The sequence below is a fragment of the Pleurodeles waltl genome, chromosome 12 (genome assembly GCF_031143425.1).
Source record: "Pleurodeles waltl isolate 20211129_DDA chromosome 12, aPleWal1.hap1.20221129, whole genome shotgun sequence".
In the NCBI taxonomy this organism is placed as follows: domain Eukaryota; kingdom Metazoa; phylum Chordata; class Amphibia; order Caudata; family Salamandridae; genus Pleurodeles; species Pleurodeles waltl.
The window spans coordinates 1,523,501-1,794,351 of record NC_090451.1 but is presented as its reverse complement, the minus strand read 5'-3'; the positions used below and the strand labels follow the sequence as shown (position 1 = coordinate 1,794,351).

General features: G+C 40.2%; 74 non-coding genes across 74 annotated transcripts; all 74 read right to left on the bottom strand.

Annotated features, from left to right (window-relative positions):
• Positions 1 to 2,602: 2,602 nt before the first annotated feature.
• TRNAL-AAG (transfer RNA leucine (anticodon AAG)) lies at positions 2,603 to 2,684 on the bottom strand. Its single transcript has one exon. It is a non-coding gene; the product is annotated as a tRNA-Leu (tRNA).
• Positions 2,685 to 7,926: 5,242 nt separating this feature from the next.
• TRNAL-AAG (transfer RNA leucine (anticodon AAG)) lies at positions 7,927 to 8,008 on the bottom strand. Its single transcript has one exon. It is a non-coding gene; the product is annotated as a tRNA-Leu (tRNA).
• A 505-nt stretch (positions 8,009 to 8,513) lies between these two features.
• TRNAS-GCU (transfer RNA serine (anticodon GCU)) lies at positions 8,514 to 8,595 on the bottom strand. The gene has a single exon. It is a non-coding gene; the product is annotated as a tRNA-Ser (tRNA).
• Positions 8,596 to 13,235: 4,640 nt separating this feature from the next.
• TRNAL-AAG (transfer RNA leucine (anticodon AAG)) lies at positions 13,236 to 13,317 on the bottom strand. Its single transcript has one exon. It is a non-coding gene; the product is annotated as a tRNA-Leu (tRNA).
• Positions 13,318 to 13,822: 505 nt separating this feature from the next.
• TRNAS-GCU (transfer RNA serine (anticodon GCU)) lies at positions 13,823 to 13,904 on the bottom strand. The gene has a single exon. It is a non-coding gene; the product is annotated as a tRNA-Ser (tRNA).
• Positions 13,905 to 18,544: 4,640 nt separating this feature from the next.
• On the bottom strand, positions 18,545 to 18,626 carry TRNAL-AAG (transfer RNA leucine (anticodon AAG)). Its single transcript has one exon. It is a non-coding gene; the product is annotated as a tRNA-Leu (tRNA).
• A 505-nt stretch (positions 18,627 to 19,131) lies between these two features.
• On the bottom strand, positions 19,132 to 19,213 carry TRNAS-GCU (transfer RNA serine (anticodon GCU)). The gene has a single exon. It is a non-coding gene; the product is annotated as a tRNA-Ser (tRNA).
• A 4,652-nt stretch (positions 19,214 to 23,865) lies between these two features.
• TRNAL-AAG (transfer RNA leucine (anticodon AAG)) lies at positions 23,866 to 23,947 on the bottom strand. Its single transcript has one exon. It is a non-coding gene; the product is annotated as a tRNA-Leu (tRNA).
• Positions 23,948 to 24,444: 497 nt separating this feature from the next.
• On the bottom strand, positions 24,445 to 24,526 carry TRNAS-GCU (transfer RNA serine (anticodon GCU)). The gene has a single exon. It is a non-coding gene; the product is annotated as a tRNA-Ser (tRNA).
• A 5,240-nt stretch (positions 24,527 to 29,766) lies between these two features.
• TRNAS-GCU (transfer RNA serine (anticodon GCU)) lies at positions 29,767 to 29,848 on the bottom strand. Its single transcript has one exon. It is a non-coding gene; the product is annotated as a tRNA-Ser (tRNA).
• Positions 29,849 to 42,801: 12,953 nt separating this feature from the next.
• Positions 42,802 to 42,883, bottom strand: TRNAS-GCU (transfer RNA serine (anticodon GCU)). The gene has a single exon. It is a non-coding gene; the product is annotated as a tRNA-Ser (tRNA).
• A 4,642-nt stretch (positions 42,884 to 47,525) lies between these two features.
• Positions 47,526 to 47,607, bottom strand: TRNAL-AAG (transfer RNA leucine (anticodon AAG)). Its single transcript has one exon. It is a non-coding gene; the product is annotated as a tRNA-Leu (tRNA).
• A 5,375-nt stretch (positions 47,608 to 52,982) lies between these two features.
• TRNAS-GCU (transfer RNA serine (anticodon GCU)) lies at positions 52,983 to 53,064 on the bottom strand. Its single transcript has one exon. It is a non-coding gene; the product is annotated as a tRNA-Ser (tRNA).
• A 5,232-nt stretch (positions 53,065 to 58,296) lies between these two features.
• TRNAS-GCU (transfer RNA serine (anticodon GCU)) lies at positions 58,297 to 58,378 on the bottom strand. Its single transcript has one exon. It is a non-coding gene; the product is annotated as a tRNA-Ser (tRNA).
• Positions 58,379 to 63,032: 4,654 nt separating this feature from the next.
• Positions 63,033 to 63,114, bottom strand: TRNAL-AAG (transfer RNA leucine (anticodon AAG)). Its single transcript has one exon. It is a non-coding gene; the product is annotated as a tRNA-Leu (tRNA).
• Positions 63,115 to 63,619: 505 nt separating this feature from the next.
• On the bottom strand, positions 63,620 to 63,701 carry TRNAS-GCU (transfer RNA serine (anticodon GCU)). The gene has a single exon. It is a non-coding gene; the product is annotated as a tRNA-Ser (tRNA).
• A 5,243-nt stretch (positions 63,702 to 68,944) lies between these two features.
• Positions 68,945 to 69,026, bottom strand: TRNAS-GCU (transfer RNA serine (anticodon GCU)). The gene has a single exon. It is a non-coding gene; the product is annotated as a tRNA-Ser (tRNA).
• Positions 69,027 to 75,198: 6,172 nt separating this feature from the next.
• On the bottom strand, positions 75,199 to 75,280 carry TRNAS-GCU (transfer RNA serine (anticodon GCU)). Its single transcript has one exon. It is a non-coding gene; the product is annotated as a tRNA-Ser (tRNA).
• Positions 75,281 to 79,934: 4,654 nt separating this feature from the next.
• TRNAL-AAG (transfer RNA leucine (anticodon AAG)) lies at positions 79,935 to 80,016 on the bottom strand. Its single transcript has one exon. It is a non-coding gene; the product is annotated as a tRNA-Leu (tRNA).
• Positions 80,017 to 85,834: 5,818 nt separating this feature from the next.
• On the bottom strand, positions 85,835 to 85,916 carry TRNAS-GCU (transfer RNA serine (anticodon GCU)). Its single transcript has one exon. It is a non-coding gene; the product is annotated as a tRNA-Ser (tRNA).
• A 4,654-nt stretch (positions 85,917 to 90,570) lies between these two features.
• TRNAL-AAG (transfer RNA leucine (anticodon AAG)) lies at positions 90,571 to 90,652 on the bottom strand. Its single transcript has one exon. It is a non-coding gene; the product is annotated as a tRNA-Leu (tRNA).
• A 5,233-nt stretch (positions 90,653 to 95,885) lies between these two features.
• TRNAL-AAG (transfer RNA leucine (anticodon AAG)) lies at positions 95,886 to 95,967 on the bottom strand. Its single transcript has one exon. It is a non-coding gene; the product is annotated as a tRNA-Leu (tRNA).
• A 505-nt stretch (positions 95,968 to 96,472) lies between these two features.
• Positions 96,473 to 96,554, bottom strand: TRNAS-GCU (transfer RNA serine (anticodon GCU)). The gene has a single exon. It is a non-coding gene; the product is annotated as a tRNA-Ser (tRNA).
• A 4,653-nt stretch (positions 96,555 to 101,207) lies between these two features.
• Positions 101,208 to 101,289, bottom strand: TRNAL-AAG (transfer RNA leucine (anticodon AAG)). Its single transcript has one exon. It is a non-coding gene; the product is annotated as a tRNA-Leu (tRNA).
• A 504-nt stretch (positions 101,290 to 101,793) lies between these two features.
• On the bottom strand, positions 101,794 to 101,875 carry TRNAS-GCU (transfer RNA serine (anticodon GCU)). The gene has a single exon. It is a non-coding gene; the product is annotated as a tRNA-Ser (tRNA).
• Positions 101,876 to 106,528: 4,653 nt separating this feature from the next.
• On the bottom strand, positions 106,529 to 106,610 carry TRNAL-AAG (transfer RNA leucine (anticodon AAG)). The gene has a single exon. It is a non-coding gene; the product is annotated as a tRNA-Leu (tRNA).
• A 505-nt stretch (positions 106,611 to 107,115) lies between these two features.
• TRNAS-GCU (transfer RNA serine (anticodon GCU)) lies at positions 107,116 to 107,197 on the bottom strand. The gene has a single exon. It is a non-coding gene; the product is annotated as a tRNA-Ser (tRNA).
• Positions 107,198 to 111,852: 4,655 nt separating this feature from the next.
• On the bottom strand, positions 111,853 to 111,934 carry TRNAL-AAG (transfer RNA leucine (anticodon AAG)). The gene has a single exon. It is a non-coding gene; the product is annotated as a tRNA-Leu (tRNA).
• A 505-nt stretch (positions 111,935 to 112,439) lies between these two features.
• Positions 112,440 to 112,521, bottom strand: TRNAS-GCU (transfer RNA serine (anticodon GCU)). The gene has a single exon. It is a non-coding gene; the product is annotated as a tRNA-Ser (tRNA).
• Positions 112,522 to 117,166: 4,645 nt separating this feature from the next.
• On the bottom strand, positions 117,167 to 117,248 carry TRNAL-AAG (transfer RNA leucine (anticodon AAG)). Its single transcript has one exon. It is a non-coding gene; the product is annotated as a tRNA-Leu (tRNA).
• A 505-nt stretch (positions 117,249 to 117,753) lies between these two features.
• Positions 117,754 to 117,835, bottom strand: TRNAS-GCU (transfer RNA serine (anticodon GCU)). The gene has a single exon. It is a non-coding gene; the product is annotated as a tRNA-Ser (tRNA).
• A 4,654-nt stretch (positions 117,836 to 122,489) lies between these two features.
• TRNAL-AAG (transfer RNA leucine (anticodon AAG)) lies at positions 122,490 to 122,571 on the bottom strand. Its single transcript has one exon. It is a non-coding gene; the product is annotated as a tRNA-Leu (tRNA).
• Positions 122,572 to 123,076: 505 nt separating this feature from the next.
• Positions 123,077 to 123,158, bottom strand: TRNAS-GCU (transfer RNA serine (anticodon GCU)). The gene has a single exon. It is a non-coding gene; the product is annotated as a tRNA-Ser (tRNA).
• A 5,240-nt stretch (positions 123,159 to 128,398) lies between these two features.
• On the bottom strand, positions 128,399 to 128,480 carry TRNAS-GCU (transfer RNA serine (anticodon GCU)). The gene has a single exon. It is a non-coding gene; the product is annotated as a tRNA-Ser (tRNA).
• Positions 128,481 to 133,131: 4,651 nt separating this feature from the next.
• TRNAL-AAG (transfer RNA leucine (anticodon AAG)) lies at positions 133,132 to 133,213 on the bottom strand. Its single transcript has one exon. It is a non-coding gene; the product is annotated as a tRNA-Leu (tRNA).
• Positions 133,214 to 133,718: 505 nt separating this feature from the next.
• TRNAS-GCU (transfer RNA serine (anticodon GCU)) lies at positions 133,719 to 133,800 on the bottom strand. Its single transcript has one exon. It is a non-coding gene; the product is annotated as a tRNA-Ser (tRNA).
• Positions 133,801 to 148,496: 14,696 nt separating this feature from the next.
• TRNAL-AAG (transfer RNA leucine (anticodon AAG)) lies at positions 148,497 to 148,578 on the bottom strand. The gene has a single exon. It is a non-coding gene; the product is annotated as a tRNA-Leu (tRNA).
• A 504-nt stretch (positions 148,579 to 149,082) lies between these two features.
• On the bottom strand, positions 149,083 to 149,164 carry TRNAS-GCU (transfer RNA serine (anticodon GCU)). The gene has a single exon. It is a non-coding gene; the product is annotated as a tRNA-Ser (tRNA).
• A 5,239-nt stretch (positions 149,165 to 154,403) lies between these two features.
• Positions 154,404 to 154,485, bottom strand: TRNAS-GCU (transfer RNA serine (anticodon GCU)). Its single transcript has one exon. It is a non-coding gene; the product is annotated as a tRNA-Ser (tRNA).
• Positions 154,486 to 159,139: 4,654 nt separating this feature from the next.
• On the bottom strand, positions 159,140 to 159,221 carry TRNAL-AAG (transfer RNA leucine (anticodon AAG)). The gene has a single exon. It is a non-coding gene; the product is annotated as a tRNA-Leu (tRNA).
• Positions 159,222 to 159,725: 504 nt separating this feature from the next.
• TRNAS-GCU (transfer RNA serine (anticodon GCU)) lies at positions 159,726 to 159,807 on the bottom strand. Its single transcript has one exon. It is a non-coding gene; the product is annotated as a tRNA-Ser (tRNA).
• A 4,617-nt stretch (positions 159,808 to 164,424) lies between these two features.
• TRNAL-AAG (transfer RNA leucine (anticodon AAG)) lies at positions 164,425 to 164,506 on the bottom strand. Its single transcript has one exon. It is a non-coding gene; the product is annotated as a tRNA-Leu (tRNA).
• Positions 164,507 to 165,011: 505 nt separating this feature from the next.
• On the bottom strand, positions 165,012 to 165,093 carry TRNAS-GCU (transfer RNA serine (anticodon GCU)). The gene has a single exon. It is a non-coding gene; the product is annotated as a tRNA-Ser (tRNA).
• Positions 165,094 to 169,746: 4,653 nt separating this feature from the next.
• TRNAL-AAG (transfer RNA leucine (anticodon AAG)) lies at positions 169,747 to 169,828 on the bottom strand. The gene has a single exon. It is a non-coding gene; the product is annotated as a tRNA-Leu (tRNA).
• Positions 169,829 to 170,333: 505 nt separating this feature from the next.
• On the bottom strand, positions 170,334 to 170,415 carry TRNAS-GCU (transfer RNA serine (anticodon GCU)). Its single transcript has one exon. It is a non-coding gene; the product is annotated as a tRNA-Ser (tRNA).
• A 4,655-nt stretch (positions 170,416 to 175,070) lies between these two features.
• TRNAL-AAG (transfer RNA leucine (anticodon AAG)) lies at positions 175,071 to 175,152 on the bottom strand. Its single transcript has one exon. It is a non-coding gene; the product is annotated as a tRNA-Leu (tRNA).
• A 505-nt stretch (positions 175,153 to 175,657) lies between these two features.
• Positions 175,658 to 175,739, bottom strand: TRNAS-GCU (transfer RNA serine (anticodon GCU)). Its single transcript has one exon. It is a non-coding gene; the product is annotated as a tRNA-Ser (tRNA).
• A 4,654-nt stretch (positions 175,740 to 180,393) lies between these two features.
• TRNAL-AAG (transfer RNA leucine (anticodon AAG)) lies at positions 180,394 to 180,475 on the bottom strand. Its single transcript has one exon. It is a non-coding gene; the product is annotated as a tRNA-Leu (tRNA).
• Positions 180,476 to 180,976: 501 nt separating this feature from the next.
• Positions 180,977 to 181,058, bottom strand: TRNAS-GCU (transfer RNA serine (anticodon GCU)). Its single transcript has one exon. It is a non-coding gene; the product is annotated as a tRNA-Ser (tRNA).
• Positions 181,059 to 185,712: 4,654 nt separating this feature from the next.
• Positions 185,713 to 185,794, bottom strand: TRNAL-AAG (transfer RNA leucine (anticodon AAG)). Its single transcript has one exon. It is a non-coding gene; the product is annotated as a tRNA-Leu (tRNA).
• Positions 185,795 to 186,299: 505 nt separating this feature from the next.
• Positions 186,300 to 186,381, bottom strand: TRNAS-ACU (transfer RNA serine (anticodon ACU)). Its single transcript has one exon. It is a non-coding gene; the product is annotated as a tRNA-Ser (tRNA).
• Positions 186,382 to 191,035: 4,654 nt separating this feature from the next.
• On the bottom strand, positions 191,036 to 191,117 carry TRNAL-AAG (transfer RNA leucine (anticodon AAG)). Its single transcript has one exon. It is a non-coding gene; the product is annotated as a tRNA-Leu (tRNA).
• Positions 191,118 to 191,622: 505 nt separating this feature from the next.
• On the bottom strand, positions 191,623 to 191,704 carry TRNAS-GCU (transfer RNA serine (anticodon GCU)). The gene has a single exon. It is a non-coding gene; the product is annotated as a tRNA-Ser (tRNA).
• Positions 191,705 to 196,358: 4,654 nt separating this feature from the next.
• On the bottom strand, positions 196,359 to 196,440 carry TRNAL-AAG (transfer RNA leucine (anticodon AAG)). Its single transcript has one exon. It is a non-coding gene; the product is annotated as a tRNA-Leu (tRNA).
• A 505-nt stretch (positions 196,441 to 196,945) lies between these two features.
• Positions 196,946 to 197,027, bottom strand: TRNAS-GCU (transfer RNA serine (anticodon GCU)). Its single transcript has one exon. It is a non-coding gene; the product is annotated as a tRNA-Ser (tRNA).
• Positions 197,028 to 201,681: 4,654 nt separating this feature from the next.
• TRNAL-AAG (transfer RNA leucine (anticodon AAG)) lies at positions 201,682 to 201,763 on the bottom strand. Its single transcript has one exon. It is a non-coding gene; the product is annotated as a tRNA-Leu (tRNA).
• Positions 201,764 to 202,268: 505 nt separating this feature from the next.
• On the bottom strand, positions 202,269 to 202,350 carry TRNAS-GCU (transfer RNA serine (anticodon GCU)). The gene has a single exon. It is a non-coding gene; the product is annotated as a tRNA-Ser (tRNA).
• Positions 202,351 to 207,004: 4,654 nt separating this feature from the next.
• Positions 207,005 to 207,086, bottom strand: TRNAL-AAG (transfer RNA leucine (anticodon AAG)). Its single transcript has one exon. It is a non-coding gene; the product is annotated as a tRNA-Leu (tRNA).
• Positions 207,087 to 207,587: 501 nt separating this feature from the next.
• TRNAS-GCU (transfer RNA serine (anticodon GCU)) lies at positions 207,588 to 207,669 on the bottom strand. The gene has a single exon. It is a non-coding gene; the product is annotated as a tRNA-Ser (tRNA).
• Positions 207,670 to 212,323: 4,654 nt separating this feature from the next.
• Positions 212,324 to 212,405, bottom strand: TRNAL-AAG (transfer RNA leucine (anticodon AAG)). The gene has a single exon. It is a non-coding gene; the product is annotated as a tRNA-Leu (tRNA).
• Positions 212,406 to 212,910: 505 nt separating this feature from the next.
• On the bottom strand, positions 212,911 to 212,992 carry TRNAS-ACU (transfer RNA serine (anticodon ACU)). Its single transcript has one exon. It is a non-coding gene; the product is annotated as a tRNA-Ser (tRNA).
• A 5,235-nt stretch (positions 212,993 to 218,227) lies between these two features.
• TRNAS-ACU (transfer RNA serine (anticodon ACU)) lies at positions 218,228 to 218,309 on the bottom strand. Its single transcript has one exon. It is a non-coding gene; the product is annotated as a tRNA-Ser (tRNA).
• Positions 218,310 to 223,549: 5,240 nt separating this feature from the next.
• On the bottom strand, positions 223,550 to 223,631 carry TRNAS-GCU (transfer RNA serine (anticodon GCU)). The gene has a single exon. It is a non-coding gene; the product is annotated as a tRNA-Ser (tRNA).
• A 4,654-nt stretch (positions 223,632 to 228,285) lies between these two features.
• On the bottom strand, positions 228,286 to 228,367 carry TRNAL-AAG (transfer RNA leucine (anticodon AAG)). The gene has a single exon. It is a non-coding gene; the product is annotated as a tRNA-Leu (tRNA).
• Positions 228,368 to 228,872: 505 nt separating this feature from the next.
• Positions 228,873 to 228,954, bottom strand: TRNAI-GAU (transfer RNA isoleucine (anticodon GAU)). The gene has a single exon. It is a non-coding gene; the product is annotated as a tRNA-Ile (tRNA).
• A 5,240-nt stretch (positions 228,955 to 234,194) lies between these two features.
• TRNAS-GCU (transfer RNA serine (anticodon GCU)) lies at positions 234,195 to 234,276 on the bottom strand. Its single transcript has one exon. It is a non-coding gene; the product is annotated as a tRNA-Ser (tRNA).
• A 4,655-nt stretch (positions 234,277 to 238,931) lies between these two features.
• Positions 238,932 to 239,013, bottom strand: TRNAL-AAG (transfer RNA leucine (anticodon AAG)). The gene has a single exon. It is a non-coding gene; the product is annotated as a tRNA-Leu (tRNA).
• A 5,137-nt stretch (positions 239,014 to 244,150) lies between these two features.
• On the bottom strand, positions 244,151 to 244,232 carry TRNAL-AAG (transfer RNA leucine (anticodon AAG)). Its single transcript has one exon. It is a non-coding gene; the product is annotated as a tRNA-Leu (tRNA).
• Positions 244,233 to 244,730: 498 nt separating this feature from the next.
• Positions 244,731 to 244,812, bottom strand: TRNAS-GCU (transfer RNA serine (anticodon GCU)). Its single transcript has one exon. It is a non-coding gene; the product is annotated as a tRNA-Ser (tRNA).
• A 4,653-nt stretch (positions 244,813 to 249,465) lies between these two features.
• Positions 249,466 to 249,547, bottom strand: TRNAL-AAG (transfer RNA leucine (anticodon AAG)). Its single transcript has one exon. It is a non-coding gene; the product is annotated as a tRNA-Leu (tRNA).
• Positions 249,548 to 254,788: 5,241 nt separating this feature from the next.
• Positions 254,789 to 254,870, bottom strand: TRNAL-AAG (transfer RNA leucine (anticodon AAG)). The gene has a single exon. It is a non-coding gene; the product is annotated as a tRNA-Leu (tRNA).
• A 505-nt stretch (positions 254,871 to 255,375) lies between these two features.
• On the bottom strand, positions 255,376 to 255,457 carry TRNAI-GAU (transfer RNA isoleucine (anticodon GAU)). The gene has a single exon. It is a non-coding gene; the product is annotated as a tRNA-Ile (tRNA).
• A 5,242-nt stretch (positions 255,458 to 260,699) lies between these two features.
• Positions 260,700 to 260,781, bottom strand: TRNAS-GCU (transfer RNA serine (anticodon GCU)). The gene has a single exon. It is a non-coding gene; the product is annotated as a tRNA-Ser (tRNA).
• A 4,652-nt stretch (positions 260,782 to 265,433) lies between these two features.
• Positions 265,434 to 265,515, bottom strand: TRNAL-AAG (transfer RNA leucine (anticodon AAG)). The gene has a single exon. It is a non-coding gene; the product is annotated as a tRNA-Leu (tRNA).
• Positions 265,516 to 270,851: the final 5,336 nt, after the last annotated feature.

Below are 270,851 nucleotides of genomic sequence, written 5' to 3'. Positions count from 1 at the left end.
ACAGTTTAATATGAGACCAGGCAGCTAGGCACAGACCTTCGCTAAACTAAGGCCTACTGCTTAATGAACAAACTCCTAATACATAACTCCAATTTTGATATGTTAATACAAATTAAAAACATTAGTACATAATTAATTCAGCATTAATAACTTTCATTAGTCTTCGTGTACATTGGTAGCCACTCCCCGTGGGCACATTTCAAACGTGTGCATTATTTCTACGTTAACACATTTTTTATGCAGCTTCATTACGCAATATATTGTAAGCTTTTCAAGTTAATATTAATTTTAAAAGACACACTCCAGCAATCCCTCCTCTGATGACTCTTGTCATCACACAAATCTTCCCTACTAATTTTTCATACTAAAATTCCCTCATATCAATCTCTTCCCTTCTTGGTTTCCCCTTTGATCTTGCCCTGAATCATTTTTCCCTTTGTTTTTCTTCCCTCCTCCTATTATTTTTCGCCATCTTCAATTTTATTCTTTTACTAATTTTACATGCCACCCATGATCCAAATAAGCAATCTATAACAATCAATATCCCCTGTATTATTTTAGACAATATCCCATGCCAAATGTTACTAATCCAATTTCCCTCTGAAGCAAATCCTATCCCAACCTTTTTCCAAACACCTGGTTCTTTCAAATCCTTCAAGTCCGTACTATCCCTAGTCAAGTTAGTAAGCATACTTCTAATCTCATTACTATTATCTGGTATGTAAGCGCAACAATTACACCCATTGAGCAATCTACAAACTCTGCCATTTTTCACTAAAAGAATGTCTAAAGCAAGCCTGTTTTGAAGAGTCATAGCCCCCTCCGCAGCAAGTTCAGTATCCATCAGGAGTATAGCCCCTGAAAAGTTTGTCAGCATGTTATCCTCAATAGTAGACAACTTTTGAATCTTTATGGAGTTCATAATAACTCCCACTGAAGAAATTATCGTCCCAAATATGTCTCCTACTACACCAGCAGCAGTCTCTTTCTTATGTCTAGTACGATGTAATTCAGACAATTTTGGTAACCTTTTCAAATCGTCAAGTTGATATATCTTTGGGAAAACTATCCCCAAATAACATGTCCCATACTATACCTTTGGAAGACGGTAATAAGCATTAAGTCCACATATATAATAAATCCCGGGGATTGATGGATCCTGTCCATTTGACTTGAACGGCATTTACTCTGAAACAAAAACACACGCTTACATTCACTCATTCCCACAAACACATTGTCATAGTATGATTTGGTCTTGGATATGCAAAGCTTTCCTACATGTAGTGCGTCTAAAGCTAACTTCCCTTGTTCTCTAATTGCACTATAACCGTCACTACTAGCAAAGGCCCATTGCTGTAATCCTTTCTCTAGTTTACCCTTCAATGCCCTTCTTCTCTCTTCCGTGTGATCTAAAAAGATTTTCTCTACAGGTGTAAGCAAACATGTCATATTATTGTGGTGTGCATAAGATGTACTAATTGTTAATGTCGCCTGAAAGAATCCTTTAACTAACTTTATGCTATGGTACTTAGCTACCCCACTCACATCCTCTATGATAGGCACATTAGAAAACACAAGATCATGATTTGAGTAAAAATATTGAATCTCTTCCTGGTTATAGAATCTTGTTAGTAACAGACTACAACGTATCCCATATGTTAATGACAGTCTATGATAGGTAACCCCCTCTTGTACCGAAACAGGAATCTGTGTACACACAAAACAATCTTTTGCATACATTGTGTCAACATACTCACTCAGCAAGCGATAGAAAACATCAGTGGATAGTTCCCCTTTCAAGTTAGTTCCCTCATGCAAGTATCTTGTATCCAGCTCAAACCTCTCCCAGGCTGTTAGTGCAGTGGTAGTCTCAGGAATTGTAGCATTGTTAGTCCCACTTTTATCCATTAGTGTCATTCTCACAACCACAACCCTAATGAATATTTATTACATGAACCTTTTTTGCAAAAGTATTTGGTTCAAGTAAACTTAAAGTGTTGGGATTCAAGCCAACGGCTCCAGAGAGACTGTAGCCTAAATCTAGCCAGTTTAGCCTGCTCAGCCACGCTACCTCACATTTACAAGCTCACAACAATAGTAACTTGGCCAAACACTGTGGACACCCGCTGTGGTGACCTGGCTATGCAGGGTAACGCAGCATTCACCGACAGTTGAGCGAGTTACAGGTGAAAAGCAAAGTATAATAACAGTCTGCATATAATATATGTCTTTCCTTATTTATTCTTCTTCCCCATTGTATGTTTGCTCTCTGCTTTAGAAACGCGAGCTGTCATCACTGCAAGGAAACGTATCACACAGCGTTCTACTGTTTACACTCACTGAACTTTCAGCATCACAGTGACCCCTCTCGTCGCCTCTATAGTTAGACTTTAGGACAGCTGGTTTGTTTACCGATACAATTCTTGTCACCTTAGGTTGTGGTTTTTTAAAATAAGAAGGCTCGGTCCCACTGTCTGGCTACCCTTATATATATACGTCACCACTTTACATAGTCTCACCTCTCGCTATGTGGATCGTAGGTGCAGAAGGCAGAGAGTGAGACACTGATGCAAACAAAATACGTTTGTGAGTTGAAAAATACTGGCAGCGGTGGGATTCGAACCCACGCCTCCAAAGAGACTGGAGCCTTAATCCAGCGCCTTAGACCGCTCGGCCACACTACCCTGAGCAAACCTGTTTCTGTAAGCTTTCTGAAGTGAGATGTTCTGTTGTATAGGGGAGATGGAGACTAAGGGTGTATAGCCTGTGAAGTGATCCTAGGAAAGTCAACGCCAACAGCAGCAGGCACGTGATACATTCAGTAGGTCAGGATTGGCCCCGGGCCATGGGAGGTGTCAGGGAGCGCCAGTCCTGAGAGTCCGTAGGAAGACAACCCTTACATTGGCGTCCCGCACGCGCTGCTTCTCTTTCTTTAAGGATAAGGAATCAAACGATCTACGTCCCTCAACTTACCAACCCTCCGCCTCAGGAAAGATTTTGTGATTCATGAGCAGAACCCGGCTGGTGCTGTTTACAGTAATGCCTAAGCACAGTACTCAACTGAGCGGTGTTTCCAAACTGAGCCGTTGTACTGCCGGAAATACCATGGGATATGTCATTTAACTTTCACATAAAATAGGGTTAACCCAGCCCTACCACATACTAAAAACTAAAGACGGAACAATAAACCGACGAGGATGGGATTCGAACCCACGCGTGCAGAGCAAAATGGATTAGCAGTCCTTCGTCCTAACCACTCGGCCACCTCGTCTTCAAAACACCATGTTTCAGGAGTACAAAATATGGTAGCCAAAATGTGTTCTATTAGGTGATAGTTGTCTAAACATAATAAAGAGCATATATTTACAGATTGTTATGGTAACTTGTTGTCTTCAGCTTTGCTCTATACAACCTTGTTGTCCATCCCTACTTCAGCTTGAATTTATATGTTAAATGTAATGTAATCATGAAAATTACATTTTCCAAACGTGTTCTATCCATATGTGATGTACTATCAAACTACCCTCAAATGAGCTAAAATTGCTTTAATTCAGTTGTACGTGGATTTAAAGTGCAATATCATACAAATATTGTACTGGTATGGCGCTTTCGAGTCTCTAGGTGTCAGTTATTGGTGGTGTGCTTACATGTCATCATTAGGCAGCAAATAGTACACAATTAAGGAAAACTGCCTTCCCATTTAATGTGCATTGTTCTGCAAAAAGTTTTAAGTAGGAGAAAGTAAAACTTAGTTTATAAAACCACCTAAACTGGGAGTATTGCCGCTACAGCTATGACACTTCAGTTTAAAAACGTACGTGCATCAACAAGAAATATTTTTGCGCTAAATAAATTGCTGTCCGACTACTCACGTAATGCATAAAACTGAGGCAGTCGTAATTACAATACATTGAAGTAATATTTTGGTAGTTTTTGTTGACGATGACTCCACAGCAAGCGATCAGATTACTTTTTATTAGTGAAGGCGCGTCAGAGCCTTGATAAGTAAACTTACAAGGAGACACGCCTAGGTCGATGAACCTTTTAGACCAGGTTCGGGGACTTCCCAGTACGAGATGTCTTTTGGCATCACAAATCAATAGATCAATATCTCAACAACAATCGCAATAACTAATCAGCATGCTAATCAATAACTTTTAATGAGAGTCAATAAAGTGAACACACCATGATCTTTCAGTCATGAATAACCACACCAATTTAGTTAAGTGTTAGGATATTTATTTCCCTACTGGTTACAATCTAAAGTCATTTCTGTTAATCTCATCAGCAATTCATCTCATTAGTAACTCTTCAGATTTGCAATTAGAAACGCAATTAATCAATGCATAGAGAATATTCACTCAGTATTAACACATAATTATTAACAAGCAACTTAGCAAAGTCTCAGTAGTGCATGGTTCAACAAAGCAAGAACTCAGTCATTTGTCTATTTGCGTCAGATTTTAGTGAACACCTTAAATAACCTCGTATTAGCATCAGCATGTTGGGCTTCATGCAAAACAATTTAGCAAACACAAATTTGGAAAACATCTAACTATGGCCTCTATCAAAGAGCAGTTGGTACCTAGAAAGAAAAGGCAATCAGACAATTACAATTTTCATTAGATAGTTACCCATCCAACAGATCAGCAAACAGCGTCAGTCTTCGTCCTCGGGACATCAGTCGTTTGCATCATCAGCAAAGAAAGGACAGGGCAAAGTATCAGTATGGCATAGCTAAGGAACAAGAACTTCCCTCATATAGAGGAGAAGTAAGTATCAGGTAAGGAATAAGTAAAGGGTGGTTTAGAGTAACAGGGCGAACAAACGGTAAAGTCTCAAACTAAATGGCCTAAATGGCTCAGTAGAATGCCAAAGAATGGCTTGGAGTGGAATGTCCAATAAATGCCTGATTTCTCCTCGGGTCATGTGGTTAAAATAAAAACTGTCTAATTTACTCCTACTTCCTCAATTGATAATCATTGGTGCATCGCCATCTCTCTCCAATAATCTTCACCAGAGTTTTACACAAACCACAGTTCTCATGTCGTTGATTGGCCCATGTTATTGACGTTTTCATCGGTTGGAATGTCAGGTAAGAAAAGTTACATTTTACGCTACAGTCAGTAGTTCCATTGTTTTCCCCTACTCCAGACAGCCTTGCACCTCTTACAAATTACACTGTTGCATTCAGCAAGAATGTCTCCTTGAGCAAGTAGGGTCCCATGAGAAAGAATTTACTACAGCTACACACATCTCTAGCTTCTGGGAAAGTACAGTTTCATGTCCTTCAGGAAAATAGCACATTGCACGTTAGAAAAAGACAGTTTAATATGAGACCAGGCAGCTAGGCACAGACCTTCGCTAAACTAAGGCCTACTACTTAATGAACAAACTCCTAATACATAACTCCAATTTTGATATGTTAATCCAAATTAAAAACATTAGTACATAATTAATTCAGCATTAATAACTTTCATTAGTCTTCGTATACATTGGTAGCCACTCCCCGTGGGCACATTTCAAACGTGTGCATTATTTCTACGTTAACACATTTTTTATGCAGCTTCATTACACAATATATTGTAAGCTTTTCATGTTAATATTAATTTTAAAAGACACACTCCAGCAATCCCTCCTCTGATGACTCTTGTCATCACACAAATCTTCCCTACTAATTTTTCATACTAAAATTCCCTCATATCAATCTCTTCCCTTCTTGGTTTCCCCTTTGATCTTGCCCTGAATAATTTTTCCCTTTGTTTTTCTTCCCTCCTCCTATTATTTTTCGCCATCTTCAATTTTATTCTTTTACTAATTTTACATGCCACCCATGATCCAAATAAGCAATCTATAACAATCAATATCCCCTGTATTATTTTAGACAATATCCCATGCCAAATGTTACTAATCCAATTTCCCACTGAAGCAAATCCTTTCCCAACCTTTTTCCAAACACCTGGTTCTTTCAAATCCTTCAAGTCCGTACTATCCCTAGTCAAGTTAGTAAGCATACTTCTAATCTCATTACTATTATCTGGTATGTAAGCGCAACAATTACACCCATTGAGCAATCTACAAACTCTGCCATTTTTCACTAAAAGAATGTCTAAAGCAAGCCTGTTTTGAAGAGTCATAGCCCCCTCCGCAGCAAGTTCAGTATCCATCAGGAGTATAGCCCCTGAAAAGTTTGTCAGCATGTTATCCTCAATAGTAGACAACTTTTGAATCTTTATGGAGTTCATAATAACTCCCACTGAAGACATTATCGTCCCAAATATGTCTCCTACTACACCAGCAGCAGTCTCTTTCTTATGTCTAGTACGATGTAATTCAGACAATTTTGGTAACCTTTTCAAATCGTCAAGTTGATATATCTTTGGGAAAACTATCCCCAAATAACATGTCCCATACTATCCCTTTGGAAGACGGTAATAAGCATTAAGTCCACATATATAATAAATCCCGGGGATTGCTGGATCCTGTCCATTTAACATGAACGTCTATTTACTCTGAAACAAAAACACACGCTTACATTCACTCATTCCCACAAACACATTGTCATAGTATGATTTGGTCTTGGATATGCAAAGCTTTCCTACATGTAGTGCGTCTAAAGCTAACTTCCCTTGTTCTCTAATTGCACTATAACCGTCACTACTAGCAAAGGCCCGTTGCTGTCATCCTTTCTCTAGTTTACCCTTCAATGCCCTTCTTCTCTCTTCCGTGTGATCTAAAAAGCTTTTCTCTACAGGTGTAAGCAAACATGTCAAATTATTGTGGTGTGCATAAGATGTACTAATTGTTAATGTCGCCTGAAAGAATCCTTTAACTAACTTTATGCTATAGTACTTAGCTACCCCACTCACATCCTCTATGATAGGCACATTAGAAAACACAAGATCATGATTTGAGTAAAAATATTGAATCTCTTCCTGGTTATAGAATCTTGTTAGTAACAGACTACAACGTATCCCAGATGTTAATGACAGTCTATGATAGGTAACCCCCTCTTGTACCGAAACAGGAATCTGTGTACACACAAAACAATCTTTTGCATCCATTGTGTCAACATACTCACTCAGCAAGCGATAGAAAACATCAGTGGATAGTTCCCCTTTCGAGTTAGTTCCCTCATGCAAGTATCTTGTATCCAGCTCAAACCTCTCCCAGGCTGTTAGTGCAGTGGTAGTCTCAGGAATTGTAGCATTGTTAGTCCCACTTTTATCCATTAGTGTCATACTCACAACCACGACCCTAATGAATATTTATTACATGAACCGTTTTTGCAAAAGTATTTGGTTCAAGTAAACTTAAAGTGTTGGGATTCAAGCCCACGGCTCCAGAGAGACTGGAGCCTAAATCTAGCCAGTTTAGCCTGCTCAGCCACGCTACCTCACATCTACAAGCTCACAACTATAGTAACTTGGCCAAACACTGTGGACACCCGCTGTGGTGACCTGGCTATGCAGGGTAATGCAGCATTCACCGACAGTTGAGCGAGTTACAGGTGAAAAGCAAAGTATAATAACTGTCTGCATATAATATATGTCTTTCCTTATTTATTCTTCTTCCCCATTGTATGTTTGCTCTCTGCTTTAGAAACGCGAGCTGTCATCACTGCAAGGAAACGTATCACACAGCATTCTACTGTTTACACTCACTGAACTTTCAGCATCACAGTGACCCCTCTCGTCGCCTCTATAGTTAGACTTCAAGACAGCTGGTTTGTTTACCGATACAATTCTTGTCACCTTAGGTTGTGGTTTTTTAAAATAAGAAGGCTCGGTCCCACTGTCTGGCTACCCTTATATATATACGTCACCACTTTACATAGTCTCACCTCTCGCTATGTGGATCGTAGGTGCAGAAGGCAGAGAGTGAGTCACTGATGCAGACAAAATACGTTTGTGAGTTGAAAAGTACTGGCAGCGGTGGGATTCGAACCCACTCCTCCAAAGAGACTGGAGCCTTAATCCAGCGCCTTAGACCGCTCGGCCACACTACCCTGTGCAAACCTGTGTCTGTAAGCTTTCTGAAGTGAGATGTTCTGTTGTATAGGGGAGTTGGAGAATAAGGGTGTATAGCCTGTGAAGTGATCCTAGGAAAGTCAATGCCAACAGCAGCAGGCATGTGATACATTCAGTTGGTCAGGATTGGCCCCGGGCCATGGGAGGTGTCAGGGAGCGCCAGTCCTGAGAGTCCGGAGGAAGACAACCCTTACATTGGCGTCCCGCACGCGCTGCTTCTCTTTCTTTAAGGATAAGGAGTCAAACTATCTACGTCCCTCAACTTACCAACCCTCCGCCTCAGGAAAGATTTTGTGATTCATGAGCAGAACCCAGCTGGCGCTGTTTACAGTAATGCCTAAGCACAGTACTCAACTGAGCGGTGTTTCCAAACTGAGCCGTTGTACTGCCGGAAATACCATGGGATATGTCATTTACTTTTCACATAAAATAGGGTTAACCCAGCCCTACCACATACTAAAAACTAAAGACGGAACAATAAACCAACGAGGATGGGATTCAAACCCACACGTGCAGAGCACAATGGATTAGCAGTCCATCACCTTAACCACTCAGCCACCTCATCTTCAAAACACCATGTTTCAGGAGTACAAAATATGGTAGCCAAAATGTGTTCTATTAGGTGATAGTTGTCTAAACATAATAATGAGCACATATTTACAGATTGTTATGGTAACTTGTTGTCTTCAGCTTTGCTCTATACGACCTTGTTGTCCATCCCTACTTCAGCTTGAATGTAATGTAATCATGAAAATTACACTTTCCAAACGTGTTCTATCCATATGTGATGTACTATCACACTACCCTCAAATGAGCTAAGATTGCTTTAATTCAGTTGTACGTGGATTTAAAGTGCAATATCATACAAATATTGTACTGGTATGGCGCTTTCGAGTCTATAGGTGTCAGTTATTGGTAGTGTGCTTACATGTCAACATTAGGCAGCAAATAGTACACAATTAAGGAAAACTGCCTTCCCATTTAATGTGCATTGTTCTGCAAAAAGTTTTAAGTAGGAGAAAGTAAAACTTAGTTTATAAAACCACCTAAACTGGGAGTATTGCCGCTACAGCTATGACACTTCAGTTTAAAAACGTACGTGCATCAACAAGAAATATTTTTGCGCTAAATAAATTGCTTTCCGACTACTCACGTAATGCATAAAACTGAGGCAGTCGTAATTACAATACATTGAAGTAATATTTTGGTAGTTTTTGTTGACGATGACTCCGCAGCAAGCGATCAGATTACTTTTTATTAGTGAAGGCGCGTCAGAGCCTTGATAAGTAAACTTACAAGGAGACACGCCTAGGTCGATGAACCTTTTAGACCAGGTTCGGGGACTTCCCAGTACGAGATGGCTTTTGGCATCACAAATCAATAGATCAATATCTCAACAACAATCGCAATAACTAATCAGCATGCTAATCAATAACCTTTAATGAGAGTCAATTAAGTGAACACACCATGATCTTTCAGTCATGAATAACCACACCAATTTAGTTAAGTGTTAGGATATTTATTTCCCTACTGGTTACAATCTAAAGTCATTTCTGTTAATCTCATCAGCAATTCATCTCATTAGTAACTCTTCAGATTTGCAATTAGAAACGCAATTAATCAATGCATAGAGAATATTCACTCAGTATTAACACATAATTATTAAGAAGCAACTTAGCAAAGTCTCAGTAGTGCATGGTTCAACAAAGCAAGAACTCAGTCATTTGTCTATTTGCGTCAGATTTTAGTGAACACCTTAAATAACCTCGTATTAGCATCAGCATGTTGGGCTTCATGCAAAAAATTTTAGCAAACACAAATTTGGAAATCATCTAACTATGGCCTCTATCAAAGAGCAGTTGGTACCTAGAAAGAAAAGGCAAACAGACAATTACAATTTTCATCAGATAGTTACCCATCCAACGGATCAGCAAACAGCGTCAGTCTTCGTTCTCGGGACATCAGTCGTTTGCATCATCAGCAAAGAAAGGAGAGGGCAAAGTATCAGTATGGCAGAGCTAAGGAACAAGAACTTCCCTCATATAGAGGATAAGTAAGTATCAGGTAAGGAATAAGTAAAGGGTGGTTTAGAGTAACAGGGCGAACAAACGGCAAAGTCTCAAACGAAATGGCCTAAATGGCTCAGTAGAATGGCAAAGAATGGCTTGGAGTGGAATGTCCAATAAATGCCTGATTTCTCCTCGGGTCATGTGGTTAAATCAAAACTGTCTAATTTACTCCTAATTCCTCAATAGATAATCATTGGTGCATCGCCATCTCTGTCCAATAATCTTCACCAGAGTTTTACACAAACCACAGTTCTCATGTCGTTGATTGGCCCATGTTATTGACGTTTTCATTGGTTGGAATGTCAGGTAAGAAAAGTTACATTTTACGCTACAGTCAGTAGTTCCATTGTTTTCTCCTACTCCAGGCAGCCTTGCACCTGTTACAAATTACCCTGTTGCATTCAGCAAGAATGTCTCCTTGAGCAAGCAGGGTCCCATGAGAAAGAATTTACTACAGCTACACACATCTCTAGCTTCTGGGAAAGTACAGTTTCATGTCCTTCAGGAAAATAGCACATTGCACGTTAGAAAAAGACAGTTTAATATGAGACCAGACAGCTAGGCACAGACCTTCGCTAAACTAAGGCCTACTGCTTAATGAACAAACTCCTAATACATAACTCCAATTTTGATATGTTAATACAAATTAAAAACATTAGTACATAATTAATTCAGCATTAATAACTTTCATTAGTCTTCGTATACATTGGTAGCCACTCCCCGTGGGCACATTTCAAACGTGTGCATTATTTCTACGTTAACACATTTTTTATGCAGCTTCATTACACAATATATTGTAAGCTTTTCATGTTAATATTAATTTTAAAAGACACACTCCAGCAATCCCTCCTCTGATGACTCTTGTCATCACACAAATCTTCCCTACTAATTTTACATACTAAATTCCCTCATATCAATCTCTTCCCTTCTTGGTTTCCCCTTTGATCTTGCCCTGAATAATTTTTCCCTTTGTTTTTCTTCCCTCCTCCTATTATTTTTCGCCATCTTCAATGTTATTCTTTTACTAATTTTATATGCCACCCGTGATCCAAATAACCAATCTATAACAATCAATATCCCCTGTATTATTTTAGACAATATCCCATGCCAAATGTTACTAATCCAATTTCCCACTGAAGCAAATCCTTTCCCAACCTTTTTCCAAACACCTGGTTCTTTCAAATCCTTCAAGTCCGTACTATCCCTAGGCCAGTTAGTAAGCATACTTCTAATCTCATTACTATTATCTGGTATGTAAGCGCAACAATTACACCCATTGAGCAATCTACAAACTCTGCCATTTTTCACTAAAAGAATGTCTAAAGCAAGCCTGTTTTGAAGAGTCATAGCCCCCTCCGCAGCAAGTTCAGTATCCATCAGGAGTATAGCCCCTGAAAAGTTTGTCAGCATGTTATCCTCAATAGTAGACAACTTTTGAATCTTTATGGAGTTCATAATAACTCCCACTGAAGAAATTATCGTCCCAAATATGTCTCCTACTACACCAGCAGCAGTCTCTTTCTTATGTCTAGTACGATGTAATTCAGACAATTTTGGTAACCTTTTCAAATCGTCAAGTTGATATATCTTTGGGAAAACTATCCCCAAATAACATGTCCCATACTATCCCTTTGGAAGACGGTAATAAGCATTAAGTCCACATATATAATAAATCCCGGGGATTGCTGGATCCTGTCCATTTAACATGAACGTCTATTTACTCTGAAACAAAAACACACGCTTACATTCACTCATTCCCACAAACACATTGTCATAGTATGATTTGGTCTTGGATATGCAAAGCTTTCCTACATGTAGTGCGTCTAAAGCTAACTTCCCTTGTTCTCTAATTGCACTATAACCGTCACTACTAGCAAAGGCCCGTTGCTGTCATCCTTTCTCTAGTTTACCCTTCAATGCCCTTCTTCTCTCTTCCGTGTGATCTAAAAAGCTTTTCTCTACAGGTGTAAGCAAACATGTCAAATTATTGTGGTGTGCATAAGATGTACTAATTGTTAATGTCGCCTGAAAGAATCCTTTAACTAACTTTATGCTATAGTACTTAGCTACCCCACTCACATCCTCTATGATAGGCACATTAGAAAACACAAGATCATGATTTGAGTAAAAATATTGAATCTCTTCCTGGTTATAGAATCTTGTTAGTAACAGACTACAACGTATCCCAGATGTTAATGACAGTCTATGATAGGTAACCCCCTCTTGTACCGAAACAGGAATCTGTGTACACACAAAACAATCTTTTGCATCCATTGTGTCAACATACTCACTCAGCAAGCGATAGAAAACATCAGTGGATAGTTCCCCTTTCGAGTTAGTTCCCTCATGCAAGTATCTTGTATCCAGCTCAAACCTCTCCCAGGCTGTTAGTGCAGTGGTAGTCTCAGGAATTGTAGCATTGTTAGTCCCACTTTTATCCATTAGTGTCATACTCACAACCACGACCCTAATGAATATTTATTACATGAACCGTTTTTGCAAAAGTATTTGGTTCAAGTAAACTTAAAGTGTTGGGATTCAAGCCCACGGCTCCAGAGAGACTGGAGCCTAAATCTAGCCAGTTTAGCCTGCTCAGCCACGCTACCTCACATCTACAAGCTCACAACTATAGTAACTTGGCCAAACACTGTGGACACCCGCTGTGGTGACCTGGCTATGCAGGGTAATGCAGCATTCACCGACAGTTGAGCGAGTTACAGGTGAAAAGCAAAGTATAATAACTGTCTGCATATAATATATGTCTTTCCTTATTTATTCTTCTTCCCCATTGTATGTTTGCTCTCTGCTTTAGAAACGCGAGCTGTCATCACTGCAAGGAAACGTATCACACAGCATTCTACTGTTTACACTCACTGAACTTTCAGCATCACAGTGACCCCTCTCGTCGCCTCTATAGTTAGACTTCAAGACAGCTGGTTTGTTTACCGATACAATTCTTGTCACCTTAGGTTGTGGTTTTTTAAAATAAGAAGGCTCGGTCCCACTGTCTGGCTACCCTTATATATATACGTCACCACTTTACATAGTCTCACCTCTCGCTATGTGGATCGTAGGTGCAGAAGGCAGAGAGTGAGACACTGATGCAGACAAAATACGTTTGTGAGTTGAAAAGTACTGGCAGCGGTGGGATTCGAACCCACTCCTCCAAAGAGACTGGAACCTTAATCCAGCGCCTTAGACCGCTCGGCCACACTACCCTGTGCAAACCTGTGTCTGTAAGCTTTCTGAAGTGAGATGTTCTGTTGTATAGGGGAGTTGGAGAATAAGGGTGTATAGCCTGTGAAGTGATCCTAGGAAAGTCAACGCCAACAGCAGCAGGCATGTGATACATTCAGTTGGTCAGGATTGGCCCCGGGCCATGGGAGGTGTCAGGGAGCGCCAGTCCTGAGAGTCCGGAGGAAGACAACCCTTACATTGGCGTCCCGCACGCGCTGCTTCTCTTTCTTTAAGGATAAGGAGTCAAACTATCTACGTCCCTCAACTTACCAACCCTCCGCCTCAGGAAAGATTTTGTGATTCATGAGCAGAACCCGGCTGGCGCTGTTTACAGTAATGCCTAAGCACAGTACTCAACTGAGCGGTGTTTCCAAACTGAGCCGTTGTACTGCCGGAAATACCATGGGATATGTCATTTACTTTTCACATAAAATAGGGTTAACCCAGCCCTACCACATACTAAAAACTAAAGACGGAACAATAAACCAACGAGGATGGGATTCAAACCCACACGTGCAGAGCACAATGGATTAGCAGTCCATCACCTTAACCACTCAGCCACCTCATCTTCAAAACACCATGTTTCAGGAGTACAAAATATGGTAGCCAAAATGTGTTCTATTAGGTGATAGTTGTCTAAACATAATAAAGAGCACATATTTACAGATTGTTATGGTAACTTGTTGTCTTCAGCTTTGCTCTATACGACCTTGTTGTCCATCCCTACTTCAGCTTGAATGTAATGTAATCATGAAAATTACACTTTCCAAACGTGTTCTATCCATATGTGATGTACTATCACACTACCCTCAAATGAGCTAAGATTGCTTTAATTCAGTTGTACGTGGATTTAAAGTGCAATATCATACAAATATTGTACTGGTATGGCGCTTTCGAGTCTCTAGGTGTCAGTTATTGGTGGTGTGCTTACATGTCAACATTAGGCAGCAAATAGTACACAATTAAGGAAAACTGCCTTCCCATTTAATGTGCATTGTTCTGCAAAAAGTTTTAAGTAGGAGAAAGTAAAACTTAGTTTATAAAACCACCTAAACTGGGAGTATTGCCGCTACAGCTATGACACTTCAGTTTAAAAACGTACGTGCATCAACAAGAAATATTTTTGCGCTAAATAAATTGCTTTCCGACAACTCACGTAATGCATAAAACTGAGGCAGTCGTAATTACAATACATTGAAGTAATATTTTGGTAGTTTTTGTTGACGATGACTCCGCAGCAAGCGATCAGATTACTTTTTATTAGTGAAGGCGCGTCAGAGCCTTGATAAGTAAACTTACATGGAGACACGCCTAGGTCGATGAACCTTTTAGACCAGGTTCGGGGACTTCCCAGTACGAGATGTCTTTTGGCATCACAAATCAATAGATCAATATCTCAACAACAATCGCAATAACTAATCAGCATGCTAATCAATAACCTTTAATGAGAGTCAATTAAGTGAACACACCATGATCTTTCAGTCATGAATAACCACACCAATTTAGTTAAGTGTTAGGATATTTATTTCCCTACTGGTTACAATCTAAAGTCATTTCTGTTAATCTCATCAGCAATTCATCTCATTAGTAACTCTTCAGATTTGCAATTAGAAACGCAATTAATCAATGCATAGAGAATATTCACTCAGTATTAACACATAATTATTAAGAAGCAACTTAGCAAAGTCTCAGTAGTGCATGGTTCAACAAAGCAAGAACTCAGTCATTTGTCTATTTGCGTCAGATTTTAGTGAACACCTTAAATAACCTCGTATTAGCATCAGCATGTTGGGCTTCATGCAAAAAAATTTAGCAAACACAAATTTGGAAAACATCTAACTATGGCCTCTATCAAAGAGCAGTTGGTACCTAGAAAGAAAAGGCAAACAGACAATTACAATTTTCATCAGATAGTTACCCATCCAACGGATCAGCAAACAGCGTCAGTCTTCGTTCTCGGGACATCAGTCGTTTGCATCATCAGCAAAGAAAGGACAGGGCAAAGTATCAGTATGGCATAGCTAAGGAACAAGAACTTCCCTCATATAGAGGATAAGTAAGTATCAGGTAAGGAATAAGTAAAGGGTGGTTTAGAGTAACAGGGCGAACAAACGGCAAAGTCTCAAACGAAATGGCCTAAATGGCTCAGTAGAATGGCAAAGAATGGCTTGGAGTGGAATGTCCAATAAATGCCTGATTTCTCCTCGGGTCATGTGGTTAAATCAAAACTGTCTAATTTACTCCTAATTCCTCAATAGATAATCATTGGTGCATCGCCATCTCTGTCCAATAATCTTCACCAGAGTTTTACACAAACCACAGTTCTCATGTCGTTGATTGGCCCATGTTATTGACGTTTTCATTGGTTGGAATGTCAGATAAGAAAAGTTACATTTTACGCTACAGTCAGTAGTTCCATTGTTTTCTCCTACTCCAGGCAGCCTTGCACCTGTTACAAATTACCCTGTTGCATTCAGCAAGAATGTCTCCTTGAGCAAGCAGGGTCCCATGAGAAAGAATTTACTACAGCTACACACATCTCTAGCTTCTGGGAAAGTACAGTTTCATGTCCTTCAGGAAAATAGCACATTGCACGTTAGAAAAAGACAGTTTAATATGAGACCAGACAGCTAGGCACAGACCTTCGCTAAACTAAGGCCTACTGCTTAATGAACAAACTCCTAATACATAACTCCAATTTTGATATGTTAATACAAATTAAAAACATTAGTACATAATTAATTCAGCATTAATAACTTTCATTAGTCTTCGTATACATTGGTAGCCACTCCCCGTGGGCACATTTCAAACGTGTGCATTATTTCTACGTTAACACATTTTTTATGCAGCTTCATTACACAATATATTGTAAGCTTTTCATGTTAATATTAATTTTAAAAGACACACTCCAGCAATCCCTCCTCTGATGACTCTTGTCATCACACAAATCTTCCCTACTAATTTTACATACTAAATTCCCTCATATCAATCTCTTCCCTTCTTGGTTTCCCCTTTGATCTTGCCCTGAATAATTTTTCCCTTTGTTTTTCTTCCCTCCTCCTATTATTTTTCGCCATCTTCAATGTTATTCTTTTACTAATTTTATATGCCACCCATGATCCAAATAACCAATCTATAACAATCAATATCCCCTGTATTATTTTAGACAATATCCCATGCCAAATGTTACTAATCCAATTTCCCACTGAAGCAAATCCTTTCCCAACCTTTTTCCAAACACCTGGTTCTTTCAAATCCTTCAAGTCCGTACTATCCCTAGGCCAGTTAGTAAGCATACTTCTAATCTCATTACTATTATCTGGTATGTAAGCGCAACAATTACACCCATTGAGCAATCTACAAACTCTGCTATTTTTCACTAAAAGAATGTCTAAAGCAAGCCTGTTTTGATGAGTCATAGCCCCCTCCGCAGCAAGTTCAGTATCCATCAGGAGTATAGCCCCTGAAAAGTGTGTCAGCATGTTATCCTCAATAGTAGACAACTTTTGAATCTTTATGGAGTTCATAATAACTCCCACTGAAGAAATTATCGTCCCAAATATGTCTCCTACTACACCAGCAGTAGTCTCTTTCTTATATCTAGTACGATGTAATTCAGACAATTTTGGTAACCTTTTCAAATCGTCAAGTTGATATATCTTTGGGAAAACTATCCCCAAATAACATGTCCCATACTTTCCCTTTGGAAGACGGTAATAAGCATTAAGTCCACATATATAATAAATCCCGGGGATTGCTGGATCCTGTCCATTTAACATGAACGTCCATTTACTCTGAAACAAAAACACACTCTTACATTCACTCATTCCCACAAACACATTGTCATAGTATGATTTGGTCTTGGATATGCAAAGCTTTCCTACATGTAGTGCGTCTAAAGCTAACTTCCCTTGTTCTCTAATTGCACTATAACCGTCACTACTAGCAAAGGCCCGTTGCTGTAATCCTTTCTCTAGTTTACCCTTCAATGCCCTTCTTCTCTCTTCCGTGTGATCTAAAAAGCTTTTCTCTACAGGTGTAAGCAAACATGTCAAATTATTGTGGTGTGCATAAGATGTACTAATTGTTAATGTCGCCTGAAAGAATCCTTTAACTAACTTTATGCTATAGTACTTAGCTACCCCACTCACATCCTCTATGATAGGCACATTAGAAAACACAAGATCATGATTTGAGTAAAAATATTGAATCTCTTCCTGGTTATAGAATCTTGTTAGTAACAGACTACAACGTATCCCATATGTTAATGACAGTCTATGATACGTAACCCCCTCTTATACCGAAACAGGAATCTGTGTACACACAAAACAATCTTTTGCATCCATTGTGTCAACATACTCACTCAGCAAGCGATAGAAAACATCAGTGGATAGTTCCCCTTTCGAGTTAGTTCCCTCATGCAAGTATCTTGTATCCAGCTCAAACCTCTCCCAGGCTGTTAGTGCAGTGGTAGTCTCAGGAATTGTAGCATTGTTAATCCCACTTTTATCCATTAGTGTCATACTCACAACCACGACCCTAATGAATATTCATTACATGAACCTTTTTTGCAAAAATATTTGGTTCAAGTAAACTTAAAGTGTTGGGATTCAAGCCCACGGCTCCAGAGAGACTGGAGCCTAAATCTAGCCAGTTTAGCCTGCTCAGCCACACTACCTCACATCTACAAGCTCACAACTATAGTAACTTGGCCAAACACTGTGGACACCCGCTGTGGTGACCTGGCTATGCAGGGTAACGCAGCATTCACCGGCAGTTGAGCGAGTTACAGGTGAAAAGCAAAGTATAATAACTGTCTGCATATAATATATGTCTTTCCTTATTTATTCTTCTTCCCCATTGTATGTTTGCTCTCTGCTTTAGAAACGCGAGCTGTCATCCCTGCAAGGAAACGTATCACACAGCGTTCTACTGTTTACACTCACTGAACTTTCAGCATCACAGTGACCCCTCTCGTCGCCTCTATAGTTATACTTCAAGACAGCTGGTTTGTTTACCGATACAATTCTTGTCACCTTAGGTTGTGGTTTTTTAAAATAAGAAGGCTCGGTCCCACTGTCTGGCTACCCTTATATATATACGTCACCACTTTACATAGTCTCACCTTTCGCTATGTGGATCGTAGGTGCAGAAGGCAGAGAGTGAGACACTGATGCAGACAAAATACGTTTGTGAGTTGAAAAATACTGGCAGCGGTGGGATTCGAACCCACGCCTCCAAAGAGACTGGAGCCTTAATCCAGCGCCTTAGACCGCTCGGCCACAGTACCCTGTGCAAGCTTGTTTCTGTAAGCTTTCTGAAGTGAGATGTTCTGTTGTATAGGGGAGTTGGAGAATAAGGGTGTATAGCCTGTGAAGTGATCCTAGGAAAGTCAAGGCCAACAGCAGCAGGCACGTGATACATTCAGTAGGTCAGGATTGGCTCCGGGCCATGGGAGGTGTCAGGGAGCGCCAGTCCTGAGAGTCCGTAGGAAGACAACCCTTACATTGGCGTCCCGCACGCGCTGCTTCTCTTTCTTTAAGGATAAGGAATCAAACTATCTACGTCCCTCAACTTACCAACCCTCCGCCTCAGGAAAGATTTTGTGATTCATGTGCAGAACCCGGCTGGCGCTGTTTACAGTAATGCCTAAGCACAGTACTCAACTGAGCGGTGTTTCCAAACTGAGCCGTTGTACTGCCGGAAATACCATGGGATATGTCATTTAACTTTCACATAAAATAGGGTTAACCCAGCCCTACCACATACTAAAAACTAAAGACGGACCAATAAACCGACAAGGATGGGATTCGACCCCACGCGCGCAGAGCACAATGGATTAGCAGTCCATCGCCTTAACCACTCGGCCACCTCGTCTTCAAAACACCATGTTTCAGGAGTACAAAATATGGTAGCCAAAATGTGTTCTTTTAGGTGATAGTTGTCTAAACATAATAAAGAGCATATATTTACAGATTGTTATGGTAACTTGTTGTCTTCAGCTTTGCTCTATACGACCTTGTTGTCCATCCCTACTTCAGCTTGAATTTATATGTTAAACGTAGTGTAATCATGAAAATTACATTTTCCAAACGTGTTCTATCCATATGTGATGTACTATCACACTACCCTCAAGTGAGCTAAGATTGCTTTAATTGAGTTGTACGTGGATTTAAAGTGCAATATCATACAAATATTGTACTGGTATGGCGCTTTCGAGTCTCTAGGTGTCAGTTATTGGTGGCGTGCTTACATGTCAACATTAGGCTGCAAATAGTACACAATTAAGGAAAACTGCCTTCCCATTTAATGTGCATTGTTCTGCAAAAAGTTTTAAGTAGGAGAAAGTAAAACTTAGTTTATAAAACCACCTAAACTGGGAGTATTGCCGCTACAGCTATGACACTTCAGTTTAAAAACGTACGTGCATCAACAAGAAATATTTTTGCGCTAAATAAATTGCTGTCCGACTACTCACGTAATGCATAAAACTGAGGCAGTCGTAATTACAATACATTGAAGTAATATTTTGGTAGTTTTTGTTGACGATGACTCCGCAGCAAGCGATCAGATTACTTTTTATTAGTGAAGGCGCGTCAGAGCCTTGATAATAAACTTACAAGGAGACACGCCAAGGTCGATGAACCTTTTAGACCAGGTTCGGGGACTTCCCAGTACGAGATGCCTTTTGGCATCACAAATCAATAGATCAATATCTCAACAACAATCGCAATAACTAATCAGCATGCTAATCAATAACCTTTAATGAGAGTCAATAAAGTGAACACACCATGATCTTTCAGTCATGAATAACCACACCAATTTAGTTAAGTGTTAGGATATTTATTTCCCTACTGGTTACAATCTAAAGTCATTTCTGTTAATCTCATCAGCAATTCATCTCATTAGTAACTCTTCAGATTTGCAATTAGAAACGCAATTAATCAATGCATAGAGAATATTCACTCAGTATTAACACATAATTATTAAGAAGCAACTTAGCAAAGTCTCAGTAGTGCATAGTTCAACAAAGCAAGAACTCAGTCATTTGTCTATTTGCATCAGATTTTAGTGAACACCTTAAATAACCTCGTATTAGCATCAGCATGTTGGGCTTCATGCAAAACAATTTAGCAAACACAAATTTGGAAAACATCTAACTATGGCCTCTATCAAAGAGCAGTTGGTACCTAGAAAGAAAAGGCAAACAGACAATTACAATTTTCATCAGATAGTTACCCATCCAACGGATCAGCAAACAGCGTCAGTCTTCGTCCTCAGGACATCAGTCGTTTGCATCATCAGCAAAGAAAGGACAGGGCAAAGTATCAGTATGGCATAGCTAAGGAACAAGAACTTCCCTCATATAGAGGAGAAGTAAGTATCAGGTAAGGAATAAGTAAAGGGTGGTTTAGAGTAACAGGGCGAACAAACGGCAAAGTCTCATACGAAATGGCCTAAATGGCTCAGTAGAATGGCAAAGAATGGCTTGGAGTGGAATGTCCAATAAATGCCTGATTTCTCCTCGGGTCATGTGGTTAAATCAAAACTGTCTAATTTACTCCTAATTCCTCAATGGATAATCATTGGTGCATCGCCATCTCTGTCCAATTATCTTCACCAGAGTTTTACACAAACCACAGTTCTCATGTCGTTGATTGGCCGATGTTATTGACGTTTTCATCGGTTGGAATGTCAGGTGAGAAAAGTTACATTTTACGCTACAGTCAGTAGTTCCATTGTTTTCTCCTTCTCCTGGCAGCCTTGCACCTGTTACAAATTACACTCTTGCATTCAGCAAGAATGTCTCCTTGAGCAAGTAGGGTCCCATGAGAAAGAATTTACTACAGCTACACACATCTCTAGCTTCTGGGAAAGTACAGTTTCATGTCCTTCAGGAAAATAGCACATTGCACGTTAGAAAAAGACAGTTTAATGTGAGACCAGGCAGGTAGGCACAGACCTTCGCTAAACTAAGGCCTACTGCTTAATGAACAAACTCCTAATACATAACTCCAATTTTGATATGTTAATACAAATTAAAAACATTAGTACATAATTAATTCAGCATTAATAACTTTCATTAGTCTTCGTATACATTGGTAGCCACTCCCCGTGGGCACATTTCAAACGTGTGCATTATTTCTACGTTAACACATTTTTTATGCAGCTTCATTACACAATATATTGTAAGCTTTTCATGTTAATATTAATTTTAAAAGACACACTCCAGCAATCCCTCCTCTGATGACTCTTGTCATCACACAAATCTTCCCTACTAATTTTACATACTAAAATTCCCTCATATCAATCTCTTCCCTTCTTGGTTTCCCCTTTGATCTTGCCCTGAATAATTATTCCCTTTGTTTTTCTTCCCTCCTCCTATTATTTTTCACCATCTTCAATTTTATTCTTTTACTAATTTTACATGCCACCCATGATCCAAATAAGCAATCTATAACAATCAATATCCCCTGTATTATTTTAGACAATATCCCATGCCAAATGTTACTAATCCAATTTCCCACTGAAGCAAATCCTTTCCCAACCTTTTTCCAAACACCTGGTTCTTTCAAATCCTTCAAGTCCGTACTATCCCTCGTCAAGTTAGTAAGCATACTTCTAATCTCATTACTATTATCTGGTATGTAAGCGCAACAATTACACCCATTGAGCAATCTACAAACTCTGCCATTTTTCACTAAAAGAATGTCTAAAGCAAGCCTGTTTTGAAGAGTCATAGCCCCCTCCGCAGCAAGTTCAGTATCCATCAGGAGTATAGCCCCTGAAAAGTTTGTCAGCATGTTATCCTCAATAGTAGACAACTTTTGAAACTTTATGGAGTTCATAATAACTCCCACTGAAGAAATTATCGTCCCAAATATGTCTCCTACTACACCAGCAGCAGTCTCTTTCTTATGTCTAGTACGATGTAATTCAGACAATTTTGGTAACCTTTTCAAATCGTCAAGTTGATATATCTTTGGGAAAACTATCCCCAAATAACATGTCCCATACTATCCCTTTGGAAGACGGTAATGAGCATTAAGTCCACATATATAATAAATCCCGGGGATTGCTGGATCCTGTCCATTTAACATGAACGTCCATTTACTCTGAAACAAAAACACACGCTTACATTCACTCATTCCCACAAACACATTGTCATAGTATGATTTGGACTTGGATATGCAAAGCTTTCCTACATGTAGTGCGTCTAAAGCTAACTTCCCTTGTTCTCTAATTGCACTATAACCGTCACTACTAGCAAAGGCCCGTTGCTGTAATCCTTTCTCTAGTTTACCCTTCAATGCCCTTCTTCTCTCTTCCGTGTGATCTAAAAAGCTTTTCTCTACAGGTGTAAGCAAACATGTCAAATTATTGTGGTGTGCATAAGATGTACTAATTGTTAATGTCGCCTGAAAGAATCCTTTAACTAACTTTATGCTATAGTACTTAGCTACCCCACTCACATCCTCTATGATAGGCACATTAGAAAACACAAGATCATGATTTGAGTAAAAATATTGAATCTCTTCCTGGTTATAGAATCTTGTTAGTAACAGACTACAACGTATCCCATATGTTAATGACAGTCTACGATAGGTAACCCCCTCTTGTACCGAAACAGGAATCTGTGTACACACAAAACAATCTTTTGCATCCATTGTGTCAACATACTCACTCAGCAAGCGATAGAAAACATCAGTGGATAGTTCCCCTTTCGAGTTAGTTCCCTCATGCAAGTATCTTGTATCCAGCTCAAACCTCTCCCAGGCTGTTAGTGCAGTGGTAGTCTCAGGAATTGTAGCATTGTTAGTCCCACTTTTATCCATTAGTGTCATACTCACAACCACGACCCTAATGAATATTTATTACATGAACCTTTTTTGCAAAAGTATTTGGTTCAAGTAAACTTAAAGTGTTGGGATTCAAGCCCACGGCTCCAGAGAGACTGGAGCCTAAATCAAGCCAGTTTAGCCTGCTCAGCCACGCTTCCTCACATCTACAAGCTCACAACTATAGTAACTTGGCCAAACACTGTGGACACCCGCTGTGGTGGCCTGGCTATGCGGGGTAACGCAGCATTCACCGACAGTTGAGCGAGTTACAGGTGAAAAGCAAAGTATAATACCTGTCTTCATATAATATATGTCTTTCCTTATTTATTCTTCTTCCCCATTGCATGTTTGCTCTCTGCTTTAGAAACGCGAGCTGTCATCACTACAAGGAAACGTATCACACAGCGTTCTACTGTTTACACTCACTGAACTTTCAGCATCACAGTGACCCCTCTCGTCGCCTCTATAGTTAGACTTCAAGACAGCTGGTTTGTTTACCGATACAATTCTTGTCACCTTAGGTTGTGGTTTTTAAAATAAGAAGGCTCGGTCCCACTGTCTGGCTACCCTTATATATATACGTCACCACTTTACATAGTCACACCTCTCGCTATGTGGATCGTAGGTGCAGAAGGCAGAGAGTGAGACAGTGATGCAGACAAAATACGTTTGTGAGTTGAAAAATACTGGCAGCGGTGGGATTCGAACCCACGCCTCCAAAGAGACTGGAGCCTTAATCCAGCGCCTTAGACCGCTCGGCCACACTACCCTGTGCAAACCTGTTTCTGTAAGCTTTCTGAAGTGAGATGTTCTGTTGTATAGGGGACTTGGAGAATAAGGGTGTATAGCCTGTGAAGTGATCCTAGGAAAGTCAACGCCAACAGCAGCAGGCACGTGATACATTCAGTAGGTCAGGATTGGCCCCGGGCCATGGGAGGTGTCAGGGAGCGCCAGTCCTGAGAGTCCGTAGGAAGACAACCCTTACATTGGCGTCCCGCACGCGCTGCTTCTCTTTCTTTAAGGATAAGGAATCAAATTATCTACGTCCCTCAACTTACCAACCCTCCGCCTCAGGAAAGATTTTGTGATTCATGAGCAGAACCCGGCTGGCGCTGTTTACAGTAATGCCTAGCACAGTACTCAACTGAGCGGTGTTTCCAAACTGAGCCGTTGTACTGCCGGAAATACCATGGGATATGTCATTTAACTTTCACATAAAATAGGGTTAACCCAGCCCTACCACATACTAAAGACGGAACAATAAACCGACAAGGATGGGATTCGAACCCACGCGTGCAGAGCACAACGGATTAGCAGTCCCTCGCCTTAACCACTCAGCCACCTCGTCTTCAAAGCACCATGTTTCAGGAGTACAAAATATGGTAGCCAAAATGTGTTCTATTAGGTGATAGTTGTCTAAACATAATAAAGAGCATATATTTACAGATTGTTATGGTAACTTGCTGTCTTCAGCTTTGCTCTATACGACCTTGTTGGCCATCTCTACTTCAGCTTGAATTTATATGTTAAATGTAATGTAATCATGAAAATTACACTTTCCAAACGTGTTCTAGCCATATGTGATGTACTATCACACTACCCTCAAATGAGCTAAGATTGCTTTAATTCAGTTGTACGTGGATTTAAAGTGCAATATCATACAAATATTGTACTGGTATGGCGCTTTCGAGTCTCTAGGTGTCAGTTATTGGTGGTGTGCTTACATGTCAACATTAGGCAGCAAATAGTACACAATTAAGGAAAACTGCCTTCCCATTTAATGTGCATTGTTCTGCAAAAAGTTTTAAGTAGGAGAAAGTAAAACTTAGTTTATAAAACCACCTAAACTGGGAGTATTGCAGCTACAGCTATGACACTTCAGTTTAAAAACAAACGTGCATCAACAAGAAATATTTTTGCGCTAAATAAATTGCTGTCCGACTACTCACGTAATGCATAAAACTGAGGCAGTCGTAATTACAATACATTGAAGTAATATTTTGGTAGTTTTTGTTGACGATGACTCCGCAGCAAGCAATCAGATTACTTTTTATTAGTGAAGGCGCGTCAGAGCCTTGATAAGTAAACTTACAAGGAGACACGCCTAGGTCCATGAACCTTTTAGACCAGGTTCGGGGACTTCCCAGTACGAGATGTCTTTTGGCATCACAAATCAATAGATCAATATCTCAACAACAATCGCAATAACTAATCAGCATGCTAATCAATAACCTTTAATGAGAGTCAATAAAGTGAACACACAATGATCTTTCAGTCATGAATAACCACACCAATTTAGTTAAGTGTTAGGATATTTATTTCCCTACTGGTTACAATCTAAAGTCATTTCTGTTAATCTCATCAGCAATTCATCTCATTAGTAACTCTTCAGATTTGCAATTAGAAACGCAATTAATCAATGCATAGAGAATATTCACTCAGTATTAACACATAATTATTAAGAAGCAACTTAGCAAAGTCTCAGTAGTGCATGGTTCAACAAAGAAAGAACTCAGTCATTTGTCTATTTGCGTCAGATTTTAGTGAACACCTTAAATAACCTCGTATTAGCATCAGCATGTTGGGCTTCATGCAAAACAATTTAGCAAACACAAATTTGGAAAACATCTAACTATTGCCTCTATCAAAGAGCGTTGGTACCTAGAAAGAAAAGGCAAACAGAAAATTACAATTTTCATCAGATAGTTACCCATCCAACAGATCAGCAAACATCGTCAGTCTTCGTCCTCGGGACATCAGTCGTTTGCATCATCAGCAAAGAAAGGACAGGGCAAAGTATCAGTATGGCATAGCTAAGGAACAAGAACTTCCCTCATATAGAGGAGAAGTAAGTATCAGGTAAGGAATAAGTAAAGGGTGGTTTAGAGTAACAGGGCGAACAAACGGCAAAGTCTCAAACGAAATGGCCTAAATGGCTCAGTAGAATGGCAAAGAATGGCTTGGAGTGGAATGTCCAATAAATGCCTGATTTCTCCTCGGGTCATGTGGTTAAATCAAAACTGTCTAATTTACTCCTAATTCCTCAATGGATAATCATTGGTGCATCGCCATCTCTGTCCAATAATCTTCACCAGAGTTTTACACAAACCACAGTTCTCATGTCGTTGATTGGCCCATGTTATTGACGTTTTCATCGGTTGGAATGTCAGGTAAGAAAAGTTACATTTTACGCTACAGTCAGTAGTTCCATTGTTTTCTCCTACTCCAGGCAGCCTTGCACCTGTTACAAATTACACTGATGCATTCGGCAAGAATGTCTCCTTGAGCAAGTAGGGTCCCATGAGAAAGAATTTACTACAGCTACACACATCTCTAGCTTTTGGGAAAGTACAGTTTCATGTCCTTCAGCAAAATAGCACATTGCACGTTAGAAAAAGACAGTTTAATATGAGACCAGGCAGCTAGGCACAGACCTTCGCTAAACTAAGGCCTACTGCTTAGTGAACAAACTCCTAATACATAACTCCAATTTTGATATGTTAATACAAATTAAAAACATTAGTACATAATTAATTCAGCATTAATAACTTTCATTAGTCTTCGTATACATTGGTAGCCACTCCCCGTGGGCACATTTCAAACGTGTGCATTATTTCTACGTTAACACATTTTTTATGCAGCTTCATTACACAATATATTGTAAGCTTTTCATGTTAATATTAATTTTAAAAGACACACTCCAGCAATCCCTCCTCTGATGACTCTTGTCATCACACAAATCTTCCCTACTAATTTTACATACTAAAATTCCCTCATATCAATCTCTTCCCTTCTTGGTTTCCCCTTTGATCTTGCCCTGAATCATTTTTCCCTTTGTTTTTCTTCCCTCCTCCTATTATTTTTCGCCATCTTCAATTTTATTCTTTTACTAATTTTACATGCCACCCATGATCCAAATAAGCAATCTATAACAATCAATATCCCCTGTATTATTTTAGACAATATCCCATGCCAAATGTTAATAATCCAATTTCCCACTGAAGCAAATCCTTTCCCAACCTTTTTCCAAACACCTGGTTCTTTCAAATCCTTCAAGTCCGTACTATCCCTAGTCAAGTTAGTAAGCATACTTCTAATCTCATTACTATTATCTGGTATGTAAGCGCAACAATTACACCCATTGAGCAATCTACAAACTCTGCCATTTTTCACTAAAAGAATGTCTAAAGCAAGACTGTTTTGAAGAGTCATAGCCCCCTCCTCAGCATGTTCAGTATCCATCAGGAGTATAGCCCCTGAAAAGTTTGTCAGCATGTTATCCTCAATAGTAGACAACTTTTGAATCTTTATGGAGTTCATAATAACTCCCACTGAAGAAATTATCGTCCCAAATATGTCTCCTACTACACCAGCAGCAGTCTCTTTCTTAAGTCTAGTACGATGTAATTCAGACAATTTTGGTAACCTTTTCAAATCGTCAAGTTGATATATCTTTGGGAAAACTATCCCCAAATAACATGTCCCATACTATCCCTTTGGAAGACGGTAATAAGCATTAGGTCCACATATATAATAAATCCCGGGGATTGCTGGATCCTGTCTATTTAACATGAATGTCCATTTACTCTGAAACAAAAACACACGCTTACATTCACTCATTCCCACAAACACATTGTCATAGTATGATTTGGTCTTGGATATGCAAAGCTTTCCTACATGTAGTGCGTCTAAAGCTAACTTCCCTTGTTCTCTAATTGCACTATAACCGTCACTACTAGCAAAGGCCCGTTGCTGTAATCCTTTCTCTAGTTTACCCTTCAATGCCCTTCTTCTCTCTTCCGTGTGATCTAAAAAGCTTTTCTCTACAGGTGTAAGCAAACATGTCAAATTATTGTGGTGTGCATAAGATGTACTAATTGTTAATGTTGCCTGAAAGAATCCTTTAACTAACTTTATGCTATAGTACTTAGCTACCCCACTCACATCCTCTATGATAGGCACATTAGAAAACACAAGATCATGATTTGAGTAAAAATATTGAATCTCTTCCTGGTTATAGAATCTTGTTAGTAACAGACTACAACGTATCCCATATGTTAATGACAGTCTACGATAGGTAACCCCCTCTTGTACCGAAACAGGAATCTGTGTACACACAAAACAATCTTTTGCATCCATTGTGTCAACATACTCACTCAGCAAGCGATAGAAAACATCAGTGGATAGTTCCCCTTTCGAGTTAGTTCCCTCATGCAAGTATCTTGTTTCCAGCTCAAACCTCTCCCAGGCTGTTAGTGCAGTGGTAGTCTCAGGAATTGTAGCATTGTTAGTCCCACTTTTATCCATTAGTGTCATACTCACAACCACGACCCTAATGAATATTTATTACATGAACCTTTTTTGCAAAAGTATTTGGTTCAAGTAAACTTAAAGTGTTGGGATTCAAGCCCACGGCTCCAGAGAGACTGGAGCCTAAATCTAGCCAGTTTAGCCTGCTCAGCCACGCTACCTCACATCTACAAGCTCACAACTATAGTAACTTGGCCAAACACTGTGGACACCTGCTGTGGTGACCTGGCTATGCAGGGTAACGCAGCATTCACCGACAGTTGAGCGAGTTACAGGTGAAAAGCAAAGTATAATAACTGTCTGCATATAATATATGTCTTTCCTTATTTATTCTTCTTCCCCATTGTATGTTTGCTCTCTGCTTTAGAAACGCGAGCTGTCATCACTGCAAGGAAACGTATCACACAGCGTTCTACTGTTTACACTCTCTGAACTTTCAGCATCACAGTGACCCCTCTCGTCGCCTCTATAGTTAGACTTCAAGACAGCTGGTTTGTTTACCGATACAATTCTTGTCACCTTAGGTTGTGGTTTTTTAAAATAAGAAGGCTCGGTCCCACTGTCTGGCTACCCTTATATATATACGTCACCACTTTACATAGTCTCACCTCTCGCTATGTGGATCGTAAGTGCAGAAGGCAGAGAGTGAGACACTGATGCAGACAAAATACGTTTGTGAGTTGAAAAATACTGGCAGCGGTGTGATTCGAACCCACGACTCCAAAGAGACTGGATCCTTAAGCCAGCGCCTAAGACCGCTCAGCCACACTACTCTGTGCAAACCTGTTTCTGTAAGCTTTCTGAAGTGAGATGTTCTGTTGTATAGGGGAGTTGGAGAATAAGGGTGTATAGCCTGTGAAGGTATCCTAGGAAAGTCAACGCCAACAGCAGCAGGCACGTGATACATTCAGTAGGTCAGGATTGGTCCCGGGCCATGGGAGGTGTCAGGGAGCGCCAGTCCTGAGAGTCCGTAGGAAGACAACCCATACATTGGCGTCCCGCACGCACTGCTTCTCTTTCTTTAAGGATAAGGAATCAAACTATCTACGTCCCTCAACTTACCAACCCTCCGCCTCAGGAAAGATTTTGTGATTCATGAGCAGAACCCGGCTGGCGCTGTTTACAGTAATGCCTAAGCACAGTACTCAACTGAGCGGTGTTTCCAAACTGAGCCGTTGTACTGCCGGAAATACCATGGGATATGTCATTTAACTTTCACATAAAATAGGGTTAATCCAGCCCTACCACATACTAAAATCTAAGGACGGAACAATAAACCGACGAGGATGGGATTCGAACCCACATGTGCAGAGCACAATGGATTAGCAGTCCATCGCCTTAACCACTCGACCACCTCGTTTTCAAAACACCATGTTTCAGGAGTACAAAATATGGTAGCCAAAATGTGTTCTATTAGGTGATAGTTGTCTAAACTTAATAACGAGCATATATTTACAGATTGTTATGGTAACTTGTTGTCTTCAGCTTTGCTCCATACGACCTTGTTGTCCATCCCTACTTCAGTTTGAATTTATATGTTAAATGTAATGTAATCATGAAAATTACACTTTCCAAACGTGTTCTATCCATATGTGATGTACTATCACACTACCCTCAAATGAGCTAAGATTGCTTTAATTCAGTTGTACGTGGATTTAAAGTGCAATATCATACAAATATTGTACTGGTATGGCGCTTTCGAGTCTCTAGGTGTCAGTTATTGGTGGTGTGCTTACATGTCAACATTAGGCAGCAAATAGTACACAATTAAGGAAAACTGCCTTCCCATTTAATGTGCATTGTTCTGCAAAAAGTTTTAAGTAGGAAAAAGTAAAACTTAGTTTATAAAACCACCTAAACTGGGAGTATTGCCGCTACAGCTATGACACTTCAGTTTAAAAACGTACGTGCATCAACAAGAAATATTTTTGCGCTAAATAAATTGCTGTCCGACTACTCACGTAATGCATAAAACTGAGGCAGTCGTAATTACAATACATTGAAGTAATATTTTGGTAGTTTTTGTTGACGATGACTCCGCAGCAAGCGATCAGATTACTTTTTATTAGTGAAGGCGCGTCAGAGCCTTGATAAGTAAACTTACAAGGAGACACGCCTAGGTCGATGAACCTTTTAGACCAGGTTCGGGGACTTCCCAGTACGAGATGTCTTTTGGCATCACAAATCAATAGATCAATATCTCAACAACAATCGCAATAACTAATCAGCATGCTAATCAATAACCTTTAATGAGAGTCAAGAAAGTGAACACACCATGATATTTCAGTCATGAATAACCACACCAATTTAGTTAAGTGTTAGGATATTTATTTCCCTACTGGTTACAATCTAAAGTCATTTCTGTTAATCCCATCAGGAATTCATCTCATTAGTAACTCTTCAGATTTGCAATTAGAAACGCAATTAATCAATGCATAGAGAATATTCACTCAGTATTAAAACATAATTATTAAGAAGCAACTTAGCAAAGTCTCAGTAGTGCATGGTTCAACAAAGCAAGAACTCAGTCATTTGTCTATTTGCGTCAGATTTTAGTGAACACCTTAAATAACCTCGTATTAGCATCAGCATGTTGGGCTTCATGCAAAACAATTTAGCAAACACAAATTTGGAAAACATCTAACTATGGCCTCTATCAAAGAGCAGTTGGTACCTAGAAAGAAAAGGCAAACAGACAATTACAATTTTGATCAGATAGTTACCCATCCAACGGATCAGCAAACAGCGTCAGTCTTCGTCCTCGGGACATCAGTCGTTTGCATCATCAGCAAAGAAAGGACAGGGCAAAGTATCAGTATGGCATAGCTAAGGAACAAGAACTTCCCTCATATAGAGGAGAAGTAAGTATCAGGTAAGGAATAAGTAAAGGGTGGTTTAGAGTAACAGGGCGAACAAACGGAAAAGTCTCAAACTAAATGGCCTAAATGGCTCAGTAGAATGGCAAAGAATGGCTTGGAGTGGAATGTCCAATAAATGCCTGATTTCTCCTCGGGTCATGTGGTTAAATCAAAGCTGTCTAATTTACTCCTAATTCCTCAATGGATAATCATTGGTGCATCGCCATCTCTGTCCAATAATCTTCACCAGAGTTTTACACAAACCACAGTTCTCATGTCGTTGATTGGCCCATGTTATTGACGTTTTCATCGGTTGGTATGACAGGTAAGAAAAGTTACATTTTACGCTACAGTCAGTAGTTCCATTGTTTTCTCCTACTCCAGGCAGCCTTGCACCTGTTACAAATTACACTGTTGCATTCAGCAAGAATGTCTCCTTGAGCAAGTAGGGTCCCATGAGAAAGAATTTACTACAGCTACACACATCTCTAGCTTCTGGGAAAGTACAGTTTCATGTCCTTCAGGAAAATAGCACATTGTACGTTAGAAAAAGACAGTTTGATATGAGACCAGGCAGCTAGGCACAGACCTTCGCTAAACTAAGGCCTACTGCTTAATGAATAAACTCCTAATACATAACTCCAATTTTGATACGTTAATACAAATTAAAAACATTAGTACATAATTAATTCAGCATTAATAACTTTCATTAGTCTTCGTATACATTGGTAGCCACTCCCCGTGGGCACATTTCAAACGTGTGCATTATTTCTACGTTAACACATTTTTTATGCAGCTTCATTACACAATATATTGTAAGCTTTTCAAGTTAATATTAATTTTAAAAGACACACTCCAGCAATCCCTCCTCTGATGACTCTTGTCATCACACAAATCTTCCCTACTAATTTTACATACTAAAATTCCCTCATATCAATCTCTTCCCTTCTTGGTTTCCCCTTTGATCTTGCCCTGAATAATTTTTCCCTTTGTTTTTCTTCCCTCCTCCTATTATTTTTCGCCATCTTCAATTTTATTCTTTTACTAATTTTACATGCTACCCATGATCCAAATAAGCAATCTATAACAATCAATATCCCCTGTATTATTTTAGACAATATCCCATGCCAAATGTTACTAATCCAATTTCCCACTGAAGCAAATCCTTTCCCAACCTTTTTCCAAACACCTGGTTCTTTCAAATCCTTCAAGTCTGTACTATCCCTAGTCAAGTTAGTAAGCATACATCTAATCTCATTACTATTATCTGGTATGTAAGCGCAACAATTACACCCATTGAGCAATCTACAAACTCTGCCATTTTTCACTAAAAGAATGTCTAAAGCAAGCCTGTTTTGAAGAGTCATAGCCCCCTCCGCAGCAAGTTCAGTATCCATCAGGAGTATAGCCCCTGAAAAGTTTGTCAGCATGTTATCCTCAATAGTAGACAACTTTTGAATCTTTATGGAGTTCATAATAACTCCCACTGAAGAAATTATCGTCCCAAATATGTCTCCTACTACACCAGCAGCAGTCTCTTTCTTATGTCTAGTACGATGTAATTCAGACAATTTTGGTAACCTTTTCAAATCGTCAAGTTGATATATCTTTGGGAAAACTATCCCCAAATAACATTTCCCATACTATCCCTTTGGAAGACGGTAATAAGCATTAAGTCCACATATATAATAAATCCCGGGGATTGCTGGATCCTGTCCATTTAACATGAACGTCCATTTACTCTGAAACAAAAACACACGCTTACATTCACTCATTCCCACAAACACATTGTCATAGTATGATTTGGTCTTGGATATGCAAAGCTTTCCTACATGTAGTGCGTCTAAAGCTAACTTCCCTTGTTCTCTAATTGCACTATAACCGTCACTACTAGCAAAGGCCCGTTGCTGTAATCCTTTCCCTAGTTTACCCTTCAATGCCCTTCTTCTCTCTTCCGTGTTGTGAGAAAACAGGGCTGATTGCAGAGGCCCCATAACTTTTTGCCCCCATTTTCCACTTTTTGCTGGTGTTTTCCTGACTTTAAAGGTGCCCTGGGTACTGCTAACCAGTCCCAGGGCCTGTGCTCTGTGTAAAATGGATATGCAAATTAGGCTAATTATAAGTGGCTAAGTTAACCTACCTATAAGTCCCTAGTATATGGTAGGGCATGTAGGTTTAGGGACCACAGCATAGGTGGTGCACACCTAGGTGCATTGCTGAGGTGCCCAGTGTCATTTTAAAAGCAAGCCTGCCTTGCTGGCTGCTTTTAAATTAAAGTTATATGCAAATTCGACTTTGGAATTATAGGTACTTCCAAAGTCTTAAACTACCTTATTTTTACATATAAGTCACCCCTAAGGTGTGCCCTATGTGCCCCTAGGGCTGGGTGCCATGTAACTATAAGCAGGGACTTTATAAAAATAGATTTATAAGCCCTGGTGAGGTAAAAACAGCCAAATTCGTTTTTCCCTCATTGAAGTAAATGGCCTTCATAGGCTAGAATGGGCAGACTTTATTTTAAATTTTAAAGTCTCCTTAAATGTTACATACCAAGAATTTGGTACCAAATTGATTGTTGTAATAAATCCCACAACTTCCAGTTGTTGGATTTAATATAACTTGTCCAGGTAAAAAGTTTAGACTTTACCTAAAAAGTTGCCAATTTCAGCTCTGCATTGTTTTTGCTGCTGTGCTCTGATTGGCCAGCCTGCAGCAGCTTCTGCCAGGCTGCCTTGATTAGGTGTGAAGTGGCCTGGCTTCACACAAAGGAATGTGCTTGGGGAAGAGAATCTCCCCTCAGCAGATGGTGAGGCAGGAAGGGGGAGGGCTGCCAAACTGGTCTTCAAAGGCAGAGAAGGACATTTGGAGCACCCAGCAACACCCCCACATCCTGCAACCCCAGACAGCTAGGTGCCCCCTTGAATAGATTAGGAGAGGGCAGGAGAGGGGTGTGTTTATGATTTTTAGCCACACCAGTGGGTGGGCTCAGCCAGATGTAACCTCCAAAATTCAGATTCATCCATGTTGGATTTTTAGAGACTGTTGCCTTCTGGGATGGATTTTTGCCACACTTCCCAGGAAGTGGTCATCACAGGGGGACGACCCTGTCCCTGATTGGAGAACCAGGGCCCCCCTGCTTTTCACCCAGGAGCAAGGATAAAACTGGCAGACCTGCACCCACACCTCAGATCCCCTCCAGAATTCAACAAGAAAGGAACTAAAGAAGAAGAAGGACTGCCCTGCTGGACCCCTGGCCTGCACCTGGACCCTGGACTCAGAAGGACTGCACCAGCTGCACACTTGGGCTTCACCACAAGAAGGACTTTGCCTGGCTTCAACTGGTTCAAGGAGGGACTCCCTGTTTGCTACAGGTGAAAAATTGCTAAACCAGAGTCCCCTGCACCAACTCCTGAAGAAAGCGACCAGCTGACCACTGTCCAGTGGCCAAAAAGGAGTTTGCGCCAGGTGCATTCTGGGAGTTGAAGTCCGCACCCCCCAAGGACCATCACAGAACTTCTGGACCCTTGGGGTGAGCTGTGGACCCCAAAAGAACCTTAAAAGAACATCTGGGTGAAGCCCCAGAAGTTTGGAAAAGATTTGAGAATTTTTGGAAAAAAGCTCCAGAGAGGGACCGACCCGCCGCGGAAATTCTAGCCGGCTTGCCTCAACCGCGACCCGGCCTGACTTCGTGGTTCGTCCCGGTAAAGAAAAACATCCAAAAAAGAGACTAAGTCCGAACGTAAAAAGTTGACCGGGACCTCCCAGCCATCGTATCCGAGAAGGGCTCCATGGACGTCGGATCAAGATCCAGGTTTACCCCGGTCGAAGGATTTTCATCTCGAAAAAACGACTAAGTCCGAAGGTAAAAGTCTCCACGAGGAAACCCACATCGCGTATCCGGACAAGGGCTCCAGGAGGTCGGATTCAACTGGCAGGTTCGTCCCGGTGAAGAAAAACTTCAAAATAAAGACTAAGTCAGAAGGTAACTTTTTGACCGAGGCCTCCCGCGACCTGTAGCCGAGCAGGGCTCCATCGCGGTCGGCCTGAAAGTTTGACTTTGCCCCGGTCCTGGTGCAACCAGATGACCCGATTGGCGCTTTTTGTTTCTAAGCGCTAGAAAAGTAATAATTCTTTAAAAATTCATATCTCCGGTTCCCCTGAACCGATTTTAATCGTTTTTGTGTCATTTTAAAGATACAAATATAAGCTATTTTTATAAATTGGTTTTGGATTTTTAAACTGTTTCCTGTGTTTTATTTAATTACTGTTTTGTGATATTTGAATGCTTTACACTTTGTCTCCTAAGTTAAGCCTTGACGCTCGTTGCCAAGCTACCAAGGGTTGAGCTGGGATTAATTTACTGAGACCTAACTGTACCTATGTGGAGGTTGGTGGCTTGTTGCTAGGTGTAGGTACCTACCTGCCCTACCAATAACCCATTTTCCAACATAATTGGAAGCAGCGATGGGATCCTGTACTTGTGTTCAATAACACGTTACAGTTTTAGGTAAAACAAATTAAAAATCCTTTAAATTGTCCTAGTGCAAAAATTGTTTTTAATTTTTAATTTGGATTAATTTCAATTATTGAATTTTTGAAATTTTTCTAAAATTCTTGTTTCCAATTTTTGCAATAAGTTTTTGTTGACACAAAACTAGGGAACTATGGAGCTTGATCTGGCTAGCCTACCCACATTGACAGTAGTCCAGTTTAGGGGGTTGTGTATTGAAAGAGGGTTGCCTGCAACCACTGATCTCAGGAAGCAAATCCTGATCACATCCCTGACAGCATGGGCTGAGGCCCAAGAGGTAGAGTCAGAAGAAGCTCCAGAGGAGGGAGAAAGAAGGGAGGATGCAAGCTCTAACCACTCAGGGGAGGGAAGGCATCTGAGCCCAAGTGAGGATGAGTAAGAACGGTCCTCAGTAAACACAGTCACTAGGGGCAGATCCAAAGCTAGTGGTGGGAAGGGGGTCCTTTCAGGAGGAGAGAACCCATCCATCAGAGAAAGAGAACTGGAGGCCCAGCTAGCATACATAGCTTTGGAAGCAGTGAAGCTGGCCCTAGAAAAGAAAAAGTGGGCATACAAAGAGAAAAGAGATGGAAGCAGCGATAAAGAAGCTGAGGTGTCCATGGGTGGGGGAGTTTGCCCCAGATTACCCAAGGGGGTAGTTCCTGCTTATGTAGAGGGGGATGACATAGATAAGTGGCTAGGGGCCTTTGAGAGGGCACTCCAAATTAGAAGGGTTAGGCCTCAATACTGGGGTTCCCTTTTGTGGGAGTTGGTCCCCAACTCAGGGAGGGATAGGCTTCTGACCTTAAGGGGGGAGGAGGCAGATTCATACCCTAGTATGAAGAGGTGCTTAGCCAAGAAGTTTGGTCTGACCCCAGAGCAATATAGAATGAAGTTCAGGGACACCCAGAAGGTCAGTACCCAGTCTTGGGTTGACTTTTTGGACACCTCACTAAAGGCACTAGAGGGCTGGATTATTGGCAACAAAGTAAATACTTATGAGGGGTTATACAATCTGATCATGAGAGAGCACATCTTGACCAATTGTATCCAAGAAAGGTTACGCCAGCATCTAGTGGACTCTAAGCTGACCAACCCTAGAGAGCTAGGGGAGGCAGCTGATGAGTGGTTGAGAACCAGGGTGGTTGTCAAGTCCCAGGGGGGAGACTCCAAGAAGGGGGGGACAGGTCCCCAAAAACCTAAGGAGGGAGGTGGTAAGCCCACCACAGAGACTCCCTCTGTACCCCAGAACCCTAAGAAGGAGGAGAGTAAATCCCACTCCCACTCTGACAAGCAGAGACAGGGAGACCCAGGGTTAAAAAAACTCTTGGACAGTAGGGCTTGCTTTGACTGTCAGCAGACAGGTCACTTCAGAGGAGATGCAGCCTGTCCAAGGAAGGTGGTTAGCACTGGGCTGTCCAGTGTAGCCATAGAGGAGGATTCCTCAGATGATGACGTCCTCCTAGCATTGAGCTGGGAGACAGGACCAGATGGTAAGCTGGTGATCCCTGAGGGTGGGAGTAGGCACTTCCACCACATTCAAGTGAATGGGATCCCTACCACTGGCCTGAGAGACACCTGTGCCAGTCACACTATAGTGAGTGACCGGTTAGTGACCCCAGACATGTATGTCCCAGGAAAGACAAAGAAAGTCAGGATAGCCACAGGGGTGGTCACCTCCAAACCTGTAGCCATAGAGCCCCTAGAGAGGGAGGGTATCCTTGACTGGATTAGGGTGGTAGTCAGTGCTGACCTTCCCCTAGATTGTATCCTGGGCAATGACCTCCCAGAGGTGAGTCTGGTCACAGATGGGGTGGTCGCCCAGGGCGCCCCCCCAACCCAAAGTCCTGGGGAGTCAGTCCCTACAGTTAAGAGACAGGGGTCCCCAAGAAAAGGAAAGAAGGAAAGGAAGGGTAGGCCACTCTTAAAGAGAGTTCCAGGGAGCCAAGGGCCTTCTGCCCCAGTAGGGGGGGAGCCCAGAGTTGGCACTGGTGAGGCCTCACCTGACCCCAAGGAAGTCCTGAGTAGTCAGGCAGCTGTCCAGATGCAAGGTGTTGCCCCTGCACTGACAGAAGGGAGAGTGGAAGGAGGGTGTCTGCCACAGGAGGTGGTAGCCCCCCACTCTAGACAGCAAGAGGGGTGCCAGGACCCCAAAGATGCCCCTAAAGCAGCTCAGCCACCTGTCAGTGGAGAGCTTAGGGTGTGGTTCTGGGTACTGACAGCTGTCAGTAGCCTCTGCTGGGTGCTAGCCTTCCTGGCAGCACTGTACTTGGCCTGGGAGGCAGACCCCAGGTCCAATAGCAAAGTAGGCCCCCTGACCCTATTGATCATGGTGGGGTTGCTCAAGTGTTGGGTAACCTCTTTGGGTAAGCTAGGTGTTGCCCTAGCAAAGTTTGGAGTAGGGGAGGTGGGCACCTCACTACCCAAGTTGGCAGAGAGAGAGGAGGAAGACCCCCCTAGAGGGAAGTTTCAGTTTGAGGTGGGTCCTTTCACTGTTGGGATGGCTTCACTACCCAGAGGGAGTGACCCTGACAGGAGGATATAAGGCAGAGTAGGCCCTGCAAAGGGACAGCCAGTTTTCTTCACTGTCTCCCTCGCCTAACAAGCCAGGAAGACTCTCCCAGGGTTGGGCTGAGTCTCCTGGGCGTGTGGGCTAGGGGGGGGTTGTGTGAGAAAACAGGGCTGATTGCAGAGGCCCCATAACTTTTTGCCCCCATTTTCCACTTTTTGCTGGTGTTTTCCTGACTTTAAAGGTGCCCTGGGTACTGCTAACCAATCCCAGGGCCTGTGCTCTGTGTAAAATGGATATGCAAATTAGGCTAATTATAAGTGGCTAAGTTAACCTACCTATAAGTCCCTAGTATATGGTAGGGCATGTAGGTTTAGGGACCACAGCATAGGTGGTGCACACCTAGGTGCATTGCTGAGGTGCCCAGTGTCATTTTAAAAGCAAGCCTGCCTTGCTGGCTGCTGTTAAATTAAAGTTATATGCTAATTCGACTTTGGAATTAAAGGTACTTCCAAAGTCTTAAACTACCTTATTTTTACATATAAGTCACCCCTAAGGTGTGCCCTATGTGCCCCTAGGGCTGGGTGCCATGTAACTATAAGCAGGGACTTTATAAAAATAGATTTATAAGCCCTGGTGAGGTAAAAACAGCCAAATTTGTTTTTCCCTCATTGAAGTAAATGGCCTTCATAGGCTAGAATGGGCAGACTTTATTTTAAATTTTAAAGTCTCCTTAAATGTTACATACCAAGAATTTGGTATCAAATTGATTGTTGTAATAAATCCCACAACTTCCAGTTGTTGGATTTAATATAACTTGTCCAGGTAAAAAGTTTAGACTTTACCTAAAAAGTTGCCAATTTCAGCTCTGCATTGTTTTTGCTGCTGTGCTCTGATTGGCCAGCCTGCAGCAGCTTCTGCCAGGCTGCCTTGATTAGGTGTGAAGTGGCCTGGCTTCACACAATGAATGTGCTTGGGGGAGAGAATCTCCCCTCAGCAGATGGTGAGGCAGGAAGGGGGAGGGCTGCCAAACTGGTCTTCAAAGGCAGAGAAGGACATTTGCAGCACCCAGCAACACCCCCACATCCTGCAACCCCAGACGGCTAGGTGCCCCCTTGATTAGATTAGGAGAGGGCAGGAGAGGGGTGTGTTTATGATTTTTAGCCACACCAGTGGGTGGGCTCAGCCAGATGTAACCTCCAAAAATCAGATTCATCCATGTTGGATTTTTAGAGACTGTTGCCTTCTGGGATGGATTTTTGCCACACTTCCCAGGAAGTGGTCATCACAGGGGGACGACCCTGTCCCTGATTGGAGAACCAGGGCCCCCCTGCTTTTCACCCAGGAGCAAGGATAAAACTGGCAGACCTGCACCCACACCTCAGATCCCCTCCAGAATTCAACAAGAAAGGAACTAAAGAAGAAGAAGGACTGCCCTGCTGGACCCCTGGCCTGCACCTGGACCCTGCACTCAGAAGGACTGCACCAGCTGCACACTTGGGCTTCACCACAAGAAGGACTTTGCCTGGCTTCAACTGGTTCAAGGAGGGACTCCCTGTTTGCTACAGGTGAAAAATTGCTAAACCAGAGTCCCCTGCACCAACTCCTGAAGAAAGCGACCAGCTGACCACTGTCCAGTGGCCAAAAAGGAGTTTGCGCCAGGTGCATTCTGGGAGTTGAAGTCCGCACCCCCCAAGGACCATCACAGAACTTCTGGACCCTTGGGGTGAGCTGTGGACCCCAAAAGAACCTTAAAAGAACATCTGGGTGAAGCCCCAGAAGTTTGGAAAAGATTTGAGAATTTTTGGAAAAAAAGCTCCAGAGAGGGACCGACCCGCCGCGGAAATTCTAGCCGGCTTGCCTCAACCGCGACCCGGCCTGACTTCGTGGTTCATCCCGGTAAAGAAAAACATCCAAAAAAGAGACTAAGTCCGAACGTAAAAAGTTGACCGGGACCTCCCAGCCATCGTATCCGAGAAGGGCTCCATGGACGTCGGATCAAGATCCAGGTTTACCCCGGTCGAAGGATTTTCATCTCGAAAAAACGACTAAGTCCGAAGGTAAAAGTCTCCACCGAGGAAACCCACATCGCGTATCCGGACAAGGGCTCCAGGAGGTCGGATTCAACTGGCAGGTTCGTCCCGGTGAAGAAAAACTTCAAAATAAAGACTAAGTCAGAAGGTAACTTTTTGACCGAGGCCTCCCGCGACCTGTAGCCGAGCAGGGCTCCATCGCGGTCGGCCTGAAAGTTTGACTTTGCCCCGGTCCTGGTGCAACCAGATGACCCGATTGGCGCTTTTTGTTTCTAAGCGCTAGAAAAGTAATAATTCTTTAAAAAATCATATCTCCGGTTCCCCTGAACCGATTTTAATCGTTTTTGTGTCATTTTAAAGATAAAAATATAAGCTATTTTTATAAATTGGTTTTGGATTTTTAAACTGTTTCCTGTGTTTTATTTAATTACTGTTTTGTGATATTTGAATGCTTTACACTTTGTCTCCTAAGTTAAGCCTTGACGCTCGTTGCCAAGCTACCAAGGGTTGAGCTGGGATTAATTTACTGAGACCTAACTGTACCTATGTGGAGGTTGGTGGCTTGTTGCTAGGTGTAGGTACCTACCTGCCCTACCAATAACCCATTTTCCAACACGTGTGATCTAAAAAGCTTTTCTCTACAGGTGTAAGCAAACATGTCAAATTATTGTGGTGTGCATAAGATGTACTAATTGTTAATGTCGCCTGAAAGAATCCTTTAACTAACTTTATGCTATAGTACTTAGCTACCCCACTCACATCCTCTATGATAGGCACATTAGAAAACACAAGATCATGATTTGAGTAAAAATATTGAATCTCTTCCTGGTTATAGAATCTTGTTAGTAACAGACTACAACGTATCCCATATGTTAATGACAGTCTATGATAGGTAACCCCCTCTTGTACCGAAACAGGAATCTGTGTACACACAAAACAATCTTTTGCATCCATTGTGTCAACATACTCACTCAGCAAGCGATAGAAAACATCAGTGGATAGTTCCCCTTTCGAGTTAGTTCCCTCATGCAAGTATCTTGTATCCAGCTCAAACCTCTCCCAGGCTGTTAGTGCAGTGGTAGTCTCAGGAATTGTAGCAATGTTAGTCCCACTTTTATCCATTAGTGTCATACTCACAACCACGACCCTAATGAATATTTATTACATGAACCTTTTTTGCAAAAGTATTTGGTTCAAGTAAACTTAAAGTGTTGGGATTCAAGCCCATGGCTCAAGAGAGACTGGAGCCTAAATCTAGCCAGTTTAGCCTGCTCAGCCACGCTACCTCACATCTACAAGCTCACAACTATAGTAACTTGGCCAAACACTGTGGACACCCGCTGTGGTGACCTGGCTATGCAGGGTAACGCAGCATTCACCGACAGTTGAGCGAGTTACAGGTGAAAAGCAAAGTATAATAACTGTCTGCATATAATATATGTCTTTCCTTATTTATTCTTCTTCCCCATTGTATGTTTGCTCTCTGCTTTAGAAACGCGAGCTGTCATCACTGCAAGGAAACGTATCACACAGCGTTCTACTGTTTACACTCACTGAACTTTCAGCATCACAGTGACCCCTCTCGTGGCCTCTATAGTTAGACTTCAAGACAGCTGGTTTGTTTACCGATACAATTCTTGTCACCTTAGGTTGTGGTTTTTTAAAGTAAGAAGGCTCGGTCCCACTGTCTGGCTACCCTTATATTTATACGTCACCACTTTACATAGTCTCACCTCTCGCTATGTGGATCGTAGGTGCAGAAGGCAGAGAGTGAGACACTGATGCAGACAAAATACGTTTGTGAGTTGAAAAATCCTGGCAGCGGTGGGATTCGAAACCACGCCTCCAAAGCAACTGGAGCCTTAATCCAGCGCCTTAGACCGCTCGGCCACACTACCCTGTGCAAAACTGTTTCTGTAAGCTTTCTGAAGTGAGATATTCTGTTGTATAGGGGAGTTGGAGAATAAGGGTGTATAGCCTGTGAAGTGATCCTAGGATAGTCAACGCCAACAGCAGCAGGCACGTGATACATTCAGTAGGTCAGGATTGGCCCCGGGCCATGGGAGGTGTCAGGGAGCGCCAGTCCTGAGAGTCCGTAGGAAGACAAACCTTACATTGGCGTCCCACACGCGCTGCTTCTCTTTCTTTAAGGATAAGGAATCAAACTATCTACGTCCCTCAACTTACCAAACCTCCGCCTCAGGAAAGATATTGTGATTCATGAGCAGAACCCGGCTGGCGCTGTTTACAGTAATGCCTAAGCACAGTACTCAACTGAACGGTGTTTCCAAACTGAGCCGTTGTACTGCCGGAAATACCATGGGATATATCATTTAACTTTCACATAAAATAGGGTTAACCCAGCCCTACCACATACTAAAAACTAAAGACGGAACAATTAACCGAAGAGGATGGGATTTGAACCCACGCGTGCAGAGCACAATGGATTAGCAGTCCATCGCCTTAACCACTCGGCCACCTCGTCTTCAAAACACCATGTTTCAGGAGTACAAAATATGGTAGCCAAAATGTGTTCTATTAGGTGATAGTTGTCTAAACATAATAAAGAGCATATATTTACAGATTGTTATGGTAACTTGTTGTCTTCAGCTTTGCTCTATACGACCTTGTTGTCCATCCCTACTTCAGCTTGAATTTATATGTTAAATGTAATGTAATCATGAAAATTACATTTTCTATCCATATGTGATGTACTATCACACTACCCTCAAATGAGCTAAGATTGCTTTAATTCAGTTGTACGTGGATTTAAAGTGCAATATCATACAAATATTGTACTGGTATGGCGCTTTCGAGTCTCTAGGTGTCAGTTATTGGTGGTGTGCTTACATGTCAACATTAGGCAGCAAATAGTACACAATTAAGGAAAACTGCCTTCCCATTTAATGTGCATTGTTCTGCAAAAAGTTTTAAGTAGGAGAAAGTAAAACTTAGTTTATAAAACCACCTAAACTGGGAGTATTGCCGCTACAGCTATCACACTTCAGTTTAAAAACGTACGTGCATCAACAAGAAATATTTTTGCGCTAAATAAATTGCTGTCCGAATACTCACGTAATGCATAAAACTGAGGCAGTCGTAATTACAATACATTGAAGTAATATTTTGGTAGTTTTTGTTGACGATGACTCCGCAGCAAGCGATCAGATTACTTTTTATTAGTGAAGGCGCGTCAGAGCCTTGATAAGTAAACTTACAAGGAGACACGCCTAGGTCGATGAACCTTTTAGACCAGGTTCGGGACTTCCCAGTACGAGATGTCTTTTGGCATCACAAATCAATAGAGCAATATCTCAACAACAATCGCAATAACTAATCAGCATGCTAATCAATAACCTTTAACGAGAGTCAATAAAGTGAACACACCATGATCTTTCAGTCATGAATAACCACACCAATTTAGTTAAGTGTTAGGATATTTATTTCCCTACTGGTTACAATCTAAAGTCATTTCTGTTAATCTCATCAGCAATTCATCTCATTAGTAACTCTTCAGATTTGCAATTAGAAACGCAATTAATCAATGCATAGAGAATATTCACTCAGTATTAACACATAATTATTAAGAAGCAACTTAGCAAAGTCTCAGTAGTGCATGGTTCAACAAAGCAAGAACTCAGTCATTTGTCTATTTGCGTCAGATTTTAGTGAACACCTTAAATAACCTCGTATTAGCATCAGCATGTTGGGCTTCATGCAAAACAATTTAGCAAACACAAATTTGGAAAACATCTAACTATGGCCTCTATCAAAGAGCAGTTGGTACCTAGAAAGAAAAGGCAAACAGACAATTACAATTTTCAATAGATAGTTACCGATCCAACGGATCAGCAAACAGCGTCAGCCTTCGTCCTCGGGACATCAGTCGTTTGCATCATCAGCAAAGAAAGGGCAGGGCAAAGTATCAGTATGGCATAGCTAAGGAACAAGAACTTCCCTCATATAGAGGAGAAGTAAGTATCAGGTAAGGAATAAGTAAAGGGTGGTTTAGAGTAACAGGGCGAACAAACGGCAAAGTCTCAAACGAAATGGCCTAAATGGCTCAGTAGAATGGCAAAGAATGGCTTGGAGTGGAATGTCCAATAAATGCCTGATTTCTCCTCGGGTCATGTGGTTAAATCAAAACTGTCTAATTTACTCCTAATTCCTTAATGGATAATAATTGGTGCATCGCCATCTCTGTCCAATAATCTTCACCAGAGTTTTACACAAACCACAGTTCTCATGTCGTTGATTGGCCCATGTTATTGACGTTTTCATCGGTTGGAATGTCAGGTAAGAAAAGTTACATTTTACGCTACAGTCAGTAGTTCCATTGTTTTCTCCTACTCCAGGCAGCCTTGCACCTGTTACAAATTACACTGTTGCATTCAGCAAGAATGTCTCCTTGAGCAAGTAGGGTCCCATGAGAAAGAATTTACTACAGCTACACACATCTCTAGCTTCTGGGAAAGTACAGTTTCATGTCCTTCAGGAAAATAGCACATTGCACGTTAGAAAAAGGCACTTTAATATGAGACCAGGCAGCTAGGCACAGACCTTCGCTAAACTAAGGCCTACTGCTTAATGAACAAACTCCTAATACATAACTCCAATTTTGATATGTTAATACAAATTAAAAACATTAGTACATAATTAATTCAGCATTAATAACTTTCATTAGTCTTCGTATACATTGGTAGCCACTCCCCGTGGGCACATTTCAAACGTGTGCATTATTTCTACGTTAACACATTTTTTATGCAGCTTCATTACACAATATATTGTAAGCTTTTCATGTTAATATTAATTTTAAAAGACTCACTCCAGCAATCCCTCCTCTGATGACTCTTGTCATCACACAAATCTTCCCTACTAATTTTACATACTAAAATTCCCTCATATCAATCTCTTCCCTTCTTGGTTTCCCCTTTGATCTTGCCCTGAATAATTTTTCCCTTTGTTTTTCTTCCCTCCTCCTATTATTTTTCGCCATCTTCAATTTTATTCTTTTACTAATTTTACATGCCACCCATGATCCAAATAAGCAATCTATAACAATCAATATCCCCTGTATTATTTTAGACAATATCCCATGCCAAATGTTACTAATCCAATTTCCCACTGAAGCAAATCCTTTCCCAACCTTTTTCCAAACACCTGGTTCTTTCAAATCCTTCAAGTCCGTACTATCCCTAGTCAAGTTAGTAAGCATACTTCTAATCTCATTACTATTATCTGGTATGTAAGTGCAACAATTACACCCATTGAGCAATCTACAAACTCTGCCATTTTACACTAAAAGAATGTCTAAAGCAAGCCTGTTTTGAAGAGTCATAGCCCCCTCCGCAGCAAGTTCAGTATCCATCAGGAGTATAGCCCCTGAAAAGTTTGTCAGCATGTTATCCTCAATAGTAGACAACTTTTGAATCTTTATGGAGTTCATAATAACTCCTACTGAAGAAATTATCGTCCCAAATATGTCTCCTACTACACCAGCAGCAGTCTCTTTCTTATGTCTAGTACGATGTAATTCAGACAATTTTGGTAACCTTTTCAAATCGTCAAGTTGATATATCTTTGGGAAAACTATCCTCAAATAACATGTCCCATACTATCCCTTTGGAAGACGGTAATAAGCATTAAGTCCACATATATAATAAATCCCGGGGATTGCTGGATCCTGTCCATTTAACATGAACGTCCATTTACTCTGAAACAAAAACACACGCTTACATTCACTCATTCCCACAAACACATTGTCATAGTATGATTTGGTCTTGGATATGCAAAGCTTTCCTACATGTAGTGCGTCTAAAGCTAACTTCCCTTGTTCTCTAATTGCACTATAACCGTCACTACTAGCAAAGGCCCGTTGCTGTAATCCTTTCTCTAGTTTACCCTTCAATGCCCTTCTTCTCTCTTCCGTGTGATCTAAAAAGCTTTTCTCTACAGGTGTAAGCAAACATGTCAAATTATTGTGGTGTGCATAAGATGTACTAATTGTTAATGTCGCCTGAAAGAATCCTTAAACTAACTTTATGCTATAGTACTTAGCTACCCCACTCACATCCTCTATGATAGGCACATTAGAAAACACAAGATCATGATTTGAGCAAAAATATTGAATCTCTTCCTGGTTATAGAATCTTGTTAGTAACAGACTACAACGTATCCCATATGTTAATGACAGTCTATGATAGGTAACCCCCTCTTGTACCGAAACAGGAATCTGTGTACACACAAAACAATCTTTTGCATCCATTGTGTCAACATACTCACTCAGCAAGCAATAGAAAACATCAGTGGATAGTTCCCCTTTCGAGTTAGTTCCCTCATGCAAGTATTTTGTATCCAGCTCAAACCTCTCCCAGGCTGTTAGTGCAGTGGTAGTCTCAGGAATTGTAGCATTGTTAGTCCCACTTTTATCCATTAGTGTCATACTCACAACCACGACCCTAATGAATATTTATTACATGAACCTTTTTTGCAAAAGTATTTGGTTCAAGTAAACTTAAAGTGTTGGGATTCAAGCCCACGGCTCCAGAGAGACTGGAGCCTAAATCTAGCCAGTTTAGCCTGCTCAGCCACGCTACCTCACATCTACAAGCTCACAACTATAGTAACTTGGCCAAACACTGTGGACACCCGCTGTGGTGACCTGGCTATGCAGGGTAACGCAGCATTCACCGACAGTTGAGCGAGTTACAGGTGAAAAGCAAAGTATAATAACTGTCTGCATATAATATATGTCTTTCCTTATTTATTCTTCTTCCCCATTGTATGTTTGCTCTCTGCTTTAGAAACACGAGCTGTCATCACTGCAAGGAAACGTATCACACAGCGTTCTACTGTTTACACTCACTGAACCTTCAGCATCACAGTGACCCCTCTCGTCACCTCTATAGTTAGACTTCAAGACAGCTGGTTTGTTTACCGATACAATTCTTGTCACCTTAGGTTGTGCTTTTTTAAAATAAGAAGGCTCGGTCCCACTGTCTGGCTACCCTTATATATATACGTCACCACTTTACATAGTCTCACCTCTCGCTATGTGGATCGTAGGTGCAGAAGGCAGAGAGTGAGACACTGATGCTGACAAAATATGTTTGTGAGTTGAAAAATACTGGCAGCAGTGGGATTCGAACCCACGCCTCCAAAGAGACTGGAGCCTTAATCCAGCGCCTTAGACCGCTCAGCCACACTACCCTGTGCAAACCTGCTTCTGTAAGCTTTCTGAAGTGAGATGTTCTGTTGTATAGGGTAGTTGGAGAATAAGGGTGTATAGCCTGTGAAGTGATCCTAGGAAAGTCAACGCCAACAGCAGCAGGCACGTGATACATTCAGTAGGTCAGGATTGGCCCCGGGCCATGGGAGGTGTCAGGGAGCGCCAGTCCTGAGAGTCCGTAGGAAGACAACCCTTACATTGGCGTCCCGCACGCGCTGCTTCTCTTTCTTTAAGGATAAGGAATCAAACTATCTACGTCCCTCAACTTACCAACCCTCCGCCTCAGGAAAGATTTTGTGATTCATGAGCAGAACCCGGCTGGCGCTGTTTACAGTAATGCCTAAGCACAGTACTCAACTGAGCGGTGTTTCCAAACTGAGCCGTTGTACTGCCGGAAATACCATGGGATATGTCATTTAACTTTCACTTAAAATAGGGTTAACCCAGCCCTACCACATACTAAAAACTAAAGACAGAACAATAAGCCGATGAGGAAGGGATTCGAACGCTCGCGTGCAGAGCACAATGGATTAGCAGTCCATCGCATTAACCACTCGGCCACCTCGTCTTCAAAACACCATGTTTCAGGAGTACAAAATATGGTAGCCAAAATGTGTTCTATTAGGTGATAGTTGTCTAAACATAATAAAGAGCATATATTTACAGATTGTTATGGTAACTTGTTGTCTTCAGCTTTGCTCTATACGACCTTGTTGTCCATCCCTACTTCAGCTTGAATTTATATGTTAAATGTAATGTAATCATGAAAATTACACTTTCCAAACGTGTTCTATCTATATCTGATGTACTATCACACTACCCTCAAATGAGCTAAGATTGCTTTAATTCAGTTGTACGTGGATTTAAAGTGCAATATCATACATATATTGTACTGGTATGGCGCTTTCGAGTCTCTAGGTGTCATACGAGATGTCTTTTGGCATCACAAATCAATAGAGCAATATCTCAACAACAATCGCAATAACTAATCAGCATGCTAATCAATAACCTTTAATGAGAGTCAATAAAGTGAACACACCATGATCTTTCAGTCATGAATAACCACACCAATTTAGTTAAGTGTTAGGATATTTATTTCCCTACTGGTTACAATCTAAAGTCATTTCTGTTAATCTCATCAGCAATTCATCTCATTAGTAACTCTTCAGATTTGCAATTAGAAATGCAATTAATCAACGCATAGAGAATATTCACTCATAATTAACACATAATTATTAAGAAGCAAATTAGCAAAGTCTCAGTAGTGCATGGTTCAACAAAGCAAGAACTCAGTCATTTGTCTATTTGCGTCAGATTTTAGTGAACACCTTAAATAACCTCGTATTAGCATCAGCATGTTGGGCTTCATGCAAAACAATTTAGCAAACACAAATTTGGAAAACATCTAACTATGGCCTCTATCAAAGAGCAGTTGGTACCTAGAAAGAAAAGGCAAACAGACAATTACAATTTTCATCAGATAGTTACCCATCCAACGGATCAGCAAACAGCGTCAGTCTTCGTCCTCAGGACATCAGTCGTTTGCATCATCAGCAAAGAAAGGACAGGGCAAAGTATCAGTATGGCATAGCTAAGGAACAAGAACTTCCCTCATATAGAGGAGAAGTAAGTATCAGGTAAGGAATAAGTAAAGGGTGGTTCAGAGTAACAGGGCGAACAAACGGCAAAGTCTCAAACGAAATGGCTCAGTAGAATGGCAAAGAATGGCTTGGAGTGGAATGTCCAATAAATGCCTGATTTCTCCTCAGGTCATGTGGTTAAATCAAAACTGTCTAATTTACTCCTAATTCCTCAATGGATAATCATTGGTGCATCGCCATCTCTGTCCAATAATCTTCACCAGAGTTTTACACAAACCACAGTTCTCATGTCATTGATTGGCCCATGTTATTGACATTTTCATCGGTTGGAATGTCAGGTAAGAAAAGTTACATTTTACGCTACAGTCAGTAGTTCCATTGTTTGCTCCTACTCCAGGCAGCCTTGCACCTGTTACAAATTACACTGTTGCATTCAGCAAGAATGTCTCCTTGAGTAAGTAGGGTCCCATGAGAAAGAATTTACTACAGCTATACACATCTCTAGCTCCTGGGAAAGTACAGTTTCATGTCCTTCAGGAAAATAGCACATTGCACGTTAGAAAAAGACAGTTTAATATGAGACCAGGCAGCTAGGCACAGACCTTCGCTAAACTAAGGCCTACTGCTTAATGAACAAACTCCTAATACATAACTCCAATTTTGATATGTTAATACAAATTAAAAACATTAGTACATAATTAATTCAGCATTAATAACTTTCATTAGTCTTCGTATACATTGGTAGCCACTCCCCGTGGGCACATTTCAAACGTGTGCATTATTTCTACGTTAACACATTTTTTATGCAGCTTCATTACATAATATATGTAAGCTTTTCATGTTAATATTAATTTTAAAAGACACACTCCAGCAATCCCTCCTCTGATGACTCTTGTCATCACACAAATCTTCACTACTAATTTTACATACTAAAATTCCCTCATATCAATCTCTTCCCTTCTTGGTTTCCCCTTTGATCTTGCCCTGAATAATTTTTCCCTTTGTTTTTCTTCCCTCCTCCTATTATTTTTCGCCATCTTCAATTTTATTCTTTTACTAATTTTACATGCCACCCATGATCCAAATAAGCAATCTATAACAATCAATATCCCCTGTATTATTTTAGACAATATCCCATGCCAAATGTTACTAATCCAATTTCCCACTGAAGCAAATCCTTTCCCAACCTTTTTCCAAACACCTGGTTCTTTCAAATCCTTCAAGTCCGTACTATCCCTAGTCAAGTTAGTAAGCATACTTCTAATCTCATTACTATTATCTGGTATGTAAGCGCAACAATTACACCCATTGAGCAATCTACAAACTCTGCCATTTTTCACTAAAAGAATGTCTAAAGCAAGCCTGTTTTGAAGAGTCATAGCCCCCTCCGCAGCAAGTTCAGTATCCATCAGGAGTATAGCCCCTGAAAAGTTTGTCAGCATGTTATCCTCAATAGTAGACAACTTTTGAATCTTTATGGAGTTCATAATAACTCCCACTGAAGAAATTATCGTCACAAACATGTCTCCTACTACACCAGCAGCAGTCTCTTTCTTATGTCTAGTACGATGTAATTCAGACAATTTTGGTAACCTTTTCAAATCGTCAAGTTGATATATCTTTGGGAAAACTATCCCCAAATAACATGTCCCATACTATCCCTTTGGAAGCCGGTAATAAGCATTAAGTCCACATATATAATAAATTCCGGGGATTGCTGGATCCTGCCCATTTAACATGAACGTCCATTTACTCTGAAACAAAAACACACGCTTACATTCACTCATTCCCACAAACACATTGTCATAGTATGATTTGGTCTTGGATATGCAAAGCTTTCCTACATGTAGTGCGTCTAAAGCTAACTTCCCTTGTTCTCTAATTGCACTATAACCGTCACTACTAGCAAAGGCCCGTTGCTGTAATCCTTTCTCTAGTTTACCCTTCAATGCCCTTCTTCTCTCTTCCGTGTGATCTAAAAAGCTTTTCTCTACAGGTGTAAGCAAACATGTCAAACTATTGTGGTGTGCATAAGATGTACTAATTGTTAATGTCGCCTGAAAGAATCCTTTAACTAACTTTATGCTATAGTACTTAGCTACCCCACTCACATCCTCTATGATAAGCACATTAGAAAACACAAGATCATGATTTGAGTAAAAATATTGAATCTCTTCCTGGTTATAGAATCTTGTTAGTAACAGACTACAACGTATCCCATATGTTAATGACAGTCTATGATAGGTAACCCCCTCTTGTACCGAAACAGGAATCTGTGTACACACAAAACAATCTTTTGCATCCATTGTGTCAACATACTCACTCAGCAAGCGATAGAAAACATCAGTGGATAGTTCCCCTTTCGAGTTAGTTCCCTCATGTAAGTATCTTGTATCCAGCTCAAACCTCTCCCAGGCTGTTAGTGCAGTGGTAGTCTCAGGAATTGCAGCTTTGTTAGTCCCACTTTTATCCATTAGTGTCATACTCACAACCACGACCCTAATGAATATTTATTACATGAACCTTTTTTGCAAAAGTATTTGGTTCAAGTAAACTTAAAGTGTTGGGATTCAAGCCCACGGCTCCAGAGAGACTGGAGCCTAAATCTAGCCAGTTTAGCCTGCTCAGCCACACTACCTCACATCTACAAGCTCACAACTATAGTAACTTGGCCAAACACTGTGGACACCCACTGTGGTGACCTGGCTATGCAGGGTAACGCAGCATTCACCGACAGTTGAGCGAGTTACAGGTGAAAAGCAAATTATAATAACTGTCTGCATATAATATATGTCTTTCCTTATTTATTCTTCTTCCCCATTGTATGTTTGCTCTCTGCTTTAGAAACGCGAGCTGTCATCACTGCAAGGAAACGTATCACACAGCGTTCTACTGTTTACACTCACTGAACTTTCAGCATCACAGTGACCCCTCTCGTCGCCTCTATAGTTAGACTTCAAGACAGCTGGTTTGTTTACCGATACAATTCTTGTCACCTTAGGTTGTGGTTTTTTAAAATAAGAAGGATCGGTACCACTGTCTGGCTACCCTTATATATATACGTCACCACTTTACATAGTCTCACCTCTCGCTATGTGGATCGTAGGTGCAGAAGGCAGAGAGTGAGACAGTGATGCAGACAAAATACGTTTGTGAGTTGAAAAATACTGGCAGCAGTGGGAATAGAACCCACGCCTCCAAAGAGACTGGAGCCTTAATCCAGCGCCTGAGACCGCTCAGCCACACTACCCTGTGCAAACCTGTTTCTGTAAGCTTTATAAAGTGAGATGTTCTGTTGTATAGGGGAGTTGGAGAATAAGGGTGTATAGCCTGTGAAGTGATCCTAGGAAAGTCAACGCCAACAGCAGCAGGCACGTGATACATTCAGTAGTTCAGGATTGGCCCCGGGCCATGGGAGGTGTCAGGGAGCGCCAGTCCTGAGAGTCCATAGGAAGACAACCCTTACATTGGCGTCCCGCACGCGCTGCTTCTCTTTCTTTAAGGATAAGGAATCAAACTATCTACGTCCCTCAACTTACCAACCCTCCGCCTCAGGAAAGATTTTGTGATTCATGAGCAGAACCCGGCTGGCGCTGTTTACAGTAATGCCTAAGCACAGTGCTCAACTGAGCGGTTTTTCCAAACTGAGCCGTTGTACTGCCGGAAATACCATGGGATATGTCATTTACCTTTCACATAAAATAGGGTTAACCCAGCCCTACCACATACTAAAAACTAAAGACGGAACAATAAACCGACGAGGATGGGATTCGAACCCACACGTGCAGAGCACAATGGATTAGCAGTCCATCGCCTTAACCACTCAGCCACCTCGTCTTCAAAACACCATGTTTCAGGAGTACAAAATATGGTAGCCAAAATGTTTTCTATTAGGTGATAGTTGTCTAAACATAATAAAGAGCATATATTTACAGATTGTTATGGTAACTTGTTGTCTTCAGCTTTGCTCTATACGACCTTGTTGTCCATCCCTACTTCAGCTTGAATTTATATGTTAAATGTAATGTAATCATGAAAATTACACTTTCCAAACGTGTTCTATCCATATGTGATGTACTATCACACTACCCTCAAATGAGCTAAGATTGCTTTAATTCAGTTGTACGTGGATTTAAAGTGCAATATCATACAAATATTGTACTGGTATGGCGCTTTCGAGTCTCTAGGTGTCAGTTATTGGTGGTGTGCTTACATGTCAACATTAGGCAGCAAATAGTACACAATTAAGGAAAACTGCCTTCCCATTTAATGTGCATTGTTCTGCAAAAAGTTTTAAGTAGGAGAAAGTAAAACTTAGTTTATAAAACCACCTAAACTGGGAGTATTGCCGCTACAGCTATGACACTTCAGTTTAAAAACGTACGTGCATCAACAAGAAATATTTTTGCGCTAAATAAATTGCTGTCCGACTACTCACGTAATGCATAAAACTGAGGCAGTCGTAATTACAATACATTGAAGTAATATTTTGGTAGTTTTTGTTGACGATGATTCCGCAGCAAGCGATCAGATTACTTTTTATTAGTGAAGGCGCGTCAGAGCATTGATAAGTAAACTTACAAGGAGACACGCCTAGGTTGATGAACCTTTTAGACCAGGTTCGGGGACTTCCCAGTACGAGATGTCTTTTGGCATCACAAATCAATAGATCAATTTCTCAACAACAATCGCAATAACTAATCAGCATGCTAATCAATAACCTTTAATGAGAGTCAATAAAGTGAACACACCATGATCTTTCAGTCATGAATAACCACACCAATTTAGTTAAGTGTTAGGATATTTATTTCCCTACTGGTTACAATCTAAAGTCATTTCTGTTAATCTCATCAGCAATTCATCTCATTAGTAACTCTTCAGATTTGCAATTAGAAATGCAATTAATCAACGCATAGAGAATATTTACTCAGTATTAACACATAATTATTAAGAAGCAAATTAGCAAAGTCTCAGTAGTGCATGGTTCAACAAAGCAAGAACTCAGTCATTTGTCTATTTGCGTCAGATTTTAGTGAACACCTTAAATAACCTCATATTAGCATCAGCATGTTGGGCTTCATGCAAAACAATTTAGCAAACACAAATTTGGAAAACATCTAACTATGGCCTCTATCAAAGAGCAGTTGGTACCTAGAAAGAAAAGGCAAACAGACAATTACAATTTTCATCAGATAGTTACCCATCCAACGGATCAGCAAACAGCGTCAGTCTTCGTCCTCAGGACATCAGTCGTTTGCATCATCAGCAAAGAAAGGACAGGGCAAAGTATCAGTATGGCATAGCTAAGGAACAAGAACTTCCCTCATATAGAGGAGAAGTAAGTATCAGGTAAGGAATAAGTAAAGGGTGGTTCAGAGTAACAGGGCGAACAAACGGCAAAGTCTCAAACGAAATGGCTCAGTAGAATGGCAAAGAATGGCTTGGAGTGGAATGTCCAATAAATGCCTGATTTCTCCTCAGGTCATGTGGTTAAATCAAAACTGTCTAATTTACTCCTAATTCCTCAATGGATAATCATTGGTGCATCGCCATCTCTGTCCAATAATCTTCACCAGAGTTTTACACAAACCACAGTTCTCATGTCATTGATTGGCCCATGTTATTGACATTTTCATCGGTTGGAATGTCAGGTAAGAAAAGTTACATTTTACGCTACAGTCAGTAGTTCCATTGTTTTCTCCTACTCCAGGCAGCCTTGCACCTGTTACAAATTACACTGTTGCATTCAGCAAGAATGTCTCCTTGAGTAAGTAGGGTCCCATGAGAAAGAATTTACTACAGCTACACACATCTCTAGCTCCTGGGAAAGTACAGTTTCATGTCCTTCAGGAAAATAGCACATTGCACGTTAGAAAAAGACAGTTTAATATGAGACCAGGCAGCTAGGCACAGACCTTCGCTAAACTAAGGCCTACTGCTTAATGAACAAACTCCTAATACATAACTCCAATTTTGATATGTTAATACAAATTAAAAACATTAGTACATAATTAATTCAGCATTAATAACTTTCATAAGTCTTCGTATACATTGGTAGCCACTCCCCGTGGGCACATTTCAAACGTGTGCATTATTTCTACGTTAACACATTTTTTATGCAGCTTCATTACACAATATATTGTAAGCTTTTCATGTTAATATTAGTTTTAAAAGACACACTCCAGCAATCCCTCCTCTGATGACTCTTGTCATCACACAATTCTTCACTACTAATTTTACATACTAAAATTCCCTCATATCAATCTCTTCCCTTCTTGGTTTCCCCTTTGATCTTGCCCTGAATAATTTTTCCCTTTGTTTTTCTTCCCTCCTCCTATTATTTTTCGCCATCTTCAATTTTATTCTTTTACTAATTTTACACGCCACCCATGATCCAAAGAAGCAATCTATAACAATCAATATCCCCTGTATTATTTTAGACAATATCCCATGCCAAATGTTACTAATCCAATTTCCCACTGAAGCAAATCCTTTCCCAACCTTTTTCCAAACACCTGGTTCTTTCAAATCCTTCAAGTCCGTACTATCCCTAGTCAAGTTAGTAAGCATACTTCTAATCTCATTACTATTATCTGGTATGTAAGCGCAACAATTACACCCATTGAGCAATCTACAAACTCTGCCATTTTTCACTAAAAGAATGTCTAAAGCAAGCCTGTTTTGAAGAGTCATAGCCCCCTCCGCAGCAAGTTCAGTATCCATCAGGAGTATAGCCCCTGAAAAGTTTGTCAGCATGTTATCCTCAATAGTAGACAACTTTTGAATCTTTATGGAGTTCATAATAACTCCCACTGAAGAAATTATCGTCGCAAACATGTCTCCTACTACACCAGCAGCAGTCTCTTTCTTATGTCTAGTACGATGTAATTCAGACAATTTTGGTAACCTTTTCAAATCGTCAAGTTGATATATCTTTGGGAAAACTATCCCCAAATAACATGTCCCATACTATCCCTTTGGAAGACGGTAATAAGCATTAAGTCCACATATATAATAAATTCCGGGGATTGCTGGATCCTGTCCATTTAACATGAACGTCCATTTACTCTGAAACAAAAACACACGCTTACATTCACTCATTCCCACAAACACATTGTCATAGTATGATTTGGTCTTGGATATGCAAAGCTTTCCTACATGTAGTGCGTCTAAAGCTAACTTCCCTTGTTCTCTAATTGCACTATAACCGTCACTACTAGCAAAGGCCCGTTGCTGTAATCCTTTCTCTAGTTTACCCTTCAATGCCCTTCTTCTCTCTTCCGTGTGATCTAAAAAGCTTTTCTCTACAGGTGTAAGCAAACATGTCAAATTATTGTTGTGTGCATAAGATGTACTAATTGTTAATGTCGCCTGAAAGAATCCTTTAACTAACTTTATGCTATAGTACTTAGCTACCCCACTCACATCCTCTATGATAGACACATTAGAAAACACAAGATCATGATTTGAGTAAAAATATTGAATCTCTTCCTGGTTATAGAATCTTGTTAGTAACAGACTACAACGTATCCCATATGTTAATGACAGTCTATGATAGGTAACCCCCTCTTGTACCGAAACAGGAATCTGTGTACACACAAAACAAACTTTTGCATCCATTGTGTCAACATACTCACTCAGCAAGCGATAGAAAACATCAGTGGATAGTTCCCCTTTCGAGTTAGTTCCCTCATGCAAGTATCTTATATCCAGCTCAAACCTCTCCCAGGCTGTTAGTGCAGTGGTAGTCTCAGGAATTGTAGCATTGTTAGTCCCACTTTTATCCATTAGTGTCATACTCACAACCACGACCCTAATGAATATTTATTACATGAACCTTTTTTGCAAAAGTATTTGGTTCAAGTAAACTTAAAGTGTTGGGATTCAAGCCCACGGCTCCAGAGAGACTGGAGCCTAAATCTAGCCAGTTTAGCCTGCTCAGCCACGCTACCTCACATCTACAAGCTCACAACTATAGTAACTTGGCCAAACACTGTGGACACCCGCTGTGGTGACCTGGCTATGCAGGGTAACGCAGCATTCACCGACAGTTGAGCGAGTTACAGGTGAAAAGCAAAGTATAATAACTGTCTGCATATAATATATGTCTTTCCTTATTTATTCTTCTTCCCCATTGTATGTTTGCTCTCTGCTTTAGAAACGCGAGCTGTCATCACTGCAAGGAAACGTATCACACAGCGTTCTACTGTTTACACTCACTGAACTTTCAGCATCACAGTGACCCCTCTCGTCGCCTCTATAGTTAGACTTCAAGACAGCTGGTTTGTTTACCGATACAATTCTTGTCACCTTAGGTTGTGGTTTTTTAAAATAAGAAGGCTCGGACCCACTGTCTGGCTACCCTTATATATATACGTCACCACTTTACATAGTCTCACCTCTCGCTATGTGGATCGTAGGTGCAGAAGGCAGAGAGTGAGACACTGATGCAGACAAAATACGTTTGTGAGTTGAAAAATACTGGCAGCAGTGGGAATCGAACCCATGCCTCCAAAGAGACTGGAGCCTTAAGCCAGCGCCTTAGACCGCTCAGCCACACTACCCTGTGCAAACCTGTTTCTGTAAGCTTTCTGAAGTGAGATGTTCTGTTGTATAGGGGAGTTGGAGAATAAGGGTGTATAGCCTGTGAAGTGATCCTAGGAAAGTCAACGCCAACAGCAGCAGGCACGTGATACATTCAGTAGGTCAGGATTGGCCCCGGGCCATGGGAGGTGTCAGGGAGCACCAGTCCTGAGAGTCCATAGGAAGACAACCCTTACATTGGCGTCCCGCACGCGCTGCTTCTCTTTCTTTAAGGATAAGGAATCAAACTATCTACGTCCCTCAACTTACCAACCCTCCGCCTCAGGAAAGATTTTGTGATTCATGAGCAGAACCCGGCTGGCGCTGTTTACAGTAATGTCTAAGCACAGTACTCAACTGAGCGGTGTTTCCAAACTGAGCTGTTGTACTGCCGGAAATACCATGGGATATGTCATTTAACTTTCACATAAAATAGGGTTAACCCAGCCCTACCACATACTAAAAACTAAAGACGGAACAATAAACCGACGAGGATGGGATTCGAACCCACGCGTGCAGAGCACAATGGATTAGCAGTCCATCGCCTTAACCACTCGGCCACCTCGTCTTCAAAGCACCATGTTTCAGGAGTACAAAATATGGTAGCCAAAATGTGTTCTATTAGGTGATAGTTGTCTAAACATAATAAAGAGCATATATTTACAGATTGTTATGGTAACTTGTTGTCTTCAGCTTTGCTCTATACGACCTTGTTGTCCATCCCTACTTCAGCTTCAATTTATATGTTAAATGTAATGTAATCATGAAAATTACACTTTCCAAACGTGTTCTATCCATATGTGATGTACTATCACACTACCCTCAAATGAGCTAAGATTGCTTTAATTCAGTTGTACGTGGATTTAAAGTGCAATATCATACAAATATTGTACTGGTATGGCGCTTTCGAGTCTCTAGGTGTCAGTTATTGGTGGTGTGCTTACATGTCAACATTAGGCAGCAAATAGTACACAATTAAGGAAAACTGCCTTCCCGTTTAATGTGCATTGTTCTGCAAAATGTTTTAAGTAGGAGAAAGTAAAACTTAGTTTATAAAACCACCTAAACTGGGAGTATTGCCGCTACAGCTATGACACTTCAGTTTAAAAACGTACGTGCATCAACAAGAAATATTTTTGCACTAAATAAATTGCTGTCCGACTACTCACGTAATGAATAAAACTGAGGCAGTCGTAATTACAATACATTGAAGTAATATTTTGGTAGTTTTTGTTGACGATGACTCCGCAGCAAGCGATCAGATTACTTTTTATTAGTGAAGGCTCGTCAGAGCCTTGATAAGTAAACTTACAAGGAGACACGCCTAGGTCGATGAACCTTTTAGACCAGGTTCGGGGACTTCCCAGTACGAGATGTCTTTTGGCATCACAAATCAATAGATCAATATCTCAACAACAATCGCAATAACTAATCAGCATGCTAATCAATAACCTTTAATGAGAGTCAATAAAGTGAACACACCATGATCTTTCAGTCATGAATAACCACACCAATTTAGTTAAGTGTTAGGATATTTATTTCCCTACTGGTTACAATCTAAAGTCATTTCTGTTAATCTCATCAGCAATTCATCTCATTAGTAACTCTTCAGATTTGCAATTAGAAACGCAATTAATCAATGCATAGAGAATATTCACTCAGTATTAATACATAATTATTAAGAAGCAACTTAGCAAAGTCTCAGTAGTGCATGGTTCAACAAAGCAAGAACTCAGTCATTTGTCTATTTGCGTCAGATTTTAGTGAACACCTTAAATAACCTCGTATTAGCATCAGCATGTTGGGCTTCATGCAAATCAATTTAGCAAACACAAATTTGGAAAACATCTAACTATTGCCTCTATCAAAGAGCAGTTGGTACCTAGAAAGAAAAGGCAAACAGACAATTACAATTTTCATCAGATAGTTACCCATCCAACGGATCAGCAAACAGCGTCAGTCTTTATCCTCGGGACATCAGTCGTTTGCATCATCAGCAAAGAAAGGACAGGGCAAAGTATCAGTATGGCATAGCTAAGGAACAAGAAATTCCCTCATATAGAGGAGAAGTAAGTATCAGGTAAGGAATAAGTAAAGGGTGGTTTAGAGTAACAGGGCGAACAAACGGCAAAGTCTCAAACGAAATGGCCTAAATGGCTCAGTAGAATGGCAAAGAATGGCTTGGAGTGGAATGTCCAATAAATGCCTGATTTCTCCTCGGGTCATGTGGTTAAATCAAAACTGTCTAATTTACTCCTAATTCCTCAATGGATAATCATTTGTGCATCGCCATCTCTGTCCAATAATCTTCACCAGAGTTTTACACAAACCACAGTTCTCATGTCGTTGATTGGCCCATGTTATCGACGTTTTCATCGGTTGGAATGTCAGGTAAGAAAAGTTACATTTTACGCTACAGTCAGTAGTTCCATTGTTTTCTCCTACTCCAGGCAGCCTTGCACCTGTTACAAATTACACTGTTGCATTCAGCAAGAATGTCTCCTTGAGCAAGTAGGGTCCCATGAGAAAGAATTTACTACAGCTACACACATCTCTAGCTTCTTGGAAAGTACAGTTTCATGTCCTTCAGGAAAATAGCACATTGCACGTTAGAAAAAGACAGTTTAATATGAGACCAGGCAGCTAGGCACAGACCTTCGCTAAACTAAGGCCTTCTGCTAATTGAACAAACTCCTAATACATAACTCCAATTTTGATATGTTAATACAAATTAAAAACATTAGTACATAATTAATTCAGCATTAATAACTTTCATTAGTCTTCGTATACATTGGTAGCCACTCCAAGTGGGCACATTTCAAACATGTGCATTATTTCTACGTTAACACATTTTTTATGCAGCTTCATTACACAATATATTGTAAGCTTTTCATGTTAATATTAATTTTAAAAGACACACTCCAGCAATCCCTCCTCTGATGACTCTTGTCATCACACAAATCTTCCCTACTAATTTTACATACTAAAATTCCCTCATATCAATCTCTTCCCTTCTTGGTTTCCCCTTTGATCTTCCCCTGAATAATTTTTCCCTTTGTTTTTCTTCCCTCCTCCTATTATTTTTCGCCATCTTCAATGTTATTCTTTTACTAATTTTACATGCCACCCATGATCCAAATAAGCAATCTATAACAATCAATATCCCCTGTATTATTTTAGACAATATCCCATGCCAAATGTTACTAATCCAATTTCCCACTGAAGCAAATCCTTTCCCAACCTTTTTCCAAACACCTGGTTCTTTCAAATTCTTCAAGTCCGTACTATCCCTAGTCAAGTTAGTAAGCATACTTCTAATCTCAATACTATTATCTGGTATGTAAGCGCAACAATTACACCCATTGAGCAATCTACAAACTCTGCCATTTTTCACTAAAAGAATGTCTAAAGCAAGCCTGTTTTGAAGAGTCATAGCCCCCTCCGCAGCAAGTTCAGTATCCATCAGGAGTATAGCCCCTGAAAAGTTTGTCAGCATGTTATCCTCAATAGTAGACAACTTTTGAATCTTTATGGAGTTCATAATAACTCCCACTGAAGAAATTATCTTCCCAAATATGTCTCCTACTACACCAGCAGCAGTCTCTTTCTTATGTCTAGTACGATGTAATTCAGACAATTTTGGTAACCTTTTCAAATCGTCAAGTTGATATATCTTTGGGAAAACTATCCCCAAATAACATGTCCCATACTATCCCTTTGGAAGACGGTAATAAGCATTAAGTCCACATATATAATAAATCCCGGGGATTGCTGGATCCTGTCCATTTAACATGAACGTCCATTTACTCTGAAACAAAAACACACGCTTACATTCACTCATTCCCACAAACACATTGTCATAGTATGATTTGGTCTTGGATATGCAAAGCTTTCCTACATGTAGTGCGTCTAAAGCTAACTTCCCTTGTTCTCTAATTGCACTATAACCGTCACTACTAGCAAAGGCCCGTTGCTGTAATCCTTTCTCTAGTTTACCCTTCAATGCCCTTCTTCTCTCTTCCGTGTGATCTAAAAAGCTTTTCTCTACAGGTGTAAGCAAACATGTCAAATTATTGTTGTGTGCATAAGATGTACTAATTGTTAATGTCGCCTGAAAGAATCCTTTAACTAACTTTATGCTATAGTACTTAGCTACCCCACTCACATCCTCTATGATAGACACATTAGAAAACACAAGATCATGATTTGAGTAAAAATATTGAATCTCTTCCTGGTTATAGAATCTTGTTAGTAACAGACTACAACGTATCCCATATGTTAATGACAGTCTATGATAGGTAACCCCCTCTTGTACCGAAACAGGAATCTGTGTACACACAAAACAATCTTTTGCATCCATTGTGTCAACATACTCACTCAGCAAGCGATAGAAAACATCAGTGGATAGTTCCCCTTTCGAGTTAGTTACCTCATGCAAGTATCTTGTATCCAGCTCAAACCTCTCCCAGGCTGTTAGTGCAGTGGTAGTCTCAGGAATTGTAGCATTGTTAGTCCCACTTTTATCCATTAGTGTCATACTCACAACCACGACCCTAATGAATATTTATTACATGAACCTTTTTTGCAAAAGTATTTGGTTCAAGTAAACTTAAAGTGTTGGGATTCAAGCCCACGGCTCCAGAGAGACTGGAGCCTAAATCTAGCCAGTTTAGCCTGCTCAGCCACGCTACCTCACATCTACAAGCTCACAACTATAGTAACTTGGCCAAACACTGTGGACACCCGCTGTGGTGACCTGGCTATGCAGGGTAACGCAGCATTCACCGACAGTTGAGCGAGTTACAGGTGAAAAGCAAAGTATAATAACTGTCTGCATATAATATATGTCTTTCCTTATTTATTCTTCTTCCCCATTGTATGTTTGCTGTCTGCTTTAGAAACGCGAGCTGTCATCACTGCAAGGAAACGTATCACACAGCGTTCTACTGTTTACACTCACTGAACTTTCAGCATCACAGTGACCCCTCTCGTCGCCTCTATAGTTAGACTTCAAGACAGCTGGTTTGTTTACCGATACAATTCTTGTCACCTTAGGTTGTGGTTTTTTAAAATAAGAAGGCTCGGTCCCACTGTCTGGCTACCCTTATATATATACTTCACCACTTTACATAGTCTCACCTCTCGCTATGTGGATCGTAGGTGCAGAAGGCAGAGAGTGAGACACTGATGCAGACCAAATACGTTTGTGAGTTGAAAAATACTGGCAGCAGTGGGAATTGAACCCACGCCTCAAAAGAGACTGGAGCCTTAATCCAGCGCCTTAGACCGCTCAGCCACACTACCCTGTGCAAACCTGTTCCTGTAAGCTTTCTGAAGTGAGATGTTCTGTTGTATAGGGGAGTTGGAGAATAAGGGTGTATAGCCTGTGAAGTGATCCTAGGAAAGTCAACGCCAACAGCAGCAGGCACGTGATACATTCAGTAGGTCAGGATTGGCCCCGGGCCATCGGAGGTGTCAGGGAGCACCAGTCCTGAGAGTCCATAGGAAGACAACCCTTACATTGGCGTCCCGCACGCGCTGCTTCTCTTTCTTTAAGGATAAGGAATCAAACTATCTACGTCCCTCAACTTACCAACCCTCCGCCTCAGGAAAGATTTTGTGATTCATGAGCAGAACCCGGCTGGCGCTGTTTACAGTAATGTCTAAGCACAGTACTCAACTGAGCGGTGTTTCCAAACTGAGCCGTTGTACTGCCGGAAATACCATAGGATATGTCATTTAACTTTCACATAAAATATGGTTAACCCAGCCCTACCACATACTAAAAACTAAAGACGGAACAATAAACCGACGAGGATGGGATTCGAACCCACGCGTGCAGAGCACAATGGATTAGCAGTCCATCGCCTTAACCACTCGGCCACCTCGTCTTCAAAACACCATGTTTCAGGAGTAAAAAATATTGTAGCCAAAATGTGTTCTATTAGGTGATAGTTGTCTAAACATAATAAAGAGCATATATTTACAGATTGTTATGGTAACTTGTTGTCTTCAGCTTTGCTCTATACGACCTTGTTGTCCATCCCTACTTCAGCTTGAATTTACATGTTAAATGTAATGTAATCATGAAAATTACACTTTCCAAACGTGTTCTATCCATATGTGATGTACTATCACACTACCCTCAAATGAGCTAAGATTGCTTTAATTCAGTTGTACGTGGATTTAAAGTGCAATATCATACAAATATTGTACTGGTATGGCGCTTTCGAGTCTCTAGGTGTCAGTTATTGGTGGTGTGCTTACATGTCAACATTAGGCAGCAAATAGTACACAATTAAGGAAAACTGCCTTCCCGTTTAATGTGCATTGTTCTGCAAAATGTTTTAAGTAGGGGAAAGTAAAACTTAGTTTATAAAACCATCTAAACTGGGAGTATTGCCGCTACAGCTATGACACTTCAGTTTAAAAACGTACGTGCATCAACAAGAAATATTTTTGCGCTTAATAAATTGCTGTCCGACTACTCACGTAATGCATAAAACTGAGGCAGTCGTAATTACAATACATTGAAGTAATATTTTGGTAGTTTTTGTTGACGATGACTCCGCAGCAAGCGATCAGATTACTTTTTATTAGTGAAGGCTCGTCAGAGCCTTGATAAGTAAACTTACAAGGAGACACGCCTAGGTCGATGAACCTTTTAGACCAGGTTCGGGGACTTCCCAGTACGAGATGTCTTTTGGCATCACAAATCAATAGATCAATATCTCAACAACAATCGCAATAACTAATCAGCATGCTAATCAATAACCTTTAATGAGAGTCAATAAAGTGAACACACCATGATCTTTCAGTCATGAATAACCACACCAATTTAGTTAAGTGTTAGGATATTTATTTCCCTACTGGTTACAATCTAAAGTCATTTCTGTTAATCTCATCAGCAATTCATCTCATTAGTAACTCTTCAGATTTGCAATTAGAAACGCAATTAATCAATGCATAGAGAATATTCACTCAGTATTAACACATAATTATTAAGAAGCAACTTAGCAAAGTCTCAGTAGTGCATGGTTCAACAAAGCAAGAACTCAGTCATTTGTCTATTTGCGTCAGATTTTAGTGAACACCTTAAATAACCTTGTATTAGCATCAGCATGTTGGGCTTCATGCAAAACAATTTAGCAAACACAAATTTGGAAAACATCTAACTATGGCCTCTATCAAAGAGCAGTTGGTACCTAGAAAGAAAAGGCAAACAGACAATTACAATTTTCATCAGATAGTTACCCATCCAACGGATCAGCAAACAGCGTCAGTCTTCGTCCTCGGGACATCAGTCGTTTGCATCATCAGCAAAGAAAGGACAGGGCAAAGTATCAGTATGGCATAGCTAAGGAACAAGAACTTCCCTCATATAGAGGAGAAGTAAGTATCAGGTAAGGAATAAGTAAAGGGTGGTTTAGAGTAACAGGGCGATCAAACGGCAAAGTCTCAAACAAAATGGCCTAAATGGCTCAGTAGAATGGCAAAGACTGGCTTGGAATGGAATGTCCAATAAATGCCTGATTTCTCCTCGGGTCATGTGGTTAAATCAAAACTGTCTAATTTACTCCTAATTCCTCAATGGATAATCATTGGTGCATCGCCATCTCTGTCCAATAATCTTCACCAGAGTTTTACACAAACCACAGTTCTCATGTCGTTGATTGGCCGATGTAATTGACGTTTTCATCGGTTGGAATGTCAGGTAAGAAAAGTTACATTTTACGCTACAGTCAGTAGTTCCATTGTTTTCTCCTACTCCAGGCAGCCTTGCACCTGTTACAAATTACACTGTTGCATTCAGCAAGAATGTCTCCTTGAGCAAGTAGGGTCCCATGAGATAGAATTTACTACAGCTACACACATCTCTAGCTTCTGGGAAAGTACAGTTTCATGTCCTTCAGGAAAATAGCACATTGCACGTTAGAAAAAGACAGTTTAATATGAGACCAGGCAGCTAGGCACAGACCTTCGCTAAACTAAGGCCTACTGCTTAATGAACAAACTCCTAATACATAACTCCAATTTTGATATGTTAATACAAATTAAAAACATTAGTACATAATTAATTCAGCATTAATAACTTTCATTAGTCTTCGTATACATTGGTAGCCACTCCCCGTGGGCACATTTCAAACGTGTGCATTATTTCTACGTTAACACATTTTTTATGCAGCTTCATTACACAATATATTGTAAGCTTTTCATGTTAATATTAATTTTAAAAGACACACTCCAGCAATCCCTCCTCTGATGGCTCTTGTCATCACACAAATCTTCCCTACTAATTTTACATACTAAAATTCCCTCATATCAATCTCTTCCCTTCTTGGTTTCCCCTTTGATCTTGCCCTGAATATTTTTTGCCTTTGTTTTTCTTCCTTCCTTCTATTATTTTTCGCCATCTTCAATTTTATTCTTTTACTAATTTTACATGCCACCCATGATCCAAATAAGCAATCTATAACAATCAATATCCCCTGTATTATTTTAGACAATATCCCATGCCAAATGTTACTAATCCAATTTCCCACTGAAGCAAATCCTTTCCCAACCTTTTTCCAAACCCCTGGTTCTTTCAAATCCTTCAAGTCCGTACTATCCCTAGTCAAGTTAGTAAGCATACTTCTAATCTCATTACTATTATCTGGTATGTAAGCGCAACAATTACACCCATTGAGCAATCTACAAACTCTGCCATTTTTCACTAAAAGAATGTCTAAAGCAAACCTGTTTTGAGGAGTCATAGCCCCCTCCGCAGCAAGTTCAGTATCCATCAGGAGTATAACCCCTGAAAAGTTTGTCAGCATGTTATCCTCAATAGTAGACAACTTTTGAATCTTTATGGAGTTCATAATAACTCCCACTGAAGAAATTATCGTCCCAAATATGTCTCCTACTACACCAGCAGCAGTCTCTTTCTTATGTCTAGTACGATGTAATTCAGACAATTTTGGTAACCTTTTCAAATCGTCAAGTTGATATATCTTTGGGAAAACTATCCCCAAATAACATGTCCCATACTATCCCTTTGGAAGACGGTAATAAGCATTAAGTCCACATATATAATAAATCCCGGGGATTGCTGGATCCTGTCCATTTAACATGAACGTCCATTTACTCTGAAACAAAAACACACGCTTACATTCACTCATTCCCACAAACACATTGTCATAGTATGATTTGGTCTTGGATATGCAAAGCTTTCCTACATGTAGTGCGTCTAAAGCTAACTTCCCTTGTTCTCTAATTGCACTATAACCGTCACTACTAGCAAAGGCCCGTTGCTGTAATCCTTTCTCTAGTTTACCCTTCAATGCCCTTCTTCTCTCTTCCGTGTGATCTAAAAAGCTTTTCTCTACAGGTGTAAGCAAACATGTCAAATTATTGTGGTGTGCATAAGATGTACTAATTGTTAATGTCGCCTGAAAGAATCCTTTAACTAACTTTATGCTATAGTACTTAGCTACCCCACTCACAATCTCTATGATAGGCACATTAGAAAACACAAGATCATGATTTGAGTAAAAATATTGAATCTCTTCCTGGTTATAGAATCTTGTTAGTAACAGACTACAACGTATACCATATGTTAATGACAGTCTATGATAGGTAACCCCCTCTTGTACCGAAACAGGAATCTGTGTACACACAAAACAATCTTTTGCATCCATTGTGTCAACATACTCACTCAGCAAGCGAAAGAAAACATTATTGGATAGTTCCACTTTCGAGTTAGTTCCCTCATGCAAGTATCTTGTATCCAGCTCAAACCTCTCCCAGGCTGTTAGTGCAGTGGTAGTCTCAGGAATTGTAGCATTGTTAGTCCCACTTTTATCCATTAGTGTCATACTCACAACCACGACCCTAATGAATATTTATTACATGAACCTTTTTTGCAAAAGTATTTGGTTCAAGTAAACTTAAAGTGTTGGGATTCAAGCCCACGGCTCCAGAGAGACTGGAGCCTAAATCTAGCCAGTTTAGCCTGCTCAGCCACGCTACCTCACATCTACAAGCTCACAACTATAGTAACTTGGTCAAACACTGTGGACACACGCTGTGGTGACCTGGCTATGCAGGGTAACGCAGCATTCACCGACAGTTGAGCGAGTTACAGGTGAAAAGCAAAGTATAATAACTGTCTGCATATAATATATGTCTTTCCTTATTTATTCCTCTTCACCATTGTATGTTTGCTCTCTGCGTTAGAAACGTGAGCTGTCATCACTGCAAGGAAACGTATGACACAGCGTTCTACTGTTTACACTCACTGAACTTTCAGCATAAAAGTGACCCCTCTCGTCGCCTCTATAGTTAGACTTCAAGACAGCTGGTTTGTTTACCGATACAATTCTTGTCACCTTAGGTTGTGGTTTTTTAAAATAAGAAGGCTCGGTCCCACTGTCTGGCTACCCTTATATATATATACGTCACCACTTTACATAGTCTCACCTCTCGCTATGTGGATCGTAGGTGCAGAAGGCAGAGAGTGAGACACTGATGCAGACAAAATACGTTTGTGAGTTGAAAAATACTGGCAGCGGTGGGATTCAAACCCACACCTCCAAAGAGACTGGAGCCTTAATCCAGTACCTTAGACTGCTCAGCCACACTACCCTGAGCAAACAGCTTTCTGTAAGCTTTCTGAAGTGAGATGTTCTGTTGTATAGTGGAGTTGAAGAATAAGGGTGTATAGCCTGTGAAGTGATCCTAGGAAAGTCAACGCCAACAGCAGCAGACACGTGATACATTCAGTAGGTCAGGATTGGCCCCGGGCAATGGGAGGTGTCAGGGAGCGCCAGTCCTGAGAGTCCGTAGGAAGACAACCCTTACATTGGCGTCCCGCACTCGCTGCTTCTCTTTCTTTAAGGATAAGGAATCAAACTATCTACGTCCCTCAATTTACCAACCCTCCGCCTCAGGAAAGATTTTGTGATTCATGAGCAGAACCCGGCTGGCGCTGTTTACAGTAATGCCTAAGCACAGTACTCAACTGAGCGGTGTTTCCAAACTGAGCCGTTGTACTGCTGGAAATACCATGGGATATGTCATTTAACTTTCACATAAAATAGGGTTAACCCAGCCCTACCACATACTAAAAACTAAAGACGGAACAATAAACCGACGAGGATGGGATTCGAACCCACGCGTGCAGAGCACAATGGATTAGCAGTCCATCGCCTTAACCACTCGGCCACCTCGTCTTCAAAATACCATGTTTCAGGAGTACAAAGGCCCATATTTATACTTTTTGACGCTAAACTGCGCTAACGCAGTTTAGCGTCAAATAATTTTGCGCCGTCTAACGCCATTCTGTAGCGCCATGCGGGCGCCGTATTTATGGAATGGCGATAGCCGGCGCAAGCAGACCGGCGCTGCCTGGTGTGCGTGGAAAAAAACCACGTAGACCAGGCAGCGCCGGCGTTGGGCAAAAATGACGTTAGGGCGTCTTAAAATGGGGCAAGTCAGGTTGAGGCAAAAAAATCGTCTTAACCCGACTTGCGCCATTTTTTAACGACGCCCATCCCCCATCAACATGACTCCTATCATTGTAAAGATAGGAGTCAAGCCCCCTTGCCCAATGGCCATGCCCAGGGGACTTCTGTCCCCTGGGCATGGTCATTGGGCATAGTGGCATGTAGGGGGGCACAAATCAGGCCCCCCTATGCCAAAACAAATTATTAAAAAAAAATAAAAAATACTTACCTGAACTTACCTGAATGTCCCTGGGGTGGGTCCCTCCAGCCTTGGGTGTCCTCCTGGGGTGGGCAAGGGTGGCAGGGGGGGTCCCTGGGGGCATTAGAGGGCACTCTGGGCTCATTTTGAGCCCACTTGTCCCTTAACGCCATGCCTGACCCAGGCGTTAAAAAGCGGCGAAAATGCGCCGTTTTTAGCCACGCCCACTCAACTCTCTTTTGCCGGGGAGTATAACTACCACGTAAAGGCCTGGGAGTCATTTTTTAGACGGGAACGCCTCCCTTGCATATCATTAACGCAAGGAAGGGGTTCACGCTAAAAAATGACGCACATTCCGGGAACTTTGGCGCTATACGCCTCTAACGCCATAGTATAAATATGGCGTTAGTTGGCGTTAGTTTAGCGTCGAATTTGCGTCGAAAAAAACGACGCAAATTCGGCGCAAACGGAGTATAAATACGGCCCAAAATATGGTAGCCAAAATGTGTTCTATTAGGTGATAGTTGTCTAAACATAATAAAGAGCATATATTTACAGATTGTTATGGTAACTTGTTGTCTTCAGCTTTGCTCTATACGACCTTGTTGTCCATCCCTACTTCAGCTTGAATTTATATGTTAAATGTAATGTAATCATGAAAATTACACTTTCCAAACGTGTTCTATCCATATGTGATGTACTATCACACTACCCTCAAATGAGCTAAGATTGCTTTAATTCAGTTGTACGTGGATTTAAAGTGCAATATCATACAAATATTGTACTGGTATGGCGCTTTCGAGTCTCTAGGTGTCAGTTATTGGTAGTGTGCTTACATGTCAACATTAGTCAGCAAATAGTACACAATTAAGGAAAACTGCCTTCCCATTTAATGTGCATTGTTCTGCAAAAACTTTTAAGTAGGAGAAAGTAAAACTTAGTTTATAAAACCACCTAAACTGGGAGTATTGCCGCTACAGCTATGACACTTCAGTTTAAAAACGTACGTGCATCAACAAGAAATATTTTTGCGCTAAATAAATTGCTGTCCGACTACTCACGTAATGCATAAAACTGAGGCAGTCGTAATTACAATACATTGAAGTAATATTTTGGTAGTTTTTGTTGACGATGACTCCGCAGCAAGCGATCAGATTACTTTTTATTAGTGAAGGCGCGTCAGAGCCTTGATAAGTAAACTTACAAGGAGACACGCCTAGGTCGATGAACCTTTTAGACCAGGTTCGGGGACTTCCCAGTACGAGATGTCTTTTGGCATCACAAATCAATAGATCAATATCTCAACAACAATCGCAATAACTAATCAGCATGCTAATCAATAACCTTTAATGAGAGTCAATAAAGTGAACACACCATGATCTTTCAGTCATGAATAACCACACCAATTTAGTTAAGTGTTAGGATATTTATTTCCCTACTGGTTGCAATCTAAAGTCATTTCTGTTAATCTCATCAGCAATTCATCTCATTAGTAACTCTTCAGATTTGCAATTAGAAACGCAATCAATCAATGCATAGAGAATATTCACTCAGTATTAACACATAATTATTAAGAAGCAACTTAGCAAAGTCTCAGTAGTGCATGGTTCAAGAAAGCAAGAACTCAGTCATTTGTCTATTTGCGTCAGATTTTAGTGAACACCTTAAATAACCTCGTATTAGCATCAGCATGTTGGGCTTCATGCAAAACAATTTAGCAAACACAAATTTGGAAAACATCTAACTATGGCCTCTATCAAAGAGCAGTTGGTACCTAGAAAGAAAAGGCAAACAGACAATTACAATTTTCATCAGATAGTTACCCATCCAACGGATCAGCAAACAGCGTCAGTCTTCGTCCTCGGGACATCAGTCGTTTGCATCATCAGCAAAGAAAGGACAGGGCAAAGTATCAGTATGGCACAGCTAAGGAACAAGAACTTCCCTCATATAGAGGAGAAGTAAGTATCAGGTAAGGAATAAGTAAAGGGTGGTTTAGAGTAACAGGGCGAACAAACGGCAAAGTCTCAAACGAAATGGCCTAAATGGCTCAGTAGAATGGCAAAGAATGGCTTGGAGTGGAATGTCCAATAAAGGCCTGATTTCTCCTCGGGTCATGTGGTTAAATCAAAACTGTCTAATTTACTCCTAATTCCTCAATGGATAATCATTGGTGCATCGCCATCTGTGTCCAATAATCTTCACCAGAGTTTTACACAAACCACAGTTCTCATGTCGTTGATTGGCCCATGTTATTGACGTTTTCATCGGTTGGAATGTCAGGTAAGAAAAGTTACATTTTACGCTACAGTCAGTAGTTCCATTGTTTTCTCCTACTCCAGGCAGCCTTGCACCTGTTACAAATTACACTGTTGCATTCAGCAAGAATGTCTCCTTGAGCAAGTAGGGTCCCATGAGAAAGAATTTACTACAGCTACACACATCTCTAGCTTCTGGGAAAGTACAGTTTCATGTCCTTCAGGAAAATAGCACATTGCACGTTAGAAAAAGACAGTTTAATATGAGACCAGGCAGCTAGGCACAGACCTTCGCTAAACTAAGTCCTACTGCTTAATGAACAAACTCCTAATACATAACTCCAATTTTGATATGTTAATACAAATTAAAAACATTAGTACATAATTAATTCAGCATTAATAACTTTCATTAGTCTTCGTATACATTGGTAGCCACTCCCCATGGGCACATTTCAAACGTGTGCATTATTTCTACGTTAACACATTTTTTATGCAGCTTCATTACACAATATATTGTAAGCTTTTCATGTTAATATTAATTTTAAAAGACACACTCCAGCAATCCCTCCTCTGATGACTCTTGTCATCACACAAATCTTCCCTACTAATTTTACATACTAAAATTCCCTCATATCAATCTCTTCCCTTCTTGGTTTCCCCTTTGATCTTGCCCTGAATAATTTTTCCCTTTGTTTTTCTTCCCTCCTCCTATTATTATTCGCCATCTTCAATTTTATTCTTTTACTAATTTTACATGCCACCCATGATCCAAATAAGCAATCTATAACAATCAATATCCCCTGTATTATTTTAGACAATATCCCATGCCAAATGTTACTAATCCAATTTCCCACTGAAGCAAATCCTTTCCCAACCTTTTTCCAAACACCTGGTTCTTTCAAATCCTTCAAGTCCGTACTATCCCTAGTCAAGTTAGTAAGCATACTTCTAATCTCATTACTATTATCTGGTATGTAAGCGCAACAATTACACCCATTGAGCAATCTACAAACTCTGCCATTTTTCACTAAAAGAATGTCTAAAGCAAGCCTGTTTTGAAGAGTCATAGCCCCCTCCGCAGCAAGTTCAGTATCCATCAGGAGTATAGCCCCTGAAAAGTTTGTCAGCATGTTATCCTCAATAGTAGACAACTTTTGAATCTTTATGGAGTTCATAATAACTCCCACTGAAGAAATTATCATCCCAAATATGTCTCCTACTACACCAGCAGCAGTCTCTTTCTTATGTCTAGTACGATGTAATTCAGACAATTTTGGTAACCTTTTCAAATCGTCAAGTTGATATATCTTTGGGAAAACTATCCCCAAATAACATGTCCCATACTATCCCTTTGGAAGACGGTAATAAGCATTAAGTCCACATATATAATAAATCCCGGGGATTGCTGGATCCTGTCCATTTAACATGAACGTCCATTTACTCTGAAACAAAAACACACGCTTACATTCACTCATTCCCACAAACACATTGTCATAGTATGATTTGGTCTTGGATATGCAAAGCTTTCCTACATGTAGTGCGTCTAAAGCTAACTTCCCTTGTTCTCTAATTGCACTATAACCGTCACTACTAGCAAAGGCCCGTTGCTGTAATCCTTTCTCTAGTTTACCCTTCAATGCCCTTCTTCTCTCTTCCGTGTGATCTAAAAAGCTTTTCTCTACAGGTGTAAGCAAACATGTCAAATTATTGTGGTGTGCATAAGATGTACTAATTGTTAATGTCCCCTGAAAGAATCCTTTAACTAACTTTATGCTATAGTACTTAGCTACCCCACTCACATCCTCTATGATAGGCACATTAGAAAACACAAGATCATGATTTGAGTAAAAATATTGAATCTCTTCCTGGTTATAGAATCTTGTTAGTAACAGACTACAACGTATCCCATATGTTAATGACAGTCTATGATAGGTAACCCCCTCTTGTACCGAAACAGGAATCTGTGTACACACAATACAATCTTTTGCATCCATTGTGTCAACATACTCACTCAGCAAGCGATAGAACACATCAGTGGATAGTTCCCCTTTCGAGTTAGTTCCCTCATGCAAGTATCTTGTATCCAGCTCAAACCTCTCCCAGGCTGTTAGTGCAGTGGTAGTCTCAGGAATTGTAGCATTGTTAGTCCCACTTTTATCCATTAGTGTCATACTCACAACCACGACCCTAATGAATATTTATTACATGAACCTTTTTTACAAAAGTATTTGGTTCAAGTAAACTTAAAGTGTTGGGATTCAAGCCCACGGCTCCAGAGAGACTGGAGCCTAAATCTAGCCAGTTTAGCCTGCTCAGCCACGCTACCTCACATGTACAAGCTCACAACTATAGTAACTTGGCCAAACACTGTGGACACCCGCTGTGGTGACCTGGCTATGCAGGGTAACGCAGCATTCACCGACAGTTGAGCGAGTTACAGGTGAAAAGCAAAGTATAATAACTGTCTGCATATAATATATGTCTTTCCTTATTTATTCTTCTTCCCCATTGTATGTTTGCTCTCTGCTTTAGAAACGCGAGCTGTCATCACTGCAAGGAAACGTATCACACAGCGTTCTACTGTTTACACTCACTGAACTTTCAGCATCACAGTGACCCCTCTCGTCGCCTCTATAGTTAGACTTCAAGACAGCTGGTTTGTTTACCGATACAATTCTTGTCTCCTTAGGTTGTGGTTTTTTAAAATAAGAAGGCTCGGTCCCACTGTCTGGCTACCCTTATATATATACGTCACCACTTTACATAGTCTCACCTCTCGCTATGTGGATCCTAGGTGCAGAAGGCAGAGAGTGAGACACTGATGCAGACAAAATACGTTTGAGAGTTGAAAAATACTGGCAGCGGTGAAATTCGAACCCACGCCTCCAAAGAGACTGGAGCCTTAATCCAGTGCCTTAGACCGCTCAGCCACACTACCCTGTGCAAACCTGTTTCTGTAAGCTTTCTGAAGTGAGATGTTCTATTGTAGAGGGGAGTTGGAGAATAAGGGTGTATAGCCTGTGAAGTGATCTAGGAAAGTCAACGCCAACAGCAACAGGCACGTGATACATTCAGTAGGTCAGGATTGGTCCCGGGCCATGGGAGGTGTCAGGGAGCGCCAGTCCTGAGAGTCCGTAGGAAGACAACCCTTACATTGGTGTCCCGCACGCGCTGCTTCTCTTTCTTTAACGATAAGGAATCAAACTATCTACGTCCCTCAACTTTCCAACCCTCCGCCTCAGGAAAGATTTTGTGATTCATGAGCAGAACCCGGCTGGCGCTGTTTACAGTAATGCCTAAGCACAGTACTCAACTGAGCGGTGTTTCCAAACTGAGCCGTTGTACTGCCGGAAATACCATGGGATATGTCATTTAACTTTCACATAAAATAGGGTTAATCCAGCCCTACCACATACTAAAATCTGAGAACGGAACAATAAACCAACGAGGATGGGATTCGAACCCACGCGTTCAGGGCACAATGGATTAGCAGTCCATCGCCTTAACCACTCGGCCACCTCGTCTTCAAAACACCATGTTTCAGGAGTACAAAATATGGTAGCCAAAATGTGTTCTATTAGGTGATAGTTGTCTAAACATAATAAAGAGCATATATTTACAGATTGTTATGGTAACTTGTTGTCTTCAGCTTTGCTCTATACGACCTTGTTGTCCATCCCTACTTCAGCTTGAATTTATATGTTAAATGTAATGTAATCATGAAAATTACACTTTCCAAACGTGTTCTATCCATATGTGATGTACTATCACACTACCCTCAAATGAGCTAAGATTGCTTTAATTCAGTTGTACGTGGATTTAAAGTGCAACATCATACAAATATTGTACTGGTATGTCGCTTTCGAGTCTCTAGGTGTCAGTTATTGGTGGTGTGCTTACATGTCAACATTAGGCAGCAAATAGTACACAATTAAGGAAAACTGCCTCCCCATTTAATGTGCATTGTTCTGCAAAAAGTTTTAAGTAGGAGAAAGTAAAACTTAGTTTATAAAACCACCTAAACTGGGAGTATTGCCGCTACAGCTATGACACTTCAGTTTAAAAACGTACGTGCATCAACAAGAAATATTTTTGCGCTAAATAAATTGCTGTCCGACTACTCACGTAATGCATAAAACTGAGGCAGTCGTAATTACAATACATTGAAGTAATATTTTGGTAGTTTTTGTTGACGATGACTCCGCAGCAAGCGATCAGATTACTTTTTATTAGTGAAGGTGCGTCAGAGCCTTGATAAGTAAACTTACAAGGAGACACGCCTAGGTCGATGAACCTTTTAGACCAGGTTCGGGGACTTCCCAGTACGAGATGTCTTTTGGCATCACAAATCAATAGATCAATATCTCAACAACAATCGCAATAACTAATCAGCATGCTAATCAATAACCTTTAATGAGAGTCAATAAAGTGAACACACCATGATATTTCAGTCATGAATAACCACACCAATTTAGTTAAGTGTTAGGATATTTATTTCCCTACTGGTTACAATCTAAAGTCATTTCTGTTAATCTCATCAGCAATTCATCTCATTAGTAACTCTTCAGATTTGCAATTAGAAATGCAATTAATCAATGCATAGAGAATATTCACTCAGTATTAACACATAATTATTAAGAAGCAACTTAGCAAAGTCTCAGTAGTGCATGGTTCAACAAAGCAAGAACTCAGTCATTTGTCTATTTGCGTCAGATTTTAGTGAACACCTTAAATAACCTCGTATTAGCATCAGCATGTTGGGCTTCATGCAAAACAATTTAGCAAACACAAATTTGGAAAACATCTAACTATGGCCTCTATCAAAGAGCAGTTGGTACCTAGAAAGAAAAGGCAAACAGACAATTACAATTTTCATCAGATAGTTACCCATCCAACGGATCAGCAAACAGCATCAGTCTTCGTCCTCGGGACATCAGTCGTTTGCATCATCAGCAAAGAAAGGACAGGGCAAAGTATCAGTATGGCATAGCTAAGGAACAAGGACTTCCCTCATATAGAGGAGAAGTAAGTATCAGGTAAGGAATAAGTAAAGGGTGGTTTAGAGTAACAGGGCGAACAAACGGCAAAGTCTCAAACTAAATGGCCTAAATGGCTCAGTAGAATGGCAAAGAATGGCTTGGAGTGGAATGTCCAATAAATGCCTGATTTCTCCTAGGGTCATGTGGTTAAATCAAAACTGTCTAATTTACTCCTAATTCCTCAATGGATAATCATTGGTGCATCGCCATCTCTGTCCAATAATCTTCACCAGAGTTTTACACAACCCACAGTTCTCATGTCGTTGATTGGCCCATGTTATTGACGTTTTCATCTGTTGGAATGTCAGGTAAGAAAAGTTACATTTTACGCTACAGTCAGTAGTTCCATTGTTTTCTCCTACTCCAGGCAGCCTTGCACCTGTTACAAATTACACTGTTGCATTCAGCAAGAATGTCTCCTTGAGCAAGTAGGGTCCCATGAGAAAGAATTTACTACAGCTACACACATCTCTAGCTTTTGGGAAAGTACAGTTTCATGTCCTTCAGAAAAATAGCACATTGCACGTTAGAAAAAGACAGTTTAATATGAGACCAGGCAGCTAGGCACAGACCTTCGCTAAACTAAGGCCTACTGCTTAATGAACAAACTCCTAATACATAACTCCAATTTTGATATTTTAATACAAATTAAAAACAGTAGTACATAATTAATTCAGCATTAATAACTTTCATTAGTCTTCGTATACATTGGTAGCCACTCTCCATGGGCACATTTCAAACGTGTGCATTATTTCTACGTTAACACATTTATAATGCAGCTTCATTACACAATATATTGTAAGCTTTTCATGTTAATATTAATTTTAAAAGACACACTCCAGCAATCCCTCCTCTGATGACTCTTGACATCACACAAATCTTCCCTACTAATTTTACATACTAAAATTCCCTCATATCAATCTCTTCCCTTCTTGGTTTCCCCTTTGATCTTGCCCTGAATAATTTTTCCCTTTGTTTTTCTTCCCTCCTCCTATTATTTTTCGCCATCTTCAATTTTATTCTTTTACTAATTTTACATGCCACCCATGATCCAAATAAGCAATCTATAACAATCAATATCCCCTGTATTATTTTAGACAATATCCCATGCCAAATGATACTAATCCAATTTCCCACTGAAGCAAATCCTTTCCCAACCTTTTTCCAAACACCTGGTTCTTTCAAATCCTTCAAGTCCGTACTATCCCTAGTCAAGTTAGTAAGCATACTTCTAATCTCATTACTATTATCTGGTATGTAAGCGCAACAATTACACCCATTGAGCAATCTACAAACTCTGCCATTTTTCACTAAAAGAATGTCTAAAGCAAGCCTGTTTTGAAGAGTCATAGCCCCCTCCGCAGCAAGTTCAGTATCCATCAGGAGTATAGCCCCTGAAAAGTTTGTCAGCATTTTATCCTCAATAGTAGACAACTTTTGAATCTTTATGGAGTTCATAATAACTCCCACTGAAGAAATTATCGTCCCAAATATGTCTCCTACTACACCAGCAGCAGTCTCTTTCTTATGTCTAGTACAATGTAATTCAGACAATTTTGGTAACCTTTTCAAATCGTCAAGTTGATATATCTTTGGGAAAACTATCCCCAAATAACATGTCCCATACTATCCCTTTGGAAGACGGTAATAAGCATTAAGTCCACATATATAATAAATCCCGGGGATTGCTGGATCCTGTCCATTTAACATGAACGTACATTTACCCTGAAACAAAAACAAACGCGTACATTCACTCATTCCCACAAACACATTGTCATAGTATGATTTGGTCTTGGATATGCAAAGCTTTCCTACATGTAGTGCTTCTAAAGCTAACTTCACTTGTTCTCTAATTGCACTATAACCGTCACTACTAGCAAAGGCCCGTTGCTGTAATCCTTTCTCTAGTTTACCCTTCAATGCCCTTCTTCTCTCTTCCGTGTGATCTAAAAAGCTTTTCTCTACAGGTGTAAGCAAACATGTCAAATTATTGTGGTGTGCATAAGATGTACTAATTGTTAATGTCGCCTGAAAGAATCCTTTAACTAACTTTATGCTATAGTACTTAGCTACCCCACTCACATCCTCTATGATAGGCACATTAGAAAACACAAGATCATGATTTGAGTAAAAATATTGAATCTCTTCCTGGTTATAGAATCTTGTTAGTAACAGACTACAACGTATCCCATATGGTAATGACAGTCTATGATAGGTAACCCCCTCTTGTACCGAAACAGGAATCTGTGTACACACAAAACAATCTTTTGCAACCATTGTGTCAACATACTCACTCAGCAAGCAATAGAAAACATCAGTGGATAGTTCCCCTTTCGAGTTAGTTCCCTCATGCAAGTATCCTGTATCCAGCTCAAACCTCTCCCAGGCTGTTAGTGCAGTGGTAGTCTCAGGAATTGTAGCATTGTTAGTCCCACTTTTATTCATTAGTGTCATACTCACAACCACGACCCTAATGAATATTTATTACATGAACCTTTTTTGCAAAAGTATTTGGTTCAAGTAAACTTAAAGTGTTGGGATTCAAGCCCACGGCTCCAGAGAGACTGGAGCCTAAATCTAGCCAGTTTAGCCTGCTCAGCCACGCTACCTCACATGTACAAGCTCACAACTATAGTAACTTGGCCAAACACTGTGGACACCCGCTGTGGTGACCTGGCTATGCTGGGTAACGCAGCATTCACCGACAGTTGAGCGAGTTACAGGTGAAAAGCAAAGTATAATAACTGTCTGCATATAATATATGTCTTTCCTTATTTATTCTTCTTCCCCATTGTATGTTTGCTCTCTGCTTTAGAAACGCGAGCTGTCCTCACTGCAAGGAAACGTATCACACAGCGTTCTACTGTTTACACTCACTGAACTTTCAGCATCACAGTGACCCCTCTCGTCGCCTCTATAGTTAGACTTCAAGACAGCTGGTTTGTTTACCGATACAATTCTTGTCACCTTAGGTTGTGGTTTTTTAAAATAAGAAGGCTCGGTCCCACTGTCTGGCTACCCTTATATATATACGTCACCACTTTACATAGTCTCACCTCTCGCTATGTGGATCGTAGGTGCAGAAGGCAGAGAGTGAGACACTGATGCAGACATAATTCTTTTGTGAGTTGAAAAATACTGGCAGCGGTGGGATTCGAACCCACACCTCCAAAGAGACTGGAACCTTAATCCAGCGCCTTAGACTGCTCGGCCACACTACCCTGTGCAAACCTGTTTCTGTAAGCTTTCTGAAGTGAGATGTTCTGTTGTATAGGGGAGTTGGAGAATAAGGGTGTATAGCCTGTGAAGTGATCCTAGGAAAGTCAACGCCAACAGCAGCAGGCACGTGATACATTCAGTAGGTCAGGATTGGCCCCGGGACATGGGAGGTGTCAGGGAGTGCCAGTCCTGAGAGTCCGTAGGAAGACAACCCTTACATTGGCGTCCCGCACGCACTGCTTCTCTTTCTTTAAGGATAAGGAATCAAACTATCTACGTCCCTCAACTTACCAACCCTCCGCCTCAGGAAAGATTTTGTGATTCATGAGCAGAACCCGGCTGGCGCTGTTTACAGTAATGCCTAAGCACAGTACTCAACTCAGCGGTGTTTCCAAACTGAGCCGTTGTACTGCCGGAAATACCATGGGATATGTCATTTAACTTTCACATAAAATAGGGTTAACCCAGCCCTACCACATACTAAAAACGGAACAATAAACCAACGAGGATGGGATTCGAACCCACGCATGCAGAGCACAATAGATTAGCAGTCCATCGCCTTAACCACTCTGTCACCTCGTCTTCAAAACACCATGTTTCAGGAGTACAAAATATGGTAGCCAAAATGTGTTCTATTAGGTGATAGTTGTCTAAACATAATAAAGAGCATATATTTACAGATTGTTATGGTAACTTGTTGTCTTCAGCTTTGCTCTATACGACCTTGTTGTCCATCCCTACTTCAGCTTGAATTTATATGTTAAATGTAATGTAATCATGAAAATTACACTTTCCAAACGTGTTCTATCCATATGTGATGTACTATCACACTACCCTCAAATGAGCTAAGATTGCTTTAATTCAGTTGTACGTGGATTTAAAGTGCAATATCATACAAATATTGTACTGGTATGGCGCTTTCGAGTCTCTAGGTGTCAGTTATTGGTGGTGTGCTTACATGTCAACATTAGGCTGCAAATAGTACACAATTAAGGAAAACTGCCTTCCCATTTAATGTGCATTGTTCTGCAAAAAGTTTTAAGTAGGAGAAAGTAAAACTTAGTTTATAAAACCACCTAAACTGGGAGTATTGCCGCTACAGCTATGACACTTCAGTTTAAAAACGTTCGTGCATCAACAAGAAATATTTTTGCGCTAAATAAATTGCTGTCCGACTACTCACGTAATGCATAAAACTGAGGCAGTCGTAATTACAATACATTGAAGTAATATTTTGGTAGTTTTTGTTGACGATGACTCCGCAGCAAGCGATCAGATTACTTTTTATTAGTGAAGGCGCGTCAGAGCCTTGATAAGTAAACTTACAAGGAGACACGCCTGGGTCGATGAACCTTTTAGACCAAGTTCGGGGACTTCCCAGTACGAGATGTCTTTTGGCATCACAAATCAATAGATCTATCTCAACAACAATCGCAATAACTAATCAGCATGCTAATCAATAACCTTTAATGAGAGTCAAGAAAGTGAACACACCATGATCTTTCAGTCATGAATAACCACACCAATTTAGTTAAGTGTTAGGATATTTATTTCCCTACTGGTTACAATCTAAAGTCATTTCTGTTAATCTCATCAGCAATTCATCTCATTAGTAACTCTTCAGATTTGCAATTAGAAACGCAATTAATCAATGCATAGAGAATATTCACTCAGTATTAACACATAATTATTAAGAAGCAACTTAGCAAAGTCTCAGTAGTGCATGGTTCAACAAAGCAAAAACTCAGTCATTTGTCTATTTGCGTCAGATTTTAGTGAACACCTTAAATAACCTCGTATTAGCATCAGCATGTTGGGCTTCATGCAAAACAATTTAGCAAACACAAATTTGGAAAACATCTAACTATGGCCTCTATCAAAGAGCAGTTGGTACCTAGAAAGAAAAGGCAAACAGACAATTACAATTTTCATCAGATAGTTACCCATCCAACGGATCAGCAAACAGCGTCAGTCTTCGTCCTCGGGACATCAGTCGTTTGCATCATCAGCAAAGAAAGGACAGGGCAAAGTATCAGTATGGCACAGCTAAGGAACAAGAACTTCCCTCATATAGAGGAGAAGTAAGTATCAGGTAAGGAATAAGTAAAGGGTGGTTTAGAGTAACAGGGCGAACAAACGGCAAAGTCTCAAACGAAATGGCCTAAATGGCTCAGTAGAATGGCAAAGAATGGCTTGGAGTGGAATGTCCAATAAAGGCCTGATTTCTCCTCGGGTCATGTGGTTAAATCAAAACTGTCTAATTTACTCCTAATTCCTCAATGGATAATCATTGGTGCATCGCCATCTGTGTCCAATAATCTTCACCAGAGTTTTACACAAACCACAGTTCTCATGTCGTTGATTGGCCCATGTTATTGACGTTTTCATCGGTTGGAATGTCAGGTAAGAAAAGTTACATTTTACGCTACAGTCAGTAGTTCCATTGTTTTCTCCTACTCCAGGCAGCCTTGCACCTGTTACAAATTACACTGTTGCATTCAGCAAGAATGTCTCCTTGAGCAAGTAGGGTCCCATGAGAAAGAATTTACTACAGCTACACACATCTCTAGCTTCTGGGAAAGTACAGTTTCATGTCCTTCAGGAAAATAGCACATTGCACGTTAGAAAAAGACAGTTTAATATGAGACCAGGCAGCTAGGCACAGACCTTCGCTAAACTAAGTCCTACTGCTTAATGAACAAACTCCTAATACATAACTCCAATTTTGATATGTTAATACAAATTAAAAACATTAGTACATAATTAATTCAGCATTAATAACTTTCATTAGTCTTCGTATACATTGGTAGCCACTCCCCATGGGCACATTTCAAACGTGTGCATTATTTCTACGTTAACACATTTTTTATGCAGCTTCATTACACAATATATTGTAAGCTTTTCATGTTAATATTAATTTTAAAAGACACACTCCAGCAATCCCTCCTCTGATGACTCTTGTCATCACACAAATCTTCCCTACTAATTTTACATACTAAAATTCCCTCATATCAATCTCTTCCCTTCTTGGTTTCCCCTTTGATCTTGCCCTGAATAATTTTTCCCTTTGTTTTTCTTCCCTCCTCCTATTATTATTCGCCATCTTCAATTTTATTCTTTTACTAATTTTACATGCCACCCATGATCCAAATAAGCAATCTATAACAATCAATATCCCCTGTATTATTTTAGACAATATCCCATGCCAAATGTTACTAATCCAATTTCCCACTGAAGCAAATCCTTTCCCAACCTTTTTCCAAACACCTGGTTCTTTCAAATCCTTCAAGTCCGTACTATCCCTAGTCAAGTTAGTAAGCATACTTCTAATCTCATTACTATTATCTGGTATGTAAGCGCAACAATTACACCCATTGAGCAATCTACAAACTCTGCCATTTTTCACTAAAAGAATGTCTAAAGCAAGCCTGTTTTGAAGAGTCATAGCCCCCTCCGCAGCAAGTTCAGTATCCATCAGGAGTATAGCCCCTGAAAAGTTTGTCAGCATGTTATCCTCAATAGTAGACAACTTTTGAATCTTTATGGAGTTCATAATAACTCCCACTGAAGAAATTATCATCCCAAATATGTCTCCTACTACACCAGCAGCAGTCTCTTTCTTATGTCTAGTACGATGTAATTCAGACAATTTTGGTAACCTTTTCAAATCGTCAAGTTGATATATCTTTGGGAAAACTATCCCCAAATAACATGTCCCATACTATCCCTTTGGAAGACGGTAATAAGCATTAAGTCCACATATATAATAAATCCCGGGGATTGCTGGATCCTGTCCATTTAACATGAACGTCCATTTACTCTGAAACAAAAACACACGCTTACATTCACTCATTCCCACAAACACATTGTCATAGTATGATTTGGTCTTGGATATGCAAAGCTTTCCTACATGTAGTGCGTCTAAAGCTAACTTCCCTTGTTCTCTAATTGCACTATAACCGTCACTACTAGCAAAGGCCCGTTGCTGTAATCCTTTCTCTAGTTTACCCTTCAATGCCCTTCTTCTCTCTTCCGTGTGATCTAAAAAGCTTTTCTCTACAGGTGTAAGCAAACATGTCAAATTATTGTGGTGTGCATAAGATGTACTAATTGTTAATGTCCCCTGAAAGAATCCTTTAACTAACTTTATGCTATAGTACTTAGCTACCCCACTCACATCCTCTATGATAGGCACATTAGAAAACACAAGATCATGATTTGAGTAAAAATATTGAATCTCTTCCTGGTTATAGAATCTTGTTAGTAACAGACTACAACGTATCCCATATGTTAATGACAGTCTATGATAGGTAACCCCCTCTTGTACCGAAACAGGAATCTGTGTACACACAATACAATCTTTTGCATCCATTGTGTCAACATACTCACTCAGCAAGCGATAGAACACATCAGTGGATAGTTCCCCTTTCGAGTTAGTTCCCTCATGCAAGTATCTTGTATCCAGCTCAAACCTCTCCCAGGCTGTTAGTGCAGTGGTAGTCTCAGGAATTGTAGCATTGTTAGTCCCACTTTTATCCATTAGTGTCATACTCACAACCACGACCCTAATGAATATTTATTACATGAACCTTTTTTACAAAAGTATTTGGTTCAAGTAAACTTAAAGTGTTGGGATTCAAGCCCACGGCTCCAGAGAGACTGGAGCCTAAATCTAGCCAGTTTAGCCTGCTCAGCCACGCTACCTCACATGTACAAGCTCACAACTATAGTAACTTGGCCAAACACTGTGGACACCCGCTGTGGTGACCTGGCTATGCAGGGTAACGCAGCATTCACCGACAGTTGAGCGAGTTACAGGTGAAAAGCAAAGTATAATAACTGTCTGCATATAATATATGTCTTTCCTTATTTATTCTTCTTCCCCATTGTATGTTTGCTCTCTGCTTTAGAAACGCGAGCTGTCATCACTGCAAGGAAACGTATCACACAGCGTTCTACTGTTTACACTCACTGAACTTTCAGCATCACAGTGACCCCTCTCGTCGCCTCTATAGTTAGACTTCAAGACAGCTGGTTTGTTTACCGATACAATTCTTGTCTCCTTAGGTTGTGGTTTTTTAAAATAAGAAGGCTCGGTCCCACTGTCTGGCTACCCTTATATATATACGTCACCACTTTACATAGTCTCACCTCTCGCTATGTGGATCCTAGGTGCAGAAGGCAGAGAGTGAGACACTGATGCAGACAAAATACGTTTGAGAGTTGAAAAATACTGGCAGCGGTGAAATTCGAACCCACGCCTCCAAAGAGACTGGAGCCTTAATCCAGTGCCTTAGACCGCTCAGCCACACTACCCTGTGCAAACCTGTTTCTGTAAGCTTTCTGAAGTGAGATGTTCTATTGTAGAGGGGAGTTGGAGAATAAGGGTGTATAGCCTGTGAAGTGATCTAGGAAAGTCAACGCCAACAGCAACAGGCACGTGATACATTCAGTAGGTCAGGATTGGTCCCGGGCCATGGGAGGTGTCAGGGAGCGCCAGTCCTGAGAGTCCGTAGGAAGACAACCCTTACATTGGCGTCCCGCACGCGCTGCTTCTCTTTCTTTAACGATAAGGAATCAAACTATCTACGTCCCTCAACTTTCCAACCCTCCGCCTCAGGAAAGATTTTGTGATTCATGAGCAGAACCCGGCTGGCGCTGTTTACAGTAATGCCTAAGCACAGTACTCAACTGAGCGGTGTTTCCAAACTGAGCCGTTGTACTGCCGGAAATACCATGGGATATGTCATTTAACTTTCACATAAAATAGGGTTAATCCAGCCCTACCACATACTAAAATCTGAGAACGGAACAATAAACCAACGAGGATGGGATTCGAACCCACGCGTTCAGGGCACAATGGATTAGCAGTCCATCGCCTTAACCACTCGGCCACCTCGTCTTCAAAACACCATGTTTCAGGAGTACAAAATATGGTAGCCAAAATGTGTTCTATTAGGTGATAGTTGTCTAAACATAATAAAGAGCATATATTTACAGATTGTTATGGTAACTTGTTGTCTTCAGCTTTGCTCTATACGACCTTGTTGTCCATCCCTACTTCAGCTTGAATTTATATGTTAAATGTAATGTAATCATGAAAATTACACTTTCCAAACGTGTTCTATCCATATGTGATGTACTATCACACTACCCTCAAATGAGCTAAGATTGCTTTAATTCAGTTGTACGTGGATTTAAAGTGCAACATCATACAAATATTGTACTGGTATGTCGCTTTCGAGTCTCTAGGTGTCAGTTATTGGTGGTGTGCTTACATGTCAACATTAGGCAGCAAATAGTACACAATTAAGGAAAACTGCCTCCCCATTTAATGTGCATTGTTCTGCAAAAAGTTTTAAGTAGGAGAAAGTAAAACTTAGTTTATAAAACCACCTAAACTGGGAGTATTGCCGCTACAGCTATGACACTTCAGTTTAAAAACGTACGTGCATCAACAAGAAATATTTTTGCGCTAAATAAATTGCTGTCCGACTACTCACGTAATGCATAAAACTGAGGCAGTCGTAATTACAATACATTGAAGTAATATTTTGGTAGTTTTTGTTGACGATGACTCCGCAGCAAGCGATCAGATTACTTTTTATTAGTGAAGGTGCGTCAGAGCCTTGATAAGTAAACTTACAAGGAGACACGCCTAGGTCGATGAACCTTTTAGACCAGGTTCGGGGACTTCCCAGTACGAGATGTCTTTTGGCATCACAAATCAATAGATCAATATCTCAACAACAATCGCAATAACTAATCAGCATGCTAATCAATAACCTTTAATGAGAGTCAATAAAGTGAACACACCATGATATTTCAGTCATGAATAACCACACCAATTTAGTTAAGTGTTAGGATATTTATTTCCCTACTGGTTACAATCTAAAGTCATTTCTGTTAATCTCATCAGCAATTCATCTCATTAGTAACTCTTCAGATTTGCAATTAGAAATGCAATTAATCAATGCATAGAGAATATTCACTCAGTATTAACACATAATTATTAAGAAGCAACTTAGCAAAGTCTCAGTAGTGCATGGTTCAACAAAGCAAGAACTCAGTCATTTGTCTATTTGCGTCAGATTTTAGTGAACACCTTAAATAACCTCGTATTAGCATCAGCATGTTGGGCTTCATGCAAAACAATTTAGCAAACACAAATTTGGAAAACATCTAACTATGGCCTCTATCAAAGAGCAGTTGGTACCTAGAAAGAAAAGGCAAACAGACAATTACAATTTTCATCAGATAGTTACCCATCCAACGGATCAGCAAACAGCGTCAGTCTCCGTCCTCGGGACATCAGTCGTTTGCATCATCAGCAAAGAAAGGACAGGGCAAAGTATCAGTATGGCATAGCTAAGGAACAAGAACTTCCCTCATATAGAGGAGAAGTAAGTATCAGGTAAGGAATAAGTAAAGGGTGGTTTAGAGTAACAGGGCGAACAAACGGCAAAGTCTCAAACGAAATGGCCTAAATGGCTCAGTACAATGGCAAAGAATGGCTTGGAGTGGAATGTCCAATAAATGCCTGATTTCTCCTCGGGTCATGTGGTTAAATCAAAGCTGTCTAATTTACTCCTAATTCCTCAATGGATAATCATTGGTGCATCGCCATCTCTGTCCAATAATCTTCACCAGAGTTTTACACAAACCACAGTTCTCATGTCGTTGATTGGCCCATGTTATTGATGTTTTCATCGGTTGGAATGTCAGGTAAGAAAAGTTACATTTTACGCTACAGTCAGTAGTTCCATTGTTTTCTCCTACTCCAGGCAGCCTTGCACCTGTTACAAATTACACTGTTGCATTCAGCAAGAATGTCTCCTTGAGCAAGTAGGGTCCCATGAGAAAGAATTTACTACAGCTACACACATCTCTAGCTTCTGGGAAAGTACAGTTTCATGTCCTTCAGAAAAATAGCACATTGCACGTTAGAAAAAGACAGTTTAATATGAGACCAGGCAGCTAGGCACAGACCTTCGCTAAACTAAGGCCTACTGCTTAATGAACAAACTCCTAATACATAACTCCAATTTTGATATTTTAATACAAATTAAAAACAGTAGTACATAATTAATTCAGCATTAATAACTTTCATTAGTCTTCGTATACATTGGTAGCCACTCTCCATGGGCACATTTCAAACGTGTGCATTATTTCTACGTTAACACATTTATAATGCAGCTTCATTACACAATATATTGTAAGCTTTTCATGTTAATATTAATTTTAAAAGACACACTCCAGCAATCCCTCCTCTGATGACTCTTGACATCACACAAATCTTCCCTACTAATTTTACATACTAAAATTCCCTCATATCAATCTCTTCCCTTCTTGGTTTCCCCTTTGATCTTGCCCTGAATAATGTTTCCCTTTGTTTTTCTTCCCTCCTCCTATTATTTTTCGCCATCTTCAATTTTATTCTTTTACTAATTTTACATGCCACCCATGATCCAAATAAGCAATCTATAACAATCAATATCCCCTGTATTATTTTAGACAATATCCCATGCCAAATGATACTAATCCAATTTCCCACTGAAGCAAATCCTTTCCCAACCTTTTTCCAAACACCTGGTTCTTTCAAATCCTTCAAGTCCGTACTATCCCTAGTCAAGTTAGTAAGCATACTTCTAATCTCATTACTATTATCTGGTATGTAAGCGCAACAATTACACCCATTGAGCAATCTACAAACTCTGCCATTTTTCACTAAAAGAATGTCTAAAGCAAGCCTGTTTTGAAGAGTCATAGCCCCCTCCGCAGCAAGTTCAGTATCCATCAGGAGTATAGCCCCTGAAAAGTTTGTCAGCATGTTATCCTCAATAGTAGACAACTTTTGAATCTTTATGGAGTTCATAATAACTCCCACTGAAGAAATTATCGTCCCAAATATGTCTCCTACTACACCAGCAGCAGTCTCTTTCTTATGTCTAGTACAATGTAATTCAGACAATTTTGGTAACCTTTTCAAATCGTCAAGTTGATATATCTTTGGGAAAACTATCCCCAAATAACATGTCCCATACTATCCCTTTGGAAGACGGTAATAAGCATTAAGTCCACATATATAATAAATCCCGGGGATTGCTGGATCCTGTCCATTTAACATGAACGTACATTTACCCTGAAACAAAAACAAACGCGTACATTCACTCATTCCCACAAACACATTGTCATAGTATGATTTGGTCTTGGATATGCAAAGCTTTCCTACATGTAGTGCTTCTAAAGCTAACTTCACTTGTTCTCTAATTGCACTATAACCGTCACTACTAGCAAAGGCCCGTTGCTGTAATCCTTTCTCTAGTTTACCCTTCAATGCCCTTCTTCTCTCTTCCGTGTGATCTAAAAAGCTTTTCTCTACAGGTGTAAGCAAACATGTCAAATTATTGTGGTGTGCATAAGATGTACTAATTGTTAATGTCGCCTGAAAGAATCCTTTAACTAACTTTATGCTATAGTACTTAGCTACCCCACTCACATCCTCTATGATAGGCACATTAGAAAACACAAGATCATGATTTGAGTAAAAATATTGAATCTCTTCCTGGTTATAGAATCTTGTTAGTAACAGACTACAACGTATCCCATATGGTAATGACAGTCTATGATAGGTAACCCCCTCTTGTACCGAAACAGGAATCTGTGTACACACAAAACAATCTTTTGCAACCATTGTGTCAACATACTCACTCAGCAAGCAATAGAAAACATCAGTGGATAGTTCCCCTTTCGAGTTAGTTCCCTCATGCAAGTATCCTGTATCCAGCTCAAACCTCTCCCAGGCTGTTAGTGCAGTGGTAGTCTCAGGAATTGTAGCATTGTTAGTCCCACTTTTATTCATTAGTGTCATACTCACAACCACGACCCTAATGAATATTTATTACATGAACCTTTTTTGCAAAAGTATTTGGTTCAAGTAAACTTAAAGTGTTGGGATTCAAGCCCACGGCTCCAGAGAGACTGGAGCCTAAATCTAGCCAGTTTAGCCTGCTCAGCCACGCTACCTCACATGTACAAGCTCACAACTATAGTAACTTGGCCAAACACTGTGGACACCCGCTGTGGTGACCTGGCTATGCTGGGTAACGCAGCATTCACCGACAGTTGAGCGAGTTACAGGTGAAAAGCAAAGTATAATAACTGTCTGCATATAATATATGTCTTTCCTTATTTATTCTTCTTCCCCATTGTATGTTTGCTCTCTGCTTTAGAAACGCGAGCTGTCCTCACTGCAAGGAAACGTATCACACAGCGTTCTACTGTTTACACTCACTGAACTTTCAGCATCACAGTGACCCCTCTCGTCGCCTCTATAGTTAGACTTCAAGACAGCTGGTTTGTTTACCGATACAATTCTTGTCACCTTAGGTTGTGGTTTTTTAAAATAAGAAGGCTCGGTCCCACTGTCTGGCTACCCTTATATATATACGTCACCACTTTACATAGTCTCACCTCTCGCTATGTGGATCGTAGGTGCAGAAGGCAGAGAGTGAGACACTGATGCAGACATAATTCTTTTGTGAGTTGAAAAATACTGGCAGCGGTGGGATTCGAACCCACACCTCCAAAGAGACTGGAACCTTAATCCAGCGCCTTAGACTGCTCGGCCACACTACCCTGTGCAAACCTGTTTCTGTAAGCTTTCTGAAGTGAGATGTTCTGTTGTATAGGGGAGTTGGAGAATAAGGGTGTATAGCCTGTGAAGTGATCCTAGGAAAGTCAACGCCAACAGCAGCAGGCACGTGATACATTCAGTAGGTCAGGATTGGCCCCGGGCCATGGGAGGTGTCAGGGAGTGCCAGTCCTGAGAGTCCGTAGGAAGACAACCCTTACATTGGCGTCCCGCACGCACTGCTTCTCTTTCTTTAAGGATAAGGAATCAAACTATCTACGTCCCTCAACTTACCAACCCTCCGCCTCAGGAAAGATTTTGTGATTCATGAGCAGAACCCGGCTGGCGCTGTTTACAGTAATGCCTAAGCACAGTACTCAACTGAGCGGTGTTTCCAAACTGAGCCGTTGTACTGCCGGAAATACCATGGGATATGTCATTTAACTTTCACATAAAATAGGGTTAACCCAGCCCTACCACATACTAAAAACGGAACAATAAACCAACGAGGATGGGATTCGAACCCACGCATGCAGAGCACAATAGATTAGCAGTCCATCGCCTTAACCACTCTGTCACCTCGTCTTCAAAACACCATGTTTCAGGAGTACAAAATATGGTAGCCAAAATGTGTTCTATTAGGTGATAGTTGTCTAAACATAATAAAGAGCATATATTTACAGATTGTTATGGTAACTTGTTGTCTTCAGCTTTGCTCTATACGACCTTGTTGTCCATCCCTACTTCAGCTTGAATTTATATGTTAAATGTAATGTAATCATGAAAATTACACTTTCCAAACGTGTTCTATCCATATGTGATGTACTATCACACTACCCTCAAATGAGCTAAGATTGCTTTAATTCAGTTGTACGTGGATTTAAAGTGCAATATCATACAAATATTGTACTGGTATGGCGCTTTCGAGTCTCTAGGTGTCAGTTATTGGTGGTGTGCTTACATGTCAACATTAGGCTGCAAATAGTACACAATTAAGGAAAACTGCCTTCCCATTTAATGTGCATTGTTCTGCAAAAAGTTTTAAGTAGGAGAAAGTAAAACTTAGTTTATAAAACCACCTAAACTGGGAGTATTGCCGCTACAGCTATGACACTTCAGTTTAAAAACGTTCGTGCATCAACAAGAAATATTTTTGCGCTAAATAAATTGCTGTCCGACTACTCACGTAATGCATAAAACTGAGGCAGTCGTAATTACAATACATTGAAGTAATATTTTGGTAGTTTTTGTTGACGATGACTCCGCAGCAAGCGATCAGATTACTTTTTATTAGTGAAGGCGCGTCAGAGCCTTGATAAGTAAACTTACAAGGAGACACGCCTGGGTCGATGAACCTTTTAGACCAAGTTCGGGGACTTCCCAGTACGAGATGTCTTTTGGCATCACAAATCAATAGATCTATCTCAACAACAATCGCAATAACTAATCAGCATGCTAATCAATAACCTTTAATGAGAGTCAAGAAAGTGAACACACCATGATCTTTCAGTCATGAATAACCACACCAATTTAGTTAAGTGTTAGGATATTTATTTCCCTACTGGTTACAATCTAAAGTCATTTCTGTTAATCTCATCAGCAATTCATCTCATTAGTAACTCTTCAGATTTGCAATTAGAAACGCAATTAATCAATGCATAGAGAATATTCACTCAGTATTAACACATAATTATTAAGAAGCAACTTAGCAAAGTCTCAGTAGTGCATGGTTCAACAAAGCAAAAACTCAGTCATTTGTCTATTTGCGTCAGATTTTAGTGAACACCTTAAATAACCTCGTATTAGCATCAGCATGTTGGGCTTCATGCAAAACAATTTAGCAAACACAAATTTGGAAAACATCTAACTATGGCCTCTATCAAAGAGCAGTTGGTACCTAGAAAGAAAAGGCAAAGAGACAATTACAATTTTCATAAGATAGTTACCCATCCAACGGATCAGCAAACAGCGTCAGTCTTCGTCCTCGGGACATCAGTCGTTTGCATCATCAGCAAAGAAAGGACAGGGCAAAGTATCAGTATGGCATAGCTAAGGAACAAGAACTTCCCTCATATAGAGGAGAAGTAAGTATCAGGTAAGGAATAAGTAAAGGGTGGTTTAGAGTAACAGGGCGAACAAACGGCAAAGTCTCAAACGAAATGGCCTAAATGGCTCAGTAGAATGGCAAAGAATGGCTTGGAGTGGAATGTCCAATAAATGCCTGATTTCTCCTCGGGTCATGTGGTTAAATCAAAACTGTCTAATTTACTCCTAATTCCTCAATGGATAATCATTGGTGCATCGCCATCTCTGTCCAATAATCTTCACCAGAGTTTTACACAAACCACAGTTCTCATGTCGTTGATTGGCCCATGTTATTGACGTTTTCATCGGTTGGAATGTCAGGTAAGAAAAGTTACATTTTACGCTACAGTCAGTAGTTCCATTGTTTTCTCCTACTCCAGGCAGCCTTGTACCTGTTACATATTACACTGTTGCATTCAGCAAGAATGTCTCCTTGAGCAAGTAGGGTCCCATGAGAAAGAATTTACTACAGCTACACACATCTCTAGCTTCTGGGAAAGTACAGTTTCATGTCCTTCAGGAAAATAGCACATTGCACGTTAGAAAAAGACAGTTTAATATGAGACAGGGCAGCTAGGCACAGACCTTCGCTAAACTAAGGCCTACTGCTTAATGAACAAACTCCTAATACATAACTCCAATTTTGATATGTTAATACAAATTAAAAACATTAGTACATAATTAATTCAGCATTAATAACTTTCATTAGTCTTCGTATACATTGGTAGCCACTCCCCGTGGGCACATTTTTAAACGTGTGCATTATTTCTACGTTAACACATTTTTTATGCAGCTTCATTACACAATATATTGTAAGCTTTTCATGTTAATATTAATTTTAAAAGACACACTCCAGCAATCCCTCCTCTGATGACTCTTGTCATCACACAAATCTTCCCTACTAATTTTACATACTAAAATTCCCTCATATCAATCTCTTCCCTTCTTGGTTTCCTCTTTGATCTTGCCCTGAATAATTTTTCCCTTTGTTTTTCTTCCCTCCTCCTATTATTTTTCGCCATCTTAAATTTTATTATTTTACTAATTTGACATGCCTCCCATGATCCAAATAAGCAATCTATAACAATCAATATCCCCTGTATTATTTTAGACAATATCCCATGCCAAATGTTACTAATCCAGTTTCCCACTGAAGCAAATCCTTTCCCAACCTTTTTCCAAACACCTGGTTCTTTCAAATCCTTCAAGTCCGTACTATCCCTAGTCAAGTTAGTAAGCATACTTCTAATCTCATTACTATTATCTGGTATGTAAGCGCAACAATTACACCCATTGAGCAATCTACAAACTCTGCCATTTTTCACTAAAAGAACGTCTAAAGCAAGCCTGTTTTGAAGAGTCATAGCCCCCTCCGCAGCAAGTTCAGTATCCATCAGGAGTATAGCCCCTGAAAAGTTTGTCAGCATGTTATCCTCAATAGTAGACAACTTTTGAATCTTTATGGAGTTCATAATAACTCCCACTGAAGAAATTATCGTCCCAAATATGTCTCCTACTGCACCAGCAGCAGTCTCTTTCTTATGTCTAGTACGATGTAATTCAGACAATTTTGGTAACCTTTTCAAATCGTCAAGTTGATATATCTTTGGGAAAACTATCCCCAAATAACATGTCCCATACTATCCCTTTGGAAGACGGTAATAAGCATTAAGTCCACATATATAATAAATCCCGGGGATTGCTGGATCCTGTCCATTTAACATGAACGTCCATTTACTCTGAAACAAAAACACACGCTTACATTCACTCATTCCCACAAACACATTGTCATAGTATGATTTGGTCTTGGATATGCAAAGCTTTCCTACATGTAGTGCGTCTAAAGCTAACTTCCCTTGTTCTCTAATTGCACTATAACCGTCACTACTAGCAAAGGCCCGTTGCTGTAATCCTTTCTCTAGTTTATCCTTCAATGCCCTTCTTCTCTCTTCCGTGTGATCTAAAAAGCTTTTCTCTACAGGTGTAAGCAAACATGTCAAATTATTGTGGTGTGCATAAGATGTACTAATTGTTAATGTCGCCTGAAAGAATCCTTTAACTAACTTTATGCTATAGTACTTAGCTACCCCACTCACATCCTCTATGATAGGCACATTAGAAAACACAAGATCATGATTTGAGTAAAAATATTGAATCTCTTCCTGGTTATAGAATCTTGTTAGTAACAGACTACAACGTATCCCATATGTTAATGACAGTCTATGATAGGTAACCCCCTCTTGTACCGAAACAGGAATCTGTGTACACACAAAACAATCTTTTGCATCCATTGTGTCAACATACTTGCTCAGCAAGCGATAGAAAACATCAGTGGATAGTTCCCCTTTCGAGTTAGTTCCCTCATGCAAGTATCTTGTATCCAGCTCAAACCTCTCCCAGGCTGTTAGTCCAGTGGTAGTCTCAGGAATTGTAGCATTGTTAGTCCCACTTTTATCCATTAGTGTCATACTCACAACCACGACCCTAATGAATATTTATTACATGAACCTTTTTTGCAAAAGTATTTGGTTCAAGTAAACTTAAAGTGTTGGGATTCAAGCCCACGGCTCCAGAGTGACTGGAGCCTAAATGTAGCCAGTTTAGCCTGCTCAGCCACGCTACCTCACATCGACAAGCTCACAACTATAGTAACTTGGCCAAACACTGTGGACACCCGCTGTGGTGACCTGGCTATGCAGGGTAACGCAGCATTCACCGACAGTTGAGCGAGTTACAGGTGAAAAGCAAAGTATAATAACTGTCTGCATATAATATATGTCTTTCCTTATTTATTCTTCTTCCCCATTGTATGTTTGCTCTCTGCTTTAGAAACGCGAGCTGTCATCACTGCAAGGAAACGTATCACACAGTGTTGTATTGTTTACACTCACTGAACTTTCAGCATCACAGTGACCCCTCTCATCGCCTCTATAGTTAGACTTCAAGACAGCTGGTTTGTTTACCGATACAATTCTTGTCACCTTAGGTTGTGTTTTTTTAAAATAAGAAGGCTCGGTCCCACTGTCTGGCTACCCTTATATATATACGTCACCACTTTACATAGTCTCACCTCTCGCTATGTGGATCGTAGGTGCAGAAGGCAGAGAGTGAGACACTGATGCAGACAAAATACGTTTGTGAGTTGAAATATACTGGCAGCAGTGGGAATCGAACCCACGCCTCCAAAGAGACTGGAGCCTTAATCCAGCACCTTAGACCGCTCAGCCACACTACCCTGTGCAAACCTGTTTCTGTAAGCTTTCTGAAGTGAGATGTTCTGTTGTATAGGGGAGTTGGAGAATAAGGGTGTATAGCCTGTGAAGTGATCCTAGGAAAGTCAACGCCAACAGCTGCAGGCATGTGATACATTCAGTAGGTCAGGATTGGCCCCGGGCCATGGGAGGTGTCAGGGAGCGCCAGTCCTGAGAGTCCATAGGAAGACAACCCTTACATTGGCGTCCCGCACGCGCTGCTTCTCTTTCTTTAAGGATAAGGAATCAAACTATCTACGTCCCTCAACTTACCAACCCTCCGCCTCAGGAAAGATTTTGTGATTCATGAGCAGAACCCGGCTGGCGCTGTTTACAGTAATGCCTAAGCACAGTACTCAACTGAGCGGTGTTTCCAAACTGAGCCGTTGTACTGCCGGAAATACCATGGGATATGTCATTTAACTTTCACATAAAATAGGGTTAACCCAGCCCTACCACATACTAAAAACTAAAGATGGAACAATAAACCGACGAGGATGGGATTCGAACCCACGCGTGCAGAGCACAATGGATTAGCAGTCCATCGCCTTAACCACTCGGCCAACTCATCTTCAAAACAACATGTTTCAGGAGTACAAAATATGGTAGCCAAAATGTGTTCTATTAGGTGATAGTTGTCTAAACATAATAAAGAGCATATATTTACAGATTGTTATGGTAACTTGTTGTCTTCAGCTTTGCTCTATACAACCTTGTTGTCCATCCCTACTTCAGCTTGAATTTATATGTTAAATGTAATGTAATCATGAAAATTACACTTTCCAAACGTGTTCTATCCATATGTGATGTACTATCACACTAGCCTCAAATGAGCTAAAATTGCTTTAATTCAGTTGTACGTGGATTTAAAGTGCAATATCATACAAATATTGTACTGGTATGGCGCTTTCGAGTCTCTAGGTGTCAGTTATTGGTGGTGTGCTTACATGTCAACATTAGGCAGCAAATAGTACACAATTAAGGAAAACTGCCTTCCCATTTAATGTGCATTGTTCTGCAAAAAGTTTTAAGTAGGAGAAAGTAAAACTTAGTTTATAAAACCACCTAAAGTGGGAGTATTGCCGCTACAGCTATGACACTTCAGTTTAAAAACGTACGTGCATCAACAAGAAATATTTTTGCGCTAAATAAATTGCTGTCCGACTACTCACGTAATGCATAAAACTGAGGCAGTCGGAATTACAATACATTGAAGTAATATTTTGGTAGTTTTTGTTGACGATGACTCCGCAGCAAGTGATCAGATTACTTTTTATTAGTGAAGGCGCGTCAGAGCCTTGATAAGTAAACTTACAAGGAGACATCCTAGGTCGATGAACCTTTTAGACTTGGTTCGGGGACGTCCCAGTACGAGATGTCTTTTGGCATCACAAATCAATAGCTCAATATCTCAACAACAATCGCAATAACTAATCAGCATGCTAATCAATAACCTTTAATGAGAGTCAATAAAGTGAACACACCATGATCTTTCAGTCATGAATAACCACACCAATTTAGTTAAGTGTTAGGATATTTATTTCCCTACTGGTTACAATCTAAAGTCATTTCTGTTAATCTCATCAGCAATTCATCTCATTAGTAACTCTTCAGATTTGCAATTAGAAACGCAATTAATCAATGCATAGAGAATATTCACTCAGTATTAACACATAATTATTAAGAAGCAACTTAGCAAAGTCTCAGTAGTGCATGGTTCAACAAAGCAAGAACTCAGTAATTTGTCTATTTGCGTCAGATTTTAGTGAACACCTTAAATAACCTCGTATTAGCATCAGCATGTTGGGCTTCATGCAAAACAATTTAGCAAACACAAATTTGGAAAACATCTAACTATGGCCTCTATCAAAGAGCAGTTGGTACCTAGAAAGAAAAGGCAAAGAGACAATTACAATTTTCATAAGATAGTTACCCATCCAACGGATCAGCAAACAGCGTCAGTCTTCGTCCTCGGGACATCAGTCGTTTGCATCATCAGCAAAGAAAGGACAGGGCAAAGTATCAGTATGGCATAGCTAAGGAACAAGAACTTCCCTCATATAGAGGAGAAGTAAGTATCAGGTAAGGAATAAGTAAAGGGTGGTTTAGAGTAACAGGGCGAACAAACGGCAAAGTCTCAAACGAAATGGCCTAAATGGCTCAGTAGAATGGCAAAGAATGGCTTGGAGTGGAATGTCCAATAAATGCCTGATTTCTCCTCGGGTCATGTGGTTAAATCAAAACTGTCTAATTTACTCCTAATTCCTCAATGGATAATCATTGGTGCATCGCCATCTCTGTCCAATAATCTTCACCAGAGTTTTACACAAACCACAGTTCTCATGTCGTTGATTGGCCCATGTTATTGACGTTTTCATCGGTTGGAATGTCAGGTAAGAAAAGTTACATTTTACGCTACAGTCAGTAGTTCCATTGTTTTCTCCTACTCCAGGCAGCCTTGCACCTGTTACAAATTACACTGTTGCATTCAGCAAGAATGTCTCCTTGAGCAAGTAGGGTCCCATGAGAAAGAATTTACTACAGCTACACACATCTCTAGCTTCTGGGAAAGTACAGTTTCATGTCCTTCAGGAAAATAGCACATTGCACGTTAGAAAAAGACAGTTTAATATGAGACCAGGCAGCTAGGCACAGACCTTCGCTAAACTAAGGCCTACTGCTTAATGAACAAACTCCTAATACATAACTCCAATTTTGATATGTTAATACAAATTAAAAACATTAGTACATAATTAATTCAGCATTAATAACTTTCATTAGTCTTCGTATACATTGGTAGCCACTCCCCGTGGGCACATTTCAAACGTGTGCATTATTTCTACGTTAACACATTTTTTATGCAGCTTCATTACACAATATATTGTAAGCTTTTCATGTTAATATTAATTTTAAAAGACACACTCCAGCAATCCCTCCTATGATGACTCTTGTCATCACACAAATCTTCCCTACTAATTTTTCATACTAAAATTCTCTCATATCAATCTCTTCCCTTCTTGGTTTCCCCTTTGATCTTGCCCTGAATAATTTTTCCCTTTGTTTTTCTTCCCTCCTCCTATTATTTTTCGCCATATTCAATTTTATTCTTTTACTACTTTTACATTCCACCCATGATCCAAATAAGCAATCTATAACAATCAATATCCCCTGTATTATTTTAGACAATATCCCATGCCAAATGTTACTAATCCAATTTCCCACTGAAGCAAATCCTTTCCCAACCTTTTTCCAAACACCTGGTTCTTTCAAATCCTTCAAGTCCGTACTATCCCTAGTCAAGTTAGTAAGCATACTTCTAATCTCATTACTATTATCTGGTATGTAAGCGCAACAATTACACCCATTGAGCAATCTACAAACTCTGCCATTTTTCACTAAAAGAATGTCTAAAGCAAGCCTGTTTTGAAGAGTCATAGCCCCCTCCGCAGCAAGTTCAGTATCCATCAGGAGTATAGCCCCTGAAAAGTTTGTCAGCATGTTATCCTCAATAGTAGACAACTTTTGAATCTTTATGGAGTTCATAATAACTCCCACTGAAGAAATTATTGTCCCAAATATGTCTCCTACTACACCAGCAGCAGTCTCTTTCTTATGTCTAGTACGATGTAATTCAGACAATTTTGGTAACCCTTTCAAATCGTCAAGTTGATATATCTTTGGGAAAACTATCCCCAAATAACATGTCCCATACTATCCCTTTGGAAGACGGTAATAAGCATTAAGTCCACATATATAATAAATCCCGGGGATTGCTGGATCCTGTCCATTTAACATGAACGTCCATTTACTCTGAAACAAAAACACACGCTTACATTCACTCATTCCCACAAACACATTGTCATAGTATGATTTGGTCTTGGATATGCAAAGCTTTCCTACATGTAGTGCGTCTAAAGCTAACTTCCCTTGTTCTCTAATTGCACTATAACCGTCACTACTAGCAAAGGCCCGTTGCTGTAATCCTTTCTCTAGTTTACCCTTCAATGCCCTTCTTCTCTCTTCCGTGTGATCTAAAAAGCTTTTCTCTACAGGTGTAAGCAAACATGTCAAATTATTGTGGTGTGCATAAGATGTACTAATTGTTAATGTCGCCTGAAAGAATCCTTTAACTAACTTTATGCTATAGTACTTAGCTACCCCACTCACATCCTCTATGATAGGCACATTAGAAAACACAAGATCATGATTTGAGTAAAAATATTGAATCTCTTCCTGGTTATAGAATCTTGTTAGTAACAGACTACAATGTATCCCATATGTTAATGACAGTCTATGATAGGTAACCCCCTCTTGTACCGAAACAGGAATCTGTGTACACACAAAACAATCTTTTGCATCCATTGTGTCAACATACTCACTCAGCAAGCGATAGAAAACATCAGTGGATAGTTCCCCTTTCGAGTTAGTTCCCTCATGCAAGTATCTTGTATCCAGCTCAAACCTCTCCCAGGCTGTTAGTGCAGTGGTAGTCTCAGGAATTGTAGCATTGTTAGTCCCACTTTTATCCATTAGTGTCATACTCACAACCACGACCCTAATGAATATTTATTACATGAACCTTTTTTGCAAAAGTATTTGGTTCAAGTAAACTTAAAGTGTTGGGATTCAAGCCCACGGCTCCAGAGAGACTGGAGCCTAAATCTAGCCAGTTTAGCCTGCTCAGCCACGCTACCTCACATCTACAAACTCACAACTATAGTAACTTGGCCAAACACTGTGGACACCCGCTGTGGTGACCTGGCTATGCAGGGTAACGCAGCATTCACCGACAGTTGAGCGAGTTACAGGTGAAAAGCAAAGTATAATAACTGTCTGCATATAATATATGTCTTTCCTTATTTATTCTTCTTCCCCGTTGTATGTTTGCTCTCTGCTTTAGAAACGCGAGCTGTCATCACTGCAAGGAAACGTATCACACAGCGTTCTACTGTTTACACTCACTGAACTTTCAGCATCACAGTGACCCCTCTCGTCGCCTCTATAGTTAGACTTCAAGACAGCTGGTTTGTTTACCGATACAATTCTTGTCACCTTAGGTTGTGGTTTGTTAAAATAAGAAGGCTTGGTCCCACTGTCTGGCTACCCTTATATATATACGTCACCACTTTACATAGTCTCACCTCTCGCTATGTGGATCGTAGGTGCAGAAGGCAGAGAGTGAGACACTGATGCAGACAAAATACGTTTGTGAGTTGAAAAACACTGGCAGCGGTGGGATTCGAACCCACGCCTCCAAAGAGACTGGAGCCTTAATCCAGCGCCTTAGACCGCTCGGCCACACTACCCTGTGCAAACCTGCTTCTGTAAGCTTTCTGAAGTGAGATGTTCTGTTGTATAGGGGATTTGGAGAATAAGGGTGTATAGCCTGTGAAGTGATCCTAGGAAAGTCAACGCCGACAGCAGCAGGCACGTGATAAATTCAGTAGGTCAGGATTGGCCCCGGGCCATGGGAGGTGTCAGTGAGCGCGAGTCCTGAGAGTCCGTAGGAAGACAACCCTTACATTGGCGTCCCGCACGCGCAGCTTCTCTTTCTTTAAGGATAAGGAATCAAACTATCTACGTCCCTCAACTTACCAACCCTCCGCCTCAGGAAAGATTTTGTGATTCATGAGCAAACCCAGCTGGCGCTGTTTACAGTAATGCCTAAGCACAGTACTCAACTGAGCGGTGTTTCCAAACTGAGCCGTTGTACTGCCGGAAATACCATGGGATATGTCATTTAACTTTCACATAAAATAGGGTTAACCCAGCCCTACCACATACTAAAAACTAAAGACGGAACAATAAACCGACGAGGATGGGATTCGAACCCACGCGTGCAGAGCACAATGGATTAGCAGTCCATCGCCTTAACCATTCGGCCACCTCGTCTTCAAAACACCATGTTTCAGGAGTACAAAATATGGTAGCCAAAATGTGTTCTATTAGGTGATAGTTGTCTAAACATAATAAAGAGCACATATTTACAGATTGTTATGGTAACTTGTTGTCTTCAGCTTTGCTCTATACGACCTTGTTGTCCATCCCTACTTCAGCTTGAATTTATATGTTAAATGTAATGTAATCATGAAAATTACACTTTCCAAACGTGTTCTATCCATATGTGATGTACTATCACACTACCCTCAAATGAGCTAAGATTGCTTTAATTCAGTTGTACGTGGATTTAAAGTGCAATATCATACAAATATTGTACTGGTATGGCGCTTTCGAGTCTCTAGGTGTCAGTTATTGGTGGTGTGCTTACATGTCAACATTAGGCAGCAAATAGTACACAATTAAGGAAAACTGCCTTCCCATTTAATGTGCATTGTTCTGCAAAAAGTTTTAAGTAGGAGAAAGTAAAACTTAGTTTATAAAACCACCTAACCTGGGAGTATTGCCGCTACAGCTATGACACTTCAGTTTAAAAACGTACGTGCATCAACAAGAAATATTTTTGCGCTAAATAAATTGCTGTCCGACTACTCACGTAATGCATAAAACTGAGGCAGTCGTAATTACAATACATTGAAGTAATATTTTGGTAGTTTTTGTTGACGATGACTCCGCAGCAAGCGATCAGATTACTTTTTATTAGTGAAGGCGCGTCAGAGCCTTGATAAGTAAACTTACAAGGAGACACGCCTAGGTCGATGAACCTTTTAGACCAGATTCGGGGACTTCCCAGTACGAGATGTCTTTTGGCATCGCAAATCAATAGATCAATATCTCAACAACAATCGCAATAACTAATCAGCATGCTAATCAATAACCTTTAATGAGAGTCAATAAAGTGAACACACCATGATCTTTCAGTCATGAATAACCACACCAATTTAGTTAAGTGTTAGGATATTTATTTCCCTACTGGTTACAATCTAAAGTCATTTCTGTTAATCTCATCAGCAATTCATCTCATTAGTAACTCTTCAGATTTGCAATTAGAAACGCAATTAATCAATGCATAGAGAATATTCACTCAGTATTAACACATAATTATTAAGAAGCAACTTAGCAAAGTCTCAGTAGTGCATGGTTCAACAAAGCAAGAACTCAGTCATTTGTCTATTTGCGTCAGATTTTAGTGAACACCTTAAATAACCTCGTATTAGCATCAGCATGTTGGGCTTCATGCAAAACTATTTAGCAAACACAAATTTGGAAAACATCTAACTATGGCCTCTATCAAAGAGCAGTTGGTACCTAGAAAGAAAAGGCAAACAGACAATTACAATTTTCATCAGATAGTTACCCATCCAACGTATCAGCAAACAGCGTCAGTCTTCGTTCTCGGGACATCAATCGTTTGCATCATCAGCAAAGAAAGGACATGGCAAAGTATCAGTATGGCATAGCTAAGGAACAAGAACTTCCCTCATATAGAGGAGAAGTAAGTATCAGGTAAGGAATAAGTAAAGGGTGGTTTAGAGTAACAGGGCGAACAAACGGCAAAGTCTCAAACGAAATGGCCTAAATGGCTCAGTAGAATGGCAAAGAATGGCTTGGAGTGGAATGTCCAATAAATGCCTGATTTCTCCTCGGGTCATGTGGTTAAATCAAAACTGTCTAATTTACTCCTAATTCCTCAATGGATAATCATTGGTGCATCGCCATCTCTGTCCAATAATCTTCACCAGAGTTTTACACAAACCACAGTTCTCATGTCGTTGATTGGCCCATGTTATTCACGTTTTCATAGGTTGGAATGTCAGGTAAGAAAAGTTACATTTTACGCTCACAGTCAGTAGTTCCATTGTTTTCTCCTACTCCAGGCAGCCTTGCACCTGTTACATATTACCCTGTTGCATTCAGCAAGAATGTCTCCTTGAGCAAGTAGGGTCCCATGAGAAAGAATTTACTACAGCTACACACATCTCTAGCTTCTGGGAAAGTACAGTTTCATGTCCTTCAGGAAAATAGCACATTGCACGATAGAAAAAGACAGTTCAATATGAGACCAGGCAGCTAGGCACAGACCTTCGCTAAACTAAGGCCTACTGCTTAATGAACAAACTCCTAATACATAACTCCAATTTTGATGTTAATACAAATTAAAAACATTAGTACATAATTAATTCAGCATTAATAACTTTCATTAGTCTTCGTATACATTGGTAGCCACTCCCCGTGGGCACATTTCAAACGTGTGCATTATTTCTACGTTAACACATTTTTTATGCAGCTTCATTACACAATATATTGTAAGCTTTTCATGTTAATATTAATTTTAAAAGACACACTCCAGCAATCCCTCCTCTGATGACTCTTGTCATCACACAAATCTTCCCTACTAATTTTACATACTAAAATTCCCTCATATCAATCTCTTCCCTTCTTGGTTTCCCCTTTGATCTTGCCCTGAATAATTTTTCCCTTTGTTTTTCTTCCCTCCTCCTATTATTTTTCGCCATCTTCAATTTTATTCTTTTACTAATTTTACATGCCACCCATGATCCAAATAAGCAATCTATAACAATCAATATCCCCTGTATTATTTTAGACAATATCCCATGCCAAATGTTACTAATCCAATTTCCCACTGAAGCAAATCCTTTCCCAACCTTTTTCCAAACACCTGGTTCTTTCAAATCCTTCAAGTCCGTACTATCCCTAGTCAAGTTAGTAAGCATACTTCTAATCTCATTACTATTATCTGGTATGTAAGCGCAACAATTACACCCATTGAGCAATCTACAAACTCTGCCATTTTTCACTAAAAGAATGTCTAAAGCAAGCCTGTTTTGAAGAGTCATAGCCCCCTCCGCAGCACGTTCAGTATCCATCAGGAGTATAGCCCCTGAAAAGTTTGTCAGCATGTTATCCTCAATAGTAGACAACTTTTGAATCTTTATGGAGTTCACAATAACTCCCACTGAAGAAATTATCGTCCCAAATATGTCTCCTACTACACCAGCAGCAGTCTCTTTCTTATGTCTAGTACGATGTAATTCAGACAATTTTGGTAACCTTTTCAAATCGTCAAGTTGATATATCTTTGGGAAAACTATCCCCAAATAACATGTCCCATACTATCCCTTTGGAAGACGGTAATAAGCATTAAGTCCACATATATAATAAATCCCGGGGATTGCTGGATCCTGTCCATTTAACATGAACGTCCATTTACTCTGAAACAAAAACACACGCTTACATTCACTCATTCCCACAAACACATTATAATAGTATGATTTGGTCTTGGATATGCAAAGCTTTCCTACATGTAGTGCGTCTAAAGCTAACTTCCCTTGTTCTCTAATTGCACTATAACCGTCCCTACTAGCAAAGGCCCGTTGCTGTAATCCTTCCTCTAGTTTACCCTTCAATGCCCTTCTTCTCTCTTCCGTGTGATCTAAAAAGCTTTTCTCTACAGGTGTAAGCAAACATGTCAAATTATTGTGGTGTGCATAAGATGTACTAATTGTTAATGTTGCCTGAAAGAATCCTTTAACTAACTTTATGCTATAGTACTTAGCTACCCCACTCACATCCTCTATGATAGGCACATTAGAAAACACAAGATCATGATTTGAGTAAAAATATTGAATCTCTTCCTGGTTCTAGAATCTTGTTAGTAACAGACTACAACGTATCCCATATGTTAATGACAGTCTATGAGAGGTAACCCCCTCTTGTACCGAAACAGGAATCTGTGTACACACAAAACAATCTTTTGCATCCATTGTGTCAACATACTCACTCAGCAAGCGATAGAAAACATCAGTGGATAGTTCCCCTTTCAAGTTAGTTCCCTCATGCAAGTATCTTGTATCCAGCTCAAACCTCTCCCAGGCTGTTAGTGCAGTGGTAGTCTCAGGAATTGTAGCATTGTTAGTCCCACTTTTATCCATTAGTGTCATACTCACAACCACGACCCTAATGAACATTTATTACATGAACCTTTTTTGCAAAAGTATTTGGTTCAAGTAAACTTAAAGTGTTGGGATTGAAGCCCACGGCTCCAGAGAGACTGGAGCCTAAATCTAGCCACTTTAGCCTGCTCAGCCACGCTACCTCACATCTACAAGCTCACAACTATAGTAACTTGGCCAAACACTGTGGACACCCGCTGTGGTGACCTGGCTATGCAGGGTAACGCAGCATTCACCAACAGTTGAGCGAGTTACAGGTGAAAAGCAAAGTATAATAACTGTCTGCATATAATATATGTCTTTCCTTTTTTATTCTTCTTCCCCATTGTATGTTTGCTCTCTGCTTTAGAAACGCGAGCTGTCATCACTGCAAGGAAACGTATCACACAGCGTTCTACTGTTTACACTCACTGAACTTTCAGCATCACAGTGACCCCTCTCGTCGCCTCTATAGTTAGACTTCAAGACAGCTGGTTTGTTTACCGATTCAATTCTTGTCACCTGAGGTTGTGGTTTTTTAAAATAAGAAGGCTCGGTCCCACTGTCTGGCTACCCTTATATATATACGTCACCACTTTACATAGTCTCACCTCTCGCTATGTGGATCGTAGGTGCAGAAGGCAGAGAGTGAGACACTGATGCAGACAAAATACGTTTGTGAGTTGAAAAATACTGGCAGCAGTGGGATTCGAACCCACACCTCCAAAGAGACTGGAGCCTTAATCCAGCGCCTTAGACCGCTCGGCCACACTACCCTGTGCAAACCTGTTTCTGTAAGCTTTCTGAAGTGAGATGTTCTGTTGTATAGGGGAGTTGGAGAATAAGGGTGTATAGCCTGTGAAGTGATCCTAGGAAAGTCAACGCCAACAGCAGCAGACACGTGATACATTCAGTAGGTCAGGATTGGCCCCGGGCCAAGGGAGGTGTCAGGGAGCGCCAGTCCTGAGAGTCCGTAGGAAGACAACCCTTACATTGGCGTCCCGCACGCGCTGCTTCTCTTTCTTTAAGGATAAGGAATCAAACTATCTACGTCCCTCAACTTACCAACCCTCCGCCTCAGGAAAGATTTTGTGATTCATGAGCAGAACCCAGCTGGCGCTGTTTACAGTAATGCCTAAGCACAGTACTCAACTGAGCGGTGTTTCCAAACTGAGCCGTTGTACTGCCGGAAATACCATGGGATATGTCATTTAACTTTCTCATAAAATAGGGTTAACCCAGCCCTACCACATACTAAAAACTAAAGACGGAACAATAAACCGACGAGTATGGGATTCGAACCCACGCGTGCAGAGCACAATGGATTAGCAGTCCATCACCTTAACCACTCGGCCACCTCGTCTTGAAAACGCCATGTTTCAGGAGTACAAAATATGGAAGCCAAAATGTGTTCTATTAGGTGATAGTTGTCTAAACATAATAAAGAGCACATATTTACAGATTGTTATGGTAACTTGTTGTCTTCAGCTTTGCTCTATACGACCTTGTTGTCCATCCCTACTTCAGCTTGAATTTATATGTTAAATGTAATGTAATCATGAAAATTACACTTTCCAAACGTGTTCTATCCATATGTGATGTATTATCACACTACCCTCAAATGAGCTAAGATTGCTTTAATTCAGTTGTACGTGGATTTAAAGTGCAATATCATACAAATATTGTACTGGTATGGCGCTTTCGAGTCTCTAGGTGTCAGTTATTGGTGGTGTGCTTACATGTCAACATTAGGCAGCAAATAGTACACAATTAAGGAAAACTGCCTTCCCATTTAATGTGCATTGTTCTGCAAAAAGTTTTAAGTAGGAGAAAGTAAAACTTAGTTTATAAAACCACCTAAACTGGGAGTATTGCCGCTACAGCTATGACACTTCAGTTTAAAAACGTACCTGCATCACCAAGAAATATTTTTGCGCTAAATAAATTGCTGTCCGACTACTCACGTAATGCATAAAACTGAGGCAGTCGTAATTACAATACATTGAAGTAATATTTTGGTAGTTTTTGTTGACGATGACTCCGCAGCAAGCGATCAGATTACTTTTTATTAGTGAAGGCGCGTCAGAGCCTTGATAAGTAAACTTACAAGGAGACACGCCTAGGTCGATGAACCTTTTAGACCAGGTTCGGGGACTTCCCAGTACGAGATGTCTTTTGGCATCGCAAATCAATAGATCAATATCTCAACAACAATCGCAATAAATAATCAGCATGCTAATCAATAACCTTTAATGAGAGTCAATAAAGTGAACACACCATGATCGTTCAGTCATGAATAACCACACCAATATAGTTAAGTGTTAGGATATTTTTTTCCCTACTGGTTACAATCTAAACTCATTTCTGTTAATCTCATCAGCAATTCATCTCATTAGTAACTCTTCAGATTTGCAATTAGAAACGCAATTAATCAATGCATAAAGAATATTCACTCAGTATTAACACATAATTATTAAGAAGCAACTTAGCAAAGTCTCAGTAGTGCATGGTTCAACAAAGCAAGAACTCAGTCATTTGTCTATTTGCGTCAGATTTTAGTGAACACCTTAAATAACCTCGTATTAGCATCAGCATGTTGGGCTTCATGCAAAACTATTTAGCAAACACAAATTTGGAAAACATCTAACTATGGCCTCTATCAAAGAGCAGTTGGTACCTAGAAAGAAAAGGCAAACAGACAATTACAATTTTCATCAGATAGTTACCCATCCAACGGATCAGCAAACAGCGTCAGTCTTCGTTCTCGGGACATCAGTCGTTTGCATCATCAGCAAAGAAAGGACATGGCAAAGTATCAGTATGGCATAGCTAAGGAACAAGAACTTCCCTCATATAGAGGAGAAGTAAGTATCAGGTAAGGAATAAGTAAAGGGTGGTTTAGAGTAACAGGGCGAACAAACGGCAAAGTCTCAAACGAAATGGCCTAAATGGCTCAGTAGAATGGCAAAGAATGGCTTGGAGTGGAATGTCCAATAAATGCCTGATTTCTCCTCGGGTCATGTGGTTAAATCAAAACTGTCTAATTTACTCCTAATTCCTCAATGGATAATCATTGGTGCATCGCCATCTCTGTCCAATAATCTTCACCAGAGTTTTACACAAACCACAGTTCTCATGTCGTTGATTGGCCCATGTTATTCACGTTTTCATAGGTTGGAATGTCAGGTAAGAAAAGTTACATTTTACGCTCACAGTCAGTAGTTCCATTGTTTTCTCCTACTCCAGGCAGCCTTGCACCTGTTACAAATTACCCTGTTGCATTCAGCAAGAATGTCTCCTTGAGCAAGTAGGGTCCCATGAGAAAGAATTTACTACAGCTACACACATCTCTAGCTTCTGGGAAAGTACAGTTTCATGTCCTTCAGGAAAATAGCACATTGCACGTTAGAAAAAGACAGTTCAATATGAGACCAGGCAGCTAGGCACAGACCTTCGCTAAACTAAGGCCTACTGCTTAATGAACAAACTCCTAATACATAACTCCAATTTTGATATGTTAATACAAATTAAAAACATTAGTACATAATTAATTCAGCATTAATAACTTTCATTAGTCTTCGTATACATTGGTAGCCACTCCCCGTGGGCACATTTCAAACGTGTGCATTATTTCTACGTTAACACATTTTTTATGCAGCTTCATTACACAATATATTGTAAGCTTTTCATGTTAATATTAATTTTAAAAGACACACTCCAGCAATCCCTCCTCTGATGACTCTTGTCATCACACAAATCTTCCCTACTAATTTTACATACTAAAATTCCCTCATATCAATCTCTTCCCTTCTTGGTTTCCCCTTTGATCTTGCCCTGAATAATTTTTCCCTTTGTTTTTCTTCCCTCCTCCTATTATTTTTCGCCATCTTCAATTTTATTCTTTTACTAATTTTACATGCCACCCATGATCCAAATAAGCAATCTATAACAATCAATATCCCCTGTATTATTTTAGACAATATCCCATGCCAAATGTTACTAATCCAATTTCCCACTGAAGCAAATCCTTTCCCAACCTTTTTCCAAACACCTGGTTCTTTCAAATCCTTCAAGTCCGTACTATCCCTAGTCAAGTTAGTAAGCATACTTCTAATCTCATTACTATTATCTGGTATGTAAGCGCAACAATTACACCCATTGAGCAATCTACAAACTCTGCCATTTTTCACTAAAAGAATGTCTAAAGCAAGCCTGTTTTGAAGAGTCATAGCCCCCTCCGCAGCAAGTTCAGTATCCACCAGGAGTATAGCCCCTGAAAAGTTTGTCAGCATGTTATCCTCAATAGTAGACAACTTTTGAATCTTTATGGAGTTCACAATAACTCCCACTGAAGAAATTATCGTCCCAAATATGTCTCCTACTACACCAGCAGCAGTCTCTTTCTTATGTCTAGTACGATGTAATTCAGACAATTTTGGTAACCTTTTCAAATCGTCAAGTTGATATATCTTTGGGAAAACTATCCCCAAATTACATGTCCCATACTATCCCTTTGGAAGACGGTAATAAGCATTAAGTCCACATATATAATAAATCCCGGGGATTGCTGGATCCTGTCCATTTAACATGAACGTCCATTTACTCTGAAACAAAAACACACGCTTACATTCACTCATTCCCACAAACACATTGTAATAGTATGATTTGGTCTTGGATATGCAAAGCTTTCCTACATGTAGTGCGTCTAAAGCTAACTTCCCTTGTTCTCTAATTGCACTATAACCGTCCCTACTAGCAAAGGCCCGTTGCTGTAATCCTTCCTCTAGTTTACCCTTCAATGCCCTTCTTCTCTCTTCCGTGTGATCTAAAAAGCTTTTCTCTACAGGTGTAAGCAAACATGTCAAATTATTGTGGTGTGCATAAGATGTACTAATTGTTAATGTTGCCTGAAAGAATCCTTTAACTAACTTTATGCTATAGTACTTAGCTACCCCACTCACATCCTCTATGATAGGCACATTAGAAAACACAAGATCATGATTTGAGTAAAAATATTGAATCTCTTCCTGGTTCTAGAATCTTGTTAGTAACAGACTACAACGTATCCCATATGTTAATGACAGTCTATGAGAGGTAACCCCCTCTTGTACCGAAACAGGAATCTGTGTACACACAAAACAATCTTTTGCATCCATTGTGTCAACATACTCACTCAGCAAGCGATAGAAAACATCAGTGGATAGTTCCCCTTTCGAGTTAGTTCCCTCATGCAAGTATCTTGTATCCAGCTCAAACCTCTCCCAGGCTGTTAGTGCAGTGGTAGTCTCAGGAATTGTAGCATTGTTAGTCCCACTTTTATCCATTAGTGTCATACTCACAACCACGACCCTAATGAACATTTATTACATGAACCTTTTTTGCAAAAGTATTTGGTTCAAGTAAACTTAAAGTGTTGGGATTGAAGCCCACGGCTCCAGAGAGACTGGAGCCTAAATCTAGCCAGTTTAGCCTGCTCAGCCACGCTACCTCACATCTACAAGCTCACAACTATAGTAACTTGGCCAAACACTGTGGACACCCGCTGTGGTGACCTGGCTATGCAGGGTAACGCAGCATTCACCGACAGTTGAGCGAGTTACAGGTGAAAAGCAAAGTATAATAACTGTCTGCATATAATATATGTCTTTCCTTTTTTATTCTTCTTCCCCATTGTATGTTTGCTCTCTGCTTTAGAAAGGCGAGCTGTCATCACTGCAAGGAAACGTATCACACAGCGTTCTACTGTTTACACTCACTGAACTTTCAGCATCACAGTGACCCCTCTCGTCGCCTCTATAGTTAGACTTCAAGACAGCTGGTTTGTTTACCGATACAATTCTTGTCACCTGAGGTTGTGGTTTTTTAAAATAAGAAGGCTCGGTCCCACTGTCTGGCTACCCTTATATATATACGTCACCACTTTACATAGTCTCACCTCTCGCTATGTGGATCGTAGGTGCAGAAGGCAGAGAGTGAGACACTGATGCAGACAAAATACGTTTGTGAGTTGAAAAATACTGGCAGCAGTGGGATTCGAACCCACACCTCCAAAGAGACTGGAGCCTTAATCCAGCGCCTTAGACCGCTCAGCCACACTACCATGTGCAAACCTGTTTCTGTAAGCTTTCTGAAGTGAGATGTTCTGTTCTATAGGGGAGTTGGAGAATAAGGGTGTATAGCCTGTGAAGTGATCCTAGGAAAGTCAACGCCAACAGCAGCAGACACGTGATACATTCAGTAGGTCAGGATTGGCCCCGGGCCATGGGAGGTGTCAGGGAGCGCCAGTCCTGAGAGTCCGTAGGAAGACAACCCTTACATTGGCGTCCCGCACGCGCTGCTTCTCTTTCTTTAAGGATAAGGAATCAAACTATCTACGTCCCTCAACTTACCAACCCTCCGCCTCAGGAAAGATTTTGCGATTCATGAGCAGAACCCAGCTGGCGCTGTTTACAGTAATGCCTAAGCACAGTACTCAACTGAGCGGTGTTTCCAAACTGAGCCGTTGTACTGCCGGAAATACCATGGGATATGTCATTTAACTTTCTCATAAAATAGGGTTAACCCAGCCCTACCACATACTAAAAACTAAAGACGGAACAATAAACCGACGAGAATGGGATTCGAACCCACGCGTGCAGAGCACAATGGATTAGCAGTCCATCGCCTTAACCACTCGGCCACCTCGTCTTGAAAACACCATGTTTCAGGAGTACAAAATATGGTAGCCAAAATGTGTTCTATTAGGTGATAGTTGTCTAAACATAATAAAGAGCACATATTTACAGATTGTTATGGTAACTTGTTGTCTTCAGCTTTGCTCTATACGACCTTGTTGTCCATCCCTACTTCAGCTTGAATTTATATGTTAAATGTAATGTAATCATGAAAATTACACTTTCCAAACGTGTTCTATCCATATGTGATGTATTATCACACTACCCTCAAATGAGCTAAGATTGCTTTAATTCAGTTGTACGTGGATTTAAAGTGCAATATCATACAAATATTGTACTGGTATGGCGCTTTCGAGTCTCTAGGTGTCAGTTATTGGTGGTGTGCTTACATGTCAACATTAGGCAGCAAATAGTACACAATTAAGGAAAACTGCCTTCCCATTTAATGTGCATTGTTCTGCAAAAAGTTTTAAGTAGGAGAAAGTAAAACTTAGTTTATAAAACCACCTAAACTGGGAGTATTGCCGCTACAGCTATGACACTTCAGTTTAAAAACGTACGTGCATCAACAAGAAATATTTTTGCGCTAAATAAATTGCTGTCCGACTACTCACGTAATGCATAAAACTGAGGCAGTCGTAATTACAATACATTGAAGTAATATTTTGGTAGTTTTTGTTGACGATGACTCCGCAGCAAGCGATCAGATTACTTTTTATTAGTGAAGGCGCGTCAGAGCCTTGATAAGTAAACTTACAAGGAGACACGCCTAGGTCGATGAACCTTTTAGACCAGGTTCGGGGACTTCCCAGTACGAGATGTCTTTTGGCATCGCAAATCAATAGATCAATATCTCAACAACAATCGCAATAAATAATCAGCATGCTAATCAATAACCTTTAATGAGAGTCAATAAAGTGAACACACCATGATCGTTCAGTCATGAATAACCACACCAATTTAGTTAAGTGTTAGGATATTTATTTCCCTACTGGTTACAATCTAAACTCATTTCTGTTAATCTCATCAGCAATTCATCTCATTAGTAACTCTTCAGATTTGCAATTAGAAACGCAATTAATCAATGCATAGAGAATATTCACTCAGTATTAACACATAATTATTAAGAAGCAACTTAGCAAAGTCTCAGTAGTGCATGGTTCAACAAAGCAAGAACTCAGTCATTTGTCTATTTGCGGCAGATTTTAGTGAACACCTTAAATAACCTCGTATTAGCATCAGCATGTTGGGCTTCATGCAAAACTATTTAGCAAACACAAATTTGGAAAACATCTAACTATGGCCTCTATCAAAGAGCAGTTGGTACCTAGAAAGAAAAGGCAAACAGACAATTACAATTTTCATCAGATAGTTACCCATCCAACGGATCAGCAAACAGCGTCAGTCTTCGTTCTCGGGACATCAGTCGTGTGCATCATCAGCAAAGAAAGGACAGGGCAAAGTATCAGTATGGCATTGCTAAGGAACAAGAACTTCCCTCATATAGAGGAGAAGTAAGTATCAGGTAAGGAATAAGTAAAGGGTGGTTTAGAGTAACAGGGCGAACAAACGGCAAAGTCTCAAACGAAATGGCCTAAATGGCTCAGTAGAATGGCAAAGAATGGCTTGGAGTGGAATGTCCAATAAATGCCTGATTTCTCCTCGGGTCATGTGGTTAAATCAAAACTGTCTAATTTACTTCTAATTCCTCAATGGATAATCATTGGTGCATCGCCATCTCTGTCCAATAATCTTCACCAGAGTATTACACAAACCACAGTTCTCATGTCGTTGATTGGCCCATGTTATTGACGTTTTCATCGGTTGGAATGTCAGGTAAGAAAAGTTACATTTTACGCTACAGTCAGTAGTTCCATTGTTTTCTCCTACTCCAGGCAGCCTTGCACCTGTTACAAATTACCCTGTTGCATTCAGCAAGAATGTCTCCTTGAACAAGTAGGGTCCCATGAGAAAGAATTTACTACAGCTACACTCATCTCTAGCTTCTGGGAAAGTACAGTTTCATGTCCTTCAGGAAAATAGCACATTGCACGTTAGAAAAAGACAGTTCAATATGAGACCAGGCAGCTAGGCACAGACCTGCGCTAAACTAAGGCCTACTGCTTAATGAACAAACTCCTAATACATAACTCCAATTTTGATATGTTAATACAAATTAAAAACATTAGTACATAATTAATTCAGCATTAATAACTTTCATTAGTCTTCGTATACATTGGTAGCCACTCCCCGTGGGCACATTTCAAACGTGTGCATTATTTCTACGTTAACACATTTTTTATGCAGCTTCATTACACAATATATTGTAAGCTTTTCATGTTAATATTAATTTTAAAAGACACACTCCAGCAATCCCTCCTCTGATGACTCTTGTCATCACACAAATCTTCCCTACTAATTTTACATACTAAAATTCCCTCATATCAATCTCTTCCCTTCTTGGTTTCCCCTTTGATCTTGCCCTGAATAATTTTTCCCTTTGTTTTTCTTCCCTCCTCCTATTATTTTTCGCCATCTTCAATTTTATTCTTTTACTAATTTTACATGCCACCCATGATCCAAATAAGCAATCTATAACAATCAATATCCCCTGTATTATTTTAGACAATATCCCATGCCAAATGTTACTAATCCAATTTCCCACTGAAGCAAATCCTTTCCCAACCTTTTTCCAAACACCTGGTTCTTTCAAATCCTTCAAGTCCGTACTATCCCTAGTCAAGTTTGTAAGCATACTTCTAATCTCATTACTATTATCTGGTATGTAAGCGCAACAATTACACCCATTGAGCAATCTACAAACTCTGCCATTTTTCACTAAAAGAATGTCTAAAGCAAGCCTGTTTTGAAGAGTCATAGCCCCCTCCGCAGCAAGTTCAGTATCCATCAGGAGTATAGCCCCTGAAAAGTTTGTCAGCATGTTATCCTCAATAGTAGACAACTTTTGAATCTTTATGGAGTTCACAATAACTCCCACTGAAGAAATTATCGTCCCAAATATGTCTCCTACTACACCAGCAGCAGTCTCTTTCTTATGTCTAGTACGATGTAATTCAGACAATTTTGGTAACCTTTTCAAATCGTCAAGTTGATATATCTTTGGGAAAACTATCCCCAAATAACATGTCCCATACTATCCCTTTGGAAGACGGTAATTAGCATTAAGTCCACATATATAATAAATCCCGGGGATTGCTGGATCCTGTCCATTTAACATGAACGTCCATTTACTCTGAAACAAAAACACACGCTTACATTCACTCATTCCCACAAACACATTGTAATAGTATGATTTGGTCTTGGATATGCAAAGCTTTCCTACATGTAGTGCGTCTAAAGCTAACTTCCCTTGTTCTCTAATTGCACTATAACCGTCCCTACTAGCGAAGGCCCGTTGCTGTAATCCTTTCTCTAGTTTACCCTTCAATGTCCTTCTTCTCTCTTCCGTGTGATCTAAAAAGCTTTTCTCTACAGGTGTAAGCAAACATGTCAAATTATTGTGGTGTGCATAAGATGTACTAATTGTTAATGTTGCCTGAAAGAATCCTTTAACTAACTTTATGCTATAGTACTTAGCTACCCCACTCAAATCCTCTATGATAGGCACATTAGAAAACACAAGATCATGATTTGAGTAAAAATATTGAATCTCTTCCTGGTTATAGAATCTTGTTAGTAACAGACTACAACGTATCCCATATGTTAATGACAGTCTATGATAGGTAACCCCCTCTTGTACCGAAACAGGAATCTGTGTACACACAAAACAATCTTTTGCATCCATTGTGTCAACATACTCACTCAGCAAGCGATAGAAAACATCAGTGGATAGTTCCCCTTTCGAGTTAGTTCCCTCATGCAAGTATCTTGTATCCAGCTCAAACCTCTCCCAGGCTGTTAGTGCAGTGGTAGTCTCAGGAATTGTAGCATTGTTAGTCCCACTTTTATCCATTAGTGTCATACTCACAACCACGACCCTAATGAATATTTATTACATGAACCTTTTTTGCAAAAGTATTAGGTTCAAGTAAACTTAAAGTGTTGGGATTCAAGCCCACGGCTCCAGAGAGACTGGAGCCTAAATCTAGCCAGTTTAGCCTGCTCAGCCACGCTGCCTCACATCTACAAGCTCACAACTATAGTAACTTGGCCAAAGACTGTGGACACCCGCTGTGGTGACCTGGCTATGCAGGGTAACGCAGCATTCACCGACAGTTGAGCGAGTTACAGGTGAAAAGCAAAGTATAATAACTGTCTGCATATAATATATGTCTTTCCTTATTTATTCTTCTTCCCCATTGTATGTTTGCTCTCTGCTTTAGAAACGCGAGCTGTCATCACTGCAAGGAAACGTATCACTACTGTTTACACTCACTGAACTTTCAGCATCACAGTGACCCCTCTCGTCGCCTCTATAGTTAGACTTCAAGACAGCTGGTTTGTTTAACGATACAATTCTTGTCACCTTAGGTTGTGGTTTTTTAAAATAAGAAGGCTCGGTCCCACTGTCTGACTACCCTTATATATATACGTCACCACTTTACATAGTCTCACCTCTCGCTATGTGGATCGTAGGTGCAGAAGGCAGAGAGTGAGACACTGATGCAGACAAAATACGTTTGTGAGTTGAAAAATACTGGCAGCGGTGGGATTCGAACCAACGCCTCCAAAGAGACTGGAGCCTTAATCCAGCGCCTTAGACCGCTCGGCCACACTACCCTGTGCAAACCTGTTTCTGTAAGCTTTCTGAAGTGAGATGTTCTGTTGTATAGGGGAGTTGGAGAATAAGGGTGTATAGCCTGTGAAGTGATCCTAGGAAAGTCAACGCCAACAGCAGCAGGCACGTGATACATTCAGTAGGTCAGGATTGGCCCCGGGCCATGGGAGGTGTCAGGGAGCGCCAGTCCTGAGAGTCTGTAGGAAGACAACCCTTACATTGGCGTCTCGCACGCGCTGCTTCTCTTTCTTTAAGGATAAGGAATCAAACTATCTACGTCCCTCAACTTACCAACCCTCCGCCTCAGGAAAGATTTTGTGATTCATGAGCAGAACCCGGCTGGCGCTGTTTACAGTAATGCCTAAGCACAGTACTCAACTGAGCGGTGTTTCCAAACTGAGCCGTTGTACTGCCGGAAATACCATGGGATATGTCATTTAACTTTCACATAAAATAGGGTTAACCCAGCCCTACCACATACTAAAAACTAAAGATGGAACAATAAACCGACGAGGATGGGATTCGAACCCACGCGTGCAGAGCACAATGGATTAGCAGTCCATCGCCTTAACCACTCGGCCACCTCGTCTTCAAAACACCATGTTTCAGGAGTACAAAATATGGTAGCCAAAATGTGTTCTATTAGGTGATAGTTGTCTAAACATAATAAAGAGCATATATTTACAGATTGTTATGGTAACTTGTTGTCTTCAGTTTTGCTCTATACGACCTTGTTGTCCATCCCTACTTCAGCTTGAATTTATATGTTAAATGTAATGTAATCATGAAAATTACACTTTCCAAACGTGTTCTATCCATATGTGATGTACTATCACACTACCCTCAAATGAGCTAAAATTGCTTTAATTCAGTTGTACGTGGATTTAAAGTGCAATATCATACAAATATTGTACTGGTATGGCGCTTTCGAGTCTCTAGGTGTCAGTTATTGGTGGTGTGCTTACATGTCAACATTAGGCAGCAAATAGTACACAATTAAGGAAAACTGCCTTCCCATTTAATGTGCATTGTTCTGCAAAACGTTTTAAGTAGGAGAAAGTAAAACTTAGTTTATAAAACCACCTAAACTGGGAGTATTGCCGCTACAGCTATGACACTTCAGTTTAAAAACGTACGTGCATCAACAAGAAATATTTTTCCGCTAAATAAATTGCTGTCCGACTACTCACGTAAAGCATAAAACTGAGGCAGTCGTAATTACAATACATTGAAGTAATATTTTGGTAGTTTTTGTTGACGATGACTCCGCAGCAAGCGATCAGATTACTTTTTATTAGTGAAGGCGCGTCAGAGCCTTGATAAGTAAACTTACAAGGAGACACGCCTAGGTCGATGAACCTTTTAGACCAGGTTCGGGGACTTCCCAGTACGAGATGTCTTTTGGCATCACAAATCAATAGATCAATATCTCAACAACAATCGCAATAACTAATCAGCATGCTAATCAATAACCTTTAATGAGAGTCAATATAGTGAACACACCATGATCTTTCAGTCATGAATAACCACACCAATTTAGTTAAGTGTTAGGATATTTATTTCCCTACTGGTTACAATCTAAAGTCATTTCTGTTAATCTCATCAGCAATTCATCTCATTAGTAACTCTTCAGATTTGCAATTAGAAACGCAATTAATCAATGCATAGAGAATATTCACTCAGTATTAACACATAATTATTAAGAAGCAACTTAGCAAAGTCTCAGTAGTGCATGGTTCAACAAAGCAAGAACTCAGTCATTTGTCTATTTGCGTCAGATTTTAGTGAACACCTTAAATAACCTCGTATTAGCATCAGCATGTTGGGCTTCATGCAAAACAATTTAGCAAACACAAATTTGGAAAACATCTAACTATGGCCTCTATCAAAGAGCAGTTGGTACCTAGAAAGAAAAGGCAAACAGACAATTACAATTTTCATCAGATAGTTACCCATCCAACGGATCAGCAAACAGCATCAGTCTTCGTCCTCGGGACATCAGTCGTTTGCATCAGCAGCAAAGAAAGGACAGGGCAAAGTATCAGTATGGCATAGCTAAGGAACAAGAACTTCCCTCATATAGAGGAGAAGTAAGTATCAGGTAAGGAATAAGTAAAGGGTGGTTTAGAGTAACAGGGCGAACAAACGGCAAAGTCTCAAACGAAATGGCCTAAATGGCTCAGTAGAATGGCAAAGAATGGCTTGGAGTGGAATGTCCAATAAATGCCTGATTTCTCCTCGGGTCATGTGGTTAAATCAAAACTGTCTAATTTACTTCTGATTCCTCAATGGATAATCATTGGTGCATCGCCATCTCTGTCCAATAATCTTCACCAGAGTTTTACACAAACCACAGTTCTCATGTCGTTGATTGGCCCATGTTATTGACGTTTTCATCGGTTGGAATGTCAGGTAAGAAAAGTTACATTTTACGCTACAGTCAGTAGTTCCATTGTTTTCTCCTACTCCAGGCAGCCTTGCACCTGTTACAAATTACACTGTTGCATTCAGCAAGAATGTCTCCTTGAGCAAGTAGGGTCCCATGAGAAATAATTTACTACAGCTACACACATCTCTAGCTTCTGGGAAAGTACAGTTTCATGTCCTTCAGGAAAATAGCACATTGCACGTTAGAAAAAGACAGTTTAATATGAGACCAGGCAGCTAGGCACAGACCTTCGCTAAACTAAGGCCTACTGCTTAATGAACAAACTCCTAATACATAACTCCAATTTTGATATGTTAATACAAATTAAAAACATTAGTACATAATTAATTCAGCATTAATAACTTTCATTAGTTTTCGTATACATTGGTAGCCACTCCCAGTGGGCACATTTCAAACGTGTGCATTATTTCTACGTTAACAAATTTTTGATGCAGCTTCATTACACAATATATTGTAAGCTTTTCATGTTAATATTAATTTTTAAAGACACACTCCAGCAATCCCTCCTCTGATGACTCTTGTCATCACACAAATCTTCCCTACTAATTTTTCATTCTAAAATTCCCTCATATCAATCTCTTCCCTTCTTGGTTTCCCCTTTGATCTTGCCCTGAATAATTTTTCCCTTTGTTTTTCTTCCCTCCTCCTATTATTTTTCGCCATCTTCAATTTTATTCTTTTACTAATTTTACATGCCACCCATGATCCAAATAAGCAATCTATAACAATCAATATCCCCTGTATTATTTTAGACAATATCCCATGCCAAATGTTACTAATCCAATTTCCCACTGAAGCAAATCCTTTCCCAACCTTTTTCCAAACACCTGGTTCTTTCAAATCCTTCAAGTCCGTACTATCCCTAGTCAAGTTAGTAAGCATACTTCTAATCTCATTACTATTATCTGGTATGTAAGCGCAACAATTACACCCATTGAGCAATCTACAAACTCTGCCATTTTTCACTAAAAGAATGTCTAAAGCAAGCCTGTTTTGAAGAGTCATAGCCCCCTCCGCAGCAAGTTCAGTATCCATCAGGAGTATAGCCCCTGAAAAGTTTGTCAGCATGTTATCCTCAATAGTAGACAACTTTTGAATCTTTATGGAGTTCATAATAACTCCCACTGAAGAAATTATCGTCCCAAATATGTCTCCTACTACACCAGCAGCAGTCTCTTTCTTATGTCTAGTACGATGTAATTCAGACAATTTTGGTAACCTTTTCAAATCGCCAAGTTGATATATCTTTGGGAAAACTATCCCCAAATAACATGTCCCATACCATCCCTTTGGAAGACGGTAATAAGCATTAAGTCCACATATATAATAAATCCCGGGGATTGCTGGATCCTGTCCATTTAACATGAACGTCCATTTACTCTGAAACAAAAACACACGCTTACATTTACTCATTCCCACAAACACATTGTCATAGTATGATTTGGTCTTGGATACGCAAAGCTTTCCTACATGTACTGCGTCTAAAGCTAACTTCCCTTGTTCTCTAATTCCACTATAACCGTCACTACTAGCAAAGGCCCGTTGCTGTAATCCTTTCTCTAGTTTACCCTTCAATGCCCTTCTTCTCTCTTCCGTGTGATCTAAAAAGCTTTTCTCTACAGGTGTAAGCAAACATGTCAAATTATTGTGGTGTGCATAAGATGTACTAATTGTTAATGTTGCCTGAAAGAATCCTTTAACTAACTTTATGCTATAGTACTTAGCTACCCCACTCACATCCTCTATGATAGGCACATTAGAAAACACAAGATCATGATTTGAGTAAAAATATTGAATCTCTTCCTGGTTATAGAATCTTGTTAGTAACAGACTACAACGTATCCCATATGTTAATGACAGTCTATGATAGGTAACCCCCTCTTGTACCGAAACAGGAATCTGTGTACACACAAAACAATCTTTTGCATCCATTGTGTCAACATACTCACTCAGCAAGCGATAGAAAACATCAGTGGATAGTTCCCCTTTCGAGTTAGTTCCCTCATGCAAGTATCTTGTATCCAGCTCAAACCTCTCCCAGGCTGTTAGTGCAGTGGTAGTCTCAGGAATTGTAGCATTGTTAGTCCCACTTTTATCCATTAGTGTCATACTCACAACCACGACCCTAATGAATATTTATTACATGATTCTTTTTTGCAAAAGTATTTGGTTCAAGTAAACTTAAAGTGTTGGGATTCAAGCCCACGGCTCCAGAGAGACTGGAGACTAAATCTAGCCAGTTTAGCCTGCTCAGCCACACTACCTCATATATACAAGCTCACAACTATAGTAACTTGGCCAACCACTGTGGACACCCGCTGTGGTGACCTGGCTATGCAGGGTAACGCAGCATTCACCGACAGTTGAGCGAGTTACAGGTTGAAAGCAAAGTATAATAACTGTCTGCATATAATATATGTCTTTCCTTATTTATTCTTCTTCCCCATTGTATGTTTGCTCTCTGCTTTAGAAACGCGAGCTGTCATCACTGCAAGGATACGTATCACACAGCGTTCTACTGTTTACACTCACTGAACTTTCAGCATCACAGTGACCCCTCTCGTCGCCTCTATAGTTAGACTTCAAGACAGCTGGTTTGTTTACCGATACAATTCTTGTCACCTTAGGTTGTGGTTTTTTAAAATAAGAAGGCTCGGTCCCACTGTCTGGCTACCCTTATATATATATGTCACCTCTTTACATAGTCTCACCTCTCGCTATGTGGATCGTAGGTGCAGAAGGCAGAGAGTGAGACACTGATGCAGACAAAATACGTTTGTGAGCTGAAAAATACTGGCAGCGGTGGGATTCAAACCCACGCCTCCAAAGAGACTGGAGCCTTAATCCAGCACCTTAGACCACTCGGCCACACTACCCTGTGCAAACCTGTTTCTGTAAGCTTTCTGAAGTGAGATGTTCTGTTGTATCGGGGAGTTGGAGAATAAGGGTGTATAGCCTGTGAAGTGATCCTAGGAAAGTCAACGGCAACAGCAGCAGGCACGTGATACATTCAGTAGGTCAGGATTGGCCCCGGGCCATGGGAGGTGTCAGGGAGCGCCAGTCCTGAGAGTCCGTAGGAAGACAACCCTTACATTGGTGTCCCGCACGCGCTGCTTCTCTTTCTTTAAGGATAAGGAATCAAACTATCTACGTCCCTCAACTTACCAACCCTCCGCCTCAGGAAAGATTATGTGATTCATGAGCAGAACCCGGCTGGCGCTGTTTACAGTAATGCCTAAGCACAGTACTCAACTGAGCGGTTTTTCCAAACTAAGCCGTTGTACTGCCGGAAATACCATGGGATATGTCATTTAACTTTCACATAAAATAGGGTTAACCCAGCCCTACCACATACTAAAAACTAAAGACGGAACAATAAACCAATGAGGATGGGATTTGAACCCACGCGTGCAGAGTACAATGGATTAGCAGTCCATCGCCTTAACCACTCTGCCACCTCATCTTCAAAACACCATGTTTCAGGAGGACAAAATATGGTAGCCAAAATGTGTTCTATTAGGTGATAGTTGTCTAAACAATTAAAGAGCATATATTTACAGATTGTTATAATAACTTGTTGTCTTCAGCTTTGCTCTATACGACCTTGTTGTCCATCCCTACTTCAGCTTGAATTTATATGTTAAATGTAATGTAATCATGAAAATTACACTTTCCAAACGTGTTCTATCCATATGTGATGTACTATCACACTACCCTCAAATGAGCTAAGATTGCTTTAATTCAGTTGTACGTGGATTTAAAGTGCAATATCATACAAATATTGTACTGGTATGGCGCTTTCGAGTCTCTAGGTGTCAGTTATTGGTGGTGTGCTTACATGTCAACATTAGGCTGCATATAGTACACAATTAAGGAAAACTGCCTTCCCATTTAATGTGCATTGTTCTGCAAAAAGTTTTAAGTAGGAGAAAGTAAAACTTAGTTTATAAAACCACCTAAACTGGGAGTATTGCCGCTACAGCTATGACACTTCAGTTTAAAAACGTACGTGCATCAACAAGAAATATTTTTGCGCTAAATAAATTGCTGTCCGACTACTCACGTAATGCATAAAACTGAGGCAGTCGTAATTACAATACATTGAAGTAATATTTTGGTAGTTTTTGTTGACGATTACTCCACAGCAAGCGATCAGATTACTTTTTATTAGTGAAGGCGCGTCAGAGCCTTGATAAGTAAACTTACAAGGAGACACGCCTAGGTCGATGAACCTTTTAGACCAGGTTCGGGGACTTCCCAGTACGAGATGTCTTTTGGCATCACAAATCAATAGATCAATATCTCAACAACAATCGCAATAACTAATCAGCATGCTAATCAATAACCTTTAATGAGAGTTAATAAAGTGAACACACCATGATCTTTCAGTCATGAATAACCACACCAATTTAGTTAAGTGTTAGGATATTTATTTCCCTACTGGTTACAATCTAAAGTCATTTCTGTTAATCTCATCAGCAATTCATCTCATTAGTAACTCTTCAGATTTGCAATTAGAAACGCAATTAATCAATGCATAGAGAATATTCACTCAGTATTAACACATAATTATTAAGAAGCAACTTAGCAAAGTCTCAGTAGTGCATGGTTCAACAAAGCAAGAACTCAGTCATTTGTCTATTTGCGTCAGATTTTAGTGAACACCTTAAATAACCTCGTATTAGAATCAGCATGTTGGGCTTCATGCAAAACAATTTAGCAAACACAAATTTGGAAAACATCTAACTATGGCCTCTATCAAAGAGCAGTTGGTACCTAGAAAGAAAAGGCAAACAGACAATTACAATTTTCATCAGATAGTTACCCATCCAACGGATCAACAAACAGCGTCAGTCTTCGTCCTCGGGACATCAGTCGTTTGCATCATCAGCAAAGAAAGGACAGGGCAAAGTATCAGTATGGCATAGCTAAGGAACAAGAACTTCCCTCATATAGAGGAGAAGTAAGTATCAGGTAAGGAATAAGTAAAGGGTGGTTTAGAGTAACAGGGCGAACAAACGTCAAAGTCTCAAACGAAATGGCCTAAATGGCTCAGTAGAATGGCAAAGAATGGCTTGGAGTGGAATGTCCAATAAATGCCTGATTTCTCCTCGGGTCATGTGGATAAATCAAAACTGTCTAATTTACTCCTAATTCCTCAATGGATAATCATTGGTACATCGCCATCTCTGTCCAATAATCTTCACCAGAGTTTTACACAAACCACAGTTCTCATGTCGTTGATTGGCCCATGTTATTGACGTTTTCATCGGTTGGAATGTCAGGTAAGAAAAGTTACATTTTACGCTACAGTCAGCAGTTCCATTGTTTTCTCCTACTCCAGGCAGCCTTGCACCTGTTACAAATTACACTGTTGCATTCAGCAAGAATGTCTCCTTGAGCAAGTAGGGTCCCATGAGAAAGAATTTACTACAGCTACACACATCTCTAGCTTCTGGGAAAGTACAGTTTCATGTCCTTCAGGAAAATAGCACATTGCACGTTAGAAAAAGACAATTTAATATGAGACCAGGCAGCTAGGCACAGACCTTCGCTAAACTAAGGCCTACTGCTTAATGAACAAACTCCTAATACATAACTCCAATTTTGATATGTTAATACAAATTAAAAACATTAGTACATAATTAATTCAGCATTAATAACTTTCATTAGTCTTCGTATACATTGGTAGCCACTCCCCGTGGGCACATTTCAAATGTGTGCATTATTTCTACATTAACACATTTTTTATGCAGCTTCATTACACAATATATTGTAAGCTTTTCATGTTAATATTAATTTTAAAAGACACACTCCAGCAATCCCTCCTCTGATGACTCTTGTCATCACACAAATCTTCCCTACTAATTTTACATACTAAAATTCCCTCATATCAATCTCTTCCCTTCTTGGTTTCCCCTTTGATCTTGCCCTGAATAATTTTTCCCTTTATTTTTCTTCCCTCCTCCTATTATTTTTCGCCATCTTCAATTTTATTCTTTTACTAATTTTACATGCCACCCATGATCCAAATAAGCAATCTATAACAATCAATATCCCTTGTATTATTTTAGACAATATCCCATGCCAAATGTTACTAATCCAATTTCCCACTGAAGCAAATCCTTTCCCAACCTTTTTCCAAACACCTGGTTCTTTCAAATCCTTCAAGTCCGTACTATCCCTAGTCAAGTTAGTAAGCATACTTCTAATCTCTTTACTATTATCTGGTATGTAAGCGCAACAATTACACCCATTGAGCAATCTACAAACTCTGCCATTTTTCACTAAAAGAATGTCTAAAGCAAGCCTGTTTTGAAGAGTCATAGCCCCCTCCGCAGCAAGTTCAGTATGCATCAGGAGTATAGCCCCTGAAAAGTTTGTCAGCATGTTATCCTCAATAGTAGACAACTTTTGAATTATTATGGAGTTCATAATAACTCCCACTGAAGAAATTATCGTCCCAAATATGTCTCCTACTACACCAGCAGCAGTCTCTTTCTTATGTCTAGTACGATGTAATTCAGACAATTTTGGTAACCTTTTCAAATCGTCAAGTTGATATATCTTTGGGAAAACTATCCCCAAATAACATGTCCCATACTATCCCTTTGGAAGACGGTAATAAACATTAAGTCCACATATGTAATAAATCCCGGGGATTGCTGGATCCTGTCCCTTTAACATGAACGTCCATTTACTCTGAAACAAAAACACACGCTTACTTTCACTCATTCCCACAAACACATTGTCATAGTATGATTTGGTCTTGGATATGCAAAGCTTTCCTACATGTAGTGCGTCTAAAGCTAACTTCCCTTGTTCTCTAATTGCACTATAACCGTCACTACTAGCAAAGGCCCGTTGCTGTAATCCTTTCTCTAGTTTACCCTTCAATGCCCTTCTTCTCTCTTCCCTGTGATCTAAAAAGCTTTTCTCTACAGGTGTAAGCAAACATGTCAAATTATTGTGGTGTGCATAAGATGTACTAATTGTTAATGTCGCCTGAAAGACTCCTTTAACTAACTTTATGCTATAGTACTTAGCTACCCCACTCACATCCTCTATGATAGGCACATTAGAAAACACAAGATCATGATTTGAGTAAAAATATTGAATCTCTTCCTGGTTATAGAATCTTGTTAGTAACAGACTACAACGTATCCCATATGTTAATGACAGTCTATGATAGGTAACCCCCTCTTGTACCGAAACAGGAATCTGTGTACACACAAAACAATCTTTTGCATCCATTGTGTCAACATACTCACTCAGCAAGCGATAGAACACATCAGTGGATAGTTCCCCTTTCGAGTTAGTTCCCTCATGCAAGTATCTTGTATCCAGCTCAAACCTCTCCCAGGCTGTTAGTGCAGTGGTAGTCTCAGGAATTGTAGCATTGTTACTCCCACTTTTATCCATTAGTGTCATACTCACAACCACGACCCTAATGAATATTTATTACATGAACCTTTTTTGCAAAAGTATTTGGTTCAAGTAAACTTAAAGTGTTGGGATTCAAGCCCACGGCTCCAGAGAGACTGGAGCCTAAATCTAGCCAGTTTAGCCTGCTCAGCCACGCTACCTCACATCTACAAGCTCACCACTATAGTAACTTGGCCAAACACTGTGGACACCTGCTGTGGTGACCTGGCTATGCAGGGTAACGCAGCATTCACCGACAGTTGAGCGAGTTACAGGTGAAAAGCAAAGTATAATAACTGTCTGCATATAATATATGTCTTTCCTTATTTATTCTTCTTCCCCATTGTATGTTTGCTCTCTGCTTTAGAAACGCGAGCTGTCATCACTGCAAGGAAACGTATCACACAGCGTTCTACTGTTTACACACACTGAACTTTCAGCATCACAGTGACCCCTCTCGTCGCCTCTATAGTTAGACTTCAAGACAGCTGGTTTGTTTACCGATACAATTCTTGTCACCTTAGGTTGTGGTTTTTTAAAATAAGAAGGCTCGGTCCCACTGTCTGGCTACCCTTATATGTATACGTCACCACTTTACATAGTCTCACCTCTCGCTATGTGGATCGTAGGTGCAGAAGGCAGAGAGTGAGACACTGATGCAGACAAAATACTTTTGTGAGTTGAAAAATCCTGGCAGCGGTGGGATTCGAAACCACGCCTCCAAAGAAACTGGAGCCTTAACCCAGCGCCTTAGACCGCTCGGCCACACTACCCTGTGCAAAACTGTTTCTGTAAGCTTTCTGAAGTGAGATGTTCTGTTGTATAGGGGAGTTGGAGAATAAGGGTGTATAGCCTGTGAAGTGATCCTAGGAAAGTCAACGCCAACAGCAGCAGGCACGTGATACATTCAGTAGGTCAGGATTGGCCCCGGGCCATGGGAGGTGTCAGGGAGCGCCAGTCCTGAGAGTCTGTAGGAAGACAAACCTTACATTGGCGTCCCACACGCGCTGCTTCTCTTTCTTTAAGGATAAGGAATCAAACTATCTACGTCCCTCAACTTACCAAACCTCCGCCTCAGGAAAGATTTTGTGATTCATGAGCAGAACCCGGCTGGCGCTGTTTACAGTAATGCCTAAGCACAGTACTCAACTGAACGGTGTTTCCAAACTGAGCCGTTGTACTGCCGGAAATACCATGGGATATATCATTTAACTTTCACATAAAATAGGGTTAACCCAGCCCTACCACATACTAAAAACTAAAGACGGAACAATAAACCGAAGAGGATGGGATTTGAACCCACGCGTGCAGAGCACAATGGATTAGCAGTCCATCGCCTTAACCACTCGGCCACCTCGTCTTCAAAACGCCATGTTTCAGGAGTACAAAATATGGTAGCCAAAATGTGTTCTATTACGTGATAGTTGTCTAAACATAATAAAGAGCATATATTTACAGATTGTTATGGTAACTTGTTGTCTTCAGCGTTGCTCTATACGACCTTGTTGTCCATCCCTCTTCAGCTTGAATTTATATGTTAAATGTAATGTAATCATGAAAATTACATTTTCCAAACGTGTTCTATCCATATGTGATGTGCTATCACACTACCCTCAAATGAGCTAAGATTGCTTTAATTCAGTTGTACGTGGATTTAAAGTGCAATATCATACAAATATTGTACTGGTATGGCGCTTTCGAGTCTCTAGGTGTCAGTTATTGGTGGTGTGCTTACATGTCAACATTAGGCAGCAAATAGTACACAATTAAGGAAAACTGCCTTCCCATTTAATGTGCATTGTTCTGCAAAAAGTTTTAAGTAGGAGAAAGTAAAACTTAGTTTATAAAACCACCTAAACTGGGAGTATTGCCGCTACAGCTATGACACTTCAGTTTAAAAACGTACGTGCATCAACAAGAAATATTTTTGCGCTAAATAAATTGCTGTCCGACTACTCACGTAATGCATAAAACTGAGGCAGTCGTAATTACAATACATTGAAGTAATATTTTGGTAGTTTTTGTTGACGATGACTCCGCAGCAAGCAATCAGATTACTTTTTATTAGTGAAGGCGCGTCAGAGCCTTGATAAGTAAACTTACAAGGAGACACGCCTAGGTCGATGAACCTTTTAGTCCAGGTTCGGGGACTTCCCAGTACGAGATGTCTTTTGGCATCACAAATCAATAGATCAATATCTCAACAACAATCGCAATAACTAATCAGCATGCTAATCAATAACCTTTAACGAGAGTCAATAAAGTGAACACACCATGATCTTTCAGTCATGAATAACCACACCAATTTAGTTAAGTGTTAGGATATTTATTTCCCTACTGGTTACAATCTAAAGTCATTTCTGTTAATCTCATCAGGAATTCATCTCATTAGTAACTCTTCAGATTTGCAATTAGAAACGCAATTAATCAATGCATAGAGAATATTCACTCAGTATTAACACATAATTATTAAGAAGCAACTTAGCAAAGTCTCAGTAGTGCATGGTTCAACAAAGCAAGAACTCAGTCATTTGTCTATTTGTGTCAGATTTTAGTGAACACCTTAAATAACCTCGTATTAGCCTCAGCATGTTGGGCTTCATGCAAAACAATTTAGCAAACTCAAATTTGGAAAACATCTAACTATGGCCTCTATCAAAGAGCAGTTGGTACCTAGAAAGAAAAGGCAAACAGACAATTACAATTTTCATCAGATAGTTACCCATCCAACGGATCAACAAACAGCATCAGTCTTCGTCCTCGGGACATCAGTCGTTTGCATCATCAGCAAAGAAAGGGCAGGGCAAAGTATCAGTATGGCATAGCTAAGGAACAAGAACTTCCCTCATATAGAGGAGAAGTAAGTATCAGGTAAGGAATAAGTAAAGGGTGGTTTAGAGTAACAGGGCGATCAAACGGCAACGTCTCAAACGAAATGGCCTAAATGGCTCAGTAGAATGGCAAAGAATGGCTTGGAGTGGAATGTCCAATAAATGCCTGATTTCTCCTCGGGTCATGTGGTTAAATCAAAACTGTCTAATTTACTCCTAATTCGTTAATGGATAATCATTGGTGCATCGCCATCTCTGTCCAATAATCTTCACCAGAGTTTTACACAAACCACAGTTCTCATGTCGTTGATTGGCCCATGTTATTGACGTTTTCATCGGTTGGAATGTCAGGTAAGAAAAGTTACATTTTACGCTACAGTCAGTAGTTCCATTGTTTTCTCCTACTCCAGGCAGCCTTGCACCTGTTACAAATTACACTGTTGCATTCAGCAAGAATGTCTCCTTGAGCAAGTAGGGTCCCATGAGAAAGAATTTACTACAGCTACACACATCTCTAGCTTCTGGGAAAGTACAGTTTCATGTCCTTCAGGAAAATAGCACATTTCACGTTAGAAAAAGGCAGTTTAATATGAGACCAGGCAGCTAGGCACAGACCTTCGCTAAACTAAGGCCTACTGCTTAATGAACAAACTCCTAATACATAACTCCAATTTTGATATGTTAATACAAATTAAAAACATTAGTACATAATTAATTCAGCATTAATAACTTTCATTAGTCTTCGCATACATTGGTAGCCACTCCCCGTGGGCACATTTCAAACGTTTGCATTATTTCTACGTTAACACATTTTTTATGCAGCTTCATTACACAATATATTGTAAGCTTTTCATGTTAATATTAATTTTAAAAGACTCACTCCAGCAATCCCTCCTATGATGACTCTTGTCATCACACAAATCTTCCCTACTAATTTTACATACTAAAATTCCCTCATATCAATCTCTTCCCTTCTTGGTTTCCCCTTTGATCTTGCCCTGAATAATTTTTCCCTTTGTTTTTCTTCCCTCCTCCTATTATTTTTCGCCATCTTCAATTTTATTCTTTTACTAATTTTACATGCCACCCATGATCCAAATAAGCAATCTATAACATTCAATATCCCCTGTATTATTTTAGACAATATCCCATGCCAAATGTTACTAATCCAATTTCCCACTGAAGCAAATCCTTTCCCAACCTTTTTCCAAACACCTGGTTCTTTCAAATCCTTCAAGTCCGTACTATCCCTAGTCAAGTTAGTAAGCATACTTCTAATCTCATTACTATTATCTGGTATGTAAGCGCAACAATTACACCCATTGAGCAATCTACAAACTCTGCAATTTTACACTAAAAGAATGTCTAAAGCAAGCCTGTTTTGAAGAGTCATAGCCCCCTCCGCAGCAAGTTCAGTACCCATCAGGAGTATAGCCCCTGAAAAGTTTGTCAGTATGTTATCCTCAATAGTAGACAACTTTTGAATCTTTATGGAGTTCATAATAACTCCCACTGAAGAAATTATCGTCCCAAATATGTCTCCTACTACACCAGCAGCAGTCTCTTTCTTATGTCTAGTACGATGTAATTCAGACAATTTTGGTAACCTTTTCAAATCGTCAAGTTGATATATCTTTGGGAAAACTATCCCCAAATAACATGTCCCATACTATCCCTTTGGAAGACGGTAATAAGCATTAAGTCCACATATATAATAAATCCCGGGATTGCAGGATCCTGTCCATTTAACATGAACGTCCATTTACTCTGAAACAAAAACACACGCTTACATTCACTCATTCCCACAAACACATTGTCATAGTATGATTTGGTCTTGGATATGCAAAGCTTTCCTACATGTAGTGCATCTAAAGCTAACTTCCCTTGTTCTCTAATTGCACTATAACCGTCACTACTAGCAAAGGCCCGTTGCTGTAATCCTTTCTCTAGTTTACCCTTCAATGCCCTTCTTCTCTCTTCCGTGTGATCTAAAAAGCTTTTCTCTACAGGTGTAAGCAAACATGTCAAATTATTGTGGTGTGCATAAGATGTACTAATTGTTAATGTCGCCTGAAAGAATCCTTTAACTAACTTTATGCTATAGTACTTAGCTACCCCACTCACATCCTCTATGATAGGCACATTAGAAAACACAAGATCATGATTTGAGTAAAAATATTGAATCTCTTCCTGGTTATAGAATCTTGTTAGTAACAGACTACAACGTATCCCATATGTTAATGACAGTCTATGATAGGTAACCCCCTCTTGTACCGAAACAGGAATCTGTGTACACACAAAACAATCTTTTGCATCCATTGTGTCAACATACTCACTCAGCAAGCGATAGAAAACATCAGTGGATAGTTCCCCTTTCGAGTTAGTTCCCTCATGCAAGTATCTTGTATCCAGCTCAAACCTCTCCCAGGCTGTTAGTGCAGTGGTAGTCTCAGGAATTGTAGCATTGTTAGTCCCACTTTTATCCATTAGTGTCATACTCACAACCACGACCCTAATGAATATTTATTACATGAACCTTTTTTGCAAAAGTATTTGGTTCAAGTAAACTTAAAGTGTTGGGATTCAAGCCCGCTGCTCCAGAGAGACTGGAACCTAAATATAGCCAGTTTAGCCTGCTCAGCCACGCTACCTCACATCTACAAGCGCACAACTATAGTAACTTGGCCAAACACTGTGGACACCCGCTGTGGTGACATGGCTATGCAGGGTAACGCAGCATTCACCAACAGTTGAGCGAGTTACAGGTGAAAAGCTAAGTATAATAACTGTCTGCATATAATATATGTCTTTCCTTATTTATTCTTCTTCCCCATTGTATGTTTGCTCTCTGCTTTAGAAACACGAGCTGTCATCACTGCAAGGAGACGTATCACACAGCGTTCTACTGTTTACACTCACTGAACTTTCAGCATCACAGTGACCCCTCTCGTCACCTCTATAGTTAGACTTCAAGACAGCTGGTTTGTTTACCGATACAATTCTTGTCACCTTAGGTTGTGCTTTTTTAAAATAAAAAGGCTCGTCCCACTGTCTGGCTACCCTTATATATAAACGTCACCACTTTACATAGTCTCACCTCTCGCTATGTGGATCGTAGGTGCAGAAGGCAGAGAGTGAGACACTGATGCAGACAAAATACGTTTGTGAGTTGAAAAATACTGGCAGCGGTGGGATTCGAACCCACGCCTCCAAAGAGACTGGAGCCTTAATCCAGCGCCTTAGACCGCTCGGCCACACTACACTGTGCGAACCCGTTTCTGTAAGCTTTCTGAAGTGAGATGTTCTGTTGTATAGGGGAGTTGGAGAATAAGGGTGTATACCCTGTGAAGTGATCCTAGGAAAGTCAACGCCAACAGCAGCAGGCACGTGATACATTCAGTAGGTCAGGATTGGCCCCGGGCCATGGGAGGTGTCAGGGAGCGCCAGTCCTGAGAGTCCGTAGGAAGACAACCCTTACATTGGCGTCCCATACGCGCTGCTTCTCTTTCTTTAAGGATAAGGAATCAAACTATCTACGTCCCTCAACTTACCAACCCTCCGCCTCAGGAAAGATTTTGTGATTCATGAGCAGAACCCGGCTGGCGCTGTTTACAGTAATGCCTAAGCACAGTACTCAACTGAGCGGTGTTTCCAAACTGAGCCGTTGTACTGCCGGAAATACCATGGGATATGTCATTTAACTTTCACATAAAATAGGGTTAACCCAGCCCTACCACATACTAAAAACTAAAGACGGAACAATAAACCAACGAGGATGGGATCCGAACCCTCGCGTGCAGAGCACAATGGATTAGCAGTCCATCGCCTTAACCACTCGGCCACCTCGTCTTCAAAAACACCATGTTTCAGGAGTACAAAATATGGTAGCCAAAATGCGTTCTATTAGGTGATAGTTGTCTAAACGTAATAAAGAGCATATATTTACAGATTGTTATGGTAACTTGTTCTCTTCAGCTTTGCTCTATACGACCTTGTTGTCCATCCCTACTTCAGCTTGAATTTATATGTTAAATGTAATGTAATCATGAAAATTACACTTTCCAAACGTGTTCTATCCATATGTGATGTACTATCACACTACCCTCAAATGAGCTAAGATTGCTTTAATTCAGTTGTACGTGGATTTAAAGTGCAATATCATACAAATATTGTACTGGTATGGCGCTTTCGAGTCTCTAGGTGTCAGTTATTAGTGGTGTGCTTACATGTCAACATTAGGCAGCAAATAGTACACAATTAAGGAAAACTGCTGTAGGAAAGTCCTCCTTTTTTGCCTGATCACCCCCACTCTTTTTGGATAGGTACTGGTGGTTACTGACTCTTGGCTGTGCCCTGGGTACTTCTTACCAGTCCCAGGGCCAGTGCTCTGTGTAAAATGGATATGCAAATTAGGCTAATTATAATTGGCTAAGTTAACCTACCTATAAGTCCCTAGTATATGGTAGGGCATGTAGGTTTAGGGACCACAGCATAGGTGGTGCACACCTAGGTGCACTGCTGAGGTGCCCAGTGTCATTTTAAAAGCAAGCCTGCCTTGCTGGCTGCTTTTAAATTAAAGTTATATGCAAATTCGACTTTGGAATTAAAGGTACTTCCAAAGTCTTAAACTACCTTCTTTTTACATATAAGTCACCCCTAAGGTGTGCCCTATGTGCCCCTAGGGCTGGGTGCCTTGTAACTATAAGCAGGGACTTTATAAAAATAGATTTATAAGCCCTGGTGAGGTAAAAACAGCCACATTCGTTTTTCCCTCATTGAAGTAAATGGCCTTCATAGGCTAAAATGGGCAGACTTTATTTTAAATTTTAAAGTCTCCTTAAATGTTACATACCAAGAATTTGGTATCAAATTAATTGTTGTAATAAATCCCTCAACTTCCAGTTGTTGGATTTAATATAACTTGTTCAGGTAAAAAGTTTAGACTTTGCCTAAAAAGTTGCCAATTTCAGCTCTGCATTGTTTTTGCTGCTGTGCTCTGATTGGCCAGCCTGCAGCAGCTTCTGCCAGGCTACCTTGATGAGGTGTGAAGTGGCCTGACTTCACACAAAGGAATGTGCTTGGGGGAGAGAATCTCCCCTCAGCAGATGGTGAGGCAGGAAGGGGGAGGGCGGCCAAACTGGTCTTCAAAGGCAGAGAAGGACATTTGGAGCACCCAGCAACACCCCCACATCCTGCAACCCCAGACAATTAGGTGCCCCCTTGATTAGATTAGGAGAGGGCAAGAGAGGGGTGTGTTTATGATTTTTAGCCACACCAGTGGGTGGGCTCAGCCAGATCTATCCTCCAAAAATCAGATTCATCCATTTTGGATTTTTAGAGACTGTTGCCTTCTGGGATGGATTTTTGCCACACTTCCCCGGAAGTGGTCATCACAGGGGGACGACCCTGTCCCTGATTGGAGATCCAGGACCCCCTGCTTTTCACCCAGGAGCAAGGATAAAAGTGGCAGACCTGCACCCACACCTGAGTTCCCCACCAAATTTCAAGAAGAAAGAACTTAAGGAGAAGAAGGACTGCCCTGCTGGACCCCTGGCCTGCACCTGGACCCTGCACTCAGAAGGACTGCACCAGCTGCACACTTGGGCTTCACCACAAGAAGGACTTTGCCTGGCTTCAACTGGTTCAAGGAGGGACTCCCTGTTTGCTACAGGTGAAAAATTGCTAAACCAGAGTCCCCTGCACCAACTCCTGAAAAAAGAGACCAGTTGACCACTGCCCAGTGGCCAGAAAGGAGTTTGCGCCAGGTGCATTCTGGGAGTGGAAGTCCGCACCCCGCAAGGACCATCACAGAACTTCTGGACCCTTGGGGTGAGCTGTGGACCCCAAAAGAACCTTAAAAGAACATCTGGGAGAAGCCCCAGAAGTTTGGAAAAGATTTGACAAATTTTGAAAAAAGCTCCATAAAGTGACCGACCCGACGCAGAAATTCTAGCCGGCTTGCCTCAACCGCGACCCGGCCTGACTTCGTGGTTCGTCCCGGTAAAGAAAAACATCCGAAAAAAAGACTAAGTCCGAAGGTAAAAAGTTGACCGGGACCTCCCAGCCATCGTATCCGAGAAGGGCTCCACGGACGTCGGATCAAGATCCAGGTTTACCCTGGTCGAAGGATTTTCATCTTGAAAAAACGACTAAGTCCGAAGGTAAAAATCACCACCGAGGAAACCGACTTCGCGTATCCGGACAAGGGCTCCAGGAGGTCGGATTCAACTGGCAGGTTCGTCCCGGTGAAGAAAAACTTCAAAAAAAGAGACTAAGTCAGAGGTAACTTTTTAACCGAGGCCTCCCGCGACTTGTAGCCGAGCAGGGCTCCATCGCGGTCGGTCTGAAACTTTGACTTTGCCCCGGTGCTGGTGCAACCAGATGACCCGATTGGCGCTTTTTGTTTCTAAGCGCTAGAAAAATAATAATACTTTAAAAATTCATATCTCCGGTTCCCCTGAACCAATTTTATTCGTTTTTGTGTCATTTTAAAGATAAAAATATAAACTATTTGTATAAATTGGTTTTGGATTTTTAAACTGTTTCCTGTGTTTTATTTAATTACTGTTTTGTGATATTTGAATGCTTTACACACTGTCTCTTAAATTAAGCCTTGACGCTCGTTTCCAAGCTACCAAGGGTTGAGCTGGGATTAATTTACTGAGACCTAACTGTACCTAATTGGAGGTTAGTGGCTTGTTGCTAGGTGTAGGTACCTACCTGCCCTTACCAATAACCCATTTTCCAACATTTTTGGTGGCAGCGGTGGGATCCTGTACTTGTGTTCAGTATCACGTTACAGTTTTAAGTAAAACAAATTAGAAATCCTTTAAATTGTCTTAGTGCAAAAATTATTTTAAAAAAAATTTAATTTTTAATTTTTCATTTTTTTTTTATTTGGATTAATTTCAATTATTGAATTTTTGTAATTTTTCTAAATTCTTGTTTCCAATTTTTGCAAAAAGTTTTTGTGACACAAAACTAGGGAACCATGGAGCTTGATCTGGATAGCCTACCCACACTGACAGTAGTCCAGCTTAGGGGGTTGTGTATTGAGAGAGGGTTGCCTGCAACCACTGATCTCAGGAAGCAAATCCTGATTAAATCCCTGACAGCATGGGCTGAGGCCCAAGAGGTAGAGACAGAGGAAGCTCCAGAGGAGGAAGAAAAAGGGGAGGATGCTAGCTCTAACCTTTCAGGGGAGGGAAGGCATCAGACCCCAAGTGAGGATGAGGAAGAACGGTCCTCACTAGATACAGTCACTAGGCGCAGACCCAAAGCTAGTGGTAGGAAGGGGGTCCTTTCAGGAGGAGAGAACCCATCCATCAGAGAAAGAGAGCTGGAAGCCCAGCTAGCCTACATAGCTTTGGAAGCAGATAAGCTTGCCCTAGAAAAGAAAAAGTGGGCAAGCAAAGAAAGAAAAGATGGTGGCAGCGAGAAAGAAGCTGAGGTGTCCCAGGGTGGGGGTTTTGCCCCCAGATTACCCAAAGGGGTGGTTCCTGCCTATGTAGAGGGGGATGACATAGACAAGTGGCTGGGGGCCTTTGAGAGGGCCCTCCAGATGAGGAAAGTCAAGCCTCAGTACTGGGGTTCACTTCTTTGGGAGTTAGTTCCCAACTCTGGGAGGGATAGGCTCCTAACCATGAGTGGGGAAGATGCAGACTCATACCCCAGTATGAAGGGTTGCTTGACTAAAAAGTTTGGTCTGACCCCAGAGCAGTATAGGCTCAAGTTTAGGGACACCCAAAAGACAAGCACCCAGTCCTGGGTGGACTTTGTGGACATCTCAGTAAAGGCACTGGAGGGCTGGATACAGGGCAACAGGGTAAGTACCTTTGAGGGGCTGTACAATTTGATTATGAGGGAGCACCTTCTAACTAATTGTGTCCAAGAGAGGCTCCGCCAGTATCTAGTAGACTCTAGGTTGACCAACCCCAGAGAGCTGGGGGAGGCAGCAGATGACTGGTTAAGAACTAGGGTTAACCAGAAACCCCCAGGGGGTGATCAGAAAAAGGGAGGACATGGTTCTTCTCAGGGGAAGAACCAGGGGAAAGATGACAAAAAACCCAAAGAGTCCTCACAAGAGTCCCCAAAAACTTCTCAGGGAGGGGTAGCCCCGAGCCAATTCACTTTTAAAGGGAAAGGGTATCAGGGAAAGAATTATGATCCTGCTAAAGCAGGAAGGTTTCAGGAGCTTGCTAAGGCCGGCAAGTGTTTTGATTGTCATCAGCCTGGACATAAAAGAGGAGATGCTATCTGCTCCAAGAAGCCCCCCACTGGTGGGCAATCCCAGGGGATTGCTAGTGTAGGGTTGGGGGTGGAAGTTGGCCCAGGGGTGGAATCAGGGTACACTGAGGTCACCTTAGTATCCGTGGGTGGGGTGGACATTGCAACTATGGCCACCTTACCTCCCATCATGGAGAGGTATAGGCAGAGGCCTAAAGTCAATGGGACTGAAGTGGAAGCTCTGAGAGATACAGGAGCCAGTGTGACAATGGTCACAGAGAAGCTGGTTTCTCCAGAGCAGGTCTTACCTGGTGTCTTCCACCAGGTGACATATGCAGATAGCAGAACCAAACTCCATCCCATGGCTATGGTGAGTCTGGAATGGGGAGGTGTGACTGGCCCTAAAAAAGTAGCTGTAGCTCCTGCCCTCCCAGTAGAGTGTCTGCTGGGAAATGATCTTGAAGCATCTGAGTGGTCAGAAGTGGAGAGAAGGGTCCATGCACAGATGCTGGACCTCCCTGAATGGGTGTGTGCTGTGACCAGGTCACAGGCAGCACAACAGGGAAATGCTGGACACTTGGACCCTGGAACAATGGGCCAAGCCTCCAAGAAGAAGAGAAAGGGCACTGGGTCTGGCTTGCCAGCCCCAACAAGTACAGAGGGTCAGGAGGAATCCAACCCTGAGGGGGACGATCTGAACTCTGAGGGAGGGACACTTTCCCTGCAAACTCTGCCTGACTTGGCAGAACTGCAAGGGGCAGGTGGGCCCACCAGAGAAGATTTGTGCCAGGGACAAAGAGAGTGTCCCACTCTTGAGGGCCTGAGGCAGACTGCTGCCAGGCAAGAACAAGGGGATACCAGTGGTACCCACAAGGTTTACTGGGAGGATGGAGTTCTCTACACTGAGGCAAGGGCCCTCAAAGAAGGGGCTACTAGGAGAGTAGTGGTCCCCCAAAAGTATAGAGAATTCCTCCTTACCTTAAGCCATGATATCCCCTTAGCTGGTCATTTGGGACAGACCAAGACCTGGAACAGGCTGGTCAACCATGTTTATTGGCCCCAAATGTCAGAAAAAGTCAGGGAGTTTTGCAGCTCCTGTGTCACCTGTCAAGCCAGTGGCAAGACAGGGGGCAAGCCAAAGGCTCCCTTGATACCACTGCCAGTGGTTGGGACTCCCTTTGAGAGGGTGGGGATTGACATTGTTGGTCCCCTAGACCCACCAACTGCTTCAGGTAACAGGTACATTGTGGTGGTAGTGGACCATGCCACCAGGTACCCTGAGGCAATACCCCTCCGACAAGTCACTGCTCCCACAGTGGCTAGGGCCCTACTTGGTGTGTTCACCAGAGTGGGATTCCCAAAGGAGGTAGTCTCAGATAGGGGCACAAACTTTATGTCAGCCTATCTGAAAGCCATGTGGGAGGAGTGTGGTGTTACTTATAAGTTCAGCACACCCTACCATCCACAGACCAATGGTCTGGTGGAAAGATTCAATAAGACCCTGAAGGGCATGATCATGGGTTCGTCTGACAAACTCAGGAGGAGATGGGATGTCCTCCTCCCATGCCTGCTGTTTGCCTACAGAGAGGTGCCACAGAAGGGGGTTGGATTCAGCCCCTTTGAGTTACTGTTTGGGCACCCTGTAAGAGGCCCATTGTGCTTGGTGAGAGAGTCTTGGGAAAAGCCTCTCAAGGAATCCAAGGAGAATGTGCTAGATTATGTACTAGGCCTGCGGTCTCGCATGGCTGAGTATATGAAGAAGGCAAACAGAAACCTGGAGGCCAGTCAGGAGCTCATGAAGCTCTGGCATGATCAAAAGGCTACCATGCCTGAGTATCACCCAGGACAGCTGGTGTGGGTTTTGGAGCCCATGGCTCCTAGGGCACTACAGGCAAAATGGACTGGGCCCTTTCCAATTCTAGAGAAAAAAGGTGAGGTCACCTACTTGGTGGACCTTGGCACCCCCAGGAATCCTCACAGGATCCTGCATGTAAACAGGATGAAACCCCACCAGGACAGGGCAGACATGACCATGCTGATGGTCACTGATGAAGGGAAGGAGGAGGAGGGTGAACCTCTGCCAGACCTCCTGTCCTCAAAAGCAAAAGATGGGTCAGTGGAGGGAGTGGAACTCTCTCCCAAATTGACAGATCAGCAACAACAAGACTGTAAGCAAGTTTTGGGACAGTTTGCTAGTCTGTTCTCCCTGACCCCTGGACTCACCAATTGGTGTGTCCATGATGTTGACACTGGAGACAGCTTGCCTGTCAAGAACAAGCTGTACAGGCTGTCTGACCAGGTCAAGGCCAACATCAAAGCTGAAGTGGCTAAGATGTTGGACCTCAAGGTAATTGAGCCCTCTGATAGTCCTTGGTCCAGTCCAGTGGTACTGGTGCCCAAAGCTAATCCCCAAGGTGGGAAGAAAGAATTGAGATTCTGTGTGGACTACAGAGGTCTAAACGCAGTCACTAGGACTGATGCTCACCCCATACCTAGAGCTGATGAGCTCATTGACAGGTTGGGGGCTGCCACATTCCTGAGCACATTTGATCTGACCTCAGGATATTGGCAGATTGCCTTAAGTCCAAGAGCTAAGGAGAGGTCAGCATTTTCCACACCAGAGGGCCACTTTCAGTTCAAGGTGATGCCCTTTGGCATGAAAAATGCTCCTGCCACCTTCCAACGGTTGGTGAATAGAGTCCTATCTGGGTTGGAATCTTTTAGTGCAGCTTATCTGGACGATATAGCTGTATTTAGTTCCACCTGGAAGGACCACCTGGTCCACCTGAAGAAAGTGCTTCAGGCCCTGCTTCAAGCAGGCCCCACTATCAAGGCAAGCAAGTGCCAGATAGGGCAGAGTTCAGTGGTGTACCTGGGCCATCTTGTTGGTGGAGGCCATGTACAACCTCTCCAGCCCAAGATCCAGACTATCCTGGATTGGGAGGCTCCAAAAACCCAGACTCAGGTCAGGGCCTTTCTTGGCCTGACTGGGTACTACAGGAGGTTTGTTCAGAATTTTGGGACCATAGTGGCCCCTCTGACTGAGCTTACCTCCAAGAAACAGCCCAAAAAGGTCATTTGGACCCCAGAGTGTCAGAAAGCTTTTGACACTCTAAAACAGGCTATGTGTTCAGCACCAGTGTTACTGGCCCCTGACTATAGCAAGGAGTTTATAGTGCAAACAGATGCTTCAGAGGAAGGGATTGGGGCAGTGTTAGCACAAGTTAATGAAGCGGGCCATGATCACCCAGTTGCCTTCATCAGCAGGCGACTACTCCCCAGAGAGAAAAAATGGAGTGCCATTGAGAGGGAGGCCTTTGCTGTGGTCTGGTCCCTGAAGAAGTTGAGGCCTTACTTGTTTGGCACTCACTTCCGTGTACAAACTGACCACAGACCTCTCAGATGGTTGATGCAGATGAGGGGGGAAAACCCAAAACTGTTAAGGTGGTCCATTTCCCTACAGGGGATGGACTTCACAGTGGAGCACAGACCTGGGACTGCCCATGCCAATGCAGATGGCCTTTCCAGGTTTTTCCACTTAGCTGATGAGGACTACCAGGGTGTAGGTTAGTACCCATGACCTTTCATCTGGGGAGGGGCAGTGTAGGAAAGTCCTCCTTTTTTGCCTGATCACCCCCACTCTTTTTGGATAGGTACTGGTGGTTACTGACTCTTGGCTGTGCCCTGGGTACTGCTTACCAGTCCCAGGGCCAGTGCTCTGTGTAAAATGGATATGCAAATTAGGCTAATTATAATTGGCTAAGTTAACCTACCTATAAGTCCCTAGTATATGGTAGGGCATGTAGGTTTAGGGACCACAGCATAGGTGGTGCACACCTAGGTGCACTGCTGAGGTGCCCAGTGTCATTTTAAAAGCAAGCCTGCCTTGCTGGCTGCTTTTAAATTAAAGTTATATGCAAATTCGACTTTGGAATTAAAGGTACTTCCAAAGTCTTAAACTACCTTCTTTTTACATATAAGTCACCCCTAAGGTGTGCCCTATGTGCCCCTAGGGCTGGGTGCCATGTAACTATAAGCAGGGACTTTATAAAAATAGATTTATAAGCCCTTGTGAGGTAAAAACAGCCAAATTCGTTTTTCCCTCATTGAAGTAAATGGCCTTCATAGGCTAAAATGGGCAGACTTTATTTTAAATTTTAAAGTCTCCTTAAATGTTACATACCAAGAATTTGGTATCAAATTAATTGTTGTAATACATCCCACAACTTCCAGTTGTTGGATTTAATATAACTTGTTCAGGTAAAAAGTTTAGACTTTACCTAAAAAGTTGCCAATTTCAGCTCTGCATTGTTTTTGCTGCTGTGCTCTGATTGGCCAGCCTGCAGCAGCTTCTGCCAGGCTACCTTGATGAGGTGTGAAGTGGCCTGACTTCACACAAAGGAATGTGCTTGGGGGAGAGAATCTCCCCTCAGCAGATGGTGAGGCAGGAAGGGGGAGGGCGGCCAAACTGGTCTTCAAAGGCAGAGAAGGACATTTGGAGCACCCAGCAACACCCCCACATCCTGCAACCCCAGACAATTAGGTGCCCCCTTGATTAGATTAGGAGAGGGCAGGAGAGGGGTGTGTTTATGATTTTTAGCCACACCAGTGGGTGGGCTCAGCCAGATCTATCCTCCAAAAATCAGATTCATCCATTTTGGATTTTTAGAGACTGTTGCCTTCTGGGATGGATTTTGCCACACTTCCCAGGAAGTGGTCATCACAGGGGGACGACCCTGTTCCTGATTGGAGAACCAGGACCCCCCTGCTTTTCACCCAGGAGCAAGGATAAAAGTGGCAGACCTGCACCCACACCTGAGATCCCCACCAAATTTCAAGAAGAAAGAACTTAAGGAGAAGAAGGACTGCCCTGCTGGACCCCTGGCCTGCACCTGGACCCTGCACTCAGAAGGACTGCACCAGCTGCAAACTTGGGCTTCACCACAAGAAGGACTTTGCCTGGCTTCAACTGGTTCAAGGAGGGACTCCCTGTTTGCTACAGGTGAAAAATTGCTAAACCAGAGTCCCCTGCACCAACTCCTGAAAAAAGAGACCAGTTGACCACTGCCCAGTGGCCAGAAAGGAGTTTGCGCCAGGTGCATTCTGGGAGTTGAAGTCCGCACCCCCCAAGGACCATCACAGAACTTCTGGACCCTTGGGGTGAGCTGTGGACCCCAAAAGAACCTTAAAAGAACATCTGGGAGAAGCCCCAGAAGTTTGGAAAAGATTTGAGAAATTTTGAAAAAAAGCTCCATAAAGTGACCGACCCGACGCGGAAATTCTAGCCGGCTTGCCTCAACCGCGACCCGGCCTGACTTCGTGGTTCGTCCCGGTAAAGAAAAACATCCGAAAAAAAGACTACGTCCGAAGGTAAAAAGTTGACCGGGACCTCCCAGCCATCGTATCCGAGAAGGGCTCCACGGACGTCGGATCAAGATCCAGGTTTACCCCGGTCGAAGGATTTTCATCTCGAAAAAACGACTAAGTCCGAAGGTAAAAATCACCACCGAGGAAACCGACTTCGCGTATCCGGACAAGGGCTCCAGGAGGTCGGATTCAACTGGCAGGTTCGTCCCGGTGAAGAAAAACTTCAAAAAAAGAGACTAAGTCAGAAGGTAACTTTTTAACCGAGGCCTCCCGCGACTTGTAGCCGAGCAGGGCTCCATCGCGGTCGGCCTGAAACTTTGACTTTGCCCCGGTCCTGGTGCAACCAGATGACCCGATTGGCGCTTTTTGTTTCTAAGCGCTAGAAAAATAATAATACTTTAAAAATTCATATCTCCGGTTCCCCTGAACCAATTTTATTCGTTTTTGTGTCATTTTAAAGATAAAAATATAAACTATTTTTATAAATTGGTTTTGGATTTTTAAACTGTTTCCTGTGTTTTATTTAATTACTGTTTTGTGATATTTGAATGCTTTACACACTGTCTCCTAAGTTAAGCCTTGACGCTCGTTGCCAAGCTACCAAGGGTTGAGCCGGGATTAATTTACTGAGACCTAACTGTACCTAATTGGAGGTTAGTGGCTTGTTGCTAGGTGTAGGTACCTACCTGCCCTTACCAATAACCCATTTTCCAACAACTGCCTTCCCATTTAATGTGCATTGTTTTGCAAAAAGTTTTAAGTAGGAGAAAGTAAAACTTAGTTTACAAAACCACCTAAACTGGGAGTATTGCTGCTACAGCTATGACACTTCAGTTTAAAAACGTACGTGCATCAACAAGAAATATTTTTGCGCTAAATAAATTGCTGTCCGACTACTCACGTAATGCATAAAACTGAGGCAGTCGTAATTACAATACATTGAAGTAATATTTTGGTAGTTTTTGTTGACGATGACTCCGCAGCAAGCGATCAGATTACTTTTTATTAGTGAAGGCGCGTCAGAGCCTTGATAAGTAAACTTACAAGGAGACACGCCTAGGTCGATGAACCTTTTAGACCAGGTTCGGGAACTTCCCAGTACGAGATGTCTTTTGGCATCACAAATCAATAGATCAATATCTCAACAACAATCGCAATAACTAATCAGCATGCTAATCAATAACCTTTAATGAGAGTCAATAAAGTGAACACACTATGTTCTCTCAGTCATGAATAACCACACCAATTTAGTTAAGTGTTAGGATATTTATTTCCCTACTGGTTACAATCTAAAGTCATTTCTGTTAATCTCATCAGCAATTCATCTCATTAGTAACTCTTCAGATTTGCAATTAGAAACGCAATTAATCAATGCATAGAGAATATTCACTCAGTATTAACACATAATTATTAAGAAGCAACTTAGCAAAGTCTCAGTAGTGCATGGTTCAACAAAGCAAGAACTCAGTCATTTGTCTATTTGCGTCAGATTTTAGTGAACACCTTAAATAACCTCGTATTAGCATCAGCATGTTGGGCTTCATGCAAAACAATTTAGCAAACACAAATTTGGAAAACATCTAACTATGGCCTCTATCAAAGAGCAGTTGGTACCTAGAAAGAAAAGGCAAACAGACAATTCCAATTTTCATCAGATAGTTACCCATCCAACGGATCAGCAAACAGCGTCAGCCTTCGTCCTCGGGACATCAGTCGTTTGCATCATCAGCAAAGAAAGGACAGGGCAAAGTATCAGTATGGCATAGCTAAGGAACAAGAACTTCCCTCATATATAGGAGAAGTAAGTATCAGGTAAGGAATAAGTAAAGGGTGGTTTAGAGTAACAGGGCGAACAAACGGCAAAGTCTCAAACGAAATGGCCTAAATGGCTCAGTGGAATGGCAAAGAATGGCTTGGAGTGGAATGTCCAATAAATGCCTGATTTCTCCTCGGGTCATGTGGTTAAATCAAAGCTGTCTAATTTACTCCTAATTCCTCAATGGATAATCATTGGTGCATCGCCATCTCTGTCCAATAATCTTCACCAGAGTTTTACACAAACCACAGTTCTCATGTCGTTGATTGGCCCATGTTATTGACGTTTTCATCGGTTGGAATGTCAGGTAAGAAAAGTTATATTTTACGCTACAGTCAGTAGTTCCATTGTTTTCTCCTACTCCAGGCAGCCTTGCACCTGTTACAAATTACCCTGTTGCATTCAGCAAGAATGTCTCCTTGAGCAAGTAGGGTCCCATGAGAAAGAATTTACTACAGCTACACACATCTCTAGCTTCTGGGAAAGTACAGTTTCATGTCCTTCAGGAAAATAGCACATTGCACGTTAGAAAAAGACAGTTCAATATGAGACCAGGCAGCTAGGCACAGACCTTCGCTAAACTAAGGCCTACTGCTTAATGAACAAACTCCTAATACATAACTCCAATTTTGATACGTTAATACAAATTAAAAACATTAGTACATAATTAATTCAGCATTAATAACTTTCATTAGTCTTCGTATACATTGGTAGCCACTCCCCGTGGGCACATTTCAAACGTGTGCATTATTTCTATGTTAACACATTTTTTATGCAGCTTCATTACACAATATATTGTAAGCTTTTCATGTTAATATTAATTTTAAAAGACACACTCCAGCAATCCCTCCTCTGATGACTCTTGTCATCACACAAATCTTCCCTACTAATTTTACATACTAAAATTCCCTCATATCAATCTCTTCCCTTCTTGGTTTCCCCTTTGATCTTGCCCTGAATAATTTTTCCCTTTGTTTTTCTTCCCTCCTCCTATTATTTTTCGCCATCTTCAATTTTATTCTTTTACTAATTTTACATGCCACCCATGATCCAAATAAGCAATCTATAACAATCAATATCCCCTGTATTATTTTAGACAATATCCCATGCCAAATGTTACTAATCCAATTTCCCACTGAAGCAAATCCTTTCCCAACCTTTTTCCAAACACCTGGTTCTTTCAAATCCTTCAAGTCCGTACTTTCCCTAGTCAAGTTAGTAAGCATACTTCTAATCTCTTTACTATTATCTGGTATGTAAGCGCAACAATTACACCCATTGAGCAATCTACAAACTCTGCCATTTTTCACTAAAAGAATGTCTATAGCAAGCCTGTTTTGCAGAGTCATAGCCCCCTCCGCAGCAAGTTCAGTATGCATCAGGAGTATAGCCCCTGAAAAGTATGTCAGCATGTTATCCTCAATAGTAGACAACTTTTGAATCTTTATGGAGTTCATAATAACTCCCACTGAAGAAATTATCGTCCCAAATATGTCTCCTACTACACCAGCAGCAGTCTCTTTCTTATGTCTAGTACGATGTAATTCAGACAATTTTGGTAACCTTTTCAAATCGTCAAGTTGATATATCTTTGGGAAAACTATCCCCAAATAACATGTCCCATACTATCCCTTTGGAAGACGGTAATAAGCATTAAGTCCACATATGTAATAAATCCCGGGGATTGCTGGATCCTGTCCATTTAACATGAACGTCCATTTACTCTGAAACAAAAACACACGCTTACATTCACTCATTCCCACAAACACATTGTAATAGTATGATTTGGTCTTGGATATGCAAAGCTTTCCTACATGTAGTGCGTCTAAAGCTAACTTCCCTTGTTCTCTAATTGCACTATAACCGTCACTACTAGCAAAGGCCCGTTGCTGTAATCCTTTCTCTAGTTTACCCTTCAATGCCCTTCTTCTCTCTTCCCTGTGATCTAAAAAGCTTTTCTCTACAGGTGTAAGCAAACATGTCAAATTATTGTGGTGTGCATAAGATGTACTAATTGTTAATGTCGCCTGAAAGAATCCTTTAACTAACTTTATGCTATAGTACTTAGCTACCCCACTCACATCCTCTATGATAGGCACATTAGAAAACACAAGATCATGATTTGAGTAAAAATATTGAATCTCTTCCTGGTTATAGAATCTTGTTAGTAACAAACTACAACGTATCCCATATGTTAATGACAGTCTATGATAGGTAACCCCCTCTTGTACCGAAACAGGAATCTGTGTACACACAAAACAATCTTTTGCATCCATTGTGTCAACATACTCACTCAGCAAGCGATAGAGCACATCAGTGGATAGTTCCCCTTTCTAATTAGTTCCCTCATGCAAGTATCTTGTATCCAGCTCAAACCTCTCCCAGGCTGTTAGTGCAGTGGTAGTCTCAGGAATTGTAGCATTGTTAGTCCCACTTTTATCCATTAGTGTCATACTCACAACCACGACCCTAATGAATATTTATTACATGAACCTTTTTTGCAAAAGTATTTGGTTCAAGTAAACTTAAAGTGTTGGGATTCAAGCCCACGGCTCCAGAGAGACTGGAACCTAAATCTAGCCAGTTTAGCCTGCTCAGCCACGCTACCTCACATCTACAAGCTCACAACTATAGTAACTTGGCCAAACACTGTGGACACCTGCTGTGGTGACCTGGCTATGCAGGGTAACGCAGCATTCACCGACAGTTGAGCGAGTTACAGGTGAAAAGCAAAGTATAATAACTGTCTGCATATAATATATGTCTTTCCTTATTTATTCTTCTTCCCCATTGTATGTTTGCTCTCTGCTTTAGAAACGCGAGCTGTCATCACTGCAAGGAAACGTATCACACAGCGTTCTACTGTTTACACTCACTGAACTTTCAGCATCACAGTGACCCCTCTCGTCGCCTCTATAGTTAGACTTCAAGACAGCTGGTTTGTTTACCGATACAATTCTTGTCACCTTAGGTTGTGGTTTTTTAAAATAAGAAGGCTCGGTCCCACTGTCTGGCTACCCTTATATATACGTCACCACTTTACATAGTCTCACCTCTCGCTATGTGGATCGTAGGTGCAGAAGGCAGAGAGTGAGACACTGATGCAGACAAAATACGTTTGTGAGTTGAAAAATACTGGCAGCGGTGGGATTCGAACCCACGCCTCCAAAGAGACTGGAGCCTTAATCCAGCACCTTAGACCGCTCAGCCACACTACCCTGTGCAAACATGTTTCTGTAAGCTTTCTGAAGTGAGATGTTCTGTTGTATAGGGGAGTTGGAGAATAAGGGTGTATAGCCTGTGAAGTGATCCTAGGAAAGTCAACGCCAACAGCAGCAGGCACGTGATACATTCAGTAGGTCAGGATTGGTCCCGGGCCATGGGAGGTGTCAGGGAGCGCCAGTCCTGAGAGTCCGAAGGAAGACAACCCTTACATTGGCGTCCCGCACGCGCTGCTTCTCTTTCTTTAAGGATAAGGAATCAAACTATCTACGTCCCTCAACTTACCAACCTCCGCCTCAGGAAAGATTTTGTGATTCATGAGCAGAACCCGGCTGGCGCTGTTTACAGTAATGCCTAAGCACAGTACTCAACTGAGCGGTGTTTCCAAACTGAGCCGTTGTACTGCCGGAAATACCATGGGATATGTCATTTAACTTTCACATAAAATAGGGTTAATCCAGTCCTACCACATACTAAAATCTAAGGACGGAACTATAAACCGACGAGGATGGGATTCGAACCCACGCGTGCAGAGCACAATGGATTAGCAGTCCATCGCCTTAACCACTCGGCCACCTCGTCTTCAAAACACCATGTTTCAGGAGTACAAAATATGGTAGCCAAAATGTGTTCTATTAGGTGATAGTTGTCTAAACATAATAAAGATCATATATTTACAGATTGTTATGGTAACTTGTTGTCTTCAGCTTTGCTCTACACGACCTTGTTGTCCATCCCTACTTAAGCTTGAATTTATATGTTAAATGTAATGTAATCATGAAAATTACACTTTCCAAACGTGTTCTATCCATATGTGATGTACTATTACACTACCCTCAAATGAGCTAAGATTGCTTTAATTCAGTTGTACGTGGATTTAAAGTGCAATATCATACAAATATTGTACTGGTATGGCGCTTTCGAGTCTCTAGGTGTCAGTTATTGGTGGTGTGCTTAAATGTCAACATTAGGCAGCAAATAGTACACAATTAAGGAAAACTGCCTTCCCATTTAATGTGCATTGTTCTGCAAAAAGTTTTAAGTAGGAGAAAGTAAAACTTAGTTTATAAAACCACCTAAACTGGGAGTATTGCCGCTACAGCCATGACACTTCAGTTTAAAAACGTACGTGCATCAACAAGAAATATTTTTGCGCTAAATAAATTGCTGTCCGACTACTCACGTAATGCATAAAACTGAGGCAGTCGTAATTACAATACATTTAAGTAATATTTTGGTAGTTTTTGTTGATGATGACTCCGCAGCAAGCGATCAGATTACTTTTTATTAGTGAAGGCGTGTCAGAGCCTTGATAAGTAAACTTACAAGGAGACACGCCTAGGTCGATGAACCTTTTAGACCAGGTTCGGGGACTTCCCAGTACGAGATGTCTTTTGGCATCACAAATCAATAGATCAATATCTCAACAACAATCGCAATAACTAATCAGCATGCTAATCAATAACCTTTAATGAGAGTCAATAAAGTGAACACACCATGATATTTCAGTCATGAATAACCACACCAATTTAGTTAAGTGTTAGGATATTTATTTCCCTACTGGTTACAATCTAAAGTCATTTCTGTTAATCTCATCAGCAATTCATCTCATTAGTAACTCTTCAGATTTGCAATTAGAAACGCAATTAATCAATGCATAGAGAATATTCACTCAGTATTAACACATAATTATTAAGAAGCAACTTAGCAAAGTCTCAGTAGTGCATGGTTCAACAAAGCAAGAACTCAGTCATTTGTCTATTTGCGTCAGATTTTAGTGAACACCTTAAATAACCTCGTATTAGCATCAGCATGTTGGGCTTCATGCAAAACAATTTAGCAAACACAAATTTGGAAAACATCTAACTATGGCCTCTATCAAAGAGCAGTTGGTACCTAGAAAGAAAAGGCAAACAGACAATTACAATTTTCATCAGATAGTTACCCATCCAACGGATCAGCAAACAGCGTCAGTCTTCGTCCTCGGGACATCAGTCGTTTGCATCATCAGCAAAGAAAGGACAGGGCAAAGTATCAGTATGGCATAGCTAAGGAACAAGAACTTCCCTCATATAGAGGAGAAGTAAGTATCAGGTAAGGAATAAGTAAAGGGTGGTTTAGAGTAACAGGGCAAACAAACGGCAAAGTCTCAAATTAAATGGCCTAAATGGCTCAGTAGAATGGCAAAGAATGGCTTGGAGTGGAATGTCCAATAAATGCCTGATTTCTCCTCGGGTCATGTGGTTAAATCAAAGCTGTCTAATTTACTCCTAATTCCTCAATGGATAATCATTGGTGCATCGCCATCTCTGTCCAATAATCTTCACCAGAGTTTTACACAAACCACAGTTCTCATGTCGTTGATTGGCCCATGTTATTGACGTTTTCATCGGTTGGAATGTCAGGTAAGAAAAGTTACATTTTACGCTACAGTCAGTAGTTCCATTGTTTTCTCCTACTCCAGGCAGCCTTGCACCTGTTACAAATTACACTGTTGCATTCAGCAAGAATGTCTCCTTGAGCAAGTAGGGTCCCATGAGAAAGAATTTACTACAGCTACACACATCTCTAGCTTCTGGGAAAGTACAGTTTCATGTCCTTCAGGAAAATAGCACATTGTACGTTAGAAAAAGACAGTTTGATATGAGACCAGGCAGCTAGGCACAGACCTTCGCTAAACTAAGGCCTACTGCTTAATGAACAAACTCCTAATACATAACTCCAATTTTGATATGTTAATACAAATTAAAAACATTAGTACATAATTAATTCAGCATTAATAACTTTCATTAGTCTTCGTATACATTGGTAGCCACTCCCCGTGGGCACATTTCAAACGTGTGCATTATTTCTATGTTAACACATTTTTTATGCAGCTTCATTACACAATATATTGTAAGCTTTTCGTGTTAATATTAATTTTAAAAGACACACTCCAGCAATCCCTCCTCTGATGACTCTTGTCATCACACAAATCTTCCCTACTAATTTTACATACTAAAATTCCCTCATATCAATCTCTTCCCTTCTTGGTTTCCCCTTTGATCTTGCCCTGAATAATTTTTCCCTTTGTTTTTCTTCCCTCCTCCTATTATTTTTCGCCATCTTCAATTTTATTCTTTTACTAATTTTACATGCCACCCATGATCCAAATAAGCAATCTATAACAATCAATATCCCCTGTATTATTTTAGACAATATCCCATGCCAAATGTTACTAATCCAATTTCCCACTTAAGCAAATCCTTTCCCAACCTTTTTCCACACACCTGGTTCTTTCAAATCCTTCAAGTCCGTACTATCCCTAGTCAAGTTAGTAAGCATACTTCTAATCTCATTACTATTATCTGGTATGTAAGCGCAACAATTACACCCATTGAGCAATCTACAAACTCTGCCATTTTTCACTAAAAGAATGTCTAAAGCAAGCCTGTTTTGAAGAGTATTAGCCCCCTCCGCAGCAAGTTCAGTATCCATCAGGAGTATAGCCCCTGAAAAGTTTGTCAGCATGTTATCCTCAATAGTAGACAACTTTTGAATCTTTATGGAGTTCATAATAACTCCCACTGAAGAAATTATCGTCCCAAATATGTCTCCTACTACACCAGCAGCAGTCTCTTTCTTATGTCTAGTACGATGTAATTCAGACAATTTTGGTAACCTTTTCAAATCGTGAAGTTGATATATCTTTGGGAAAACTATCCCCAAATAACATGTCCCATACTATCCCTTTGGAAGACGGTAATAAGCATTAAGTCCACATATATAATAAATCCCGGGGATTGGTGGATCCTGTCCATTTAACATGAACGTCCATTTACTCTGAAACAAAAACACACGCTTACATTCACTCATTCCCACAAACACATTGTCATAGTATGATTTGGTCTTGGATATGCAAAGCTTTCCTACATGTAGTGCGTCTAAAGCTAACTTCCCTTGTTCTCTAATTGCACTATAACCGTCACTACTAGCAAAGGCCCGTTGCTGTAATCCTTTCTCTAGTTTACCCTTCAATGCCCTTCTTCTCTCTTCCGTGTGATCTAAAAAGCTTTTCTCTACAGGTGTAAGCAAACATGGCAAATTATTGTGGTGTGCATAAGATGTACTAATTGTTAATGTCGCCTGAAAGAATCGTTTAACTAACTTTATGCTATAGTACTTAGCTAACCCACTCACATCCTCTATGATAGGCACATTAGAAAACACAAGATCGTGATTTGAGTAAAAATATTGAATCTCTTCCTGGTTATAGAATCTTGTTAGTAACAGACTACAACGTATCCCATATGTTAATGACAGTCTATGATAGGTAACCCCCTCTTGTACTGAAACAGGAATCTGTGTACACACAAAACAATCTTTTGCATTCGTTGTGTCAACATAATCACTCAGCAAGCGATAGAAAACATCAGTGGATAGTTCCCCTTTCGAGTTAGTTCCCTCATGCAAGTATCTTGTATCCAGCTCAAACCTCTCCCAGGCTGTTAGTGCAGTGGTAGTCTCAGGAATTGTAGCATTGATAGTCCCACTTTTATCCATTAGTGTCATACTCACAACCACGACCCTAATGAATATTTATTACATGAACCTTTTTTGCAAAAGTATTTGGTTCAAGTAAATTTATAGTGTTGGGATTCAAGCCCACGGCTCCAGAGAGACTGGAGCCTAAATCTAGCCAGTTTAGCCTGCTCAGCCACGCTACCTCACATCTACAAGCTCACAACTATAGTAACTTGGCCAAACACTGTGGACACCCGCTGTGGTGACCTGGCTATGCAGGGTAACGCAGCATTCACCGACAGTTGAGCGAGTTACAGGTGAAAAGCAAAGTATAATAACTGTCTGCATATAATATATGTCTTTCCTTATTTATTCTTCTTCCCCATTGTATGTTTGCTCTCTGCTTTAGAAACGCGAGCTGTCATCACTGCAAGGAAACGTATCACACAGCGTTCTACTGTTTACACTCACTGAACTTTCAGCATCACAGTGACCCCTCTCGTCGCCTCTATAGTTAGACTTCAAGACAGCTGGTTTGTTTACCGATACAATTCTTGTCACCTTAGGTTGTGTTTTTTTAAAATAAGAAGGCTCGGTCACACTGTCTGGCTACCCTTATATATATACGTCACCACTTTACATAGTCTCACCTCTCGCTATGTGGATCGTAGGTGCAGAAGGCAGAGAGTGAGACACTGATGCAGACAAAATACGTTTGTGATTTGAAAAATACTGGCAGCGGTGGGATTCGAACCCACGCCTCCAAAGAGACTGGAGCCTTAATCCAGCGCCTCAGACCGGTCGGCCACACTACCCTGTGCAAACCTGCTTCTGTAAGCTTTCTGAAGTGAGATGTTCTGTTGTATAGGGGAGTTGGAGAATAGGGTGTATAGCCTGTGAAGTGATCCTAGGAAAGTCAACGCCAACAGCAGCAGGCACGTGATACATTCAGTAGGTCAGGATTGGTCCCGGGCCATGGGAGGTGTCAGGGAGCACCAGTCCTGAGAGTCCGAAGGAAGACAACCCTTACATTGGCGTCCCGCACGCGCTGCTTCTCTTTCTTTAAGGATAAGGAATCAAACTATCTACGTCCCTCAACTTAGCAACCTCCGCCTCAGGAAAGATTTTGTGATTCATGAGCAGAACCCGGCTGGCGCTGTTTACAGTAATGCCTAAGCACAGTACTCAACTGAGCGGTGTTTCCAAACTGAGCCGTTGTACTGCCGGAAATACCATGGGATATGTCATTTAACTTTCACATAAAATAGGGTTAATCCAGTCCTACCACATACTAAAATCTAAGGACGGAACAATAAACCGACGAGGATGGGATTTGAACCCACGCGTGCAGAGCACAATGGATTAGCAGTCCATCGCCTTAACCACTCGGCCACCTCGTCTTCAAAACACCATGTTTCAGGAGTACAAAATATGGTAGCCAAAATGTGTTCTATTAGGTGATAGTTGTCTAAACATAATAAAGATCATATATTTACAGATTGTTATGGTAACTTGTTGTCTTCAGCTTTGCTCTACACGACCTTGTTGTCCATCCCTACTTAAGCTTGAATTTATATGTTAAATGTAATGTAATCATGAAAATTACACTTTCCAAACGTGTTCTATCCATATGTGATGTACTATCACACTACCCTCAAATGAGCTAAGATTGCTTTAATTCAGTTGTACGTGGATTTAAAGTGCAATATCATACAAATATTGTACTGGTATGGCGCTTTCGAGTCTCTAGGTGTCAGTTATTGGTGGTGTGCTTAAATGTCAACATTAGGCAGCAAATAGTACACAATTAAGGAAAGCTGCCTTCCCATTTAATGTGCATTGTTCTGCAAAAAGTTTTAAGTAGGAGAAAGTAAAACTTAGTTTATAAAACCACCTAAACTGGGAGTATTGCCGCTACAGCCATGACACTTCAGTTTAAAAACGTACGTGCATCAACAAGAAATATTTTTGCGCTAAATAAATTGCTGTCCGACTACTCACGTAATGCATAAAACTGAGGCAGTCGTAATTACAATACATTTAAGTAATATTTTGGTAGTTTTTGTTGACGATGACTCCGCAGCAAGCGATCAGATTACTTTTTATTAGTGAAGGCGTGTCAGAGCCTTGATAAGTAAACTTACAAGGAGACACGCCTAGGTCGATGAACCTTTTAGACCAGGTTCGGAGACTTCCCAGTACGAGATGTCTTTTGGCATCACAAATCAATAGATCAATATCTCAACAACAATCGCAATAACTAATCAGCATGCTAATCAATAACCTTTAATGAGAGTCAATAAAGTGAACACACCATGATATTTCAGTCATGAATAACCACACCAATTTAGTTAAGTGTTAGGATATTTATTTCCCTACTGGTTACAATCTAAAGTCATTTCTGTTAATCTCATCAGCAATTCATCTCATTAGTAACTCTTCAGATTTGCAATTAGAAACGCAATTAATCAATGCATAGAGAATATTCACTCAGTATTAACACATAATTATTAAGAAGCAACTTAGCAAAGTCTCAGTAGTGCATGGTTCAACAAAGCAAGAACTCAGTCATTTGTCTATTTGCGTCAGATTTTAGTGAACACCTTAAATAACCTCGTATTAGCATCAGCATGTTGGGCTTCATGCAAAACAATTTAGCAAACACAAATTTGGAAAACATCTAACTATGGCCTCTATCAAAGAGCAGTTGGTACCTAGAAAGAAAAGGCAAACAGACAATTACAATTTTCATCAGATAGTTACCCATCCAACGGATCAGCAAACAGCGTCAGTCTTCGTCCTCGGGACATCAGTCGTTTGCATCATCAGCAAAGAAAGGACAGGGCAAAGTATCAGTATGGCATAGCTAAGGAACAAGAACTTCCCTCATATAGAGGAGAAGTAAGTATCAGGTAAGGAATAAGTAAAGGGTGGTTTAGAGTAACAGGGCAAACAAACGGCAAAGTCTCAAATTAAATGGCCTAAATGGCTCAGTAGAATGGCAAAGAATGGCTTGGAGTGGAATGTCCAATAAATGCCTGATTTCTCCTCGGGTCATGTGGTTAAATCAAAGCTGTCTAATTTACTCCTAATTCCTCAATGGATAATCATTGGTGCATCGCCATCTCTGTCCAATAATCTTCACCAGAGTTTTACACAAACCACAGTTCTCATGTCGTTGATTGGCCCATGTTATTGACGTTTTCATCGGTTGGAATGTCAGGTAAGAAAAGTTACATTTTACGCTACAGTCAGTAGTTCCATTGTTTTCTCCTACTCCAGGCAGCCTTGCACCTGTTACAAATTACACTGTTGCATTCAGCAAGAATGTCTCCTTGAGCAAGTAGGGTCCCATGAGAAAGAATTTACTACAGCTACACACATCTCTAGCTTCTGGGAAAGTACAGTTTCATGTCCTTCAGGAAAATAGCACATTGTACGTTAGAAAAATACAGTTTGATATGAGACCAGGCAGCTAGGCACAGACCTTCGCTAAACTAAGGCCTACTGCTTAATGAACAAACTCCTAATACATAACTCCAATTTTGATATGTTAATACAAATTAAAAACATTAGTACATAATTAATTCAGCATTAATAACTTTCATTAGTCTTCGTATACATTGGTAGCCACTCCCCGTGGGCACATTTCAAACGTGTGCATTATTTCTACGTTAACACATTTTTTATGCAGCTTCATTACACAATATATTGTAAGCTTTTCGTGTTAATATTAATTTTAAAAGACACACTCCAGCAATCCCTCCTCTGATGACTCTTGTCATCACACAAATCTTCCCTACTAATTTTACACTCTAAAATTCCCTCATATCAATCTCTTCCCTTCTTGGTTTCCCCTTTGATCTTGCCCTGAATAATTTTTCCCTTTGTTTTTCTTCCCTCCTCCTATTATTTTTCGCCGTCTTCAATTTTATTCTTTTACTAATTTTACATGCCACCCATGATCCAAATAAGCAATCTATAACAATCAATATCCCCTGTATTATTTTAGACAATATCCCATGCCAAATGTTACTAATCCAATTTCCCACTTAAGCAAATCCTTTCCCAACCTTTTTCCAAACACCTGGTTCTTTCAAATCCTTCAAGTCCGTACTATCCCTAGTCAAGTTAGTAAGCATACTTCTAATTTCATTACTATTATCTGGTATGTAAGCGCAACAATTACACCCATTGAGCAATCTACAAACTCTGCCATTTTTCACTAAAAGAATGTCTAAAGCAAGCCTGTTTTGAAGAGTATTAGCCCCCTCCGCAGCAAGTTCAGTATCCATCAGGAGTATAGCCCCTGAAAAGTTTGTCAGCATGTTATCCTCAATAGTAGACAACTTTTGAATCTTTATGGAGTTCATAATAACTCCCACTGAAGAAATTATCGTCCCAAATATGTCTCCTACTACACCAGCAGCAGTCTCTTTCTTATGTCTAGTACGATGTAATTCAGACAATTTTGGTAACCTTTTCAAATCGTGAAGTTGATATATCTTTGGGAAAACTATCCCCAAATAACATGTCCCATACTATCCCTTTGGAAGACGGTAATAAGCATTAAGTCCACATATATAATAAATCCCGGGGATTGGTGGATCCTGTCCATTTAACATGAACGTCCATTTACTCTGAAACAAAAACACACGCTTACATTCACTCATTCCCACAAACACATTGTCATAGTATGATTTGGTCTTGGATATGCAAAGCTTTCCTACATGTAGTGCGTCTAAAGCTAACTTCCCTTGTTCTCTAATTGCACTATAACCGTCACTACTAGCAAAGGCCCGTTGCTGTAATCCTTTCTCTAGTTTACCCTTCAATGCCCTTCTTCTCTCTTCCGTGTGATCTAAAAAGCTTTTCTCTACAGGTGTAAGCAAACATGGCAAATTATTGTGGTGTGCATAAGATGTACTAATTGTTAATGTCGCCTGAAAGAATCCTTTAACTAACTTTATGCTATAGTACTTAGCTAACCCACTCACATCCTCTATGATAGGCACATTAGAAAACACAAGATCATGATTTGAGTAAAAATATTGAATCTCTTCCTGGTTATAGAATCTTGTTAGTAACAGACTACAACGTATCCCATATGTTAATGACAGTCTATGATAGGTAACCCCCTCTTGTACTGAAACAGGAATCTGTGTACACACAAAACAATCTTTTGCATTCATTGTGTCAACATACTCACTCAGCAAGCGATAGAAAACATCAGTGGATAGTTCCCCTTTCGAGTTAGTTCCCTCATGCAAGTATCTTGTATCCAGCTCAAACCTCTCCCAGGCTGTTAGTGCAGTGGTAGTCTCAGGAATTGTAGCATTGTTAGTCCCACTTTTATCCATTAGTGTCATACTCACAACCACGACCCTAATGAATATTTATTACATGAACCTTTTTTGCAAAAGTATTTGGTTCAAGTAAATTTATAGTGTTGGGATTCAAGCCCACGGCTCCAGAGAGACTGGAGCCTAAATCTAGCCAGTTTAGCCTGCTCAGCCACGCTACCTCACATCTACAAGCTCACAACTATAGTAACTTGGCCAAACACTGTGGACACCCGCTGTGGTGACCTGGCTATGCAGGGTAACGCAGCATTCACCGACAGTTGAGCGAGTTACAGGTGAAAAGCAAAGTATAATAACTGTCTGCATATAATATATGTCTTTCCTTATTTATTCTTCTTCCCCATTGTATGTTTGCTCTCTGCTTTAGAAACGCGAGCTGTCATCACTGCAAGGAAACGTATCACACAGCGTTCTACTGTTTACACTCACTGAACTTTCAGCATCACAGTGACCCCTCTCGTCGCCTCTATAGTAAGACTTCAAGACAGCTGGTTTGTTTACCGATACAATTCTTGTCACCTTAGGTTGTGGTTTTTTAAAATAAGAAGGCTCGGTCCCACTGTCTGGCTACCCTTATATATATACGTCACCACTTTACATAGTCTCACCTCTCGCTAGGTGGATCGTAGGTGCAGAAGGCAGAGAGTGAGACACTGATGCAGACAAAATACGTTTGTGAGTTGAAAAATACTGGCAGCGGTGGGATTCGAACCCACGCCTCTAAAGAGACTGGAGCCTTAATCCAGCGCCTCAGACCGCTCGGCCACACTACCCTGTGCAAACCTGCTTCTGTAAGTTTTCTGAAGTGAGATGTTCTGTTGTATAGGGGAGTTGGAGAATAGGGTGTATAGCCTGTGAAGTGATCCTAGGAAAGTCAACGCCAACAGCAGCAGGCACGTGATACATTCAGTAGGTCAGGATTGGCCCCGGGCCATGGGAGGTGTCAGGGAGCGCCAGTCCTGAGAGTCCGTAGGAAGACAACCCTTACATTGGCGTCCCGCACGCGCTGCTTCTCTTTCTTTAAGGATAAGGAATCAAACTATCTATGTCCCTCAACTTACCAACCCTCCGCCTCAGGAAATATTTTTTGATTCATGAGCAGAACCCAGCTGGCGCTGTTTACAGTAATGCCTAAGCACAGTACTCCACTGAGCGGTGTTTCCAAACTGAGCCGTTGTTCTGCCGAAAATACCATGGGATATGTCATTTAACTTTCACATAAAATAGGGTTAACCCAGCCCTACCACATACTAAAAACTAAAGACGGAACAATAAACCGACGAGGATGGGATTCGAACCCACGCGTGCAGAGCACAATGGATTAGCAGTCCATCGCCTTAACCACTCGGCCACCTCGTCTTCAAAACACCATGTTTCAGGAGTACAAAATATGGAAGCCAAAATGTGTTCTATTAGGTGATAGTTGTCTAAACATAATAAACAGCACATATTTACAGATTGTTGTGGTAACTTGTTGTCTTCAGCTTTGCTCTATACGACCTTGTTGTCCATCCCTACTTCAGCTTGAATTTATATGTTAAATGTAGTGTAATCATGAAAATTACACTTTCCAAACGTGTTCTATTCATATGTGATGTACTATCACACTACCCTCAAATGAGCTAAGATTGCTTTAATTCAGTTGTACGTGGATTTAAAGTGCAATTTCATACAAATATTGTACTGGTATGGCGCTTTCGAGTCTCTAGGTGTCAGTTATTGGTGGTGTGCTTACATGTCAACATTAGGCAGCAAATAGTACACAATTAAGGAAAACTGCCTTCCCATTTAATGTGCATTGTTCTGCAAAAAGTTTTAAGTAGGAGAAAGTAAAACTTAGTTTATAAAACCACCTAAACTGGGAGTATTGCCGCTACAGCTAGGACACTTCAGTTTAAAAACGTACGTGCATCAACAAGAAATATTTTTGCGCTAAATAAATTGCTGTCCGACTACTCACGTAATGCATAAAACTGAGGCAGTCGTAATTACAATACATTGAAGTAATATTTTGGTAGTTTTTGTTGACGATGACTCCGCAGCAAGCGATCAGATTACTTTTTATTAGTGAAGGCGCGTCAGAGCCTTGATAAGTAAACTTACAAGGAGACACGCCTAGGTCGATGAACCTTTTAGACCAGGTTCGGGGACTTCCCAGTACGAGATGTCTTTTGGCATCGCAAATCAATAGATCAATATCTCAACAACAATCGCAATAACTAATCAGCATGCTAATCAATAACCTTTAATGAGAGTCAATAAAGTGAACACACCATGATCTTTCAGTCATGTTAGGATATTTATTTCCCTACTGGTTACAATCTAAAGTCATTTCTGTTAATCTCATCAGCAATTCATCTCATTAGTAACTCTTCAGATTTGCAATTAGAAACGCAATTAATCAATGCATAGAGAATATTCACACAGTATTAACACATAGTTATTAAGAAGCAACTTAGCAAAGTCTCAGTAGTGTATGGTTCAACAAAGCAAGAACTCAGTCATTTGTCTATTTGCGTCAGATTTTAGTGAACACCTTAAATAACCTCGTATTAGCATCAGCATGTTGGGCTTCATGCAAAACTATTTAGCAAACACAAATTTGGAAAACATCGAACTATGGCCTCTATCAAACAGCAGTTGGTACCTAGAAAGAAAAGGCAAACAGACAATTACAATTTTCATCAGATAGTTACCCATCCAACGGATCAGCAAACAGCGTCAGTCTTCGTTCTCGGGACATCAGTCGTTTGCATCATCAGCAAAGAAAGGACAGGGCAAAGTATCAGTATGGCATAGCTAAGGAACAAGAACTTCCCTCATATAGAGGAGAAGTAAGTATCAGGTAAGGAATAAGTAAAGGGTGGTTTAGAGTAACAGGGCGAACAAACGGCAAAGTCTCAAACGAAATGGCCTAAATGGCTCAGTAGAATGGCAAAGAATGGCTTGGAGTGGAATGTCCAATAAATGCCTGATTTCTCCTCGGGTCATGTGGTTAAATCAAAACTGTCTAATTTACTCCTAATTCCTCAATGGATAATCATTGGTGCATCGCCATCTCTGTCCAATAATCTTCACCAGAGTTTTACACAAACCACAGTTCTCATGTCGTTGATTGGCCCATGTTATTGACGTTTTCATCGGTTGGAATGTCAGGTAAGAAAAGTTACATTTTACGCTACAGTCAGTAGTTCCATTGTTTTCTCCTACTCCAGGCAGCCTTGCACCTGTTACAAATTACCCTGTTGCATTCAGCAAGAATGTCTCCTTGAGCAAGTAGGGTCCCATGAGAAAGAATTTACTACAGCTACACACATCTCTAGCTTCTGGGAAAGTACAGTTTCATGTCCTTCAGGAAAATAGCACATTGCACGTTAGAAAAAGACAGTTTAATATGAGACCAGGAAGCTAGGCACAGACCTTCGCTAAACTAAGGCCTACTGCTTAATGAACAAACTCCTAATGCATAACTCCAATTTTGATATGTTAATACAAATTAAAAACATTAGTACATAATTAATTCAGCATTAATAACTTTCATTAGTCTTCGTATACATTGGTAGACACTCCCCGTGGGCACATTTCAAACGTGTGCATTATTTCTACGTTAACACATTTTTTATGCAGCTTCATTACACAATATATTGTAAGCTTTTCATGTTAATATTAATTTTAAAAGACACACTCCAGCAATCCCTCCTCTGATGACTCTTGTCATCACACAAATCTTCCCTACTAATTTTACATACTAAAATTCCCTCATATCAATCTCTTCCCTTCTTGGTTTCCTCTTTGATCTTGCCCTGAATAATTTTTCCCTTTGTTTTTCTTCCCTCCTCCTATTATTTTTCGCCATCTTAAATTTTATTATTTTACTAATTTGACTTGCCACCCAAGATCCAAATAAGCAATCTATAACAATCAATATCTCCTGTATTATTTTAGACAATATCCCATGCCAAATGTTACTAATCCAGTTTCCCACTGAAGCAAATCCTTTCCCAACCTTTTTCCAAACACCTGGTTCTTTCAAATCCTTCAAGTCCGTACTATCCCTAGTCAAGTTAGTAAGCATACTTCTAATCTCGTTACTATTATCTGGTATGTAAGCGCAACAATTACACCCATTGAGCAATCTACAAACTCTGCCATTTTTCACTAAAAGAATGTCTAAAGCAAGCCTGTTTTGAAGAGTCATAGCCCCTCCGCAGCAAGTTCAGTATCCATCAGGAGTATAGCCCCTGAAAAGTTTGTCAGCATGTTATCCTCAATAGTAGACAACTTTTGAATCTTTATGGAGTTCATAATAACTCCCACTGAAGAAATTATCGTCCCAAATATGTCTCCTACTACACCAGCAGCAGTCTCTTTCTTATGTCTAGTACGATGTAATTCAGACAATTTTGGTAACCTTTTCAAATCGTCAAGTTGATATATCTTTGGGAAAACTATCCCCAAATAACATGTCCCATACTATCCCTTTGGAAGACGGTAATAAGCATTAAGTCCACATATATAATAAATCCCGGGGATTGCTGGATCCTGTCCATTTAACATGAACGTCCATTTACTCTGAAACAAAAACACACGCTTACATTCACTCATTCCCACAAACACATTGTCATAGTATGATTTGGTCTTGGATATGCAAAGCTTTCCTACATGTAGTGCGTCTAAAGCTAACTTCCCTTGTTCTCTAATTGCACTATAACCGTCACTACTAGCAAAGGCCCGTTGCTGTAATCCTTTCTCTAGTTTACCCTTCAATGCCCTTCTTCTCTCTTCCGTGTGATCTAAAAAGCTTTTCTCTACAGGTGTAAGCAAACATGTCAAATTATTGTGGTGTGCATAAGATGTACTAATTGTTAATGTCGCCTGAAAGAATCCTTTAACTAACTTTATGCTATAGTACTTAGCTAACCCACTCACATCCTCTATGATAGGCACATTAGAAAACACAAGATCATGATTTGAGTAAAAATATTGAATCTCTTCCTGGTTATAGAATCTTGTTAGTAACAGACTACAACGTATCCCATATGTTAATGACAGTCTATGATAGGTAACCCCCTCTTGTACCGAAACAGGAATCTATGTACACACAAAACAATCTTTTGCATCCATTGTGTCAACATACTCACTCAGCAAGCGATAGAAAACATCAGTGGATAGTTCCCCTTTCGAGTTAGTTCCCTCATGCAAGTATCTTGTATCCAGCTCAAACCTTTCCCAGGCTGTTAGTGCAGTGGTAGTCTCAGGAATTGTAGCATTGTTAGTCCCACTTTTATCCATTAGTGTCATACTCACAACCACGACCCTAATGAATATTTATTACATGAACCTTTTTTGCAAAAGTATTTGGTTCAAGTAAACGTAAAGTGTTGGGATTCAAGCCCACGGCTCCAGAGAGACTGGAGCCTAAATCTAGCCAGTTTAGCCTGCTCAGCCACGCTACCTCACATCCACAAGCTCACAACTATAGTAACTTGGCCAAACACTGTGGACAGCCGCTGTGGTGACCTGGCTATGCAGGGTAACGCAGCATTCACCGACAGTTGAGCGAGTTACAGGTGAAAAGCAAAGTATTATAACTGTCTGCATATAATATATGTCTTTCCTTATTTATTCTTCTTCCCCATTGTATGTTTGCTCTCTGCTTTAGAAACGCGAGCTGTCATCACTGCAAGGAAACGTATCACTACTGTTTACACTCACTGAACTTTCAGCATCACAGTGACCCCTCTCGTCGCCTCTATAGTTAGACTTCAAGACAGCTGGTTTGTTTACCGATACAATTCTTGTCACCTTAGGTTGTGTTTTTTTAAAATAAGAAGGCTCGGTCCACTGTCTGGCTACCCTTATATATATACGTCACCACTTTACATAGTCTCACCTCTCGCTATGTGGATCGTAGGTGCAGAAGGCAGAGAGTGAGACACTGATGCAGACAAAATATGTTTGTGAGTTGAAAAATACTGGCAGCGGTGGGATTCGAACCCACGCCTCCAAAGAGACTGGAGCCTTAATCCAGCACCTTAGACCGCTCGGCCACACTACCCTGTGCAAACCTGTTTCTGTAAGCTTTCTGAAGTGAGATGTTCTGTTGTATAGGGGAGTTGGAGAATAAGGGTGTATAGCCTGTGAAGTGATCCTAGGAAAGTCAACGCCAACAGCAGCAGGCACGTGATACATTCAGTAGGTCAGGATTGGCCCCGGGCCATGGGAGGTGTCAGGGAGCGCCAGTCCAGAGAGTCCGTAGGAAGACAACCCTTACATTGGCGTCCCGCACGCGCTGCTTCTCTTTCTTTAAGGATAGGGAATCAAACTATCTATGTCCCTCAACTTACCAACCCTCTGCCTCAGGAAAGATTTTGTGATTCATGAGCAGAACCCAGCTGGCGCTGTTTACAGTAATGCCTAAGCACAGTACTCAACTGAGCGGTGTTTACAAACTGAGCCGTTGTACTGCTGAAAATACCATGGGATATGTCATTTAACTTTCACATAAAATAGGGTTAACCCAGCCCTACCACATACTAAAAACTAAAGACGGAACAATAAACCAACGAGGATGGGATTCGAGCCCACGCGTGCAGAGCACAATGGATTAGCAGTCCATCGCCTTAACCACTCAGCCACCTCGTCTTCAAAACACCATGTTTCAGGAGTACAAAATATGGTAGCCAAAATGTGTTCTATTAGGTGATAGTTGTCTAAACATAATAAAGAGCACATATTTACAGATTGTTATGGTAACTTGTTGTCTTCAGCGATGCTCTATACGACCTTGTTGTCCATCCCTACTTCAGCTTGAATTTATACGTTAAATGTAATGTAATCATGAAAATTACACGTTCCAAACGTGTTCTATCCATATGTGATGTACTATCACACTACCCTCAAATGAGCTAAGATTGCTTTAATTCAGTTGTACGTGGATTTAAAGTGCAATATCATTCAAATATTGTACTGGTATGGCGCTTTCGAGTCTCTAGGTGTCAGTTATTGGTGGTGTACTTACATGTCAACATTAGGCAGCAAATAGTACACAATTAAGGAAAACTGCCTTCCCATTTAATGTGCATTGTTCTGCAAAAAGTTTTAAGTAGGAGAAAGTAAAACTTAGTTTATAAAACCACCTAAACTGGGAGTATTGCCGCTACAGCTATGACACTTCAGTTTAAAAACGTACGTGCATCAACAAGAAATATTTTTGCGCTAAATAAATTGCTGTCCGACTACTCACGTAATGCAGAAAACTGAGGCAGTCGTAATTACAATACATTGAAGTAATATTTTGGTAGTTTTTGTTGACGATGACTCCGCAGCAAGCGATCAGATTACTTTTTATTAGTGAAGGCGCGTCAGAGCCTTGATAAGTAAACTTACAAGGAGACACGCCTAGGTCGATGAACCTTTTAGACCAGGTTCAGGGACTTCCCAGTACGAGATGTCTTTTAGCATCGCAAATCAATAGATCAATATCTCAACAACAATCGCAATAACTAATCAGCATGCTAATCAATAACCTTTAATGAGAGTCAATAAAGTGAACACACCATGATCTTTCAGTCATGAATAACCACACCAATTTAGTTAAGTGTTAGGATATTTATTTCCCTACTGGTTACAATCTAAAGTCATTTCTGTTAATCTCATCAGCAATTCATCTCATTAGTAACTCTTCAGATTTGCAATTAGAAACGCAATTAATCAATGCATAGAGAATATTCACACAGTATTAACACATAATTATTAAGAAGCAACTTAGCATAGTCTCAGTAGTGTATGGTTCAACAAAGCAAGAACTCAGTCATTTGTCTATTTGCGTCAGATTTTAGTGAACACCTTAAATAACCTCGTATTAGCATCAGCATGTTGGGCTTCATGCAAAACTATTTAGCAAACACAAATTTGGAAAACATCTAACTATGGCCTCTATCAAACAGCAGTTGGTACCTAGAAAGAAAAGGCAAACAGACAATTACAATTTTCATCAGATAGTTACCCATCCAACGGATCAGCAAACAGCGTCAGTCTTCGTTCTCGGGACATCAGTCGTTTGCATCATCAGCAAAGAAAGGACAGGGCAAAGTATCAGTATGGCATAGCTAAGGAACAAGAACTTCCCTCATATAGAGGAGAAGTAAGTATCAGGTAAGGAATAAGTAAAGGGTGGTTTAGAGTAACAGGGCGAACAAACGGCAAAGTCTCAAACGAAATGGCCTAAATGGCTCAGTAGAATGGCAAAGAATGACTTGGAGTGGAATGTCCAATAAATGCCTGATTTCTCCTCGGGTCATGTGGTTAAATCAAAACTGTCTAATTTACTCCTAATTCCTCAATGGATAATCATTGGTGCATCGCCATCTCTGTCCAATAATCTTCACCAGAGTTTTACACAAACCACAGTTCTCATGTCGTTGATTGGCCCATGTTATTGACGTTTTCATCGGTTGGAATGTCAGGTAAGAAAAGTTACATTTTACGCTACAGTCAGTTGTTCCATTGTTTTCTCCTACTCCAGGCAGCCTTGCACCTGTTACAAATTACCCTGTTGCATTCAGCAAGAATGTCTCCTTGAGCAAGTAGGGTCCCATGAGAAAGAATTTACTACAGCTACACACATCTCTAGCTTCTGGGAAAGTACAGTTTCATGTCCTTCAGGAAAATAGCACATTGCACGTTAGAAAAAGACAGTTCAATATGAGACCAGGCAGCTAGGCACAGACCTTCGCTAAACTAAGGCCTACTGCTTAATGAACAAACTCCTAATACATAACTCCAATTTTGATATGTTAATACAAATTAAAAACATTAGTACATAATTAATTCAGCATTAATAACTTTCATTAGTCTTCGTATACATTGGTAGCCACTCCCCGTGGGCACATTTCAAATGTGTGCATTATTTCTACGTTAACACATTTTTTATGCAGCTTCATTACACAATATATTGTAAGCTTTTCGTGTTAATATTAATTTTAAAAGACACACTCCAGCAATCCCTCCTCTGATGACTCTTGTCATCACACAAATCTTCCCTACTAATTTTACATACTAAAATTCCCTCATATCAATCTCTTCCCTTCTTGGTTTCCCCTTTGATCTTGCCCTGAATAATTTTTCCCTTTGTTTTTCTTCCCTCCTCCTATTATTTTTCGCCATCTTCAATTTTATTCTTTTACTAATTTTACATGCCACCCATGATCCAAATAAGCAATCTATAACAATCAATATCCCCTGTATTATTTTAGACAATATCCCATGCCAAATGTTACTAATCCAATTTCCCACTTAAGCAAATCCTTTCCCAACCTTTTTCCAAACACCTGGTTCTTTCAAATCCTTCAAGTCCGTACTATCCCTAGTCAAGTTAGTAAGCATACTTCTAATCTCATTACTATTATCTGGTATGTAAGTGCAACAATTACACCCATTGAGCAATCTACAAACTCTGCCATTTTTCACTAAAAGAATGTCTAAAGCAAGCCTGTTTTGAAGAGTATTAGCCCCCTCCGCAGCAAGTTCAGTATCCATCAGGAGTATAGCCCCTGAAAAGTTTGTCAGCATGTTATCCTCAATAGTAGACAACTTTTGAATCTTTATGGAGTTCATAATAACTCCCACTGAAGAAATTATCGTCCCAAATATGTCTCCTACTACACCAGCAGCAGTCTCTTTCTTATGTCTAGTACGATGTAATTCAGACAATTTTGGTAACCTTTTCAAATCGTGAAGTTGATATATCTTTGGGAAAACTATCCCCAAATAACATGTCCCATACTATCCCTTTGGAAGACGGTAATAAGCATTAAGTCCACATATATAATAAATCCCGGGGATTGCTGGATCCTGTCCATTTAACATGAACGTCCATTTACTCTGAAACAAAAACACACGCTTACATTCACTCATTCCCACAAACACATTGTCATAGTATGATTTGGTCTTGGATTTGCAAAGCTTTCCTACATGTAGTGCGTCTAAAGCTAACTTCCCTTGTTCTCTAATTGCACTATAACCGTCACTACTAGCAAAGGCCCGTTGCTGTAATCCTTTCTCTAGTTTACCCTTCAATGCCCTTCTTCTCTCTTCCGTGTGATCTAAAAAGCTTTTCTCTACAGGTGTAAGCAAACATGTCAAATTATTGTGGTGTGCAGAAGAAGTACTAATTGTTAATGTCGCCTGAAAGAATCCTTTAACTAACTTTATGCTATAGTACTTAGCTACCCCACTCACATCCTCTATGATAAGCACATTAGAAAACACAAGATCATGATTTGAGTAAAAATATTGAATCTCTTCCTGGTTATAGAATCTTGTTAGTAACAGACTACAACGTATCCCATATGTTAATGACAGTCTATGATAGGTAACCCCCTCTTGTACCGAAACAGGAATCTGTGTACACACAAAACAATCTTTTGCATCCATTGTGTCAACATACTCACTCTGCAAGCGATAGAAAATATCAGTGGATAGTTCCCCTTTCGAGTTAGTTCCCTCATGCAAGTATCTTGTATCCAGCTCAAACCTCTCCCAGGCTGTTAGTGCAGTGGTAGTCTCAGGAATTGTAGCATTGTTAGTCCACTTTTATCCATTAGTGTCATACTCACAACCACAACCCTAATGAATATTTATTACATGAACCTTTTTTGCAAAAGTATTTGGTTCAAGTAAACTTATAGTGTTGGGATTCAAGCCCACGGCTCCAGAGAGACTGGAGCCTAAATCTAGCCAGTTTAGCCTGCTCAGCCACGCTACCTCACATCTACAAACTCACAACTATAGTAACTTGGCCAAACACTGTGGACACCCGCTGTGGTGACCTGGCTATGCAGGGTAACGCAGCATTCACTGACAGTTGAGCGAGTTACAGGTGAAAAGCAAAGTATAATAACTGTCTGCATATAATATATGTCTTTCTTTATTTATTCTTCTTCCCCTTTGTATGTTTGCTCTCTGCTTTAGAAACGCGAGCTGTCATCACTGCAAGGAAACGTATCACACAGCGTTCTACTGATTACACTCACTGAACTTTCAGCATCACAGTGACCCCTCTCGTCGCCTCTATAGTTAGACTTCAAGACAGCTGGTTTGTTTACCGATACAATTCTTGTCACCTTAGGTTGTGGTTTTTTAAAATAAGAAGGCTCGGTCCCACTGTCTGGCTACCCTTATATATATACGTCACCACTTTACATAGTCTCACCTCTCGCTATGTGGATCGTAGGTGCAGAAGGCAGAGAGTGAGACACTGATGCAGACAAAATACGTTTGTGAGTTGAAAAATACTGGCTGCGGTGGGATTCGAACCCACGCCTCCAAAGAGACTGGAGCCTTAATCCAGCGCCTTAGACCGCTCGGCCACACTACCCTGTGCAAACCTGTTTCTGTAAGCTTTCTGAAGTGAGATGTTCTGTTGTATAGGGGAGTTGGAGAATAAGGGTGTATAGCCTGTGAAGTGATCCTAGGAAAGTCAACGCCAACAGCAGCAGGCACGTGATACATTCAGTAGGTCAGGATTGGCCCCGGGCCATGGGAGGTGTCAGGGAGCGCCAGTCCTGAGAGTCCGTAGGAAGACAACCCTTACATTGGCGTCCCGCACGCGCTGCTTCTCTTTCTTTAAGGATAAGGAATCTAACTATCTATGTCCCTCAACTTACCAACCCTCTGCCTCAGGAAAGATTTTGTGATTCATGAGCAGAACCCAGCTGGCGCTGTTTACAGTAATGCCTAAGCACAGTACTCAACTGAGCAGTGTTTCCAAACTGAGCCGTTGTACTGCCGAAAATACCATGGGATATGTCATTTAACTTTCACATAAAATAGGGTTAACCCAGCCCTACCACATACTAAAAACTAAAGACGGAACAATAAACCAACGAGGATGGGATTCGAACCCACGTGTGCAGAGCACAATGGATTAGCAGTCCATCGCCTTAACCACTCGGCCACCTCGTCTTCAAAACACCATGATTCAGGAGTACAAAATATGGTAGCCAAAATGTGTTCTATTAGGTGATAGTTGTCTAAACATAATAAAGAGCACATATTTACAGATTGTTATGGTAACTTGTTGTCTTCAGCTTTGCTCTATACGACCTTGTTGTCCATCCCTACTTCAGCTTGAATTTATATGTTAAATGTAATGTAATCATGAAAATTACACTTTCCAAACGTGTTCTATCCATATGTGATGTACTATCACACTACCGTCAAATGAGCTAAGATTGCTTTAATTCAGTTGTACGTGGATTTAAAGTGCAATATCATACAAATATTGTACTGGTATGGCACTTTCGAGTCTCTAGGTGTCAGTTATTGGTGGTGTGCTTACATGTCAACATTAGGCAGCAAATAGTACACAATTAAGGAAAACTGCCTTCCCATTTAATGTGCATTGTTCTGCAAAAAGTTTTAAGTAGGAGAAAGTAAAACTTAGTTTATAAAACCACCTAAACTGGGAGTATTGCCGCTACAGCTATGACACTTCAGTTTAAAAACGTACGTGCATCAACAAGAAATATTTTTGCGCTAAATAAATTGCTGTCTGACTACTCACGTAATGCATAAAACTGAGGCAGTCGTAATTACAATACATTGAAGTAATATTTTGGTCGTTTTTGTTGACGATGACTCCGCAGCAAGCGATCAGATTACTTTTTATTAGTGAAGGCGCGTCAGAGCCTTGATAAGTAAACTTACAAGGAGACACGCCTAGGTCGATGAACCTTTTAGGCCAGGTTCGGGGACTTCCCAGTACGAGATGTCTTTTAGCATCGCAAATCAATAGATCAATATCTCAACAACAATCGCAATAACTAATCAGCATGCTAATCAATAACCTTTAATGAGAGTCAATAAAGTGAACACACCATGATCTTTCAGTCATGAATAACCACACCAATTTAGTTAAGTGTTAGGATATTTATTTCCCTACTGGTTACAATCTAAAGTCATTTCTGTTAATCTCATCAGCAATTCATCTCATTAGTAACTCTTCAGATTTGCAATTAGAAACGCAATTAATCAATGCATAGAGAATATTCACTCAGTATTAACACATAATTATTAAGAAGCAACTTAGCAAAGTCTCAGTAGTGCATGGTTCAACAAAGCAAGAACTCAGTCATTTGTCTATTTGCGTCAGATTTTAGTGAACACCTTAAATAAACTCGTATTAGCATCAGCATGTTGGGCTTCATGCAAAACTATTTAGCAAACACAAATTTGGAAAACATCTAACTATGGCCTCTATCAAACAGCAGTTGGTACCTAGAAAGAAAAGGCAAACGGACAATTACAATTTTCATCAGATAGTTACCCATCCAACGGATCAGCAAACAGCGTCAGTCTTCGTTCTCGGGACATCAGTCGTTTGCATCATCAGCAAAGAAAGGACAGGGCAAAGTATCAGTATGGCATAGCTAAGGAACAAGAACTTCCCTCATATAGAGGAGAAGTAAGTATCAGGTAAGGAATAAGTAAAGGGTGGTTTAGAGTAACAGGGCGAACAAACGGCAAAGTCTCAAACGAAATGGCCTAAATGGCTCAGTAGAATGGCAAAGAATGGCTTGGAGTGGAATGTCCAATAAATGCCTGATTTCTCCTCGGGTCATGTGGTTAAATCAAAACTGTCTAATTTACTCCTAATTCCTCAATGGATAATCATTGGTGCATCGCCATCTCTGTCCAATAATCTTCACCAGAGTTTTACACAAACCACAGTTCTCATGTCGTTGATTGGCCCATGTTATTGACGTTTTCATCGGTTGGAATGTCAGGTAAGAAAAGTTACATTTTACGCTACAGTCAGTAGTTCCATTGTTTTCTCCTACTCCAGGCAGCCTTGCACCTGTTACAAATTACCCTGTTGCATTCAGCAAGAATGTCTCCTTGAGCAAGTAGGGTCCCATGAGAAAGAATTTACTACAGCTACACACATCTCTAGCTTCTGGGAAAGTACAGTTTCATGTCCTTCAGGAAAATAGCACATTGCACGTTAGAAAAAGACAGTTCAATATGAGACCAGGCAGCTAGGCACAGACCTTCGCTAAACTAAGGCCTACTGCTTAATGAACAAACTCCTAATACATAACTCCAATTTTGATATGTTAATACAAATTAAAAACATTAGTACATAATTAATTCAGCATTAATAACTTTCATTAGTCTTCGTATGCATTGGTAGCCACTCCCCGTGGGCACATTTCAAACGTGTGCATTATTTCTACGTTAACACATTTTTTATGCAGCTTCATTACACAATATATTGTAAGCTTTTCGTGTTAATATTAATTTTAAAAGACACACTCCAGCAATCCCTCCTCTGATGACTCTTGTCATCACCCAAATCTTCCCATCTAATTTTACATACTAAAATTCCCTCATATCAATCTCTTCCCTTCTTGGTTTCCCCTTTGATCTTGCCCTGAATAATTTTTCCCTTTGTTTTTCTTCCCTCCTCCTATTATTTTTCGCCATCTTCAATTTTATTCTTTTCGTAATTTTACATGCCACCCATGATCCAAATAAGCAATCTATAACAATCAATATCCCCTGTATTATTTTAGACAATATCCCATGCCAAATGTTACTAATCCAATTTCCCACTTAAGCAAATCCTTTCCCAACCTTTTTCCAAACACCTGGTTCTTTCAAATCCTTCAAGTCCGTACTATCCCTAGTCAAGTTAGTAAGCATACTTCTAATCTCATTACTATTATCTGGTATGTAAGCGCAACAATTACACCCATTGAGCAATCTACAAACTCTGCCATTTTTCACTAAAAGAATGTCTAAAGCAAGCCTGTTTTGAAGAGTATTAGCCCCCTCCGCAGCAAGTTCAGTATCCATCAGGAGTATAGCCCCTGAAAAGTTTGTCAGCATGTTATCCTCAATAGTAGACAACTTTTGAATCTTTATGGAGTTCATAATAACTCCCACTGAAGAAATTATCGTCCCAAATATGTCTCCTACTACACCAGAAGCAGTCTCTTTCTTATGTCTAGTACGATGTAATTCAGACAATTTTGGTAACCTTTTCAAATCGTGAAGTTGATATATCTTTGGGAAAACTATCCCCAAATAACATGTCCCATACTATCCCTTTGGAAGACGGTAATAAGCATTAAGTCCACATATATAATAAATCCCGGGGATTGCTGGATCCTGTCCATTTAACATGAACGTCCATTTACTCTGAAACAAAAACACACGCTTACATTCACTCATTCCCACAAACACATTGTCATAGTATGATTTGGTCTTGGATATGCAAAGCTTTCCTACATGTAGTGCGTCTAAAGCTAACTTCCCTTGTTCTCTAATTGCACTATAACCGTCACTACTAGCAAAGGCCCGTTGCTGTAATCCTTTCTCTAGTTTACCCTTCAATGCCCTTCTTCTCTCTTCCGTGTGATCTAAAAAGCTTTTCTCTACAGGTGTAAGCAAACATGTCAAATTATTGTGGTGTGCATAAGATGTACTAATTGTTAATGTCGCCTGAAAGAATCCTTTAACTAACTTTATGCTATAGTACTTAGCTACCCCACTCACATCCTCTATGATAAGCACATTAGAAAACACAAGATCATGATTTGAGTAAAAATATTAAATCTCTTCCTGGTTATAGAATCTTGTTAGTAACAGACTACAACGTATCCCATATGTTAATGACAGTCTATGATAGGTAACCCCCTCTTGTACCGAAACAGGAATCTGTGTACACACAAAACAATCTTTTGCATCCATTGTGTCAACATACTCACTCAGCAAGCGATAGAAAACATCAGTGGATAGTTCCCCTTTCGAGTTAGTTCCCTCATGCAAGTATCTTGTATCCAGCTCAAACCTCTCCCAGGCTGTTATTGCAGTGGTAGTCTCAGGAATTCTAGCATTGTTAGTCCCACTTTTATCCATTAGTGTCATACTCACAACCACGACCCTAATGAATATTTATTACATGAACCTTTTTTGCAAAAGTATTTGGTTCAAGTAAACTTATAGTGTTGGGATTCAAGCCCACGGCTCCAGAGAGACTGGAGCCTAAATCTAGCCCTGTTTAGCCTGCTCAGCCACACTACCTCACATCTACAAGCTCACAACTATAGTAACTTGGCCAAACACTGTGGACACCCGCTGTGGTGACCTGGCTATGCAGGGTAACGCAGCATTCACCGACAGTTGAGCGAGTTACAGGTGAAAAGCAAAGTATAATAACTGTCTGCATATAATATATGTCTTTCCTTATTTATTCTTCTTCCACATTGTATGTTTGCTCTCTGCTTTAGAAACGCGAGCTGTCATCACTGCAAGGAAACGTATCACACAGCGTTCTACTGTTTACACTCACTGAACTTTCAGCATCACAGTGACCCCTCTCGTCACCTCTATAGTTAGACTTCAAGACAGCTGGTTTGTTTACCGATACAATTCTTGTCACCTTAGGTTGTGGTTTTTTAAAATAAGAAGGCTCGGTCCCACTGTCTGGCTACCCTTATATATATACGTCACCACTTTACATAGTCTTACCTCTCGCTATGTGGATCGTAGGTGCAGAAGGCAGAGAGTGAGACACTGATGCAGACAAAATACGTTTGGGAGTTGAAAAATACTGGCAGCAGTGGGATTCGAACCCACGCCTCCAAAGAGACCGGAGCCTTAAACCAGCGCCTTAGACCGCTCGGCCACACTACCCTGAGCAAACATGTTTCTGTAAGCTTTCTGAAGTGAGATGTTCTGTTGTATAGGGGAGTTGGAGAATAAGGGTGTATAGCCTGTGAAGTGATCCTAGGAAAGTCAACGCCAACAGCAGCAGGCACGTGATACATTCAGTAGGTCAGGATTGGCCCCGGGCCATGGGAGGTGTCAGGGAGCGCCAGTCCTGAGAGTCCGTAGGAAGACAACCCTTACATTGGCGTCCCGCACGCGCTGCTTCTCTTTCTTTAAGGATAAGGAATCAAACTATCTACGTCCCTCAACTTACCAACCCTCCGCCTCAGGAAAGATTTTGTGATTCATGAGCAGAACCCAGCTGGCGCTGTTTACAGTAATGCCTAAGCACAGTACTCAACTGAGCGGTGTTTCCAAACTGAGCCGTTGTACTGCCGAAAATACCATGGGATATGTCATTTAACTTTCACATAAAATAGGGTTAACCCAGCCCTACCACATACTAAAAACTAAAGACGGAACAATAAACCAACGAGGAAGGGATTCGAACCCACGCGTGCAGAGCACAATGGAATAGCAGTCCATCGCCTTAACCACTCGGCCACCTCGTCTTCAAAACACCATGTTTCAGGAGTACAAAATATGGTAGCCAAAATGTGTTCTATTAGGTGATAGTTGTCTAAACATAATAAAGAGCACATATTTACAGATTGTTATGGTAACTTGTTGTCTACAGCTTTGCTCTATACAACCTTGTTGTCCATCCCTACTTCAGCTTGAATTTATATGTTAAATGTAATGTAATCATGAAAATTACACTTTCCAAACGTGTTCTATCCATATGTGATGTACTATCACACTACCCTCAAATGAGCTAAGATTGCTTTAATTCAGTTGTACGTGGATTTAAAGTGCAATATCATACAAATATTGTACTGGTATGGCGCTTTCGAGTCTCTAGGTGTCAGTTATTGGTGGTGTGCTTACATGTCAACATTAGGCAGCAAATAGTACACAATTAAGGAAAACTGCCTTCCCATTTAATGTGCAGTGTTCTGCAAAAAGTTTTAAGTAGGAGAAAGTAAAACTTAGTTTATAAAACCACCTAAACTGGGAGTATTGCCGCTACAGCTATGTCACTTCAGTTTAAAAACGTACGTACATCAACAAGAAATATTTTTGCGCTAAATAAATTGCTGTCCGACTACTCACGTAATGCATAAAACTGAGGCAGTCGTAATTACAATACATTGAAGTAATATTTTGGTAGTTTTTGTTGACGATGACTCCGCAGCAAGCGATCAGATTACTTTTTATTAGTGAAGGCGCGTCAGAGCCTTGATAAGTAAACTTACAAGGAGACACGCCTAGGTCGATGAACCTTTTAGACCAGGTTCGGGGACTTCCCAGTACGAGATGTCTTTTAGCATCGCAAATCAATAGATCAATATCTCAACAACAATCGCAATAACTAATCAGCATGCTAATCAATAACCTTTAATGAGAGTCAATAAAGTGAACACACCATGATCTTTCAGTCATGAATAACCACACCAATTTAGTTAAGTGTTAGGATATTTATTTCCCTACTGGTTACAATCTAAAGTCATTTCTGTTAATCTCATCAGCAATTCATCTCATTAGTAACTCTTCAGATTTGCAATTAGAAACGCAATTAATCAATGCATAGAGAATATTCACAGAGTATTAACACATAATTATTAAGAAGCAACTTAGCAAAGTCTCAGTAGTGTATGGTTCAACAAAGCAAGAACTCAGTCATTTGTCTATTTGCGTCAGATTTTAGTGAACACCTTAAATAACCTCGTATTAGCATCAGCATGTTGGGCTTCATGCAAAACTATTTAGCAAACACAAATTTGGAAAACATCTAACTATGGCCTCTATCAAACAGCAGTTGGTACCTAGAAAGAAAAGGCAAACAGACAATTACAATTTTCATCAGATAGTTACCCATCCAACGGATCAGCAAACAGCGTCAGACTTCGTTCTCGGGACATCAGTCGTTTGCATCATCAGCAAAGAAAGGACAGGGCAAAGTATCAGTATGGCATAGCTAAGGAACAAGAACTTCCCTCATATAGAGGAGAAGTAAGTATCAGGTAAGGAATAAGTAAAGGGTGGTTTAGAGTAACAGGGCGAACAAACGGCAAAGTCTCAAACGAAACGGCCTAAATGGCTCAGTAGAATGGCAAAGAATGGCTTGGAGTGGAATGTCCAATAAATGCCTGATTTCTCCTCGGGTCATGTGGTTAAATCAAAACTGTCTAATTTACTCCTAATTCCTCAATGGATAATCATTGGTGCATCGCCATCTCTGTCCAATAATCTTCACCAGAGTTTCACACAAACCACAGTTCTCATGTCGTTGATTGGCCCATGTTATTGACGTTTTCATCGGTTGGAATGTCAGGTAAGAAAAGTTACATTTTACGTTACAGTCAGTAGTTCCATTGTTTTCTCCTACTCCAGGCAGCCTTGCACCTGTTACAAATTACCCTGTTGCATTCAGCAAGAATGTCTCCTTGAGCAAGTAGGGTCCCATGAGAAAGAATTTACTACAGCTACACACATCTCTAGCTTCTGGGAAAGTACAGTTTCATGTCCTTCAGGAAAATAGCACATTGCACGTTAGAAAAAGACAGTTCAATATGAGACCAGGCAGCTAGGCACAGACCTTCGCTAAACTAAGGCCTACTGCTTAATGAACAAACTCCTAATACATAACTCCAATTTTGACATGTTAATACAAATTAAAAACATTAGTACATAATTAATTCAGCATTAATAACTTTCATTAGTCTTCGTATACATTGGTAGCCACTCCCCGTGTTCACATTTCAAACGTGTGCATTATTTCTACGTTAACACATTTTTTATGCAGCTTCATTACACAATATATTGTAAGCTTTTCATGTTAATATTAATTTTAAAAGACACACTCCAGCAATCCCTCCTCTGATGACTCTTGTCATCACACAAATCTTCCCTACTAATTTTACATACTAAAATTCCCTCATATCAATCTCTTCCCTTCTTGGTTTCCTCTTTGATCTTGCCCTGAATAATTTTTCCCTTTGTTTTTCTTCCCTCCTCCTATTATTTTTCGCCATCTTCAATTTTATTCTTTTACTAATTTTACATGCCACCCATGATCCAAATAAGCAATCTATAACAATCAATATCCCCTGTATTATTTTAGACAATATCCCATGCCAAATGTTACTAATCCAATTTCCCACTTAAGCAAATCCTTTCCCAACCTTTTTCCAAACACCTGGTTCTTTCAAATCCTTCAAGTCCGTACTATCCCTAGTCAAGTTAGTAAGCATACTTCTAATCTCATTACTATTATCTGGTATGTAAGCGCAACAATTACACCCATTGAGCAATCTACAAACTCTGCCATTTTTCACTAAAAGAATGTCTAAAGCAAGCCTGTTTTGAAGAGTATTAGCCCCCTCCGCAGCAAGTTCAGTATCCATCAGGAGTATAGCCCCTGAAAAGTTTGTCAGCATGTTATCCTCAATAGTAGACAACTTTTGAATCTTTATGGAGTTCATAATAACTCCCACTGAAGAAATTATCGTCCCAAATATGTCTCCTACTACACCAGCAGCAGTCTCTTTCTTATGTCTAGTACGATGTAATTCAGACAATTTTGGTAACCTTTTCAAATCGTCAAGTTGATATATCTTTGGGAAAACTATCCCCAAATAACATGTCCCATACTATCCCTTTGGAAGACGGTAATAAGCATTAAGTCCACATATATAATAAATCCCGGGGATTGCTGGATCCTGTGCATTTAACATGAACGTCCATTTACTCTGAAACAAAAACACACGCTTACATTCACTCATTCCCACAAACACATTGTCATAGTATGATTTGGTCTTGGATATGCAAAGCTTTCCTACATGTAGTGCGTCTAAAGCTAACTTCCCTTGTTCTCTAATTGCACTATAACCGTCACTACTAGCAAAGGCCCGTTGCTGTAATCCTTTCTCTAGTTTACCCTTCAATGCCCTTCTTCTCTCTTCCGTGTGATCTAAAAAGCTTTTCTCTACAGGTGTAAGCAAACATGTCAAATTATTGTGGTGTGCATAAGATGTACTAATTGTTAATGTCGCCTGAAAGAATCCTTTAACTAACTTTATGCTATAGTACTTAGCTACCCCACTCACATCCTCTATGATAAGCACATTAGAAAACACAAGATCATGATTTGAGTAAAAATATTGAATCTCTTCCTGGTTATAGAATCTTGTTAGTAACAGACTACAACGTATCCCATATGTTAATGACAGTCTATGATAGGTAACCCCCTCTTGTACCGAAACAGGAATCTGTGTACACACAAAACAATCTTTTGCATCCATTGTGTCAACATACTCACTCAGCAAGCGATAGAAAACATCAGTGGATAGTTCCCCTTTCGAGTTAGTTCCCTCATGCAAGTATCTTGTATCCAGCTCAAACCTCTCCCAGGCTGTTAGTACAATGGTAGTCTCAGGAATTGAAGCATTGTTAGTCTCACTTTTATCCATTAGTGTCATACTCACAACCACGACCCTAATGAATATTTATTACATGAACCTTTTTTGCAAAAGTATTTGGTTCAAGTAAACTTAAAGTGTTGGGATTCAAGCACACGGCTCCAGAGAGACTGGAGCCTAAATCTAGCCAGTTTAGCCTGCTCAGCCACGCTACCTCACATGTACAAGCTCACAACTATAGTAACTTGGCCAAACACTGTGGACACCCGCTGTGGTGACCTCGCTATGCAGGGTAACGCAGCATTCACCGACAGTTGAGCGAGTTACAGGTGAAAAGCAAAGTATAATAACTGTCTGCATATAATATATGTCTTTCCTTATTTATTCTTCTTCCCCATTGTATGTTTGCTCTCTGCTTTAGAAACGCGAGCTGTCATCACTGCAAGGAAACGTATCACACAGCGTTCTACTGTTTACACTCACTGAACTTTCAGCATCACAGTGACCCCTCTCGTCGCCTCTATAGTTAGACTTCAAGACAGCTGGTTTGTTTACCGATACAATTCTTGTCACCTTAGGTTGTGGTTTTTTAAAATAAGAAGGCTCGGTCCCACTGTCTGGCTACCCTTATATATATACGTCACCACTTTACATAGTCTCACCTCTCGCTATGTGGATCGTAGGTGCAGAAGGCAGAGAGTGAGACACTGATGCAGACAAAATACGTTTGTGAGTTGAAAAATACTGGCAGTGGTGGGATTCGAACCCACGCCTCCAAAGAGACTGGAGCCTTAATCCAGCGCCTTAGACCGCTCGGCCACACTACCCTGTGCAAACCTGTTTCTGTAAGCTTTCTGAAGTGAGATGTTCTGTTGTATAGGGGAGTTGGAGAATAAGGGTGTATAGCCTGTGAAGTGATCCTAGGAAAGTCAACGGCAACAGCAGCAGGCACGTGATACATTCAGTAGGTCAGGATTGGCCCCGGGCCATGGGAGGTGTCAGGGAGCGCCAGTCCTGAGAGTCCGTAGGAAGACATCCCTTACATTGGCGTCCCGCACGCGCTGCTTCTCTTTCTTTAAGGATAAGGAATCAAACTATGTCCCTCAACTTACCAACCCTCCGCCTCAGGAAAGATTTTGTGATTCATGAGCAGAACCCAGCTGGCGCTGTTTACAGTAATGCCTAAGCACAGTACTCAACTGAGCGGTGTTTCCAAACTGAGCCGTTGTACTGCCGAAAATACCATGGGATATGTCATTTAACTTTCACATAAAATAGGGTTAACCCAGCCCTACCACATACTAAAAACTAAAGACGGAACAATAAAACAACGAGGATGGGATTCGAACCCACGCGTGCAGAGCACAATGGATTAGCAGTCCATCGCCTTAACCACTCGGCCACCTCGTCTTCAAAACACTATGTTTCAGGAGTACAAAATATGGTAGCCAAAATGTGTTCTATTAGGTGATAGTGGTCTAAACATAATAAAGAGCACATATTTACAGATTGTTATGGTAACTTGTTGTCTTCAGCTTTGCTCTATACGACCTTGTTGTCCATCCCTACTTCAGCTTGAATTTATAAGTTAAATGTAATGTAATCATGAAAATTACACTTTCCAAACGTGTTCTATCCATATGTGATGTACTATCACTCTACCCTCAAATGAGCTAAGATTGCTTTAATTCAGTTGTACGTGGATTTAAAGTGCAATATCATACAAATATTGTACTGGTATGGCGCTTTCGAGTCTCTAGGTGTCAGTTATTGGTGGTGTGCTTACATGTCAACATTAGGCAGCAAATAGTACACAATTAAGGAAAACTGCCTTCCCATTTAATGTGCATTGTTCTGCAAAAAGTTTTAAGTAGGAGAAAGTAAAACTTAGTTTATAAAACCACCTAAACTGGGAGTATTGCCGCTACAGCTATGACACTTCAGTTTAAAAACGTACGTGCATCAACAAGAAATATTTTTGCGCTAAATAAATTGCTGTCCGACTACTCACGTAATGCATAAAACTGAGGCAGTCGTAATTACAATACATTGAAGTAATATTTTGGTAGTTTTTGTTGACGATGACTCTGCAGCACGCGATCAGATTACTTTTTATTAGTGAAGGCGCGTCAGAGCCTTGATAAGTAAACTTACAAGGAGACACGCCTAGGTCGATGAACCTTTTAGGCCAGGTTCGGGGACTTCCCAGTACGAGATGTCTTTTAGCATCGCAAATCAATAGATCAATATCTCAACAACAATCGCAATAACTAATCAGCATGCTAATCAATAACCTTTAATGAGAGTCAATAAAGTGAACACACCATGATCTTTCAGTCATGAATAACCACACCAATTTAGTTAAGTGTTAGGATATTTATTTCCCTACTGGTTACAATCTAAAGTCATTTCTGTTAATCTCATCAGCAATTCATCTCATTAGTAACTCTTCAGATTTGCAATTAGAAACGCAATTAATCAATGCATAGAGAATATTCACTCAGTATTAACACATAATTATTAAGAAGCAACTTAGCAAAGTCTCAGTAGTGCATGGTTCAACAAAGCAAGAACTCAGTCATTTGTCTATTTGCGTCAGATTTTAGTGAACACCTTAAATAACCTCGTATTAGCATCAGCATGTTGGGCTTCATGCAAAACTATTTAGCAAACACAAATTTGGAAAACATCTAACTATGGCCTCTATCAAACAGCAGTTGGTACCTAGAAAGAAAAGGCAAACGGACAATTACAATTTTCATCAGATAGTTACCCATCCAACGGATCAGCAAACAGCGTCAGTCTTCGTTCTCGGGACATCAGTCGTTTGCATCATCAGCAAAGAAAAGACAGGGCAAAGTATCAGTATGGCATAGCTAAGGAACAAGAACTTCCCTCATATAGAGGAGAAGTAAGTATCAGGTAAGGAATAAGTAAAGGGTGGTTTAGAGTAACAGGGCGAACAAACGGCAAAGTCTCAAACGAAATGGCCTAAATGGCTCAGTAGAATGGCAACGAATGGCTTGGAGTGGAATGTCCAATAAATGCCTGATTTCTCCTCGGGTCATGTGGTTAAATCAAAACTGTCTAATTTACTCCTAATTCCTCAATGGATAATCATTGGTGCATCGCCATCTCTGTCCAATAATCTTCACCAGAGTTTTACACAAACCACAGTTCTCATGTCGTTGATTGGCCCATGTTATTGACGTTTTCATCGGTTGGAATGTCAGGTAAGAAAAGTTACATTTTACGCTACAGTCAGTAGTTCCATTGTTTTCTCCTACTCCAGGCAGCCTTGCACCTGTTACAAATTACCCTGTTGCATTCAGCAAGAATGTCTCCTTGAGCAAGTAGGGTCCCATGAGAAAGAATTTACTACAGCTACACACATCTCTAGCTTCTGGGAAAGTACAGTTTCATGTCCTTCAGGAAAATAGCACATTGCACGTTAGAAAAAGACAGTTCAATATGAGACCAGGCAGCTAGGCACAGACCTTCGCTAAACTAAGGCCTACTGCTTAATGAACAAACTCCTAATACATAACTCCAATTTTGATATGTTAATACAAATTAAAAACATTAGTACATAATTAATTCAGCATTAATAACTTTCATTAGTCTTCGTATGCATTGGTAGCCACTCCCCGTGGGCACATTTCAAACGTGTGCATTATTTCTACGTTAACACATTTTTTATGCAGCTTCATTACACAATATATTGTAAGCTTTTCATGTTAATATTAATTTTAAAAGACACACTCCAGCAATCCCTCCTCTGATGACTCTTGTCATCACACAAATCTTCCCTACTAATTTTACATACTAAAATTCCCTCATATCAATCTCTTCCCTTCTTGGTTTCCCCTTTGATCTTGCCCTGAATAATTTTTCCCTTTGTTTTTCTTCCCTCCTCCTATTATTTTTCGCCATCTTCAATTTTATTCTCTTACTAATTTTACATGCCACCCATGATCCAAATAAGCAATCTATAACAATCAATATCCCCTGTATTATTTTAGACAATATCCCATGCCAAATGTTGCTAATCCAATTTCCCACTTAAGCAAATCCTTTCCCAACCTTTTTCCAAACACCTGGTTCTTTCAAATCCTTCAAGTCCGTACTATCCCTAGTCAAGTTAGTAAGCATACTTCTAATCTCATTACTATTATCTGGTATGTAAGCGCAACAATTACACCCATTGAGCAATCTACAAACTCTGCCATTTTTCACTAAAAGAATGTCTAAAGCAAGCCTGTTTTGAAGAGTATTAGCCCCCTCCGCAGCAAGTTCAGTATCCATCAGGAGTATAGCCCCTGATAAGTTTGTCAGCATGTTATCCTCAATAGTAGACAACTTTTGAATCTTTATGGAGTTCATAATAACTCCCACTGAAGAAATTATCGTCCCAAATATGTCTCCTACTACACCAGCAGCAGTCTCTTTCTTATGTCTAGTACGATGTAATTCAGACAATTTTGGTAACCTTTTCAAATCGTGAAGTTGATATATCTTTGGGAAAACTATCCCCAAATAACATGTCCCATACTATCCCTTTGGAAGACGGTAATAAGCATTAAGTCCACATATATAATAAATCCCGGGGATTGCTGGATCCTGTCCATTTAAAATGAACGTCCATTTACTCTGAAACAAAAACACACGCTTACATTCACTCATTCCCACAAACACATTGTCATAGTATGATTTGGTCTTGGATATGCAAAGCTTTCCTACATGTAGTGCGTCTAAAGCTAACTTCCCTTGTTCTCTAATTGCACTATAACCGTCACTACTAGCAAAGGCCCGTTGCTGTAATCCTTTCTCTAGTTTACCCTTCAATGCCCTTCTTCTCTCTTCCGTGTGATCTAAAAAGCTTTTCTCTACAGGTGTAAGCAAACATGTCAAATTATTGTGGTGTGCATAAGATGTACTAATTGTTAATGTCGCCTGAAAGAATCCTTTAACTAACTTTATGCTATAGTACTTAGCTACCCCACTCACATCCTCTATGATAAGCACATTAGAAAACACAAGATCATGATTTGAGTAAAAATATTGAATCTCTTCCTGGTTATAGAATCTTGTTAGTAACAGACTACAACGTATCCCATATGTTAATGACAGTCTATGATAGGTAACCCCCTCTTGTACCGAAACAGGAATCTGTGTACACACAAAACAATCTTTTGCATCCATTGTGTCAACATACTCACTCAGCAAGCGATAGAAAACATCAGTGGATAGTTCCCCTTTCGAGTTAGTTCCCTCATGCAAGTATCTTGTATCCAGCTCAAACCTCTCCCAGGCTGTTAGTGCAGTGGTAGTCTCAGGAATTGTAGCATTGTTAGTCCCACTTTTATTCATTAGTGTCATACTCACAACCACGACCCTAATGAATATTTATTACATGAACCTTTTTTGCAAAAGTATTTGGTTCAAGTAAACTTAAAGTGTTGGTATTCAAGGCCACAGCTCCAGAGAGACTGGAGCCTAAATCTAGCCAGTTTAGCCTGCTCAGCCACGCTACCTCACATCTACAAGCTCACAACTATAGTAACTTGGCCAAACACTGTGGACACCCGCTGTGGTGACCTGGCTATGCAGGGTAACGCAGCATTCACCGACAGTTGAGCGAGTTACAGGTGAAAAGCAAAGTATAATAACTGTCTGCATATAATATATGTCTTTCCTTATTTATTCTTCTTCCCCATTGTATGTTTGCTCTCTGCTTTAGAAACGCGAGCTGTCATCACTGCAAGGAAACGTATCACACAGCGTTCTACTGTTTACACTCACTGAACTTTCAGCATCACAGTGACCCCTCTCGTCGCCTCTATAGTTAGACTTCAAGACAGCTGGTTTGTTTACCGATACAATTCTTGTCACCTTAGGTTGTGGTTTTTTAAAATAAGAAGGCTCGGTCCCACTGTCTGGCTACCCTTATATATATACGTCACCACTTTACATAGTCTCACCTCTCGCTATGTGGATCGTAGGTGCAGAAGGCAGAGAGTGAGACACTGATGCAGACAAAATACGTTTGTGAGTTGAAAAATACTGGCAGGGGTGGGATTCGAACCCACGCCTCCAAAGAGACTGGAGCCTTAATCCAGCGCCTTAGACCACTCGGCCACACTACCCTGTGCAAACCTGTTTCTGTAAGCTTTTTGAAGTGAGATGTTCTGTTGTATAGGGGAGTTGGAGAATAATGGTGTATAGCCTGTGAAGTGATCCTAGGAAAGTCAACGCCAACAGCAGCAGGCACGTGATACATTCAGTAGGTCAGGATTGGCCCCGGGCCATGGGAGGTGTCAGGGAGCGCCAGTCCTGAGAGTCCGTAGGAAGACAACCCTTACATTTGCGTCCCGCACGCGCTGCTTCTCTTTCTTTAAGGATAAGGAATCAAACTATCTACGTCCCTCAACTTACAAACCCTCCGCCTCAGGAAAGATTTTGTGATTCATGAGCAGAACCCGGCTGGCGCTGTTTACAGTAATGCCTAAGCACAGTACTCAACTGAGCGGTGTTTCCAAACTGAGCCGTTATACTGCCGGAAATACCATGGGATATGTCATTTAACTTTCACATAAAATAGGGTTAACCCAGCCCTACCACATACTAAAAACTAAAAACGGAACAATAAACCGACAAGGATGGGATTCAAACCCACACGTGCAGAGCACAATAGATTAGTAGTCCATCACCTTAACCACTCAGCCACCTCGTCTTCAAAACACCATGTTTCAGGAGTACAAAATATGGTAGCCAAAATGTGTTCTATTAGGTGATAGTTGTCTAAACATAATAAAGAGCATATATTTACAGATTGTTATGGTAACTTGTTGTCTTCAGCTTTGCTCTATACGACCTTGTTGTCCATCCCTACTTCAGCTTGAATTTATATGTTAAATGTAATGTAATCATGAAAATACACTTTCCAAACATGTTCTATCCATATGTGATGTACTATCACACTACCCTCAAATGAGCTAAGATTGCTTTAATTCAGTTGTACGTGGATTAAAAGTGCAATATCATACAAATATTGTACTGGTATGGCGCTTTCAAGTCTCTAGGTGTCAGTTATTGGTGGTGTGCTTACATGTCAACATTAGGCAGCAAATAGTACACAATTAAGGAAAACTGCTTTCCCATTTAATGTGCATTGTTTTGCAAAAAGTTTTAAGTAGGAGAAAGTAAAACTTAGTTTATAAAACCACCTAAACTGGGAGTATTGCCGCTACAGCTATGACACTTCAGTTTAAAAACGTACGTGCATCAACAAGAAATATTTTTTGCGCTAAATAAATTGCTGTCCGACTACTCACGTAATGCATAAAACTGAGGCAGTCGTAATTACAATACATTGAAGTAATATTTTGGTAGTTTTTGTTGACGATGACTCCGCAGCAAGCGATCAGATTACTTTTTATTAGTGAAGGCGCGTCAGAGCCTTGATAAGTAAACTTACAAGGAGACACGCCTAGGTCGATGAACCTTTTAGACCAGGTTCGGGGACTTCCCAGTACGAGATGTCTTTTGGCATCACAAATCAATAGATCAATATCTCAACAACAATTGCAATAACTAATCAGCATGCTAATCAATAACCTTTAATGAGAGTAAATAAAGTGAACACACCATGATCTTTCAGTCATGAATAACCACACCAATTTAGTTAAGTGTTAGGATATTTATTTCCCTACTGGTTACAATCTAAAGTCATTTCTGTTAATCTCATCAGCAATTCATCTCATTAGTAACTCTTCAGATTTGCAATTAGAAACGCAATTAATCAATGCATAGAGAATATTCACACAGTATTAACACATAATTATTAAGAAGCAACTTAGCATAGTCTCAGTAGTGTATGGTTCAACAAAGCAAGAACTCAGTCATTTGTCTATTTGCGTCAGATTTTAGTGAACACCTTAAATAACCTCGTATTAGCATCAGCATGTTGGGCTTCATGCAAAACTATTTAGCAAACACAAATTTGGAAAACATCTAACTATGGCCTCTATCAAACAGCAGTTGCTACCTAGAAAGAAAAGGCAAACAGACAATTGCAATTTTCATCAGATAGTTACCCATCCAACGGATCAGCAAACAGCGTCAGTCTTCGTTCTCGGGACATCAGTCGTTTGCATCATCAGCAAAGAAAGGACAGGGCAAAGTATCAGTATGGCATAGCTAAGGAACAAGAACTTCCCTCATATAGAGGAGAAGTAAGTATCAGGTAAGGAATAAGTAAAGGGTGGTTTAGAGTAACAGGGCGAACAAACGGCAAAGTCTCAAACGAAATGGCCTAAATGGCTCAGTACAATGGCAAAGAATGACTTGGAGTGGAATGTCCAATAAATGCCTGATTTCTCCTCGGGTCATGTGGTTAAATCAAAACTGTCTAATTTACTCCTAATTCCTCAATGGATAATCATTGGTGCATCGCCATCTCTGTCCAATAATCTTCACCAGAGTTTTACACAAACCACAGTTCTCATGTCGTTGATTGGCCCATGTTATTGACGTTTTCATCGGTTGGAATGTCAGGTAAGAAAAGTTACATTTTACGCTACAGTCAGTTGTTCCATTGTTTTCTCCTACTCCAGGCAGCCTTGCACCTGTTACAAATTACCCTGTTGCATTCAGCAAGAATGTCTCCTTGAGCAAGTAGGGTCCCATGAGAAAGAATTTACTACAGCTACACACATCTCTAGCTTCTGGGAAAGTACAGTTTCATGTCCTTCAGGAAAATAGCACATTGCACGTTAGAAAAAGACAGTTCAATATGAGACTAGGCAGCTAGGCACAGACCTTCGCTAAACTAAGGCCTACTGCTTAATGAACAAACTCCTAATACATAACTCCAATTTTGATATGTTAATACAAATTAAAAACATTAGTACATAATTAATTCAGCATTAATAACTTTCATTAGTCTTCGTATACATTGGTAGCCACTCCCCGTGGGCACATTTCAAACGTGTGCATTATTTCTACGTTAACACATTTTTTATGCAGCTTCATTACACAATATATTGTAAGCTTTTCGTGTTAATATTAATTTTAAAAGACACACTCCAGCAATCCCTCCTCTGATGACTCTTGTCATCACACAAATCTTCCCTACTAATTTTACATACTAAAATTCCCTCATATCAATCTCTTCCCTTCTTGGTTTCCCCTTTGATCTTGCCCTGAATAATTTTTCCCTTTGTTTTTCTTCCCTCCTCCTATTATTTTTCGCCATCTTCAATTTTATTCTTTTACTAATTTTACATGCCACCCATGATCCAAATAAGCAATCTATAACAATCAATATCCCCTGTATTATTTTAGACAATATCCCATGCCAAATGTTACTAATCCTATTTCCCACTTAAGCAAATCCTTTCCCAACCTTTTTCCAAACACCTGGTTCTTTCAAATCCTTCAAGTCCGTACTATCCCTAGTCAAGTTAGTAAGCATACTTCTAATCTCATTACTATTATCTGGTATGTAAGTGCAACAATTACACCCATTGAGCAATCTACAAACTCTGCCATTTTTCACTAAAAGAATGTCTAAAGCAAGCCTGTTTTGAAGAGTATTAGCCCCCTCCGCAGCAAGTTCAGTATCCATCAGGAGTATAGCCCCTGAAAAGTTTGTCAGCATGTTATCCTCAATAGTAGACAACTTTTGAATCTTTATGGAGTTCATAATAACTCCCACTGAAGAAATTATCGTCCCAAATATGTCTCCTACTACACCAGCAGCAGTCTCTTTCTTATGTCTAGTACGATGTAATTCAGACAATTTTGGTAACCTTTTCAAATCGTGAAGTTGATATATCTTTGGGAAAACTATCCCCAAATAACATGTCCCATACTATCCCTTTGGAAGACGGTAATAAGCATTAAGTCCACATATATAATAAATCCCGGGGATTGCTGGATCCTGTCCATTTAACATGAACGTCCATTTACTCTGAAACAAAAACACACGCTTACATTCACTCATTCCCACAAACACATTGTCATAGTATGATTTGGTCTTGGATATGCAAAGCTTTCCTACATGTAGTGCGTCTAAAGCTAACTTCCCTTGTTCTCTAATTGCACTATAACCGTCACTACTAGCAAAGGCCCGTTGCTGTAATCCTTTCTCTAGTTTACCCTTCAATGCCCTTCTTCTCTCTTCCGTGTGATCTAAAAAGCTTTTCTCTACAGGTGTAAGCAAACATGTCAAATTATTGTGGTGTGCAGAAGAAGTACTAATTGTTAATGTCGCCTGAAAGAATCCTTTAACTAACTTTATGCTATAGTACTTAGCTACCCCACTCACATCCTCTATGATAAGCACATTAGAAAACACAAGATCATGATTTGAGTAAAAATATTGAATCTCTTCCTGGTTATAGAATCTTGTTAGTAACAGACTACAACGTATCCCATATGTTAATGACAGTCTATGATAGGTAACCCCCTCTTGTACCGAAACAGGAATCTGTGTACACACAAAACAATCTTTTGCATCCATTGTGTCAACATACTCACTCTGCAAGCGATAGAAAATATCAGTGGATAGTTCCCCTTTCGAGTTAGTTCCCTCATGCAAGTATCTTGTATCCAGCTCAAACCTCTCCCAGGCTGTTAGTGCAGTGGTAGTCTCAGGAATTGTAGCATTGTTAGTCCCACATTTATCCATTAGTGTCATACTCACAACCACGACCCTAATGAATATTTATTACATGAACCTTTTTTGCAAAAGTATTTGGTTCAAGTAAACTTATAGTGTTGGGATTCAAGCCCACGGCTCCAGAGAGACTGGAGCCTAAATCTAGCCAGTTTAGCCTGCTCAGCCACGCTACCTCACATCTACAAACTCACAACTATAGTAACTTGGCCAAACACTGTGGACACCCGCTGTGGTGACCTGGCTATGCAGGGTAACGCAGCATTCACTGACAGTTGAGCGAGTTACAGGTGAAAAGCAAAGTATAATAACTGTCTGCATATAATATATGTCTTTCTTTATTTATTCTTCTTCCCCTTTGTATGTTTGCTCTCTGCTTTAGAAACGCGAGCTGTCATCACTGCAAGGAAACGTATCACACAGCGTTCTACTGATTACACGCACTGAACTTTCAGCATCACAGTGACCCCTCTCGTCGCCTCTATAGTTAGACTTCAAGACAGCTGGTTTGTTTACCGATACAATTCTTGTCACCTTAGGTTGTGGTTTTTTAAAATAAGAAGGCTCGGTCCCACTGTCTGGCTACCCTTATATATACACGTCACCACTTTACATAGTCTCACCTCTCGCTATGTGGATCGTAGGTGCAGAAGGCAGAGAGTGAGACACTGATGCAGACAAAATACGTTTGTGAGTTGAAAAATACTGGCAGCGGTGGGATTCGAACCCACGCCTCCAAAGAGACTGGAGCCTTAATCCAGCGCCTTAGACCGCTCGGCCACACTACCCTGTGCAAACCTGTTTCTGTAAGCTTTCTGAAGTGAGATGTTCTGTTGTATAGGGGAGTTGGAGAATAAGGGTGTATAGCCTGTGAAGTGATCCTAGGAAAGTCAACGCCAACAGCAGCAGGCACGTGATACATTCAGTAGGTCAGGATTGGCCCCGGGCCATGGGAGGTGTCAGGGAGCGCCAGTCCTGAGAGTCCGTAGGAAGACAACCCTTACATTGGCGTCCCGCACGCGCTGCTTCTCTTTCTTTAAGGATAAGGAATCAAACTATCTATGTCCCTCAACTTACCAACCCTCTGCCTCAGGAAAGATTTTGTGATTCATGAGCAGAACCCAGCTGGCGCTGTTTACAGTAATGCCTAAGCACAGTACTCAACTGAGCAGTGTTTCCAAACTGAGCCGTTGTACTGCCGAAAATACCATGGGATATGTCATTTAACTTTCACATAAAATAGGGTTAACCCAGCCCTACCACATACTAAAAACTAAAGACGGAACAATAAACCAACGAGGATGGGATTCGAACCCACGCGTGCAGAGCACAATGGATTAGCAGTCCATCGCCTTAACCACTCAGCCACCTCGTCTTCAAAACACCATGTTTCAGGAGTACAAAATATGGTAGCCAAAATGTGTTGTATTAGGTGATAGTTGTCTAAACATAATAAAGAGCACATATTTACAGATTGTTATGGTAACTTGTTGTCTTCAGCTTTGCTCTAAACGACCTTGTTGTCCATCCCTACTTCAGCTTGAATTTATATGTTAAATGTAATGTAATCATGAAAATTACACTTTCCAAACGTGTTCTATCCATATGTGATGTACTATCACACTACCCTCAAATGAGCTAAGATTGCTTTAATTCAGTTGTACGTGGATTTAAAGTGCAATATCATACAAATATTGTACTGGTATGGCACTTTCGAGTCTCTAGGTGTCAGTTATTGGTGCTGTGCTTACATGTCAACATTAGGCAGCAAATAGTACACAATTAAGGAAAACTGCCTTCCCATTTAATGTGCATTGTTCTGCAAAAAGTTTTAAGTAGGAGAAAGTAAAACTTAGTTTATAAAACCACCTAAACTGGGAGTATTGCCGCTACAGCTATGACACTTCAGTTTAAAAACGTACGTGCATCAACAAGAAATATTTTTGCGCTAAATAAATTGCTGTCCGACTACTCACGTAATGCATAAAACTGAGGCAGTCGTAATTACAATACATTGAAGTAATATTTTGGTAGTTTTTGTTGACGATGACTCCGCAGCAAGCGATCAGATTACTTTTTATTAGTGAAGGCGCGTCAGAGCCTTGATAAGTAAACTTACAAGGAGACACGCCTAGGTCGATGAACCTTTTAGACCAGGTTCGGGGACTTCCCAGTACGAGATGTCTTTTAGCATCGCAAATCAATAGATCAATATCTCAACAACAATCGCAATAACTAATCAGCATGCTAATCAATAACCTTTAATGAGAGTCAATAAAGTGAACACACCATGATCTTTCAGTCATGAATAACCACACCAATTTAGTTAAGTGTTAGGATATTTATTTCCCTTCTGGTTACAATCTAAAGTCATTTCTGTTAATCTCATCAGCAATTCATCTCATTAGTAACTCTTCAGATTTGCAATTAGAAACGCAATTAATCAATGCATAGAGAATATTCACACAGTATTAACTCATAATTATTAAGAAGCAACTTAGCAAAGTCTCAGTAGTGTATGGTTCAACAAAGCAAGAACTCAGTCATTTGTCTATTTGCGTCAGATTTTAGTGAACACCTTAAATAACCTCGTATTAGCATCAGCATGTTGGGCTTCATGCAAAACTATTTAGCAAACACAAATTTGGAAAACATCTAACTATGGCCTCTATCAAACAGCAGTTGGTACCTAGAAAGAAAAGGCAAACAGACAATTACAATTTTCATGAGATAGTTACCCATCCAACGGATCAGCAAACAGCGTCAGTCTTCGTTCTCGGGACATCAGTCGTTTGCATCATCAGCAAAGAAAGGACAGGGCAAAGTATCAGTATGGCATAGCTAAGGAACAAGAACTTCCCTCATATAGAGGAGAAGTAAGTATCAGGTAAGGAATAAGTAAAGGGTGGTTTAGAGTAACAGGGCGAACAAACGGCAAAGTCTCAAACGAAATGGCCTAAATGGCTCAGTAGAATGGCAAAGAATGGCTTGGAGTGGAATGTCCAATAAATGCCTGATTTCTCCTCGGGTCATGTGGTTAAATCAAAACTGTCTAATTTACTCCTAATTCCTCAATGGATAATCATTGGTGCATCGCCATCTCTGTCCAATAATCTTCACCAGAGTTTTACACAAACCACAGTTCTCATGTCGTTGATTGGCCCATGTTATTGACGTTTTCATCGGTTGGAATGTCAGGTAAGAAAAGTTACATTTTACGCTACAGTCAGTAGTTCCATTGTTTTCTCCTACTCCAGGCAGCCTTGCACCTGTTACAAATTACCCTGTTGCATTCAGCAAGAATGTCTCCTTGAGCAAGTAGGGTCCCATGAGAAAGAATTTACTACAGCTACACACATCTCTAGCTTCTGGGAAAGTACAGTTTCATGTCCTTCAGGAAAATAGCACATTGCACGTTAGAAAAAGACAGTTCAATATGAGACCAGGCAGCTAGGCACAGACCTTCGCTAAACTAAAGCCTACTGCGTAATGAACAAACTCCTAATACATAACTCCAATTTTGATATGTTAATACAAATTAAAAACATTAGTACATAATTAATTCAGCATTAATAACTTTCATTAGTCTTCGTATACATTGGTAGCCACTCCCCGTGTGCACATTTCAAACGTGTGCATTATTTCTACGTTAACACATTTTTTATGCAGCTTCATTACACAATATATTGTAAGCTTTTCATGTTAATATTAATTTTAAAAGACACACTCCAGCAATCCCTCCTCTGATGACTCTTGTCATCACACAAATCTTCCCTAATAATTTTACATACTAAAATTCCCTCATATCAATCTCTTCCCTTCTTGGTTTCCCCTTTGATCTTGCCCTGAATAATTTTTCCCTTTGTTTTTCTTCCCTCCTCCTATTATTTTTCGCCATCTTCAATTTTATTCTTTTACTAATTTTACATGCCACCCATGATCCAAATAAGCAATCTATAACAATCAATATCCCCTGTATTATTTTAGACAATATCCCATGCCAAATGTTACTAATCCAATTTCCCACTTAAGCAAATCCTTTCCCAACCTTTTTCCAAACACCTGGTTCTTTCAAATCCTTCAAGTCCGTACTATCCCTAGTCAAGTTAGTAAGCATACTTCTAATCTCATTACTATTATCTGGTATGTAAGCGCAACAATTACACCCATTGAGCAATCTACAAACTCTGCCATTTTTCACTAAAAGAATGTCTAAAGCAAGCCTGTTTTGAAGAGTATTAGCCCCCTCCGCAGCAAGTTCAGTATCCATCAGGAGTATAGCCCCTGAAAAGTTTGTCAGCATGTTATCCTCAATAGTAGACAACTTTTGAATCTTTATGGAGTTCATAATAACTCCCACTGAAGAAATTATCGTCCCAAATATGTCTCCTACTACACCAGCAGCAGTCTCTTTCTTATGTCTAGTACGATGTAATTCAGACAATTTTGGTAACCTTTTCAAATCGTCAAGTTGATATATCTTTGGGAAAACTATCCCCAAATAACATGTCCCATACTATCCCTTTGGAAGACGGTAATAAGCATTAAGTCCACATATATATTAAATCCCGGGGATTGCTGGATCCTGTCCATTTAACATGAACGTCCATTTACTCTGAAACAAAAACACACGCTTACATTCACTCATTCCCACAAACACATTGTCATAGTATGATTTGGTCTTGGATATGCAAAGCTTTCCTACATGTAGTGCGTCTAAAGCTAACTTCCCTTGTTCTCTAATTGCACTATAACCGTCACTACTAGCAAAGGCCCGTTGCTGTAATCCTTTCTCTAGTTTACCCTTCAATGCCCTTCTTCTCTCTTCCGTGTGATCTAAAAAGCTTTTCTCTACAGGTGTAAGCAAACATGTCAAATTATTGTGGTGTGCATAAGATGTACTAATTGTTAATGTCGCCTGAAAGAATCCTTTAACTAACTTTATGCTATAGTACTTAGCTAACCCACTCACATCCTCTATGATAGGCACATTAGAAAACACAAGATCATGATTTGAGTAAAAATATTGAATCTCTTCCTGGTTAAAGAATCTTGTTAGTAACAGACTACAACGTATCCCATATGTTAATGACAGTCTATGATAGGTAACCCCCTCTTGTACCGAAACAGGAATCTGAGTACACACAAAACAATCTTTTGCATCCATTGTGTCAACATACTCACTCAGCAAGCGATAGAAAACATCAGTGGATAGTTCCCCTTTCGAGTTAGTTCCCTCATGCAAGTATCTTGTATCCAGCTCAAACCTCTCCCAGGCTGTTAGTGCAGTGGTAGTCTCAGGAATTGTAGCATTGTTAGTCCCACTTTTATCCATTAGTGTCATACTCACAACCACGACCCTAATGAATATTTATTACATGAACCTTTTTTGCAAAAGTATTTGGTTCAAGTAAACTTATAGTGTTGGGATTCAAGCCCTCGGCTCCAGAGAGACTGGAGCCTAAATCTAGCCAGTTTAGCCTGCTCTGCCACGCTACCTCACATGTACAAGCTCACAACTATAGTAACTTGGCCAAACACTGTGGACACCCGCTGTGGTGACCTGGCTATGCAGGGTAACGCAGCATTCACCGACAGTTGAGCGAGTTACAGGTGAAAAGCAAAGTATAATAACTGTCTGCATATAATATATGTCTTTCCTTATTTATTCTTCTTCCCCATTGTATGTTTGCTCTCTGCTTTAGAAACGCGAGCTGTCATCACTGCAAGGAAACGTATCACACAGCGTTCTACTGTTTACACTCACTGAACTTTCAGCATCACAGTGACCCCTCTCGTCGCCTCTATAGTTAGACTTCAAGACAGCTGGTTTGTTTACCGATACAATTCTTGTCACCTTAGGTTGTGGTTTTTTAAAATAAGAAGGCTCGGTCCCACTGTCTGGCTACCCTTATATATATACGTCACCACTTTACATAGTCTCACCTCTCGCTATGTGGATTGTAGGTGCAGAAGGCAGAGAGTGAGACACTGATGCAGACAAAATACGTTTGTGAGTTGAAAAACACTGGCAGCAGTGGGAATCGAACCCACGCCTCCAAAGAGACTGGAGCCTTAATCCAGCTCCTTAGACCGCTCGGCCACACTACCCTGTGCAAACCTGTTTCTGTAAGCTTTCTGAAGTGAGATGTTCTGTTGTATAGGGGAGTTGGAGAATAAGGGTGTATAGCCTGTGAAGTGATCCTAGGAAAGTCAACGCCAACAGCAGCAGGCACGTGATACATTCAGTAGGTCAGGATTGGCCCCGGGCCATGGGAGGTGTCAGGGAGCGCCAGTCCAGAGAGTCCGTAGGAAGACAACCCTTACATTGGCGTCCCGCACGCGCTGCTTCTCTTTCTTTAAGGATAGGGAATCAAACTATCTATGTCCCTCAACTTACCAACCCTCTGCCTCAGGAAAGATTTTGTGATTCATGAGCAGAACCCAGCTGGCGCTGTTTACAGTAATGCCTAAGCACAGTACTCAACTGAGCGGTGTTTACAAACTGAGCCGTTGTACTGCTGAAAATACCATGGGATATGTCATTTAACTTTCACATAAAATAGGGTTAACCCAGCCCTACCACATACTAAAAACTAAAGACGGAACAATAAACCAACGAGGATGGGATTCGAGCCCACGCGTGCAGAGCACAATGGATTAGCAGTCCATCGCCTTAACCACTCAGCCACCTCGTCTTCAAAACACCATGTTTCAGGAGTACAAAATATGGTAGCCAAAATGTGTTCTATTAGGTGATAGTTGTCTAAACATAATAAAGAGCACATATTTACAGATTGTTATGGTAACTTGTTGTCTTCAGCGATGCTCTATACGACCTTGTTGTCCATCCCTACTTCAGCTTGAATTTATACGTTAAATGTAATGTAATCATGAAAATTACACGTTCCAAACGTGTTCTATCCATATGTGATGTACTATCACACTACCCTCAAATGAGCTAAGATTGCTTTAATTCAGTTGTACGTGGATTTAAAGTGCAATATCATTCAAATATTGTACTGGTATGGCGCTTTCGAGTCTCTAGGTGTCAGTTATTGGTGGTGTACTTACATGTCAACATTAGGCAGCAAATAGTACACAATTAAGGAAAACTGCCTTCCCATTTAATGTGCATTGTTCTGCAAAAAGTTTTAAGTAGGAGAAAGTAAAACTTAGTTTATAAAACCACCTAAACTGGGAGTATTGCCGCTACAGCTATGACACTTCAGTTTAAAAACGTACGTGCATCAACAAGAAATATTTTTGCGCTAAATAAATTGCTGTCCGACTACTCACGTAATGCAGAAAACTGAGGCAGTCGTAATTACAATACATTGAAGTAATATTTTGGTAGTTTTTGTTGACGATGACTCCGCAGCAAGCGATCAGATTACTTTTTATTAGTGAAGGCGCGTCAGAGCCTTGATAAGTAAACTTACAAGGAGACACGCCTAGGTCGATGAACCTTTTAGACCAGGTTCAGGGACTTCCCAGTACGAGATGTCTTTTAGCATCGCAAATCAATAGATCAATATCTCAACAACAATCGCAATAACTAATCAGCATGCTAATCAATAACCTTTAATGAGAGTCAATAAAGTGAACACACCATGATCTTTCAGTCATGAATAACCACACCAATTTAGTTAAGTGTTAGGATATTTATTTCCCTACTGGTTACAATCTAAAGTCATTTCTGTTAATCTCATCAGCAATTCATCTCATTAGTAACTCTTCAGATTTGCAATTAGAAACGCAATTAATCAATGCATAGAGAATATTCACACAGTATTAACACATAATTATTAAGAAGCAACTTAGCATAGTCTCAGTAGTGTATGGTTCAACAAAGCAAGAACTCAGTCATTTGTCTATTTGCGTCAGATTTTAGTGAACACCTTAAATAACCTCGTATTAGCATCAGCATGTTGGGCTTCATGCAAAACTATTTAGCAAACACAAATTTGGAAAACATCTAACTATGGCCTCTATCAAACAGCAGTTGGTACCTAGAAAGAAAAGGCAAACAGACAATTACAATTTTCATCAGATAGTTACCCATCCAACGGATCAGCAAACAGCGTCAGTCTTCGTTCTCGGGACATCAGTCGTTTGCATCATCAGCAAAGAAAGGACAGGGCAAAGTATCAGTATGGCATAGCTAAGGAACAAGAACTTCCCTCATATAGAGGAGAAGTAAGTATCAGGTAAGGAATAAGTAAAGGGTGGTTTAGAGTAACAGGGCGAACAAACGGCAAAGTCTCAAACGAAATGGCCTAAATGGCTCAGTAGAATGGCAAAGAATGACTTGGAGTGGAATGTCCAATAAATGCCTGATTTCTCCTCGGGTCATGTGGTTAAATCAAAACTGTCTAATTTACTCCTAATTCCTCAATGGATAATCATTGGTGCATCGCCATCTCTGTCCAATAATCTTCACCAGAGTTTTACACAAACCACAGTTCTCATGTCGTTGATTGGCCCATGTTATTGACGTTTTCATCGGTTGGAATGTCAGGTAAGAAAAGTTACATTTTACGCTACAGTCAGTTGTTCCATTGTTTTCTCCTACTCCAGGCAGCCTTGCACCTGTTACAAATTACCCTGTTGCATTCAGCAAGAATGTCTCCTTGAGCAAGTAGGGTCCCATGAGAAAGAATTTACTACAGCTACACACATCTCTAGCTTCTGGGAAAGTACAGTTTCATGTCCTTCAGGAAAATAGCACATTGCACGTTAGAAAAAGACAGTTCAATATGAGACCAGGCAGCTAGGCACAGACCTTCGCTAAACTAAGGCCTACTGCTTAATGAACAAACTCCTAATACATAACTCCAATTTTGATATGTTAATACAAATTAAAAACATTAGTACATAATTAATTCAGCATTAATAACTTTCATTAGTCTTCGTATACATTGGTAGCCACTCCCCGTGGGCACATTTCAAATGTGTGCATTATTTCTACGTTAACACATTTTTTATGCAGCTTCATTACACAATATATTGTAAGCTTTTCATGTTAATATTAATTTTAAAAGACACACTCCAGCAATCCCTCCTCTGATGACTCTTGTCATCACACAAATCTTCCCTACTAATTTTACATACTAAAATTCCCTCATATCAATCTCTTCCCTTCTTGGTTTCCCCTTTGATCTTGCCCTGAATAATTTTTCCCTTTGTTTTTCTTCCCTCCTCCTATTATTTTTCGCCATCTTCAATTTTATTCTTTTACTAATTTTACATGCCACCCATGATCCAAATAAGCAATCTATAACAATCAATATCCCCTGTATTATTTTAGACAATATCCCATGCCAAATGTTACTAATCCAATTTCCCACTTAAGCAAATCCTTTCCCAACCTTTTTCCAAACACCTGGTTCTTTCAAATCCTTCAAGTCCGTACTATCCCTAGTCAAGTTAGTAAGCATACTTCTAATCTCATTACTATTATCTGGTATGTAAGTGCAACAATTACACCCATTGAGCAATCTACAAACTCTGCCATTTTTCACTAAAAGAATGTCTAAAGCAAGCCTGTTTTGAAGAGTATTAGCCCCCTCCGCAGCAAGTTCAGTATCCATCAGGAGTATAGCCCCTGAAAAGTTTGTCAGCATGTTATCCTCAATAGTAGACAACTTTTGAATCTTTATGGAGTTCATAATAACTCCCACTGAAGAAATTATCGTCCCAAATATGTCTCCTACTACACCAGCAGCAGTCTCTTTCTTATGTCTAGTACGATGTAATTCAGACAATTTTGGTAACCTTTTCAAATCGTGAAGTTGATATATCTTTGGGAAAACTATCCCCAAATAACATGTCCCATACTATCCCTTTGGAAGACGGTAATAAGCATTAAGTCCACATATATAATAAATCCCGGGGATTGCTGGATCCTGTCCATTTAACATGAACGTCCATTTACTCTGAAACAAAAACACACGCTTACATTCACTCATTCCCACAAACACATTGTCATAGTATGATTTGGTCTTGGATTTGCAAAGCTTTCCTACATGTAGTGCGTCTAAAGCTAACTTCCCTTGTTCTCTAATTGCACTATAACCGTCACTACTAGCAAAGGCCCGTTGCTGTAATCCTTTCTCTAGTTTACCCTTCAATGCCCTTCTTCTCTCTTCCGTGTGATCTAAAAAGCTTTTCTCTACAGGTGTAAGCAAACATGTCAAATTATTGTGGTGTGCAGAAGAAGTACTAATTGTTAATGTCGCCTGAAAGAATCCTTTAACTAACTTTATGCTATAGTACTTAGCTACCCCACTCACATCCTCTATGATAAGCACATTAGAAAACACAAGATCATGATTTGAGTAAAAATATTGAATCTCTTCCTGGTTATAGAATCTTGTTAGTAACAGACTACAACGTATCCCATATGTTAATGACAGTCTATGATAGGTAACCCCCTCTTGTACCGAAACAGGAATCTGTGTACACACAAAACAATCTTTTGCATCCATTGTGTCAACATACTCACTCTGCAAGCGATAGAAAATATCAGTGGATAGTTCCCCTTTCGAGTTAGTTCCCTCATGCAAGTATCTTGTATCCAGCTCAAACCTCTCCCAGGCTGTTAGTGCAGTGGTAGTCTCAGGAATTGTAGCATTGTTAGTCCCACTTTTATCCATTAGTGTCATACTCACAACCACAACCCTAATGAATATTTATTACATGAACCTTTTTTGCAAAAGTATTTGGTTCAAGTAAACTTATAGTGTTGGGATTCAAGCCCACGGCTCCAGAGAGACTGGAGCCTAAATCTAGCCAGTTTAGCCTGCTCAGCCACGCTACCTCACATCTACAAACTCACAACTATAGTAACTTGGCCAAACACTGTGGACACCCGCTGTGGTGACCTGGCTATGCAGGGTAACGCAGCATTCACTGACAGTTGAGCGAGTTACAGGTGAAAAGCAAAGTATAATAACTGTCTGCATATAATATATGTCTTTCTTTATTTATTCTTCTTCCCCTTTGTATGTTTGCTCTCTGCTTTAGAAACGCGAGCTGTCATCACTGCAAGGAAACGTATCACACAGCGTTCTACTGATTACACTCACTGAACTTTCAGCATCACAGTGACCCCTCTCGTCGCCTCTATAGTTAGACTTCAAGACAGCTGGTTTGTTTACCGATACAATTCTTGTCACCTTAGGTTGTGGTTTTTTAAAATAAGAAGGCTCGGTCCCACTGTCTGGCTACCCTTATATATATACGTCAACACTTTACATAGTCTTACCTCTCGCTATGTGGATCGTAGGTGCAGAAGGCAGAGAGTGAGACACTGATGCAGACAAAATACGTTTGGGAGTTGAAAAATACTGGCAGCAGTGGGATTCGAACCCACGCCTCCAAAGAGACCGGAGCCTTAAACCAGCGCCTTAGACCGCTCGGCCACACTACCCTGAGCAAACATGTTTCTGTAAGCTTTCTGAAGTGAGATGTTCTGTTGTATAGGGGAGTTGGAGAATAAGGGTGTATAGCCTGTGAAGTGATCCTAGGAAAGTCAACGCCAACAGCAGCAGGCACGTGATACATTCAGTAGGTCAGGATTGGCCCCGGGCCATGGGAGGTGTCAGGGAGCGCCAGTCCTGAGAGTCCGTAGGAAGACAACCCTTACATTGGCGTCCCGCACGCGCTGCTTCTCTTTCTTTAAGGATAAGGAATCAAACTATCTACGTCCCTCAACTTACCAACCCTCCGCCTCAGGAAAGATTTTGTGATTCATGAGCAGAACCCAGCTGGCGCTGTTTACAGTAATGCCTAAGCACAGTACTCAACTGAGCGGTGTTTCCAAACTGAGCCGTTGTACTGCCGAAAATACCATGGGATATGTCATTTAACTTTCACATAAAATAGGGTTAACCCAGCCCTACCACATACTAAAAACTAAAGACGGAACAATAAACCAACGAGGATGGGATTCGAACCCACGCGTGCAGAGCACAATGGAATAGCAGTCCATCGCCTTAACCACTCGGCCACCTCGTCTTCAAAACACCATGTTTCAGGAGTACAAAATATGGTAGCCAAAATGTGTTCTATTAGGTGATAGTTGTCTAAACATAATAAAGAGCACATATTTACAGATTGTTATGGTAACTTGTTGTCTACAGCTTTGCTCTATACAACCTTGTTGTCCATCCCTACTTCAGCTTGAATTTATATGTTAAATGTAATGTAATCATGAAAATTACACTTTCCAAACGTGTTCTATCCATATGTGATGTACTATCACACTACCCTCAAATGAGCTAAGATTGCTTTAATTCAGTTGTACGTGGATTTAAAGTGCAATATCATACAAATATTGTACTGGTATGGCGCTTTCGAGTCTCTAGGTGTCAGTTATTGGTGGTGTGCTTACATGTCAACATTAGGCAGCAAATAGTACACAATTAAGGAAAACTGCCTTCCCATTTAATGTGCAGTGTTCTGCAAAAAGTTTTAAGTAGGAGAAAGTAAAACTTAGTTTATAAAACCACCTAAACTGGGAGTATTGCCGCTACAGCTATGTCACTTCAGTTTAAAAACGTACGTACATCAACAAGAAATATTTTTGCGCTAAATAAATTGCTGTCCGACTACTCACGTAATGCATAAAACTGAGGCAGTCGTAATTACAATACATTGAAGTAATATTTTGGTAGTTTTTGTTGACGATGACTCCGCAGCAAGCGATCAGATTACTTTTTATTAGTGAAGGCGCGTCAGAGCCTTGATAAGTAAACTTACAAGGAGACACGCCTAGGTCGATGAACCTTTTAGACCAGGTTCGGGGACTTCCCAGTACGAGATGTCTTTTAGCATCGCAAATCAATAGATCAATATCTCAACAACAATCGCAATAACTAATCAGCATGCTAATCAATAACCTTTAATGAGAGTCAATAAAGTGAACACACCATGATCTTTCAGTCATGAATAACCACACCAATTTAGTTAAGTGTTAGGATATTTATTTCCCTACTGGTTACAATCTAAAGTCATTTCTGTTAATCTCATCAGCAATTCATCTCATTAGTAACTCTTCAGATTTGCAATTAGAAACGCAATTAATCAATGCATAGAGAATATTCACAGAGTATTAACACATAATTATTAAGAAGCAACTTAGCAAAGTCTCAGTAGTGTATGGTTCAACAAAGCAAGAACTCAGTCATTTGTCTATTTGCGTCAGATTTTAGTGAACACCTTAAATAACCTCGTATTAGCATCAGCATGTTGGGCTTCATGCAAAACTATTTAGCAAACACAAATTTGGAAAACATCTAACTATGGCCTCTATCAAACAGCAGTTGGTACCTAGAAAGAAAAGGCAAACAGACAATTACAATTTTCATCAGATAGTTACCCATCCAACGGATCAGCAAACAGCGTCAGACTTCGTTCTCGGGACATCAGTCGTTTGCATCATCAGCAAAGAAAGGACAGGGCAAAGTATCAGTATGGCATAGCTAAGGAACAAGAACTTCCCTCATATAGAGGAGAAGTAAGTATCAGGTAAGGAATAAGTAAAGGGTGGTTTAGAGTAACAGGGCGAACAAACGGCAAAGTCTCAAACGAAACGGCCTAAATGGCTCAGTAGAATGGCAAAGAATGGCTTGGAGTGGAATGTCCAATAAATGCCTGATTTCTCCTCGGGTCATGTGGTTAAATCAAAACTGTCTAATTTACTCCTAATTCCTCAATGGATAATCATTGGTGCATCGCCATCTCTGTCCAATAATCTTCACCAGAGTTTCACACAAACCACAGTTCTCATGTCGTTGATTGGCCCATGTTATTGACGTTTTCATCGGTTGGAATGTCAGGTAAGAAAAGTTACATTTTACGTTACAGTCAGTAGTTCCATTGTTTTCTCCTACTCCAGGCAGCCTTGCACCTGTTACAAATTACCCTGTTGCATTCAGCAAGAATGTCTCCTTGAGCAAGTAGGGTCCCATGAGAAAGAATTTACTACAGCTACACACATCTCTAGCTTCTGGGAAAGTACAGTTTCATGTCCTTCAGGAAAATAGCACATTGCACGTTAGAAAAAGACAGTTCAATATGAGACCAGGCAGCTAGGCACAGACCTTCGCTAAACTAAGGCCTACTGCTTAATGAACAAACTCCTAATACATAACTCCAATTTTGACATGTTAATACAAATTAAAAACATTAGTACATAATTAATTCAGCATTAATAACTTTCATTAGTCTTCGTATACATTGGTAGCCACTCCCCGTGTTCACATTTCAAACGTGTGCATTATTTCTACGTTAACACATTTTTTATGCAGCTTCATTACACAATATATTGTAAGCTTTTCATGTTAATATTAATTTTAAAAGACACACTCCAGCAATCCCTCCTCTGATGACTCTTGTCATCACACAAATCTTCCCTACTAATTTTACATACTAAAATTCCCTCATATCAATCTCTTCCCTTCTTGGTTTCCCCTTTGATCTTGCCCTGAATAATTTTTCCCTTTGTTTTTCTTCCCTCCTCCTATTATTTTTCGCCATCTTCAATTTTATTCTTTTACTAATTTTACATGCCACCCATGATCCAAATAAGCAATCTATAACAATCAATATCCCCTGTATTATTTTAGACAATATCCCATGCCAAATGTTACTAATCCAATTTCCCACTTAAGCAAATCCTTTCCCAACCTTTTTCCAAACACCTGGTTCTTTCAAATCCTTCAAGTCCGTACTATCCCTAGTCAAGTTAGTAAGCATACTTCTAATCTCATTACTATTATCTGGTATGTAAGCGCAACAATTACACCCATTGAGCAATCTACAAACTCTGCCATTTTTCACTAAAAGAATGTCTAAAGCAAGCCTGTTTTGAAGAGTATTAGCCCCCTCCGCAGCAAGTTCAGTATCCATCAGGAGTATAGCCCCTGAAAAGTTTGTCAGCATGTTATCCTCAATAGTAGACAACTTTTGAATCTTTATGGAGTTCATAATAACTCCCACTGAAGAAATTATCGTCCCAAATATGTCTCCTACTACACCAGCAGCAGTCTCTTTCTTATGTCTAGTACGATGTAATTCAGACAATTTTGGTAACCTTTTCAAATCGTCAAGTTGATATATCTTTGGGAAAACTATCCCCAAATAACATGTCCCATACTATCCCTTTGGAAGACGGTAATAAGCATTAAGTCCACATATATAATAAATCCCGGGGATTGCTGGATCCTGTCCATTTAACATGAACGTCCATTTACTCTGAAACAAAAACACACGCTTACATTCACTCATTCCCACAAACACATTGTCATAGTATGATTTGGTCTTGGATATGCAAAGCTTTCCTACATGTAGTGCGTCTAAAGCTAACTTCCCTTGTTCTCTAATTGCACTATAACCGTCACTACTAGCAAAGGCCCGTTGCTGTAATCCTTTCTCTAGTTTACCCTTCAATGCCCTTCTTCTCTCTTCCGTGTGATCTAAAAAGCTTTTCTCTACAGGTGTAAGCAAACATGTCAAATTATTGTGGTGTGCATAAGATGTACTAATTGTTAATGTCGCCTGAAAGAATCCTTTAACTAACTTTATGCTATAGTACTTAGCTACCCCACTCACATCCTCTATGATAAGCACATTAGAAAACACAAGATCATGATTTGAGTAAAAATATTGAATCTCTTCCTGGTTATAGAATCTTGTTAGTAACAGACTACAACGTATCCCATATGTTAATGACAGTCTATGATAGGTAACCCCCTCTTGTACCGAAACAGGAATCTGTGTACACACAAAACAATCTTTTGCATCCATTGTGTCAACATACTCACTCAGCAAGCGATAGAAAACATCAGTGGATAGTTCCCCTTTCGAGTTAGTTCCCTCATGCAAGTATCTTGTATCCAGCTCAAACCTCTCCCAGGCTGTTAGTACAATGGTAGTCTCAGGAATTGAAGCATTGTTAGTCTCACTTTTATCCATTAGTGTCATACTCACAACCACGACCCTAATGAATATTTATTACATGAACCTTTTTTGCAAAAGTATTTGGTTCAAGTAAACTTAAAGTGTTGGGATTCAAGCACACGGCTCCAGAGAGACTGGAGCCTAAATCTAGCCAGTTTAGCCTGCTCAGCCACGCTACCTCACATGTACAAGCTCACAACTATAGTAACTTGGCCAAACACTGTGGACACCCGCTGTGGTGACCTCGCTATGCAGGGTAACGCAGCATTCACCGACAGTTGAGCGAGTTACAGGTGAAAAGCAAAGTATAATAACTGTCTGCATATAATATATGTCTTTCCTTATTTATTCTTCTTCCCCATTGTATGTTTGCTCTCTGCTTTAGAAACGCGAGCTGTCATCACTGCAAGGAAACGTATCACACAGCGTTCTACTGTTTACACTCACTGAACTTTCAGCATCACAGTGACCCCTCTCGTCGCCTCTATAGTTAGACTTCAAGACAGCTGGTTTGTTTACCGATACAATTCTTGTCACCTTAGGTTGTGGTTTTTTAAAATAAGAAGGCTCGGTCCCACTGTCTGGCTACCCTTATATATATACGTCACCACTTTACATAGTCTCACCTCTCGCTATGTGGATCGTAGGTGCAGAAGGCAGAGAGTGAGACACTGATTCAGACAAAATACGTTTGTGAGTTGAAAAATACTGGCAGTGGTGGGATTCGAACCCACGCCTCCAAAGAGACTGGAGCCTTAATCCAGCGCCTTAGACCGCTCGGCCACACTACCCTGTGCAAACCTGTTTCTGTAAGCTTTCTGAAGTGAGATGTTCTGTTGTATAGGGGAGTTGGAGAATAAGGGTGTATAGCCTGTGAAGTGATCCTAGGAAAGTCAACGGCAACAGCAGCAGGCACGTGATACATTCAGTAGGTCAGGATTGGCCCCGGGCCATGGGAGGTGTCAGGGAGCGCCAGTCCTGAGAGTCCGTAGGAAGACATCCCTTACATTGGCGTCCCGCACGCTCTGCTTCTCTTTCTTTAAGGATAAGGAATCAAACTATGTCCCTCAACTTACCAACCCTCCGCCTCAGGAAAGATTTTGTGATTCATGAGCAGAACCCAGCTGGCGCTGTTTACAGTAATGCCTAAGCACAGTACTCAACTGAGCGGTGTTTCCAAACTGAGCCGTTGTACTGCCGAAAATACCATGGGATATGTCATTTAACTTTCACATAAAATAGGGTTAACCCAGCCCTACCACATACTAAAAACTAAAGACGGAACAATAAAACAACGAGGATGGGATTCGAACCCACGCGTGCAGAGCACAATGGATTAGCAGTCCATCGCCTTAACCACTCGGCCACCTCGTCTTCAAAACACTATGTTTCAGGAGTACAAAATATGGTAGCCAAAATGTGTTCTATTAGGTGATAGTGGTCTAAACATAATAAAGAGCACATATTTACAGATTGTTATGGTAACTTGTTGTCTTCAGCTTTGCTCTATACGACCTTGTTGTCCATCCCTACTTCAGCTTGAATTTATAAGTTAAATGTAATGTAATCATGAAAATTACACTTTCCAAACGTGTTCTATCCATATGTGATGTACTATCACTCTACCCTCAAATGAGCTAAGATTGCTTTAATTCAGTTGTACGTGGATTTAAAGTGCAATATCATACAAATATTGTACTGGTATGGCGCTTTCGAGTCTCTAGGTGTCAGTTATTGGTGGTGTGCTTACATGTCAACATTAGGCAGCAAATAGTACACAATTAAGGAAAACTGCCTTCCCATTTAATGTGCATTGTTCTGCAAAAAGTTTTAAGTAGGAGAAAGTAAAACTTAGTTTATAAAACCACCTAAACTGGGAGTATTGCCGCTACAGCTATGACACTTCAGTTTAAAAACGTACGTGCATCAACAAGAAATATTTTTGCGCTAAATAAATTGCTGTCCGACTACTCACGTAATGCATAAAACTGAGGCAGTCGTAATTACAATACATTGAAGTAATATTTTGGTAGTTTTTGTTGACGATGACTCTGCAGCACGCAATCAGATTACTTTTTATTAGTGAAGGCGCGTCAGAGCCTTGATAAGTAAACTTACAAGGAGACACGCCTAGGTCGATGAACCTTTTAGGCCAGGTTCGGGGACTTCCCAGTACGAGATGTCTTTTAGCATCGCAAATCAATAGATCAATATCTCAACAACAATCGCAATAACTAATCAGCATGCTAATCAATAACCTTTAATGAGAGTCAATAAAGTGAACACACCATGATCTTTCAGTCATGAATAACCACACCAATTTAGTTAAGTGTTAGGATATTTATTTCCCTACTGGTTACAATCTAAAGTCATTTCTGTTAATCTCATCAGCAATTCATCTCATTAGTAACTCTTCAGATTTGCAATTAGAAACGCAATTAATCAATGCATAGAGAATATTCACTCAGTATTAACACATAATTATTAAGAAGCAACTTAGCAAAGTCTCAGTAGTGCATGGTTCAACAAAGCAAGAACTCAGTCATTTGTCTATTTGCGTCAGATTTTAGTGAACACCTTAAATAACCTCGTATTAGCATCAGCATGTTGGGCTTCATGCAAAACTATTTAGCAAACACAAATTTGGAAAACATCTAACTATGGCCTCTATCAAACAGCAGTTGGTACCTAGAAAGAAAAGGCAAACGGACAATTACAATTTTCATCAGATAGTTACCCATCCAACGGATCAGCAAACAGCGTCAGTCTTCGTTCTCGGGACATCAGTCGTTTGCATCATCAGCAAAGAAAAGACAGGGCAAAGTATCAGTATGGCATAGCTAAGGAACAAGAACTTCCCTCATATAGAGGAGAAGTAAGTATCAGGTAAGGAATAAGTAAAGGGTGGTTTAGAGTAACAGGGCGAACAAACGGCAAAGTCTCAAACGAAATGGCCTAAATGGCTCAGTAGAATGGCAACGAATGGCTTGGAGTGGAATGTCCAATAAATGCCTGATTTCTCCTCGGGTCATGTGGTTAAATCAAAACTGTCTAATTTACTCCTAATTCCTCAATGGATAATCATTGGTGCATCGCCATCTCTGTCCAATAATCTTCACCAGAGTTTTACACAAACCACAGTTCTCATGTCGTTGATTGGCCCATGTTATTGACGTTTTCATCGGTTGGAATGTCAGGTAAGAAAAGTTACATTTTACGCTACAGTCAGTAGTTCCATTGTTTTCTCCTACTCCAGGCAGCCTTGCACCTGTTACAAATTACCCTGTTGCATTCAGCAAGAATGTCTCCTTGAGCAAGTAGGGTCCCATGAGAAAGAATTTACTACAGCTACACACATCTCTAGCTTCTGGGAAAGTACAGTTTCATGTCCTTCAGGAAAATAGCACATTGCACGTTAGAAAAAGACAGTTCAATATGAGACCAGGCAGCTAGGCACAGACCTTCGCTAAACTAAGGCCTACTGCTTAATGAACAAACTCCTAATACATAACTCCAATTTTGATATGTTAATACAAATTAAAAACATTAGTACATAATTAATTCAGCATTAATAACTTTCATTAGTCTTCGTATGCATTGGTAGCCACTCCCCGTGGGCACATTTCAAACGTGTGCATTATTTCTACGTTAACACATTTTTTATGCAGCTTCATTACACAATATATTGTAAGCTTTTCATGTTAATATTAATTTTAAAAGACACACTCCAGCAATCCCTCCTCTGATGACTCTTGTCATCACACAAATCTTCCCTACTAATTTTACATACTAAAATTCCCTCATATCAATCTCTTCCCTTCTTGGTTTCCCCTTTGATCTTGCCCTGAATAATTTTTCCCTTTGTTTTTCTTCCCTCCTCCTATTATTTTTCGCCATCTTCAATTTTATTCTCTTACTAATTTTACATGCCACCCATGATCCAAATAAGCAATCTATAACAATCAATATCCCCTGTATTATTTTAGACAATATCCCATGCCAAATGTTGCTAATCCAATTTCCCACTTAAGCAAATCCTTTCCCAACCTTTTTCCAAACACCTGGTTCTTTCAAATCCTTCAAGTCCGTACTATCCCTAGTCAAGTTAGTAAGCATACTTCTAATCTCATTACTATTATCTGGTATGTAAGCGCAACAATTACACCCATTGAGCAATCTACAAACTCTGCCATTTTTCACTAAAAGAATGTCTAAAGCAAGCCTGTTTTGAAGAGTATTAGCCCCCTCCGCAGCAAGTTCAGTATCCATCAGGAGTATAGCCCCTGATAAGTTTGTCAGCATGTTATCCTCAATAGTAGACAACTTTTGAATCTTTATGGAGTTCATAATAACTCCCACTGAAGAAATTATCGTCCCAAATATGTCTCCTACTACACCAGCAGCAGTCTCTTTCTTATGTCTAGTACGATGTAATTCAGACAATTTTGGTAACCTTTTCAAATCGTGAAGTTGATATATCTTTGGGAAAACTATCCCCAAATAACATGTCCCATACTATCCCTTTGGAAGACGGTAATAAGCATTAAGTCCACATATATAATAAATCCCGGGGATTGCTGGATCCTGTCCATTTAAAATGAACGTCCATTTACTCTGAAACAAAAACACACGCTTACATTCACTCATTCCCACAAACACATTGTCATAGTATGATTTGGTCTTGGATATGCAAAGCTTTCCTACATGTAGTGCGTCTAAAGCTAACTTCCCTTGTTCTCTAATTGCACTATAACCGTCACTACTAGCAAAGGCCCGTTGCTGTAATCCTTTCTCTAGTTTACCCTTCAATGCCCTTCTTCTCTCTTCCGTGTGATCTAAAAAGCTTTTCTCTACAGGTGTAAGCAAACATGTCAAATTATTGTGGTGTGCATAAGATGTACTAATTGTTAATGTCGCCTGAAAGAATCCTTTAACTAACTTTATGCTATAGTACTTAGCTACCCCACTCACATCCTCTATGATAAGCACATTAGAAAACACAAGATCATGATTTGAGTAAAAATATTGAATCTCTTCCTGGTTATAGAATCTTGTTAGTAACAGACTACAACGTATCCCATATGTTAATGACAGTCTATGATAGGTAACCCCCTCTTGTACCGAAACAGGAATCTGTGTACACACAAAACAATCTTTTGCATCCATTGTGTCAACATACTCACTCAGCAAGCGATAGAAAACATCAGTGGATAGTTCCCCTTTCGAGTTAGTTCCCTCATGCAAGTATCTTGTATCCAGCTCAAACCTCTCCCAGGCTGTTAGTGCAGTGGTAGTCTCAGGAATTGTAGCATTGTTAGTCCCACTTTTATTCATTAGTGTCATACTCACAACCACGACCCTAATGAATATTTATTACATGAACCTTTTTTGCAAAAGTATTTGGTTCAAGTAAACTTAAAGTGTTGGTATTCAAGGCCACAGCTCCAGAGAGACTGGAGCCTAAATCTAGCCAGTTTAGCCTGCTCAGCCACGCTACCTCACATCTACAAGCTCACAACTATAGTAACTTGGCCAAACACTGTGGACACCCGCTGTGGTGACCTGGCTATGCAGGGTAACGCAGCATTCACCGACAGTTGAGCGAGTTACAGGTGAAAAGCAAAGTATAATAACTGTCTGCATATAATATATGTCTTTCCTTATTTATTCTTCTTCCCCATTGTATGTTTGCTCTCTGCTTTAGAAACGCGAGCTGTCATCACTGCAAGGAAACGTATCACACAGCGTTCTACTGTTTACACTCACTGAACTTTCAGCATCACAGTGACCCCTCTCGTCGCCTCTATAGTTAGACTTCAAGACAGCTGGTTTGTTTACCGATACAATTCTTGTCACCTTAGGTTGTGGTTTTTTAAAATAAGAAGGCTCGGTCCCACTGTCTGGCTACCCTTATATATATACGTCACCACTTTACATAGTCTCACCTCTCGCTATGTGGATCGTAGGTGCAGAAGGCAGAGAGTGAGACACTGATGCAGACAAAATACGTTTGTGAGTTGAAAAATACTGGCAGGGGTGGGATTCGAACCCACGCCTCCAAAGAGACTGGAGCCTTAATCCAGCGCCTTAGACCACTCGGCCACACTACCCTGTGCAAACCTGTTTCTGTAAGCTTTTTGAAGTGAGATGTTCTGTTGAATAGGGGAGTTGGAGAATAATGGTGTATAGCCTGTGAAGTGATCCTAGGAAAGTCAACGCCAACAGCAGCAGGCACGTGATACATTCAGTAGGTCAGGATTGGCCCCGGGCCATGGGAGGTGTCAGGGAGCGCCAGTCCTGAGAGTCCGTAGGAAGACAACCCTTACATTTGCGTCCCGCACGCGCTGCTTCTCTTTCTTTAAGGATAAGGAATCAAACTATCTACGTCCCTCAACTTACAAACCCTCCGCCTCAGGAAAGATTTTGTGATTCATGAGCAGAACCCGGCTGGCGCTGTTTACAGTAATGCCTAAGCACAGTACTCAACTGAGCGGTGTTTCCAAACTGAGCCGTTATACTGCCGGAAATACCATGGGATATGTCATTTAACTTTCACATAAAATAGGGTTAACCCAGCCCTACCACATACTAAAAACTAAAAACGGAACAATAAACCGACAAGGATGGGATTCAAACCCACACGTGCAGAGCACAATAGATTAGTAGTCCATCACCTTAACCACTCAGCCACCTCGTCTTCAAAACACCATGTTTCAGGAGTACAAAATATGGTAGCCAAAATGTGTTCTATTAGGTGATAGTTGTCTAAACATAATAAAGAGCATATATTTACAGATTGTTATGGTAACTTGTTGTCTTCAGCTTTGCTCTATACGACCTTGTTGTCCATCCCTACTTCAGCTTGAATTTATATGTTAAATGTAATGTAATCATGAAAATACACTTTCCAAACATGTTCTATCCATATGTGATGTACTATCACACTACCCTCAAATGAGCTAAGATTGCTTTAATTCAGTTGTACGTGGATTAAAAGTGCAATATCATACAAATATTGTACTGGTATGGCGCTTTCAAGTCTCTAGGTGTCAGTTATTGGTGGTGTGCTTACATGTCAACATTAGGCAGCAAATAGTACACAATTAAGGAAAACTGCTTTCCCATTTAATGTGCATTGTTTTGCAAAAAGTTTTAAGTAGGAGAAAGTAAAACTTAGTTTATAAAACCACCTAAACTGGGAGTATTGCCGCTACAGCTATGACACTTCAGTTTAAAAACGTACGTGCATCAACAAGAAATATTTTTTGCGCTAAATAAATTGCTGTCCGACTACTCACGTAATGCATAAAACTGAGGCAGTCGTAATTACAATACATTGAAGTAATATTTTGGTAGTTTTTGTTGACGATGACTCCGCAGCAAGCGATCAGATTACTTTTTATTAGTGAAGGCGCGTCAGAGCCTTGATAAGTAAACTTACAAGGAGACACGCCTAGGTCGATGAACCTTTTAGACCAGGTTCGGGGACTTCCCAGTACGAGATGTCTTTTGGCATCACAAATCAATAGATCAATATCTCAACAACAATTGCAATAACTAATCAGCATGCTAATCAATAACCTTTAATGAGAGTAAATAAAGTGAACACACCATGATCTTTCAGTCATGAATAACCACACCAATTTAGTTAAGTGTTAGGATATTTATTTCCCTACTGGTTACAATCTAAAGTCATTTCTGTTAATCTCATCAGCAATTCATCTCATTAGTAACTCTTCAGATTTGCAATTAGAAACGCAATTAATCAATGCATAGAGAATATTCACTCAGTATTAACACATAATTATTAAGAAGCAACTTAGCAAAGTCTCAGTAGTGCATGGTTCAACAAAGCAAGAACTCAGTCATTTGTCTATTTGCGTCAGATTTTAGTGAACACCTTAAATAACCTCGTATTAGCATCAGCATGTTGGGCTTCATGCAAAACTATTTAGCAAACACAAATTTGGAAAACATCAAACTACGGCCTCAATCAAAGAGCAGTTGGTACCTAGAAAGAAAAGGCAAACAGACAATTACAATTTTCATCAGATAGTTACCCATCCAACGGATCAGCAAACAGCGTCAGTCTTCGTCCTCGGGACATCAGTCGTTTGCATCATCAGCAAAGAAAGGACAGGGCAAAGTATCAGTATGGCATAGCTAAGGAACAAGAACTTCCCTCATATAGAGGAGAAGTAAGTATCAGGTAAGGAATAAGTAAAGGGTGGTTTAGAGTAACAGGGCGAACAAACGGCAAAGTCTCAAACGAAATGACCTAAATGGCTCAGTAGAATGGCAAAGAATGGCTTGGAGTGGAATGTCCAATAAATGCCTGATTTCTCCTCGGGTCATGTGGTTAAATCAAAACTGTCTAATTTACTCCTAATTCCCCAATGGATAATCATTGGTGCATCGCCATCTCTGCCCAATAATCTTCACCAGAGTTTTACACAAACCACAGTTCTCATGTCGTTGATTGGCCCATGTTATTGACGTTTTCATCGGTTGGAATGTCAGGTAAGAAAAGTTACATTTTACTCTACAGTCAGTAGTTCCATTGTTTTCTCCTACTCCAGGCAGCCTTGCACCTGTTACAAATTACACTGTTGCATTCAGCAAGAATGTCTCCTTGAGCAAGTAGGGTCCCATGAGAAAGAATTTACTACAGCTACACACATCTCTAGCTTCTGGGAAAGTACAGTTTCATGTCCTTCAGGAAAATAGCACATTGCACGTTAGAAAAAGACAGTTTAATATGAGACCAGGCAGCTAGGCACAGACCTTCGCTAAACTAAGGCCTACTGCTTAATGAGCAAACTCCTAATACATAACTCCAATTTTGATATGTTAATACAAATTAAAAACATTAGTACATAATTTATTCAGCATTAATAACTTTCATTAGTCTTCGTATACATTGGCAGCCACTCCCCGTGGGCACATTTCAAACGTGTGCATTATTTCTACGTTAACACATTTTTTATGCAGCTTCATTACACAATATATTGTAAGCTTTTCATGTTAATATTAATTTTAAAAGACACACTCCAGCAATCCCTCCTCTGATGACTCTTGTCATCACACAAATCTTCCCTACTAATTTTACATACTAAAATTCCCTCATATCAATCTCTTCCCTTCTTGGTTTCCCCTTTGATCTTGCCCTGAATAATTTTTCCCTTTGTTTTTCTTCCCTCCTCCTATTATTTTTCACCATCTTCAATTTTATTCTTTTACTAATTTTACATGCCACCCATGATCCAAATAAGCAATCTATAACAATCAATATCCCCTGTATTATTTTAGACAATATCCCATGCCAAATGTTACTAATCCAATTTCCCACTGAAGCAAATCCTTTCCCAACATTTTTTCCAAACACCTGGTTCTTTCAAATCCTTCAAGTCCGTACTATCCCTAGTCAAGTCAGTAAGCATACTTATAATCTCATTACTATTATCTGGTATGTAAGCGCAACAATTACACCCCCATTGAGCAATCTACAAACTCTGCCATTTTTCACTAAAAGAATGTCTAAAGCAAGCCTGTTTTGAAGAGTCATAGCCCCCTCCGCAGCAAGTTCAGTATCCATCAGGAGTATAGCCCCTGAAAAGTTTGTCAGCATGTTATCCTCAACAGTAGACAACTTTTGAATCTTTATGGAGTTCATAATAACTCCCACTGAAGAAATTATCGTCCCAAATATGTCTCCTACTACACCAGCAGCAGTCTCTTTCTTATGTCTAGTACGATGTAATTCAGACAATTTTGGTAACCTTTTCAAATCGTCAAGTTGATATATCTTTGGGAAAACTATCCCCAAATAACATGTCCCATACTATCCCTTTGGAAGACGGTAATAAGCATTAAGTCCACATATATAATAAATCCCGGGGATTGCTGGATCCTGTCCATTTAACTTGAACGTCCATTTACTCTGAAACAAAAACACACGCTTACATTCACTCATTCCCACAAACACATTGTCATAGTATGATTTGGTCTTGGATATGCAAAGCTTTCCTACATGTAGTGCGTCTAAAGCTAACTTCCCTTGTTCTCTAATTGCACTATAACCGTCACTACTAGCAAAGGCCCGTTGCTGTAATCCTTTCTCTAGTTTACCCTTCAATGCCCTTCTTCTCTCTTCCGTGTGATCTAAAAAGCTTTTCTCTACAGGTGTAAGCAAACATGTCAAATTATTGTGGTGTGCATAAGATGTACTAATTGTTAATGTCGCCTGGAAGAATCCTTTAACTTACTTTATGCTATAGTACTTAGCTACCCCACTCACATCCTCTATGATAGGCACATTAGAAAACACAAGATCATGATTTGAGTAAAAATATTGAATCTCTTCCTGGTTATAGAATCTTGTTAGTAACAGACTACAACGTATCCCATATGTTAATGACAGTCTATGATAGGTAACCCCCTCTTGTACCGAAACAGGAATCTGTGTACACACAAAACAATCTTTTGCATCCATTGTGTCAACATACTCACTCAGCAAGCGATAGAAAACATCAGTGGATAGTTCCCCTTTCGAGTTAGTTCCCTCATGCAAGTATCTTGTATCCAGCTCAAACCTCTCCCAGGCTGTTAGTGCAGTGGTAGTCTCAGGAATTGTAGCATTGTTAGTCCCACTTTTATCCATTAGTGTCATACTCACAACCACGATCCTAATGAATATTTATTACAAGAACCTTTTTTGCAAAAGTATTTGGTTCAAGTAAACTTAAAGTGTTGGGATTCAAGCCCACGGCTCCAGAGAGACTGGAGCCTAAATCTAGCCAGTTTAGCCTGCTCAGCCACGCTACCTCACATCTACAAGCTCACAACTATAGTAACTTGGCCAAACACTGTGGACACCCGCTGTGGTGACCTGGCTATGCAGGGTAACGCAGCATTCACGGACAGTTGAGCGAGTTACAGGTGAAAAGCAAAGTATAATAACTGTCTGCATATAATATATGTCTTTCCTTTTTTATTCTTCTTCCCCATTGTATGTTTGCTCTCTGCTTTAGAAACGCGAGCTGTCATCACTGCAAGGAAACGTATCACACAGCGTTCTACTGTTTACACTCACTGAACTTTCAGCATCACAGTGACCCCTCTCGTCGCCTCTATAGTTAGACTTCAAGACAGCTGGTTTGTTTACCGATACAATTCTTGTCACCTTAGGTTGTGGTTTTTTAAAATAAGAAGGCTCGGTCCCACTGTCTGGCTACCTTTATATATATACGTCACCACTTTACATAGTCTCACCTCTCGCTATGTGGATCGTAGGTGCAGAAGGCAGAGAGTGAGACACTGATGCAGACAAAATACGTTTGTGAGTTGAAAAAATACTGGCAGCGGTGGGATTCGAAACCACGCCTCCAAAGAGACTGGAGCCTTAATCCAGCGCCTTAGACCGCTCGGCAACACTACCCTGTGCAAACCTGTTTCTGTAAGCTTTCTGAAGTGAGATGTTCTGTTGTATAGGGGAGTTGGAGAATAAGGGTGTATAGCCTGTGAAGTGATCCTAGGAAAGTCAACGCCAACAGCAGCATGCACGTGATACATTCAGTAGGTCAGGATTGGCCCCGGGTGTCAGGGAGCGCCAGTCCTGAGAGTCCGTAGGAAGACAACCCTTACATTTGCGTCCCGCACGCGCTGCTTCTCTTTCTTTAAGGATAAGGAATCAAACTATCTACGTCCCTCAACTTACAAACCCTCCGCCTCAGGAAAGATTTTGTGATTCATGAGCAGAACCCGGCTGGCGCTGTTTACAGTAATGCCTAAGCACAGTACTAGACTGAGCGGTGTTTCCAAACTGAGCCGTTATACTGCCGGAAATACCATGGGATATGTCATTTAACTTTCACATAAAATAGGGTTAACCCAGCCCTACCACATACTAAAAACTAAAAACGGAACAATGAAACGACAAGGATGGGATTCAAACCCACACGTGCAGAGCACAATAGATTAGTAGTCCATTGCCTTAACCACTCAGCCACCTCGTCTTCAAAACACCATATTTCAGGAGTACAAAATATGGTAGCCAAAATGTGTTCTATTAGGTGATAGTTGTCTAAACATAATAAAGAGCATATATTTACAGATTGTTATGGTAACTTGTTGTCTTCAGCTTTGCTCTATACGACCTTGTTGTCCATCCCTACTTCAGCTTGAATTTATATGATAAATGTAATGTAATCATGAAAATACACTTTCCAAACATGTTCTATCCATATGTGATGTACTATCACACTACCCTCAAATGAGCTAAGATTGCTTTAATTCAGTTGTACGTGGATTTAAAGTGCAATATCATACAAATATTGTACTGGTATGGCGCTTTCGAGTCTCTAGGTGTCAGTTATTGGTGGTGTGCTTACATGTCAACATTAGGCAGCAAATAGTACACAATTAAGGAAAACTGCTTTCCCATTTAATGTGCATTGTTTTGCAAAAAGTTTTAAGTAGGAGAAAGTAAAACTTAGTTTATAAAACCACCTAAACTGGGAGTATTGCCGCTACAGCTATGACACTTCAGTTTAAAAACGTACGTGCATCAACAAGAAATATTTTTTGCGCTAAATAAATTGCTGTCCGACTACTCACGTAATGCATAAAACTGAGGCAGTCGTAATTACAATACATTGAAGTAATATTTTGGTAGTTTTTGTTGACGATGACTCCGCAGCAAGCGATCAGATTACTTTTTATTAGTGAAGGCGCGTCAGAGCCTTGATAAGTAAACTTACAAGGAGACACGCCTAGGTCGATGAACCTTTTAGACCAGGTTCGGGGACTTCCCAGTACGAGATGTCTTTTGGCATCACAAATCAATAGATCAATATCTCAACAACAATTGCAATAACTAATCAGCATGCTAATCAATAACCTTTAATGAGAGTAAATAAAGTGAACACACCATGATCTTTCAGTCATGAATAACCACACCAATTTAGTTAAGTGTTAGGATATTTATTTCCCTACTGGTTACAATCTAAAGTCATTTCTGTTAATCTCATCAGCAATTCATCTCATTAGTAACTCTTCAGATTTGCAATTAGAAACGCAATTAATCAATGCATAGAGAATATTCACTCAGTATTAACACATAATTATTAAGAAGCAACTTAGCAAAGTCTCAGTAGTGCATGGTTCAACAAAGCAAGAACTCAGTCATTTGTCTATTTGCGTCAGATTTTAGTGAACACCTTAAATAACCTCGTATTAGCATCAGCATGTTGGGCTTCATGCAAAACAATTAAGCAAACACAAATTTGGAAAACATCTAACTATGGCCTCTATCAAAGAGCGTTGGTACCTAGAAAGAAAAGGCAAACAGACAATTACAATTTTCATCAGATAGTTACCCATCCAATGGATCAGCAAACAGCGTCAGTCTTCGTCCTCGGGACATCAGTCGTTTGCCTCATCAGCAAAGAAAGGACAGGGCAAAGTATCAGTATGGCATAGCTAAGGAACAAGAACTTCCCTCATATAGAGGAGAAGTAAGTATCAGGTAAGGAATAAGTAAAGGGTGGTTTAGAGTAACAGGGCGAACAAACGGCAAAGTCTCAAACGAAATGGCCTAAATGGCTCAGTAGAATGGCTAAGAATGGCTTGGAGTGGAATGTCCAATAAATGCCTGATTTCTCCTCGGGTCATGTGGTTAAATCAAAACTGTCTAATTTACTCCTAATTCCTCAATGGATAATCATTGGTGCATCGCCATCTCTGTCCAATAATCTTCACCAGAGTTTTACACAAACCACAGTTCTCATGTCGTTGATTGGCCCATGTTATTGACGTTTTCATCCGCTGGAATGTCAGGTGAGAAAAGTTACATTTTACGCTACAGTCAGTAGTTCCATTGTTTTCTCCTACTCCAGGCAGCCTTGCACCTGTTACAAATTACATTGTTGCATTCAGCAAGAATGTCTCCTTGAGCAAGTAGGGTCCCACGAGAAAGAATTTACTACAGCTACACACATCTCTAGCTTCTGGGAAAGTACAGTTTCATGTCCTTCAGGAAAATAGCACATTGCACGTTAGAAAAAGACAGTTTAATATGAGACCAGGCAGCTAGGCACAGACCTTCGCTAAACTAAGGCCTACTGCTTAATGAACAAACTCCTCATACATAACTCCAATTTTGATATGTTAATACAAATTAAAAACATTAGTACATAATTAATTCAGCATTAATAACTTTCATTAGTCTTCGTATACATTGGTAGCCACTCCCCGTGGGCACATTTCAAACGTGTGCATTATTTCTACGTTAACACATTTTTTATGCAGCTTCATTACACAATATATTGTAAGCTTTTCATGCTAATATTAATTTTAAAAGACACACTCCAGCAATCCCTCCTCTGATGACTCTTGTCATCACACAAATCTTCCCTACTAATTTTACATACTAAAATTCCCTCATATCAATCTCTTCCCTTCTTGGTTTCCCCTTTGATCTTGCCCTGAATAATTTTTCCCTTTGTTTTTCTTCCCTCCCCCTATTATTTTTCGCCATCTTCAATTTTATTCTTTTACTAATTTTACATGCCACCCATGATCCAAAAAAGCAATCTATAACAATCAATATCCCCTGTATTATTTTAGACAATATCCCATTCCAAATGTTACTAATCTAATTTCCCACTGAAGCAAATCCTTTCCCAACCTTTTTCCAAACACCTGGTTCTTTCAAATCCTTCAAGTCCGTACTATCCCTAGTCAAGTTAGTAAGCATACTTCTAATCTCATTACTATTATCTGGTATGTAAGCGCAACAATGACACCCATTGAGCAATCTACAAACTCTGCCATTTTTCGCTAAAAGAATGTCTAAAGCAAGCCTGTTTTGAAGAGTCATAGCCCCCTCCGTAGCAAGTTCAGTATCCATCAGGAGTATAGCCCCTGAAAAGTTTGTCAGCATGTTATCCTCAATAGTAGACAACTTTTGAATCTTTATGGAGTTCATAATAACTCCCACTGAAGAAATTATCGTCCCAAATATGTCTCCTACTACACCAGCAGCAGTCTCTTTCTTATGTCTAGTACAATGTAATTCAGACAATTTTGGTAACCTTTTCAAATCGTCAAGTTGATATATCTTTGGGAAAACTATCCCCAAATAACATGTCCCATACTATCCCTTTGGAAGACGGTAATAAGCATTAAGTCCACATATATAATAAATCCCGGGGATTGCTGGATCCTGTCCATTTAACATGAACGTCCATTTACTCTGAAACAAAAACACACGCTTACATTCACTCATTCCCACAAACACATTGTCATAGTATGATTTGGTCTTGGATATGCAAAGCTTTCCTACATGTAGTGCGTCTAAAGCTAACTTCCCTTGTTCTCTAATTGCACTATAACCGTCACTACTAGCAAAGGCCCGTTGGTGTAATCCTTTCTCTAGTTTACCCTTCAATGCCCTTCTTCTCTCTTCCGTGTGATCTAAAAAGCTTTTCTCTACAGGTGTAAGCAAACATGTCAAATTATTGTGGTGTGCATAAGATGTACTAATTGTTAATGTCGCCTGAAAGAATCCTTTAACTAACTTTATGCTATAGTACTTAGCTACCCCACTCACATCCTCTATGATAGGCACATTAGAAAACACAAGATCATGATTTGAGTAAAAATATTGAATCTCTTCCTGGTTATAGAATCTTGTTCGTAACAGACTACAACGTATCCCATATGTTAATGACAGTCTATGATAGGTAACCCCCTCTTGTACCGAAACAGGAATCTGTGTACACACAAAACAATCTTTTGCATCCATTGTGTCAACATACTCACTCAGCAAGCGATAGAAAACATCAGTGGATAGTTCCCCTTTCGAGTTAGTTCCCTCATGCAAGTATCTTGTATGCAGCTCAAACCTCTCCCAGGCTGTTAGTGCAGTGGTAGAATCAGGAATCGTAGCATTGTTAGTCCCACTTTTATTCATTAGTGTCATACTCACAACCACGACCCTAATGAATATTTATTACATGAACCTTTATTGCAAAAGTATTTGGTTCAAGTAAACTTAAAGTGTTGGGATTCAAGCCCACGGCTCCAGAGAGACTCGAGCCTAAATCTAGCCAGTTTAGCCTGCTCAGCCACGCTACCTCACATCTACAAGCTCACAACTATAGTAACTTGGCCAAACACTGTGGACACCCGCTGTGGTGACCTGGCTATGCAGGGTAACGCAGCATTCACCGACAGTTGAGCGAGTTACAGGTGAAAAGCAAAGTATAATAACTGTCTGCATATAATATATGTCTTTCCTTATTTATTCTTCTTCCCCATTGTATGTTTGCTCTCTGCTTTAGAAATGCGAGCTGTCATCACTGCAAGGAAACGTATCACACAGCGTTCTACTGTTTACACTCACTGAACTTTCAGCATCACAGTGACCCCTCTCGTCACCTCTATAGTTAGACTTCAAGACAGCTGGTTTGTTTACCGATACAATTATTGTCACCTTAGGTTGTGGTTTTTTAAAATAAGAAGGCTCGGTCCCACTGTCTGGCTTCCCTTATATATATACGTCACCACTTTACATAGTCTCACCTCTCGCTATGTGGATCGTAGGTGCAGAAGGCACAGAGTGAGACACTGATGCAGACAAAATATGTTTGTGAGTTGAAAAATACTGGCAGCAGTGGGATTCAAATCCACGCCTCCAAAGAGACTGGAGCCTTAATCCAGCGCCTTAGACCGCTCGGCAACACTACCCTGTGCAAACCTGTTTCTGTAAGCTTTCTGAAGTGAGATTTTCTGTTGTATAGGGGAGTTGGAGAATAAGGGTGTATAGCCTGTGAAGTGATCCTAGGAAAGTCAACTCCAACAGCCGCAGGCACGTGATACATTCAGTAGGTCAGGATTGGCCCCGGGCCATGGGAGGTGTCAGGGAGCGCCAGTCCTGAGAGTCCGTAGGAAGACAACCCTTACATTGGCGTCCCACACGCGCTGCTTCTCTTTCTTTAAGGATAAGGAATCAAACTATCTACGTCCCTCAACTTACCAACCCTTCGCCTCTGGAAAGATTTTGTGATTCATGAGCAGAACCCGGCTGGCGCTGTTTACAGTAATGCCTAAGCACAGTACTCAACTGAGCGGTGTTTCCAAACTGAGCCGTTGTTCTGCCGGAAATACCATGGGATATGTCATTTAACTTTCACATAAAATAGGGTTAACCCAGCCCTACCACATACTAAAAACTAAAGACGGAACAATAAACCGACGAGGATGGGATTCGAACCCACGCGTGCAGAGCACAATGGATTAGCAGTCCATCGCCTTAACCACTCGGCCACCTCATCTTCAAAACACCATGTTTCAGGAGTACAAAATATGGTAGCCAAAATGTGTTCTATTAGGTGATAGTTGTCTAAACATAATAAAGAACATATATTTACAGATTGTTATGGTAACTTGTTGTCTTCAGCTTTGCTCTATACGACCTTGTTGCCCATCCCTACTTCAGCTTGAATTTATATGTTAAATGTAATGTAATCATGAAAATTACATTTTCCAAACGTGTTCTATCCATATGTGATGTACTATCACACTACCCTCAAATGAGCTAAGATTGCTTTAATTCAGTTGTACGTGGATTTAAAGTGCAATATCATACAAATATTGGACTGGTATGGCGCTTTCGAGTCTCTAGGTGTCAGTTATTGGTGGTGTGCTTACATGTCAACATTAGGCAGCAAATAGTACACAATTAAGGAAAACTGCCTTCCCATTTAATGTGCATTGTTCTGCAAAACAGTTTTAAGTAGGAGAAAGTAAAACTTAGTTTATAAAACCACCTAAACTGGGAGTATTGCCGCTACAGCTATGACACTTCAGTTTAAAAACGTACGTGCATCAACAAGAAATATTTTTGCGCTAAATAAATTGCTGTCCGACTACTCACGTAAAGCATAAAACTGAGGCAGTCGTAATTACAATACATTGAAGTAATATTTTGGTAGTTTTTGTTGACGATGACTCCGCAGCAAGCGATCAGATTACTTTTTATTAGTGAAGGCGCGTCAGAGCCTTGATAAGTAAACTTACAAGGAGACACGCCTAGGTCGATGAACCTTTTAGACCAGGTTCGGGGACTTCCCAGTACGAGATGTCTTTTGGCATCACAAATCAATAGATCAATATCTCAACAACAATCGCAATAACTAATCAGCATGCTAATCAATAACCTTTAATGAGAGTCAATAAAGTGAACATCCCATGATCTTTCAGTCATGAATAACCACACCAATTTAGTTAAGTGTTAGGATATTTATTTCCCTACTGGTTACAATCTAAAGTCATTTCTGTTAATCTCATCAGCAATTCATCTCATTAGTAACTCTTCAGATTTGCAATTAGAAACGCAATTAATCAATGCATAGAGAATATTCACTCAGTATTAACACATAATTATTAAGAAGCAACTTAGCAAAGTCTCAGTAGTGCATGGTTCAACAAAGCAAGAACTCAATCATTTGTCTATTTGCGTCAGATTTTAGTGAACACCTTAAATAACCTCGTATTAGAATCAGCATGTTGGGCTTCATGCAAAACAATTTAGCAAACACAAATTTGGAAAACATCTAACTATGGCCTCTATCAAAGAGCAGTTGGTACCTAGAAAGAAAAGGCAAACAAACAATTACAATTTTCATCAGATAGTTACCCATCCAACGGATCAGCAAACAGCGTCAGTCTTCGTCCTCGGGACATCAGTCGTTTGCATCATCAGCAAAGAAAGGACAGGGCAAAGTATCAGTATGGCATAGCTAAGGAACAAGAACTTCCCTCATATAGAGGAGAAGTAAGTATCAGGTAAGGAATAAGTAAAGGGTGGTTTAGAGTAACAGGGCGAACAAACGGTAAAGTCTCAAACGAAATGGCCTAAATGGCTCAGTAGAATGGCAAAGAATGGCTTGGAGTGGAATGTCCAATAAATGCCTGATTTCTCCTCGGGTCATGTGGTTAAATCAAAACTGTCTAATTTACTCCTAATTCCTCAATGGATAATCATTGGTGCATCGCCATCTCTGTCCAATAATCTTCACCAGAGTTTTACACAAACCGCAGTTCTCATGTCGTTGATTGGCCCATGTTATTGACGTTTTCATTGGTTGGAATGTCAGGCAAGAAAAGTTACATTTTACGCTACAGTCAGTAGTTCCATTGTTTTCTCCTACTCCAGGCAGCCTTGCACCTGTTACAAATTACACTGTTGCATTCAGCAAGAATGTCTCCTTGAGCAAGTAGGGTCCCATGAGAAAGAATTTACTACAGTTACACACATCTCTAGCTTCTGGGAAAGTACAGTTTCATGTCCTTCAGGAAAATAGCACATTGCACGTTAGAAAAAGACAGTTTAATATGAGACCAGGCAGCTAGGCACAGACCTTCGCTAAACTAAGGCCTACTGCTTAATGAACAAACTCCTAATACATAACTCCAATTTTGATACGTTAATACAAATTAAAAACATTAGTACATAATTAATTCAGCATTAATAACTTTCATTAGTCTTCGTATACATTGGTAGCCACTCCCCGTGGGCACATTTCAAACGTGTGCATTATTTCTACGTTAACACATTTTTTATGCAGCTTCATTACACAATATATTGTAAGCTTTTCATGTTAATATTAATTTTAAAAGACACACTCCAGCAATCCCTCCTCTGATGACTCTTGTCATCACACAAATCTTCCCTACTAAATTTACATACTAAAATTCCCTCATATCAATCTCTTCCCTTCTTGGTTTCCCCTTTGATCTTGCCCTGAATAATTTTTCCCTTTGTTTTTCTTCCCTCCTCCTATTATTTTTCGCCATCTTCAATTTTATTCTTTTACTAATTTTACATGCCACCCATGATCCAAATAAGCAATCTATAACAATCAATATCCCCTGTATTATTTTAGACAATATCCCATGCCAAATGTTACTAATCTAATTTCCCACTGAAGCAAATCCTTTCCCAACCTTTTTCCAAACACCTGGTTCTTTCAAATCCTTCAAGTCCGTACTATCCCTAGTCAAGTTAGTAAGCATACTTCTAATCTCATTACTATTATCTGGTATGTAAGCGCAACAATTACACCCATTGAGCAATCTACAAACTCTGCTATTTTTCACTAAAAGAATGTCTAAATCAAGCCTGTTTTGAAGTGTCATAGCACCCTCCGCAGCAAGTTCAGTATCCATCAGGAGTATAGCCCCTGAAAAGTTTGTCAGCATGTTATCCTCAATAGTAGACAACTTTTGAATCTTTATGGAGTTCATAATAACTCCCACTGAAGAAATTATCGTCCCAAATATGAGTCCTACTACACCAGCAGCAGTCTCTTTCTTATGTCTAGTACGATGTAATTCAGACAATTTTGGTAACCTTTTCAAATCGTCAAGTTGATATATCTTTGGGAAAACTATCCCCAAATAACATGTCCCATACTATCCCTTTGGAAGACGGTAATAAGCATTAAGTCACATATATAATAAATCCCGGGGATTGCTGGATCCTGTCCATTTAACATGAACGTCCATTTACTCTGAAACAAAAACACACGCTTACATTCACTCATTCCCACAAACACATTGTCATAGTATGATTTGGTCTTGGATATGCAAAGCTTTCCTACATGTAGTGCGTCTAAAGCTAACTTCCCTTGTTCTCTAATTGCACTATAACCGTCACTACTAGCAAAGGCCCGTTGCTGTAATCCTTTCTCTAGTTTACCCTTCAATGTCCTTCTTCACTCTTCCGTGTGATCTAAAAAGCTTTTCTCTACAGGTGTAAGCAAACATGTCAAATTATTGTGGTGTGCATAAGATGTACTAATTGTTAATGTCGCCTGAAAGAATCCTTTAACTAACTTTATGCTATAGTACTTAGCTACCCCACTCACATCCTCTATGATAGGCACATTAGAAAACACAAGATCATGATTTGAGTAAAAATATTGAATCTCTTCCTGGTTATAGAATCTTGTTAGTAACAGACTACAACGTATCCCATATGTTAATGACAGTCTATGATAGGTAACCCACTCTAGTACCGAAACAGGAATCTGTGTACACACAAAACAATCTTTTGCATCCATTGTGTCAACATACTCACTCAGCAAGCTATAGAAAACATCAGTGGATAGTTCCCCTTTCGAGTTAGTTCCCTCATGCAAGTATCTTGTATCCAGCTCAAACCTCTCCCAGGCTGTTAGTGCAGTGGTAGTCTCAAGAATTGTAGCATTGTTAGTCCCACTTTTATCCATTAGTGTCATACTCACAACCACAACCCTAATGAATATTTATTACATGAACCTTTTTTGCAAAAGTATTTGGTTCAAGTAAACTTAAAGTGTTGGGATTCAAGCCCACGGCTCCAGAGAGACTGGAGCCTAAATCTAGCCAGTTTAGCCTGCTCAGCCACGCTACCTCACATCTACAAGCTCACAACTATAGTAACTTGGCCAAACACTGTGGACACCCGCTGTGGTGACCTGGCTATGCAGGGTAACGCAGCATTCACCGACAGTTGAACGAGTTACAGGTGAAAAGCAAAGTATAATAACTGTCTGCATATAATATATGTCTTTCCTTATTTATTCTTCTTCCCCATTGTATGTTTGCTCTCTGCTTTAGAAATGCGAGCTGTCATCACTGCAAGGAAACGTATCACACAGCGTTCTACTGTTTACACTCACTGAACTTTCAGCATCACAGTGACCCCTCTCGTCGCCTCTATAGTTAGACTTCAAGACAGCTGGTTTGTTTACCGATACAATTATTGTCACCTTAGGTTGTGGTTTTTTAAAATAAGAAGGCTCGGTCCCACTGTCTGGCTACCCTTATATATATACGTCACCACTTTACATAGTCTCACCTCTCGCTATGTGGATCGTAGGTGCAGAAGGCAGAGAGTGAGACACTGATGCAGACAAAATATGTTTGTGAGTTGAAAAATACTGGCAGCGGTGGGATTCGAACCCACGCCTCCAAAGAGACTGGAGCCTTAATCCAGCACCTTAGACCGCTCGGCCACACTACCCTGTGCAAACCTGTTTCTGTAAGCTTTCTGAAGTGAGATGTTCTGTTGTATAGGGGAGTTGGAGAATAAGGGTGTATAGCCTGTGAAGTGATCCTAGGAAAGTCAACGCCAACAGCAGCAGGCACGTGATACATTCAGTAGGTCAGGATTGGCCCCGGGCCATGGGAAGTGTCAGGGAGCGCCAGTCCTGAGAGTCCGTAGGAAGACAACCCTTACATTGGCGTCCCACACGCGCTGCTTCTCTTTCTTTAAGGATAAGGAATCAAACTATCTACGTCCCTCAACTTACCAACCCTCCGCCTCAGGAAAGATTTTGTGATTCATGAGCAGAACCCGGCTGGCGCTGTTTACAGTAATGCCTAAGCACAGTACTCAACTGAGCGGTGTTTCCAAACTGAGCCGTTGTACTGCCGGAAATACCATGGGATATGTCATTTAACTTTCACATAAAATATGGTTAACCCAGCCCTACCACATACTAAAAACTAAAGACGGAACAAGGAACCGACGAGGATGGGATTCGAACCCACGCATGCAGAGCACAACGGATTATCTGTCCATCGTCTTAACCACTCGGCCACCTCGTCTTCAAAACACTATGTTTCAGGAGTACAAAATATGGTAGCCAAAATGTGTTCTATTAGGTGATAGTTGTCTAAACATAATAAAGAGGATATATTTACAGATTGTTATGGTAACTTGTTGTCTTCAGCTTTGCTCTATACGACCTTGTTGTCCATCCCTACTTCAGCTTGAATTTATATGTTAAATGTAATGTAATCATGAAAATTACATTTTCCAAACGTGTTCTATCCATATGTGATGTACTATCACACTACCCTCAAATGAGCTAAGATTGCTTTAATTCAGTTGTACGTGGATTTAAAGTGCAATATCATACATATATTGTACTGGTATGGCGCTTTCGAGTCTCTAGGTGTCAGTTATTGGTGGTGTGCTTACATGTCAACATTAGGCAGCAAATAGTACACAATTAAGGAAAACTGCCTTCCCATTTAATGTGCATTGTTCTGCAAAAAGTTTTAAGTAGGAGAAAGTAAAACTTAGTTTATAAAACCACCTAAACTGGGAGTATTGCCGCTACAGCTATGACACTTCAGTTTAAAAACGTACGTGAATCAACAAGAAATATTTTTGCGCTAAATAAATTGCTGTCCGACTACTCACGTAATGCATAAAACTGAGGCAGTCGTAATTACAATACATTGAAGTAATATTTTGGTAGTTTTTGTTGACGATGACTCCGCCACAAGCGATCAGATTACTTTTTATTAGTGAAGGCGCGTCAGAGCCTTGATAAGTAAACTTACAAGGAGACACGCCTAGGTCGATGAACCTTTTAGACCAGGTTCGGGGACTTCCCAGTACGAGATGTCTTTTGGCATCACAAATCAATAGATCAATATCACAACAACAATCGCAATAACTAATCAGCATGCTAATCAATAACCTTTAATGAGAGTCAATAAAGTGAACACCCCATGATCTTTCAGTCATGAATAACCACACCAATTTAGTTAAGTGTTAGGATATTTATTTCCCTACTGGTTACAATCTAAAGTCATTTCTGTTAATCTCATCAGCAATTCATCTCATTAGTAACTCTTCAGATTTGCAATTAGAAACGCAATTAATCAATGCATAGAGAATATTCACTCAGTATTAACACATAATTATTAAGAAGCAACTTAGCAAAGTCTCAGTAGTGCATGGTTCAACAAAGCAAGAACTCAATCATTTGTCTATTTGCGTCAGATTTTAGTGAACACCTTAAATAACCTCATATTAGCATCAGCATGTTGGGCTTCATGCAAAACAATTTAGCAAACACAAATTTGGAAAACATCTAACTATGGCCTCTATCAAAGAGCAGTTGGTACCTAGAAAGAAAAGGCAAACAGACAATTACAATTTTCATCAGATAGTTACCCATCCAAAGGATCAGCAAACAGCGTCAGTCTTCGTCCTCGGGACATCAGTCGTTTGCATCATCAGCAAAGAAAGGACAGGGCAAAGTATTAGTATGGCATAGCTAAGGAACAAGAACTTCCCTCATATAGAGGAGAAGTAAGTATCAGGTAAGGAATAAGTAAAGGGTGGTTTAGAGTAACAGGGCGAACAAACGGCAAAGTCTCAAACGAAATGGCCTAAATGGCTCAGTAGAATTGCAAAGAATGGCTTGGAGTGGAATGTCCAATAAATGCCTGATTTCTCCTCGGGTCATGTGGTTAAATCAAAACTGTCTAATTTACTCCTAATTCCTCAATGGATAATCATTGGTGCATCGCCATCTCTGTCCAATAATCTTCACCAGAGTTTTACACAAACCACAGTTCTCATGTCGTTGATTGGCCCATGTTATTGATGTTTTCATCGGTTGGAATGTCAGGTAAGAAAAGTTACATTTTACGCTACAGTCAGTAGTTCCATTGTTTTCTCCTACTCCAGGCAGCCTTGCACCTGTTACAAATTACACTGTTGCATTCAGCAAGAATGTCTCCTTGAGCAAGTAGGGTCCCATGAGAAAGAATTTACTACAGCTACACACATCTCTAGCTTTTGGGAAAGTACAGTTTCATGTCCTTCAGGAAAATAGCACATTGCACGTTAGAAAAAGACAGTTTAATATGAGACCAGGCAGCTAGGCACAGACCTTCGATAAACTAAGGCCTACTGCTTAATGAACAAACTCCTAATACATAACTCCAATTTTGATATGTTAATACAAATTAAAAACATTAGTACATAATTAATTCAGCATTAATAACTTTCATTGGTCTTCGTATACATTGGTAGCCACTCCCCGTGGGCACATTTCAAACGTGTGCATTATTTCTACGTTAACACATTTTTTATGCAGCTTCATTACACAATATATTGTAAGCTTTTCATGTTAATATTAATTTTAAAAGACACACTCCAGCAATCCCTCCTCTGATTACTCTTGTCATCACACAAATCTTCCCTACTAATTTGACATACTAAAATTCCCTCATATCAATCTCTTCCCTTCTTGGTTTCCCCTTTGATCTTGCTCTGAATAATTTTTCCCTTTGTTTTTCTTCCCTCCTCCTATTATTTTTCGCCATCTTCAATTTTATTCTTTTACTAATTTTACATGCCACCCATGATCCAAATAAGCAATCTATAACAATCAATATCCCCTGTATTATTTTAGACAATATCCCATGCCAAATGTTACTAATCCAATTTCCCACTGAAGCAAATCCTTTCCCAACCTTTTTCCAAACACCTGGTTCTTTCAAATCCTTCAAGTCCGTACTATCCCTAGTCAAGTTAGTAAGCATACTTCTAATCTCATTACTATTATCTGGTATGTAAGCGCAACAATTACACCCATTGAGCAATCTACAAACTCTGCCATTTTTCACTAAAAGAATGTCTAAAGCAAGCCTGTTTTGAAGAGTCATAGCCCCCTCCGCAGCAAGTTCAGTATCCATCAGGAGTATAGCCCCTGAAAAGTTTGTCAGCATGTTATCCTCAATAGTAGACAACTTTCGAATCTTTATGGAGTTCATAATAACTCCCACTGAAGAAATTATCGTCTCAAATATGTCTCCTACTACACCAGCAGCAGTCTCTTTCTTATGTCTAGTACGATGTAATTCAGACAATTTTGGTAACCTTTTCAAATCGTCAAGTTGATATATCTTTGGGAAAACTATCCCCAAATAACATGTCCCATACTTTCCCTTTGGAAGACTGTAATAAGCATTAAGTCCACATATATAATAAATCCCGGGGATTGCTGGATCCTGTCCATTTAACATGAACGTCCATTTACTCTGAAACAAAAACACACGCTTACATTCACTCATTCCCACAAACACATTGTCATAGTATGATTTGGTCTTGGATATGCAAAGCTTTCCTACATGTAGTGCGTCTAAAGCTAACTTCCCTTGTTCTCTAATTGCACTATAACCGTCACTACTAGCAAAGGCCCGTTGCTGTAATCCTTTCTCTAGTTTACCCTTCAATGCCCTTCTTCTCTCTTCCGTGTGATCTAAAAAGATTTTCTCTACAGGTGTAAGCAAACAGGTCAAATTATTGTGGTGTGCATAAGATGTACTAATTGTTAATGTCGCCTGAAAGAATCCTTTAACTAACTTTATGCTATAGTACTTAGCTACCCCTCTCACATCCTCTATGATAGGCACATTAGAAAACACAAGATCATGATTTGAGTAAAAATATTGAATCTCTTCCTGGTTATAGAATCTTGTTAGTAACAGACTACAACGTATCCCATATGTTAATGACAGTCTATGATAGGTAACCCCCTCTTGTACCAAAACAGGAATCTGTGTACACACAAAACAATCTTTTGCATCCATTGTGTCAACATACTCACTCAGCAAGCGATAGAAAACATCAGTGGATAGTTCCCCTTTCGAGTTAGTTCCCTCATGCAAGTATCTTGTGTCCAGCTCAAACCTCTCCCAGCCTGTTAGTGCAGTGGTAGTCTCAGGAATTGTAGCATTGTTAGTCCCACTTTTATCCATTAGTGTCATACTCACAACCACGACCCTAATGAATATTTATTACATAAACCTTTTTTGCAAAAGTATTTGGTTCAAGTAAACTTAAAGTGTTGGGATTCAAGGCCACAGCTCCAGAGAGACTGGAGCCTAAATCTAGCCAGTTTAGCCTGCTCAGCCACGCTACCTCACATCTACAAGCTCACAACTATAGTAACTTGGACAAACACTGTGGACACCCGCTGTGGTGACCTGGCTATGCAGGTTAACGCAGCATTCACCGACAGTTGAGCGAGTTACAGGTGAAAAGCAAAGTATAATAACAGTCTGCATATAATATATGTCTTTCCTTATTTATTCTTCTTCCCCATTGTATGTTTGCTCTCTGCTTTAGAAACGCGAGCTGTCATCACTGCAAGGAAACGTATCACACAGCGTTCTACTGTTTACACTCACTGAACTTTCAGCATCACAGTGACCACTCTCGTCGCCTCTATAGTTAGACTTCAAGACAGCTGGTTTGTTTACCGATACAATTCTTGTCACCTTAGGTTGTGGTTTTTTAAAATATGAAGGCTCGGTCCCACTGTCTGGCTCCCCTTATATATATATGTCACCACTTTACATAGTCTCACCTCTCGCAATGTGGATCGTAGGTGCAGAAGGCAGAGAGTGAGACACTGATGCAGACAAAATACGTTTGTGAGTTGAAAAATACTGGCAGCGGTGGATTCGAACCCACGCCTCCAAAAAGACTAGAGCCTTAATCCAGCGCCTTAGACTGCTCGGCCACAATACCCTGTGCAAACCTGTTTCTGTAAGCTTTCTGAAGTGAGATGTTCTGTTGTATAGGGGAGTTGGAGAATAAGGGTGTATGGCCTGTGAAGTGATCCTAGGAAAGTCAACGCAAACAGCAGCAGGCACGTGATACATTCAGTAGGTCAGGATTGGCCCCGGGCCATGGGAGGTGTCAGGGAGCGCCAGTCCTGAGAGTCGGTAGGAAGACAACCCTTACATTGGCGTCCCGCATGCGCTGCTTCTCTTTCTTTAAGGATAAGGAATCAAACTATCTACGTCCCTCAACTTACCAACCCTCCGCCTCAGGAAAGATTGTGTGATTCATGAGCAGAACCCGGCTGGCGCTGTTTACAGTAATGCCTAAGCACAGTACTCAACTGAGCGGTGTTTCCAAACTGAGCCGTTGTACTGCCGGAAATACCATGGGATATGTCATTTAACTTTCACATAAAATAGGGTTAACCCAGCCCTACCACATACTAAAAACTAAAGACGGAACAATAAACCGACGAGGATGGGATTCGAACCCACGCATGCAGAGCACAATGGATTAGCAGTACATCGTCTTAACCACTCGGCCACCTCGTCTTCGAAACACTATGTTTCAGGAGTACAAAATATGGTAGCCAAAATGTGTTCTATTAGGTGATAGTTGTCTAAACATAATAAAGAAGATATATTTACAGATTGTTTTGGTAACTTGTTGTCTTCAGCTTTGCTCTATACGACCTAGTTGTCCATCCCTACTTCAGCTTGAATTTATATGTTAAATGTAATGTAATCATGAAAATTACATTTTCCAAACGTGTTCTATCCATATGTGATGTACTATCACACTACCCTCAAATGAGCTAAGATTGCTTTAATTCAGTTGTACGTGGATTTAAAGTGCAATATCATACAAATATTGTACTGGTATGGCGCTTTCGAGTCTGTAGGTGTCAGTTATTGGTGGTGTGCTTACATGTCAACATTAGGCAGCAAATAGTACACAATTAAGGAAAACTGCCTTCCCATTTAATGTGCATTGTTCTGCAAAAAGTTTTAAGTAGGAGAAAGTAAAACTTAGTTTATAAAACCACCTAAACTGGGAGTATTGCCGCTACAGCTATGACACTTCAGTTTAAAAACGTACGTGAATCCACAAGAAATATTTTTGCGCTAAATAAATTGCTGTCCGACTCCTCACGTAATACATAAAACTGAGGCAGTCGTAATCACAATACATTGAAGTAATATTTTGGTAGTTTTTGTTGACGATGACTCCGCAGCAAGTGATCAGATTACTTTTTATTAGTGAAGGCGCGTCAGAGCCTTGATAAGTAAACTTACAAGGAGACACGCCTAGGTCGATGAACCTTTTAGACCAGGTTCGGGGACTTCCCAGTATGAGATGTCTTTTGGCATCACAAATCAATAGATCAATATCTCAACAACAATCGCAATAACTAATCAGCATGCTAATCAATAACCTTTAATGAGAGTCAATAAAGTGAACACCCCATGATCTTTCAGTCATGAATAACCACACCAATTTAGTTAAGTGTTAGGATATTTATTTCCCTACTGGTTACAATCTAAAGTCATTTCTGTTAATCTCATCAGCAATTCATCTCATTAGTAACTCTTCAGATTTGCAATTAGAAACGCAATTAATCAATGCATAGAGAATATTCACTCAGTATTAACACATAATTATTAAGAAGCAACTTAGCAAAGTCTCAGTAGTGCATGGTTCAACAAAGCAAGAACTCAATCATTTGTCTATTTGCGTCAGATTTTAGTGAACACCTTAAATAACCTCATATTAGCATCAGCATGTTGGGCTTCATGCAAAACAATTTAGCAAACACAAATTTGGAAAACATCTAACTATGGCCTCTATCAAAGAGCAGTTGGTACCTAGAAAGAAAAGGCAAAAAGACAATTACAATTTTCATCAGATAGTTACCCATCCAAAGGATCAGCAAACAGCGTCAGTCTTCGTCCTCTGGACATCAGTCGTTTGCATCATCAGCAAAGAAAGGACAGGGCAAAGTACCAGTATGGCATAGCTAAGGAACAAGAACTTCCCTCATATAGAGGAGAAGTAAGTATCAGGTAAGGAATAAGTAAAGGGTGGTTTAGAGTAACAGGGCGAACAAACGGCAAAGTCTCAAACGAAATGGCCTAAATGGCTCAGTAGAATGGCAAAGAATGGCTTGGAGTGGAATGTCCAATTAATGCCTGATTTCTCCTCGGGTCATGTGGTTAAATCAAAACTGTCTAATTTACTCCTAATTCCTCAATGGATAATCATTGGTGCATCGCCATCTCTGTCCAATAATCTTCACCAGAGTTTTATACAAACCACAGTTCTCATGTCGTTGATTGGCCCATGTTATTGACGTTTTCATCGGTTGGAATGTCAGGTGAGAAAAGTTACATTTTACGCTACAGTCAGTAGTTCCATTGTTTTCTCCTACTCCAGGCAGCCTTGCACCTGTTACAAATTACACTGTTGCATTTAGCAAGAATGTCTCCTTGAGCAAGTAGGGTCCCATGAGAAAGAATTTACTACAGCTACACACATCTCTAGCTTTTGGGAAAGTACAGTTTCATGTCCTTCAGGAAAATAGCACATTGCACGTTAGAAAAAGACAGTTTAATATGAGACCAGGCAGCTAGGCACAGACCTTAAATAAACTAAGGCCTACTGATTAATGAACAAACTCCTAATACATAACTCCAATTTTGATATGTTAATACAAATTAAAAACATTAGTACATAATTAATTCAGCATTAATAACTTTCATTAGTCTTCGTATACATTGGTAGCCACTCCCCGTGGGCACATTTCAAACTTGTGCATTATTTCTACGTTAACACATTTTTTATGCAGCTTCATTACACAATATATTGTAAGCTTTTCATGTTAATATTAATTATAAAAGACACACTCCAGCAATCCCTCCTCTGATTACTCTTGTCATCACACAAATCTTCCCTACTAATTTTACATACTAAAATTCCCTCATATCAATCTCTTCCCTTCTTGGTTTCCCCTTTGATCTTGCCCTGAATAATTTTTCCCTTTGTTTTTCTTCCCTCCTCCTATTATTTTTCGCCATCTTCAATTTTATTCTTTTACTAATTTTACATGCCACCCATGATCCAAATAAGCAATCTATAACAATCAATATCCCCTGTATTATTTTAGACAATATCCCATGCCAAATGTTACTAATCCAATTTCCCACTGAAGCAAATCCTTTCCCAACCTTTTTCCAAACACCTGGTTCTTTCAAATCCTTCAAGTCCGTACTATCCCTAGTCAAGTTAGTAAGCATACTTCTAATCTCATTACTATTATCTGGTATGTAAGCGCAACAATTACACCCATTGAGCAATCTACAAACTCTGCCATTTTTCACTAAAAGAATGTCTAAAGCAAGCCTGTTTTGAAGAGTCATAGCCCCCTCCGCAGCAAGTTCAGTATCCATCAGGAGTATAGCCCCTGAAAAGTTTGTCAGCATGTTATCCTCAATAGTAGACAACTTTCGAATCTTTATGGAGCTCATAATAACTCCCACTGAAGAAATTATCGTCCCAAATATGTCTCCTACTACACCAGCAGCAGTCTCTTTCTTATGTCTAGTACGATGTAATTCAGACAATTTTGGTAACCTTTTGAAATTGTCAAGTTGATATATCTTTGGGAAAACTATCCCCAAATAACATGTCCCATACTATCCCTTTGGAAGACGGTAATAAGCATTAAGTCCACATATATAATGAATCCCGGGGATTGCTGGATCCTGTCCATTTAGCATGAACGTCCATTTACTCTGAAACAAAAACACACGCTTACATTCACTCATTCCCACAAACATATTGTCATAGTATGATTTGGTCTTGGATATGCAAAGCTTTCCTACATGTAGTGCGTCTAAAGCTAACTTCCCTTGTTCTCTAATTGCACTATAACCGTCACTACTAGCAAAGGCCCGTTGCTTTAATCCTTTCTCTAGTTTACCCTTCAATGCCCTTCTTCTCTCTTCCGTGTGATCTAAAAAGCTTTTCTCTACAGGTGTAAGCAAACATGTCAAATTATTGTGGTGTGCATAAGATGTACTAATTGTTAATGTTGCCTGAAAGAATCCTTTAACTAACTTTATCCTATAGTACTTAGCTACCCCACTCACATCCTCTATGATAGGCACATTAGAAAACACAAGATCATGATTTGAGTAAAAATATTGAATCTCTTTCTGGTTATAGAATCTTGTTAGTAACAGACTACAACGTATCCCATATGTTAATGAAAGTCTATGATAGGTAACCCCCTCTTGTACCGAAACAGGAATCTGTATACACACAAAACAATCTTTTGCATCCATTGTGTCAACATACTCACTCAGCAAGCGATAGAAAACATCAGTGGATAGTTCCCCTTTCGAGTTAGTTCCCTCATGCAGGTATCTTGTGTATCCAGCTCAAACCTCTCCCAGGCTGTTAGTGCAGTGGTAGTCTCAGGAATTGTAGCATTGTTAGTCCCACTTTTATCCATTAGTGTCATACTCACAACCACGACCCTAATGAATATTTATTACATGAACCTTTTTTGCAAAAGTATTTGGTTCAAGTAAACTTAACGTGTTGGGATTCAAGCCCACGGCTCCAGAGAGACTGGAGCCTAAATCTAGCCAGTTTAGCCTGCTCAGCCACGCTACCTCACTTCTACAAGCTCACAACTATAGTAACTTGGCCAAACACTGTGGACACCCGCTGTGGTGACTTTGCTATGCGGGGTAATGCAGCATTCACCGACAGTTGAGCGAGTTACAGGTGAAAAGCAAAGTATAATAACTGTCTTCATATAATATATGTCTTTCCTTATTTATTCTTCTTCCCCATTGTATGTTTGCTCTCTGCTTTAGAAACGCGAGCTGTCATCACTGCAAGGAAACGTATCACACAGCGTTCTACTGTTTACACTCACTGAACTTTCAGCATCACAGTGACCCCTCTCGTCGCCGCTATAGTTAGACTTCAACACAGCTGGTTTGTTTACCGATACAATTCTTGTCACCTTAGGTTGTGGTTTTTTAAAATAAGAAGGCTCGGTCCCACTCTCTGGCTACCCTTATATATATACGTCACCACTTTACATAGTCTCACCTCTCGCTATGTGGATCGTAGGTGCTAAGGCAGAGAGTGAGACAGTGATACAGACAAAATACGTTTGTGAGTTGAAAAATACTAGCAGCGGTGGGATTCGAACCCACGTCTCCAAAGAGACTGGAGCCTTAATCCAGTACCTTAGACCGCTCGGCCACACTACCCTGTGCAAACCTGTTTCTGTAAGCTTTCTAAAGTGAGATGTTCTGTTGTATAGGGGAGTTGGAGAATAAGGGTGTATAGCCTGTGAAGTGATCCTAGGAAAGTCAACGCCAACAGCAGCAGGCACGTGATACATTCAGTAGGTCAGGATTGGCCCCGGGCCATGGGAGGTGTCAGGGAGCGCCAGTCCTGAGAGTCCGTAGGAAGACAACCCTTACATTGGCGTCCCGCACGCGCTGCTTCTCTTTCTTTAAGGATAAGGAATCAAACTACCTACGTCCCTCAACTTACTAACCCTCCGCCTCAGTAAAGATTTTGTGATTCATGAGCAGAACCCGGCTGGCGCTGTTTACAGTAATGCCTAAGCACAGTACTCAACTGAGCGGTGTTTCCAAACTGAGCCGTTGTACTGCCGGAAATACCATGGGATATGTCATTTAACTTTCACATAAAATAGGTTTAACCCAGCCCTACCACATACTAAAAACTAAAGACGGAACAATAAACCGACGAGGATGGGATTCGAACCCACGCGTGCAGAGCACAATGGATTAGCAGTCCATCACCTTAACCACTCAGCCACAGATTGTTATGGTAACTTGTTGTCTTCAGCTTTGCTCTATACGACCTTGTTGTCCATCCCTACTTCAGCTTGAATTTATATGTTAAATGTAATGTAATCATGAAAATTACACTTTCCAAACGTGTTCTATCCATATGTGATGTACTATCACACTACCCTCAAATGAGCTAAGATTGCTTTAATTCAGTTGTACGTGGATTTAAAGTGCAATATCATACAAATATTGTACGGTATGGCGCTTTCGAGTCTCTAGGTGTCAGTTATTGGTGGTGTGCTTACATGTCAACATTAGGCAGCAAATAGTACACAATTAAGGAAAACTGCTTTCCCATTTAATGTGCATTGTTCTGCAAAATGTTTTAAGTAGGGGAAAGTAAAACTTAGTTTATAAAACCACCTAAACTGGGAGTATTGCCGCTACAGCTATGACACTTCAGTTTAAAAACGTACGTGCATCAACAAGAAATATTTTTGCGCCAAATAAATTGCTGTCCGACTACTCACGTAATGCATAAAACTGAGGCAGTCGTAATTACAATACATTGAAGTAATATTTTGGTAGTTTTTGTTGACGATGACTCCGCAGCAAGCGATCAGATTACTTTTTATTAGTGAAGGCGCGTCAGAGCCTTGATAAGTAAACTTACAAGGAGACACGCCTAGGTCGATGAACCTTTTAGACCAGGTTCGGGGACTTCCCAGTACGAGATGTCTTTTGGCATCACAAATCAATAGATCAATATCTCAACAACAATCGCAATAACTAATCAGCATGCTAATCAATAACCTTTAATGAGAGTCAATAAAGTGAACACACCATGATCTTTCAGTCATGAATAACCACACCAATTTAGATAAGTGTTAGGATATTTATTTCCCTACTGGTTACAATCTAAAGTCATTTCTGTTAATCTCATCAGCAATTCATCGCATTAGTAACTCTTCAGATTTGCAATTAGAAACGCAATTAATCAATGCATAGAGAATATTCACTCAGTATTAACACATAATTATTAAGAAGCAACTTAGCAAAGTCTCAGTAGTGCATGGTTCAACAAAGCAAGAACTCAGTCATTTGTCTATTTGCGTCAGATTTTAGTGAACACCTTAAATAACCTCGTATTAGCATCAGCATGTTGGGCTTCATGCAAAACAATTTAGCAAACACAAATTTGGAAAACATCTAACTATGGCCTCTATCAAAGAGCGTTGGTACCTAGAAAGAAAAGGCAAACAGACAATTACAATTTTCATCAGATAGTTACCCATCCAACGGATCAGCAAACATCGTCATTCTTCGTCCTCGGGACATCAGTCGTTTGCATCATCAGCAAAGAAAGGACAGGGCAAAGTATCAGTCTGGCATGGCTAAGGAACAAGAACTTCCCTCATATAGAGGAGAAGTAAGTATCAGGTAAGGAATAAGTAAAGGGTGGTTTAGAGTAACAGGGCGAACAAACGGCAAAGTCTCAAACGAAATGGCCTAAATGGCTCAGTAGAATGGCAAAGAATGGCTTGGAGTGGAATGTCCAATAAATGCCTGATTTCTCCTCGGGTCATGTGGTTAAATCAAAACTGTCTAATTTACTCCTAATTCCTCAATGGATAATCATTGGTGCATCGCCATCTCTGTCCAATAATCTTCACCAGAGTTTTACACAAACCACAGTTCTCATGTCGTTGATTGGCCGATGTTATTGACGTTTTCATCGGTTGGAATGTCAGGTAAAAAAAGTTACATTTTACGCTACAGTCAGTAGTTCCATTGTTTTCTCCTACTCCAGGCAGCCTTGCACCTGTTACAAATTACACTGTTGCATTCAGCAAGAATGTCTCCTTGAGCAAGTAGGGTCCCATGAAAAAGAATTTACTACAGCTACACACATCTCTAGCTTTTGGGAAAGTACAGTTTCATGTCCTTCAGGAAAATAGCACATTGCACGTTAGAAAAAGACAGTTTAATATGAGACCAGGCAGCTAGGCACAGACCTTCGATAAACTAAGGCCTACTGCTTAATGAACAAACTCCTAATACATAACTCCAATTTTGATATGTTAATACAAATAAAAAAAATTAGTACATAATTAATTCAGCATTAATAACTTTCATTAGTCTTCGTATACACTGGTAGCCACTCCCCGTGGGCACATTTCAAACGTGTGCATTATTTCTACGTTAACACATTTTTTATGCAGCTTCATTACACAATATATTGTAAGCTTTTCATGTTAATATTAATTTTAAAAGACACACTCCAGCAATCCCTCCTCTGATGACTCTTGTCATCACACAAATCTTCCCTACTAATTTTACATACTAAAATTCCCTCATATCAATCTCTTCCCTTCTTGGTTTCCCCTTTGATCTTGCCCTGAATAATTTTTCCCTTTGTTTTTCTTCCCTCCTCCTATTATTTTTCGCCATCTTCAATTTTATTCTTTTACTAATTTTACATGCCACCCATGATCCAAATAAGCAATCTATAACAATCAATATCCCCTGTATTATTTTAGACAATATCCCATGCCAAATGTTACTAATCCAATTTCCCACTGAAGCAAATCCTTTCCCAACCTTTTTCCAAACACCTGGTTCTTTCAAATCCTTCAAGTCCGTACTATCCCTAGTCAAGTTAGTAAGCATACTTCTAATCTCATTACTATTATCTGGTATGTAAGCGCAACAATTACACCCATTGAGCAATCTACAAACTCTGCCATTTTTCACTAAAAGAATGTCTAAAGCAAGCCTGTTTTGAAGAGTCATAGCCCCCTCTGCAGCATGTTCAGTATCCATCAGGAGTATAGCCCCTGAAAAGTTTGTCAGCATGTTATCCTCAATAGTAGACAACTTTTGAATCTTTATGGAGTTCATAATAACTCCCACTGAAGAAATTATCGTCCCAAATATGTCTCCTACTACACCAGCAGCAGTCTCTTTCTTAAGTCTAGTACGATGTAATTCAGACAATTTTGGTAACCTTTTCAAATCGTCAAGTTGATATATCTTTGGGAAAACTATCCCCAAATAACATGTCCCATACTATCCCTTTGGAAGACGGTAATAAGCATTAGGTCCACATATATAATAAATCCCGGGGATTGCTGGATCCTGTCTATTTAACATGAATGTCCATTTACTCTGAAACAAAAACACACGCTTACATTCACTCATTCCCACAAACACATTGTCATAGTATGATTTGGTCTTGGATATGCAAAGCTTTCCTACATGTAGTGCGTCTAAAGCTAACTTCCCTTGTTCTCTAATTGCACTATAACCGTCACTACTAGCAAAGGCCCGTTGCTGTAATCCTTTCTCTAGTTTACCCTTCAATGCCCTTCTTCTCTCTTCCGTGTGATCTAAAAAGCTTTTCTCTACAGGTGTAAGCAAACATGTCAAATTATTGTGGTGTGCATAAGATGTACTAATTGTTAATGTTGCCTGAAAGAATCCTTTAACTAACTTTATGCTATAGTACTTAGCTACCCCACTCACATCCTCTATGATAGGCACATTAGAAAACACAAGATCATGATTTGAGTAAAAATATTGAATCTCTTCCTGGTTATAGAATCTTGTTAGTAACAGACTACAACGTATCCCATATGTTAATGACAGTCTATGATAGGTAACCCCCTCTTGTACAGAAACAGGAATCTGTGTACACACAAAACAATCTTTTGCATCCATTGTGTCAACATACTCACTCAGCAAGCGATAGAATACATCAGTGGATAGCTCCCCTTTCGAGTTAGTTCCCTCATGCAAGTATCTTGTATCCAGCTCAAACCTCTCCCAGGCTGTTAGTGCAGTGGTAGTCTCAGGAATTGTAGCATTGTTAGTCCCACTTTTATCCATTAGTGTCATACTCACAACCACGACCCTAATGAATATTTATTACATGAACCTTTTTTGCAAAAGTATTTGGTTCAAGTAAACTTAAAGTGTTGGGATTCAAGCCCACGGCTCCAGAGAGACTGGAGCCTAAATCTAGCCAGTTTAGCCTGCTCAGCCACGCTACCTCACATCTACAAGCTCACAACTATAGTAACTTGGCCAAACACTGTGGACACCCGCTGTGGTGACCTGGCTATGCGGGGTAACGCAGCATTCACCGACAGTTGAGCGAGTTACAGGTGAAAAGCAAAGTATAATAACTGTCTTCATATAATATATGTCTTTCCTTATTTATTCTTCTTCCCCATTGTATGTTTGCTCTCTGCTTTAGAAACGCGAGCTGTCATCACTACAAGGAAACGTATCACACAGCGTTCTACTGTTTACACTCACTGAACTTTCAGCATCACAGTGACCCCTCTCGTCGCCTCTATAGTTAGACTTCAAGACAGCTGGTTTGTTTACCGATACAATTCTTGTCACCTTAGGTTGTGGTTTTTTAAAATAAGAAGGCTCGGTCCCACTGTCTGGCTACCCTTATATATATACGTCACCACTTTACATAGTCTTACCTCTCGCTATGTGGATCGTAGGTGCAGAAGGCAGAGAGTGAGACACTGATGCAGACAAAATACGTTTGTGAGTTGAAAAAAGCTGGCAGCAGTGGGATTCGAACCCACGCCTCCAAAGAGACCGGAGCCTTAATCCAGCGCCTTAGACCGCTCGGCCACACTACCCTGTGCAAACCTGTTTCTGTAAGCTTTCTGAAGTGAGATGTTCTGTTGTATAGGGGACTTGGAGAATAAGGGTGTATAGCCTGTGAAGTGATCCTAGGAAAGTCAACGCCAACAGCAGCAGGCACGTGATACATTCAGTAGGTCAGGATTGGCCCCGGGCCATGGGAGGTGTCAGGGAGCGTCATTCCTGAGAGTCCGTAGGAAGACAACCCTTACATTGGCGTCCCGCACGCGCTGCTTCTCTTTCTTTAAGGATAAGGAATCAAATTATCTACGTCCCTCAACTTACCAACCCTCCGCCTCAGGAAAGATTTTGTGATTCATGAGTAGAACCCGGCTGGCGCTGTTTACAGTAATGCCTAAGCACAGTACTCAACTGAGTGGTGTTTCCAAACTGAGCCGTTGTACTGCCGGAAATACCATGGGATATGTCATTTAACTTTCACATAAAATAGGGTTAACCCAGCCCTACCACATACTAAAGACGGAACAATAAACCGACGAGGATGAGATTCGAACCCACGCGTGCAGAGCACAACGGATTAGCAGTCCATCGCCTTAACCACTCGGCCACCTCGTCCTCGAAACACCCTGTTTCAGGAGTACAAAATATGGTAGCCAAAATGTGTTCTATTAGGTGATAGTTGTCTAAACATAATAAAGAGCATATATTTACAGATTGTTATGGGAACTTGCTGTCTTCAGCTTTGCTCTATACGACCTTGTTGTCCATCCCTACTTCAGCTTGAATTTATATGTTAAATGTAATGTAATCATGAAAATTACACTTTCCAAACGTGTTCTAGCCATATGTGATGTACTATCACACTACCCTCAAATGAGCTAAGATTGCTTTAATTCAGTTGTACGTGGATTTAAAGTGCAATATCATACAAATATTGTACTGGTATGGCGCTTTCGAGTCTCTAGGTGTCAGTTATTGGTGGTGTGCTTACATGTCAACATTAGGCAGCAAATAGTACACAATTAAGGAAAACTGCCTTCCCATTTAATGTGCATTGTTCTGCAAAAAGTTTTAAGTAGGAGAAAGTAAAACTTAGTTTATAAAACCACCTAAACTGGGAGTATTGCCGCTACAGCTATGACACTTCAGTTTAAAAACGTACGTGCATCAACAAGAAATATTTTTGCGCTAAATAAATTGCTGTCCGACTACTCACGTAATGCATAAAACTGAGGCAGTCGTAATTACAATACATTGAAGTAATATTTTGGTAGTTTTTGTTGACGATGACTCCGCAGCAAGCAATCAGATTACTTTTTATTAGTGAAGGCGCGTCAGAGCCTTGATAAGTAAACTTACAAGGAGACACGCCTAGGTCCATGAACCTTTTAGACCAGGTTCGGGGACTTCCCAGTACGAGATGTCTTTTGGCATCACAAATCAATAGATCAATATCTCAACAACAATCGCAATAACTAATCAGCATGCTAATCAATAACCTTTAATGAGAGTCAATAAAGTGAACACACCATGATCTTTCAGTCATGAATAACCACACCAATTTAGTTAAGTGTTAGGATATTTATTTCCCTACTGGTTACAATCTAAAGTCATTTCTGTTAATTTCATCAGCAATTCATCTCGTTAGTAACTCTTCAGATTTGCAATTAGAAACGCAATTAATCAATGCATAGAGAATATTCACTCAGTATTAACACATAATTATTAAGAAGCAACTTAGCAAAGTCTCAGTAGTGCATGGTTCAACAAAGCAAGAACTCAGTCATTTGTCTATTTGCGTCAGATTTTAGTGAACACCTTAAATAACCTCGTATTAGCATCAGCATGTTGGGCTTCATGCAAAACAATTTAGCAAACACAAATTTGGAAAACATCTAACTATTGCCTCTATCAAAGAGCGTTGGTACCTAGAAAGAAAAGGCAAACAGAAAATTACAATTTTCATCAGATAGTTACCCATCCAACGGATCAGCAAACATCGTCAGTCTTCGTCCTCGGGACATCAGTCGTTTGCATCATCAGCAAAGAAAGGACAGGGCAAAGTATCAGTATGGCATAGCTAAGGAACAAGAACTTCCCTCATATAGAGGAGAATTAAGTATCAGGTAAGGAATTAGTAAAGGGTGGTTTAGAGTAACAGGGCGAACAAACGGCAAAGTCTCAAACGAAATGGCCTAAATGGCTCAGTAGAATGGCAAAGAATGGCTTGGAGTGGAATGTCCAATAAATGCCTGATTTCTCCTCGGGTCATGTGGTTAAATCAAAACTGTCTAATTTACTCCTAATTCCTCAATGGATAATCATTGGTGCATCGCCATCTCTGTCCAATAATCTTCACCAGAGTTTTACACAAACCACAGTTCTCATGTCGTTGATTGGCCCATGTTATTGACGTTTTCATCGGTTGGAATGTCAGGTAAGAAAAGTTACATTTTACGCTACAGTCAGTAGTTCCATTGTTTTCTCCTACTCCAGGCAGCCTTGCACCTGTTACAAATTACACTGTTGCATTCAGCAAGAATGTCTCCTTGAGCAAGTAGGGTCACATGAAAAAGAATTTACTACAGCTACACACATCTCTAGCTTTTGGGAAAGTACAGTTTCATGTCCTTCAGCAAAATAGCACATTGGACGTTAGAAAAAGACAGTTTAATATGAGACCAGGCAGCTAGGCACAGACCTTCGATAAACTAAGGCCTACTGCTTAATGAACAAACTCCTAATACATAACTCCAATTTTGATATGTTAATACAAATTAATAACATTAGTACATAATTAATTCAGCATTAATAACTTTCATTAGTCTTCGTATACATTGGTAGCCACTCCCCGTGGGCACATTTCAAACGTGTGCATTATTTCTACGTTAACACATTTTTTATGCAGCTTCATTACACAATATATTGTAAGCTTTTCATGTTAATATTAATTTTAAAAGACACACTCCAGCAATCCCTCCTCTGATGACTCTTGTCATCACACAAATCTTCCCTACTAATTTTACATACTAAAATTCCCTCATATCAATCTCTTCCCTTCTTGGTTTCCCCTTTGATCTTGCCCTGAATAATTTTTCCCTTTGTTTTTCTTCCCTCCTCCTATTATTTTTCGCCATCCTCAATTTTATTCTTTTACTAATTTTACATGCCACCCATGATCCAAATAAGCAATCTATAACACTCAATATCCCCTGTATTATTTTAGACAATATCCCATGCCAAATGTTACTAATCCAATTTCCCACTGAAGCAAATCCTTTCCCAACCTTTTTCCAAACACCTGGTTCTTTCAAATCCTTCAAGTCCGTACTATCCCTAGTCAAGTTAGTAAGCATACTTCTAATCTCTTTACTATTATCTGGTATGTAAGCGCAACAATTACACCCATTGAGCAATCTACAAACTCTGCCATTTTTCACTAAAAGAATGTCTAAAGCAAGCCTGTTTTGAAGAGTCATAGCCCCCTCCGCAGCAAGTTCAGTATGCATCAGGAGTATAGCCCCTGAAAAGTTTGTCAGCATGTTATCCTCAATAGTAGACAACTTTTGAATCTTTATGAAGTTCATAATAACTCCCACTGAAGAAATTATCGTCCCAAATATGTCTCCTACTACACCAGCAGCAGTCTCTTTCTTATGTCTAGTACGATGTAATTCAGACAATTTTGGTAACCTTTTCAAATCGTCAAGTTGATATATCTTTGGGAAAACTATCCCCAAATAACATGTCCCATACTATCCCTTTGGAAGACGGCAATAAGCATTAAGTCCACATATGTAATAAATCCCGGGGATTGCTGGATCCTGTCCATTTAACATGAACGTCCATTTACTCTGAAACAAAAACACACGCTTACATTCACTCATTCCCTCAAACACATTGTAATAGTATGATTTGGTCTTGGATATGCAAAGCTTTCCTACATGTAGTGCGTCTAAAGCTAACTTCCCTTGTACTCTAATTGCACTATAACCGTCACTACTAGCAAAGGCCCGTTGCTGTAATCCTTTCTCTAGTTTACCCTTCAATGCCCTTCTTCTCTCTTCCCTGTGATCTAAAAAGCTTTTCTCTACAGGTGTAAGCAAACATGTCAAATTATTGTGGTGTGCATAAGATGTACTAATTGTTAATGTCGCCTGAAAGAATCCTTTAACTAACTTTATGCTATAGTACTTAGCTACCCCACTCACATCCTCTATGATAGGCACATTAGAAAACACAAGATCATGATTTGAGTAAAAATATTGAATCTCTTCCTGGTTATAGAATCTTGTTAGTAACAGACTACAACGTATCCCATATGTTAATGACAGTCTATGATAGGTAACCCCCTCTTGTACCGAAACAGGAATCTGTGTACACACAAAACAATCTTTTGCATCCATTGTGTCAACATACTCACTCAGCAAGCGATAGAACACATCAGTGGATAGTTCCCCTTTCGAGTTAGTTCCCTCATGCAAGTATCTTGTATGCAGCTCAAACCTCTCCCAGGCTGTTAGTGCAGTGGTAGTCTCAGGAATTGTAGCATTGTTAGTCCCACTTTTATCCATTAGTGTCATACTCACAACCACAACCCTAATGAATATTTATTACATGAACCTTTTTTGCAAAAGTATTTGGTTCAAGTAAACTTAAAGTGTTGGGATTCAAGCCCACGGCTCCAGAGAGACTGGAGCCTAAATCTAGCCAGTTTAGCCTGCTCAGCCACGCTACCTCACATCTACAAGCTCACAACTATAGTAACTTGGCCAAACACTGTGGACACCTGCTGTGGTGACCTGGCTATGCAGGGTAACGCAGCATTCACCGACAGTTGAGCGAGTTACAGGTGAAAAGCAAAGTATAATAACTGTCTGCATATAATATATGTCTTTCTTTATTTATTGTTCTTCCCCATTGTATGTTTGCTCTCTGCTTTAGAAACGCGAGCTGTCATCACTGCAAGGAAACGTATCACACAGCGTTCTACTGTTTACACTCACTGAACTTTCAGCATCACAGTGACCCCTCTCGTCGCCTCTATAGTTAGACTTCAAGACAGCTGGTTTGTTTACCGATACAATTCTTGTCACCTTAGGTTGTGGTTTTTTAAAATAAGAAGGCTCGGTCCCACTGTCTGGCTACCCTTATATATATACGTCACCACTTTACATAGTCTCACCTCTCGCTATGTGGATCGTAGGTGCAGAAGGCAGAGAGTGAGACACTGATGCAGACAAAATACGTTTGTGAGTTGAAAAATACTGGCAGCGGTGGGATTCGAACCCACGCCTCCAAAGAGACTGGAGCCTTAATCCAACGCCTTAGACCCTTCAGCCACACTACCCTGTGCAAACTTGTTTCTGTAAGCTTTCTGAAGTGAGATGTTCTGTTGTATAGGGGAGTTGGAGAATAAGGGTGTATAGCCTGTGAAATGATCCTAGGAAAGTCAACGCCAACAGCAGCAGGCACGTGATACATTCAGTAGGTCAGGATTGGTCCCGGGCCATGGGAGGTGTCAGGGAGCGCCAGTCCTGAGAGTCCGTAGGAAGACAACCCTTACATTGGCGTCCCGCACCCGCTGCTTCTCTTTCTTTAAGGATAAGGAATCAAACTATCTACGTCCCTCAACTTACCAACCCTCCGCCTCAGGAAAGATTTTGTGATTCATGAGCAGAACCCGGCTGGCGCTGTTTACAGTAATGCCTAAGCACAGTACTCAACTGAGCGGTGTTTCCAAACTGAGCCGTTGTACTGCCGGAAATACCATGGGATATGTCATTTAACTTTCACATAAAATAGGGTTAATCCAGCCCTACCACATACTAAAATCTAAGGACGGAACAATAAACCGATGAGGATGGGATTCGAACCCACGCATGCAGAGCACAATGGATTAACAGTCCATCGCCTTAACCACTCGGCCACCTCGTCTTCAAAACACCATGTTTCAGGAGTACAAAATATGGTAGCCAAAATGTGTTCTATTAGGTGATAGTTGTCTAAACATAATAAAGAGCATATATTTACAGATTGTTATGGTAACTTGTTGTCTTCAGCTTTGCTCTATACGACCTTGTTGTCCATCCCTACTTCAGCTTGAATTTATATGTTAAATGTAATGTAATCATGAAAATTACACTTTCCGAACGTGTTCTATCCATATGTGATGTACTATCACACTACCCTCAAATGAGCTAAGATTGCTTTAATTCAGTTGTACGTGGATTTGAAGTGCAATATCATACAAATATTGTACTGGTATGGCGCTTTCGAGTCTCTAGGTGTCAGTTATTGGTGGTGTGCTTACATGTCAACATTAGGCAGCAAATAGTACACAATTATGGAAAACTGCCTTCCCATTTAATGTGCATTGTTCTGCAAAAAGTTTTAAGTAGGAGAAAGTAAAACTTAGTTTATAAAACCACCTAAACTGGGAATATTGCCGCTACAGCTATGACACTTCAGTTTAAAACCGTACGTGCATCAACAAGAAATATTTTTGCGCTAAATTAATTGCTGTCCGACTACTCACGTAATGCATAAAACTGAGGCAGTCGTAATTACAATACATTGAAGTAATATTTTGGTAGTTTTTGTTGACGATGACTCCGCAGCAAGCGATCAGATTACTTTTTATTAGTGAAGGCGCGTCAGAGCCTTGATAAGTAAACTTACAAGGAGACACGCCTAGGTCGATGAACCTTTTAGACCAGGTTCGGGGACTTCCCAGTACGAGATGTCTTTTGGCATCACAAATCAATAGATCAATATCTCAACAACAATCGCAATAACTAATCAACATGCTAATCAATAACCTTTAATGAGAGTCAATAAAGTGAACACACCATGATCTTTCAGTCATGAATAACCACACCAATTTAGTTAAGTGTTAGGATATTTATTTCCCTACTGGTTACAATCTAAAGTCATTTCTGTTAATCTCATCAGCAATTCATCTCATTAGTAACTCTTCAGATTTGCAATTAGAAACGCAATTAATCAATGCATAGAGAATATTCACTCAGTATTAACACATAATTATTAAGAAGCAACTTAGCAAAGTCTCAGTAGTGCATGGTTCAACAAAGCAAGAACTCAATCATTTGTCTATTTGCGTCAGATTTTAGTGAACACCTTAAATAACCTCGTATTAGAATCAGCATGTTGGGCTTCATGCAAAACAATTTAGCAAACACAAATTTGGAAAACATCTAACTATGGCCTCTATCAAAGAGCAGTTGGTACCTAGAAAGAAAAGGCAAACAAACAATTACAATTTTCATCAGATAGTTACCCATCCAACGGATCAGCAAACAGCGTCAGTCTTCGTCCTCGGGACATCAGTCGTTTGCATCATCAGCAAAGAAAGGACAGGGCAAAGTATCAGTATGGCATAGCTAAGGAACAAGAACTTCCCTCATATAGAGGAGAAGTAAGTATCAGGTAAGGAATAAGTAAAGGGTGGTTTAGAGTAACAGGGCGAACAAACGGTAAAGTCTCAAACGAAATGGCCTAAATGGCTCAGTAGAATGGCAAAGAATGGCTTGGAGTGGAATGTCCAATAAATGCCTGATTTCTCCTCGGGTCATGTGGTTAAATCAAAACTGTCTAATTTACTCCTAATTCCTCAATGGATAATCATTGGTGCATCGCCATCTCTGTCCAATAATCTTCACCAGAGTTTTACACAAACCGCAGTTCTCATGTCGTTGATTGGCCCATGTTATTGACGTTTTCATTGGTTGGAATGTCAGGCAAGAAAAGTTACATTTTACGCTACAGTCAGTAGTTCCATTGTTTTCTCCTACTCCAGGCAGCCTTGCACCTGTTACAAATTACACTGTTGCATTCAGCAAGAATGTCTCCTTGAGCAAGTAGGGTCCCATGAGAAAGAATTTACTACAGTTACACACAGCTCTAGCTTCTGGGAAAGTACAGTTTCATGTCCTTTAGGAAAATAGCACATTGCACGTTAGAAAAAGACAGTTTAATATGAGACCAGGCAGCTAGGCACAGACCTTCGCTAAACTAAGGCCTACTGCTTAATGAACAAACTCCTAATACATAACTCCAATTTTGATACGTTAATACAAATTAAAAACATTAGTACATAATTAATTCAGCATTAATAACTTTCATTAGTCTTCGTATACATTGGTAGCCACTCCCCGTGGGCACATTTCAAACGTGTGCATTATTTCTACGTTAACACATTTTTTATGCAGCTTCATTACACAATATATTGTAAGCTTTTCATGTTAATATTAATTTTAAAAGACACACTCCAGCAATCCCTCCTCTGATGACTCTTGTCATCACACAAATCTTCCCTACTAAATTTACATACTAAAATTCCCTCATATCAATCTCTTCCCTTCTTGGTTTCCCCTTTGATCTTGCCCTGAATAATTTTTCCCTTTGTTTTTCTTCCCTCCTCCTATTATTTTTCGCCATCTTCAATTTTATTCTTTTACTAATTTTACATGCCACCCATGATCCAAATAAGCAATCTATAACAATCAATATCCCCTGTATTATTTTAGACAATATCCCATGCCAAATGTTACTAATCTAATTTCCCACTGAAGCAAATCCTTTCGCAACCTTTTTCCAAACACCTGGTTCTTTCAAATCCTTCAAGTCCGTACTATCCCTAGTCAAGTTAGTAAGCATACTTCTAATCTCATTACTATTATCTGGTATGTAAGCGCAACAATTACACCCATTGAGCAATCTACAAACTCTGCCATTTTTCACTAAAAGAATGTCTAAATCAAGCCTGTTTTGAAGTGTCATAGCACCCTCCGCAGCAAGTTCAGTATCCATCAGGAGTATAGCCCCTGAAAAGTTTGTCAGCATGTTATCCTCAATAGTAGACAACTTTTGAATCTTTATGGAGTTCATAATAACTCCCACTGAAGAAATTATCGTCCCAAATATGAGTCCTACTACACCAGCAGCAGTCTCTTTCTTATGTCTAGTACGATGTAATTCAGACAATTTTGGTAACCTTTTCAAATCGTCAAGTTGATATATCTTTGGGAAAACTATCCCCAAATAACATGTCCCATACTATCCCTTTGGAAGACGGTAATAAGCATTAAGTCCACATATATAATAAATCCCGGGGATTGCTGGATCCTGTCCATTTAACATGAACGTCCATTTACTCTGAAACAAAAACACACGCTTACATTCACTCATTTCCACAAACACATTGTCATAGTATGATTTGGTCTTGGATATGCAAAGCTTTCCTACATGTAGTGCGTCTAAAGCTAACTTCCCTTGTTCTCTAATTGCACTATAACCGTCACTACTAGCAAAGGCCCGTTGCTGTAATCCTTTCTCTAGTTTACCCTTCAATGTCCTTCTTCACTCTTCCGTGTGATCTAAAAAGCTTTTCTCTACAGGTGTAAGCAAACATGTCAAATTATTGTGGTGTGCATAAGATGTACTAATTGTTAATGTCGCCTGAAAGAATCCTTTAACTAACTTTATGCTATAGTACTTAGCTACCCCACTCACATCCTCTATGATAGGCACATTAGAAAACACAAGATCATGATTTGAGTAAAAATATTGAATCTCTTCCTGGTTATAGAATCTTGTTAGTAACAGACTACAACGTATCCCATATGTTAATGACAGTCTATGATAGGTAACCCACTCTAGTACCGAAACAGGAATCTGTGTACACACAAAACAATCTTTTGCATCCATTGTGTCAACATACTCACTCAGCAAGCTATAGAAAACATCAGTGGATAGTTCCCCTTTCGAGTTAGTTCCCTCATGCAAGTATCTTGTATCCAGCTCAAACCTCTCCCAGGCTGTTAGTGCAGTGGTAGTCTCAAGAATTGTAGCATTGTTAGTCCCACTTTTATCCATTAGTGTCATACTCACAACCACAACCCTAATGAATATTTATTACATGAACCTTTTTTGCAAAAGTATTTGGTTCAAGTAAACTTAAAGTGTTGGGATTCAAGCCCACGGCTCCAGAGAGACTGGAGCCTAAATCTAGCCAGTTTAGCCTGCTCAGCCACACTACCTCACATCTACAAGCGCACAACTATAGTAACTTGGCCAAACACTGTGGACACCCGCTGTGGTGACCTGGCTATGCAGGGTAACGCAGCATTCACCGACAGTTGAACGAGTTACAGGTGAAAAGCAAAGTATAATAACTGTCTGCATATAATATATGTCTTTCCTTATTTATTCTTCTTCCCCATTGTATGTTTGCTCTCTGCTTTAGAAATGCGAGCTGTCATCACTGCAAGGAAACGTATCACACAGCGTTCTACTGTTTACACTCACTGAACTTTCAGCATCACAGTGACCCCTCTCGTCGCCTCTATAGTTAGACTTCAAGACAGCTGGTTTGTTTACCGATACAATTATTGTCACCTTAGGTTGTGGTTTTTTAAAATAAGAAGGCTCGGTCCCACTGTCTGGCTACCCTTATATATATACGTCACCACTTTACATAGTCTCACCTCTCGCTATGTGGATCGTAGGTGCAGAAGGCAGAGAGTGAGACACTGATGCAGACAAAATATGTTTGTGAGTTGAAAAATACTGGCAGCGGTGGGATTCGAACCCACGCCTCCAAAGAGACTGGAGCCTTAATCCAGCACCTTAGACCGCTCGGCCACACTACCCTGTGCAAACCTGTTTCTGTAAGCTTTCTGAAGTGAGATGTTCTGTTGTATAGGGGAGTTGGAGAATAAGGGTGTATAGCCTGTGAAGTGATCCTAGGAAAGTCAACGCCAACAGCAGCAGGCACGTGATACATTCAGTAGGTCAGGATTGGCCCCGGGCCATGGGAAGTGTCAGGGAGCGCCAGTCCTGAGAGTCCGTAGGAAGACAACCCTTACATTGGCGTCCCACACGCGCTGCTTCTCTTTCTTTAAGGATAAGGAATCAAACTATCTATGTCCCTCAACTTACCAACCCTCCGCCTCAGGAAAGATTTTGTGATTCATGAGCAGAACCCGGCTGGCGCTGTTTACAGTAATGCCTAAGCACAGTACTCAACTGAGCGGTGTTTCCAAACTGAGCCGTTGTACTGCCGGAAATACCATGGGATATGTCATTTAACTTTCACATAAAATAGGGTTAACCCAGCCCTACCACATACTAAAAACTAAAGACGGAACAATGAACCGACGAGGATGGGATTCGAACCCACGCATGCAGAGCACAACGGATTATCTGTCCATCGTCTTAACCACTCGGCCACCTCGTCTTCAAAACACTATGTTTCAGGAGCACAAAATATGGTAGCCAAAATGTGTTCTATTAGGTGATAGTTGTCTAAACATAATAAAGAGGATATATTTACAGATTGTTATGGTAACTTGTTGTCTTCAGCTTTGCTCTATACGACCTTGTTGTCCATCCCTACTTCAGCTTGAATTTATATGTTAAATGTAATGTAATCATGAAAATTACATTTTCCAAACGTGTTCTATCCATATGTGATGTACTATCACACTACCCTCAAATGAGCTAAGATTGCTTTAATTCAGTTGTACGTGGATTTAAAGTGCAATATCATACAAATATTGTACTGGTATGGCGCTTTCGAGTCTCTAGGTGTCAGTTATTGGTGGTGTGCTTACATGTCAACATTAGGCAGCAAATAGTACACAATTAAGGAAAACTGCCTTCCCATTTAATGTGCATTGTTCTGCAAAAAGTTTTAAGTAGGAGAAAGTAAAACTTAGTTTATAAAACCACCTAAACTGGGAGTATTGCCGCTACAGCTATGACACTTCAGTTTAAAAACGTACGTGAATCAACAAGAAATATTTTTGCGCTAAATAAATTGCTGTCCGACTACTCACGTAATGCATAAAACTGAGGCAGTCGTAATTACAATACATTGAAGTAATATTTTGGTAGTTTTTGTTGACGATGACTCCGCCACAAGCGATCAGATTACTTTTTATTAGTGAAGGCGCGTCAGAGCCTTGATAAGTAAACTTACAAGGAGACACGCCTAGGTCGATGAACCTTTTAGACCAGGTTCGGGGACTTCCCAGTACGAGATGTCTTTTGGCATCACAAATCAATAGATCAATATCACAACAACAATCGCAATAACTAATCAGCATGCTAATCAATAACCTTTAATGAGAGTCAATAAAGTGAACACCCCATGATCTTTCAGTCATGAATAACCACACCAATTTAGTTAAGTGTTAGGATATTTATTTCCCTACTGGTTACAATCTAAAGTCATTTCTGTTAATCTCATCAGCAATTCATCTCATTAGTAACTCTTCAGATTTGCAATTAGAAACGCAATTAATCAATGCATAGAGAATATTCACTCAGTATTAACACATAATTATTAAGAAGCAACTTAGCAAAGTCTCAGTAGTGCATGGTTCAACAAAGCAAGAACTCAATCATTTGTCTATTTGCGTCAGATTTTAGTGAACACCTTAAATAACCTCATATTAGCATCAGCATGTTGGGCTTCATGCAAAACAATTTAGCAAACACAAATTTGGAAAACATCTAACTATGGCCTCTATCAAAGAGCAGTTGGTACCTAGAAAGAAAAGGCAAACAGACAATTACAATTTTCATCAGATAGTTACCCATCCAAAGGATCAGCAAACAGCGTCAGTCTTCGTCCTCGGGACATCAGTCGTTTGCATCATCAGCAAAGAAAGGACAGGGCAAAGTATTAGTATGGCATAGCTAAGGAACAAGAACTTCCCTCATATAGAGGAGAAGTAAGTATCAGGTAAGGAATAAGTAAAGGGTGGTTTAGAGTAACAGGGCGAACAAACGGCAAAGTCTCAAACGAAATGGCCTAAATGGCTCAGTAGAATTGCAAAGAATGGCTTGGAGTGGAATGTCCAATAAATGCCTGATTTCTCCTCGGGTCATGTGGTTAAATCAAAACTGTCTAATTTACTCCTAATTCCTCAATGGATAATCATTGGTGCATCGCCATCTCTGTCCAATAATCTTCACCAGAGTTTTACACAAACCACAGTTCTCATGTCGTTGATTGGCCCATGTTATTGATGTTTTCATCGGTTGGAATGTCAGGTAAGAAAAGTTACATTTTACGCTACAGTCAGTAGTTCCATTGTTTTCTCCTACTCCAGGCAGCCTTGCACCTGTTACAAATTACACTGTTGCATTCAGCAAGAATGTCTCCTTGAGCAAGAAGGGTCCCATGAGAAAGAATTTACTACAGCTACACACATCTCTAGCTTTTGGGAAAGTACAGTTTCATGTCCTTCAGGAAAATAGCACATTGCACGTTAGAAAAAGACAGTTTAATATGAGACCAGGCAGCGAGGCACAGACCTTCGATAAACTAAGGCCTACTGCTTAATGAACAAACTCCTAATACATAACTCCAATTTTGATATGTTAATACAAATTAAAAACATTAGTACATAATTAATTCAGCATTAATAACTTTCATTGGTCTTCGTATACATTGGTAGCCACTCCCCGTGGGCACATTTCAAACGTGTGCATTATTTCTACGTTAACACATTTTTTATGCAGCTTCATTACACAATATATTGTAAGCTTTTCATGTTAATATTAATTTTAAAAGACACACTCCAGCAATCCCTCCTCTGATTACTCTTGTCATCACACAAATCTTCCCTACTAATTTGACATACTAAAATTCCCTCATATCAATCTCTTCCCTTCTTGGTTTCCCCTTTGATCTTGCTCTGAATAATTTTTCCCTTTGTTTTTCTTCCCTCCTCCTATTATTTTTCGCCATCTTCAATTTTATTCTTTTACTAATTTTACATGCCACCCATGATCCAAATAAGCAATCTATAACAATCAATATCCCCTGTATTATTTTAGACAATATCCCATGCCAAATGTTACTAATCCAATTTCCCACTGAAGCAAATCCTTTCCCAACCTTTTTCCAAACACCTGGTTCTTTCAAATCCTTCAAGTCCGTACTATCCCTAGTCAAGTTAGTAAGCATACTTCTAATCTCATTACTATTATCTGGTATGTAAGCGCAACAATTACACCCATTGAGCAATCTACAAACTCTGCCATTTTTCACTAAAAGAATGTCTAAAGCAAGCCTGTTTTGAAGAGTCATAGCCCCCTCCGCAGCAAGTTCAGTATCCATCAGGAGTATAGCCCCTGAAAAGTTTGTCAGCATGTTATCCTCAATAGTAGACAACTTTCGAATCTTTATGGAGTTCATAATAACTCCCACTGAAGAAATTATCGTCTCAAATATGTCTCCTACTACACCAGCAGCAGTCTCTTTCTTATGTCTAGTACGATGTAATTCAGACAATTTTGGTAACCTTTTCAAATCGTCAAGTTGATATATCTTTGGGAAAACTATCCCCAAATAACATGTCCCATACTTTCCCTTTGGAAGACTGTAATAAGCATTAAGTCCACATATATAATAAATCCCGGGGATTGCTGGATCCTGTCCATTTAACATGAACGTCCATTTACTCTGAAACAAAAACACACGCTTACATTCACTCATTCCCACAAACACATTGTCATAGTATGATTTGGTCTTGGATATGCAAAGCTTTCCTACATGTAGTGCGTCTAAAGCTAACTTCCCTTGTTCTCTAATTGCACTATAACCGTCACTACTAGCAAAGGCCCGTTGCTGTAATCCTTTCTCTAGTTTACCCTTCAATGCCCTTCTTCTCTCTTCCGTGTGATCTAAAAAGATTTTCTCTACAGGTGTAAGCAAACATGTCAAATTATTGTGGTGTGCATAAGATGTACTAATTGTTAATGTCGCCTGAAAGAATCCTTTAACTAACTTTATGCTATAGTACTTAGCTACCCCACTCACATCCTCTATGATAGGCACATTAGAAAACACAAGATCATGATTTGAGTAAAAATATTGAATCTCTTCCTGGTTATAGAATCTTGTTAGTAACAGACTACAACGTATCCCATATGTTAATGACAGTCTATGATAGGTAACCCCCTCTTGTACCAAAACAGGAATCTGTGTACACACAAAACAATCTTTTGCATCCATTGTGTCAACATACTCACTCAGCAAGCGATAGAAAACATCAGTGGATAGTTCCCCTTTCGAGTTAGTTCCCTCATGCAAGTATCTTGTGTCCAGCTCAAACCTCTCCCAGCCTGTTAGTGCAGTGGTAGTCTCAGGAATTGTAGCATTGTTAGTCCCACTTTTATCCATTAGTGTCATACTCACAACCACGACCCTAATGAATATTTATTACATAAACCTTTTTTGCAAAAGTATTTGGTTCAAGTAAACTTAAAGTGTTGGGATTCAAGCCCACAGCTCCAGAGAGACTGGAGCCTAAATCTAGCCAGTTTAGCCTGCTCAGCCACGCTACCTCACATCTACAAGCTCACAACTATAGTAACTTGGACAAACACTGTGGACACCCGCTGTGGTGACCTGGCTATGCAGGTTAACGCAGCATTCACCGACAGTTGAGCGAGTTACAGGTGAAAAGCAAAGTATAATAACAGTCTGCATATAATATATGTCTTTCCTTATTTATTCTTCTTCCCCATTGTATGTTTGCTCTCTGCTTTAGAAACGCGAGCTGTCATCACTGCAAGGAAACGTATCACACAGCGTTCTACTGTTTACACTCACTGAACTTTCAGCATCACAGTGACTAACTCTCCTCGCCTCTATAGTTAGACTTCAAGACAGCTGGTTTGTTTACCGATACAATTCTTGTCACCTTAGGTTGTGGTTTTTTAAAATATGAAGGCTCGGTCCCACTGTCTGGCTCCCCTTATATATATATGTCACCACTTTACATAGTCTCACCTCTCGCAATGTGGATCGTAGGTGCAGAAGGCAGAGAGTGAGACACTGATGCAGACAAAATACGTTTGTGAGTTGAAAAATACTGGCAGCGGTGGGATTCGAACCCACGCCTCCAAAAAGACTAGAGCCTTAATCCAGCGCCTTAGACTGCTCGGCCACAATACCCTGTGCAAACCTGTTTCTGTAAGCTTTCTGAAGTGAGATGTTCTGTTGTATAGGGGAGTTGGAGAATAAGGGTGTATGGCCTGTGAAGTGATCCTAGGAAAGTCAACGCCAACAGCAGCAGGCACGTGATACATTCAGTAGGTCAGGATTGGCCCCGGGCCATGGGAGGTGTCAGGGAGCGCCAGTCCTGAGAGTCGGTAGGAAGACAACCCTTACATTGGCGTCCCGCATGCGCTGCTTCTCTTTCTTTAAGGATAAGGAATCAAACTATCTACGTCCCTCAACTTACCAACCCTCCACCTCAGGAAAGATTGTGTGATTCATGAGCAGAACCCGGCTGGCGCTGTTTACAGTAATGCCTAAGCACAGTACTCAACTGAGCGGTGTTTCCAAACTGAGCCGTTGTACTGCCGGAAATACCATGGGATATGTCATTTAACTTTCACATAAAATAGGGTTAACCCAGCCCTACCACATACTAAAAACTAAAGACGGAACAATAAACCGACGAGGATGGGATTCGAACCCACGCATGCAGAGCACAATGGATTAGCAGTCCATCGTCTTAACCACTCGGCCACCTCGTCTTCGAAACACTATGTTTCAGGAGTACAAAATATGGTAGCCAAAATGTGTTCTATTAGGTGATAGTTGTCTAAACATAATAAAGAAGATATATTTACAGATTGTTTTGGTAACTTGTTGTCTTCAGCTTTGCTCTATACGACCTTGTTGTCCATCCCTACTTCAGCTTGAATTTATATGTTAAATGTAATGTAATCATGAAAATTACACTTTCCAAACGTGTTCTATCCATATGTGATGTACTATCACACTACCCTCAAATGAGCTAAGATTGCTTTAATTCAGTTGTACGTGGATTTAAAGTGCAATATCATACAAATATTGTACGGTATGGCGCTTTCGAGTCTCTAGGTGTCAGTTATTGGTGGTGTGCTTACATGTCAACATTAGGCAGCAAATAGTACACAATTAAGGAAAACTGCTTTCCCATTTAATGTGCATTGTTCTGCAAAATGTTTTAAGTAGGGGAAAGTAAAACTTAGTTTATAAAACCACCTAAACTGGGAGTATTGCCGCTACAGCTATGACACTTCAGTTTAAAAACGTACGTGCATCAACAAGAAATATTTTTGCGCCAAATAAATTGCTGTCCGACTACTCACGTAATGCATAAAACTGAGGCAGTCGTAATTACAATACATTGAAGTAATATTTTGGTAGTTTTTGTTGACGATGACTCCGCAGCAAGCGATCAGATTACTTTTTATTAGTGAAGGCGCGTCAGAGCCTTGATAAGTAAACTTACAAGGAGACACGCCTAGGTCGATGAACCTTTTAGACCAGGTTCGGGGACTTCCCAGTACGAGATGTCTTTTGGCATCACAAATCAATAGATCAATATCTCAACAACAATCGCAATAACTAATCAGCATGCTAATCAATAACCTTTAATGAGAGTCAATAAAGTGAACACACCATGATCTTTCAGTCATGAATAACCACACCAATTTAGATAAGTGTTAGGATATTTATTTCCCTACTGGTTACAATCTAAAGTCATTTCTGTTAATCTCATCAGTAATTCATCGCATTAGTAACTCTTCAGATTTGCAATTAGAAACGCAATTAATCAATGCATAGAGAATATTCACTCAGTATTAACACATAATTATTAAGAAGCAACTTAGCAAAGTCTCAGTAGTGCATGGTTCAACAAAGCAAGAACTCAGTCATTTGTCTATTTGCGTCAGATTTTAGTGAACACCTTAAATAACCTCGTATTAGCATCAGCATGTTGGGCTTCATGCAAAACAATTTAGCAAACACAAATTTGGAAAACATCTAACTATGGCCTCTATCAAAGAGCGTTGGTACCTAGAAAGAAAAGGCAAACAGACAATTACAATTTTCATCAGATAGTTACCCATCCAACGGATCAGCAAACATCGTCATTCTTCGTCCTCGGGACATCAGTCGTTTGCATCATCAGCAAAGAAAGGACAGGGCAAAGTATCAGTCTGGCATGGCTAAGGAACAAGAACTTCCCTCATATAGAGGAGAAGTAAGTATCAGGTAAGGAATAAGTAAAGGGTGGTTCAGAGTAACAGGGCGAACAAACGGCAAAGTCTCAAACGAAATGGCCTAAATGGCTCAGTAGAATGGCAAAGAATGGCTTGGAGTGGAATGTCCAATAAATGCCTGATTTCTCCTCGGGTCATGTGGTTAAATCAAAACTGTCTAATTTACTCCTAATTCCTCAATGGATAATCATTGGTGCATCGCCATCTCTGTCCAATAATCTTCACCAGAGTTTTACACAAACCACAGTTCTCATGTCGTTGATTGGCCCATGTTATTGACGTTTTCATCGGTTGGAATGTCAGGTAAGAAAAGTTACATTTTACGCTACAGTCAGTAGTTCCATTGTTTTCTCCTACTCCAGGCAGCCTTGCACCTGTTACAAATTACACTGTTGCATTCAGCAAGAATGTCTCCTTGAGCAAGTAGGGTCACATGAAAAAGAATTTACTACAGCTACACACATCTCTAGCTTTTGGGAAAGTACAGTTTCATGTCCTTCAGCAAAATAGCACATTGGACGTTAGAAAAAGACAGTTTAATATGAGACCAGGCAGCTAGGCACAGACCTTCGATAAACTAAGGCCTACTGCTTAATGAACAAACTCCTAATACATAACTCCAATTTTGATATGTTAATACAAATTAATAACATTAGTACATAATTAATTCAGCATTAATAACTTTCATTAGTCTTCGTATACATTGGTAGCCACTCCCCGTGGGCACATTTCAAACGTGTGCATTATTTCTACGTTAACACATTTTTTATGCAGCTTCATTACACAATATATTGTAAGCTTTTCATGTTAATATTAATTTTAAAAGACACACTCCAGCAATCCCTCCTCTGATGACTCTTGTCATCACACAAATCTTCCCTACTAATTTTACATACTAAAATTCCCTCATATCAATCTCTTCCCTTCTTGGTTTCCCCTTTGATCTTGCCCTGAATAATTTTTCCCTTTGTTTTTCTTCCCTCCTCCTATTATTTTTCGCCATCCTCAATTTTATTCTTTTACTAATTTTACATGCCACCCATGATCCAAATAAGCAATCTATAACACTCAATATCCCCTGTATTATTTTAGACAATATCCCATGCCAAATGTTACTAATCCAATTTCCCACTGAAGCAAATCCTTTCCCAACCTTTTTCCAAACACCTGGTTCTTTCAAATCCTTCAAGTCCGTACTATCCCTAGTCAAGTTAGTAAGCATACTTCTAATCTCTTTACTATTATCTGGTATGTAAGCGCAACAATTACACCCATTGAGCAATCTACAAACTCTGCCATTTTTCACTAAAAGAATGTCTAAAGCAAGCCTGTTTTGAAGAGTCATAGCCCCCTCCGCAGCAAGTTCAGTATGCATCAGGAGTATAGCCCCTGAAAAGTTTGTCAGCATGTTATCCTCAATAGTAGACAACTTTTGAATCTTTATGGAGTTCATAATAACTCCCAATGAAGAAATTATCGTCCCAAATATGTCTCCTACTACACCAGCAGCAGTCTCTTTCTTATGTCTAGTACGATGTAATTCAGACAATTTTGGTAACCTTTTCAAATCGTCAAGTTGATATATCTTTGGGAAAACTATCCCCAAATAACATGTCCCATACTATCCCTTTGGAAGACGGCAATAAGCATTAAGTCCACATATGTAATAAATCCCGGGGATTGCTGGATCCTGTCCATTTAACATGAACGTCCATTTACTCTGAAACAAAAACACACGCTTACATTCACTCATTCCCTCAAACACATTGTAATAGTATGATTTGGTCTTGGATATGCAAAGCTTTCCTACATGTAGTGCGTCTAAAGCTAACTTCCCTTGTACTCTAATTGCACTATAACCGTCACTACTAGCAAAGGCCCGTTGCTGTAATCCTTTCTCTAGTTTACCCTTCAATGCCCTTCTTCTCTCTTCCCTGTGATCTAAAAAGCTTTTCTCTACAGGTGTAAGCAAACATGTCAAATTATTGTGGTGTGCATAAGATGTACTAATTGTTAATGTCGCCTGAAAGAATCCTTTAACTAACTTTATGCTATAGTACTTAGCTACCCCACTCACATCCTCTATGATAGGCACATTAGAAAACACAAGATCATGATTTGAGTAAAAATATTGAATCTCTTCCTGGTTATAGAATCTTGTTAGTAACAGACTACAACGTATCCCATATGTTAATGACAGTCTATGATAGGTAACCCCCTCTTGTACCGAAACAGGAATCTGTGTACACACAAAACAATCTTTTGCATCCATTGTGTCAACATACTCACTCAGCAAGCGATAGAACACATCAGTGGATAGTTCCCCTTTCGAGTTAGTTCCCTCATGCAAGTATCTTGTATCCAGCTCAAACCTCTCCCAGGCTGTTAGTGCAGTGGTAGTCTCAGGAATTGTAGCATTGTTAGTCCCACTTTTATCCATTAGTGTCATACTCACAACCACGACCCTAATGAATATTTATTACATGAACCTTTTTTGCAAAAGTATTTGGTTCAAGTAAACTTAAAGTGTTGGGATTCAAGCCCACGGCTCCAGAGAGACTGGAGCCTAAATCTAGCCAGTTTAGCCTGCTCAGCCACGCTACCTCACATCTACAAGCTCACAACCATAGTAACTTGGCCAAACACTGTGGACACCTGCTGTGGTGACCTGGCTATGCAGGGTAACGCAGCATTCACCGACAGTTGAGCGAGTTACAGGTGAAAAGCAAAGTATAATAACTGTCTGCATATAATATATGTCTTTCTTTATTTATTGTTCTTCCCCATTGTATGTTTGCTCTCTGCTTTAGAAACGCGAGCTGTCATCACTGCAAGGAAACGTATCACACAGCGTTCTACTGTTTACACTCACTGAACTTTCAGCATCACAGTGACCCCTCTCGTCGCCTCTATAGTTAGACTTCAAGACAGCTGGTTTGTTTACCGATACAATTCTTGTCACCTTAGGTTGTGGTTTTTTAAAATAAGAAGGCTCGGTCCCACTGTCTGGCTACCCTTATATATATACGTCACCACTTTACATAGTCTCACCTCTCGCTATGTGGATCGTAGGTGCAGAAGGCAGAGAGTGAGACACTGATGCAGACAAAATACGTTTGTGAGTTGAAAAATACTGGCAGCGGTGGGATTCGAACCCACGCCTCCAAAGAGACTGGAGCCTTAATCCAACGCCTTAGACCCTTCAGCCACACTACCCTGTGCAAACCTGTTTCTGTAAGCTTTCTGAAGTGAGATGTTCTGTTGTATAGGGGAGTTGGAGAATAAGGGTGTATAGCCTGTGAAATGATCCTAGGAAAGTCAACGCCAACAGCAGCAGGCACGTGATACATTCAGTAGGTCAGGATTGGTCCCGGGCCATGGGAGGTGTCAGGGAGCGCCAGTCCTGAGAGTCCGTAGGAAGACAACCCTTACATTGGCGTCCCGCACCCGCTGCTTCTCTTTCTTTAAGGATAAGGAATCAAACTATCTACGTCCCTCAACTTACCAACCCTCCGCCTCAGGAAAGATTTTGTGATTCATGAGCAGAACCCGGCTGGCGCTGTTTACAGTAATGCCTAAGCACAGTACTCAACTGAGCGGTGTTTCCAAACTGAGCCGTTGTACTGCCGGAAATACCATGGGATATGTCATTTAACTTTCACATAAAATAGGGTTAATCCAGCCCTACCACATACTAAAATCTAAGGACGGAACAATAAACCGATGAGGATGGGATTCGAACCCACGCATGCAGAGCACAATGGATTAACAGTCCATCGCCTTAACCACTCGGCCACCTCGTCTTCAAAACACCATGTTTCAGGAGTACAAAATATGGTAGCCAAAATGTGTTCTATTAGGTGATAGTTGTCTAAACATAATAAAGAGCATATATTTACAGATTGTTATGGTAACTTGTTGTCTTCAGCTTTGCTCTATACGACCTTGTTGTCCATCCCTACTTCAGCTTGAATTTATATGTTAAATGTAATGTAATCATGAAAATTACACTTTCCGAACGTGTTCTATCCATATGTGATGTACTATCACACTACCCTCAAATGAGCTAAGATTGCTTTAATTCAGTTGTACGTGGAATTAAAGTGCAATATCATACAAATATTGTACTGGTATGGCGCTTTCGAGTCTCTAGGTGTCAGTTATTGGTGGTGTGCTTACATGTCAACATTAGGCAGCAAATAGTACACAATTAAGGAAAACTGCCTTCCCATTTAATGTGCATTGTTCTGCAAAAAGTTTTAAATAGGAGAAAGTAAAACTTAGTTTATAAAACCACCTAAACTGGGAATATTGCCGCTACAGCTATGACACTTCAGTTTAAAACCGTACGTGCATCAACAAGAAATATTTTTGCGCTAAATTAATTGCTGTCCGACTACTCACGTAATGCATAAAACTGAGGCAGTCGTAATTACAATACATTGAAGTAATATTTTGGTAGTTTTTGTTGACGATGACTCCGCAGCAAGCGATCAGATTACTTTTTATTAGTGAAGGCGCGTCAGAGCCTTGATAAGTAAACTTACAAGGAGACACGCCTAGGTCGATGAACCTTTTAGACCAGGTTCGGGGACTTCCCAGTACGAGATGTCTTTTGGCATCACAAATCAATAGATCAATATCTCAACAACAATCGCAATAACTAATCAACATGCTAATCAATAACCTTTAATGAGAGTCAATAAAGTGAACACACCATGATCTTTCAGTCATGAATAACCACACCAATTTAGTTAAGTGTTAGGATATTTATTTCCCTACTGGTTACAATCTAAAGTCATTTCTGTTAATCTCATCAGCAATTCATCTCATTAGTAACTCTTCAGATTTGCAATTAGAAACACAATTAATCAATGCATAGAGAATATTCACTCAGTATTAACACATAATTATTAAGAAGCAACTTAACTCAGTAGTGCATGGTTCAACAAAGCAAGAACTCAGTCATTTGTCTATTTGCGTCAGATTTTAGTGAACACCTTAAATAACCTCGTATTAGCATCAGCATGTTGGGCTTCATGCAAAACAATTTAGCAAACACAAATTTGGAAAACATCTAACTATGGCCTCTATCAAAGAGCAGTTGGTACCTAGAAAGAAAAGGCAAACAGACAATTAAAATTTTCATCAGATAGTTACCCATCCAACGGATCAGCAAACAGCGTCAGTCTTCGTCCTCGGGACATCAGTCGTTTTCATCATCAGCAAAGAAAGGACAGGGCAAAGTGTCAGTATGGCATAGCTAAGGAACAAGAACTTCCCTCATATAGAGGAGAAGTAAGTATCAGGTAAGGAATAAGTAAAGGGTGGTTTAGAGTAACAGGGCGAACAAACGGCAAAGTCTCAAACTAAATGGCCTAAATGGCTCAGTAGAATGGCAAAGAATGGCTTGGAGTGGAATGTCCAATAAATGCCTGATTTCTCCTCGGGTCATGTGGTTAAATCAAAGCTGTCTAATTTACTCCTAATTCCTCAATGGATAATCATTGGTGCATCGCCATCTCTGTCCAATAATCTTCACCAGAGTTTTACACAAACCACAGTTCTCATGTCGTTGATTGGCCCATGTTATTGACGTTTTCATCGGTTGGAATGACAGGTAAGAAAAGTTACATTTTACGCTACAGTCAGTAGTTCCATTGTTTTCTCCTACTCCAGGCAGCCTTGCACCTGTTACAAATTACACTGTTGCATTCAGCAAGAATGTCTCCTTGAGCAAGTAGGGTCCCATGAGAAAGAATTTACTACAGCTACACACATCTCTAGCTTCTGGGAAAGTACAGTTTCATGTCCTTCAGGAAAATAGCACATTGTACGTTAGAAAAAGACAGTTTGATATGAGACCAGGCAGCTAGGCACAGACCTTCGCTAAACTAAGGCCTACTGCTTAATGAACAAACTCCTAATACATAACTCCAATTTTGATACGTTAATACAAATTAAAAACATTAGTACATAATTAATTCAGCATTAATAACTTTCATTAGTCTTCGTATACATTGGTAGCCACTCCCCGTGGGCACATTTCAAACGTGTGCATTATTTCTACGTTAACACATTTTTTAAGCAGCTTCATTACACAATATATTGTAAGCTTTTCATGTTAATATTAATTTTAAAAGACACACTCCAGCAATCCCTCCTCTGATGACTCTTGTCATCACACAAATCTTCCCTACTAATTTTACATACTAAAATTCCCTCATATCAATCTCTTCCCTTCTTGGTTTCCCCTTTGATCTTGCCCTGAATAATTTTTCCCTTTGTTTTTCTTCCCTCCTCCTATTATTTTTCGCCATCTTCAATTTTATTCTTTTACTAATTTTACATGCCACCCATGATCCAAATAAGCAATCTATAACAATCAATATCCCCTGTATTATTTTAGACAATATCCCATGCCAAATGTTACTAATCCAATTTCCCACTGAAGCAAATCCTTTCCCAACCTTTTTCCAAACACCTGGTTCTTTCAAATCCTTCAAGTCCGTACTATCCCTAGTCAAGTTAGTAAGCATACTTCTAATCTCATTACTATTATCTGGTATGTAAGCGCAACAATTACACCCATTGAGCAATCTACAAACTCTGCCATTTTTCACTAAAAGAATGTCTAAAGCAAGCCTGTTTTGAAGAGTCATAGCCCCCTCCGCAGCAAGTTCAGTATCCATCAGGAGTATAGCCCCTGAAAAGTTTGTCAGCATGTTATCCTCAATAGTAGACAACTTTTGAATCTTTATGGAGTTCATAATAACTCCCACTGAAGAAATTATCGTCCCAAATATGTCTCCTACTACACCAGCAGCAGTCTCTTTCTTATGTCTAGTACGATGTAATTCAGACAATTTTGGTAACCTTTTCAAATCGTCAAGTTGATATATCTTTGGGAAAACTATCCCCAAATAACATGTCCCATACTATCCCTTTGGAAGACGGTAATAAGCATTAAGTCCACATATATAATAAATCCCGGGGATTGCTGGATCCTGTCCATTTAACATGAACGTCCATTTACTCTGAAACAAAAACACACGCTTACATTCACTCATTCCCACAAACACATTGTCATAGTATGATTTGGTCTTGGATATGCAAAGCTTTCCTACATGTAGTGCGTCTAAAGCTAACTTCCCTTGTTCTCTAATTGCACTATAACCGTCACTACTAGCAAAGGCCCGTTGCTGTAATCCTTTCTCTAGTTTACCCTTCAATGCCCTTCTTCTCTCTTCCGTGTGATCTAAAAAGCTTTTCTCTACAGGTGTAAGCAAACATGTCAAATTATTGTGGTGTGCATAAGATGTACTAATTGTTAATGTCGCCTGAAAGAATCCTTTAACTAACTTTATGCTATAGTACTTAGCTACCCCACTCACATCCTCTATGATAGGCACATTAGAAAACACAAGATCATGATTTGAGTAAAAATATTGAATCTCTTCCTGGTTATAGAATCTTGTTAGTAACAGACTACAACGTATCCCATATGTTAATGACAGTCTATGATAGGTAACCCCCTCTTGTACCGAAACAGGAATCTGTGTACACACAAAACAATCTTTTGCATCCATTGTGTCAACATACTCACTCAGCAAGCGATAGAAAACATCAGTGGATAGTTCCCCTTTCGAGTTAGTTCCCTCATGCAAGTATCTTGTATCCAGCTCAAACCTCTCCCAGGCTGTTAGTGCAGTGGTAGTCTCAGGAATTGTAGCATTGTTAGTCCACTTTTATCCATTAGTGTCATACTCACAACCACGACCCTAATGAATATTTATTACATGAACCTTTTTGGCAAAAGTATTTGTTTCAAGTAAACTTAAAGTGTTGGGATTCAAGCCCACGGCTCAAGAGAGACTGGAGCCTAAATCTAGCCAGTTTAGCCTGCTCAGCCACACTACCTCACATCTTCAAGCTCACAACTATAGTAACTTGGCCAAACACTGTGGACACCCGCTGTGGTGACCTGGCTATGCAGGGTAACGCAGCATTCACCGACAGTTGAGCGAGTTACAGGTGAAAAGCAAAGAATAATAACTGTCTGCATATAATATATGTCTTTCCTTATTTATTCTTCTTCCCCATCGTATGTTTGCTCTCTGCTTTAGAAACGTGAGCTGTCATCACTGCAAGGAAACTTATCACACAGCGTTCTACTGTTTACACTCACTGAACTTTCAGCATCACAGTGACCCCTCTCGTCGCCTCTATAGCTAGACTTCAAGACAGCTGGTTTGTTTACCGGTACAATTCTTGTCACCTTAGGTTGTGGTTTTTTAAAATAAGAAGGCTCGGTCCCACTGTCTGCCTACCCTTATATATATACGTCACCACTTTACATAGTCTCACCTCTCGCTATGTGGATCATAGGTGCAGAAGGCAGAGAGTGAGACACTGATGCAGACAAAATACGTTCGTGAGTTGCAAAATACTGGCAGCGGTGTGATTCAAACTCACGCCTCCAAAGAGACTGGAGCCTTAATCCAGCGCCTTAGACTGCTCGGCCACACTACCCTGCGCAAATCTGTTTCTGT